General features: G+C 39.4%; 3 protein-coding genes across 7 annotated transcripts; 1 reads left to right on the top strand and 2 right to left on the bottom strand.

Annotated features, from left to right (window-relative positions):
* Positions 1-20,635: 20,635 nt before the first annotated feature.
* Positions 20,636-89,809, bottom strand: LOC135706984 (breast carcinoma-amplified sequence 3 homolog). Of its 4 annotated transcripts, XM_065228687.1 has the most exons (8): positions 89,539-89,809; positions 81,758-82,270; positions 35,330-35,654; positions 33,681-35,259; positions 33,267-33,627; positions 33,044-33,192; positions 32,762-32,926; positions 20,636-23,838 (listed from the first exon to the last, which is right to left on the bottom strand). In XM_065228687.1, the coding sequence occupies exons 3-8, from the start codon at positions 35,636-35,638 to the stop codon at positions 21,497-21,499; spliced, it is 4,905 nt and encodes a 1,634-aa protein (XP_065084759.1). In that variant the 5' UTR covers positions 35,639-35,654; positions 81,758-82,270; positions 89,539-89,809; the 3' UTR covers positions 20,636-21,496. The 4 variants fall into 4 exon arrangements, with proteins under 4 accessions (XP_065084759.1, XP_065084761.1, XP_065084762.1 ...); XM_065228689.1 differs by lacking the exon at positions 89,539-89,809 and having other exon boundaries at positions 33,047-33,192; positions 81,758-82,367; XM_065228690.1 differs by lacking the exon at positions 89,539-89,809 and having other exon boundaries at positions 33,089-33,192; positions 81,758-82,367.
* A 7,271-nt stretch (positions 89,810-97,080) lies between these two features.
* LOC135707009 (tRNA (guanine-N(7)-)-methyltransferase) lies at positions 97,081-97,983 on the top strand. Its single transcript, XM_065228727.1, has 2 exons — positions 97,081-97,293; positions 97,353-97,983. The coding sequence occupies exons 1-2, from the start codon at positions 97,163-97,165 to the stop codon at positions 97,960-97,962; spliced, it is 741 nt and encodes a 246-aa protein (XP_065084799.1). The 5' UTR covers positions 97,081-97,162; the 3' UTR covers positions 97,963-97,983.
* A 10,340-nt stretch (positions 97,984-108,323) lies between these two features.
* Positions 108,324-238,793, bottom strand: RhoGAPp190 (Rho GTPase-activating protein 190). Of its 2 annotated transcripts, XM_065228684.1 has the most exons (11): positions 236,900-238,793; positions 154,236-154,658; positions 137,757-138,901; positions 124,413-124,865; positions 122,860-124,352; positions 122,629-122,673; positions 111,082-111,624; positions 110,623-111,023; positions 110,195-110,558; positions 109,853-110,132; positions 108,324-109,291 (listed from the first exon to the last, which is right to left on the bottom strand). In XM_065228684.1, exons 2-11 carry the CDS (start codon positions 154,383-154,385, stop codon positions 109,093-109,095), a joined length of 5,073 nt encoding a protein of 1,690 aa, XP_065084756.1. In that variant the 5' UTR covers positions 154,386-154,658; positions 236,900-238,793; the 3' UTR covers positions 108,324-109,092. The 2 variants fall into 2 exon arrangements, with proteins under 2 accessions (XP_065084756.1, XP_065084757.1); XM_065228685.1 differs by lacking the exon at positions 122,629-122,673 and having other exon boundaries at positions 236,900-238,792.
* Positions 238,794-239,655: the final 862 nt, after the last annotated feature.

Below are 239,655 nucleotides of genomic sequence, written 5' to 3'. Positions count from 1 at the left end.
CTTCCATCAGCATCACGTTCAACACGAATCCCAAGGTAGTTGCTTACATCACCCACACACGAAATCTTGAATTTCTGCTCCAGGTGCCCGTACTCGTTCGTACTCCTTGACGCCGTCGATGACGATCAACATATCGGCTTCCGTTGCTTCGTACCCCAGCTTCTTCAGAACGTCGGTAATGGTCTTGTTCCAAACCCTTCCTGCTTGCTTCAGGCCGTACAAGCTCCTCCTCAAATGACATACATCCGTTGGACTTCCGGTTTCGTACCCTGGTGGCTGACGCATGTAAATTGTCTCCGAAATTTCTCCATACAGATACGCCGTCTTGATGTCGACATGCTTCACCTGCATCTTTCGGCGTGCTGCTACCGACAGGAGCGCCCGGAAAGTGGCGTGTTTTGCAACGAGCGCGTAGACCTCGTCGTAGTCAGTACCAAATTTTTGGCTGTACCCTTGAGCGACAAGTCGGGCCTTGTATCATGCTACATTCCTGTCCTCATCCAGCTTCTTCTTGAAAATCCACCGGCAGCCTACTGGTTTCCGATTGGTGAGAAGGCTGACGATATCCCATGTGGAGTTTTCCTGCAGCTACGTATACTCCTCGTCCATCGCTTTCTTCCAGTGTTCACGCTCTGCACCCGACAGTGCTTCTGCTAGCGTCGTCGGCTCGAACGATTGCTGACTCATCAGCTTGCTGGTTCCAGTGAATCGGCGGTACCCCTTTGGTTGACCGACTTGAGGCACGTATCGGGATACACGTGGACAATGGATCTCTCGGTGCGTTGAGGGGACGTTCATCGGCATTGTGCTGCTCGGTGAGCGTAGGGTCCTCGTATGATTCGTTGGATGTATCGTATTGATCCTCTTCCGCTTCGGATTCCGACACAAGTTCTTCCTTATCGTCAGATGGCTCACCGAGAACGTCCCCTGCAACGATAGGAAAATTATTAGTTTTTGAATTGTCGGTCAACGAGAAGTCAATGTTACTTCTATTGTCATCTTCTTTGTCCTGGAAGCTGCATGTCGGCAAAAATCGAGCATCTCTGCTATTGATAATGTGTCCAGTGCTTCTGTCCAGGAATCGGTAAGCTTTTTGTTGCACCGAATAACCAACGAAAGTCATCTTCTGCGCTGCTGCATCCAACTTCGTCCGGTTTTGCTTCGGGATCCACACATAAGCGTCTGCTCCAAAAACTTGAAGGTGACCCAGGTCCGGTTTTTCTCCCCACCATGCTTTGTAAGGTGTGGTCTTCAATGACCTGGTCGGAAGTCGATTTTGAAGATAGTTCGATGTGTTCATAGCCTCCGCCCAGTACCTCGTCGGAAGCCTTGCATCCAGCAGCATACACCGCGCCATTTCGTCCAAAGAGCGGTTCTTGCGTTCTGCTGTCCCGTTCTGTTGCGGGGTGTGTGGAGTAGTGAACTGCTGCCTGATTCCTTCGCCGTGAAAGCACAGTTCTAGATAGAGCTGGAATTAGGGCGTAACAGCTTTTGTAAACAATGACTTCTCTCGATGATTTCTAGAAACTCAAGGCTCCCCCAAGTAAATCAATATCCCCATCAGGTAGCGGAAGTCATCCCCTAGCCGATGGTTATGTTGGTTTGCGTTGGCGCGCCTTGAATTCCTGGAAATCATCGAGAAAAGTCATTGTTTACAAAAGCTGTTAGGCCCTAATTCCAGCTCTATCTAGAGTTGTCATTTTTCGCTTCTCGAACCGCCTTCGCTTTGGATGGATTCTTCCGGTGCTTCTGGTCGCTTCTGCTTTCTCATTCTTGATCGCTTGCTAGCTTCCGACAGTCCCGCTGCTTATGACCCGGTTGCTGGCAATAATGACAGACGATTGATTACCTTCTTACCAGATCCAGCCTTCAGAGTGGTCTCCGCGTTGTAGCTACCATGTTTCGTCACTTCGTCGAACAGCTTGGTTTTCACTAGCTCCAGCGTCAATTCATCGTCCGCCCGACTCTCCAACGCGGTCGCCAACGTGTTGAACGATTTTGGTAGACTACTGAGTAGATCAGATACGAACCAATTCATAGCATTTGCAAGCGGATTCATGGCTTAGCTAAATATTTCCCGCGAACACGGAGCCAGATGTCAGTAGTGTGCTATGGTCAGAAATTTTATTGTTTTTGCTATGGTCATTCATGTCGGTTTGTCGGTGGTTTAACTTAGAATGTTTATTGAATTCAAATATTTGTTACAAGAAGTTTCGGTTACAAATGTGATTTTTATGGGAGGAGCTTGGAGTTAGTTAGACTATTTGCTGCGAGCCAATCAGCGTACATGCATTATGTATACATTGATTGGTGATGGCTTAGTGTATTGTGTCTGTGGAAGTGGGATAATCGTTTATGCACTTGCATCGTGGGAACGACGAACTGCAGTGTAAATAAGGAGATCGAATTACGCTGCGTCCTAATCGATTGTCTGGGAACGGACATTTGGTTTTGTCTCTAGGTGTCAATGACGTGGGTCATCGTCTCTGTTGAAATGTGACAAGGATGACATAAAATTATTTGAAGTGGTTACATGTGCAAATTTGTTTGAAGTGGTAATAATTCAATTTATGTGACACAAGGGTTTTTGACTGTGAGAAAGTTCTAGGGTTTGAATATGGGAATGTACAATGTTTTCTGTTTCTAATTAATCATAAATATCTGGTATGCTACAGTCATGTCGGTTTGTCGGTGGTAGAACTCCCAGGAGTTGTCAACGATGTCATTAGAGGAGCGATTGCTCTGGCTCTTGGGAAAAGTATCCGTAGTTGCTATGGGGCCTGGTAAAGAATGGGAAAACTTCAATAGTCTCACCGTGCATGTGTATCTGGAAGGAAACTTATCTTTGGGTCTCGTTTGTAAAATTGGTCGACCACAACGTTCTGGATGTTCCCGTAGCGCTGACCATTCCGAATGCTGACATTCTTGAACATTAAATACATGTGGGTTAGCAAAATGATACGTATACTTACATCTGAGCATTTCAATTCTCTTAAGACCTTTGAAAACATATAACAACTGTGCACTCAAGCTTTCACATAACGTGTGTTACCATTTTTATTCGGTTATATTGCTGATTGCAACTGAAACTGAAATGTACAAGTGCACGTTTCCGTCAAATCGTTTGTGTCATCGGTGCACTTATCACCGACAAACCGATATGACACTTAATTCTGACTTATGCCCGAAAATCGTTAACGGCCGATTTAAATGTGCAGTGATCCAAACTGTCAAAACCATTGGATATTTTTATCTAGATAAAAATAATTTCTCCTGAGTAGATCAGACACGAACCAATTCATAGCATTTGCAAGCGGATTCATGGCTTAGCTAAATATTTCCCGCGAACACGGAGCCAGATGTCAGTAGTGTGCTATGGTCAGAATTTTTATTGTTTTTGTTATGGTCATTCATGTCGGTTTGTCGGTGGTTCTACGCAGCCAACATCAATCTGCTGTATTACAACATCTTTGACCCTCGGTTGGCTCTACCTCGCCGTCATCATTCGTCTCTCAAGGACCCAGTTCAGTTTAAATCCCAACTTGTTAATTATATAACCATAAATAAATTGTAAATTAATAAGACTTGATGTTTTGCACCTGATTTTCATCCGAAATTCCATTATATAATTTCAGTTTAAAATTAGTTGAAAATAATACGATTATTCTATGATTTATGATTACTTTGGTTTTCGCAAATCAATATAAAATCATTAATTATATGGATGATTGTCATTTGATTTATTCATTTTCCAACAGATGATAAATCGAATGACGATCATCTCAAAAACATCTACTAAAAGAAAAATAAGATGATTTTTGTGATATGAATTTTGACTGAAAGAAACGATTTTTTGTCGACCCTCCAGAAATGAAAGTCTAAAATTCCGTACATTCAAAATATATTTTATTTTACCCTTGTTCATTGTTGTATTGTAACTTTACAATAGTTGCTATGTGTATGTTGTAGGTGTGACGTAGAAAATGTATGTATACAATATATTCTCCAATTGTTGGGTTACATTTTGACTTTGATTAATCTTTCAAACCCCGAGCTCAAGTCGCTCGATTGTGGATTCATTCGTTCTTTTTTTTTAATTCCCCTCAATGTCGTTTCAAGATTTAGTAGATAATAATGAAGGTAATTATTGTATGACTTTAGTTGTTACTCATGAGTGTGAGAGTGTTTGCATTTTGTTTGCTGTTGTTGTTGTATATGTGTTGGGTATATTTGAAAGGAGTAAAGTGTCTACCTAGATAAGTATGGAATATACGGGAAAATGATGAATGATGTTAATAACCGCATAAATTGCATTCTTCACAATTCTGTCCATCACAAATCGTAGCAAAATATTGGCATATATCCTTATATCCTGATTCGCAGAAAAACTAGATTCTTCTTTTCCTCGTGATTATTTTTCAAGAAAAAAAAAGCATACAAACGTTACACAATCACAATATTTGTTTGAAATGGTTATAAAATATGTGTATTAGATTATAATGTACTTGCAGTTCCTCCACACAGCCGAACCTGACCGTTGTTTTCCCTATATAATCAAGAGTATACGAGTAAGCTATTCGGGAAGATCTACGTTCTTACAGTAAACAATATGTTTATTTTATACGAATTGCGACACATTCCTAGTTTGCTTCCTGTTTTTTTTCAACTGTGGAAAGAATAAGATTTATATTATTCTCATGCTCTTCCTATTAGCCCATACATTTGGAATGCAACACCTCTCCCTTTAAAAGTTTTTCGATTCCCACACTCTTCGCTTTCACTGGAATTACCATCGTTTTTTGTAGAGAGAACATTATTCTTGGCCATGTATACGTGTTTGAATGTTTTTCTAGTTTTCTTTAGTTTTTGTAAAATGCTGCAAAGAATGCTTTCTAGGGCAAAAATGAACTATTCTCTCTATTATTTGTCTTTGTTTGAAAGACTGTACGTTTTGTTTTCTTTTCTTTTTTTTCGATTAATATGCTGAAAAACAAAACTGGTTCACAGTAGATATTAGGAATTGATTTAACTGCACTAACAAAAAAAAAATGGAACTTCCTTCAACTATTTCCGTATCAACAACAAAAATCTGTTTCTTTGTATAAAAAAAAACTAACTCTATGGTCACATGCAAATATCACTCTGATTTTACTGCTGTTGAAAATACTAACATTTCCATTCGAATCACATTCACAAATGGCACACTTGTTTCTCCGTGCATTCCGGCCTATCCACTTTCACTGTCTTTTTTGTTCCTGTAAAACTATTGTGTTTCGTAATGTTCCTTTACCGCCTTCGGCTTTGTCATACTTTTTTATTCTTCGTCTTCTTTTTTGAGTAGTTATAATAGTACTAGTGTGTAGTATGTAGTAGAAAAATATCCATAGTTTTATGTTTGCCTTCTATTGGCAGCAAATGAGAACTAAACGAACAATAAGTATGAGTTCCGTTTGCCACCATTAGGGCTGCTTCACAAGCAGATTCGTTTCCACGTTTTTTTGTGTGTAATGTTCAATTTTTTTTTCTTACAAACTTTTTCGATTCTCTTCGATCGCTATCACATCGTTTACAGTTTTTTTGTTTTGTTTCATTTGCTTCATCTTCTATTTGCCTATTATTTTCTGCATTCTCGCTAAAACGGTATTTAACTATTAGTTTAGAAATAAATGTATGCGTTTTCGACTAATCCTAAGATGACTGCGATGATGCGTGGTTTGATTTATTGCAAGGTTTATATAATAGAGTGTTTGAATGGTGGGGAAAATGATGATAAACTATACGAACTCTAGTAAAATGAAGCTATTTTTTTTTGCCCCGCTGTACAGCTGACTGCAGCGGTGGTAAATGGTGGGAATTTTGTCATTTCTTCATTTTTCCAACGATCGAAGTTTGCATTCTCTAGCACTCATTATCTTATTACATACGTTGCAAACATATAAGATCTAGCATCTAGCCGCGACTTGTGACGTTTTGGTATTGAACAAATAGTCGTTAGCGTTTCGTTGCTTGCGAAATCGATCAACTTTTATGGGTGGATTGGATATTGTCACAATATCAGCTTCTATCGACAAAATCGATGCGACGAAAAGACTGCTAGCTTCCTTTTCTGTTAAAGTCGAACAGCTTCGTAGCATTCCAAAACCTCAGTCGGAGTCTTCTTCTTCTTCTTTCCTTTATTTAAAGTGCCAATCACCGACGGACATCGATTGCCATCCATTGACGGCAGCTTCCACACCTGCGTAGGATATCGCACCCATTCAAACAAACATGGGCCGGGACCAACGGCTTTACTTCCCTTCCGAAGGAAGACGTGACCAGAGATTTTTATGCCTCAGAAAATCCCACCGACCTCGTGTGGAGTGAGAAAGCAGTCACGCTTACCACTACACCACCGGCGCCGGCTCAGTCGGAGTCCACAAACAAATTTTCAATCGCTTGTCTCTCTTCCTCCAGTCTTTCTTTCAAGTGAAGCGGACGAGAGAAAAAGTGTTTGTTTTTGATAGTTTCGTCTTTCATGAAACACATCAACAGAGGTTTCGTGACGTAAATGACAGAAAATTAAAATATCTCGATTACTTTTTCCAAGGGACGTATCAGCTTTTGTAAAAAATTTAACTTCAGATAGAGGAAATTTTCCCCTACCTGATAGTGGTGTTAGTATGCGGGGGACAGCTACCAGTTACGCCAAATCGACTATCAAATGCATTGTTTACAAAAACTGATACGTCCCTTCGAAAAAGTAATCGAGATATATATATTTAAAGCAATTCTCACGCGAAAGCACTTGAAGATTACATGTAATATGTTTAATTTACCTTTCATACACATATTTATGTAAAACAAAGTAACGAAAACGGGACATAACGCATATTAAACAAATTGAAAGAGCGGTGAAAGAGTGTCGGTGAAAAGGATTGAAAGCCATAATGAGATTTCGTTTCAACTCAATAATCGACGTTACTTTCATTGAAAGTGATGAACAAAGCAACTAAGCGTGCTTCTATAGTTTGCTGATAGTCTAGCTAGGCGTCATAGAAATGGTGAACTCGTGTTCCTTGTTATCTACGTATAGCCAAAGATACCTTATTAACAAGATATCCCACTTATCAATTCCTCGAACAAGGCAATGGATACACAACCCTTATGCGATCACATGAGTGCACATTGAAACTGTTGGAAGTCCCTCACCAACTTCACCATCAGGGCTATTACCACTTTATACGCAACATAAACATTTGAGAAAACAATCACACATGCAAGCTCGCATCATGATGCGCTTGTAATATGTTTTGCTTTGGAGTGAAAGAGTTTCCAATCACCGGTAAGAAGCGAATCTCTAATAGTAATTGATTATTTGCGACGCTGTTGCACAATATAATCTTTATTAGCATAGAAGTAGACATGGAAAAACATTTACTCTCCATGAAGAATTACACACACCAGCCATTGGAAATGCCGTCTACCTTAGTCAACGCAGCACGCATTCTATTCAACAATTATGTTGGATAATGATTACTTTTCTATTTTATAACGTAGGAAGCAGGGCTGGTAGCAATCACTGCTGTTAAAAATAGTGATTTTAGTGACCGTTTTGATGAAATAAGTGACCAAATAGTGACTTATAGTTGTAAAAATAGTGACTAAAAAGTGACCTAAAAGTAAATTTTAATGAAAACTCTTAGGAATTTCTGAGTAGCTTCAGAGGATAATTCCAAGGGCATTCTGAGCATAGTTTCATAAAGTTTGTGGGAGAAAACGAATCCCGAGCATAAGTCCTTGGAATTTTTTTTTAAATACTAAAGGAGGATTACAATTATATCTGAAAATAACTCCAGGACATCTTCAAAGGAATTCGGAAAACGAATTCAGGAGAGTTTGCCAAACAAAAGTCATTTGTGAGGAGAAATGCCAATGAATTCTTAGGAGACATTCAATGTGAGTAGAATTCCAAGAGAAGGAGAAGGAAATCTGAAATGAATTCAATGAATATTCGGAGAATCTTTCGAAAGGGTTTCTTATTGTGGAGAATTCCAAGGAAAACTAAAAGAAAATTGACTTCGGAGGCTAGATTCACCAAAATTTTGAGAAATATTTCAATGGAAATCTCCGTAGAATATGGAATGGACTATTCTGAGGTTTTCAGAACTACTTGAAAGTTCCCAATTTTTTTCTGAAGTTAATTAAACTGCCTTGAAGTTCTTTTGTAGTTTGAGAAACTAGCCTGAGACTCACAATACTTCTCATCAAATTCTTAAACTTCCCTGAACTTTTTAGGACTTCCTAAAGTTTCTTAATTTTTTCAATTATCATGGATCTCCTCTAAACGTTTAAGAATTCGCTGAAGTTCTCTAAACTTCTTTAAAATTTATGTAATTTCTCTAATGTTAACGGAACTGCTCTGAGGTTCTTTGTTCTTTTCTGAAATTCTCAAAACTCTAAAGTTTTAGCAGTTCTCATGAATCTTGTTGTATTGCGCTGAATTTAATTGAACCGCCCTAAAAATGTTTAAGCTTCACTGAGCTTCTGAACGTATGCGAAGACCTCAATTAACTTTTTAAAGTCTCTGAAGTTATCTGAAAATCTGGGAACTGCACTAATTTTCTGAAAATAAAGTTCGCGGATCTCTCCTTAAGCTCCATAGATTTCTATTAAGTTCTCGAAATGTTTGTGAAGATCACAGTCCTTATGTGAAGTTTTCGAAGTTTTTTCTAAATTTCTGGATCTTTTGTGCTACCGCAATTTTTATGGAATTAGAACGAAATAATTAATATAGGGTAAATGTTGGCTTCGGCACCCATTGACTGTTTTCGGCAACCAAAATTTAAACGATAATTTCACTATGTTTTCCCATCAACACAATTCCCTGAATGTATTCAAACGATTCTTTAGTCTTTCAGCTTCAATCTGATTATATTTGTACGACCGAGCAATCCTATTATGCCAGATTTTTCTTCAAATGAAGTATACGCACTACAAAATGGGGCTGATTTCGAGTTGCCGATAATAGAACAGCTGGTTAACACGCAGTTCTAATGGGAAAGTTGCCGAAGAAAAAGAGGCTGCCGACAATAGTCACACTCACCTGAGAAGTTTGGAGCGTTGTAAAAACGCTTTCAAACCGTTTTGAAAAATTCTGTCGATTGGAATGGATAGAGAAGCAAGCAGCAGATGAATGTTAACAAACAGACACGTCATATATGTGCGTGACGCTGAAAAAATGCTAATAGAAGTGCGGACACTGCTTAGATTGACAAGAATACGTAAATTCCCCTAGTTCTATGATTTTCATTGAAGTTCTCACGATTTTTTTTTTTGAAGTTCACTTCCCTTAAATTATCGACACTTATTTAAAACTTCATCAATAGTCTAGACTTTCCTGGTGGTATTTAAACTGCCTAAACGATTATTGAATTTCCTTAAAGTTCTCTAAACTGCCCTGAATGTTCAGTATTTTTTTAAGAACCTACAACTTTACTGAAATTCAATTATTTGCCTTGAAGTTTCGACAATTTCCCTTAAGTATTATAACCATTATAACCGGTCCCTAATTTTCCCTGAACTTATCAGTGGTTACCTGAAGTTTTCTTAATTTTTTTAATAATCCGGCAATTTGTTTGATATATATTCATCATTTCCTTACGCTTCTGAATTCCCTGAGTTTCTCGCAACTTCTTTAAGGTTTCTACAATTTCCTTGAAATTGTTTGAACTGCCCTTTGATTCTGTCTTGATGTTCTCGAAGCTTCCCTAAAACTTTCAATTCTATTGAAGATCTCGGTTCTGCTGCTCAGAAATAAATGGAATTCCCGTAAAAACCTTTAAATTTCCCTGAAATTCTTTGGATTTATTAATATTAATATTTCCGAAGTTTTCATAAATTCTCTAAAGGACTCTGTACTTCCCTGAAATTCTCGGAACATCTTAAGGGTTCTCGATTTTTTTTGCAGCACATCATGGAACTATCCTATTTTTTTTTCTAAATTTACGATTATAGATATTTAAACTGCTCCAAAAGTCTGGAGTAAAGCTCCGGAAACTGCTCTTAAGGTCTGAAATTCCCCAAAAAATCTCTAGATCTAGCTTTTCTGAGGTACTTAGAACTTCTTAAAAAATTGCAAAATGTTTTCTATATTTCTCAAGTTCGCTTGACACCTGTGAAGTTCTCTGAAATTCTAGGAACTTCATAAAAGTTCCCGAAAATTTTCGGATGCTAAAAGAACCGCTTTGAGGTTCTTAAAGCTTGCAGTAAGTTCCCCATATTTTTAGCGTTTTAACTTCCCTTATGTTCCCGCAGTTTGTTTATGGAGCTTCACTGAAATTCTCATCATTTCTTTTCATTACTCACTACTTCGCCAAAGTTCCTACGAACTTGAAATAAATCATTTATTTATTTTTCCTTGATTCTTGCACTTTGAAAATTTTCAATATCAACATGGAATACGAAACTTCAAGATATTGAATAAATTTAGATCTTGGAATTATTCAAATTGGGTAAGTTCTTTATAACTTTATTAAGTGAGAAATTAAGTAAGTGATAAACTTCAACATTCAATGGATTTGATTGTAAAGCTGTTTCTTTAAAACTGATTGACATGTCTTAAAAACGTTTGGGTAATTTGCTGTTGTTTTTGATCTACAAAAAAAAGGGATATTTTTAACGCATTTAAAAATTTAGCTTTATTATAAACCTGGAATTTATCCGTTAAAATACTGGGAAAACCTGCAAATGTCAGATAATTTTATTTAGAAAAATGATCAATCTAGAAATAAATTCACGCTAAAAAAGTTGACTGATTACAAGAAATAGTGACTTTAGTGACTTGGCCTTAAAAAAGAGACTTTTTAGTTACTGGCTTAAAAAAAGTGACTAAGTCACTAAAAAGTGACTCGCTACCAGCCCTGATGGAAGGAATTTGTCAACGCCTGCGAATACAAACGCAATCAGAAGCTGCCGCCGAAGCTGAATGATGTGGTGTGGGTTCGTAAATGCATGTTAGTGTGCGTGTTTACTTCCAATGCAGCAGTTCAATGTTGTCTCATCACAGTCCTTTTGGCGCTGTTATCTGTCTCTATAAATTCCAAAGAGTGAAGGAGGTCTGGTAGAGCCCTGCTTACCATCGTTGTTCAAGATAATGTTTTTATGTTCCATAGCAGAAAGTGAGTTTGAAAACAATTGGGTTCTTTAATTTTTAAAAATATGTCAGTTTTCATCTGAGGCGTCGTTTTCTGAGCACAACGATAGATTTAAAGCAAAATAATCACTTCACTGTTTGACACAAAACTAACAAACTGACTGCTCGTTCCCATACGAAGTGCGAGGGACGCTAGGATGGTGATTTTTGCTAATGTAATCACACTTACTTAAAATAGTTCCAGTGCACCAAAATTGATGAAGTTTTGGATTTCGGTTCCATTATTAATGCAGATTACGAATATGCATTTACCTCAATACCCCTAAAGAACCCAATTGTATCTATCCAATTCTTCTTCTGTACGCATGCCCTCAACTTACTGTTCTTTACTCACACTAAGATTATTTTACCGAAATCTGTGAAATTGTACCGAAATCTCAACAGCTGAACGTTCGGTAAACAGTTCGGTGATTTTTCACAGATATTTGTTGAAAAATTACAGGAAAACTGTGGAAAATCACCGAGATTTCGGTTAAATTCCACAGATTTCGGTAAAATAATCTTAGTGTATAGTGTTCTAAACGATACATGCATACCTTGCCTCAACGCTCCATCAGTGGAGTGAAGTAACATGCGTCATCCATCCATTGTACTTCATATTGATTCCTTTATTTAACATCGGTCTCTGGACCGTAATCGAATGCCAATCATCGATGTACATCGATTGCCAGAAAAGAGACTTCCACACCTGGGTAGATATCGTACCCATCAATACATGGGCCGGGACTAAAGGCATTGCTGCCCTTCCGAAGGAATACGTGACCAGATATTATTTCGTCTTAGAAAAATCCCAACGACCTCGGCTGGGATTGAACCCAGGCACACTGGGCTGAGAAGCAGCCGTATGCTAATGTGCTAGGAGCAAGTCACTTCACCTCACTACGTGATAGTGGTGTTAGTTTGCGCGGAAGAGCTAAGACTTTCGGCAAATTGATGTTTGAATCTTTGTTTACAAAAGGAGATACGGCTATTTGAAAATTTGAAATATGGTTTTGATTCACAATAGTGTAAGTGATGTGTTGTGTAATCGTTTATTTACATCACGACCTTGACAACTCTATGATGCGCTATGATCGTCTGCTCAGTACGCAAAACCGGTCTCCACTAGGCCAACAAACCCTAAGGAGAAGACGAGACAATAGGGGGACTTTTAAGAACCAATTTTCTGTCAAACGCAAACCAGCGCGAATAGAAACGCGAGAATTTTTACAACAGGGAACCTATTCTCTTGTATTGTGACAGTCGACTGCGTCGCCCATAATGAACTAGTTTGTGCACGGTCGTTTCCGCGAGAGAAGAACAACACGTCACAGACAAAAAGCAGCCAGTTGTTTCCTCCCCAGACAACCAGAATGCACGTATATTCAAAGTTGTTTTCGTGATATACAAACATATATACAAACCGACAAATCGTATAGAATGCAAAAAAATGGGTTATACGTACAAAAGTGGAGGCCATATACGTGCAAATTTAAATTTAATTTTAAACGAGTTGATTTAACATCATATACGATTTAATCTGTAATAACAAATTCACTTTGAAAAGTCTTACGATGTAACCCGATTTGATTTGTGATACAGTACGACGGAAAAATGAATCATCGCATATAGGTCGGAAATTTGCATTCTATACGATTTAACTTAAACATAATTAGATGTATGTCATTCTCATATGCGATTTTGACTTAAACTGTAGCAATTTACGATACTGTCTGCACATTGTTATACGACTACTGGTTGTCTGGGTCTTCCTCTTAGAGCAAGCCGAACAACCGAGTTATCATTGTTCGATACCGTCAAATGTCACGTGAAGCTTCAGCTGGGAAACGACGGCAAATAATTGAATGACCTCAATTATGACTTCCGACCAACACACTTCTCTTTCAAAGTGTCGACTCAACGAAGAACACCAAATTCCCTGATTTTCCAGTAATTTTCAAAAAAAAATCCAGGTACAGTGCCTACCCGGTTTTGGCAACACAACCCCATCAGCTATAACTTTCATCAGAATATATCTAGATAGAGCTGGAATTAGGGCGTACAAAGACTTCTCTCGTTGATTTCTAGACATTCAAGACTTGCCAGGGAGAGCCATGACTTTCGAGAAATCCTCGAGAGAAGTCATTGTTTACAAAAGCTGTTACACCCTAATTTAAGCTCTATCTAGATATTAGTGCTTTATGGACATTTTTTTCAAAAATTTCACACGGACCTCTAACCTATGAAGAGTGATCCAGTACAATTTCAAACTAAATAAAGCGTTCCATACATTTTATAGAATGCAAAAAAGACAGAAATCCCGTGTTGCCAAAAAACGGGAAGGATCCGCATTCTACCCAAGGGGCATTAATTCATCCAAATCTCCAAATCATCTTCATGGTGACCAGCAAATCTCGATTAGCAATTTTCCCGTTTTCCTCCCGGAATTTTGGAAATTATCGCACAAAACTGAAAGCGATGAAGCCGAAGGTTAAATGGGTAATTTCTAATGTCGTTTTCGTTTTTGAACCTGGGTTAGTGTTAACCTGACTATTCAATAAAAGAACCTTTTCAGTTTGAAGAGTGTTTCGTATGTTGGTGTGTGTGACATCGCGTGGCAAACACTTTTTTGCTTGTTGCTTGCAGTGTCGCGCTTTTTCACTTTTTCACTAATTCCGTCTGTAGTTTCCGACGCCGTTTTTGCCGTCGGAACTAGAAATAAACATGTTTTGCCTGTTCATGATGCAAACTCAAAACTGATAAAAATGCCGCTTGGAGCTGACTTTCGTTTACCGGCTGTATATAATCTATATTGTTACCTCTTCCTCCGAGAAATGCTCAACTACGTCTCTGACGAAATTATTGACCCGGCATTTTTTGTTCTTCGGATTTCTGAGAATGGTCATTAAAGTATGTTCATGGCCCCGTAACGTGGGTAGATCACCTTTTCGTGGTACGTTACGGGATGTAAGATCTACCACCGATTCCTAGTCTTGACTACTTCAAACTAGGGGAACAGGATTTTACAGTAATCAAAGGAACACATCTTAGTCCTTGTTACTTTTTATGCCTTGTTGATAGTGATAAGTCCTCGGGTTGCCTGGACCGAGGATGATCTTAAAACAAGGAAAAATGAGTTAGTTAGTCTTCATCTATGTGATTCCTAATCTTCTATTCGTTGTTCCCTAGTTTGAAGTGGTTAAGACTAGGGTTCTGATGCATGGTCACTATCGGTGTCATTCCTTAATTTTGTTGCTAAGGAATCCAATTTTGACTGACAAAGGAGCGCGCCTTTGGAGGGTGTTCCAACACTCCGAAGGGTATAAATAGCGGAACCTTTCAATTAGAATCGATTCCTTGCAATGAAGGCAAGAATGACAACTGTATCAAAACCGAATACTTCATCATTTTTCAATAGTGATGAAGTAATACGACATGCACTAAACTAAGGACACGGGATATACTACAAAAGATCAAATTACTGGTCGCAGTAGTTTTATGTCACGAACAAAGGAAAAAAAAAAAAAAAAGTATGTTCATCGAAATCGGAATCAGAATCGGATTCCGATTCCGATTCCAGTAATTGAACTGCAGAAACAGCGAAAGCAACGTTTTGCAAATCTATTTCGAATTTTTTTGTTCACAATCCAACAACGCACAGTTTGACAGCTCAGATGCAGTTGTATTGGTGAATCCAACCAGTAAACCGTGAAAAATTACAGTGCGAACCTATCAACTTTGGAGTTGAAACTAGTGTGGAACTAGTGTCAACCCGTGCGAATAAAAAAACGCTTTGACAGCAGTTAGGTTGAAACTGGTGCAAAACTGGGTTGGAACTGAACAAAAACGAAAACGACATAAGACAGCAGCACCTTTGGCGGATCTTGAATTTGGATCTGCGACAGTTTCGAAGTCTTCACAATTTGTGTATGAACATTTCGCTCAAAACTTTACAGGCTTTAATTTGATTGTTCTTAAGTCTTTCCTTTAGATTAATTTTCTTTCACAGAGATCTCTCCAGAATTATTTCTCTGGAATTCTCTCTGGAAATTCCTCGAAATTGTTCTTATAATAGTACAGAAATTCTCTGTAGCACACTCCAAAAAAAAAATCTTAAAATTCATCATTTCTTCGAATTTCAAACTTTTTCTAAGAATTAACTGAAGCTTAATTTTTTTTTAATTTGCATGAAATTCTTCGTATAATTCACCTCAGACCAGACCAATTGAAAAGGGCCTATTAGTTTTTTTTTAGCAAAACGTGTAATCACCCTTCCCTGCCAACAACATCTAGCAGGAGAAATTCTCCCGTCGAGAATTTTCTTTAAATTTTGCTCAGAATTATCTTGGAATGCTCATCTAAATTCTTCTGAAAATTGCATGGAATTCTCATTAACATTCTCTAGAAATTCCTTTCGAAATGCGCTTGGAATCATACTCGGACTATCCTTATAGATCTTTGCATAATTATTTTGGAATTGTATCCTCAAAATTCGCGTTCCTTGGTATTTTTCAAGATTCCTGGAATCCTCTTCACTCTTGGGAGATCTAGTAAAAACTCTCCTAGAGGTTTTCCTAAAGCTACCTAGAAAACAATCTTTGAAATACCTTGGTGTTATCTCTAGAATTAATTCTAAAATTTGCTCAAATTTGCTTCGGAAAGAAATTCTAAAATTCTCTTAATTGTGACTGTAGTTATCCTGAAAATCTAGACCAGTCCAAGGGTCTTGAAATCTTTTTGTTTTCGAAGAGAGGACGAGGTATATTTTTCCAGATTTGTCAACTAAATTCATGGGATTTTTCCCGGTGACTTCAAATTCCAGCTTTTTCCAGTTTTCCCGGTTCACCGGTCACTCTACATTTCACATATGAAACACTTGTTTTTAATCCCGTTATATTTGTTTTGCCTTGAGCACATTTTGAGACCCAGCTCCGTAAGAAAATAATTCCGGATAATATGCTTAACCAAAACTTAATTCGCGGGCGGATTCCTCCGGTGGTATAAAGTAAAAACAACGCTTTCATCTCCAAAGTTCTGTAAGTTAATCCAATCTAAATTGCAATAGCAGCAACATTACCATACTAAAACTTTACTGTGAAGCTAATTTTACGAGCTAACCAGGTTTACAATGAAGACCTAGAATACTTAATGCAGCCACTCTATGATGTCAAAGCAATGCTTGTCTACGTATCTTTGAATCATTATTCAATCATAAAAGTGCTACTCTTAGCAATCAAAAAAAACCTTTCAAGCAAGACCATTATCCTAAATTCTCATTTAGTTAGTTCTCTGAGCTAATCAAGCTGTTAAGACCACAACAAATCATTATCTTCAGCTGGGTTTAGACAAGGCAAGTCAATTGATCAACTCATTCGAATTGAAAAAAGTTAAACTAAGTTTATCAATGACTTGCCTTATCTAAGCCCAGCTTTACTCTTAAAAATTCTTGCATTTACTCAAACGCGCTCCAATGCGCTCAAGGGATTGATTCTTGTTGGACACAGCTGGATCGAGCAGAAGCAGAATCTACTTGAAGGTTACATTTTGTCAGACGCAATTAGGTATAACATCTATTAAGAGACGCTCATTTTCATAAGCAGCTTAATTTTGCAACTAGCGTCTAACGTCTCTATGGAACTGAATTTTTATCTCGGTTCAACTAAGGAATGTGACAACACCCAGTGGGAGCTGAATTTATAATAGGCCATCGAAATATCCTTTTATTTGAGTATTTTTTGTTCCGCTTGCAAAACTGCAACATCAAGCGTTGAACAACCACACTTTCGCTACTCTATTTAAAATTTGAAATTGAAAACAATCCTCAAACTACAACGAGTAATTAAGTTTTTTGAAACTAGCGAAGTTAGCCATACTTATTAATATGTTTCTGTCATAAAGAAATATTTTCCTGACTTTGAATGAAATTCCCTGACAATCCCTGATTTTCCAGGTCCAAAAAGGAATTCCCTGAAATTCCCTGATTTTACAGGTAGTCGACACCCTGTCTTTGTACATTGAATATCACTTCTTTCACGAATAAGTTCGGACCGAGTTCTATTTTACGTTTTAAAGCAATTTTCTACGAGCGTTTATGGACTAACGTTAGTTTCATTTAGCAGGAATTTTACATAAAATGAAGGCTCTTCCGACTTTTATTGCCACGTATTTTAACCTCTCCTCGAATTCTCGCGATATATTTTCATTAGCTTAGCATAACTCAGAAAAAAAGTGACTCTCTGATAGTGAAATTGGCAGGTTTTAAACACATACTTTAGAACCTCTTCATGTAATTTACAAGTAAAAAATATCATTATATCATCAGATGATTTCATAATTCAGCTAAAACGTGTTTTGTAGCGAAGCGAGTGGAAGCAACCCTGTGTTCCGTGCACTTCACTGATTCATCGTGGTCGCTGAATACAAATATATTCTCATGTTTTTAAAAGTAAATTTACATTCAAGTCTATGTTCACCATCACCGATAAAAAAACATCCTTGATGTACCAACACATCCTAGTCCAACAATTCAGAGTTGATCAGTTTCACAAGCATCGAAAATTTCATATTAGATATAAACCCAACCTTGAAATCTTAAAAATTAAGATCCTCTGTCAATACCGATCGATAAACAATGGGTCTAATATATTCCGAACGAATATACGCTGGTCCTGATTACCCAACAAAACACATCCCTCCCATGTACTCTAACGTTTCTCCTCCACTCCGTCCTTTCGTTTGCATCCAAAGTTCATCCCTCGAACCCACTGAAACACGCGAACACTCACTCCGGCCACTAGATCCACGTGACTTCCAGTTTTGCCAACATCGTTGTCATCACCAATAGCATCGCCACCAACACCACCAGCACCACCGCCGCCACTAACACGCACACCAGCGCGAGGTATTCCAATGACAACGCTACGTTCGTTCCCATTTCCGTCCTTCTCCAGCGTGTTAGTTTCTTTTTTGGTAATTGTCTCACGTTCTCGGTGCCTCCCGGATTGTTCCAAACCTTCTCCGTTTCCGACCTGTTTGCTCTCACCCGGTGGTGGTTTTCCGTTCCGTCCGCTTCCTCCTCTCCTTTTGCTGGACGACGACGACGTTGAGCACCGGGAGGGCGATGGGGATGCACGGATTGCTGCTGATGCCGTTGTTGACTTGTTGCGCACTCCTGCACCGCCACCACTTCCGCCACTTCGGCTGCTGCTACTGCAACAGCTGCTGCCGCCACCGCCGGTGGCTCTATATTATAACGATCCGCTGGAGTCGCCATGAAAGTGCAGCAAATTTTCCCCACTGAACGACGCCGTCGGCGAACCGGAAGAGGATGGCTGCAGATCCAGGGAAGCCCTGCTGGCCGAACTAAAGCTACTACTACTCATGTCCTCCTGGTCCAGATGGACCAGCGATTGGATTCCGACGTGCGCCAGCGATGATATTGTCGTGCCACCACCTCCACTACCGCCGTTTCCGGTGGTATTAGTTGAAGAAGTAACGCCGCCGGCGCCATATGCGGGGCCATCTGTAAGGAAGAGCAAATTAAAATTGGTCATTTTTTTATGCAGAATGAGTATTCTTGGTTGGTGTTTTTGTTTTGTTTAACGAAATAAAAAGGCTGCGTAAGTTTGGATTTTTTGGGTTTTCCACTTTTTATTCTGATTTTCGTCTTTTTTTCTTTTATTTTGTTTTTTTTTTAGTTTTTAAATTTTTCATTAACTTATATTTAATATAAATTAATTTAATCTTATTCGTACTACTTCATTTTTTTAGTATTTTTTCTCGTCGAGATAAATATACAAATAATCACATTTCTTTTTTATTTTGCTTTGTTCATTTTTTGCTTTTTTTGTTTTCTCTGTTTTCAACACGCCTTTTTAACTTGCTGCATTTTTTGTGATTTTTTTTTCGTTACCCTCTCTCTCTCTCTCTCTCTCTCTTTCGTTATGTTTTTTTTTTCTCTTAACCCCCCTTCGTTTTCCGGCCGCTCCTAGTAAGCTAATCACACTTGGCTTTTTGTTTTTGAAAACTTTCACGCGCGTCACATTGTTACTTCTATTAGCCATACTTGCATCAGATTCACATTCACAGTATTTCTTTTCTCTTGGTGTCTCTCTCTTTGCCCATTTCAGTTTCTTCGCTTAGAGTATAAATTTGCCAATAAAATTTGTATGTTCAAAAGAAGTTCACTAGGCAGTATCTAAATTTGGACAGAGCAAAAAAGCACAAAAATATTTGTTTACACATTTTGGAGATCCTATAAGCGTTTCCCTTTTCGATGCGTTCCCGGTTTCACCACACTCATCACTGGGGTGGAATGGAGAACGGTGTCGAAAATGAAAAATTTATTTTTTATTCTTTCGATAAGTTAGCTAAATATAAACGTAAATTTAGCTGCATGTGTACTGCTTTGTGTTGAGAAAATTGAAACTCAATTCGTGAAATATTTCAATCAGTAGTCTTTGATCTCACGGTAAGGTCAGTGTTGTTGGAATGGTTTGAACAATATGGATACGTTCTATTTGAAGTGCTTGAAGTACCCGACGATGAGTAGAATTTCACTCATTTTAAAGAAAAGCATGTTAACTGCTTTTGTTTAAATGGGAGCAATTTCACTGAATACTTTAAAGTGAGCGCTTAAGCTACACAAATATTGAAGCATTTTTGCCAAGGATCATATCGGATATTTTCAAATAAATAGTAGAAGTTCACCCGGGTAAAATAGAAAATGAATTCAAGATCATTCAAAAATTTTAAAGGTATAAGTCATGTTTATCATAAACACCAGTGTACATTGAATCTACCTGGCATTGTAAAAGGATTTAGTTCTGAAGTTTAGATAAAACCGGATATATTATTCAAACCATTTCTCTTCGTTTTTGTCTTTGAAGGGTGCCATTTCAACGAATCGCATTCGGTGAAACAACTCATTGCCTACAAAAAACAAAGATCAACAGCACTGCGCACTTCTCCCCCCCCTTTCCAATTCCCGTCCCGCTCTTTCGTTCCAAATTTGAATAAGTTAATAAATATTCATTTTTCTTCCTAAGTGACTATCAAGTTCATTTACGTTTTAAATATCAACAACAATGATGAACGGCGCTTCTATACTTTGTATGATGTTGTGAGTGTGATTTGCATGGTAGCGTGTGTTTGTATGTGTGTGTGTGTTCTTATGAGTGATGAAACTGTTTTCTTTCTTATTGAAAAAAATGTATACCTTACCCTTTGCGGCCAAATTAACAGATTTTGTTGATTTCGATCAGTTCCTTCCGAAAACTGTCTAAAATATATAGCACTAGATTTCTCCTTAATGTATTCACATAATGTATCTATTCATCATATTTTTTTTTCTCATTTTTTTCAGTCGTTTTTGAGCTCTTAATTCCTAAAACTGTTCCATTCCAAGATGACTCACGCTACTTATTAAGGTAAGTTTGCTTTTGTGAAGCTAGAAAATTTGACGCCAATTTCAAAGGATTTCTTGGGGACAAAATTGAAGATTCCAAATGTTAAATTACCGCAAACGAAAAACAATCTAAACAACCTTAACAGTTGAGGGATGTGCAGGTCTCTTATCTAATATTTGTGTTTAGATAATACAGATTTCTTTCGTATTTTTTGTTTTGTTTCAACAATGCCCTTAAAACTTCTACGCAGTTTTGAACGGTTTACTTCGTATAAAATACTTAAAACATGACTAAAAGTTTGTTAACAAAATTAGTTCGTTTGTTGCAGTAAAAATTAAAGAAGTTTTTCATAAATAACCTATATGAACAAGTTGACGATGCGATTACAAAGGAGAGGGTCGCTGTGTCTCTATTTGCGAGCGAGCAGTCTATCTGTCAAGCAACGAAACATGTCACCGTCTGACGTTTCGGTTACGTGCTTGGAACTTCGCCATGCTTTTCACAGATAAACCGCTCACTCCCTAGGTGCTCGTTATCTGATTTTCTAAAATAATAAATACCTTGTCAATCTGAGTTAACTGCGGACAAATTTTGACTGTTTCTAGAAAGTGGAGGACTTTACTAATAAACAAAAAAACATAATTTTAACTGTCACCGCATCCGCAGCCGTGGGAAAAGCTTCCGCTTAGGACAATCGAAAGCTCTCACGGCCCACGGCAGGAACTCGGTTACAAGGAAGAGGGAAAGATATGGAAAACTTCTATAAATAATACAATAAATATAACACTAGCATGTAGCAAAGCTGCAGCAGAAGAAGATACGACAACAGCAATAGCAGGACCAGCAATGATGCTGCAATCACCAGCGCCAGCAGCACGTCACCGGTGGCCGCTAGCAGCACCATTCGCTGCGCTGCTAATTATTTGCGCTTCTTCTTAGACTTCTTCTTGCCGTTGCCATTATTGCCATTGTTGCCACCATTGCTGGATTGCTTTGCTGTTGTTGCCATCTGCTTGCCGCTATCCTCACTTTGGTTCGCTTCCGTCGTTGGCAGTGCTGACGTTGTTGTTGATGTCTTGGCAGGACTTCCGGCTGCTGCCACGAAGCCGGAAGTGGTCATGGAGCTGCTCAAACTGTCCCCTGGCCCGCCGCCACCAACTACAGTACTTACGACCGTAGCCGACAGCGACGAAGATGACGTTTTGTTGCTCGAGATCAGTGGTTGTAGTTCCTCGTCCTCGTCTTCGCCTTGCGGCGGAAGCTTTCCATTTTGTTTGACTTCATCTTCCGGCTCATCGTTGTTTGAATTCGAAGTATCGTCGTCCGATGCCGATGACGCCGGCAGCTGAGAGCTGTACATAGCACTGTCATCTACCTCGAGCTCCAGGCTTTTGTAGTCCGAATCCTGTCCTTCGACTGATAGTTGCTGCTTAAGCACAGCCGGTTCCATCATCGACGTCGAAAGGCTTCGGGTACCACCCAACAACTGAGAACCACTGGATTCTCCCATCTCCTTCAAGCTCGAGCACATGGCAAACACAATATTTCTACCCTCCAAAATTGACTTTCCTCGCTCACTTACGCTCTCCTTGGCCGTCTCTTCGAGTGGGCTCTCAAAATTAATGAGTGTCTTTTCCTCACTCAACTGCTTCAAAAACTGCTCCTTCTTCTCACTCTCGCTGAAACCCAAATCCTCCAAATCTTTACAAATCAACGGTTCCAACGGAGGCAGCGGCTCCGGGAACTCCAGCTCATAACGCGTAGAAATCTCGTAAAACTCTTCCTCCTTCACTGCTTTCGTTTCTTCCTCTTTCACTAACTCAACACACTTGTTCTCTTCTACCACACTACTTCCCGCATCATCTTCATGCACGTGACTCGATGCCTCGGCATCATCCGACTTGACCGGTTCATCGTCGTCGCGATTCCCAACCAAACTAGAAGCAAGCATCGATTCCTGAACGCTAATTTCCGTTCTGGTCACTTTCAAATTTTCCGGTTCATTCGACTCTCCAAACAGTTCCAAATCATCAATTTTCAGCGCTTCCAGGGGTGGGAATTCGTCACAGATCGATTTGAGCATATCGTCTTCTATCGGCGCTGCTTCGCGCAGCTCCGGTTCCGGAACCGTTTCTGGCGGCGTCACCGGAGCTTGGTACTTTTCTTTTCGCTTTCGATTGTCTTGCTTGGTTTCTTTCCTATTGCTACCGCCCGTTTGGCCACCACCATTGCCAGCTGCACCCTTCAACGGCTTCGTTTCCGCTTTCGTCGTCGGTTGTTGTTGTTGTTGCTTCGGTTCTTCCTTTTTCTTTCCGTTGTCCTTCTTCTTCCCACCACGAGGAACCTTCTCAACTGCCGGTAGATGCAGTTCCTCCCCAACGGGATCAATTATCTCGATTACTTCAATTGGTTCCGGATCCTTTTTTTTCCTTTCATTCCGCGCCGACACGGGAGGCGATTTTTCTTTCTTCCGTCCGGCCTTCGGTGCCTCCGGTTTCCGCTCCACAATTTCCACATCCACAAAATCTCCGGACATCTTTCGATCCGTCGCCTCCGGAATCACCTCGATCACTTTCGGTTCATCCTTTTTACTCTTCTTGTTTATCGACGACAGTTCCTCAAATTTAGCCACCAAGTTCTCTTCTTCTTTCTTCTTGGCCTTGCTAAAGTATACCATATTCTTCTTTTCGATCACTGGCACGATCAACTCTCGACTGATTAGCGAAGCCGGTTCCTCACCGCCCGCTACCAGCGAGCTCAATCGATCCAGCGACGAACCACGCCGTTCGTGTTGTCCCCCCGGTATACCGTGTACGGTAACGACCGGTCTGAACAGCGCTTCGTCACAGTTTTCATGCATGTAAACATCGCAATCCCGAACCCCAAGGGGATCCGATCCGGATTCCGCCCCGTCCGATTCGACATTGCAAACGGTGGTTACCGTTCCCAACGGGTTCACCACTTTGGTTATCGTCATCGAACCGGACGCTCGACTACTCGCTGCCGAAGCAGGTCGCGAACAGATCGTTGGAAGTGACGACGAATGGTGCTGATCATGCTGCTGCTGCTGTTGGTGCTGCAGATGCGATACGTGGTGTTTCAGCAATTGTCCGTGGGATGGCGCACCTGCTGCCACTACGGGGAGGGATAGCTTTTGGTCACAGATCGAGTTCAACGAGTGCGTCGACGAGTAGATCGAGGTGGAGGAGCAAGAGGACACCGAAGACAGCCCAGCCGGAATGGGCGTGGCGCTCGCATAGCCTTCAGTTGGTTGAGAGGAGCAATCGGGAAAGAAAGAGAAAGAGAAAAAGGGGAGAAAAGTGGTCAGTAAAAGCCGCTGGCAAGTGTGTAGAACTCTTTTTGAATCATCTACGTATTTGTACTGTTTCGCTCTATCTCTCTTTCTATAAAGGTTTGTTTCATTCGAATTCAAACGATTCGCTACTAGAACCGAACCATGCAAAGTCTGTTCCAACACCACGGCGCTCTAGGAATGATCGGAAACAATAGAAAATCGTGCCGCGTCGTAGTTTGGGTTCGCGATTGAAACCAATACAGAGAAAAAGAAATGGGGAGAAAATCGAGCTATATTTCAAAAGGCGTTGTTTGTAAAAAATAAGCAAAATTTGGAGACAGTATCATTCCGAAAACAGAAACAAAAGAAATCAAAGCAAATGTGGTGTTGGAACAGGTATGTGGTTATACAAGTCGAAATGTTAAACAATACTCAGTTACAGTTTGTTACAGTATGGAAGCTTGCGACTGTCCGAGTAAAAGAAAAACAGAATTTTAAGGGAAACAAAACTACGTAAAAGTAACTAAAGAAACGCACACATTCTAATACAAAAAGAGATCGAGATTTTGAAATTTTGCTTTGCTTTACTCGTCCACGTGTCATACGGATGGTTTTTGGAAAGCAACGAAATTAGCAAAGAATGAAAAAACCACCTGCCTTTGGCTTCTTGTTTTTTTTTTTAGTTTGCTTGTTTTTTTTGCGGTTAGAGAGTTTGGTAGGACTCTTTTTTCTCCCTTTTTTCTTCTTGCTCTTGCTTTTGGACTTGCTGTGTTGTTGTTGTTTTGTTTAGCGCTGAGCGGTGTATGGGAATTTTTAGTGAACATGGGTTGTATTATATTGCAATATTGCATAATGAACGGCAGATATTGATTGGGTTTCCCCTACCGCCACCGTGTGGATTTCTATAAATAGTGCTATAGATACGATAAGCCAGAATTTAGTTGGGTTACAGTAACATTGTTATATGATGATGAAAAAAGAAGCTGTTAGTTCCAGTATCTAAACCGGGTGAGTTCTACAGATATGGTCTACATAGATAGTTTTAGGCATATGAAGTACTAGAAGAATTAATTTTAAGCAAGCTTGTGATTTGTTTTATGCACTACATGTAATGAAATAATGGTGGAGAGTTGATAGTAATGATATATAAATTAGAAGAACTTTGTCAACACTGGTAACGCTTAGGAGACAATAATAAACCTTATACAAAAGGGAAAATTTGCAAATTGTGATATTTAGATTGATTTCTGTTTTTTTACGGTAAATTGTAACCCCATTGGATAAACTTAGGCGGTTATAAACCTTAGTAGGGAGAACTTCAAATGTTTAAAACAACCTCAATTCAAGCTACATTGGTTTATCAGTAGTAGGTATTGAAAGTATTTGTCTATAATTTGATTATGCATTCAAATAAAAATTATCTGTACGTCGCAGATGTATTGACTTCCGACGCAACTGACAGCAGTGCAAAAGAACTGTCACATGAGCCAAGAATAACAGGTACAATGTACACAAATATCGTCGTCTAATCGAATAAAACATCCGAACCAGTATCTGTTTTATCATCTACCATCCCACGCAAGGAGTAGCGCTTCTGCCCAGTGTAGACGAATTGCATTCGTTTTGAATATCTTCATTGTGAAGTACGAGCGAAACGAACAAATGATTTCATTATACATCAACGAATACGCGTTTGTTGATATTCACCACTGCTTGATTATCCAATTGTCAAAATCAGAAGCGATCATCAAAAGCAAAATAATAAAATCCATTTTAGACAAAATGATTATTTTGAATATGGTCGACTCCAAAGCCGCTATATGTGTATAATATGAAAATAATCATTTTGTATTTGATGCTCAAAATCATCCCCACCAAGATGAAGATGAATATTGATATTGACAACAACACAGGCGATAATAAACATCCAGCCACGAATGAACAAAAACAAATGTTGACTTCGATACTCAGGGGTTGCCTTGATCAAGAGAATGTGTTTATGTCAAAATTCAAATTCATGCAGGTAGTTGGTCTATCTGTTAAGGTTTTCGCTATTTCGCTTTTTCGAATGATAGCTGCAACTGGATGACGGTTGTTTTGAAGTCAGATGATTTTCCTCTCGAATACAGGATGAACATTGTTATTAGAATGGGTAGGGCGTAATGCTCTCTGCAGAATGATTGTCATCCTAAATTTAAATGCATATGGTATTGGTTCAGCCCCATAATGCAAATCATTCAAAACGATTATGTAAATAATTCTATCGAACGTCGTTTGCTGATCTGAGTTGACAAACGATGTGGAAGCATAGTCATCGGCTATCAGAGGTGGTACCAACATGGGTAAAACGTGGAAACCAACGTGCTGGAGGAAGTTTCCTCTATCAACCAGAGCGTAACATTATTGACTGCTTATGCTGAGTGTGAAAGCACTGCACTATTCAATTCATTACTCTACCCTAATAAAAATAAACATAAGAAAGAACTCATCGGGGTATCATCCAAACTATTTGTGGGATAGTTCTACCATACGAGTTACCGTTCGTTTATGGTATTTGTTTATTAGGGTACCGGACCGTTTGTACCAAACGGTAAAGGACGAGGCAATGAAAGAGCCAACAAAAACATTCAGTCACTCACAAACAGGCGACTCACACCGCTTGCCTTCGCTCACACAGCATGTAATTGGATTCTATAATTTTGAAAAATACGTCGGTTTTCATACATCATCTGAAAGGGCGTCATTTTCTGAGCACAACGATATATTTTTTAGATCCCATTTACATCCATCTAAATTTTTAAATCAAGATTTAAAGCAGTTTTTATGTTGTTAAAATGTATCCAAACATCATTTTTACAACAAACGTTAAAATTACTTAACGGAATAATTGATCAGACCATTATTCTGCAACGAAACTGTAATTGACTTCAGAATGCGCCACCTTCATGTCGATCACGATACTAATGTAATCGATTTTTCCTTTACCGATTTCTTTTGAACTGCGTACTGGGTCAAGAAGGTCAAGAACTGCTAAGAAAAAGTAATTTGTTTAGCATTCCGTGTCCTATCCCGTACACAGAGAAAAAAAAAACAATAAATTTAAGTTCTTTTTACTTTAATTTGGGTAATTTTGAGTTTTGCATCCCACTCTCACTTTTTATTGTTGTCAAAAACGGAACGAGAGATTCCACTTTCTCGTGACTATCGTTCAATAAGCTACTAGTGAGTATATGAGATAATCTCAAATTTAAGTCAATTAAACTTAATTTTGGGTAGAAAATACTCACGAGTAACTAATTATTTTTGCCGTAGTCAAATGTAAACTACTATTAGAGGTTTACTGAAAATTAGCTTATTGAGCGGAACATGGGAGATGAGTGAAAAGAACTTAATTTTGGGTAATTTTTTGGTTCCGTGTAGCACGAAGAAACGTCATTACTTTCCAGCTGCATACCCAATTGATGCATTTTACCATAGAAAATGTAAGCTCAGTCATTTAAAACAAGGATTGGGCACCATCACGGAAGAATAAACGTGCTGACTGAGCTACTAACTGAATGCTCGGCTGTCAGTGACTCGTGACTTCCCAATCATTCAGACTCTCACTAAAGCCTGGTACGCAGCTGAAAAGACAACGGAAAAGTAATTTTTGAGGAATATTCCCAAAAGTAAATTTGACAGCTATAGAGAGGTGTCTTTTGCTAAATTTTGAGATCATAGGTAGGTGTCGTCAAATTTTAAAATCAACAATTATCAATTTTTATGTTGTTAAAATGCATCCAAAACATCATTTATACAACAAACGTTAAAATTACCTAACGGAATAATTGGTCAGACCATTATTCCGCAAGGAAAATGAAATTGCATTCAGAATGCGCCACCTTCATATCGATCACGATACTAATGTAATCGATCTTTCCTTTACCGATTTCTTTTGAACTGCGTACTAGGTCAAGAAATGCTAATTAAAAGAAATTTCTTTAGCATTCCGTGTCCTATCCCGTAGCACGTAAAAACGTCATTACTTTTCAGCTGCGTACCAGGCTTAAACAGTGAATGATGATTCGGATGGCAGTTCAGTTCATACGAATATGACTCATTGAACCGGGAGTAGGCTCTGCCTTTAAACAAGTTTGACGTGCATTTTCTTTGCTGTGATTTTTTCGCAGAAACGATTGCGGCATATTTTTAAAACAGTAAAAAGACCAATCTGATAGTGATTTCCAAAGTAATTCAAGTTTGGAGCTGTCTTTCCGTGACAAAACCCGTGTCATGAAGATTTTGCAAAGCTTCAGAGGGCAGCAGCTCCGAAAACAAACTCCTCCAGTGAACCCCCGAAGTTCTTTCGTTTGCGACGACGTCATGGAGAAGCAAACCACAAGGGCTGATCCTGGGGACTCTTTTAGTGATATTTCATATTAGCTGAACCTGGGTTGAAGTTGAACAGATACAGGACTACAGGAAATTCTCCCTAAAGAAAAGGAATCAGCAGGAATCAGGATGTATTCAAGGAGAGGCAACATGTTAATTCTGTTGAATAGTATCAGATGGATATCATCCTGATTCAAGCAATAGAGGTGAACCATGAAAGTACCAGTAGCGCCATGCAATTTCATTCTGTTGACATTGCTCATGGATTCATTTGGTGAGTTCGTTCCTACTTATTAACACTTGTGATTATGATCGTCAACAGTGTTGAATGGTCACAAACAACTGCAGAATCTGGTGAGAGCCTACTATTTATTTAATTTTAATATTTGTACAGTAGTCGTTTGATTTAGGCACGGTTCGATTTTAGCAACAAAATCACAAAAACGTTCGCTTTTGGAACGGGGTTTAATTTTAGCAACGTGCCAAAATTGAACGAAATTTGAATATAGTGTGTTTTTCCTCCTTGTGATTACAAATTTTAATAAAAGTCTATGTCATGGCGATGCCTCGCAGTGGTCCGAACATAAATTGAATTTCAAAATAAAACCGTTCGATTTTGGCAACACTAAATTTTCGGGCTTGTTACCAAAATTTAAATGATTCCTCGTGGAAGTGCGGAGGATTTCTCGGCTTCCATTACAGCGAGTGTCACGTCAACACATTTCTACCCATTCCTTTCTTGACCTGCGTTAGGGTGCGGCCGGCGCTGGTATTGCCTAGTTTAAGATCACCAGTTTTTACACATTGAGGATGATTGCTAGTCCCAAGCATCAGGATTTTCCAGTAATCAAAGGATCACATTTAAGTCCTTGTTACTTTTTATGACTTGATAATAGTGGGAAGACTCGGGTTGTGACCACCGCGCCGTTATGCATTTCTATATTGTATATTTCAAATCAAAAATATTGTTTATGTTCATAGATTTCACAAATCCTTTTCCCTTTGTCCTTCTCCTTTTCCTTTCCCTATTATCTTTTCAGAAAGCGAGTAATGGCGCTATAGCCATAAGTCATAAAAGGCTAGGACAAGAGTTAGTGCTAATGCCCCAACCGTCAGAAGGAAATGGAGCATCACTTAACCTTTCTAGCTTTGATGCTTCCAACGACCAACCAATCATATAATTACCAAAATCGGAACGTACGGTACGAGATGTCCACGTTTCATTCATTTATTGGATTCTGAAGCATCGTGTTTTATGAATCATCTTGCCCCTTAAATGCTGCACAGTAGGCTTGGCCGTTTTGATATGTGTGACGCATCTTCGATGTGAAACATATATCAAATAGACAAGAAAAATGATGTAGGCATATATATCATTTTCCAGGATGCTTTCAAGAACTGGCTGTGTTGGTGTTGATTAGATTAGATTAGATTACATTAGATTAGATACGAATATGACTCATTGAACCTGACTGTTTTGCGCACTGCTATCAACGAAGAATTTTAGTATCCATAATGGATGATCATGGCTATCCAGTATGGAAATGTAAATAATCGACTTTTAAATATAATTTAAAACTCTTGCATGTCATACTATTCTTAAATGTTTGTCCACTGAGTGCTGTATGTGTTATAGCCGATTTTCAAATAAAATCATCCTTTATTTGGATGCTCATCATCTGACGACAAATTCAACCGTAAGATGATCGAAAAATTCGAATGCATATTGTTAAATGGCTCGAAAAATGCAATATCATTCGAAGTATTGCAGATGTTTTCGTTCAGTGTAGGAAGTAAGTTCGGAAATTGAAAGTCTCTCCACCCTATAATTTAGTGCTGGCGACACAATACAAGTTACTAGAGATAAAATTAACTCAATGTTTAAGTCCATAGCCAGTGCTGGTAAATATCATGTCCGTCATGTGAGAATGAGCAAACAGATCGTATCACTATCATGAGACGAATGATAGCATGAGCATTCTTGTCATTTTTCAATGACGAAGCTCTCATGAGATTAATTCTCATATTTTTTGGAATTTTTTAGAACCGTGAAGCATAGGAGGAGGACAATATTTTCACCTTTCCTGATTAATTTATCCACCGCAGGTGCTTGAAATCATCATCCACGTGGAATATTTTGTTTTCTGTATCGGGTTTGCAGTGATCCGGCTGGTGCTTCCATATATTTTTGATGAGAAAAATTAAGATTTATTAAATTGTCTCAGCGGTTAATCTTCCGGAATGTACATTGTTTTGAGTTTTGAAAATGGTCATTATAATGTAAACAAATGGATTGGATGACATTTCCTCTCAAAATCGACTAGCGCACTCTACATTGATGATGCATGATAAGAGCCTATAGCCCACTTAGTGAAAGGCTTTCGTTAGTGAGGCTGAGCCATAGAGGTAACTCTAAGACCAGATGGTCCCGAAGATACGTGCTCAACTTTTTGGCTCAGCTCTGGTACTATCTTCGGTCCCAAGCTAATCGATGCACCCCTCGAAACATAGGAAAATCCATGAACCCCTCATTTTATCTGTCAAACTTTCATAGCAAATCAAAACAAACATAGTGCAGTACTAGAATTTCGACTAGAGTGGGGTACGTTAATCGTTTGCTTGGGACCAATAGGCTAGTCAAGTAGTGAGCCAATTTTAAATCGCTAGTTTCCACCAGTTAGTTCCAATAGATAGAAACTTTTAGGTAGTTCTGCGAAGGATTCCTGGTGAATACTCAAGGTACAAATGGTTCTGATTCCGATTCCAAGTAAATTCTGAGGAGAATTCGATGGGGATAGCGGGAAAATTCGATGGGAATCGAATACCGAAAAGAATTCCAAGTTAATTATAATGAACTTCCCAAAAGTACTGACTGGAATTTCTTGCAAATCGAGTGTCGAGTGTCTACAGGGATCTAGCATAGAGGTAACTCTAAGACCACTAGGTCCCGAAGAAAATCATTATTATTTTTGGCTCACTCAGTACCAGAACAACGGTCCCAAGCAGTCCCAAGCTATTTCACTCACCCCTGCATGTTTTGCATGAATCCACACACCCCTGATGTTATCTGTCAAATTTTCATAGCGAATCAAAACAAACATAGTGTAGTAATAGAATTTCAACTAGAATAGGGTACGTTAATCGTTTGCTTGGGACCAATAGGCTACTAAAGTGGTGAGCCAATTTAAAATCGTTAGTTTCGTATTGATTGTTGGATCTAGTGCGTGCAGTTTCCCCTACTGAAAAGTGTCAAAAAATAAGGATTGCGGAACATCTGAGTTTGAACCCAAAGTTTTGTAAAGGTCTGAATGTGATTTAATCCTTCCATCAGTAATTATTGTATGCAAATATGAAGCTAAGTCTCGCGTAACATTTGAAAAGGAGCTATCCTCGTTGATCGATTATCTTCAACGACTTTCTCTTTGGTTTACCACGGCAACATAAACGAATTTCTCGCTAAGCTCGCAGCACAGTTCGACAGAAGATGATGTTAGCTCGCGCCTGAACCAACACAGAGAATGGGAAATTCATTTGCAGTCGGGTTATTCGCGAAAGAGAAAATCGATGAAGAGAATCTATCAACAATGATAGGCCCTTTCTCGTGTTGCGCGAGAAGTCTACTCTGCACCGAATCAGTGGCTTAGTCAGCTTTCGAGCACAACTGAAAGCATCCCCTTTATGCAGGGATGAGAATCTTCTTTATGCCCACCAACAGATGGCACTGTACTCTTGCAATGCCGCTCAAACATCTACTTAATCTTTTATTAAGTAAACAGGAGTAATCTCACAAGAATCACTGCAGTCGAAGCATCTCGTGGAAGAACGTGCACGTCAATTGGCCCGATAACCCAAATTAAGGAGAGGAAAAATTTACAAACTGATAATTAGCCAGAACAAACACTAACAAGTCTAGGGACTGATCTACCGCTGAACGACAGTACAGTCGGCCGATCTGCTCTAGGTAAAATGTCAAACAAACTATACAAGAACAGTGTTACCGCTTAAAAAGGCGTTCGATTATTATTCACACAAAATCAGCGTAATAAATAGTACATTAAAAAGCAAAAAAAAAACAACAACAACAACCAATCACACACTTCTTATAATATGTAGGGCAGCATCTCCGCCATGAGTGATTCGCGGAGAGGCTCATTATCACCGGTTTTAAATTCTATAGTCTTATTCGGTTGCAACCCAGCACCTGTGTGTCTCGGCCTGTCGTATACATATTTGTATGGAGTTTTGATTAGTGTTGTAGGTGGAAGGCGTGAATGTGAGAAAGAAATAGGAAAAGCGTTTTCTACACACACTTATAGCGATTTAGCTACTCAGCCCCGTTCACTTCTAGAATAACAGGAAAGAAGTAACAGAAAGTTAGAAATCAAAATAAAACAAACAAACTTTAGTAAGCTAGGTACAAAAAAAAGTGAACTTAATGAAACAAGCGGAACAGTCTTTTACTAAGGAAAATAATCAACGATTCAATGTTCAATACAGTCACATGAGTAAGGTGCCTACCTGTCGTGTCTCGTCCGGAGATTAGCGGTGATTCGCGCATAGCATCAGCGAGATCTTCTCGCAGCTGAGATTCGACTGGTCCCAGCGAAGAAAATTCCGTGTCCAGATTCTCTTGATGCCGAAAATCGGGCATATTGATCATTCGAGGACTTTGCTCGTAGCTACCTGCTCGTCCATACCATCCGTGGCAGCCGGGGGAAGAAGTAAACGAAAATGTAAAAAAAAAGAAACGAAATTAGATTTTCCCTATGATCCGGCTGTATGGGAGGACTTGTGAATTACTACATGATCCAGATTCAATGAGTATGGGTACCAATGGCCTCATACCTCCAGAGATGGGCATATTCATCGGGTTGGAGCGAGCCGGTCGGTTTACCATGTTTCCGGGACCAATCTCCACCGAATCGGTGTCGATCGAAGTCAAGGGGGATCTACAAATAAAGGGTAAATCATTCCGTTGAAGAGTCTTCCCACCATCGAAAGTTTGAAAATCGTTCCAACTTACCCGCTTGGTGTATTGTATGTTTTGAACATAAACTGCGGTCCCATCCAGAGCCGACGGTGAGGTCCGGCGTGCGTTATGATTTCTACCTGTGATAGCCAGCGATCGTCGTGATCAATGCTGCTAGTACTGCCCCGATGGTCACTGCCACCGCGGTGGTGATGATCGAAGCTACCATAATCGCTAACAACATCTCCGACGACTTCCTCGAGAAAGCGATCCTTCACGAGCCAATTGTCCAACGGCAGCGGAGGCTGGATGTCGTTTGCGGTGGCACTTTCCTGGCGCTGCAGAGTCCACTGTGCCTTGGCTTCCACTTCCAGCTCGATCGGTGTGTCATCACAGACTTTCTCTTTGGGGATGTCTAAAACATAGGGCATATATCAAATCTACTAACAGAACTTACAGGTTACTTACTGGTTGTATGTTTCGGTTCCAAGTCGTACTGAATCAATGCCCCGTGGGCGGCTATGATAAATAGTGAATCTACCGGTTTCCGCTGGATGCGATGTGCGGGAGTGTCCCTGGCCGATCCCGGTGGGTCCAACAGCCAGGAACGTGCCTTGGCAAAGGTAGCACAAACCCGTAGTGGCTTTACGAGGTCATCCGAGGAGGAAGAAGAGTTCCGTTGACGGCCACTGCCAGTGGAACTCTTGACGTTCGTGCTGCTGTTCGATTGAGTGCCAAGACTCGACGGTTGCCGCAGCTGCGCTAGCGGTTGGACGATCGTGGGATGTGGGAACGGTGGAATCCGTGGATTAGCGTAGGCGGATGTCGGAGTTTGAGACGCAGGATGCTCCATGTGCGAAACGGGGCTGCTGGACCGGCCGTCAATCGACAGGCCGGCAGAACGATGAAATCTAGATAATCTATTTACAACATGAGGGGAACCGTGTGTCCGAACTCCAGCTGGACCCCCGTAAGGAGTCACCGGAAAGACATGTGTCGTTCCTCGTAAAGTTGAGATCGCTACCCATCGGGAGTCTAACGAGAACGCTATATCCTGTACCTTGGCCGTGGTATCTCCGCGATGCAGAATGTACAGATGGTGAACCGCAGCCAACGAGGGCCCGCTCGGATGCGGATGGATTCGGAAGACGTGGAAATCATGTCCACGTTTGTCCGCAGTTAACAGTAGCATTCCGGAAGCATCAAATTGTAACGCTACAATGGCTTCCGAGTGGGCTACAAAATGTGCAACCATTGGATCGTTTCCGTTGCTGGCAATCGGAGTTCCCGTAGTGGGACTAACATCCTTGATCGGATACTTGATATCAAGTATCGTAACAATTCCTGGCTGATTGCCTTCGCTTGCTACATTTCCCGTTGAACCACAACCGGATAGTCCGCTAATTGAACTAGGTCCCGAATGACTGCCACCGGTCAAACCGGCTGCCATTTGTTCTCCAAGTTCCCGTAAACCTTTTCCTAAGCTTTTCGCCGCATTCAAAACCGTGGCCGTATAGCTGGTGACCCCATCTCCATCGCATCCTCCACTGGACCGTTTCGATGGAAGTAATTTCTTTTCGGCATACGCAATCCAACGAGGACCCAGTGCGATGGGATTGGGATTCAATCCAGGGCTGGGATGGCACGTGGTAACGGTCAACCGGTCCTCCAGCGTACGAGCATCAAAGATGGCTATCCGCTCCGCAAAGCTCACCACCACCGATGATCGGTTCGCAAGGATATCCACTATCGGATTCTTGAACTTGATACTCTTCACGTTCTCGCCGTCCTTTAGTGATATGAAGTTAATCGAGCAGTACTGCGACTGATTGCCGCTCGACATGCCACCACTACTTCCCACGACCCCACTTGAGGCTGAGTCACACAGAGCAATAAGCGGTCGCTTGTGGATGAACTGGTCGTTGGGTTCGGTGGCCGATTCGCCGTCTCCGAAAGTTGGGGTCGGCAGAACCCGTAAGCACTTCACGCTACCATGGCGCCACGAAAGCACCTCAATCGCTTCCCCATTCGCTGGGATGATCCAGACCTACAAAGATGAAAAGCAATCGTTGATTTGGGAATAACGCAAGAAAAAGAGAGCAGATGATCTACCATACCTGAATCCCGTTGATATAGCCCAGTATCAGCAGGAGCGGTGGGGCGATGCCCCCTTCCAGCTCCCAGTCGTCCCCGAGACAGGGATCGCTGATGTCGGCGGTACTCTCGAACCGTGCCCACAGGATGTGATCTTTGCCATCGCCCTGTGGCGTTTGCGTCTGCAGCGTTACATCGTTGATGAATCCGGCCACACTGTCGATGATCGACCGATCACTAACGGCCTGCGGGGGCACTATCGCCGGCATACAGCGCGCAGCAGCCGCGGTCGCGCTGCTGGACGCTGATCGTCGTTGGGAATCGGCGGACATTTTCAGTTGCGATTTCCTACGGCGCACATCGACGACGACGACGGGAACAGAGAAACAAAGAAACAGGGAATTTAGTAAATGAGAAAAAGCGAACAGCTGATGATGATTACTACTGAAACGCGTTGTGTCGAATGACGCGACGTGAGGCATCCGAAGCTGGAACTTGCACAAACACATGGCCACAGACATGGTGCTAATGGGGATAGCACGGAGGGAAAGAAGGTTACCTATTTAAGCATGACGGAGCCATATCGCACCATTTTTATTTGAGAGTCAATTTTCGACGGTGCTTATAAATAACATTATTGATATCATGATAACGACGACATCAGAAATGTCTCGAACGATTCTACGAGTGGAGGAATTAAACAAGAGATTGTTTGGTTCCTCAATTGTTTTGTTATTGAAGAAGAAGGAAAAAAGCGAAGAACAGCTCTTCAGGACAATGCACCGTCCGAAAATATAAATGCTCGAATGCAGCAGCAGCAGCAGCAGCAGAGGAAAACAAAATCGCACAAATGTTCCATGTAAAGGTCACTGTTGCTGTTTGAGCATGAACGATTGCATCACTAGACACGGACGACGACAGGCGTTCAAAGCAGAAGTGTAGAATGCTGTTTCTTTTGTTGAGGTTGAGCTGCATCGGAAATGGCCTCGACGGTTGGAGCGTACATATGGAATAACGATTAGTGGATATTGAGCAGACAGGCTGGATGGATCTTTTAATTCGACGATAAGGCACAGTTAGTCAGATTCTGAGCGTTTGTCTGAACATCAGGTCCAAATAAAAAAAAATAATGGTTGTGTCCCAAGCACGACCACATTATTGACGTCAGACTACGAGATTGTTTTTTTTTTCTTATTAATTTAATTAATAATTACAAAAATTATTAATTTATAAATTGTATTCTAAAACAAACCAACATTCAATTCAAAGTTTTGAAATTAGGGGGCATTCAGTATCTTTAATGTAATTCAATTTACATCTTTCAAAATTCAGTTTCTCTCCCATTCAAATTTAAGTTCCAAACATGTACAATCAATTTGCAGGTACCTACTGAATAATGTTAAAATTCGATATTTAAAATGCATTTTATATAACAAACTGGTTTATAATACATAAAAGTAGGGTAGAGAACTACTTCAGCCTAAGCGCCCATTTTGGGCCTATCAAGCAGAAAACATCAAATAAATCCATGATTTCGGCGTTAACAGGTGAATTATGCGTTTGGTACGCTACTTTAATTCAAATGCTACCGAACGAAGTCACTAAGAACTCGTGATAAGAATATTTGCACCCAATATTCTCAAATACAAAAGAAGCGCTCCGACCGAATCAATCTTTATCTTCATCCGATAGGCCGAGTTTGGCGTCAAGAAGCAGTGTTAGACTTTTGACAATATCTCAACGATTGGTTTCTATTTATCAAATCTTACGGTACGTACGGAAAGGTAAACAAATTTGGAAGCCATTAGTAATAATAACATTCCGTTTGGTGCTAAACTACGCTTGATACAGAAAGACTAAGTGCGGGCTGTGCTCAATAGGCCGGAAATGGGGTAGTTAACCCTACGTCTCAGATCAACTGAATATCATTTGAGTTTGTCATTTATCTGTGTTCAAACAAAAATCCGGCTTTGTTTCGCTGATGTATGCCATGGAAATTGCAAATTGTAATTGACAAATCAATACATCACAAGCCAATACGTTACATTCGTGTAATCTCCATGTCAAAAGTTACGACGGCAGTCCCAAAACAGCAGACGAAATGAAATTTGAAGACAAAAGCAATGTTCCCATTCGGACGTAATAACCACAGACAAACAGACAAAACACATTTAATATTGCTCACTCTAAAACATTACCGCCATCTATTGAGTACACTGTGGTGGGCACTACGCTGAACAGATGGCGGTAGTGTGTAAACGTCAAACGCAAGGGAATTGACTATGCGCGCCACAGGTGGCGGTACTACCAACTACGATACTTTTAAATTCTCCGTTAAATGCTTGTTCGATGAACAACTTGCGAGTGTTATGTCTATTTGTCTGTGTAATAACTATGTATAATAAGAAGAAATTATAAAAAATTCGATTTAAAGAATTATTATTTCGCAGGCACCTTTACTTTCCTGGTCACAGAGTTCTGAACTAAACTGTACACCATCCAATAGGTATTGTGCACCTGAAAAACTCGGCCAAAGGTAGCAAATCATTTCGTACACTGGTGAAGAAATTTTCAACTAAACTGACCACCATACAATAGGTCTTATAAATCTGAACAACAGTATCAAAAACAGCAACCATCTATCTAGTTGAGCTTTCAAGTTAAAGCAAGTAATTGTAAGGCAAAGGCAAATGGGGCCTCCCTTAGCTCAGTCGGTAAATGCGCAGCTACAAAGCAAGACTATGCTGGAGGTGGCTGGGTTCAATTCCCGGTCCGGTCTAGGAATTTTTCAGGTTGGAAAATTTCTCGACTTCCCTGGGCATAGAAGTATGATTGCACTTGCCACACAATTATACCAATGCAAAAATGGTACAGGCATCGAAAGCTCTCAATTAATAACTGTGGAAAAGCATCTAGAACACTAAGTTGAGAGCACGCAATAAGCTAATATGCGATATGCAATAAGCTTGAAATGCGAAGAAGAAGAAGAAGAAGAAGAAGAAGAAGAAGAAGAAGTAAGGCAAATCAAATACTCGCCGGGCCTGGTGTGAGAAATTAGAACTGAGCTGTCCACTATATCGTGTTGACAGCAATCTAGCCGAGATGTCTCGCGCGGCACGAGAAAAGGGCCTATCATTGTTAATCGATTCTCTTCATCGATTTTCTCTTTCGCGAATAACCCGACTGCAAAGGAATTTCCCATTGAGTGTGCTGCTTCAGGCGTAAGCTAAGATCATCTTCTGTCAAACTGTGCTGCGAGTTTAGCGAGAAATTCGTTTATGCTGCCATTACCACGGAGAAACTCGACGATGAGAATCGATCAACGAGGATAGGCCCTTTTCAAATGTTACGCGAGATGTCGACTTAAGCAAGCCATTAGTATCAAATGGCACTAGTGGTTAGCAAGCAAGTAATACGATGCCTAATTACACACCTAGTGTCACATGGTGAGTTAATTCTGAATAGGTCTTATTTATACTGTGTCCAAGACGGCTACCTGCTACCTAGTCGAAGACGCAACCCGCATAAACGAGAACCATAAATTGACCTTACCGATAATGGTTATAAATTATTTATAATCCCTCCTTAACTTTAACTGAAATGGTTTTGGAACCTTACATGAACGTTTGTGTGATAAAGTTTTAACCTTATGTATTATGGTTTTTAGGAAGCGGACCTTACAAATAATGGGTCGTTAAGAACCATTACCATTCCAAATTCTTGTTTTCTCCATACATTTTCGGAAAGAGAACTATATTAGAACGTTTTTACTTATGGTTTGAGAACATTAATGATTATGGTTATGGTAGTCAGTAAGGCCCATGAATGGTTTTGTAACATCGATCAACTTTATGTGGAATATATCGCGAATTGGTTGCCTGTAAATTAATAATTATCAGTTCGCGATATATTCCACGTAAAGTTGAGCGATAATACAAAACGATTAATGGACCTTACTGACTACCATAACCATAATCATTAATGTTCTCAAACCATAAGTAAAAACGTTCTAATATAGTTCTCTTTCCGAAAATGTATGGAGAAAACAAGAATTTGGAATGGTAATGGTTCTTAACGACCCATTATTTGTAAGGTCCGCTTCCTAAAAACCATAATACATAAGGTTAAAACTTTATCACACAAACGTTCATGTAAGGTTCCAAAACCATTTCAGTTAAAGTTTAGGAGGGATTATAAACAATTTATAACCATTATCGGTAAGGTCCAGTGATGGTTTGCGTTTATGCGGGAAGTTAAAGCAATAAGAAGTTAAATGGTATACTTTTTTTTTATTAATTTATTTGATAAGGCTCAACAGAATTAACTTTACAGAGTCGAGGATTCTTGTTCACTATACAATACATCTTAAAACTATAGTCAAATGGTACAACACAATAAACATTTTATCTTCCGTTATCCAATAAGCCTCCTCCACCAGAACGGGAGCCGCTTCAAGTGGTTTCATTGTATGGCAGATTCGCCAACGGGGGGTCAGAGCGCTTCCATTGCAGCAATGGACGCAAAACGTTGTCATCACTCACACACTCATCACGAAACGGTTGCTTTCCAAAGTCGACGACGCATCGACTGAAAGAACTGCTGATGAAGAACAATGAGGAGGAGCATTGCAATGGTCGACAGCCGAGTGAACACTCGAAATGGTATACTAGCAATAAGAAGTTAAAAAGTATACTAGTGTGATGTACACCATCCAATAAGTCTCTTTCACTTGAAAAACGTTTCCGAAGACAGTGTTTAGTTTTTTAATGATGAGACGGAAAACATGTTTTTGCATGTGAATTTTCTCAGGAATCTGAGGAGGGAACTGATTTTCTTGGAATTTTCGGTTCGGTGAACTTCCTCTTAAAGATGTCCATATGTGTATGTGTGTATGTGTATGATGTAAGATAAAACAAAATTTTCAAGTGATATCAGGGTAAATGGCGGCTTCAGAAATACTTTAACCTTTTATCGTCAAGGGGGAGTTGTAATCTTAATTAGTGCTAAACTTTTGCCAATCTGCTCTGAAGCATGATGGATCCTCATGAAAAATATGAGTGCTCAAGGACTTAATTTATTGGAGGTATTACCGAAGCCGTAATATACTCTATATCTTTCTGGAGTAAAACCTTATTATAACATATTTATCTGGAAAATAGATTTGAAAGTTATAACCGTATGACGTTTTCTAGTCACTCGGAAGCAGCATAGATATGGTGATGGCTTATTTCCTCTGAGCTCATGATTGTATGTAATTTAAAAAAATAAATCGTGGAACTCCAGGACCACTTTTAGAAATTGGTGAATCCAAATATCCAAAGGGGCACTTTATGGCCATCCGGCAGCAACATCGATATAATGATGGAATATTTCATCTATGCTCATGATTGTAGGCATCTCTAGGTCTACTTTCAGGAATTGGCCATTTTCCTGGTGTTTCTGGATATACAGAGGACCGTTTTCTGGCCACTTGGTTGCAGAATCGATTTGGTAATGATATATTTCCTCTTTGCTCAAGATTTTATGCAATTTAGAAAAAATAGTGGATCTTAGGAATTGACCATTTTCCAGGTGATCTCGGATATCCTGAAGAGCGTTCAATAACCACTGTGGGACCAAATCAATATGGCACTAAAATATCTTTTCTCAACTAAGGGTTCTTTACATTTTCTAAAAAGTCACGAATCTCTGAGTCTACTTTCAGGAATTGACCTTGATTCCAGTGATTCCGGATTTCCAGAGGACCGTTTCATTTATGCTCATGCTTGTATGCAATTTAGAAAAAAAAATCACGGGTCTCTACGTCTTCTTTAAAAAAACTGACTTTTTTCCTGGTGATTCCGGATGTCCAGAGGACCGTATTCTGGCCACCCAGTAGCAGAATCGATATGATGACATATTTCTTCTATGCTCATAATTGTAAGCAAATCTTTAAAAAAAAAACACGGACCTCTAGGTCTACTTTGAAGAACTGTTTTCCCGGTAACTCCGGTTATCCAGAGGACCGTTTTCTGGCCACTTGGTTGCAGAATCGATATGGTGAAGGTATATTTCCTCTATGCTCATGATTGTATGAAATTTAGAAAAAAAAATCGCGGATCTCTAGGTCTACTTTCCGGAATTGACCATTTTCCCGGTGATTCCGGATATCCTGATGGGTGTTCAATAACCACTGCGGGACTAAATCAATATGGCACTAAGATATATCTTCTCAACTAAGAGTTCGTCACATTTTCTAAAAACTTACGGATCTCTAGGTCTACTTTTAAAAATTGACTATTTTCCCGGTGATTCCGGGTATCCAGAGGACTGTATTCTGGCCACCCGGTAGCAGAATCTATATTTGGATGTCATATTTCCTCTATGCTAATGATTATATGCAAGATGGAAAACTCGTGGATCTCTAGGTCTACTTTCTTGAATAGACTATTTTCCCGGTAGTTCCGGATATCCAGAGGACCGTTTTCTGGCCACGTGTTTGCAGAATCGATATGGTATATGGTATATTTCCTCTATGTTCATGATTGTATGCAATTTAGCAAAAATCGAGCAGCTTTAGGACTACTTTTAAGAATTGACCATTTCCCCGGAGAATCCGGATATCCAGAAGGGCGTTCAATAATCACCGGGTGATCAAATCAATATGGCATTGAGATGTATCTTCTTAACTAAGGGTTCTTCACATTTTCTAAAAAAATCACGGATCTCCGGGTCTATTTTTAAAAATTGACTATTTTCCCGGTGATTCCAGATATCCAGAGGACCGTATTCTGGCCACTCGATAGCAGAATCGATATGCTGATGTCATATTTCCTCTATGCTAATGATTATATGCAAGTTAAAAAAATCACGGATCTCCAGGTCTACTTTTAAAAATTGACTATTTTCCCGGTGACTCCGGATATCCAGAGGACCGTTTTCTGGCCACTTGGTTGCAAAATCGATATTGCGATGGTATATTTTCTCTCTGCTCATGATTGTATGTAATTTAGAAAAAAAAATCGCGCAGCTCTAGGACTATTTTTAACAATTGACCATTTTCCCGGTGAATCCGAATTTCCACAGAGCATCCTTTCACGGGTTTTATCGTTCCGATTGGCCACACACAACTCCAACTGGATCCTTGTCTGTTCCTGTTGAAAGTAGATAGTCATACCTTTCAAGTAGTGGCTGAATCTTGAGATGTGGTAACCAAATTGCCGAGAACCAGTTATGTCAACATGAATCGACACGCATTTTGCAGCCTTGGGGTTATGTCAGTTAATATAGTCTTGGAAATTGGAGAAACTCTGAAACACCTATTACATAATATCATGTAATTCTAGAAGAAAGTAAAACAACACATTTAGTTTTACGTATAATTAACAATGCATGGTTCGTTTCCTCTAAATATTTGGCTTTCTTGTAAAACCCATTTTATTTGTAAAATTCATTAAAGTAAGTATTCATGATTTTGTATTATTGCCCACACTTCAATAGTCCCAAAATAGAATGATGGGTCTCAAAATAATCCTGCGGATAGTTTGCCTATGAATCAGCTTAAACAACATTGTTCAAGCCGTAAACAACAGATCATGATACATTCCCATGATCACCGTAAATATTCCGCTCGAAGCAATCTTCCCCACACGAGTGCCATTGAACCCGGTTTAAATTTACATTCACGCAGTAAACACATGGCATTCCACGGCGGGCAAAGCGTCCGTCCCAGCGACGAAGCTTACTCCTGGAACTACTTTTCAACTAAAAACCTCCCTTCATTACGCACGCAAAAAGTGTGTTACTATGGCAGGCGTGATCGTGTCACCGTTTTGACTATTTTTGCGTATCATCGTCAATCTATAATTTTTACTCCATCATCGTCGTAGCACGTGAATGTTCAAACTAGGGTGGTTCCAATGAACTGTTTCAGAATAACCATATTAATTCACTTTGGAAGTAAGGACGGGGCAAATTAAGAACGTTGTAGAAAAACATCCCGTTTTTTTTTCAGCGATTCACCATGTAGAGTATTCGCACGATCATTCGCGAAAACGACCTCTTGTATGATTCATGAGAGACGAGGCCAGAAGAAGCCAAGGGGAGCATAACACGCGTGCGCGTGTTGTTTTGATCTAGCTAGTGGCGCTTGTTTACTATTTCCAATACGCACAACAGTGTTGAACCATCAACCGCTAATACAGAACGCAGGAGGGTTAGTGCTGCGGTTGCGGTGGCCGTTCGTCACTGCGCAACATATTTTATCTATATCAGTCTCGCCTGTCCGTTGTTGGTCAGTCTGCTGACGTCACACGGTAGCGGAGAAACCCCTTGAGAGCAGTTCCACTCCAAATAGAAAAAAAGTTAGACTCGACCTTCTTCGTTTTGAATGAAACTTACTGCACAGACAAACAGACATCAAACTCGTAAGTTGTTCATCAAACAAGCTTTTAACCTGTAGGACAAACCAAGAGAACTTTAGTAACTAAATTTAAAGAACATATAACGGAGGTTAATAAGGCCAAAAAGCAACAGGAAAAAGGCCTAACATATGATTTCAAATCAAAGGTTGCGCAACACATCTTCACAGAGGACCACCAACTATCGACGGAGGACATCATGATTTTAAAGGGTGATACGGTCAAAATTTGGTCAATATCAACTTGACGTATTTCTTTCAATTTTGCATTTAAAAAACCTGAACACCCCTCATTTTGAAGGTGTGTGTGTGTAGAATGTTGCTCCTATTTTGATTTTGGAATTCACTCTTCAGTTGTCAAAATGCCGTCCAAGCAAGAAGAGCAGCGTATCAAAATTTTGCTCGCGCATCGCGAAAATCCGAGCTACTCGCACGCAAAGTTGGCAAAATCGCTAAAAGTTGCCAAATCAACCGTTACAAATGTAATTAAAGTGTTTGGGGAACGTTTGTCGACAGCCAGGAAGTCTGGATCGGGGGGAAATCGAAAACCGGAAGCCGCTGAGACGACAAAGAGAGTTGCCGGTAGTTTCAAGCGAAACCCTAACCTCTCTCTCCGAGATGCCGCAAATAAGCTGGGTGTATCGTCTACAACCGTGCATCGAGCCAAAAAACGAGCCGGACTATCGACTTACAAGAAGGTAGTGACTCCAAATCGCGATGATAAACAAAATACGACGGCCAAAGCGCGATCCCGGAGGCTGTACACGACGATGCTGACGAAGTTTGACTGCGTGGTAATGGACGACGAAACCTACGTCAAAGCCGACTACAAGCAGCTTCCGGGACAGGAGTTTTATACGGCAAAAGGAAGGGGAAAGGTAGCAGATGTTTTCAAGCACATGAAACTGTCAAAGTTCGCAAAGAAATATCTGGTTTGGCAAGCCATCTGTACATGTGGCTTGAAAAGCAGCATTTTCATAGCTTCCGAGACTGTCAACCAAGAAATTTACGTGAAAGAGTGTTTGAATAAACGTCTGCTGCCTTTCCTGAAGAAACACGGTTGTTCCGTACTGTTTTGGCCGGATTTGGCATCTTGCCATTACGGTAAAAAGGCCATGGAGTGGTACGCCGCCAACAACGTGCAGGTGGTTCCCAAGGACAAGAACCCTCCCAACACGCCAGAGCTCCGCCCAATTGAGAAATACTGGGATATTGTCAAGCGGAACCTAAAGAAGACCAAAAAAAAACTGCTAAGGGCGAGCAGCAGTTCAAGGCAAACTGGCTTTCTGCGGCGGCGAAGGTGGACAAGGTGGCTGTACAAAATCTGATGGCAGGGGTCAAGCGTAAGGCCCGGCAATTTGGATTTGGAAAAGCGGAAGCCTAACTGAATATTTTTCCTGAATTTCATACTAATTGAACTTGAAAAAGAAATTTAATTTGATTTTTTAAATAAACGATTTCACCGATTTACACGCGTTTTCCCTTGACCAAATTTTGACCGTATCACCCTTTACGAACCGTATCTACACCATGAAAATTGGATGTTGCAGAGAGCCTCGAGATCAACAAACAACGGTATTCAACTTTGCTCAACAGAGATCAAGGAAACGGACACACATGGCTTTTCAAGTTACTACCTAGGGTACCTCAACGAGTTAGCAGTACCTGTTGAGTACCTGTTTCTACATGAGATTAGATTTAAGTTTACCTAGCTTCTAAGTGAAAATGTACCTACACAGATAAAAGTTCTGAATTTTAATTGTGATGTAAACATTCATTCACGTAGACTTGTATTTCATTTCACGCAACCGAGCAACTTGCAAACAATGTTGTTTACAATCATATTGAACGGAAATTTACACTACTTTTTCGAACTGTGCTTGGAGCTTATTGACGCACATTGTCGATTCAGACAAAGCAGGCCCTTCCGACGGAGTTATTGTTTTTGACGATTTTAACCTACCGGACATTGCATGGACTCCAACCCATAGCGGTTTTTTTTTGTCCTGATCACGAGCGTTCATCTTTCCACGTAGGAACCCTCCAGCTCCTAGACAGTTATAGTACCGCAATTCTATCACAAATCATTGGATTTCTGCTTTATGAGTGCTCGTGATACAGCTCCTTTCCTCTCCACGGCACCCGAACCTTTAGTCAAGGAAGTGCATCATCATCCTGCTTTAGTTATCGTGATCGAAAATAATATTGTCCATGATTACCATCGCAGTATTGTCCATGTGCTGTCTAAACTAGATTGGGAGCATATCCTGTAGACGTCAACGTTGCTGCACAAACCTTTTCTCACGTCTTGGCATATGTCATTGACAGACACGTTTCCAAAAAAATCATCCATATCGACTCTCGCGTCTCGTGGATGAGGAAAGATCTTCGCTCGTTGAAAAGAACTAAGAAGGCTGCTCTCAGAAGATTTACTAAATTCCGCACACTGCCGCTGAAAAGCTACTATGTCACGAGTATACGCGGTTAAGTCGTCTCTGTTTTCAACACTATCAAAGGAGGATTCAACGACGGCTAAAATCACACCCGAAATCCTTCTGGAACTTCCTAAATGAGCAACGCAGGGAAGTCGGCTTACCCTCTTTCATGATTTTTAATGGTGAAACTGCTGGCAATCAACAAGACATTTGCAACCTGTTCTCAGCCAAATTTGCTAGTGTATTTGAAGACGAGCAACTCTCCGCTAGTCTCATTACTTCCGCGGCCAGTAATGTTCCTTTGGTCAACCAAACGCTTAGCATGGTTGAAGCCACTACAGATACGATTTCTAGAGCAGCATCTAAACTTAAGACTTCAACGAAGGCTGGACCCGATGGTGTTCCGTCGATTATTCTTAAAAAGAACATCACTTGTCTTTTAGATCCACTGCGCCGCATATTCCAGCGCTCTCTTTCCAGCGGCATCTTTTCGTCTTGCTGGAAGACTGCGGATATGTTTCCTGTTCATAAAAAGGGAAGCAAACGCGACGTAAACAACTACCAGGGAATCACGTCGCTGAGTGCTGTATCAAAACTTTTTGAATTGGTTGTCATAGAGTCCCTAAATGCGCATTGCAAGCAATATCTAAGTATAGATCAATACGGATTCATAACTCAGCGTTCCACAACTACGAACCTGCTGTGCTTAACGTCTTACATCACAGACAGTTTGATTGCTCGGACGTTATCTACACAGATCTTACGGCAGCCTTCGATAAGCTGAACCACGAAATTGCGATCGCTAAGCTTGATAGGCTAGGGATCGGTGGAAATCTTTTGACATGGTTTCGTTCATACCTCACGAAGCGCCAATTGACAGTTACTTTAGGTACTTGTCGCTCAGCAAGCTTCTGCGCAAAGTTCGGTATACCTCAGGATAGCCATCTGGGACCAATGGTATTTCTCCTTTACTTCGACGACGTTCACCAGGTTATCACAGGGCCACGATTATCGTTTGCAGACGATCTGAAAGTTTTTGTGCGCATCCGCTCACACGCCGACTGCCGTTCTCTCCAAAATCAGATTGACATCTTTGCTGACTGGTGTAGTCTCAACCGATTGGTGATCAACCCAGCTAAGGGTACAATTATTACTTTCTCACGCAAGAAACAACCGATTATTTTCAACTACAAACTACTAGGCACGACTATCGAACGGGTGCATTGCGTGAAAGACTTTGAGGCTGACATACTCACACCATATAACGTATGTCGTCGACAAAGCGTCCAGAACTCTTGGCGTTGTCTTCAAGATTACTAAGAACTTCACAGACATTTACTGCTTGAAATCGCTCTATTGCTCTCTCGTACGATCTACGTTGGAATACTGCTCTGCAGTCTGGAGCCCGAACTACAATAATGGGGCCGAACGAATTGAATCTGTGCAACGACGTTTTCTTCGCTTCTCGCTCCGTAAGCTGCCTTGGAGATACCCACTTCGTCTTCCAAGCTACGAGTATCGCTGCCAATTGATCAATGTCGAGCCCTCACGTATCCGAAGAGATGTTTTCAGAGCCTTAAAGACCGGCGCACAATGGATACGTTTTCAGGTTTTTTGACAGTTAGCCCATGCATTATCTGTCAAAAAACCCGAAAACGTATGCATTGTGCGCCGGCCTTTAACCGTCGCCGATACTCTGCAAGGAAGAATCGACTACAATAGCAGATAGTTCGAAAAAGTAATCGAGATTTGAGACTTATCATTGGTTATCTCAAGGACAATTGGGTTGTTTAGGGGGGTATTGAGGTAAATACATATTCGTTATCTGCATTAAAAATGGAACCGAAAGCCAAAATTTCATCAATTTTGGTACACTGGAACAATTTTAAATAAGTACGATAACATTAGCAAAAATCACCATCTTAGCGCCCCTTGGTGGGACTTTGTATGGGAGCGAGCTGTCAACGAATAGATTTAGTGCCAACGATCAAAAATTTAAATATTGATTTGAAAATCGAGATGAATGTGTCTACAGGATCGATGAAAATATCGTTGTGCTCAGAAAACAAAGCTCTATCAGATGATTTATAAAAATCGGTATATTTTTCGAAGTTAAACAACCCAATTTTAGTCATTTGAGTTCTTGCCAATTTTTTTGATTCTTTACAAAAAATTCAGAAAAAAAGTTTAACCGTGTATATTTTTCCAAGATGTCAAAAACGTCATTTTGACAAATAAATCCAACTTTCGAATTGGCCGAATTTTAGCAAAAATGTGAATGATTCCCCATAAAAAACAATTATGCAAAATTCCATGCAAATCGGAGATGTCAAGTCTGATCGATTCATCATTTGGCGTGGAACTGCTCTCGAGCAAATTCATTGAACGATAACCAAGGTGGCCAAAAAGAGCAAAACAGAAAAAAATAAGTTTCGAAACCGCGTTTGGCTGAAAACGTAAACAACGTGCGCATCACTAATCGCAAAACGGTTATGTGTTGGAATGCTTATTGCGTTTTTTTTCTTTCTTCATGCGATGCTGGAGGTCAAGAAATAGAAACTGACGCAATTATTGGACGGATGTGCAAAAAAAAAGAAGAAGTTGTTTGTCACTTTGCCCGCCATAGTCATCAAGATCATAAATAAAATCAAGTTCAAGTTGTTGTTGTTGTTTTGATTGGGTTTTTGCACAGTATTGCAGAGCAACAACAGGTTTACTATTGAAGAGGTCTGTTGTAGTTGTGCGTTCATTAGTCCACACGGCTTGCGACCTGGGTTGTGTAATAGATAGGTATACCTAAAAACTAAAATAATTTGAAAGTCTCATTAGTTTTCAGTCACATGGCACCAGTCGATGGGACCGAAGCGGTGGGACGAGTGGAGTGCATTTCGACTGGGCAACAAGTTTCTAGGGTAGATGACTAACAATGACACAGGCACACACACATACGCATGTATGCAGGAAAAGAATTGCAATAACTGTGGGGGTGATTTAGGTCATCCAAGGCATAAAGAAATGGTAATTGTTCTTCATGTATACAATCATCGAGGGTCAGAAATGGAAATGAAAAATAAGTGGTTTTTAATTGTCACAATACTTTTTGTAGTTGATGAGAGGTTTTTGCTGAAACTGATCGAAAATTTAGGAATGAATAGAAAGCTTTTCATCCTATTACAAAGTAGGGTTTAGATCCAATGTTTGGCCTACTAAGCAAAACCTGCACTTTAATTTTTTTTAAACGGATTTTCACAAAAAAATTATTCTAAATTTATTTACCTTTCCGCATGTACCGTTGTATTTGATAAAGAGTCACACATTGTTTATAACACAACACTGATTCTTGATTCCAAACTCGACCTACGGGTTCCAATTTCGTACATACGTCATTGAATTTACCTCGTCATACAGATGAAGGCAAAAATGGATTCGCTTGGAGTGCTTTTTTTGTTTTTGAGAACAAAGGGTGCAAACATTCAAACTTTGCACTCTTAAAGACTTTGTGTTGTAGCTTTTGAATCAAAGTATCGTACCAAACGTATAGCTGAATCATAATCACCGAAATGTTTTCTGATCGTTAGCAACTTTTTTGCAGTCATGGTGTCCAAGGAGCTCACCCCATTATTGCATTTCCTAAACGTCAAAGAAATCTATTATCTCGTTGATTTTCTAGGTCGGTAAACCTAAGCGACGTTCGACAAGTCCTGTTATCAGTTCGCTCGAAGTGGTCGACACAAGCAGCTGTGTATTTGTTTTTCGGTGCAATTGTTGTGGTGCTTGCTCATTGTTTGAAGTTGGTTCGCTTTTACTGTTACCCCGTTGGAAGCAAACAGCATGGTGGAGATGTCGGTGGAAATAAAACTGACGATAAGATTCAGCTTCCCAGATGGCTCGCGGAAACCATCAATGGAATTTTGTGAAATCGCTGTACGCCGGGTCCCACTCAGATGATCGCTACATACCGTATAGCGGAGGAATGTCTATGTTCAACAAGTTCAAATCAGAGCATTCGATGCTTTATTGTTTGCTGCACAACCGTGAACAATTAATTTTCTATTATGCCGATGAAAAATCAGTCGAGGTACGCATGTCGCCTGCAGATTTTATGACCTACCACCAGAAGTTCCGGCTAGCGATCTGGGAAATACGGTGATGTAAAGCTTGCAGTACGGGAGAACTTTCCAGTTGCCTTAGGCCTGTGGTTCCTGGGGTAAATTGCACCAGTTGAGGAAATGAAGCTGTTTTCTCGTTGAAATTAAAAGCAATAGTGAATATCATGTGTTGCCTAAATTTCTCTTAAGCATTATTTAGTTGTTCATATTCGCAACATACATGAGAACTTTGAAAAATTACCGTTAAAATTGATTTAAGAAATTGATAAAATAATCTAGAAATGCCACTAATCGGGGCAAAATGCACCCATGCTGAGGTAAAATGCACTACAACAAAGGAGCAACACGCACCGTAATGCTGAGGCAAAATGTACCCAAATAATGGGGCAAAATGCACTACAATAATGGGACAATATGACTCTCCCTGCCGTTTTAGAAATTATCATCATCAATTGTGGTAGGAGATTGTCTTTGTTTTTGGCTGCCTTCAGTTCCGATCGTAGTTGTTCAAAGGTCCATGACCGCTAGATAGACTTCGGAATGTTGCGGACCATTTCTGAAGAAATTCGTTCGAAGAAAGAATAGTACGTAAACAAAGCCTGTTTACTAAAGGATCATTTTGCCCTGAACTTAGGAACTTGCCCTGAATGCATAGAGAAAATGTTTGTAATCTATAATATAGGGGAAATGTATGTAATGTCGGCCTAAGTGTCCCTAATTTGGGCCCATACATAAATTCAGCAATCGACTGAATTTTCAATAGCAACCAAAAATATCTATTAGTATCGTCCCAATGACGCGTTCATCTAGATAAAATTGATCAATAGCAGATTTTTAGCGATGGGCCCAATGTTAGATCCATAGGCCAACATTAGAGCCATTTCCCCTATATAAAAGAATTTCTGTCTGTCTGTCTGTGTCTGTCTGTCTATCTGACCCTTATAGACTCGGAAACTACTGAACCGATCGTCGTGAAAATTTGTATGCAGGGGTTTTTGGGACCGTGAAAGGTTTTTATGATGGTTTAAGACCCCTCCACCTTCTGTAAGGGGCGGCTCCCATACAAATGAAACATAAATTTCTGCACAACTCGAAAACTAATCAAGCAAATAGAACCAAATTTGGCATGTGGAGGTATAAGGAGATGGTAATAGGGAGTAGCCCCTTAGATAAGAGGGGCGCTACGTACAATATAGTATGTTTTTTTTTTTTTAATCGGCGCATTAACTCAAGCTAATATTGAATCACGAGCAAGGCCGGGCACACTCAGCTAGTCATAAAATAAAAATTCATATTTAAATATACCGGTGTAGGTCGCACTGAAGAAGTGACATGTTTGAAATTTTTAAACCTGAGACTGGATTAAAAGTGCAGTTCATCCGGAACATTTAGAACTGATCGGAAACGACGAACTGAAAGGGATCGTGGATCAAGTGAGCCAACATCCGTAGGTTCATAGTGATTGCAATTACAGTGCATTTATTCTGATGCACTTCTTCTGGACTTCTAGATCGAGGAGATGGAGCTCAATTTGGGAGAACAATTGATCTTAAGCTTAAGAATCACGAGGAGGCTGGCTAACTATAGATCATTCGGGTGAGACCTTTTCTTTTTATTTGTTTACATTACATTTCTATTAGAACTTATAAACCAAATTGTGTCCCAGGATTTAAATTTAGGAGCTCGGCTAGCTTGGTAGCAGCTGCCCTTTTGCTTACTGAGTAGAAGATCGTAGGTTTACTCCCAAGTTCCTCCAAAATAAAACAATTACTACGGTCACATCGCCTGCTTAAGCGAATCTTGACCCGACTATCTAGCTCCGTTGGGGGCGACCCCGGTGTAGTGGTTAACATCCATACCTCTCACGTCAAAGTCACGAGTTCAAATCTCACCCCCGGACAAGTCACGAATGACCCAAGAGTGTTAAAGTGACTATAATAAAAAAGAAAAAAATCTAACTCCTTACACACTTAATCTAGCTCGGTAAAATCTCCAACAGCCGATTACCTCGGCATTTACTTTTGCTGATATCTCTGCAAAATATATGTTTGTTAGCTGATATCTCAGGAAAATGTTATTTGTTAGCTGAGTCTCGGCAATTGTTTTATTGAATCTCAGCAAAATAAATTGCAGACCTGCTCGGCTGTTGGAATCTCGGCGAAAAAATTTAAGTGTGTAGCATCTATGGGGGCGTCGGCGAGTCGCTGGCCTGTCGTTAAGTAGAGGTTACACCAACAATATCCTTCTTTTCCCCGTAACGGAGAAGATGGGCGTGGCCGGCATTGGCTATTGTCATGCATTTCCTGTTCTGAATTCTGATTGGAAAGCTCTGATTGCCCAAGGAAAACTATTTGGGAGTGAATATTCACTCCCAAATAGTTTTCCTTGAGCAATCAGAATAAGAACGTTAAAATTGATACATGACAGTTGCCAGTATGCAATCTACGAATTACTCCGTTACAAAAATCATACGCTGGCCACTTCCCCGGGGCCCCTCGAACATGTCCGAGGGTGCCATTGGTACCGGTCGCTATGACCACCTATTATTTTGATTTTAGATGTGACAAAGTATCAATTTGCCCCTTATTAGTTTAAAAAATGGTGGGGTTGTGTACAAGACACGACCTCATGGTTGACGTAGACTACGTTGAGATGTTTACTGAACTTCTCGGGCATTTTTCTTGATATTGATTTAAATTACAGTAGAAGTAACTTATTTCCGCAATTTACTCCATTTCCTCTCCTTATCCTCACCCTTATTAGTTATTTTTCTGACTTTCCGTTAGGGGTATTTCCACATATGTCTTTAATCCTCCGTTATAAAATATATTCCCCGTGCACACTTCAATGCCCATCCCATCTCCGTTAAACATTTGTTATGGATAACACGTTTAACAAAACGCTTGACCGCAGTGGGCAAAATTTCGACAATACACGGTTCAAAATTCTGCTTTGGTCACTCGTTTGAACTAACAGTCATCGTCAAGGCAAACTATGTCAATTGTCAGTAGCATTTTTGTCAGTGACGAACATGTGCTGATTTGTTTATTAGCTAAATTTGAAATGAAATTAAATGGCTTGAGCAAAACAATTACATGGAGCCATTAAAGTGAATAAGCATCTACGTCCTGAACCGCTTGGATAACAATAATGTGTCTCAGAATGCATGAAATTACACTTTCTGTTACCAGTTGAATCTTTGTCATTGACGAAAAAATGAATGAGATTTTGACAAAGATTTTTTTGAGGATCAAGTCTATCATTGACTATGTGAAAAACAATTTTGTCAATATCACGCAAAAGTCTGTCAATGACAATGACAAATCTCAGCACTGGCTAGGACTACCAATTATTTTGATTTTAGATGTGATTTTTTTATGCCGCATGATGGGTTGTGGGTCAAACTAGATTCTGGCCGTTTCCTCAGGCCACAGGCGCCAAGGGGATGTCAATAATTTTCAATAGGGACAAAGTATCAATTTGCCCCTTATTAGTTAAAAAAAATAATGGGGTTGTGTACAAGACACGACCCCATGGTTGACGTAGACTACGTTGAGATGTTTAGTGAACTTCTCGGGCATTTTTCTTGATATTGATTGAAGTAACTTATTTCCGCAATTTACTCCATTTCCTCTCCTTATCTTCACCCTTATTAGTTATTGTTCTAACTGTTTCTGGACTTTCCGTTAGGGATATTTCCACATATGAAACACTTTTCCTGAATCCTCCGTTATAAAATATATTCCCCGTGCACACTTCAATGCCCATTCCATCTCCGTTGAACATTTGTTATGGATAACACGTTTAACCAAACGCTTGATCGCAGTGGGCCTCGTTCACAAGCATGTATTGCACATCCCAGCCCATGTAACATTGTAGGTTTTATTGAGGTTTTAAAGCATTCTGCAAGTCTAAATCATGGTCTACAGTACTCTTATAAAACCCAATTTTTTACTTGGGAGGTAACCAATAAGCCCGCTAATATGTATAGTTAACATACGACTAATACAGGGCTTTGGCGCATTATTAGTCGGATTATTACTAAGCAGACTTGTTGGTTACTTGGGATTGCCCCCTCACTTTCTTTCCATCAGCTTAATCGAAAATTTGATATTCAGAGTTGTGATAAGTTTGGTCCATGTTCAATATTTAATCATAATTTGCTACTTCAAGCAATCAAACATTCGACCATCCAAGCAGCAGCATAATTCTAAATGTTCATTGGATAGCTTAACGTAGGAATGTATCCGCCACTTAAGCACACCATTCAAAAACTCGTTAATCCACTTGCTGCATGAATTTCGTAACAAAAAAGTAGAAGGGTCTGTGCCTAGGGGCACGAACGGAAGCTTGACGTAGGACCGCTAGTGAACGGAATAAATGTGAAGAGCATTTAGTTCTTTTAATTGATCAATTATCTATTATCTCAACTCTTTCCGTTTTTGAATTGTAGGCGTACCAAATTTGTAGTATTTTTTTTTTCAAAGGGAAAGTTGATTAAGAGAATCAATCAAAATCACTTGCACCCCTGCTTCCAAGTTTGGTTACAAGATTACAACTCTGGAGAGCATTTTGTGTGGTCGTTGGGGGCTTGTGGTTCTGAATATGGACAAACAAGCACAGGTAAATTCTATTCAAACTCTTTACTGATGTAAGCTTGATGGCCCTGAAAAGGGCCGTTTTATTGAAGAGGACATCCACGGCCACTTACGCTTGGCGTGTTTAGTGTAGGTGACAGCATCACGGACCTCATTTTCCAGGAACACCTTCAGCACACCTCGTAGATCAGACCGGAGATACGTTTGACACCACCACGGCGAGCCAGACGATCGATGGCGGTTATCTCGAAGAACTTTGCGATGACGCTTGGCACCTCCTTTGCCACGACCAGTCAATTGTTGCTTGTTGGGTTATAGAAGAGTGGACTAGCCACCACCTTCCTACTGCTGCTATTGCTGTTCATCACGCCGTCCGAAGCGAAAATGAGCTAATGCCATACAGCAGCGCTATTTTTTATCTTTTCAGATTAAAGCAGAATGATGTGCAACCAAGTGGTATAAAAGCTACAAAGACTCCTCCCATTATGAGTAGTTTGCTATCAAGTAGCGACACTGGCTCTTTTCCTTGTGCAAAATATTAAGCAATTCCAAACTCCGTATTCGCACGCGCCCGAGGATCGGAGGCAAATGCCACTTCAACTTGTTTCGTCTACTTACTTCTCTCTGACGACTGTGCTGGGGAAGCAGCATATGCATGTAGGTAATTGGTGGATTTGTTAGTTAATTCGACGCTTTTGGACAATGCTGGACATTTACCAGTTTTTCAATAGTTTCTTGTTGAAAATCAACATTCGGAAGCATTGTTATCGATGCGTAGCCATATTTCTGATCGATTGGTGATAAAATTATTGAAATTGGACCAGGGGCAGCTGAGTTAATAACGTTCAAAATCTTTCTTAATTTGTTACACGTTCCATTTTCGGTTTTCACAAAGTGTACCCCCATATAGAAATCAAAGACGTAGTCCTACGTCAAAACAATGTAAAGCTCTACTTAAAGATGTAAATGAATTTTTACCGTCCCTCTGGTTCCCACTTCAACGCAGGGACGATCCAAAATCATCCAAATTCAGTTCGCCAAGCAGAATCTTACGAACACTAGCGTGTAAATTCATAGGATTTTGACAGTTCTTACAGTAATGGATGTGTAATTTGTATACAACATCCGAAATCTTCTCCTTTTTTACATATTCTGAAAAGTACCAACTGTTCAATCTCCACAAATTCCACATCCTCTCCACCCCATCGTTGGTTGTCATCAAGGTGATCACGCTGACTTCTGCTATTTGACCACAACGTCCATCCGATGCGAAAATGAGCGGATTCCCTATAGCAACGCTCTTGCCTGACTTCGGTAATGTTCAGCAGAGACAGAGGGAAAAATTCCTCCTTTTCCTGATTTGCTCCTGCTTCTGCTTGCCACGCCGTCCGAATCTTCAATGAACGGAGGAACGACAGCAGAGCTCTTATATAGTTTTACAGGTTCAAGCAAAACGATGCACAACCAAATGATACTCGACTATGACAACTTGGTTTGGTGAGAATTTTTATTTTATTTGAAACAGTGAAAAAATTATCACTTTTTATTTGAAAATTTTTAACGATTTTTTTTTAAGAAAATTGGAAAAGGAATTTTTTTAGCAGATTTTGAGAGTTATGTCCAATCGATTGGTGTATTTGGATTTTAATTTCATCTGTAAGTGACAAAGTTATAAGCGTTCCAAACCTTACACCTTTTCGTGACGGTCGAAATTTTAGATTTTCGGTTTATCCCCAGTACCTTCCCGTAAGACGTAGTCTACGTTAAAAAAATCTTTGAAGTATTAAAAAAAATGTATTCATAAAAAATATGACTGAGCCTGTCTGAAGAAGCTGCTATCACAATGTCAAATTTCAATCTAAACGTCAATTAAAATTAAATTTATGAACATTTTGCCAACTTGCCAGCGAACCTAGAAAGCCAGGATCACTTGGAATCGAGAACAACCGGGAAATAACCGAGATTTTGATTGCATTATTAAATTACTTTGAGTACCTTTTTTATTCATTTTTTCTATGTTTAAGTTAAGATAGTTTGCATAAAGCTTGATAATTTTTAAAGAGGCTTGATGATTTTTGATGTTTTGATTAGTCCATTATCTATTAAATTTGTCCAAAATGTGTGCACACTTAATTTTTTCTACCGAGCTCGGCTGTGCAAATCTTGGCAAAACAAAAGTTTCACTGAGATCTCAGCAAAAGTGACATTTGATTGCCGAGTCTCGGATAATACTTAGCTGAATCTCAGCTAACAAATGAAATGTTTGCTGAGATCTCAGTAATAGTACGTTCAGACTACAGAGTTATAACATGTTATAGCGCTATCTTGATGGTGGTTTCTGGGTTGCAATTATTTGACAACCGTTATAACATGTTATAGCTCTCCAGTCTGAACAAGGCATAAAACTGTTTTTGCCGAGATTTGCACAGCCGAGCTTGGTAGAAAAAACTAAGTGTGTGAGATCTCGAAAAAAAATCCCAGAGTCCCGGATTTGAAAATCGGAATTATTGAGGTCTTCGAATCTTGAAAAATAAATTCTATGTCTTGGATCTTGGTTATATTACTCAGTCCAAAACCAGTAACTATTTTATAGTTAGAGTCTTTCTTTAATTTTTTCATGAGATTAAGTTAAGCCAAGTTAAGTTAATAATATGCCACTGAGTGATTTCTACTCCAGCTGAAATGTTTAACATCAGTACTACTTTTCTAAACATTCCCTGCCAAAATGTTATCAACATTGATTTCCTCGCCCGATTCCCAAAGACTATTCACAGGCAGTCGCTTTGACAGCATCTATCAAAACATTGCACTCGCGACACGTGTTGCATAATGATACAGCCATAAAACTGCTTCCTAGAATCTGACTCAATGAGATTTAGCACATGCAAACGTCAAGTTGTTATACTACACAACTACCGAGAGAACCCGTGTCGTCCGTGCGAGCCTGTCTGAGGACGACCATTTTTCGCGCCCCGCGGTTTCAGATATCCTCATTGCTGCCCCTCTCGTTCATTCACTGCTACTGCAGCAGCAGTCAGTGTAGTCTCCCTCCTCCAAAGTGCATTAGAATGGCGACTCATTTATTTGTTTATTAACGAGCACAATTATTTCATACTACCGACCGACTGACGACCACATCAAGGCGATCAGAGTTGTTCGATCTACATACATATGAACGTATATGCAGGCAACCTTAAACAGCTGTTCTGTGCACCACCCGTGGCTTCACAGCGCGTCATCCCAGCTCTGGTGGAGGGGGTCTTTTCAACTATGCATACTTACAGACAATAAGCTTTATGTCCTGATTCATAGGAAATTTTTCGACTTGATAGAAGATTGACCATATTGATCCAATCACTCCGGGGTTGTGTGCGCTTCCACCTAGGTGAGTACACATTTTCGATCGTCACGTTGCTTCAGCTGGCAGCGCTAAGTCATATGAATAGACACCTAGGCACCACAAGTGTAAACACTTCAACAGCTCCTACCAACCTACTACATGCATCCAACCATCAAATGCATTGGATTACTTGGTTAGTAGTAGGGTACGTATGTACAGTACATTGTAGTACAGCTGTACTAGCGAGGAAGTCACGATGGTTAGTGCATATACTGTGGCACTATTTCACAAGCAATGCAATTTGTACGCTTCTGAATGTGCGATTAGAACGTTGCACGATTGTCGATTGAATGCAGCAGGAACCAATACCCTTCAGGTTGGTGTAGGTGGTGGTAGTGAGGGTTGGTATCAGAGTGTGTTGGTGATTGTTTTTTTTTTTCCTGTGCATATATCCAAAAATAGCCTTGGATTATTAGTTTGTTTTTGATTTCGAAGAGGCCTCTTTGATTGCCGTTCGTGCACGGAAGAAGGTGATCGACATATTTGGTTTCTTGTGATGATTTTTCTTGTACTACATTGTGAACGATGTTGGATGGAGTCTGAGAAGTAAGTATGGTTCGATACTAACACCTACTGAAGGTAAATCTTTGGCTGATAAAATCATATGACAAGGGCTTTAACCCTGTAAGGCTTTTGTTTAATTAAAGAATGCTTCAAAACAGGTTGTTGATTTACTCTCTATAGGATTATAACGATTGATTAACAGTATTAACAGTTGATTGGTGCAGTTCATTATTTTTAAACACGAATAAATAGTAAATTAGTATTACATCAATCAATCGTTATCTGTTTAAACCTGTTCCTAACTAGATGTGTTCTTACTATCAGGTTGTAGACCAAAACAGGCTCCTTAGGGAAGATCCATAAATTACGTAGCATTTTAAGGTGCCAGAAAAATACGCTACAAGGGAGAAGGGGGACCAAAGTATAGGATTGGATAGGAAATTGGAAATTCTTGGGAAGTTCCAATTCCAAGGCCATCAAAATGATATTGCGAGTCTTAAGAAAAAATTCCGAATGGCGGCTACCGTAGAGTTCAACCGCAGCTGTCAAAGTTCTACCGCCAATATAAAAATGAGCTGAATATGACGTAGAAATAGGTAGGTGGCTGGGTTCGATTCCCGCTACGGTTTAGGAATATTTTGTGGACTTCCCTGGCAGAGAGTATGATTGTACTTGCCACACAATTATACTAATGCAAAAAGGGTAGACATCGAAAGCTCTCAATTAATACCTGTGGAAGTTCACCTAGAACACTAAGTTGAGAGCACGCAATAAGCTAATATGCGATAAGCAATAAGCTTAAAATACTAGGAAGAAGAAGAATAAGAAGAAGACACTGAACAAATAAAAATTTTGAAATAAGTCTTATGCCAACACCAGGTAACGATTTTGCAGACATTTTTCATAATTTCCAGATATTTTATATTTTCATCGCTGACCTCAAAAAAATCTATCTACTTCCATCAGTGGAAGCATCGGTCACAGACAAGACTCCAGGTGTCTAGCCTCCGTCCAACGCTAAAAATGGAAACTTGCTGCTCCTTGAGTGTGTCCCATATGCCCGCGTGGGAGGACAACTTGCTTGATACCGGTTTTATGTATACGTATAGTACATTCACTGATAGCTTAAATTTAAAACTTCATCCAATCTTGGATGCAGAAGCAACAATTGAAAAGGCATACATACATTGTATGACAACTTACGACCAACCCATAGCAGGGAGACGGATCTGTGGGAAGCAGCGAACGGCAATCGTTATTATCACTGACGAGTTCATTATTATTAGCACACATCGAGCCGGATGCGCTGCACGGTGCAAACAAAGAAACTGCACAGTCAGTCAAATGCAGCACTGCAGAACAAAAAACAAAAAAATAAAATAAACGGAACAAAACAAAAAGCAGCCTGTCTCTGCCGTTGGTGCTGTTAATGCTTGATCTATTTTATTTTGCCGTACAACTTCTGATCTCGAATGCTGAGGCTGCATCAGTCCAATGTCATTGTGAACAGGTTCGGCAATGATCATTTGTCGTCTCTTTCATCCTCCCGCTGTTCTTATGTTAACGACGAGTGTGACGTCAAATTCGAAGAGTGAAAGAGATGGCAAACTCGCATTGCCGGACCTGTTCTCCATGACATTGGCATCAGACGACAGTCAGTGTTGGTTCATGCAGTTTGCCTATTCCGAGCGGTTCGTGGTTGGATCGTAGAGAAACCACGAACACTGGCTGCGACAAGCTGACACAATGTTTCAGTTTAATTTACGATACTATTACATACGTCGTTGATGATGCAATCAAATGGTAGATGATATGTTCAACATATAATTCATACGCACATTAAAATGGTACCGTGAGAGGCTGTTTAATGATCATTTTATGAATTGATATAAATTTGCAAGCATAATGCATAATATGTATAGACCGGTTGGGTCGTTGTATTAATCGATCTCTGCAGTTCCTAATAAATCCCAGATAGTTAACGCTGGTAAGAGAATGATTTCATCTGTTCGTTTTTTTAAAATTCTGCTGAATAACCTATTTGTCTTCACAATTTTCAGTATTTAGCATTCACTCCAGAAATGACAAAAAACGTGCCACATCAAACGGCATGGAAATTCTAAAACAAGATCAATAGTGGTCATTACAACATGTCTCGGGTATCCTTGGGGGAAGTGTCCAGAATGTGTCATGAGACAAAACCAATGGGGACGACTTTTATCGAGATTTTTTTAAATGAATCAACAATATACCGCGATTAACACGATCCCGGTCCAGGCTAATCCTTTCATCAAAAATGTATGACTTACTTGCGATAAAATGCATTCACATGGGACGATATTGCAAAGAAGAGGAGCAGGCTTTAGAGGGTAGCCTTGTTAATGACCAGGGTCTAATGGTTTTTATACTTCCAGTATTGGAAAATGTATACCTTTCAAATATAACAAACTTCTAATAGCGTAGCAGAACGCAACATTGGCAGGGCTGGTAGTGGGTATTTGATGTTGATGTTGATGTATTTGACTATTTTACCAAATAGTGACTTTTAAACAAAAATAAAGTGACCAATACTGACATTTATTGATCGGAAATATATGGTTCCAATCATTCGTTATTCCGTTAATCTACGAAAAATCTTTTTTTATCTCTTGAATCTATTTCCATCTCCTCGCATCGCTCTTCACCTTTTTGTAGGAAATCTTCAAAATCTTCACCAATCTTCTTGCTATAAAACAAATGATTTAAGGATCACATAAATTTGTTATAGAAACATAAGTATGAATTGAATAAACAAGAGCCCGTTCCAATTCTAACCTCCATTTTCTCACTCTGCAGATCACGAATTTGTTATTAGATCGCGAAATAGAGACACAGAGAAAAATGAACACAGAGAAAAGAATCATAACTCTGGGACAACTTTTCTACATCGCAGTTTAAGAAAAAATCTCATTATTATGGCATGAGGAAAATTGTCCCAGGTGAATGATCACGGACATAAAACACAATTGAATGCGTCTAGGACTTCAAATCTCGATCGTAAAAAATTTAAGATTTAGGAATACATTTTAGAGATTTAAAAAAAATCTAAGACCTGGACTTGGAATTTTGGTTTTTGTATTACAGGAATATTAGTATGGAAAACATACAATACAATTTAATGGAATTAAAAAGGAACTCAAAGTCTCAAATATCTGTGACATGATACTAAAGCTACCGAGAGGGTCAAAGATTATTCAAATGTCTGGCCTTTGAACAAATGTTGAGAGCTTGAAATTTTTCCTGGATCATTTTTTGACATTATACATTGAACCAACGAGAAAGGTAATTTTTACCTGTAAATTCAGGTAACCTCTTCAAAATAAGACTTCAATGACATGGTATTGAATTCCACTGGATTCACTGGTCCAGTCCACATGTCATGAAGGTTAAGTGAAATTCACTTAAGTTTTTCGTGATTTCATGGTATGAAGAAAGTGCGCATTTGTCGTTGTTGGACGAGTTGGAATTCCCAGGCAGGCATGGAAAATCATTTACATTCATTTCATGCAATCATTTACTTTCATTTGCCTCTAACTTTTCTCATCAACAGCAATCCGCAAAATGATGTATAGAGCTTTAGTAGGTTTTATTATTAGCTACAACTTTTGCCCATTACTCAAATCTGTATCTCTTTTGCATCACGAATTAGAGCGGGCAGAACTTGTTACTGTTTTTCAGTGAATGTAAAATACATTCACTGAAAAACAGTAGTGGCTTCTGTTCGCTCTGGTTCATCATACATAAGAGATACGGATTTGAGTTGCTGACAAAATTTGTAGCTAATAATAAAACCTACAAAAGCTCCATACATCATTTTGCGGAATTCTGTTGATGAAAAGGTTAGGGGCAAATGAATGTAAATGAATGCACGAAATGAATGCAAACGATTTTCCATGCCTGTTCCCAGGCTTCTTCATGTTTACAAGCGTATGTTTTATAATTTTTATAAATTAACACTCATTTTATAAATCAAAAATTAAATTGCAGAATTTGAGTAAATTTAATTTTACTCTAGAATGCAATTTTTTAATGACTCAAATAAATCGAAATATATATCTATAGTCTATTACCAATTCACTTTATCATTACTACAAAATCCAGTAACATCTACTTGCTAATTCCCGTAACTTTTAAGTGATGCCAATTTGAAGATTATCGGAAAGTCCGATAAAATTTTCGTGAAAATCAATTGATTTCTATGTGAATAACTCAAATGTAATCTCTCCCCAAAACACGAAATATTCACCTGAAAAGTATGATAGAGAATATGTACGTGACTATTCAGGTGAATTTGATGATAGGTCTATGACAATTTCAAAATAAAAATAAATAAAATAGTAGATTTCGTGAACAGTAAACGTTTCCATATGTTCGCAACTCTTCTTGTCAGAACTTACTCTGAGTTTTTAAAATCAAATTATTTACTCTCAACATTGGTCGTTAAAAAGGAACTAAATTTTAAGAACTAGTGACTCTAGTGACTTTTTGATGAAAAAAAAAGTGACTTTTTAGTGACCGACTTAAAAATAGTGACCAAGGCACTAAAAAATGACCTGCTACCAGCTCTGCATTGGTGGATGGAAACAAATTGATGTCAACAAATACATAGGCTTTTTTCATTGGTTTCATGCCACTATTATGGATCATAAGTTGGCATGTAGCTAAATGGACTTCTATGATGTTGCAAACATACTTGTATAACCGCGTTTTCAAGTTCTAAGTTTGTTATCCTCACTTGAGGCTCTAACAAAAAGGCTCGTTAGTTTATTACTATCCTTCCTTTCCCAAAATACCGATATGACGTAGATATTCAATCAATAGTGGATATCGTATCGATAAATATGACCCGATAGTATCTGCCCAACCCTACTCCTGATGATCCTGATTGCTACAGCCATTATTGGTCCGGTTTAAGGGATAGAGGCCATCCGATCCAAGAGAAATTTTATAGGAGGAGGAGGAATGGTAATGGTATGGGATGCATTTTCCTACGATGCTAGCTTCCTACCTGCTAGATATCCACGAGAATGAACTCGACTACTTACTGCGAGTTCCTGGAAGAAATTTTGATTCCGTATTTGAAGAATTATCTGGACGATTCGGCTGTTTATCTGCAGTATAATGCCTCAATCCATGTATCACGCAAATGAAAGGCATGGTTTAAGGCAAAGAAATCACCATTCTTGAATGGCCAGGCCAGGTTGTAGTCCGGATTGTAACCCTATCGAGAACGTGGACGTCAGTTCAACACCGTTAAGGACCTCAAAGCGTGCATAAGGGAATGCTGGGAGCAAATCGACGCACAAACAATCCAGAATCTTGTTACCTCAATGCACAGTGGTCCAGAATGCAGATTTAGGTGGAATGATATGTTTTGAGCCTGAAATCGAAACTTTAGACTAAAAGTCTCTTCTACAAAGTTGTTCCTTATAGTTAGACCCTCATTTTTATGACAATTAATTCTAGGGTGGTTCTTATTATCATTAAAATCAAAAATCTAACTTTTTTGTTTGAATAAATTCTTTGGCAAAGTTATAGCTGAGCTTATTTCAAGCATCTTTGTTGAAAACAATTTTTTTGTATCTCTTAAATTGGCCGATTTAGAGCTATTTTCTTGAATTGAGTTAGGGTGGCGCTAAAAAAAACAGTTATTTTGCTCTAGTTTTCTTATTTCAAATTTCTCAGCAAAGTTGTCTTCAAGTGACTTTTAGATCTTTAGAAGGCGCAAATTTTTGTTCCATAAAGCTTGTCAATACCTTTCGCCGATCAAGAGCTATTGACGTTTTTGTACTAAACATATGCATTTTTCAAATGGTAATAGGGTAAATGTTGGCTTCGGCACCCACTGACTGTTTTCGGCAACCAAAATTTAAACGTTAATTTCACTATGTTTTCCCATCAACGCACTTCCCTGAATGTGTTCAAACGATTGTTTAGCCTTTCAGCTTCAATCTGATTATATTTGAACGATCGAGCAATCCAGTAATGCTACATTTTTCTTCAAATAAAGCATACGCACTACAAAATGGGGTTGATTTCGAGTTGCCGATAATAGAACAGCTGGTTAACACGCAGTTCTAATGGGAAGGTTGCCGAAGAAAAAGAGGCTGCCGACAATAGTCACACTCACCTGAGAAGTTTGGAGCGTTGTAAAAACGCTTTCAAAACGTTTTGAAAAATTCTGTCGATTGGAATGGATAGAGAAGCAAGCAGCAGATGAATGTAAACAAACAGACACATCATATATGTGCGTGACGCTGAGAAAATGCTAGTAGAAGTGCAGACGCTGCTAAGATTGACGAGAATACGTAAATTCCCCTATCTCTGGTTGGAACAAACAAAAAAAAAGTTTTTATACGGCATTTGAAAGGGCGTATGTTATTCTGAATAATATGAAAAAACTCGTATAAAATCAATTTGAAATTATTCATATTTTTTTACTAAATTTGGGTACATCTTTTTTATTTGAAGAGATACAGACAACAAATTCCGCTATAAAACATTCGCCTTAAAGAGTTTTAAAAGTCTCTAAAAGATGACTTTCATGAGAAATTTCCTGAGAACCGTTTTGTCGTGATGGTTGAGTAATGCTCAGTTATTAGGGTGTTCAACACAGATGAGGCTGGTGAGCTGTATGTTGTTTGGAATGAGGATGACGCGCTTGGCATAGATGGCCCACAGCGACTCTCGAAGAGCTACTGATTCCGATCAATGTGGGCTGCAACAATGTTCTCCAATGCAGCGTACTGCAGCCGACGACCGGACACCACAACACACGGTGATTGGAACTGAATCCGATCAGCGGTTGAGGGCAGCCTTGATAGCTAGCTGATTGCGGGGAGCCTTTCGATGTGTACTGGAGAACACCACCACTCACCACGCGGCGATTGAATAAACACCGTTTAGTGAGACCGGATGGAATTCAACTTTGAAATCTGTGTTAGGGAAATCACTTTTCGCAGACAATCGATGATAATTTAAATTATCATAGCAACAGTTGCACATTCGTGCAAGTTTCAATAATGGCATTTTAAAAAATGATAAAGCCTCAAAATTAACAGATGCGTTGAAATATTTCTGATCGATTGATGTTAAAATGATTGAAATTGGTCCAGTGGCAGCTGAGTTGTTAACGTTCAAAATCTTTCATAATTTCGTTACATGTTCCATTTTCGGTTTTCACAAATCTTATCTAGCGGAATAAGCTAATAACTGGTTATAGCGCACAACTTATCATTGGCATGATGTGATATTGAAAGTAGGGTTTGATGTTGTTTTACTCTGGTTTTGCTATTCCCCTCTGCACATTAAAACGTCAAACTTTATTTAATATTTTTCATAGACTGTACGGATTAGATTGAGGCTTTGGACGTGATCAGATAGTCAGTTTTACAATCATTAAAACTTGTGGAAAACTAGGAAGTCAAAATATATGTGCTGATAGAAACGGAACCATACTGTAATATAGTTTAAGTGTACATCGGCTATCTTTCTTAGGATAAGATAAAACTTTATTAAAAATGTGTTTTTTATAGGAAATAGGGGAAATGGATGTAACGTCGGCCTAAATGCGCCTAATTTGGCCCCATACATAAATTGAGCAATCGATTTCATTTCAATAGCGATCAAAAATATCCAATAGTACCGTCCCAATGACGCGTTTATCTAGATAAAATTGACAAATAGCAGATTTTTAGTGACGGGCCCAATCTTAGATCTATAGGCCAACATTAGAGCCATTTCCCCTAAGTGTATAGGGGAAATGGCTCTAATGTTGGCCTATGGATCTAAGAATGGGCCCATCGTTGAGAATCTGCTATTGATCAATTTCATCTAGATGAACGCGTCATTGGGACTGTACTATAGGATATTTTTGGTCGCTATTGAAAATTTAGTCGATTACTAAATTTATGTATGGGCCCAAATTAAGAGCATTTAGGCCGACATTACATCCATTTCCCCTAAATATAAACCTTTCGCAAGGGCCATAATTGTCGTCGCCGTCGGGAGTGAAAAATAGGAGGATGAGCGGGAGCTTGATCGTAATCATTATTTTCGTAAATCGAGTACGCATAAAAATAATGTTCGAGTTTTAGGAAAGACGTGATAATCGGAAATCCACATAAAATCCTTCTTAAGAACAATTGACCACCAGGATCGAAATCAAATAACAGCAATTGAACGGGAGCTTGATCGTAATTGTTTTGCGACATAAGGAGCTCGGTGGCCTTTTGCTGACCGATTTTGCTTACTGAGCAGAAAATCATGGGCTCCTTCACATTATAGAGTTATAGTATAAATCGTTTTTTTTTATATATGAAATAAAGCGTATTGAAATTCGGAAGGAGAAACGAGTAGGTAAAAGAAATAATATTCGAGTTTAAAGAGAGAGGTGTTGATCAGAAATCTATAACAAATCCTTCTCACAAGTAGTTGTTATCGTCATCGGTCACCGGGATCGAAATCTAATAACAACAAGTTGAACGAAAACTTGATCGAAATTGTTTTGTGAAATAAGGAGTTTGGTGGCCTAGTGGCAACCAATTTTGTTTATTGAGCAGAAGACCGTGGATTCAAACCCAAGCTCCTTCGCAAATCCTGCTGTGATTACCCTTTTATCCCTTTTATCTCAGTGATTTCTCGTGAAAGTGCAGAGGTGTTCTCGGCTGTTATTAAAGCGAGTATTACGGCAACATATTCCTACCCATTCCTTTCTTGACCAGCATTCGGACGTGACCAGCGCATGGTATTGTTTAGTTTTAGATCACCAATATTTACACATTAAGGATGATTGCTAGACCCAAGCAACGTCTATTGGTTCTCTGTGTAATTACAGTTGATCTGGCATTAACGGAGTTGCATCCTCGGGCGGTCGATCATGCTCATGCTCAGACTTTAAAATGTTTTTTAAAACAGCAAAATGCTGAACTACTAACCAGGAACGTTTTGCATTATTAAAGGCAGTATTTAACCTAAAACTATTGTTCATTGTCATTATACAACCACGATAAAACAGAGTTAAACCCAAAAGGCTGTTGATTTATTACTTGGGGTTGTTCTAAATGATGTTACCAACACCGAAAAGAATGCCTAAATCGAGCTAAGGCTAAAACGAATGTTGCCAAAATCAAGACGGCACTGTATTCAACTACCCAAATTTAAGCTTATCAAATTAAGCTTTTTATTATCCAAATTAAGCTAAATTTTCTACGAAAAACTGATCATATACTAATTTTTAGGTTAATTCAGCTAAATTCCAATAACTGCAATATTGACGAACTTTAAACAAATTTTTCATAACATGAAACAAAAATGTTCAATTTTCCCATATGCATTTTTTGTCATAAAAATAAAAACAGTAACCAATTTAAGATCAATAATGAAAAATAAGAAAATCAGGACAAATCTGCAGTTTTTTTTTTAATATAGGTTTCCAAAATCAGGGCGGACCTTAGCAATTATAGACACTAGTCTATGAAGAATCGAGGTTAGCAAAAATTCGAGGCAAACAATAAAAGTTTTACGGAACGGTCTTCTCAAAGACGATTACTTTCGCGGTAGTTTTATATTTGATAATAATTTCATTTGTCTCGAACTGTTCTGATGGTAAAACTCAGCTATAAAGCATTGTCATACTGGAGGCTGCAGGGTTCAACATCCGGTCTGGTCTAGATTTTGTTCAGGTTGGAATTTCTAGACTTCCCTGGGAATAGAGTATCATTGTACTTGTGATACGATTGCAAAAATGGTTCAGACAAAGATAGATCTCAACTAACAACTTCTGTGGAATTGTGTTGAAACGTAATAGCTAATAAAGAAGAAGAAGAACAATTTCTCTGCAAATTATCTCGAGATTTAATGGTACCACTTATTCCGCGGAAAAAAATCTGACAAGTTGCTTTATTTCTGGGTTTACGTTGGGCTCAAAATAGGAGCATAGGCCAAGATTACATCTCGTTACCATATTATTATTTTTAAATATTAAAATGATTACTGCAGCCGTGTTCCTTTCTTGCCTCTTCTTCACCATTCATCGTTGCAATTGAACAATGTTTCGCGCGTCACGCTTCAAAAGTGCCCTCAACCATTTTCACAAAAATGCCACAGTCATAACAAAAATTCATCATCTGATTAACAGCCGCAGCCAATAGAGCCAGCAGCAGTGCTATCACACATTCGAATATTAAATTAAAATTCAAACTGAAGCTGCAACCACGGCCCGCTGTAGGTCATAAACACTGATTGTTTGCCATCGAATGAGCATTTTTATCCTCATACGTCAACCCCAACTGCCCAAGTCTTGTCCGAGAACAATAATAACAACAAAAATCAACGCTCGTAACTGAATAAGAAGTAATAAATTTAGCTGCTCATTGGTGTTGGTTCGACATATTGCACTATTACTAACCCAAAAGGGGGGAATGGGTCAGACAGGTTTGGTGTTTTGCAAACAACCACCACCACCACCACATTGAAGTCGCTCAGCTGGAAAGGGGATTGCGGGTGCGAAAAATGGGTTTGGCTTTCCTGTATGTTGGGGAGAACCTTTACCTGCAAGCGTGTGTTCGTGTGACTCATGGACGGGTTAAGGGGAGCATCTGCTAGCAAACGGGGGGAGATCTCTCACTCACGTTCTCTAACTTTTGAAAACGGGGTTTGTGTGGGATAGCTCTTTGTTTTGAACATACTTTGCACATAAATATTATCATCAGCAACAGCAGTACCTACATGGTATGGCAGTAAGCCGCCGCAAAAAATTTCCGTCCTCTCCCACCGAGCTTACTTCTGTGGTAGAACAGTGTAGACACATGGAAGCAACATCTGCGCGCAATCTTTTCACCATCGATTTTGAGTTAGTGCCAGCCACGGCGCAATCGTTAAAAGGAAATGAGCTGTTTATCTACCTTCTCACTTCGTACTTTTCCATGGAAAGTCTCAACCGTTGTTGTTTCCGTTCCACTGAGACGTTTGTCCAGCAATTTTTTGCTCATTCACAGTTAATCACAACAACAAAATCATTCTGTTCAACAACCACGAAAAACAGGATAGTTGCAAGATTCAACTATCAAAAAAAAAAAAATAATGGTTGGTTGAGTGACATTCAATCCATTCTATGTGACCTTGGATCACACTCAAGGAAGCTCTAAATAAGACTGCACTTCAGTTCGGTTAGTGTAGCTGCTTCATCGTCAGTCGAGACGACAGAGAACAATGCCTTTCACCAGCTATGTAGACATTTTTGCACGCGCTCCGGTTGTTCGAGCCTTTTCCCAAGAATATTGCATGTGGGTCTCTTTTATCCCCTTGATTGGGTCTTGCTGTAGCTTTTGCCCGTTCCCAGCAGAGGTACCCACCAATCAACGAACGTCTCAGCAGCAGCAAAAGCAGCCATCTGATTCTGTCCGATCACCAGCAGCAAACAGCAGGTGAGGCTAACAATAAGGGTTTTTGTTTTGTGCACAGGAAAACCAAAAAGAAGGATTTAAACCTGTTCACGTCAACGTCAGACTTTTGCTGCTCTCCAAGAGAGCTGATTCACGGAACTTCTTGTTTTTATTGTTGTTTTGTCTGAGTTGGTAATTTCCTTTGTTTTTGATTTTAAAGTCACCACGCAAAGGTTGCTGCATTACGGAAAGTTTACGAAGTAGTGGGCATACATTCTAATTATTGTCTCAAATGCTCTATTATCGCCTAAATGGGGGAAAACGGATGTAATGTCGGCCTAAATGCCCCTAATTTGGGCCCATACATAAATTCAGCAAACGACTAAATTTTCAATAGCGACCAAAAATATCCATTAGTACTAGACCCAATCTTAAATCCATAGGCCAACATTAGATCCATTTCCTCTATGTATTTTTTTTTATGGAAAAAAAGCACTGTGCAACACGAGTTTTTTGCGGAAGACAAATTTGCTCACATTGAACTTTCTAAAACATACTTATGCCCTAACACGTCACATTTTTGGGTACCACGCTCATTATGAATTTAGGCAGTTTTTCACGATCTCGGTCGTTTACTGTCAAAATCGAAGGATGTGGCGTCTACAACGGAACTGAAGACAAATAGCTGAGAAGAGAAATGTTTGAGCATGCAACATCCACGCGTGGCGATTCCATGTGTGATCTAGACAAAACGATATCAGCTACTCTACAATGAGATATATCATTTAATGCGAAAACTACAAGTTATACTGTGTCAATTAGCTTCCAAAAAATGTCTGACGCCGAAAAACATAGATATCTTGAAATTGTACTTGACTAAAATTAACTTACAAATGTCACATGTAAGAAATATTCAAAATTTAAGATATTCAAAAGTTTGCATGAAGAACGAACTTCCAACAGAGGGGCTCGGTGGTCTTCGGGGAAACGGTTTTGCTTACTGAGCAGAATATCGCTGGATCAATCCCAGATCTCTTCAAACTAAAGAGTTTTGGAGTCATATTGCTTGCTCGTCGTGCCTTGCGCTTTGGTCAGATAGCGTATAGGGCGTCGTTGTGCCAATTTGGTCGTGGCACATTTCGAGTATGAGAGAGTGATTGCAGTTTGCTCAAAAGTGCCTGAGTAATATGCAAGTACTTTCGATGATTACCCGTAGTTGTTACAGTGAAGGTATACACCCAAATTCTCGTTTATTTCTGGACGTGTTTGTCATACAGAAACATTTTTATTTGATTTTGTGTGGTGGTTGAGTTTCGGGCGTGGACAGGCATATGGGTGATAATATAAAGTTTACGTTAGGATAACGTTGAAAAATTGAGGAATGTATCGCTTCAGTTTGAGAAGCACTTCACTTCGCAACCGATGAACCATTCTGACGGCCCCCATTACCGTGCTGGCGCCGTGTGTTGGCTGGGTCCAATATTGGACAGTTTGATGTTTATAAAGTACTGCCAGTTAAAACTGTATTTTGAGCTTTACCTCTATACATTCTTAGGTGATTCTTAGAAGATTATCATGTTGGTGTACGCTGATTCAAAGAGTAAATGAGCTGTCCATAGTTGGGCGTTGTTGAACTTGTGGTACTTGCACAACATTTCATGTGAATACCAAAGTAACTATATAATCACAAAATAACTTTTAATGTATGTTCAGAGTGAGACAATGTCACTGAAATATGGTTAGTTGGGTATTCAGATGACTATTACTTTAAAAACCTAATCCTGGTTGTATCTCTTTTTCGTTTGCATGTAACACTATTTGATATTACTAACCGCACCGAGCCTTCATTCCGGGTGATGAGCGAACCTGAAGAAGAAGAAGAAGATGACCATGAGCCCTATCTCTGGACGAGCGTATTGTTGATGGACCTGGTCTACGATTCAATGTTGGATTCTGTGATGAGTATCGCAAAAAAGATGAAATAAGAAGCACGATCTTTATCGAAATGTAGATATTATTTAAAATAATCATAAGAATCAACTCGTATATACATTGAAATACATATATAAAAGGGAAGGACGGTCCGATTGAAGCGATTTGGACGGGGAGAGTGGGAATACCAACTCCCATATATGATAACATTTCGTGGATAAAGGGTGGGCTCTTCTCCCCACTCATAGGGTCATCTTCCTGTTTGGGGGCTTGTCTTTTTGACCAATTGGCTGATCAAGTTGCTGGTAGGAGATTCTTTATTGTTCCTTCCGACTTTGCCTATCGATCTACCCAATCCGTTTTTGGCCCTTCATACAGCGACATGTTGTGGACAATCAGAGGTTATTAAGCTTGATCAAGAAAAACAGAGAAGAGAGCCCACTGCTGTCGAACTTAGTTTCCGTGCTACAATGGGTGGTAAACCACTATCATCATATATATATATCATCATCATATAGCTTGCTCGTCGTGTTTTGTGTTATAACTTCCACCGCATGCTGGATAATAAAAAGACACAATATCGAGTCAAAAGGAATGAAAATTATATTTCAATACAAAGCTGATGAAAGAGCCTAACAACTTTTTTTTTCCTTTGGTTTGTTTTCCGTCGATTTTGTTTGCCGTGCTGAGCACCAATGCTACCTACGCGTCAGGAAGGCAGCTCCCACACCTATCGACCCATCAACTCATGACCTGGGACCAACGGTTGCAACGATTGGTTATGCCTCAGAACATCCCGGCGGCGCCGACTGGGATTGAACCCAGGCCTGCTGGGGTGAGAGGTAATCACGCTTACCACTACACCACCGGCGCCGTTGTAACAAATTTTGTAAACAATAATTTCGCTCAATGATTTCTAGAAATTCAAAACACAACCACGCAAACCAACATTTCCCGATGGTTATGATGGTGAAGTCTTCCCGTACCCGATGGTAATATTGGTTTACTTGAGTGAGTTTCAAATTTCTAATCATCCAGAGAAGGCATTGTTTACAAAAGCTGTAGACCCTATTTCCAACTCTGTATTGATTTTTCATATGATTTTAAGTTATTTTATACATTGGGTATCAATACAGCCTTGCTGTGCCCGGACAGTTCTGTTCGGGATAGCAATCGGTAGGCAAGTGAGCTGAAAATAAGCTGGTCTGTTTTGCACTTTTAAAGAAGTTCGGATGATTTTTTCGTTATTTTGGTAAAATACACAGTAAAATTATTAAACATAGTAGGTATATTCCGCTGGGTATGTTGATAAAACTTGGTTAAAATATAATTTGGAAAAATTTCCCTGGGACAATTTTGTTACATGTTCCATTTTCGGTTTTCACAAAGTGTACTAACTTTGCCGAAGAAATGTTTTTGCAAGGATGCTTCTGTCAAAATATAGACTTATAGCCATCAGCATGGCGCGATGTAGGACTAAACCGAGGGGGGCAACTCTATCAACGATGCAGGGAAAAATGTGTTTTGCTGTGGTTAACTGCGCGCACGCTGAGTAGATAGAAAGAAGATTGATGACGATTCTGATGATTTCATGTTAAAAGATGATGCGCGATGCAAGTAGATGCGAGAAATAAAAAAAAATCACTGCACCTTAGGTAGAGTCGCCAGATGGTGAGATTTGCAGCTGGTGAGTTTTGTTAGCTTGATATTCCATGCTGCGATATCACAACTTGCAAGTTCCAATATTAACCGCTGTTGTTTGCCTGTTGATTTTTGTCTTCAATCTTGCGTGCTCTTGTTCTTTGGTGAGATTTATTTTTTTTCCAACGCTGGTTAGGACTACAAGTTTAAACTTTGACCGCAAAGATGGCGCAGCTGTTCATCTTAAAAAAAACTGTGATCAATGCTGTAAATTCTCAAAATCAATTGAACATTTTTGATGAAAATGAGAAAAGCAGCTATCCGCTATTAAAGGGGACCTCCTACGAATGGGTGGAAGACAAAAATATTGCGCTTAAACCGTTAGTTTTAGGTTAATGGTGTCTTGGGGCAAGCTTTTATATATTCATTGCTAGTGCAAGGGTGATCCCTATGATTATTGAGTTCAAAATATAAACTTTATTGTTATTCTAAATTGACCAGTGTAATGTTTCACAACGTTGTAGAACAATTTATTTGAAGCAACTTTGCTTAAGATACCAAATTTCTATTTCTAATGTTTCACGTTCTATACTGGTTTTAAAAAGGAAACTTTGGGTGACCCCTAAAAAATCATTGCAGCTAAAATTGTTTGTGTGGGTATCAACAAAAAATATTTATACTTTCCAACAGAAAGATATATCAACTTAGTTACTTCAGCAAAAATATGCGCCATCAGAATTTCGAAAAATTCGTAAAACAAATCAATGTATAAAAAGTTAATGTAAAAAATATTATCAGGGGTCACCCTAAGTTACCTTTTTAAAACCAGTATAACCAGTATAAGAACCAGCAAAAATTAGATTTTTTTTTTATATCTTCAGCACAGTTGATTCAAATAAATTGTTCTACAACTTTGTCAAATAGCTAAAGAGTTGATATTTTGAACTCAATAATATAAGGGATCACCCTAATTTCAGTTAATAAAATGGGCAAAACATATATAAAAACTTTTGCGAAGACACCATATGCCTAAAACTAACGGTTTAAGCGCAAACATGTTTGTCTTCCTAACTAAGGCTTTGGGACCATTGAGCCATGTTATTTCCTTCAAGCACAAAACGAAACCAATTGGTTATGAATACACAATATCGAATTCTGTACAGGAACGCATGGAACGTATTAGGGATCTTGGAGACATATACTGTACCAGTAACTTACTTTCAGGCTTCACTACAACGAGGTTATCGTAGTTTTGTGACCATTCCAAGTTATTTGGTTTGACAGAATCAAATCCATGCAAACGACATTCTTACCCTGCCACTGCATGAAGATAGATGCATACTCCTCGGCATTGACACCCTGGATATAAAAGACGCCATATTGCTCAAATTGTATTCACTACTTAAGTCCTCAGGGGTGGCATAGACTCCCCCTAATAAACAAATACCATAAACGAACTGTATCCCGAATGAGTAAACTATCCCACAAATGGTTTGGATAATACCCCGAACATGTCGTTAAGCTCTCTTTTATGGTTATTTTTATTAGGGCCGTATATCCTTTGCCACCTCCCAAACGATATGCTACCAAACGAGTTATGCGACAACGCAATTGCTTGTATATTGATGCGCGTAACGAGCAATACGGATCCTCTAAACCGATTCGTGCAAACGCGTTTTATTCCGAGGTTTGCTCCTTATTTCACGAACTAATAACTACATCCTTGAGCCGAAAACCACCGTCTAAAATCTGGTTCTACTATAAGAAAAGCATCATCAAACTGTTTGCTCTCGATGGCAGCTCGTCACAGTTTGTGTTTGACTCGCTCTGACGTTCACATTTTTCGTGTCTGGACCTTATAACGTGGCGTGATTTTTCGAAAGCCTTGTATCGACGGTTGTAGTGCGGAAGAGTGGCGCATGATTGCGGTGGTCCCATGAATTGTGAAGAGAACCCCGTATTAAAACGAATTTCGCCGGGCTTGAAAAATCGTTGTTTGTAATTGTTTGTAAGGCGCTCGGTGGCCAAGTGGCGATCGTTTTTGCTTACTGAGCAGAATATCGTGGGTGTAACCACAGCCTCCTTTCTTAAATCAGCGATTTTTTTTTTGTAGAAGTGAATGTAGATAATCGCTAGTGGTAGAACTCGGTCGAAATGGGATTCGTGGTAAAATACAACGAATGCTCGATGCCGGTTCGAAAACATACTTGGGTCCTGCCGTGGACATCGTCGCAGGTTTTGAATGACCGTCATTGGTAATGGTTTGTTGTGATGAAAGGGGCTCGGCTGTCTACTGGGCTAGTAGCTTACTGAGTAGAAGATCGTGGGTTTTATCCCAGGCCCCTTACATTACTGAGTTGATAGGTTCACATCATTCGCATCAAAACATTGCAAATATTATTTGAGTGAATTTCATCCTGATCCAACGACCCCTACCTACTAACAAAGTCTACTCTTCTGTGACCTTTGTGGTCAAACAAATATTCCTTCCTCACTTCCACCTGACTGCAAGGAGGATGAATGGAGTCACTGAAACTTGTACTGTCAGAATGAACGGTAACTCCCAGCCCCATTGAGTTGATTAATTGTGCTATTTCACTTATTCGGATCAACCACCACGGATTAGCAACCATTGTCAGTCTAAGCTAAGCGGAGCTAGTAACAATTTTCTTGACCCAAAAATACATGTAATGTTTATGTTGTTTAGGATAATGATTATTAGTTGAATTATTGAGGACATTCAAAGCATCCTGGCGCACTGTGGGGCCTCTAGCGCCGTGGGTATGCATCCTACAGATTTACAGTCTTCAAAAAAGTTTAGAAATAGACAGATTTTGGTGGTTTCTGATTAGTTCGTATTCCTGCCGCATAGGTGGTGCTCGATTCTATATTTTGAACCGAGCTTCCTACAATGATGGTTTCTTCAGCACTTTGGGTGAGTCACAGGTCTTTGATGTTTTCGACAACATTTCCGGAGAACTTTGAGATTTGGGCGTAATTGCTTTTGTAAACAAACACGTCAATCGCCGATTGCTCGCGAATAAAAGCTCAATCTCGCAAACAAACTATACCAAATGATAGAAGAGTCATTCCTCTACCTAGTTGTGCCTGCAAAATTTCGAGATTGATCTTTAATTAGCGAGAAATCGGTTATTGACGTGTTTGTTTACAAAAGCAATTACGCCCTAATCCCGAAGTTCTCCGACAAAATTATCTTTCTAGGACCCTCTGTTTAAAAGATCCTTGACCTATGCGGCAGGAATACGAACTAATCAGAAAACATCCAAAGTTGTCCCTAAATAAACTGAGAAAGTTTGTCGAAGACTGCATATCTGAAGAATGCATACCCATGGCGCTAGAGGTTTTGGCCACGCTACCGGGTTCACTGCCCCACTGTATGGCGAAAAGATCTTTAAATTTTAAAGAGTCAACGAAGTATGTTGTACCATATTTTGACTAGCTGTATACATCTGAAGAGCTACGAGAAACCCCATAATAGCATCATATGATGCTTAGTTGTATTCATAGGATATCTTATGATTTCCAAATCGAACTGGAGTCTATATTCTGAACATCTAAAGGCCTAGAAATCTTGATCGATTTCCAGACTGAATTTTGGAACCCTTGTTAGCAGTTAGCACTTTGTTGAGCCTCATCGCATCATATACCGTAAGGGTCCGACTGTTTAGATTTCCGAAGATTAAAATAATTGCATCCAAAACTTCTTCATTAATTGGAAAGTCTAAGACAAATATTAAATCGGGTTTGAGTTTTTCAAGGGAAGAGTATAAGTAGAATATAGGCCACTGCCAAAATCAGACTACACTATATAATTGGGTTAACAAAATATCTTTTTTTTTTTTTTTATGTTTGATTTTCCAAATCATCTCTGAGATCCGATCTTGAAATTCTACAGACTCAAAGATGACTGGACTGAATTTTTGAGCTTCGTGAAGGCGGGATACATAGTATAATCCTAGAGTTTCGATGTTGATATTTTTATAATATAAATCATGTTTTGAAAGTCTAAACAAGGTACCTGTTGCAATGACAGAGTATTTCAGTTTTTACAAATTATTATCAAGTTTATATCTCGAAAATCAACAAACTCAACAATTTATTCTACATGCTGTACAATGTCCTAATTTATTATGCGAATCCGTAGAGATTTGTGGGACCTCATCACATCATGTGGGACATAAATTGTATTAGCGAAATATGTTAGGTTATCCAAAGTGCCAATTCAGACTTGACGAAGTATTCTACCATAACTCGACTGAATCTTTGATCCCATGTTTCGTGGAGCTCCATGCGGGATACATAATTGTAATGAACAATTATTTCAATTTCTCCAAACTATCCTGGAGTTTAGATTTCGAAGTTCTACAGGTTCAACAAAGTCTTGTGTTACAGAGCTTCGTTGGACCTCATCACATCATGTGAGACATAAAATGTATTACCGTATTGTAATACGTTTTACAACCTCCAAGGTGCCTACAGGGCAAACCTTGGAGGGGCTGAAAGTCACTTTAATAAAGCAACAACAACAACACACCTTGGAGTTCTACAGGCTCACCAAAATCTTGTACGAGACCGTACATAATTTAAGACACATAGTTTTTTTTTCTTTTTTTTTATAGTCACTTCAACGCTCTTGGGTCATTCGTGACTTGTCCGGGGGTGAGATTTGAACTCGTGACTTTGGCGTGAGAGGTATGGATGCTAACCACTACGTCGGGGTCGCCCCCTAGGACACATAGTTGTATTAACTAAAAAAAAATCGTAGATCATCCGAACCGCCCTGGAGGTAAGATGTGAAACTTTATCATAGGATGCTTAGTTGTAATAACGGAATATGTTTAGTTATCCAAATTGACCTGAAGCTACGATGCTGAAGTTCTGCAGGCTTCACGAGGTATTGTACGATATTCCGACTGAATCGGAACATCGTACAATGCCTCGTAAAGCCTGCAAAACTTCAACATCTTAGCTTCAGGTAAATTTGGAAAACTTAATATCTGCCGTTAATGAGAGTAAGCATCCTATGATGAGGTTTAACGAAGCTCTACGAATTTATACAGCCAGTTGGAACAACGTACAAGACCTAGGCGAGTAAGAGAGGTCGCAGTCGGAAGAAGTGTTAATTTGTTTACTAAAATGTACCTCTGGCAAGTTTTGCTATAAGAAATGCTCCTCGTGTTTATTAGCGAAATTCACATCAAAGATTGATTAATTGCGTAGGAAATCAGTTTGGCACGGCATTTGTGACCAGCATACATCTTAAGGTCGTATGAAACAGGTCAAAAACTGTCGAAATCCGCAGATAAAATTTTTTGTTTTGAATTTCTGTATGGGAAAATAGTGAACTTTTCGTGAATCATTAACGGCAAAGAACTCACCAACACTGGGAGACCGTGAGTTCCTGCCCACCTGTTTTAAAAACATCTCGGTACAAGACTTCGTTGAGCCAGTAAAACTTCAAGATATTATCTCAAGGACGGTTCGGATGATCTAGCCTGTTTAGCTCCACGGAACCTCATCACATGTAGTTGTATTAATCTTCATTCAACCAACGTCATATTCAGCTGCAGTATAAATCACATATATCTCTAACATACCCTTGTGAAGCAAGTATTGATTAATTGATCAGAAAAGTAAGATCGTGTATACATTAAAATTATAATTCTAGAAACTATTTTCCACCAGAAATGTCTACAATGTACCCGAATAGTGTCACCTTCCAATAACAAATTCTCTATCGTCTTTCCCAATTATCGCAAGCCCTCTGTCGGACTTTACCCTTCCCTTCACCACTATCAGTAGTGTCCATGCGACCAACTTTCCTGAACTATCCCTGAACTGAGCGGTGAACTTGCATGCAGCACTTCGAGGATATCCATTGTACGCATTGTGTTGGTAATGTGGCCGTTCGCAGCTACACCACAGTCCGCACCCACTGCAGGCAGTGCACGGTTTTGTTTTGGTCACATCCAAAGCAACAACAGACTCTTCTAATACCCAACTATATTAGAGCTAGCAGCTCGAGCCCCGTTACTTCGTCATCATCGTGTCATGTTTACATTTCTTTGTTTTGCGCCTAGTCTTGCTCGGTACGGACAAACGAACTGAAATTTCAGCTGGTTTTTCTTCGACTGCTGTTGTTGTTGCTGCAGTATACTCACACAACAGTGAGCAACTGTAACTACCGTGACTGAGTGCTGCGGCTCGCAGTTCCACCACTCGCACCCGCACTTCCCTCCACACTGCGTTGCGCTGCACTTGTCCACATATATTGAACTGCGCGTGCATCGAACAGCAGTTTCCAACCAGCTCTATCTATATAATAGTGGAGGCTACGCACAATGGCGTGTATGGGTTTCTCACTATAGGGATCAATATCACTTGAAGATTCTCGGTCCATGCAATAGTTGAATTATTATTAGCTATTACTAAGCAGTGGCGTCGCGAAACCTGCTGCTGTTCTCAACAACTTTGAAAACTTTATATAGGGTCATGTTTACATTCAAATTAGTTTCAAACGATCAGTGTCTATTAGTTTTACTGATTTGTATATATTGGAAGCAATATTTTTTTTATTTTTTACGTTTTGATGCTGAACAGGTAGATTGAAGTTACTAAGTGAAACTCGACGTCAGACTTGATATGAATAATCAGGCTAGACCAGGATCAAAAACAAATGGCATATGCATCAAATGTGTGGATACTATACGAGAGATGTAAGGACAGTATGTACATACAATGTGCTGCATTTAGATTAAGTTTGATTCTGTTATTATAAATATTTGCTTTTTTATGTTTGGAACTTGTAAATGTATCTGTAGTATTCAATGTTATGTGTTGCTACTGAAATTTTAAGATTTTGCGCCCACTTGTATGGACTTTTCTCATCCTAATAAAGAATAAAGTACTTACAACGGAATGTAGCGTACATGCGAGTTTTTTCAAAATCAATATTTTTACGTAAAACCTTCACAAGAAGATTTTAAAGAATGTGAGAATGTTTGCACACACTTTGGAATGGTCGGTCAAACATTGAATTGCAAATCAAACCACCAACCAGATTTAACCATGTGTGGGCTCCATCAGTAATCCTACCAAAACTGATGAATGAAAAGTAGTACACATCCAGTTGGATGGAACCAGTGTCAGTGGCCAACACAATTCCCTAACACAGACATAAGAATCAAAGACGTAAGCATGCATATTTGTGAGCATTGGATATGAATAAACAAATTATTCCCACATAATCACAGTTTCTTTTGAGAGAATGATAACTTTTTAATCCATTGATGATTACTTTTCGATTTGTCGAGCTATCGCTTTATTTCATATCAAATTTCTATTATTAGGATGCCCAAAACTGATGGATTTAAGAGATCGTTCACCCACAAGAAGGCACGTGCCCCAACCTATGCCCACCCGTGGGCCGAAGTGGTGTGGGAGACGACGATGACGGCGGAACGGGACGACGGGGGGCCAACAAAAAAAAACAGTTTAGTCAATGTTTTGCTTACAATCTAATACCCAATACAGACATAGATCACCAAACCGATCTCTGGTGGCGGCGGTTAAGTGTGGTGGTAAATTTTCCCTCGATTGCACGCAAACACACGCTTCCTGTTCCATGGTGTTGGTGACAAGCAGAAAAACGACTTGGAAAAAAATAAAACAGATTGAACTGAAGGACAAAGAGACGATAAGTAGTGTAGGCCCAGTAGGAGCGAGAATTTAGGCAGGTTTTCCGCCCAGTTGTCCCTCCAGGCCAACCAGCCGCCTGCCCAGCTCGGGTCAGACCGTCTTTCTCTAGAAGCCAATCTTCTTCCAATGGGTGAAAATAAAACTTTTGGGAACGGTTTCCTCCCTGTATTGAAGTGGAATTTTCACTCCCCCTTTTCGCGTGAGGCCATTTTTGTGCAAATTCTTGATTCGCGTTAAAGTATCGAAATGAAGCTAAAAATAGGTAGGAAAAAATGTCAAAACTGATACTCACTGTTACTGCGAACTCAATATTCATATTTTTTCTCTGTTGTTTTGAAGAAAAAAGCAGCGAAAAAGATGAAATTGATCAAAACAAAAACTGCGTCATCGTTTTTGTACGGGCTGTTTTTTTTCCTCGAGAAGAAAAGTTGGTCGCTCCTCCTGGCGTTCAGACGTTCGCGGGTTAGCACTTTTAAAACAATTCTCAGGCACTTTTATCCACTGGAAAAACTTTCAACGTACACTAACTTTCCAGAAAAGCCAGAAAAACAACAATGGCGCTCCGATTTTCTCCGCTAATCCACTTTTCTTTCCGTCAAGGGCACCTCCCTTGGCTCGCAAATACACCTTCTCGAATCCCAGAACACACTCTCGAATCCTCGCAAAAATCTGTACTCCTGGTATCCTCCCGCGCTGCACCGTAAATATGAGATGGCTTCCTATTTCCTTGGTCCAAGACGCCCACGGAAGTGCCTTCACAGTAGTAGCCTTAGAAATTCTATTTTTTTCCTATTGGATATCTGGACTGGACACAAAAGACAAGAGCTATGAACGAAAACTCCTTTGCTGCTCTGTGGGACAAAAGCCTCTGACAGACCAGCAGCAGTGTGTACTCTTTCTGATTCTGCTTGCTCTCTGCTGTTTTTCATTCTCTCTACTCCCTCTACTCCGAACAGTAACTCTTCCAGGCACACACTCTCTCGGACTCTCTTTCCCTTTTCTGAGTGCAGCTTGGTTTAAGTCTGTTTATGTACGCTCTCATTTTGATTTTTTTTATGTTGCCAAAAAAAGGGAGGTAATCATCGATTCGTACCCTCGATTCGTATTAGTGAAGTTTTCTCAGCGCTGTGCACTCAATGAATCCTATAGTTCACACGCAAACTAGCTTAAACTGATTGATTAATGAATACTTTAGGAAACGAAAACAACACAAACAGCGACTACGGTACGATGTAGTACAGATTTTCTATGAATGAAAACTCTTAGCTCTAAATTCTGTAAAATTTCCATGGAAATTTCAATATCCTTCTGTATTAGTCCGGTTCTAATTGATAGCATTGACCTTGATAACACTATCAGTACTTAACCCATCCGGGGACCAGCGTTGCCAGGTCATTTTCAGACAAATCCGGTTAAATATAAAATCTGGAAAAATCTGGAATGCTCGAAAAAAAAAATCCAGTTTTAACATAATGCTATATTGAAATCAAAGTAAAGTGCTAATCTCCCGTAAAACTGGTCAGTATGATCATCTGGAATTCAAAGTACCAGAATGTTTAAGAATTATATGTTTAAATAAATTATATAAAGCAGATAAGTTGTTAGCATTTCTAAAATCATCCAAAAGTTAAGAAAAGTATTGACACAGTATGCCCAGTATGCACAGAATGTAAAATTTTAAATATCCATTACACAGCATTTCTAAAATTGAGTTAAATTGTTGGTAAAATACTGCAGAAAATATTTTTACAATTGTTTTTTAAACTGTAACTTATAAAAAAAAAAAATAATGAGAAGCACAGAATCCAGCAACTTTGATGATATGATGTTTTTTTTTAGCTAATAGTCGATTTAGTCCTTACTATTTGATGCAGTACCAGAATATGGATTAAAGATTTTATGTTGGATTTTATTAGTTCTAAATAATTCTAATATTACCCAGAGATTGATCAGACTTACAATTTAGCAGAGCAGTAGGCAATTTTTATTTAATGTATAATTCACCTGGCTGAAGTGGGAGTCAAAGCCTAACATCGTGGTATTAATATGCAGTTTACGGGTAACTCCACAAATAAAATTTCAAATAATGTTATGCTAAAGAATAATTTTATTAAATAATAAAAATGAAAGTCTGAAACCGTCATTTTTGAAGCCTCAGGATCTTGAAATGATTCTAAATTCTGAAATTTATATTTTTCTGTGTCTCAGATCATGAAATTTTTTGTTAGCCTGAGTTAACATGGAACTCTTCATAGGATATCTTCGTCCTTTTTTTCAGAGTTCATCTTTGAATTCCATCATATTTCTTTTCGGGATTCACCTAATATAATCTTGATAATAACCAAACTTTACAGTAACATTCTAAGAGTTCTTAGCAGTATCTCTTGAAATTTCTTATAAATCACTCTCAGATTTCACAATTGCCTCAAACTGGTAATAATTTCCAAGAATTGGCAAAATTTTGTCTCCATTTTTCTCTATGAAATTCCCTTAGAATATTCTTAATAATTTCCTTGGTACACTCTTCAGACTGACCGTCACACTATTCGCAGACCTATCCGATAATTCCATTTGAACTGTTTTGTAGGTAAGGTAAGAATTGTTTTGGAATCCTCTTCAGTATTTCCCAAGTACTTTGCCAAATGGGCCTTGCAAGTCTCCTAGAAATTTCCACATGTTTTTTTTCGCATAATTCCGTTTAAATTTCTTAAAATTTGATAAAAATGATTATCTATAAAACATTGGACAGAATTTAATTGAAATTATTCTCACGATTCGTATCAGCATTCTCCTTAAGTTTTCATTTTAAGAATTTCCTATGATTTCTCTTCCGAATTCTAACTATCAAATAGCAAGTCAGAATTCGAAAGTAATTCATATTGCTAAGGTAACTCAATATTCACAGGTACTTTTAAAAAAAATGTTCCTTAAAAATCCAATGAATTATCCTCAAAAATCTCACAAATATAAATCAATGTCCTGATGGTCTAATTCAAAAGCCTTGCTTATTTTTCAAAGCTCAATTTATTGTTTTCAATCCTGAACAGTTTTCGATTTCTCAAAATTCCGTATTGAAATTTTTATTTTTATAAATCATGGATTTAAAAAATATATCATTATAGCCAAAATCTAAACAAAATTAATCCTTTAAATTTGTCGAACCTCTTAACGGAATCCCTTTATGAAGTGCTTTGAGTGGGTTGGTTTATTTCCTTTAAATTCCGTTATAATTGCTTATCTTTTGACAGATACGCGTATTTCGTCTACTACTTGCAGTGTTGTGGTGTTGAGTACTTGGCACTGATGAAGTCTGCAAGTAGTAGACGAAATACGCGTATCTGTCAAAATATAAGCAATTATAACGGAATTTAAAGGAAATAAACCAACCCACTCAAAGCTCTTCATAAACAAAATTTCCAAATAAAAAAAAATCCAGACACGATATATTTAAAAATTTGAAGTGTTTTTTCAGCCAATAGTATTTGAAAAATGTCTCAATTTTCATGGTTTTGCAACTCATTGCAAACATGTTGTAACAATTCCATGTACGATGATGCAATAATGTTGATGGCCCTTAATAATTAAAGTAGTAAGTTTGGCTTTTTATTTTTTGATTAGAGGGAACTATTCCACAGTCGCAGTCAGTTTATGAGCAAAAGAGGGACGCACATTTTTTGCCTGTAGACTTGGAGACATACTTCAAGCATAGAGGTAACTCTAAGACCAGATTGGGACCAATAGGCTAGTCAAGTAGTGTGCCAATTTAAAATCGTTAGTTTCGTATTGATTGTTGCTTCAAGTCTCCGCGTACATCGTACGGGTTAGGCAAAAGATGTGCGTCTATCTTTAAAAACTGTCGCATTAATGGCCCTTCGCTCATTTTCAACTTCTATTCAATTTTCATACTGCCGTACTCTAACGAAACTATCCACCTACCCTCTTCTAAAGATCATTCTCTAGCTAATAAATTATCACAAGCTTCATGTTAGCATTTCCAACCAACTCCGAAAAACGATGAGTTTTTAAGAGAAAATTAATAAAAAGGAGATTTTACACTCAACACAAATAAAGTGGATCAATTTTACAATCATAAATGTAATTCCAATAGAAAAAATATTGCTTAGCATTCAATTGAAAATTAAATCAATATGTGCAAGCTTGCTCGATTTTTCTCCATTTGTTTACATTTTGCTAGTTTCGCCCTAATCACAATTTGCTCCGGAAATGCTGGATAGAGCATTTCCAGCCCAAAACTCAAACCGATATGACATGAGTGTTTCCGATTTGAATGAAACACTGAACTCAAAATTAATGAGCGGCGGAAAGAGAGATCTGAGCAAACTAAGAGCGAGTGAGTACGGCCATCGCAATCCGGCTGCCTCCATCCGGCCGCTACCATCTGGCCGCCGTCATCCAGCCTCTACCATTCGGCTGTTGCATGCCGCCGTCCGATCTAGCCAGACCAGATCGGATCGCTTAATAAATTAAATCAAGGTAAATCCATAGTTTAGGACACCTACATCCGAAAACCTCCCCAACGCCGTTAAATAAAGCCCTGGGACCCGGCAATAAAGAAGCCTTTGGTGCCCACCACAGTGGCTGCCGACAGGGTTAGACCTGCAGCTAGGGGCTTCCATAGTAAAATTGTTATGTTTATTTTGCTTAACGACGGGTTTGGGGTATCACCCAAACCATTTGTGGGATAGTTCCATCATTTCGGTTATCGTTCGTTTATGGTATTTTTCTTTTATTAAAGTTAGGCACGTGCCCTTCTGGGACGGCGCAGAATCTTCCGGGATTAACAGTCATGAGTTTCAGATAGCTGTCAGACTTACTCGTTCGTTTTTAGACGCATCGGAAGAGAAACAAGTTTATAAGTAAATACTCTCCAATATACCAAAATAATCAACATACCCAAAAAAAACTTATCCCCCAACCGTCTAAAACATGAATGCAAAGTACTAGGACTTTTGTGTTGGTATATTCTCATTCTGGACCACTGTACAATGGTACAATATCAGGGGAAACATGTCAGAAGGGTCTAACTCGAAACGTAAACAATGACTTGGATCGTCGGTTGCTTACGAATGACAATACACCAACTCAAAGTAACTAAATCATCTGACAGAGAAATGTTTGTTCTACTAGCTGGTGTAGTCATATTCCGTGTGTGTGTGTGTGTGTGTGTGGTCATTCAAGAGAAATCGACGTTCAAAGTCATTGTTTACGTTTCGAGTTATACCCTTCTGACATATCAAACATAACAATATGTGTATTCAAGGTTAAGGCCCACGCACATTAGATCCGAATCGGACGCATTGCGGCAAAGTGACAGCTAAATCTATTGTCTAACTGTCGAATTAACGTCAACGCAACGCAAACGGATCTAATGTGGGTGGCCCTTTACTGATATAGAGATTTTTGACGTTTAATCGGCGCATACTACACTGAGGCAAACAGACTTAAGAATTGCATAAGGCTCGACTTATGAACAACACATGTAAATTCCATAAGCGTGAGTTATGAATGATTTTCGGGTTATATGAGGTAGCTCATATACGCCTTTAACCATTTCGAGTGGTCAATATACACGGGCTCCGTAATCTCATCGTCCAGGGTTTGGTTCCTGTCAGCGCCGATTTATTAATTTTTTTTTTCAATATTATTTTTCATAAGGCAAATTAATGAAATTCATAGCGATTTCGTGTGGCTAAAATTCATAAGTGTTTCTTATGGAATTCTTACGTCTTTTTTTGCGAGAGACTTCAGACTATAAATTTAGTGACTATATACTGCACTGGGTACTGCGGTATCGATTGATTTTATTTTGCAAGCCAATGGGAAACTGCTTGAAATTTTTTCAAGTTTAAATCTGTTTTGCTGAAAACAAGTTTTTGATAACCTTATTTGCTATTTTTTTTTGATTCTGCGTTTCGTTGCGCATCGTTCCATTTAGCTTTACTCTATTCCTAATACCGAGGGTCCACGGTAGATTTGACAGATCGGTTCGCTGCACATTTGAACCCGTCGCTATTGATCTTCGATGAAAAGTTAAGTTCAAGTTTCACGTCGGTGCTGTTGAGTCATTGTCACTTAGATCAGATAACCGCAATATTGAATAAAGTTGATCAGTCCCAAGTAACCAAAAGTTCTGATAAAAGGCTATTTATAGCTTAAGCACCTTGGTTGAAGGTGGTCTATAGAATTCTAAGCAGCCTCATTTTTAAGTCGTTATAAGAACTTGAAAGTTCCGGCACCATAATTGAAGAGCATTCTAAGGAGCCTCTGGCGGAACTTGAACGGAACTTTTAGAAAATAAATTAAAAAAGGTTTTTGTCCTCTACACCAATTCTATATATGTAGTTCGCACTTTTATGAAAGTTATTTCTAAAGGCAGGTATTAACATAGAGGTAACTCTAAGACCACTGGGTCCCGAAGAAAATCATTATTATTTTTGGCTCACTCAGTACCAGAACAACGGTCCCAAGCAGTCCCAAGCTATTTCACTCACCCCTGCATGTTCTGCATGAATCCACACACCCCTGATGTTATCTGTCAAACTTTCATAGCGAATCAAAACAAACATAGTGTAGTAATAGAATTTCAACTAGAATAGGGTACGTTAATCGTTTGCTTGGGACCAATAGGCTACTAAAGTGGTGAGCCAATTTAAAATCGTTAGTTTCGTATTGATTGTTGGTATTAATGTGTATTGATTTATCAGCATTAGTAGTAGTAATGGAGCTGTTTGAAGAATTAAACCCAGTCCTTCTGCGTGAGAGTCTCAGCATGAACCACTACGTCATTTGAAATATATTAAATTGAGCTGTTGTCCCGCCTATTGTTGGAGTTTTCTGAGCCAGCTGACTGACTTGAATACGAAACACAACACCTTGATGAATTTAAATTGGTGTTTGCCCACATGGAATTCCATCACACTTGTGGCGCAGTGGTTAGCAATCGTAGATCACATGCCACATACACGGGTTCGAATCCAGGAAATTACATCTTAATTTTTTTTTATATAGAATGTTGCATAAATATAAGAATTATGACTTATTCGGGCCACTGATTATTTCATATTTGCGTACATTAAATTTTGTTACAAAAAAAGATTTGTGCGGATTGCTTCATGTGGCTTGAAAGTTCTGTCGGAACTTTATTTGAACTTTATGGAACATGAAAGTTCTGTCGGAACTTTATTAGAACTTTATGGAACTTGAAAGTTCTGTGGGAACTTTATTTGAACTTTATGGAACTTTATTCGAACTTTATGGAACTTGAATGTTCTGTCGGAACTTTATTTGAACTTTATGGAGCTTGGAAGTGTTGAATGCGGAACTTTTGGTTACTTGGGGTGTTATCAGTTGTGAGATCAAATATTTTAAATTTAGATTGATGCACAAACAAGGTGTTTAATTCCATCATCTAATAATAGTAAAAATAATAAAGTACACACAATTCTGTTTTCACGCGATTTTATTCCCTTCTATTTTAAATCGTGCTCGTGATCACAATTCAAGGTGAGCAATGCATTAGGTTCTAAGTAACATTGATCGATTCTCTTCATCGACTTTCCCTTTCGTTAGTAACTTGGAAACCGAACCGTTTTTTGTCGTGTTTGTCGTAAAAAATGCTAGAAATAACCACGCTCGGATAGCAGGGTTAATCGATAACTTTCCATCTGTCAAATGTTAACCAAAAGTTAAAAAAATCCACCAAATGGTTCACAGCCTTAAATTACCAAAAAATTAAAGAAAATTCAGGAGGTTTTAAAATTGCTGTACACATCTTGCATGTGTGCAATGAAATTTTTAACTAAATCATATTTCAAGGTATTGTTATTATGTTGTCGATTTTTTTTTAATAAGAAACATCAAGGAAAATCTGTGCTTCATTTCGGCGCGATGGGGGCCATTTTTCCTCAGACTATAACAAATACTATCAACCCGTTAGAAATGAACACACAGCACTTCGCCAATGCTAAATTTGCCTTTGTTTGAAGAAGCAGAAGAGAAACAGAGAGAGCAAGCGTTGTTTTTGTTTTCTATCGTCCGTTTCTATCTCCTCACCTTGTGGCACTCACACACTCGTCTATTTTGTTGTTGTTTTGAATTTTCGACTGGTTTTATTGCAAATCTCTCACTTATTTCTCTCTATCGTCAACTCTCACTTAGTGCAATTAGACACTTTTCTGTTGCTCCTTTCGTCTGCTGCTTTATCGTTCTTATTTTTCTTTCTTCTTTTTCTTCGCTTTGTACGCTATTAATTACACCCACACTGAGAATTACACTTTTTGTGCACAATTTGTTCTACTTATTTCTAATCTAGCATTACACTCCAACAACAGTATGGAACGAACGAATACTTCTTTTCTAATATTACGAAATCCTCAGCTTTCCAGCCACCTTTGCACTGCGTTGATGATCAACAGATTCCAATTGCAATTTTTTACTAGTGCGTAGCAGCAGCCACAGCTCACCTGCCGTACTGAGAATGGGAAAAAATTGCGCGTAGTCCCAATATTACATCTAAAATTAAATTTGATTGGCTATTATTGTGCAAGGTTATTATGAGCGTTTACTTAAGTAAGAACTATTTCTAGGTTTTAAATTATATTTTAATCTTGTAAGAAAAAGTGAACGTTTCTGATTGACTCTCTGATTGCGTCTGTCATCTCTGTGAACTCGAGAATGGATACGAAACGAACCACTCAATGAGACACAGACAGTTTCTGCGTTATGGCTCTTGGTTTGGACTGAAATCCCTCTCCGAGTGGCGACGAGAGTCATGTGAATATTATGAAGAGAAGAGAGGAGTGTGCATTATATTTTCAGCAGCGATAAGTGAACACCTTCGTGAGTGAATTTTAAACAAACGTAATAGAGTCATACGTCCATACGTGCTTGTTATGAATTAGACAAAAAAAAGTTTCTGTTGAGAGTGATTGTTAGCTCAAGGTGATAGCAAGCACAGAGAGGTGACAACGGATGCCCAAACTAAATGTATCATCATATATTAAACTTGGACCATGGAGTCTATAATGTTTGGGTACTGATACACATTAGACTGATACAAAATTTGAAGTTTTTGCTCCCTAGTGCTTAGCGGTTCCAAATCGGGTCCTTATTAGCCTTCCAAAATTTAAACTTTTTTGGCAAGAAATTGACTGGGCACAAACCATTTGAAGTTTGTAAGTGAATTACTAGGGGAATCCCAAACTTGTTGTTCGTTGCCTTCTATCCCTTTTCTATATTGCTCTGAGAGGATGATTGATAGATATTCTTACACACAAAGAAAAATCGTTAATAAAATTAAAAAAAACTACAAGGGACAGCCCTATGGGGTTATACCATAGAGGTAACTCTAAGACCACTGGGTCCTGAAGAAAATCATTATTTTTGGCTCACTCAGTACCAGAACAACGGTCCCAAGCAGTCCCAAGCTATTTCACTCACCCCTGCATGTTCTGCATGAATCCACACACCCCTGATGTTATCTGTCAAACTTTCATAGCGAATCAAAACAAACATAGTGTAGTATTAGAATTTCAACTAGAATAGGGTACGTTAATCGTTTGCTTGGGACCAATAGGCTACTAAAGTGGTGAGCCAATTTAAAATCGTTAGTTTCGTATTGATTGTTGGTTATACACAGAAAAAAAAGTTGTTGAATATTACATCCAAACTGCTGCAACCAGGTCAATCCATCGGTTGTGTAATATAACGTTGTACGATGTACATCGATTTTGCGAACAAAATTACATCCATTGATGTAATATTGTATCTGCTTTTTGCTATTACACTGGAGTCGCTTTTTACGCGGTTTTTTTTTACACGGTTTTTTTTTACGCGGTTTTTTTTTACGCGGATTTCGGAATTTACGCGGTTTTTTTTTACGCGGATTCCGGAATTTACGCGGTTTTTTTTTACGCGGATTTTGGTTTTTTTTTACGCGGATTTCAGAATTTACGCGGTATATCGCTTTTTACGCGGTTTTTTCTTCCACGGTTTTTTTTTTACTCGGTTTTTTTTTACGCGGATTTCGGAATTTACGCGGTTTTTTTTTACGCGGATTCCGGAATTTACGCGGTTTTTTTTTACGCGGTTTTTTTTTACGCGGGACGTATCACCCGCGTAAAAAGCGACTCCAGTGTACATCATTATTTCATACATCAGCTTGAATTACATTGATCGATATTACATTTTTTTTTTGCTGTGTACGCAATTGTGACGTAGGACTACGTGGTCTTATATAAATAATGAATCTTATTTGTAAACAGCAGCTGGAGCTTGTGTTTTGTGTAGAAGTAGGTACAGGGGTTACTCAAAATAACTAGGATATATCCCAAAAAAAATTGAAATCGTTGGCGCTATCTCTTAACGTTGACCAATTTAGCTGATTCTTTGCACAGATGTTTGTTTTTGTGTTATGAACTGAACTAGGGGGTGGCCTATCAAAAATATCAATCTTTTTCCAGAATGAAACACCCTAGGCGGGGTTATCTGTTTATACTTTTTAGTATGACGAGCTTGACATAGATGGCCCACAGCGACTCACGAAAAGCTACTGATTCCGATCAATAGAGGTGCGGCTTGTTCCTCCTTCTATGGATGTTCATGTGGGCTGCAGCTCGCTGCTTGCAGCCAGCCTTTCGTTGTGTACTGGAGAACAATGTTCAACGCCATGCACCGAAAGCACTGCTGCACGACTGGAAACCACCACACGCGGTGATTGGAACTGAATCCGATCAGCGGTTGAGGCCAGCCTTGATAGCCATCTGCTTGCGGGGAGTCTTTCGTTGTTTACTGGAGAACACCACCACTCACCACGCGGTGATTGAATAAACACCGTTTGGTGAGATCGAATGGAATTCAACTTTGAAATCTGTGTTAGGGAAATTGCTTTTTGCAGGCAATCGGTGATAATTTTAACTATCATAGCAACAGTTGCACATTCGTGCAATTTTCAATAGTGACATTTTGAAATATGTAAAGTCTTTTAAAGATTTAGCAGATGCGTAGAAATATTTCCGATCGATTGGTGATAAGATTATTGAAATTGGTCCAGGGGCAGCTGAGTTATTAACGTTCAAAATCTTTCATAATTTTGTTGCATGTTCCATTCTCAGTTTTCACAAAGAGAACCCCCATATAGAAATCAAAGCATCGGTGAAATTAAAAGTTTGCCTTGGTTCTTTTTGGTAGAAAGCGGTTAGCTTTTAAATCGAAAGTTTGTCAACTGTCAGTTTAAAAGTTGCCCGCTCATGACTTTTAAAAGTTTAAACTTTCAAAATAAATTGTTCTAATGTCAAATTAAAAGCGTGACATGGTTGAAATTAAAAGCGTATTATTCTTAATTCATTACAAACTTTTGACATGAAAGTACGTGTTTGTGCAACGTCATCTACATCACGCAGAAAAAAACATAGTGCAATCAAACAAATTATGTTTCATGTTAAACAAAATTTTGAATAGAATATGGATCAATAAAACTGATAGATTAATTCAACAACAAAATTGAGTTGGGATAATACTATTAATTTTATTAAATTGGACATCGGCTTTTATTGATTTAAAAAAATGTTTGCTTGAATCAAATTGAAGCATTATTTAAAGTAATTGTCGTTTTTGTTGCATTGAAATGTTATTTTTATTGTTTCAAAACCAAATTTATTTAAATTCCCAGGTCAGATTAGCTGTCATTATGAAAAATAAACCCACATTTTTCAATTATGGTTTCAATTAAGTTACTAACTAAGCCACTGTTTTTTATTAATTTATTTGGTGCGTGAATGGTTGCAAGAACATGTTTCCCTTGTGCGCCTTTCTGTACACCATGGTGTAGATTCTAATGTTATTGTTGGTGGAGGAGGAGTTCCTGAAATGATAGAATATTAGAAAATGCCAAGGAAAATGATCATTTTACTTTTTTGCTTTTTTATTAACAATGTTATGATGTCGATACAGACTGACAGTTTGAAACGTGCATTACACACACAATCATAAAAAAAGATTTAAAAAAAATTGTGTTGGTTTGATTTAAATGGGCTTCTTTATTGATTTGAAACTTCATTATGAACTGAAACAAATAGAAATATTTCGTATTAAATAATAACAAAATATTTTATTGGTTTACGCCTCAGTGTTTTTTCTGCGTGTACCCTACCCACTGTAGCTACTATACAAACGAAAACAAATAAACAATATATCAGTATCTCGAATACCTCCGCCATGGCAGGACGCTCCAGCAAACTGTGTGTTTTAATAATTTCATCTTCGTACCTATCACAACGATCATAAACACAACGTAGGATCCCGCCCGTGCGCGATCATATGGTGCCGTGACCATCCACTAGATCGACGGGCAAACTACAGCAGTGCAACAAACCAAATTTCAAATCACTGACGACCGACGTGCAAACCATCACACAACCATGACAACAACGAGGACGACGATGGAGATACAGCAGTGAATGGCGCCATCCACTGTAAGAATACCGCTTCACTTCCCGCTACGATGGTGTGGCACGCAGGTAGCCATCTGGCAGAGTATGCACGTTCCTGGCTCACCATGAACCACCGACAGTTCTGGTCAGGAAGCATATTCATTGTTCAAGGGCGAGTTCGAATGCCGGATTTTTCTGCACTGATCGTGCTTTGTTTCATTGTTACCGTAATGTCATCAGAGTTTGTGTGTTATCATTGTTTGTATGTAGGCCACTAGTCAATAGAAAACAGTTCGTTTTGGGGAGGAGTATGTTTGTGCAACGTCATCTACATGTACAACTACCCTACCCACTGTAGCTACTATACAAACGAATACAAATAAACAATATATCAGTAACTCGAATACCTCCGCCATGGCAGGACGGTCAGGCAGCCCGTGCGCGATCAGTACGGCATACTTTAAATGACAATAATTGTTATTTTTAATCCAAAATTAAATATTTTTAATTCAAAAGTAGTATATTCAATATAGTAGCATCATTTTAATTAAAAATTAAAAATTCATTTATTTCTCAATTTTTTATTCAAAATTTGATATCATTGTCTGGATCCGCACTGCATATTCATCGGATTGGATAGGCAGTTTTTTAGGCAGCAGGCTGGTATGGATCGACATTTTTCACTTGAGATCCTTGTAGTACTGATTGAAGCGAGGGGGCGACTCTATCTACGATGCAGAAAAGATTGTGTTTTGCTGTGGCTAACTGCACGCACGCTGAGTAGATAGAAGGAAGATTTATGTCGATTTTGAAGATTTCCTGCAAAAAGATGAAGCACGATGCAAGTAGATGCGAGAAATGAAAGATGATTTTTTGAAGATTGATTCGCTAGTGTGAGATTTTTTGAGCATCTAGAATTGAGATTTAGATGTGTCGCCCCCCTCGGATTGAAGGCACTCCTCTCGGCGTCCGTCAGCTAAACCTGCTAGGGCCTTCTCTAACATCTTGCACCTGGTGCAAGCGTGTTTCTCATCGTACAATTTCAAAAGCAATAAATCAATAAATATTATTTGTTCCACGGAATAGAATTTCAAATTACCGGATTGATTCGCCCGGAAAAGGATTAACGTTCGCCGGATTCCCTTTGTGAGCATTCACGACTAATATCTTGGCTAAATTAATGATACCTGCGTATAAGCAATAACCATGGCTGGGTCAATGGTTCAATTATGCAAAGTTTGAATTCAAAGTGTTGGTTTTTGTTTATGAATGGGTTCTTTAACTACGAAAAATATAAGTAAAGCTGGGGCAATTTTTTCCGAATGTAAACAAGAAGGAAAAAATGCAGGGCACGCTAAAAATCGTTTAACCAAATTCTATATTGTTGAAATAAACATGCTTTGGACTATAAAATCAAACATATATATTTTTGTTGCAAACATGTTTTTAAAATATTTTGAATTATTCATATGTTTATAGAATGAACATTCTTACTTTTGATTGAACAGAAGGTCCCGAAATAACGTGCTCAACTTTTTGGCTCAGCTCTGGTACCATAGAGGTAACTCTAAGACCACTGGGTCCCGAAGAAAATCATTATTATTTTTGGCTCACTCAGTACCAGAACAACGGTTCCAAGCAGTCCCAAGCTATTTCACTCACCCCTGCATGTTCTGCATGAATCCACACACCCCTGATGTTATCTGTCAAACTTTCATAGCGAATCAAAACAAACATAGTGTAGTAATAGAATTTCAACTAGAATAGGGTACGTTAATCGTTTGCTTGGGACCAATAGGCTACTAAAGTGGTGAGCCAATTTAAAATCGTTAGTTTCGTATTGATTGTTGCTATAACCATAGAGGTAACACCATAGAGGTAACTCTAAGACCACTGGGTCCCGAAGAAAATCATTATTATTTTTGGCTCACTCAGTACCAGAACAACGGTCCCAAGCAGTCCCAAGCTATTTCACTCACCCCTGCATGTTCTGCATGAATCCACACACCCCTGATGTTATCTGTCAAACTTTCATAGCGAATCAAAACAAACATAGTGTAGTAATAGAATTTCAACTAGAATAGGGTACGTTAATCGTTTACTTGGGACCAATAGGCTACTAAAGTGGTGAGCCAATTTAAAATCGTTAGTTTCGTATTGATTGTTGGTAACACTCTAAGACTAGTAGGTCCCGAAGAAACGTGCTCAGCTTTTTGGCTCAGCTCTGGTACTATCTTCGGTCCCAAGCTAATCGATTCAACCCTCGAAACATAGGAAAATCCACTAACCCCTCATTTTATCTGTCAAACTTTCATAGGGAATCAAAACAAAAATTGTGTAGTACTAGAATGTTGACTAGACTAGGGCACGTTAATCGATTTGCTTGGGACCAATAGGCTAGTCAAGTGATGAGCCAATTTAAAATCGTTAGTTTCATATTGATTGTTGCTATAACCACCCACAAACCGACATGAATGATCATACAAAGTATCATCAAATTTCTGATCAAAGCACAAAACTGACATCTGCCGCCGTGTTCGCGAAAAATGTGTATCCTAGCCACGAACACGGAACACACATACTAAATGTTATGTTATGGATTTTCGATCAAGAGTTATGTTTTAGTTTCATGTCGGTTTGTCGGTGCTAACGCCTGTTTGATCGAAGTTGGAATATTGCGAGAATTTGTTCCAGTGTGGTTACCAATCGATAAAAGAAAAAGGTACCCAACGACCAGTTCACTTTTACCTACTTTTGACTAGTTTGTCTTCTTTTCTTCTTCTAATGTTGTAAAAAACGGAGGAGCAAAACCGCACCCAACAGGGGTAGTAAAGTGCGAGAACCCAACGTTGACTATAATCATATTTACCTACTTTTGGGTACAACTAACTTACTTTTGGGTAGAAAGCGAGTGGAAAATTCCATACGAGTTGCACACAAGTAAATGGAAACTATTTTGACCCGCTTTACCAACTGTTCCTGCACTATAGTGCCGAGATGAGTTAAAAGAACTTAATTTTGGGTACTTGTTTCTTACCGTGAAGAATCTTGTGTTTGTTTGCTAGAAATCTGTGCGCCCCTCGATCTAGCACGTGAAAACTCGTAAACAAGAAGCTGTCATCAAAAAGTTATTAAAGATCAACGTGTGCGTGCTTATCAATTCGTTTTTCAATTTATTTGAGTGAATTAGCTTGAATTAATAACATTCTACGTTCGTAGTCTGGTAACGTTACGTACGTTAATGAATTATGGAGGTCGACGAAGCTAAGGACAGCGTGTCCGCGGAGCCACCGGCGTCAACTCCAACGAAGCTACCTCAAAAGCGTTTCTATCGACAGCGAGCTCATTCGAATCCCATCGCTGATCACAGTTTCGATTAGTGAGTATGGTGAATTAATTAGCCAGATCTAAATCATTCATTATAGTATTATTGTGCAGTCCTGTCTATCCCGATGATTATGACTGGTCCCAGCACTACCCGTCGATCGGTGATCGGCGGGTGGAATTCGCCGATATCGGATGCGGTTACGGTGGATTTCTGGTGACGCTGGGGGAGATGTACCCGGAAAAGTTTACCGTCGGAATGGAAATTCGGGTTAAAGTGTCCGACTACGTGATGGATCGCATCCACGCATTGCGAAAGCTGAACGAAAGTAAATACCAGAACATTGCCTGCATCCGAACGAACGCGATGAAGTATCTGGCCAATTACTTCCACAAGGGTCAGCTGGAGAAGATGTTCTTCCTGTATCCGGATCCACATTTCAAAAAGGCCAAGCACAAGTGGCGGATCATCAATTCGGCCCTGTTGAGTGAGTATGGCTACGTGTTACGGAAGGGGGGTATGATCTACACGGTGACGGATGTGAAGGATCTGCACGAGTGGATGTGCAAACACATCGAACAGCATCCGGCATTCGAGAGGTTAAATGCGGAGGAGGTGAAGCTGGATGTGCTGTCGGAGAAATTGCTCGACAGCAGTGAGGAGGGCAAGAAGGTGACCCGAAACAAAGGGGACAAGTTTGTTGCGATTTTTAGGAAGGTTTGAATAATAGATGTGGATCATCCACCCGAAAAGAGGCTTGTCGAGATTGATCCGAATGTTCCTTGAAATTTTCTTTCGTCTATTTCGTTAACAAACACCTCGTTGCGTAATTTTTACTCATATATTTAAACAATTTCCACCAGTTGTTTTTTTGTTTTGCTTTGACACATTCAATACTAATTTTGTTCATTTTTTTTTTGCTTTTTCCTTTCATTTTGTTAAAAACTTCTTACAAAAAGCTAGCAAGTGAAGAAGATTCTTGTTTTCTGCTTTCCGTTCATTTATCTCTCTCCTTGTTCGGGGGGTGTGTGTATGTGTTGCTCTTCGCTTACAACATCTTTTAATGCCTTTTTACGCCTATTGTTTGTTAATCGTGTATTTCCCAATACATTCGTTCGGTTCGTTCCTGGTTAAAGCCCTCTTATTTCATTTAGGAGCGTGAAGCTTCACACTCATACATTGATCCATCAACATTGTTTTTTTTTTGCCTCGGTCTCTACACTCCATTCACGGTCATGGCAGGGGCGGGTTTGGTATGTGTTGTATGTGTTTGTTTGTGGGTTTGGTCAAAAAACAAGAACTCTTTTTCCCTATTGCGTAGAAATGCATTTGGAATTTGTGTTAATCTCTTCTTTTAAACGCTCTCGCTTCTATCTAGTTTTTATTTTATTTTGTTTACTCACCTTGCAGTTCTATAATTGAGTTTCGAGTTGCACATTTTTGTGTGTGTGTTAAAATAAACTATTGGTTTCAATATCTTTTTTCTTCTCTGTTTAGACGCGCTATTCGAGGGAAATTGAAAACAGGAAATGCAAATAGTGTTACATCAATTCGTTTGTGTTTTGTTACAATTTTTCTTTGTTAATTTCTAGGATACAGAGTGTAACAACATTCAGTTTTTTGCTTATTTTTTAAACTTTTTTTTTCTTTATTAGTCTGCATTGTGCACGATGGGAAGGAAAAAGGAAGGTTTTCTTTTAAATTACCAATGGTTTTTTTGCTTTGGGGAGGACAACGTTCATATGGTAAATAGATGCTGTTGGGCGATTTCATTTGTTTTGTTTTTCCTATTAAAGAACAACTAGCCGATTGCTCACAAAAATGGAGAAAAAGGGTTTAAAACAACGAGCTTCATTTGTTTCTTTTGGCGTTTCTTCTCATTTATTTATTTTGAATAGTTTTAACCGATATTTTGGTTTGCTTCAAGACACGAATTTACAACTTGTTTTTTTTTTTTAAGTTTTAATATTTTATGTTTTATTTTTCTTCCTATAGCCTACTAAATGAGTGTATTCCAACTTTGGCAAAGATCCTTTTGTCAAATTTTAAGTTTGAAAAGGGACAAGGCCTTGTCTTTTTTCCATTCAGTTTCATAAACTCGATCAAATATCGATCGTTTCGGTCTAGTATTTTGTTGGCTTCGATTCTCGGCGACCGCAATCGCGAACTAGGGATAAAGTGCAGCAGGGATGGCAATAATTACACACCTAATCATACAATACCACAGTGCGGAATTTACGGGAGGATTCAGTAGCAGTAGCAGTGCAAAACGACTTTCAGTTTCACGCTTTTGGAACAGTTTAGCTTCTTTAATTGTTAACGGTAACTTTCACACATCGGGTAGTTTCGTCCAGTGGGATCCCTTTCGTTTCTGTTGAAATATCTGCTGCGTTACAATCGCTATCACCAATTTTATTTTTTTCATAGACACTTTCTTTATTCTTTCGAGTGTGCGTGTTGTTTTTACTTTAGTTCATCTCCGTTTTGATTTCAACATTTGCTGTCATTTCGATCACGTTTTACATTTCATAAGCAATCTTTTACATATTAGGACAATGCGAATTGTGGTTACAGGGAAAAGCTAATACCAAATATGTACTGCATTGAGAAGGAAAAAAAAAATACAAAAAATAATTTCTACTGCTTGAATGTTCAAAACCTGTGGTTTGTGCTCCAGAAATTTTTATTTTAAAATTTTGAACAATAGTGTTAAATGTGTTCGATGTGTGGTTTGAAATGTATGAACTTTGAGGCTATCCACATACCAATTTTTCAGATATTTTAGTACCTAGCAGGTTTCGAGCGGTTTCGTGAATATGAAGCGATGGTGACTAGTAGCATTTGATAAGATTTCAAAATTCACTATGGATCAAGGCTCGGGGTACGTTTCTGATGGACAGAAGCTATGGTACAAATTCCAGATTTTCTAACAATTATGAACCCACTCTGAACTGAACCTGAAATTGTTTGCAACGTCTAGCTGAGCTGCAAATGACGATCGCGGGCTCGTTGGAACCAATCAACCAACGCTTGCTCCAGATAGTTGTGCTTACCTGAAAATGAATACTTCCTCTTCCAGGTGGTCCTATTAACGCCGAATTTCTTGGCCAGAGCTGTCTAACTGTAATTTGTATCCTCCAATAAATCGATCCTGCAACAAATAAAGCTGATACCACATTTCCTGGAACATCGTAGTCAAGTTGTTGATCTTGGTGGTACTCCCTCGAGTCCCCGGAATCTGACCGACGGTACACCCCAAGTTGCCTAAGTGCACTACTGTTTAGCCTGTATATCAACAGCCTGCCCGGGGCTCTACAATGCGAATATCACTTCCACCTACAAATCTATATAGGGGAATTTACGTATTCTCGTCAATCTAAGCAGCGTCTGCACTTCTACTAGCATTTTCTCAGCGTCACGCACATATATGATGTGTCTGTTTGTTTACATTCATCTGCTGCTTGCTTCTCTATCCATTCCAATCGACAGAATTTTTCAAAACGTTTTGAAAGCGTTTTTACAACGCTCCAAACTTCTCAGGTGAGTGTGACTATTGTCCGCAGCCTCTTTTTCTTCGGCAACCTTCCCATTACAACTGCGTGTTAACCAGCTGTTCTATTATCGGCAACTCGAAATCAACCCCATTTTGTAGTGCGTATGCTTTATTTGAAGAAAAATGTAGCATTACTGGATTGCTCGATCGTTCAAATATAATCAGATTGAAGCTGAAAGGCTAAACAATCGTTTGGACACATTCAGGGAAGTGCGTTGATGGGAAAACATAGTGAAATTAACGTTTAAATTTTGGTTGCCGAAAACAGTCAATGGGTGCCGAAGCCAACATTTACCCTATCTGGCCTCGAAGACGAAATCAACATTCTCATGGCAGAATAGCATTCGTTTCTGTGGCGAGACTAATACTTTGTCTAACACTAAGAGATTCCAACAGACTCACCAACCTTGGACTCATTATGGACTTGAATCTGAAATGGATCGATCAAATCAATGAGGTCGCAAGAAAGGCCCACGATACTCTTCGTACGTTCCAGCGTTTGCGTTAAGTACTCTCCATGCAGACCTGTAAGAAGCTTGGAGCTTGGAATGCTAATGACGTTCTTCTCCTGCTGCGACGTAGTGTGGACTATCAGCCGCACTCAAAGCACAACTCCCAAGCAACATTGCAAGTTTTACCGCGGTTTTATAACATTCTACAAGTCTAAATCATGGTCTACAGAACCCTCATAAAACCAAAATTGTTACTTGGGCTGTATCGATGCTTCAAGTCATCGGGGGTCATTCGTCAGGTCGGCTTAACTTGGTGAAATATTGTAGCGAAAATGAGTGTAGTTTGTAAAAACACACTTGTTGTTGACTTCAGTGTCCTTCCAGTTCGTCCCAATGCTGGAAAAGTGCAAAAATTCTTCGAGAACAATATTAAGCTTCAATATTCGGACGTTAGATGCATTCAGTTTCATAACGCCCGAAATTGTGTTTTCATTGAGATGATAGACAATGAAGTTCCCTTGCGCTATGAAAAGGCGCACAACTATAAACACGCGATTCTCTGTGCGAAGAGTGAGTTCAAAATCCCGGTATATGTGGATTGTGAAGCAGTGACCGTTCGAGTGCATGACCTTCCTCTGGCATGGCCACAAGCCACTGTTATGAACCACTGCTGAGTCAACCAAGCTTTTATTTCTTTGTGGAGTGTGGCGTCGGTGGCGTCCAGTGAGGGCGAAACGGAGTAGTTATTTGCCAGTCCTAAGGCTGATGTAATTGGAGTCGCCGAAACTCGTGACTCGTCGATTCCGCCAGAGGCATGCGCGCGTAATTCGACGCTGCAAATCCTTGTCACCAGGACCACATGCCTTTGTAGAGCTACCGATTTGAGACGACACCCAACAACACATAACACCAAGCACATGAGAATCAAAATCGAGAATGAGAGTATGATAGGGAGAGAGAAAAACCGCACACAGTAGGAGACAGAATAGGAATGAACACACAGAAACAGAAATAGGATTTTTGATCTAATTTCCGTCCTACTAAGCACAACCCACGCTTTACCTCTCTTTCTTGAACGGGTTTTAACAATACACTAAATGTTTCTATCAAAGATGACTTCTAAATTTATTCCCCTTTCCATACGTACCGTTGAATTTGATAAAGAGCCACACATTGTTGAGATATTGTTAAAAATCTAAAAGATTCCAAATTCGTCCTACGAGTTTCAATTCCGTCCAAACGCATTGAAACGCCATTGGATTTTCTTCGTCCTACGGATGAAGGTAGAACAAGCGAGTTCGCTAGGAGCGTTTTTTTTGTCCATTCATTTTGGCGAAAAACATGTTTTATGAAATTAAGGAATAATAAGATATTATGATAATATTTTGTATGTGTAAGTAACAAGAAAAGATTGTAAAGTTTATGTTTGACACACAAAACATGCAAATTTAGCTTTAACAGAGTCACAATGAGCGATTTTCTGCCAACATTTCAAAGGGGCGTAATTGCTTTTGTAAACAATGGGTTTAGCTATCGATTTCTCGCAAATAAAAGTCCGTCCCTCCAAATGAACAATGCTAGCTGGTAAAGGAAACATTCCTCTACCTGCTGGTGTCATTAATCTTCATGAGTATGTTTTTATTCACGAGAAATGGACGGCAAAAGAACTTCAACCACGCAACTTCGAAGTCGTAGCACTGCAGGAACTCTGCTGGACGGGACAAAAGGTATGGAAAAGCGGGCATCGAGCGGCTACTTTCTACCAGAGCTGTGGCACCACCAACGAGTTGGGAACCGGGTTTGTAGTGCTGGGTAAGATGCGCCAACGCGTGATTGGTTGGCAACCGATCAGCGCGAGGATGTGCAAGTTGAGGATTAAGGGCCGTTTCTTCAACTACAGCATCATCAACGTGCACTGCCCACACGAAGGGAGACCCGACGACGAGAAAGAAGCGTTCTATGCGCAGCTGGAGCAGGTGTACGACGGCTGTTCGCAACGGGACGTCAAAATCGTCATCGGCGACATGAACACTCAGGTAGGACGGGAGGCAATGTATAGACCGGCAATCGGGCCAAACAGCCTGCATGCCGTATCGAACGACAACGGCCAACGATGCGTGCACTTTGCAGCCTCCCGGGGTATGGTAGTTCGAAGTACCTTTTTCCCCCGCAAGGATATCCACAAAGCCACCTGGAGATCACCTGACCAACACACAGAAAACCAAATCGATCACGTTCTAATCGACGGGAGATTCTTCTCCGACATTATCAACGTCCGCACGTACCGCAGTGCGAACATAGATTCGGACCACTACCTAGTTGCAGTATGCATGCGCTCAAAACTCTCGACGGTGCATAACACACGTCGAAGTCGAACGCCACGACCCAACATTGAGCAACTACGGGACACCGGAGTTGCCCAGGACTACGCGCAGCAGCTGGAAGTTGCACTACCCACGGAAGAGCAGCTTGGCGCAGCTTCTCTTGAAGATGGCTGGAGGGACATCCGTTCAGCCATAGGTAGTACTGCTGCAGCGGCACTAGGTACTGCAATCCCGGACCGAAGAAATGACTGGTTTGACGGCGAATGCAAACTGTTAGTAGAGGAGAAGAATGCAGCACGGGCGAGAATGCTGCAACACCGCATGAGATTGAATGTGGAGCGATACAGACAAGCGCGGGACAGACAAAACTCGGTTTTCCGAAGGAAGAAGCGTCAGCAGGAAGACCGAGATCGCGAGGCGATGGAAAATCTGTACCGCGTAAACGACACACGGAAGTTCTACGAGAAGCTAAATAGTTCGCGCAAAGGCTACGTGCCGCAAGCCGATATGTGCAAGGACTTGGACGGTAACCTTCTCACGAACGAGTGTGAGGTGATTGAGAGGTGGAAGCAGTACTATGACGAGCACCTCAACGGTGAAGCAGCAGAAAACGAAGGTGGCACGGCAACAGACCTTGGAGCACGCGCAGAAGACGACAGGCTACCGGCCCCTGATCTTCAAGAAGTTGAGCAGGAGATCGGTCGGCTGAAGAACAACAAAGCAACTGGTGTAGATCAACTACCAAGTGAGCTATTGAAATACGGTGGTGAAGCACTGGCTAGAGCACTGCACTGGGTAATTGCCAAGATTTGGGAGGAGGAGATATTACCGGAGGAGTGGATGGAAGGTGTTGTATGCCCAATCTACAAAAAGGGCGACAATTTGGATTGCTGCAACTACCGCGCGATCACACTGCTGAGCGCCGCCTACAAGGTACTCTCCCAAATTCTATGCCGCCGTCTGTCACCATATGCAAGAGAGTTCGTGGGGCAATACCAGGCGGGATTCATGCGTGCCCGCGCTACCACGGACCAAATTTTCGCGATTCGGCAGGTTCTGCAGATATGCCGCGAATACAACGTGCCCACACATAATTTGTTCATCGATTTCAAATCCGCATACGACAATTCGGATTTCCGGATAAACTGACGTGATTGGTCAAGGCGACGATGGATCGAGTGATGTGCGTTGTTCGAGTATCGGGGACACTCTCGAGTCCCTTTGAATCTCGAAGGGGGTTACGGCAGGGTGATGGACTTTCGTGTCTGCTGTTCAACATCGCGTTAGAAGGTGTGATCAGAAGAGCTGGGATAGACACGAGTGGCACGATATTCAGGAAGTCCATCCAGCTCCTTGGTTTCGCCGATGACATTGACATTATGGCACGGAACTTTGAGATGATGGCGGAAACGTACATCAGACTGAAGGCTGAAGCTAGAAGGATTGGACTTGCCATCAACGCATCAAAGACAAATACATGAAAGCAAGAGGTTCTAGGGAAGACAATGTTAGCCTACCACCCCGAGTTCAGATTGACGGTGACAAAATCGAGGTGGTCGATGAGTTCGTGTATTTGGGCTCACTGGTGACCGCCGAAAATGATACCAGCAGAGAAATTCAAAGACGCATTATGGCAGGGAATCGTATGTTATGGTTAGATCGCTTGTTTATCGTGTATTTTGTAAAACTTTTCGTTATCGTCGGTGCCCTGTCTGAATAGTCATAAAAACTTGAGTAACGCTATAATGTGATATGAGGGGCTCGGTGGCCTTAGCACAACCGTTTTTGCTTACTGAGCAGAACATCATGAGTCTAATCTCAAGCCCATCCACATTCAAGATTTGTCAATCGTTTTATTTGTTAACATGACTACATGGTAATAACAGTAACTCGATGATTAAAAAGGAGCTCGTCTGCCTAGCGGCAAACGTTTTTGCTTACTGAGCAGAAGACCGTGGGTTCAATCCCAAGCTCCTTTGCGTTATATGATTGTTAGGATATCAATTCAGCTTATTGTTTACCAAAACGAACCCTGCTATAAACCCAACCCTATTACCCAATATCCCAGTGATTCCTCGTGGGAGTGCAGAGGTATTCTCGGCTTCCATCAAAGCGAGTCACGTCAACGCATTCCTACCCCTTCCTTTCTTGACCTGTGTTCGGGCGCGGCCGGCGCTGGTATTGCCTAGTTTGAGATCACCAGTTTTTACACATTGAGGATGATTGCTAGTCCCAAGCATCGTCTATTGGTTCTCTGTGTAATTACAGCTGGTCTGGTAATAACAGAGTAGCAACCGTGGGCGGTCAATCATGCTCATGTATTTGACATCACTCCGCGTTCGTGTTAGTTTTCATTACCCGTCCTCTTGTTGAGTTTGAATGTTGAGAAGTACATTCCACTACCAGATTAGGGAGACGTCTAGCTCTCTCGTAGAGTTTTAGGGATTGCGTGTGCACTACCGTTTCTCTGAGTGACTTTCTTGAGTTTGAATTCATGGGGATAATAGGGAATTCCCGTTTGGTCGTTTAGTTGGGAGCTGTCTGGAACGATCCATAAATCCTTTCTAGGAATTAATGGATTCGCCCTTAGGAGAGTCTCATCCGGGCAAATTAAAATTGGACGTGTGGTCTTCCTTGTGGAGTGGCGCTAAGCCACGCGTATTTAAACGGGATCGTCCGGGCTAGCTACATAGTGGAACCTCAGGAAAATGAAGTTAAGTACGCTCAGGCAGGCATGGAAAATTATGTACATTCATTTGCCTCTAACTTTTTATATCCAGAGAATTTTATGAAATAATGAATGAAGCCTTTGTACGTTTTGAATCAACCTTATTTGAGGGGATTAGAAGGAAAGGAGCGTAAGTGACTTTGATCGATTCTCTTCATCGATTATTCTCTTCTGATAGCCACAGCTTTATAAACAGATTTTGCGTTGTTTCTGCCACATAGTTTGATAAAGGAGGTTCTCATCTAGTACCTAGAATGGCACACGAATCAAGGAATGTGTTTGCAGCTGAATTATGAAGAGAATCGATCAAAGTCACTTACACCCCTTTCCTTCTAACCCCCTCATTTCTGATCTTACTATCAACTCCCACAAATACTACAAATATCAGCTCCCACAAAACACAACAACGAAACTGGAACTTTACATTTGGTGCGCTGCAGTGCAGCAAACAGGGCGTTCGAATTTCATATCAGCCATCATGACGGCCTCTTCAAGGAATCACTTTAAAGCAGTTCACCGGTGTACATTGTACGCCTGTCGATAGTATAAGTGGACTAAGGGTAAGATAGTATTAGTGAGGCTCGTTGTATCCTGGATTGCAGGTCAAGGTGAAGCCAGCCTTCTGATTGTTGAAATATATTGTGCATTGCTCAAGCCGTGCATGACTAATTCTGATTAATATGCTTTAAGTAGGAAACCACCCGTTCTAACACATTCAACACTGATCCATAATAGTACCCACTCGTGTTTTAAGCCGATCTTTTTAGCACACTGACCGCCTTTGGTTTTAAATAATTGATTCCCATTTCAAGATTTCCAAATTTTTCAATAAGTTTTGCACTTGCATCCTTCGACTGTGCACATTTCTCTGTCAGTTTGTTGTTATCGTTTCTTTTTTTATTTGAAAAATATCTTCTATCTAAAGAACGGAGGATTTCTTCACACTTTCTATTCTGTTTTCAACACAATGACCCTTTTTGCTGTGAAATTTTCTGTTTTCTTCTTTCTTCGCTTGCTCACATTTACAATACACAACTAGTTTCTAGATTTTCGCGTCGTTTACTAAAGTATGTTAAAAAAATAAACTTTCAGCTTTGATCTAAACTAAAAAAATAAAACAAACAAAAATATACACATTACATAAGAAGCGCATCACTGTTCTCACTATGTTCACGGACAATCACTTTCAGAGTCTGTCTCCTAGTTTGTATAGGTATTATAGGGCTGTTTGCTACGTAAGTAAATAAAGCATAAAATAAAGTTTGCAAATTTAGTTCCATTACCTTGTTGTATATTCTATTCGTTTAATTTTCTCTCTTAAATAAGGAAGGACGTGTTCGTTTTCGTTTCTGTGGTTGAAATCATTCAGTGTGAATTAAGTTGATGAGTTTTGTCTGTTGTAGTAGGGGAAGCGTTTTTATTTTAGTTTTTTCGCTGAGTATATGAGTTCTGAGGGGCCTCTTTCGGTTACTATGAGTACCTACATAATAGTTTGCGTACCTAAATGAGTAAATTAGGCAGGGGGAAGTACACTACGTGGAGAGACTACGTCTACGTGTTGATGTGGGATGGCACGTTGTGTTAGTTAGTCTCAAGGTCAAAGTTTGTGGTTGTTCGTTATTAATTGATTTGAAGTATTGCATACCTGCTAGGGCTACAATTGGACAGTGTTGCCAAATTTCACCGCTAGCCAATTTAGTGCAGTAAACGACTAGAAATTAAAAAAAAACTAAAAGCAGTTAGGAACTTTTCTAAACATTCATGTTTTGTTCACCCAATTGTGGTTGATTTGAATGGGAAAATTTGCTTACGAAGATGATTTGGCAACACCGACCAAGCGAGCCGCACCAGCATCGATCGGTTTCGAGGACCTGATTCGTAAGCACAGTAACTAAAATCTACTGAAAGTATATATCAAATTTATCACCACATATTTGTAACATTCTTATCATGCTTTCCTTCTAGTTGTTTTGACTTAACGATCCTACAGTTTACAGACGATGTTTTCCTCCATTTTGTTCCACTACTACTATTTAGAGCGATATTACTGTTTGCCTTAAAAATATACACAGGTAAATATACAAATATTCTTACTTTCCCATAGTTTGTTCAAATACACTGATAAACCAGTTAAAAATATCTCTGAATCTATTAAAGAATGTTGTTGGTTGATTTTCACGATTCGACGACTGCGGAGTAAGTAGCAAGTTTCTAAGCTTTCCTGTCGCTTCATTTAAACAATATATAGCAAACTAAAAACCACTTCCGAGTTTTGCTCTTTTGCCTTAATAAATATGAACATATACAGCGGAATAATATCGGTGCATCCGTACATATTCCTACTAGCGATTTTTATTTGGATCGAATTACGTGTTTGCGATTCGCTTTTCAACCTACACAATAGGACGTAAAGAAAAGTAAGCACCTCCTCTTAATCATTCCTTTCGTTTTTTTTCCTCACCTAAAAGCGTTAGTATAAATACATGACTTCTTCCTATTCACTGCTGGTTTGAGTTCTACAGCTTTTTTTTTAGTAAGAAGAAGGTAAAACATTTTTCAACATTGATTTGTTCCGTTCTAAATGCCTAGCTAAAAACGTTTCTTTTTGCGCAAACAAATTAAAATAATACTATTCGCCTTATTAGAGCCGGACAAAATTTGAAAAACCCATAGATTTTGTTGCATGCTGCGAAGAAATTGCGCAAAACTAAAAATTAATCAACAACTCACTCGTTTTAAACACTCTCGCGCGTTCGCTCATTAACCTTCCTCTTGCTGCCGCTGCGGGTCGCTGCATCAAACCATCACAAATGCCTCCTCGCCGCAAAACAGAAACGGAAACTGATCGATCATCGTCTGGACGATGTCCTCCAGATAGGGGCGCATCGTTTCGAAACGCATCATGTCGGTGAACTCGATCGGCAGGAGCGTGGGCCACCAGCAAATGGCCAGGTTCTTGCTGTCCATGCTGTTCAGCTTGGAGTTTTCCGAGACCCTGCAATGTAGCGAAGAAAGGTTTGATTTCGAATTAGTTCGTAATTTGGTTGTGATCAGCAGAGAACCATCATATTCATAGATTTTAGGATTCTCTCTTGTACAGTTTGTTTCCAAAACTGAACTTCAGAGACGATTGGACACGCTTGAAGGAAACTAGGAACTTCATAAAATTCAGGAAGGACTTCTGAGAAAACAAATTTCCATTAAATCCAGCGAACAAGTATCTAGATAACATCAGTGAGTTGCAGCAGTCCCTTGGTTGTCGTTAATGGGCAACCCCTGAAAATCTTTGGAGAGATTTGAGTCAATGTTCAGCATCAAGTTATAAGTCCAGGTAGAACTTTAAAGAAATTCAAGTAACTTCCAAGAGGTTCTGGGTACTTTAGAGAAGTCCTGAGAGAACTTTGTAGTACTCACTGGAACAAATAAAAAAAACCCAGAGTACATTTGATAGAGACTTTAGCGTAGTTCAGGAAAATCAAGAACGGACTTTTCCGGAAAATCTAATCGAGTTTCCTAGCTAGAGATATCGCAAACAATATCTTATATTGCCACTTACCTCACAAAGTGCTGGAAAATGAAGCTCAAAATGGCAAAGTTGCTGGGCGGAAGCTTTCCGAGCAGCGATCGCAACGAAATCAACCTGCAGCTTCTATCCGTCTTCACCTCCATATTGAGACTGCTGATGGCTTGCAGCGGCCGCGATCCGGCAATCTCCTCCAGCTCAGCCATCATCTCTGTGTTGAACAGCGATGGTAATCGTTTGGCAAAGAAATCCTTCAGAGCGGTGGCCACTGCGTTCACGGGAATATCCAACTTTTCGATATCCAGATCGACCTCTGTGAAATTAAAACCGAAAATGTATCATCTAGATAAGTTCAAATTCATCACACCATCTTACCTTCATCGAACTTCTGATAGAGCAAGTCAACGTGCGCCCTATTGCCCGGCACCCGGTAGATTCCCTCAGAGTCCAGTCCTTCCAGCTCGATGAATTTGACACATTTCTCCACAAACAGTGGCACCAGATTCTTATCCGACTGCTTAAAACTAGCTAACGACGGTTGCTGCGGAACCGGGGGAGCATTTTTGGCATTCTTTCCGCTGCTTCCCTTGCTCGATCGGCCAGCCGCCTTCTTGGCATTGGAGTCCGAATCTTTCGAATCTTTGGAACTGCTCTTGCTGCTGTCGATTTCCTTGCCGAACCAATTTTTCTGCTTTGTGATCAGCTTTTCCCGGTCACCCCCCTTTGGAAGGACGCCGAACTAAAATTTGAGAAAAGTTTCGTAAACAACAAGGCTAATTTGAATAATTTAGGGCTAAACATACGATTGGAGAGTTGTTATCCCTTGGCGAGGACACATCGATGCTCGATTCATCCTCCTGCTTATCTTTGTCCATGCCCATGTTCTTCTCATTCTTCAGCTTTTGGTACATCATTGGCATGCCGATTGCTGATCCTAGCTGTCCGCCTCCGGGGATACCCACCATCATTGGAGGGCCACCGCCATCGCCTGGGCCTCCTCCTCCACCACCGAACGGACCCAGGGGAATCTTCGGTGGCTGCACTGGAATGGCCGTACGCTTCTTACGATGCCGTTTGTGAGCCTGAGGCTTCCGGTTGATTTTAGAGTATCCGTCAGTCGAGCGTTTCCGTTCCAGCGAACTGGAATCACTCTCCGAATCGGAGTACTCCGGAATGTTGAAAACTGTTGGATACGTGGATCCAGCTAAATTTATGTGATTATTAACGTCTGAATACAGGTTAACATTATGTTGTACACTTACTTTGTTCCTTCTCCCTTCGTTGCCGTAGTTTGGCCTTCCCAGCGGTCAAATCGATTCCCTGCTGACCGCCATCTGCTCGTTGCCCTCCCGAAAAGGTAGTAAATAATTGACTCGCTACATTGTTAACCGCATCGCTAAATGCGTCATTGATCTGCTCATAGCCGGCTTCGTCTTCGTAGTCCTCGCTGTCGTCTTCCGGCGCTGCCAGCGGAGCATTTTCCAACTGTTGCTGCAGCAACTTTTTGGCTTTTTTCTTTTCCTTTTCCGTCATCGGTTGACCGCCGCCACCTTGGAAGGGGCCCTGTCCGTCGCCCAGATTCATACGAGCTATGGCTTCGTTGACTATGGCAAAACTTTTGAGATTCAGTTTACCCGGTTGCTTTAGGGTCTGGCTGGGGCCTTTGGGTCGGATTTTCTTCGCAAATGAAGTTTGGTTTGGCCTTCGACCCGTGGTGAAAGCGTGATGGGGATTCATGGTCTTCCACATGTCTTCGTTCTGCTTGTTGTCCTGCTTCGGGATGAGAAATCCGTCGTCCAACCAGCCTAGATGATGCGGAATGAAGCGTGCGTTACGGAGGAAAATTGTTAATTGGAGTCTATTTGTAGTTAGAAACTATTTTCTACTGATAGGTACTATTACATTAAGTATTAATATTACTATGAAATATATGTTACAGCACAACATCCCATTACATAATAACTAAGACGGTAGTCCCCTCATAGAACTATTAACAATGAACTGGAGTGAATCATTTAAAGCAAAAAAACAACCGATCAACTTCGTTTTAGAGAAGGCGTGCTCCTTGGAAGCGTGGTTTTCTCGATTTACGTTATCCAAGCCGCAATTTATCGTCGGTTATCCGGTATCGACTGCTCATCGTCGGTACTACTACATACAAACGACGAAGGACAAGACATTCTTGGATATTTGTGTGCGACTCCAACAGAATACATCTGTCTGAGACAACCCTCAACACCGCGTCGTTTTCATCGAATGCTGCTCTAGCCGATTCGAAAAATACAAGGGAATTTCGAAGATCAGGAAGGAACATTTCCTTCACTATCACCGGGCTCACTGTGGCAGGATAGGGGAACCAGGCTTGCAATTGCTCATTACAGCTAAAATGCTATTTTTCGTTATTATGAAACAATGGGATACTATAATGATAATTTTTATTTGTAAGATGCAAGAAGAGGTGTTAAAGATTGTATATGACATATAACATTTGTCAATTTTGCTTTCAGAAGGTCGCTGATTGCTCGCTCATCACGTTGCTCATCGTTACAGCTAATCGCTAGTTATGACCTTTTAAAAGCAAAATTGACAAATTTTATACATCATATACAATCTTTACCACTTCTTCTTGCATCTTAGAAATAAAAATTATCATTATAGTATCCCATTGTTTCATAATAACGAAAAATAGCATTTTAGCTGTAATGAGCAATTTCAAGCCTGAGGGGAACTATGGGCAAGAAGTTTGTGCACTGAATTGTAATTTTATAACCTTGTCTCCATGTATCATCATTGCAATTGAAATTAAACCCCATTAAAAAATGTTGATGATTCTTTACAAAATGGCATGTCCTACCTGCTCTTTTTTTACGACTTCGTTTCGGACAGAACTTTTTAGAATGATTCATAGGAATACCATGCATACCAATATATTGAGTGTGACCTTCTTGCCCCTAGTTCCCTTATATTTATAGACAAAATAAAATGGATTCTATCGCTAAGAAAATATGACCGACTGGCACTTCCGGTAGTAGGTAGTATGAATGGTACTCCTAATATGCAGCATTATACACTCTAAAAAATCTTCACGTTAATGCTACGTGAAAAATCACGTAACCTCTTTAACATCCCACTTCGATCATTTCCACGTGGCTCACGTCAATGGCAAATTAAATTATGATAAAATTTACGTGATTTTCATGTTCGTTGATGCTAAGGGAATTTCACGTTAAAAGTAAGTGATACTCATGTACACTCTACAACATATACACGTGAAATCTACGTGAAAAATCACGTATTTCATTCGAATGCTTCAACTTTCATGTTTACATGATGGTAGTAAAATTGATAAATATATCATGTCATGTTCACTGGAGCTGATGATGAATGTGAAAACATTTTCACATCAATCTTCTATGTGCGGTTGTGTGATTATGGTGTGCTTACGTAAAATGAGTTTACGTGACTTACATGTATGAAAAAGTGATTCAATATGGCGGCATCGATTTTATTAGTGGAAGAAGTGATTCATTAACAGCATAATGCAACTGTTTGAAGGTGTTTTAAATTATTTCGATTTATTTGAAATCCGTCATGCACTGCTAATTAAATTTTATTTGGATTTCAGAGGATGGATTACAAGATACCATTTATGGGCATTTTCAAAAGATCAATTTAGCCTGACTCGACAGTAAACAGTGCAAACAGTAACGTAAAATGAACAATATTTTCCAGTAAATATCCTTTCAAAATCACTTCGCTTCCAACTTAAGTGGAAATCATGTTATATTTACCTTACTGTTCACGTTGCCGCTAAATGGGAATATTTTGGCTACATGGTATTAACGGTAGTGTTACGTGAAAAGTAGTATGGACGAAAGCTACCTATGTTTTCACGTAGATCGGACGTGCATATTTTTTGGCGTGTAGAAAGTTTTGTCCAAAATCGAAATTATTTATCATAATTAGACATAAAGAAATAAGGATTTTCGAATTAAAAAATATGTATTCCTATAATGCCTGCATTGAGGCATCACTATTAACCCATTAACGCCCAGTGATTTATTTATAGATCAGAAGCCTATAACGTTTAGTGATCTATGTAGATTAGTTACATTTTTGATTGCTGTCGAGAAACTAACCGAATTAACTTACTGGGTGTACTGTTTGCCGAAAACATCGTTTTATCAACTTTTAAAAAATCACTAGGCGGCACTAGTGTTCTTATGAATTTCGTGTAAATGCAGGGTCGACATCTCGAGATCTTTGCTATATACAAAGTTGCTGTTTTCAGTATTGTTTTTCAGGAGGTCTTGGCTTTTTTGAATTTAGTTTGGAATCTTCGCGCTTGGTGGCAATCCTGCGCTGTGGTCAGATAGCGTAACTTTTGTTCCTTACATTTGATTGAAAAGTGGTTTTCAACAAAGTTGTAGCTGAGAAAATTTGCTACAATCACTGCTTTCATTTTTAAAAGCATACTGATGTGGTGAATTGTTAGATAAATATGAACAAAAACATAAGTTTTCCCATAGTAATTCCCATATAAACTTGAAATGGTTTATGCCAAGTCAGTTTCTTACTAAAGTAGTTTAAATTTTGGGAGGCTAATCAGGACCCAATTTGGAACCTTTTAAACACTGTGGAGCGAAAATTTCAAATGTTGCATCAGTCTAATGTATACACACTTCCAGAATAAATAAAAAAAACCCTATACAATTTTTGTACGAATATGAGCAATAATAAAAATTTAAATTTTAAACGATCTCACCAACTTCCGCTGTTTCTTCACTCTTATATGAGGGGGTTAGAATGAAAGGGGTGTAAGTGACTTTGATCGATTCACTTCATCGACTTTTTCTGTTGATAGCCACAGTTTTATAAACAGATTTTGCGCTATTTCTGCCACATAGTTTGATAAAGGAGATTCTCATCTAGTATCTAGAATGGCACACGAATCAAGGAATTTGTTTGCAGCTGAATTATTAACGAAAAAGAAAGTCGAAGAAGAGAATCGATCAAAGTCACTTACACCCCTTTTCTTCGAACCCCTTCATGTCCAATTTTCGTGCCTACTTGTGAACTCGTTGTGCTTCTCTGCATCGCTGCTAGTCTCTCATGTTATTTCTTATGTGTTCCACGACACATCGACGTCCATTATCTTTATATGGTGATCTTTAGTTCCTAGTTGCGTTTCATAAAACCGTAACACCAGTGCAGTAGATAGACAGTGCCCCATCTCCGGGTATTTTCTTAACGAGCATCACTCCATTCTCGTATCGCGTGTGCTCCATTTTGCTGCTCTTCTTTCATTTTTACTTTGTTGACTCCAAGGTACCGGAAAAGATATCAAGCTGAACATTGACAGATTCTCTTCGTCGATTTTCTCTTTGCATCCTCACAGCCATGTTAGGAAATTGCCAGATCGACGAAAGAACCTAGTATCTACCTTCTAATATGACATACACTAGAAGAAACGGGTTTGTACCCAAGTTATTAAACGAAGGAGAGAGTCGATGAAGAGAATCGATTGTAGTGTTAAATGTTACTAAGAAGTCCTTGTTACTTAGGACCTAATGCATTGTTTAGCTTGATATAAATACACTCAGGTCTTTTTTTAAACGGGGGATACGTACCGTGTAAAAAAAAAACCGTGTAAAAAAACCGTTTAAAAAAAACCTACGAGATTTTGGTTTTTCGCATGCTTAAATGTTTTTAAAAATCGGATTTTAATGCCATTTGTAATTAAAGCATGATATGGTCCATACAGACATATTTTAAAAATTTCTGTATTTACACCAAAAATTGTGATTTTTTTTCTAAGTATGCCATTCGATTACCTATAGCTTGAAACGGATAATGTGATTGGAATCAAGTCGATAGGTTGTATCGTTGTCGAGAAATCGTTAAAAACCGTGTAAAAATAACCGTGTAAAAAAAAACCGTGTAAAAAAAGACTTCAGTGTATATACATTATTAGCAAAACTGTGATACAATCACAACGGAATGGCCGTTCAGAATGGTTCAACGAATTTGAAATAAGGGAACATTCAAATTTAACACGATTTAAAGTATTTCAATGCAACATTCAAACTTTTGACTAACAAATAGCACATTTTTCAATATGTTATCTTAACTAATTTTTTTAAAAGTATTTATTTGGGTTTTATCGAAGACAACAAATCAAGAAGACTGGCAACTCTTCCATTTTTTTCATACGAACGCTATGAGACAGGTACAATTGCGTCATCTACCGCTCAAAGGTAAATGCTTCGAACGAATTTGATAGCAAAGATTACATCCTCAGATGAAGGGTTTGTGTATTTGCTCATTTTTCTATGCGTTGCTTCCACCTTCACTCAAGCGCAGCGCCATTGTACACTCAAAAAATTTATCACATATCTAATGGATGAAATCCATGTAAATGTCACATAGCTTTTCTGTGATCACATAGCAGCAAATCCCACCACAAAATCACATGAATATTAAGAGGTCGATGAAATTCATATGAAAAATCACATACAATTAATGTGATTGCATAAATGTTATGTGTAATTCAGATGAATTCCATTAATTTTGATTATGGATGAAAATCATGTGCGTTTCCAATAGAAGCTACATGAAAACTTTTTTCGGTGTATCTATCGCTTGGATTCTGGCAAAGTTGCCAGTCTTCTCGATTTGTTGTCTTCGGTTTTATACAAATAGTATCAATGTTCCGTCAAATCGTATCTTCGAGTGATCTTCGCAAGCGCCACATTTCATTCAGGTTCTTTGGAACTACACTCAAAAAATTTATCACATATCTAATGGATGAAATCCATGTGAATTTCACATAGCTTTTCTGTGATCACATAGCAGCAAATCCCACCACAAAATCACATGAATATTATGAGGTCGATGAAATTCATATGAAAAATCACATTCAATTAATGTGATTGCATAAATGTTATGTGTAATTCAGATGAATTCCATTAATTTTGATTATGGATGAAAATCATGTGTGTTTCCAATGGAAGGTACATGAAAACTTTTTTCGGTGTACATGTGGTGAAATATGAAACGCATCTTTTAAAGTGAATTGCTCATAACAATGTCCAGTGTCATCACTTAGTTACACATGCAATCTGCTTCGACCAACCTAGCAGAACGCACCCTAACCCTCACTGAACCAAAGGGCAGAGCAATCCACTACGAAAACGGGTTGTACACAAATTAAAGGTAACAACCTAGTCAGAAAATGCACTACCATTACATCTGTTTCTCGATACCTGGGCCTTAAATCCAGCCACGCCTTCGAATGATTCCGATAATCTGCCTCTGGACCACATGATGAAAGATTAATTTGCCTCAAGGCTAAGAAAACTATTCAGTGACGATGTTTTCAAGATCGAAGGCAGCAGGCAAACAGTCAAACACCCCTACGTCGTACTCCAGGGAACCGGTAAGTTCAACCAATTCGTTACGAGCTCTACCATCTCTACTAGAAGGGGAGATTGAAACACGACGTTATTGCGCATTTCACACCAAATTGGACTAATAAGCGCGTTTTTACTTATTAAAAAGTGTGATAAAATTGCAAGTGTACATCTAATCGTCTTGGTGTCTTCGGTGCACTTATTCCTCATGATGCAAGCAATAAGTGCTTCCAAGACATCAACACGAGTTGACGCAAATGTGCACTTCTATCACACTTTTTGCATTTTTGGGACAGTCCAGTTTCAGATGCCATCAGCAATACTAAAGCGACTGAATTGGGTATAAATTCAGGCTCTTTAGACGTTGCTATAGTGACTATATTCATAGTCCGGCGGAGACAATGACAGGAGCCAATGTGCACGCTATTTCAAAACAACCCAAATTTGGGTAGAATCCACCCAGATCGGTCAAAACTGAACCTACCCAAAAATGGGTAAACTGGGACAAATGAAAAACATCGACATGAATCCGATCGACGTTGTTCATTGCCGGAAAACTTTGAGATTAGGGCGTAATTTCTTTTGTAAACAAATATGTAAATCACCGATTTCTCGCACATTACAGCCCAATCTAAAAAAAAAACGGCACAAATAGGTAGATAAATGATTCCTCTATCATTTGGTATGGTTTGTTCGCGATACTGAGTTTCAATTAACGTGAAATCGACGATAGACGTGTTTGTTTACAAATACAATTACGCCCGAATCTCAAAGTTTTCCGGATTTGTCCACTTGTCACTCCCAACACAGTTTACCCATTTTTGGGTAGGTTCAGTTTTGACCGATCTGGGTGGATTCTACCCAATTGGGGAATTTTGAAATAGCGTGTGAGTTGTCATTTGCGAGAGTCAATCGAGCATGACTGTTACTTTATCGATCAATGTGGTGGAAATCCTATTGTAATCGTGACGATCATTAAATCGAACACAAATTAAATCATTTTGGGTGGTAATTCATCAATGTGATCCTGAATGCAATATTTTTGCGTTTTTCACGAGGAACATCTACAAGGCTAATGAATTAACGACAGACAATATATATTTTTTAAAGATGTTTTACGGATGGCTATTTGGTAAATGCTTTGCAAGTATGCATCAAAAAGTGCAAGTTGATCGATATTCATTGAAAATATTTCTTTCTAACTAACAATTTTAATTAGGCTCACACTGGACTAGCCTATTGACCCCAAGTACATCTATAATAGATAATAGTTGGCGCGACCTCTTAACGTTGACAAATTTAGCTGATTCTTTGCTCAAATTTTTGGCTCAGCTCTGGTACTCTCTTCGGTCCCAAGGTAATCGAATCACCCCTGGAAACATATGAAAATCCACTAACGCCTCATTTTATCTGTCAAACTTTTATAGCGAATTGTGTAGTAGTAGAATTTCGACTAGAATGGGGTACGTTAATCGTTTGCTTGGGACCAATAGTTCGTCGGTGCCAATAGGCTAGTCAAGTAGTGAGCCAATTTAAAATCGTTAGTTTCGTATTGATTGTTGGAACTAGGGGGTAGCCTATCAAAAATATCGATGTTTTTCCAGAATGATGCACCCTATTCTTCGCCCTTACTACTGGTGAATTGAACTGAATTCTCAGCGCTCAAGGAATAAACGGGGAAGATGTGCGTAATCGTATTTCTGCTTGGAAAATTGAAATGGTATGTTTTATCTCTAAACTTAAATACATTCCCATGCGAATAAATAAATAAAACAATTGTTCAACTTGTAAAACAAAAGAGTTTCATTTACAACATTAATTTACAGTTCCAACGATTTTGAAGAGATATATTTTGTTATGATCACAATTTTTAAACTGTAAAATAGGCTTTATTCTTTTATATATTTTTCATTCAGATTGCGCTTAAATTTCATTTAAACATTGAATGACAATTTATTTTGAAACTGTATGACGAGTCCGTATCTTTCTCAATGTTAACCATACGGTTTGTTCATTGCAAGTCTTCCTAAGAATGAATGATAATCATGCTGATTTAGAACTGATGGTTTACAGTGTGCAGAATGAAAATCATCCTGTTTTCTTTTGTGCTTTGAGAGCTGAATCAGAGAATGATAATCTTTCTCAAATAGAAAAATAATCCGTATGGGGCTCAAGTGAAGCAATAATCTTACATTCATGTGAGGACAATTCGGTTTAGTGCACTGTACCAAATCACCGTCCTCTGTTCGAATGAAACCTCTGACCATTCAAATCGAAACATCGAAATCGCCTTTTCGAATGATAACTGCACCCGGATTACTTTTTTTTATTAAATCAGAATCTGATGATTTTCCTCTCGAATATAGGATGAACATTGTTATGAAAAGGGATAGGGCCTTCAGTTGGAATAGGTAATGCTCTCCGCAGAATGATAGTCATCTTAAATTGAAATGTGTTCAGCCCCTTAACGCAAATCATTCAAAACAATGATGTAAATAACTCATCGAACGTCATTTGCTGCTCTGAGTAGATAAACGAGGTGGAAGCATAGTCATCGCTATCAGAGGTGGTACAAACATTGGTAAACCGTGGAGGAAGTTTCCTCTACCAGCACTAAAATTTTGTATCCATGATGAATGGTTGTTCGTGGCTATTCAATATGGAAATGTAAATAATCGAATTAATAATCTAATCTAAAGCATTTGCAAATCATCCTATCCTTAAATTCTAGACCAACAATTGGAATAGGCGGAACAACCAACCGTAAACAATCGCAGTCTAACACTAGCATCTGAAAGAGCAAACTTCCTTTATCGAATGACATTGTTAGTTTGCGTGGGTGTATGATTCTCGAGTTGCGTTCAAAGATTGCGTTTAAAGCCATTGTTTACGTTTGGTTGTTCTGCCTATTTGAATTGTTGGTCTAGAATTGATGTCCTCTGAGCCCTGTATGTTTTACAGCTAATTTTCAAATAAATATCATCCTTTATTTGGAGGACAGTCATATGGATGCTCATCAGTTGATGACGAATTCAACCATAAGGAAATCATCCAAAATTCGACAGCATATTGGTAAAGGGCTCGAGCAATACAATAATCAGTCGAAGTATTACGGATGTTTTCGTTCAGTGTGCAGGAACTCAGCGATGAGTAAATTTGCCTCATGTTTTCCAGGTTTTTCCCGAGGTTTTTCCAGCAAAAAATCCCGAATATGTGAAAAGTAAAGCTTGAATTTTCTCGTCAATTTCCCTATCTTTTGGGAGATTTTTGAGTTATTCCACATCGCTGAGTTCCTACACTAACTGAACTCAAATTTGGGTTGATCTCATGGAAAACTAGCTATGTCGTGAACTTTTCCCTTGGCGAACTGTTCCAACGCTGGAAGAAACCTAGGACAGATTATCCGCACCTAAGCGTTGGAAACTCTGAAAGAAATGCGTCTAGTTGGTAAGACTATGACTCATTAGAATCCTCAAGAATAACGTTGACGCTTCTTTCCTACCGACTGAACTAAATCGAAGACAACATATCAAGAATACAGGCAACTCTCCCGTTTTCTCATATACTATCGCTATAAGATAGGGACATCAGCCGCTCAAAGGTATATGCTCTGTACGAATTTAATAGCAATGATGTCAACCTCAGTAGAAAGGTTTATGTAATAGGGGAAATGACGGCTTCGGCATGCCAGACTATTTTCGGCAACCCAAATTGAAACACTATTTTCACTGGATTTTCTTACGAAAACACTTTGCTGAATGCATGCAAACGACTCTTTACGCTTTCAGCTTCAATTTTACTATATTTTTACCACTGAGAAAAGGTAATCTAGCAAGGTTTTCTTGAAATGCAACACACGCACTACAAATTGTAGCTGATTTCGAGTTGCCGATAATAGAACAGCAGATTTACATGCAGTTCAAATGGAACGGTTGCCGAAGAAAAACTGGTTGCCGACAATACTCGCTCTCACTAGAGAAGATTGGAGCTTTGTAAAAGCGTTTCAAAACAGTTTTTGACAATTCTTTCGACTGAAATTGTTAGAGCAGCTGGCAGCAAAAGATTGTAAACAAACAAATACTGCATATGTGTGCGTTCCTTAGAGAAAAAGGCTATAGAAAGAAGGTCGCTGCTTAGGTTGCCGAGAATACGTAAATTCCCCTATCTCATTTTTCTATGCACTGCTTCCACCTTCGCTTAAGCTGCTGTATCTGTCGGTTGGAATCTGGCTAAATGGCCAGTCTTCTTGATTTGATGTCTTCAACTAAAGGCAGAGCATTTCCAGGTCAAATAGCGAAAAGATAAACAAATTTTAAATTTTATCTCTCAGAATATGAACCAAGTTTGTGCTGGAATTCGGCCATTTTGACTCTCGCCTTATTTTTCAAAATGGGATATTCGATATTTTTCAATATAACGTAGCACGAAAACGGCTCATCTAATCGAAATGATGTTTTATAGCGAATTCGTTTATTATCGGGGTTGGAACCAGTTCCAACCCAGTGCGAAACCGAACTTTTTGTCAGTGCAAACCTCTACCTGAGCTAGGGTTTAAAAACAAATGAGCAAACTTACGTTTGTCAGAAAACAAGCAGACCCAATCTTGATACTTGATCCAGGTTGGAACTGAATAATAAACGAATTCGCTATTAGGAAAAATTGTAGGAAAGTAGATTATGTTTCCAGAAAAAAAAATGCACACTGGAAAAAAAAATCAAAATATTTCGTCACCAATGACAAAAAAAAAAAAAATGCTTAAAACTTCAATAATAAAATAAGTATTTTTTTTAAGTTTTCTGATATTGGACACTTTGGACACTTTCAAATTGATCAAAATCGTAGAACATAATCTTTTAGTAAAAATTTCGAATTTTTTTGTAAACAAATCCAACAAGTTTCATGAAATTCGGAGAGGTTAAAATAAAATCAATACCTCAATTGACGTGGAACTGCTCTGTATGCTGTTAAACGGAACTTTCTGCATTGAATTACAACAACATTCAACGACTTTAACGTAAGGGTTTTCGACGAGTACTCTGCAACGACGATTTGGTGGCTAATTTTTAACACCTGGCCGTTTTTGTTACTATTATTGATTGTGTGTAATACGCATTTAATAATTAAATTAATACCACCGACAGACATGATTGTACTTGGGCTGTGACACTCCTTTAAGCTAGTAGGCCTCGATTGTGTAAAGGAGTGTAACGGTAGTACATTCAAGTCCTTCGTAATTATAAAACTATGTTATTAACAAACCATTAACAAATTTTTGCATGCCCATTTACGACTTAGTGTACCGATTAGTAGTTGCTTATTAGTAACAATTATCAAACCAATGTATCAATTATTATGCACCTGAACACTAGTATTAAGGAAATATTAATGGATAGTAACCTGAGTCGTATGTGTTGATCGAGTCCTTGGATCCACTGACATCGGCTAGTTTTTTTTTTGGTTGGCGTAAGGCGATGTGAGCAAGCCACGACAGAAAACAGAAAGACATTTGTTCGGGAGGAAAATGAAGTCCGGATTAGTATAGGTACCTTCCATATGTATGTCATTATTGCCCAACCACGGTTAGTGGATGATGGTTTAGGTGAACAGTGAATAGACGGCGATACTTACAGTTAATCTCCTCCAAGCTACTTTGCGATTGGGAGACGGTGTTCGCTTTGAGCTGCCGTAGAATCGAGGATGGCGTTAGCAGGTGATCTGGTGGTGCCGGCTCCGGTGGAGTCGTCGGTGGTGGGTAGATCTGGAAGCCCTGGTTGCTTCCACCTTTGTCAAAGTCGCTACTATCTTCGTAGTAGTACATGTTGGAATACTGTTGTTGGTGTTGCTTTAGATTATCCAGATCGTCCAGTGAGTTAATGGAACGATTATCGAAGAGCATTTTTTGTTGTTGGTGGGGATGCTGGTGTTGGCTGCGGTAGGTCGTTTGGGAACCGTTGATGAGATAGCTTTCGTAACGCGGTGGAGGTTGCGGCGCTTGCTGGTGATGATGATGCATGGAATGTTCCATCGTGCCTTCACCCGAATCGATGGTCAGAGGTTCTTCCATGTTGAATGCGTGTTCGATTTCGGGTTTCTTGTCCCAGACCTCTTTCAGGAAGGGAGCGAACGATGCGAACTTGAATTGGTTATCCTCATCGGAAGCGGTTGCAAAGTGAGCTCGTAATTTATCAGCTATGGCATTGCCTTCGGTTATCAGCATTTGGGATGTTTCGTTGTTGAAAAATGCGTTGACTCCACCTTGCTCAGACACGGACACGAGTTGCATGGGAAGGTTTGGAATGTTTAACGAGAATGCGCTGAGCGTCGAGAGGGAAGCCTTACGTTTGCTGGAATACAGTAGAATGAAGCCATGAATGAGATCGTCTCTGAACGCATTCGCTCCGTGATACGAAGACAAGATTAGCTCAACCCGTCGCTTGGAATCTCCTAAGAACATTTCGAAAATGATGTTTCTCTCGCCAGCATTGATGCACGACTGTTCGATCATCATCGAGCTAAGCATGTTTTCCGTCGAGAAAGGATCCCCGCAGAAGATGCACATTATGATTCGCAAATCTGGGATATCCGCTAGATTCATTCCGTATTTTAGTTCATCGAAAGGAATCGAGTCAATGACACTGTTCAGTGTTGTCTCAACAAAACGGGCCTCCTGTCCCGAGGCAAAGAACTCGTTTTCATCGATGAACACGCAGTGTAACCGTTCCGCTAGGGATTGGCCATCGTTTTGCAGTTGTTGAAGTGTGCTCTCGCTGTTTTTCTCATCACTCATAAACACTATGTGCAAATTGTTTACGCTATCCTTAAAATCAATATTGTCCCCCAACAGGCGATCCAGTACTTCGTAGATGTAGGTGAATGTTTGCCTATTCGAGTAGCAACAGATCAGTCCTTTATTGGCCAGATCAAACGAGAAGGAATCGTTCTCCCTATTAATCGTTTCAATGCTCAGTCCGTAGACTTGCCCGTCCACTATGTACTCGCCATTGTCATTGCACTGTTGATGTACTTTATCGATGAAATCATTTGCAATGTAGTCCAATCCAATGACGATGAGATTCAGTTGCAGTTGGCCGTCCTTCTGGGCGAACCTGGGATTTGGTAGGCTGTAAAATAAGAACGTTAAATTATTCCGAATGGAAATCACGGTTTAATGAAGCACTCACGTTTGATTGGCAATCAATATCCTCTCAATTAGTGCATCCATGCAATTGGGGAAAGCAGGGCAGTGCTCTCGAATGGGGCAATGAACAAACCCAAGATGCTGAAACAGCATCAACTTCCTATCCTGTTCCAACCGGTCCAACAGCTTGTACCGTAAATCCTCCTGCAGTACATCGGTTATCTCCTTGACGTCGTTTTGCGTTATTGTCCCCGAAGGTTCAATGTTCTTGAAGTGATAGAATAGATCAGCATGCTCCATCAGCAGTTCCTGAAAGTTCCGCTTTGCCGTTTCAATCAACTCTCGCTGATGGTTGTCGTAGATCTGCTGGCAGTCATGCTCCGACAGAGCTTCGAAGCATTCGCGACCCATGAATAGGACTCGAACTTCCGAGAGCTGCTTGCCCGGTGTTACGTAGCCGGTTTCCTCCAGCAGCTTCTTGAACTGCTTCTTCCATCTGTACACAAGCATGAACGGAGAACGGACGGGAAGAAATATTGATATTAGCAATCGAGGCAGGTGCATTTGATGCATACTGAGAAACTCTCTTTTGTTTTGGAACTCAAAATCACCTTTTTGGCATCCTTTGGAGGTTGTTAGTTTTAGATATTTAGATATTTAGTTTTCACAACACAATGCAAGCCAAGACAGGGAGTAAATACAAGAGAAAGAGTTTAGTTAGATCTCTCGGAACGCAAAAAACGCACACGACTAAAAATGTAATGTTCTACTCTCTCTAGTTTCGACGATTCTACTATATAAACAGGCTCGTCGTACTCAAATGTGTTTTTTTTTTTGTTTTCTAAAGTAAAGTTCATTCATTTCAAGCCAATTGCACACCAAGCGAGCTATCTTTCAGAGACGGATATGTGAAGATTGTTGCAATAGGAATTTATACGTTTGTACCGGTGGTATTCCTACACGTTAAACCTATGGGTCAGGAATGAATTGGAATGTTGGTGGATTTTTAACCTCAAGATTTTTCTTTGAAGAGTTATGAGCTCTCATTCTAGGAAAACTACTTCTTCTTCCTGTCTTTTGACGCTTCTTACGTGAGCGTTTTGCCTGCTTTCAACTTCTTGAAACACGTCCACAGTTATTAACTGAGAGCTTTCTATGCCAACCAACCGATGTATGAATTTGTATGTGTACTGTGTGGTTAGCATCATGATATTCTATGCCCACGGAAGTTGAGCAAATTTCCAACCCGAAAGATTTTTTAGACCGAACCGGGTTTGGTAAAACCGAACCTGTATCTAAGATCACAATTTCGAATTAAATCGCTTTCCCCTTTACTTTGACAGGCAAGCGAACTGTGAGGTCTTCAGTTATATCGATCGATCAGATGCGTTCTTGCAGGTTGAAGTTGAACGAGGAGGATTGTTTCATATTCTTTGTTCCAGTAGACAGTAGACACTACAGTTGAACCGCATAAAACTACGAAGAGGATGATTTCAAATCAGATTATCGAATCGTTGGGATTCGTGGGCCCAGTGCAAAAGAGCAAAATTGATTATACGTGAATTTTGGGAATGTCAAACAATGAAAATAGTGATTTTACTTCTATTACGTATTGCTAAATTTACTAAAAACGTGACCACAATGTGACTTAAGTTTCGGAGTGTCGGAAATAAAATCATGAAAACTGATTTGGGGCGCGTCACTATAAGATTATCATCAAAAAAGGTTAAATCAGTGTCAACATTTCAAAGGGGCGTAATTGCTTTTGTAAACAATGGCTTTAGCCGACGATTTCTCGCAAATAAAAGCCCACCCCTCCAAATTACCAATGCTAGCTGGGATAGGAAACATTCCTCTACCTGCTAGTGTCATTCATTTTCATGAGTGAGCTTTCATTCGCGAGAAATCGAAGACGAAAGTCATTGTTTACAAATGCAATTACGCCTCTTTGAAATGTTGGCACTAAAATATCGATTTTCTATCTGTACACATGCGTGTATGTGTAATACACATACATGAAAAGGTTGTTCTGCAAGATTTTGCACCACTAGATAAACAACTAACAGTACTGTGTGACACAACTTTCTGTTAATCGTTCGAATGTTGTGGAAATGGACAAGGCACGACCACCGAGAACTGACGCGAAGTTCTACCACGCGAAACCGGGACTTTTCCGAATTTCCAAACCGAAAATGAATAAAACTTGTGGAACAAAAATGTCTGCTCTCAAATTCACTTTTATTAGAATAATAAGTAAGGCGTAGTAGCAATCATAAAATAAATGATATCGAGTAGACACTTAGACAGGCACAGTTCCTGTTCTTGAAATCACTCTCTCAGACTAATTGTATTGCAGAAAAATCAGTCAGGGATGAACTCAATTCCAAAACCATAAACATCTTCCCGGTAGGAAGGACCACCAGCTTATGGATTGGTCGCAGGTAGATAGTTTGAACTCTCTTCAGGCTTACGTTACGAACGATGCCGCTACGATCCGGATGAGTAGCAACCACCCGAGCAAGTTCCCAATACGCAGGTGGCGTGTTCTCGTTCAAGGACCCCAATCTGCAGGTTGTCCTGGATTTTCTGCCATTTCGTGCGGGGTTGAAGTGTTGAGACGTATTCAGTCCGAAAGCTTCGGTAATCTTTCGTAATTGGCGATATCTGTCGAGGCGATTCATTGGTACAGGCGATTCATTGGCTTTTTACTGCTCTAGCAGGATTTTCACTCGATGATATGTGATGCCACGAGGCAGGAAATCTAATATCGCCGACGTCCGATTTGTCACAAAAGTTTTCCATTTCTTGGGATGCGACGTGAGCCATCCAAGCACAACGGTAGAATCCGTCCACGCGTGAAATGTAACATCCAAGTGATCCAGTGATTCGAGAATCTGCTTCATGAGCTCCACAAGAAGAACGGCAGCGTTTAATTCAAGCCGAGGCAGCGACACTTGCTGAATAGGAGTAACCTTGGTTTTGCTCGCAACCAGCGAAATGCTGACATTGCTATCATCGTCTTTGGATCTGGCGTACACTGCTTCAGACGCGTCAGCAAATCCATGTAGCTGTACCGCTCCGTGGTGATTTACGATCCATCTTGGAATGCGAATGTCTTCGATTGATGCCAAACTTGCCTTGATGTTGTTACACTCCTTGTTGATAACAGCTGGAAGTGGGTCATCCCATTGTAAGTCATGCAACCACAGTGTTTGGTACAGTATCTTGACACGCACAACCCAAGTAACAACACAAGCTGAGCATTAAGAACAGAAGCTGATTATTGGTTGATTTAAGGTGTACAAAGCTGATTAACATCAGGCTGAATATATAGTTGATTAGTAGTGCATGAAGCGAATTGTATCCCCATAATCCAACCTCAATAGGTTAGCTGATCCAAAGATTGAACAAGTCTTATTTAAGCTTAACACAACTCCACAAATCAGCAATGCTTTACAAATATTTGATAGCTTGATTTGTTAAATGTTGTCAGTGTCTGTGTCACTCGTTGCATGTCCGGCATTTTATTTAGTTCTACTAAATTCACTGCCTTCCTTTCTAATTACAGGCAGTGGCAGCAGTAGAGTCAAGGAAAAGGAGATTTTTAGGAATAGCTGCAGGTAGACGTGGTCTGCGAGGACGTCGGAAGTGTTAACATTTGTACTTCTGTGTTTTGACTGTTCACCACTTTATATTGTACTGAATTTTCAAACCGCATTCCAAAAATATTACTCAATTATGGCACTAAAATAGCATCCAAATGACCATCAAAATAAATCACGTGCTTGTGTCCACATTGTGTTAAGTGCACTTGAAAATGAGAGGAATGTTTAACTGTCACCAGTTGTTGTGCGAATACTCTTCCGGGTGCTGTTATTCAACTTAAATTTGACGTGCTTCAAGTTAATGATCATACCTTTTACCACACATATGCCTAAATGGTCCAGTAGGTATGGTTGAAGCCTATGAATCAGCAACTGCCGGTTCGAATCCCGAAATGCAAAAGTAATTTATAAATGCATAAGATATGAAGCGGTCTTCCATTAATATTTTTGAAATAATACTAGAAGGCTAAACAAGGGTTGGAAAAAACTGTTATTTAATGCCTTAAAAAGCTTATAATGTATATTACGGTTAAGCTTTTGGCTGATTAAAAACACCAGATATAGATGTTTAAAAGCTGGACAAAGGTTAACGGGGTCTATGTACAGCAATTATTCAATCTAAGGCTAAATTGAAATCGATTAATCAACACTTGTTAAGCATCAAATTGTTACCTGGGAATTATCGGTGAGATCCAGCCCAAGGGATCGAAAAGCCGGGCTGAATCTGATAGAAGTTGCCGCTTGGTGTTTGGCTTGTCTATGTCGAAATTCAAACGGAATCCGAAAGAGTCTGTGGCTGGGTACCAATGAATACCCAGTGCTTTTACTGCATCCGCATCTGATTGTAAATTAACAGGGACTGAAGATTGAGCCTCGGGTTGAGCAGCGTTTGCATCCTCGTCCAGCAGCCGGGAATCATTTGCTGAACACTTCCGAAGATGGAAACCTGCTTTCGATGTAATTTGAACGATGCCTTTCTTGAACGTGAGTGCGTCTTCCAATGTTGCAGCGCCAGAGAGGAAATCACCAACATAAAAGTTTTTCAGCACTCGAACAGCTGCAACTGGAAACTGCGCACGGGAATGTCGCACATGAAGTCCCGTACGTAACTGTCAGCAACCGGTAATGTTCAATGGGCTTTTCGGCTTTCGCTCTCCATACAGTACGCAAGTAATCAACATCGTCTCAGTGTATCCATATCTGTCGATACATTTTTTCCGCATCCGCAATAAAGGCGAAAGTGTAGCTACGAAAACGGGTGAGGACGACAGGCAAGTCCTCGGTGACCTTCGGTCCAGTCAACAGTTTCTCGTTCAAAGAAATTCCGGATGCCGATTGACACGAGCCGTCAAACACGACTCACAATTTGGTTGTGACACTGTCTTGCCGCATGACACCGTGATGTGGAAGGTAGAAACTTTTCCCCGACGAAACGTTAACCTCGTCGTCTGGAATCCTCTCCATGTGACCAAGATTAAGGTACTCGGTCATGAACTCACCGTACATCTGTTTGAAGCCTGGATATCGAATGAATCTCCTTTCCATCGCCTTCAGCCGCTGGATTGCTGCTGGCAGAGATTCACCTAATGCGGGTTTGCTTTCGTCGAACGGTAAACGCACTGTAAATCTACCAGTTTCATCTCGTCGATGCGTAGTATTAAAGAAATTCACTGCTTGTCAGAGTTGCGACCTATCACAATCACGATCATCAAACAGCTGATGGTAGTAACGCTTTGTACATTTCTATCTATGTGCTCGTCGAAGCTCTCTCCATGACCATCCATCAAGTCGACGAATGAAGTAAAAATCAACTGGTGAATGTCGTCTTCGGCGATTTGGTCATTCCCTACAATCACGGCACTCATATGTGCTCGTTTTGAAGCAGTTGCTGCTTTGCTTGCTCATGTGAGTGTGTTGGTGAGTGAGCCCAACAGCTTCCGTTTAATGTTGCCTGCTTTGTTTGTAGCTCACACAGTCGCACCTGCCGAGACGAACTTGGAATGCGTAGACATTGTTTTCATTTTCTTCTGTCGTTTCGCTTTTTCTCATGATCGTACTGCAGAAGTATTCACTGTTTTCGTTGTGCTTATCATCATCACTCGCTGTAACGTTTTGCTGGTGAGCAGCGACCATTACTGGTGACTGTTGTTTGCCATGGCTCTACCTCTCACTGCGTGACAAAACGTTCTGTCAGCGATTGTCAGTTGATGCGTAGACGATTGTCACGTGAGTGTCATGATATTTTGCATCACTGCTGCTTGCTGCTCCTCCTTTGTCCAAGGTTTCGCTCTGTTGACCTCTTCAACTTCCCAAAATTTCCGAAGAATCTTGTCGATGTCCATGTCCATGCTGATGGCTGATGATGGCCGTGTTGCAATTCACCTAGCTGGCGTCGAAAACTTGACCGGCAACAATCCATCCAAAAGTTGAGTTGATCGCCACTGGAAGTCCCGATCCATCTTTTACCTTGCCGTCTTCCAAAATAGCCAAGAAAACATCAGCTCCGAGAATAATATCGATTCTGCCGGGCTTGTCAAAATGTGGGTCCGCTAGCTGCAATGTTTCCAAACATTTTAGCCGTTCAGGATCCAATCGCTGGTTTTTTACGATCCGCGGGAACTTGGACAGCACATAAGCCTTGACGTTGACCACCGAATTGTAGCAAAAGCGAGAAGAAATTTCCAGGTCGACAACTCCTCTGGTGGTTTCCGATGAGCAGCTTGCGATTCCGGGGACAATCAGATTAGCGTTGCGCTGCAATCCGAGACTGGTTACGCAATTCTCCGTGATAAGTGATGCTTGTGAACCGCTATCAATCATCACTCGTACTTCCTGGCACTGACCATCAATTCGCTTCACTCGTACTAATGCCGTTGGTAGAAGAGCTGTTTTTGACGTTAGTCGTGCAGGACACCGCTGGCTTGATGTCGACTGCTGCAGAACTTTGCGGCTGCTGTGGTGAAGGCGAAGACGAAACTTGCTTTTCTGACGGCGGGGTCGATGTTAGCTCATTGTTGTCTGCCTTGCCCAGCATCGTATGGTGACGTTGTTGACAGTATGGTGTGCGGCACACCGACTTCGACGGACAGGATTTGACGCAATGGTTTGGTCTCAGACAATTTAAGCATAGTTTCGCTTGCTGCACTTCCGCGCCTTTCGTTGACATAAGATTTCTTGAAGACGGTGCACTCATAAATCCTGTGGCTTTCCGCGCAAACCGGACACAACTGTTGTTGAACTGCATTGAAAGCCTTGATTTCCTTTTTCGCGGTGAGTTGCTTGCGGTCATCCCTATGAGGTTCCTTTCTGCCGTACTCCGAGGGTTTTCCACCGAATGCTGCACATGTATCCAACGCTTCACACTTCCTTTTAAGAAACTTGAGAAGATCGACGAACGTTGGGTCGTCATTATCCACAATATGCTGTGCCCACTGAGACCGAAGACCATCATCAAGCTTCTTCAGTACGATGTGATTCAACCAAGGATCTCTCGTTTCGCAAGTTGGCCCCAGGGCACAGAGTTGACGAATTGCCTCGTCGGACGTTGACACTATCTTTCGTAAGTTTGCAAGATTCAAAGGTCTTATTGCCGGTTGGTCGCAGAACTCCTGAACCAAAGCGGCAACTGTGAACGTTGGTTTGTCGAAGTGCTCAACAAGTGTTTGTGTCGGTGATAGAGTAACTGCTAACTAGGCTTCTGGGGTCACCTTCCAGATGAGACATCAGTAATTGTAGCTTTAGAGCACTAGTTAGGTTTGTATTATCGACGTCGCTGACGAAAAGATCTTCCCCACTGCTTCCTGTCGCCTCTGAACATTGTACAAATTGTACGACGGCAACTGCGTGTCAATTGGTTCCAAGTGCTGCTGACGAAGTTGGACAGCTAACCTTTCCATATTCGTTGTCGCTTAGCTGGAAAGGAGGGTTCGGTGCGTTTCGAGCAGTACACGGACTGCCTCCTTCAGCTCGTTATTAGGATCTACCACTGTAGAGCCACTGCTAGCACTTGATGGATCTTTCTTCACTTGCAGCAACTTTGCAATCAGTCCTTTCGTTGTGTTGAAACCTTGTTCGTAGTCACACTGAGCACCGAAGAAAGTTCCTCGCTGCCTTGCACTCGCATGTCCTCTCTTCAGCCTCTCGAATGCCACGTTTCTCTTCCTGATCAGCTCCTCCATTGTCGCTGATTCACGTCGATCCGGATCGCGAAGGACCAAATGTTAATCGTTCGAGTGTTGCGGAAGTGGACAAGGCACGACTATCGAGAAGTTACGCAAAGTTCTACCACGCGAAACCGGGACTTTTCCGAATTTCCGAACCGAAAATGAATAAAACTTGTGGAACATAAATGTCTGCTCTCAAATTCACTTTTATTAGAATAATAAGTAAGACGTAGTAGCAATCATAAAACAAATGATATCGGGTAGACAGGCACAGTTCTTGTTCTTGAAATCTCTCTCTCTCACACACACAGTAATTGTATTGCAGAAAAATCAGTCAGGGATGAACCAAAACCATTAATACTTTCTAAGACAGAGAAGTTTAAGGTGATTAATCGAAGAGTCCACAAATGGAAGTTATGCTGGCTGATATGCCCTATGCCCACTTCAAGTTTTCTAGAACACAAATTTCGGTCGCTGTTGCGACCGTTCATTAAATTGGAACTCCCTGTTTGCTACACTGCAGCACACGTGAAGTTACAGTTTCATTGTTCTATGTTTAGTGGGAGCTGATATTTCTAGATAGAGCTGGAATTAGGGCGTAACAGCTTTTGTAAACCATGACTTCTATCGATGATTTCTAGAAATTCAAGGCACGTCCACGAAGACCAACCTAACCATCGGATAGGGGAAGTCTTTCCCTACCCGATGAGGATGTTGGTTTGCGTGGGTGAGCCTTGAATTTCTAGAAATCATCACGAGAAGTCATTGTTTACAAAAGCTGTTAGGCCCTAATTCCAGCTCTATCTAGATTTGTGCTCTTGAAATCTTCAGGGTACGGAAAGATAAATCAGACATAAGGTTGCCACAGCGATTAACCTTAACCATATTTGACTGTCTTATGGTCTTCTGAATTAATGTCCCCAATCTATGTTAGCCCTAACACGTCACGTTTTTTTTTAGATACCACTCTCTTTAGTCTCTTTATGATGCTGTACTAAAATCCATCAAGGTGAGTTTTACGAATTGGTTTCATTAACTTCTTACACCGAAAACTTCCTCCTACTAAACACCCTGGGACCAAAATAGCCTGAGTGCCCACCCTGGGCTTACGCTGGTTCCTTTCTTGAACAATGCGGTTCCGGGGTCAATCACGATTTCGACAGCCAGAGAAGTACAAGGCAGCTGGGAAGGATGATATCGGAGTGAAACTTTAAAAAATGAGCTCAGATAAGTTGGCTGCTTATCGTCCGACAGTCAGAATCTGAGATACAGAACCAGTGAAGTTGAAAGAAGGTGTCATTCTACAAGAATCACTTATGAATTTCAGCCACAAGAAATCAATATGAATTTCATAGATTTGCCTAATGAAAAATAATTTCGACAAAAATATAACTAAACGGAGCAGGCTGAAATCGAACCATGGACGTTGAGATTACAACAGGTCCTACGGCTCCATATCGTGACGAACGGCAAAATACGGTGGGAAAGTCACGGGCCCGGAGACTGTACACGAAGATGCTGACGAAGCCTCATGGATGATGAGACTTACGTCAAGGCGGACTTCTGGCAGCTTCTATTGAAATAAAACCACACGATGTGTACTGTTACGCAGTCAATCAACTAATAAAAATGTATTTCCTGTTCCTGTTATAAAACGCTCTCGTTTCACATTCGATTTTATCCTATTTATACGTGTTGCCAGTTTCAGCGTAAGGTATACGCCATCACTTTTCTCAACGACCCATTCGCAGACCAATCCGTTCACAAAATATCTCCAGCTTGACCCGTGCCAACGGATTAGTCAGCGCGTCCGCTAACATGTCTTCTGATGGATAGTAGACGACGTCAATCTTCTTCTGCTCAGCCCTGTCACGAACGAAGTGGTATCTGGTGTCCACGTGCTTGGACCGTTTAGTTCCTCCGTCTTGCTTCAGTAGTTTAATGCAGCTCTGATTGTCATCGTGAATTCTTATAGGCTGCTTAACTTCCTCACCAAAGTCCTTCATGAGTTTTAATATCCACTGCAACTCTTGACAACTCTCGGATAGCGATATGTATTCCGCTTCTATAGACGAAAGCGTCACACAAACTTGTTTTTCTTGCAGTCCAAGATATTGTTCCGTTACCAAGTCGAAACATACCAGAGTTGGACTCCGCATAGCCAGAGTTGGACTCCGCATAGCCTTCAAGATCTCCTTCTCCGCCAACGTACAGTTTCAAATCACAATTACCTACCAAGTAACGAAGCACACGTTATGCCTCTACCCAATCGCCAGCGGTGGGTTGGCTCACCTTCCTTCCCAGAATAGACGTGCTAATAGCAATGTCTGGTCGTGTATGCACGGCTAAGTAAAGCAAACCCCCAATGAGACTTTGAAATTTGTCATTGGTTGGTAGTCTATCGCTCTCCTCCTTTTGCTGCATGTAACCAATACAGCAATATGAATGTCGATTTCTGATCTCGATGACGCACATACAGACAGGGGTCTGCATCAGACGGCTTGAATCCCATTAATTGTCGATTGTCGAAGGCCGTAAATGCTCTTCTTCAACAAGCAAACTGTATTACTTCTCGTAGATTTCACTCCAGGAGGCACTCGCATATAGATCTGCTCGTCTAGATCACCGTTGAGATACACGGCCTTCACATCTATATGTTTCACTATCATACCTCTCCTAGCTGCGATAGTAAGTTGTGTTCGAAAGGTTACCTGCTTCGCAACGGGAGCAAATATTTCATTGAAATCCGTACCATAGACTTGGGTGAATCCCTGGGCAACGAGACGTGCTTTATAACGAATCACGTTCCCGTCCTCGTCATACTTGCGTTTGAACACCCAGCGGCATCCTACGATTTTCCTTCCAGGTGGTGCATCGGTTTCCTTCCAGGTTTGATTTTTCCGAAGCGATTCCAGTTCATCCAATATTGCTTGAATCCACTGCTCCTTTTCAGATCCACTGACGGCCAACTTCATTCTGCACCGTCAGTGGGAACTCAACGACACTACCTGATTCCTCCGAAGCCTGCTTTGTCGGACGGAAAATCTCCAACTGCTTCTGCTTCAGAAATCTTACATCCCTGCTTATGACGACCTTGTCCGTTTTCAAATCAATCATTCGGTATCCCTGTATGCTGCGAAGAGTACCCGATGAATGTCATCCGTACGGCCTTTGGTTTCAGCTTGGTACGTTTTTCCGAAGGAACTAGAAAACACACCTGCGAACCGAACACGTGAAGATCCTCCAAATCTGGCTTCTTCTTGAAAACGGTCTCGAAAGGAGTTTTATCTCTGACCCTTGTCGGAAGCATGTTCTGCAAATAGTTGGCAATATTAAAAGCTTCCGCCCAATATTTGTAGCCCATGTTGGCATCGAGCAGCATGCATCTGCCCATTTCCAGTATGGCCTCTGGGTCACGGTGTCCCAGTCTTCGGTGCCATTCATGGATGTACAACGGGTTGTGGTTCTTCGCTACCGCCACTGTTGATTTTCTCACCAGTCTCAGTAAATACAAGCCACCGACAAGCACAGCCTCGCCTGCTGTTCGCCCTTCGTGAGATATAGTACAACCAGAAGCAGAAAAACTCACCTCAGCTCCCTTCCTGATCAAGCAACGGATATCAAATTGGCCTTCATCTCTGGAACGTAAAGCACCTGAGTCAGCAACACTTGCTTTGTACCTTGGCCCTCAACGAGGCAAAAGATCCGGCACGTTCCTTCGCCTTCCACCGGACACTAGCAGCCGTCAGCCACCACCACAACACTGGGTGTTTCCAATCTTCTTTTCTTTACGGTTTCGAAAAAGTCACGATTTGCACAAATGTGCCACGACGAACCAGAATCGATTGTCCATTCACTAGTCGAGTTACCGATCGCGAACGCGAAAGCTTCTTCTTCTTCCGCGTGAGTAGCCACTTTGGCCTGTGCATTCCTGGATGACCTCGAATCGTCCCGAACATCTTCGTCTGGTTTCGGTTTCACTCGACAATCTTTCTTCTTGTGTCCAACTCTCTGGCAGTTGTGACACACCACACTTTTCTTCTTCTGCGTTTTCTCATACACTTTCAACGCTCTACGCTTCAACACTTCATCGATCACTTTTTGCTTCACCAATTCCAGTGTGATTTCCTCCTCCTTCTGGCAATCCAAAGCCGTCGCCAGGGTACTGAAGGACTTTGGGAGACTGCGCAGGACCATCATAACTTCCATCTCTCTGCCTAGATTTGTTCCAGCGTTACTGTTACGCAGTCAATCAACTAATAAAAATGTGTTTCCTGTTCCTGTTACAAAACGGTCTCGTTTCACTTTCGATTTTATTCTCGATGGTTGTCACACTGCGTGGTTGCCACTCTGCGAATACGAGCTGCCAGTTTCAGCGTAAGGTATATGCCATCAGCTTCCAAGGTTACTGTTCTTCACCGCCCAGCACACGTTTGATGTTCCGGAAGAAAGGAAGCAGAAACTTTCAAAATTTGCCAAGCGATCTGCTCATGTGGCAAACGGAGTGCGCCGTTCGTGACTACCGGGACTGTAAATGGCGAGATCTTCCTCAAGGAGTGTCTTTAGAAGCGTCTGCTTCCTTTGTTGAAGCAACACGAGGGCCCTACGATCTTTTGGCCGGATCTAGCTCAGTGCCACTATTCAATTGTCATGGAGTGGTACGAAGCCAACGGGGTCACTTTCGTACCCAAGGACATGAACCCCCCCCCCAACGCACTGGAACTAAGGCCCATCGAAAAATACTGGGCTATTATGAAGCAGGCACTACGGAACCATCCCAAAGAGGTCAAATCTGAGGAAGACATGAAGAAAACGTGGGTTTCCGTACAGAAGAAGCTGCAGTCAGATGTTGTACAGAACCTAATGAGTGGAGTTAAGCGTAAGGTGCGAGCGTACGGTTATGGTATTGAAGTCGAATGAAATAAATATGCCAAAAGCTTACTAATGGGTTATATTTTATTGTCTGAAAGTTTGAAAAGGATATGTAATTTTCTACAGCGTTTTTTCCGTGTTGCAACTTGATGTGGGACACCCTTTATTTGCTGAACTATCGAGCGATCAATATTCTGAACGCGTCCTACAAAGTGATTTTTCGAATCATCTTCCCCATCTATCACCGCTAGAATACTGTTTGAGTGATTAATTCCAGTCCAATTTTTTCGTGCGGTAGATCCCCCAAAAGTGTCATGAATATCGTTTACCGAGAACTCGTTTGACAAGAGACATTGAAATGGTCGATAGCCTTTTCTGATCAACATTGCGCTAGAAGGTATTATGAAATGGAGCGAGTTTCAACAAGCGGAGCACGGAATTCTCGGAAGAACGTTTGAGATGGTGGTACAGTAATACACTAGCGTCTAGACTAGAATAGACTGAAACGGAAAGCGGATTATAGGTGAATAGATCGAAATACGCATCTCGAGGCGTACCGGAAATCGGGCTATAAGACCTCCTACTCCAACTTTGCATGCTCCTTGAGCAAGAAGGCAGCTAGTCAAATCCCTATATTTGCAACAATCTTCACACGATTTCGCACACAAACAAAAATCTAGCTAAATATCGCCACAAAACCATTCACCACACACAACATCAAAACCCCCCATCCCTCTTGCTACTTACTCCAATCGCTTCTGTTCCTGCTGCAGGGCGTTCATGTGGTTCTTGAAAATCGTTTCCGCCTCGGGCGTGTCCAGGATATCGAACGGTATTCGATTTTCGTCCTCCATGTCGCTCATATCGCTAAGCTCCGCCCAGCTGCCACCCCTCTCGATGGCATCGAAGAAGTACTGCTCGAATTCGACATGATTGCGGAAATAGTTCCGTATCGATTGCCAATCGTTGAACGTATCCAGCTCCAGGTTTATGCTGTTCATGTCCGGTAGGATTTCCTGCAGGACGCAAGCGAACGAATCCATGTAGCTCTGCAGCTTCTTGGCCTGGTAATCATCGCGAAGCTTTTTAATGTGCCGCCGGAATATCCTCTGACCGGCTTCCTGGCCAAATAGTTCCAAAAAGTCGTTCCATTCCTTGTGGGTGCCTAATTTTTTGGACGAACTCGTCCATATCGACCGGTGGTCGGTTATTTGTGTTCGGATGAGGCGGGTCACATACTCGGAACTGGCATTTAACAGGTCCGTGCGATGTTTGGCCGCTTCCACGTAGGACATGATCTTTGACCGTTGCTTAACTTTATCGATCATTTGTGCTAGCACTATGAATCCCAGATCGATGTTTATACTTTCGTGGGCAGACGATTCGACCATCAAAATCTGGCCTTTGTACTCCTTCCGGGCGCAGATTTTTTCCGCTTCCCGGATGTACAGCTCGTTGGAGTCATCGTTCTTGGTCGTTACCAGCACGACTGGTTTCTTGTTTTTGAGAATGTTATTGATAATCACCGTAATGAATTCAACCTGCTTTTCGACGGTCCTGTTCGGAACGACACTGACGTCGAAAACACACACGAATCCATCGACCAGGAATCGTCCCTCGGGCAGGACCACTTCCTCATACTCGTGCTCTATGCCCAGTTGATTTTTGCAAATGTATTTGAGCTTCTCCTGCGAGCTTAACCGGATGGTCGTACACCGTTTGGTGTACGGTTCCATTTTGCCCACCTTGAACGGTTGGAATGTGGCATCGTCGACGAACTCGGTCTGCTCGACTACGTTAAAGTTATACTCGACGCCCTCGTCGGACGTTTTGCGCGCTTCACCCCAGTACAGGAAGTGGTCATTGTTGACGACCCGGCCGCTGAAGTCGGACTGTGGAAGAGAAAACGAGAATAATGAGATAAATATAAATGCTACGGGTCAGATTTTTATCTGGCACAGATAATGTAGGTTGCTCAATCGGGTGTAATAAATCATTGATATTTGTTTTGCCCGGCAAAATAGGTATATTGATTCGTAACAACATATAGATTGGCATGTTATGTTGGATTTTACCGGAATAGTACATAATGAATTGCGCTTTCGAAATAACAGAAACCAATCAATATAGGTTGAATGTTTTATTTCTATGAATATGCCACAGAATGATATTCATGACAATATAATAGAGAATTCCAGGTCAGTTTTGTAAATGGCATGAAAGCATTATATTTGTGATTGATATTATGCAGGAAATTATGCAATGATATTGGTAATAGCTCTATATGAGCGGATCCATTTTGTATGTTATTCGATTACTGGGAAAAGAACAACAACAACAAAAACGATTGATGCATCCGATGCTTCATGAGATTGGTATTGTGGGATGAGATTTGAACAGTAGATATCCGGTAATGGATTGTTTAGGTTCTATTGAAGTTCAATATGACAATTTCCGGTTTTATCCTATTTTCAATCCTAGAGACAAGCATACGAATAATAACGCCAAACAAATACCAATAACATGACTCTGAAGTCTGAATAAAGGGCATTTTTATCGGCAATTGATTAGTCTCAAACGACGGTTCCAAATAGGCCCTTCCAAAATTTGAACTCATTTGGCTGAAAAATGATTTGGCACAAAATCAATCATTTTGTTCGTGTCCTTCTAGCCTATGGTCTAAAGCTTCATAGTTGCACTGGTAGGAAATTTGCTCAGTTACAACTTTATTTAACAATCACTTTTTAATTAAAGGTAAGGAACACAAGGAACCTCCTACTCCCTACTGCTCTTTGTATTTGTATTGAGGTATCTGTGCCAAATTAAAGCGAATATTGGTTTTAGAAATTTAGATTCAGCGAGGCAAAATTTATAGATAAATTCAATGCAAATTGCCAAAGGGCGCTTTGCGACTAGTGAATCAAAACAGATGCAGCAGGCAGGGCTGGTAGTGGGTGTGTGATGTTATAGTAGTGACTTTAGTGACTAAAACTTACGAAAAAAGTGACCAAATAGTGACATTTAAACAATTATAAAGTGTCCACGGTCCAATTCTAACCTCTATTTTCTCACTCTACAGATCACGAATTTGTTATTCGAACGCGAAATTGAGGCACAGAGAAAAAATGTCATTTAACAACATGGAGAACTGCAGTCTAGAATTAAATGCATATAGATCAAAGTTAGCCATGAGTACATTAATAAAAAGATCCTTCTCTTCTTTGTAGTCGATATAACGAACTGGCCGTCTTTTTACTTTGCTCCATTCATCCCAAGAATAGAATCTTCTGTAACACCCCAAACTTATAAAAAGAATCAAAACTCTGGGATCTAGACAACTTTTCTAGATCGAGTTTAAGAAAAAAATCTCATTATTATTGATTATTATTGCCCAGATGGAATGACCACGGACATAAAACAAAATGGAATGCGTCTAGGACTTAAAATCTCGATCGTAAAAAAATAGAGATTTTGGAATACATTTTAGAGTTCTTAATTTTTTTTGTTCTAAGACCTGGAACTGCAATATTGTTTTTGTATTACCGGAATATTAGTATGGAAAAAAAAATACAAATGGACTTAAAAAGGAACAGTTCCTTGAGTTACTCAAGAACCTGTGACTTGATTTATTTTTCTCGATGTTTGGACAAATACTAAAGCTACCGGGGGTTGAAGATTATTCAAATTTCTGGCTTTTGAACAAATGTCGAGAGCTTGAAAATTTTCCTAGACCATTTTTTTACATTGAACCAACGGGAAAGGTAATTTTTACCTGAAAATTCAGGTAACCTCTTCAAAACAGGAATTCAATAAGGTTCACGTGCCGCACATAAAATGCAATGACATGGTAATGAATTCCACTGGATTCACTGGACCAGTCCACATTTCATGCTGGTGAAGGTTAAGTGAAATTCAAGTAAGCTTTTTGTGATTTCATGGTGTGAACTAAATAGAGCTGGAATACGGACGTAACAGCTTTTGGGCAAGTCTTGACTTTCAAGACATCATCGAAAGAAGTCATTGTTTACAAAAGCTCGCCCTAATTCCAGCTCTATCTTGAATTTCTTGTCGTATTCGTAATTCAAAAATGGCGATAGAATAAAGTGCGCTTTCGTCGTTGTTGGACGAGTTGGAATTACCAGGATTCTTCATGTTTTCAAGCGTCAGTTTTATAATTTTTATAAATCAACACTCATTTATAAATTAAAAATGAAATAGCAGAATACGGGTGCTAAGACAACAACAATTGACGAACTATAAGGGTGTTACTATGCGGTTAATGTACTTCAACTTCAAGATCATGTAAATTAGTGTTTTTTCATAGAATGCAATCATTTAACCCGTAAAAGCTCGGGACAAACTTTTTATTTTCAAAAATTTGTATCTCAGAGTTGCCATGGCAGATTAAAATGACTTTTTTTTAAACATCATTCCGGTGAGTGGTTGTGGTGTGGTGGTGGCACCAAATGTAAGGTGGGTGGTACTCCCCCCATGACCCTCCCTCTTTTCTATATATTCAAGAATGTGTTGGCACGGGGGTATTTTTTTCAATCTTTATCACATATCTTACAGATCATTGCGGAACTCCTGGAAATGATAGAGAACATTCACGTTCCGGATTATGGTTCCAAATGGTCAAATTTATTGTCTGTCATAACAATATCAAGCAACATATTAAATCACATCTACTCAACGAAATATGACCAATGGCACTCGAAACGACGTCCACAGAGCCATATGGCCACCGTAAAACCGGTCCAGATATTCCGGATTATGGTTCCACATGGTCAAATTTGAAATCTATCATAATTATATCAAGCGACATATCAAATCACATCTACTCGATGAAATATGACCGCCGTTGGTCCATTAACCATAGTCTGGAATGTCCGGAACCAGTTTTACGGTTGCCATATGGCTTTTTTGACGTCGTTTTGAGTGCCGTTACTCAAAACGACGTCAAAAAAGCCATATGGCAACCGTAAAACTGGTTCCGGATATTCCGGACTATGGTTCTGTATGGTCAAATTTGATATCGCTAATAACCATACCAAGCGACATATCAAATCACATCTACTCGACGAAATACGAGCAATGGCACTCAAAACAACAACTATAGAGCCATAAGGCCACCGTGGAACCGGTTCCAGATAATCCGAATTATGGTTCCGTATGATCGAATTTTATATCTCACACACCCATATCAAGCGACATATCAAATCACATCTACTCGACGAAATATGACCAATGGCACTAACACAACAATAACAAAAACTATATGTTCAACATTATGGTCAGTGTTTGGAACATCATCCTCATATATCATTCATTAAGGAGCCTCCCAGAGAGAATAACAGCACTGTTTAGAGACCCACGGTGGCACGAGGACGATCATCAGGTACTGTAGATACAAATTACCAATTGTATGAAATGTAAAAAAAGATAACAGTACTAACTATGAATAGCTCCAAAATATAAAGCATTTAATTTTTGAACCTCATTGGTGATTGCAAGGCAAAACTCATAGGTGAATTAACTTATGCTTGAGATTTGAGTTTTTGAGTTTATCCGAACTGGATGCAGGCAAATCCGTCGTCTATCAATTTTTGTTTCTAATATTTAAAATATATGGTTTAAAATTTATAAAGAGACTTAAGATGCAATTATATAAACTGCCTAAGATACTCAAAACCGTTTCAATTGGAGATACTTTGAAATTTGAAGGTCTATTGTTTCTTGGACAGTTTATGGAATTTATCATTTTATTCATAAAATTAAAAATTACGTACAGGATTCACTTGTTCATGCAAGAAATGCACACTGAAAAGGTTTTTTCAACTGAGCAGTTTTGACAAACAGAGGACAGACAAAAGCAGCACATTGATTTTGTCCTCATTGGTTTATACTTGCGTTTTGTACATATCTAACAAAGTTGACGATGATCTGATTTGGGAATCCTTTTAACAGTCAAATTTGGAGTTTCATCGCATATTTTGCATACATACAATGCAGTATCATTTTTGTGAAAATTGCAAAAAAAAAAAATTGGAACACAATACGCATTTTATCATTGCTGTCGATCCACATGTTGTGCAATTTGTGTATTTCGAAAGTAGGTGACCAGCTTCCAATCGGTTCTCCATTTGTTCTATCGCCAGTTCTTCTGAAAGAATTCGCAAAAATTCGGAATGTCGGCTGGGATTTGAATTTTCCCAATTTGGGTACAGCTCTATGAAAATGCAATGCAACGGTTGAATTTCTCGTTCTTTGAGCGACACCACCCTTGGTATGATTGTAATATTTCACAACATCCGGTTTTTCAATTCGAGGATCTGTTTCTTGGATGCTTTTTGAAGTAATCAAGACGATGGGCTTCTTTCTCTTGCGTTCAAAATATGACGTCAATGTCATAAATGTACTGAATCCTTGAATGATTGAGTTAGACTCTCGTCCTTTTGAAATGAGAAATTCTGGTGGAATGAAGGGTTTGTTAGATCTGACTATTCCTGTATAGTAAGTGCTGTTATTCCACAGGTAGTTAACGAGGTCTATGGATGAGAATAAATTATCTGCTGTTACCTCCCCTCCATTCATTCAAATATGGATAGATGAGATCAGTGACCACCCGCATAGCTTGATTTTTTTCGGGCATATTATTCACCTTGCCGTATATACTTGCAAGTTTAGTATATATCCTTGAATTGAATAACATACCCATATTTTGATCCCATATTTGTCGGGTTTCGATTTTATATAAACGCGGAATGGGCAGTGTCCTGTGGATACGAAGAAATGTAAAGCCGTTTTTATTAAATCGTGAACTCATTTCATACATATATCAAGGAAAGCATATCTGGCCATGAGAACTAGGGTAAGTGAGCTAGTTTGTGGTCCTCTAATTGGCCCTACCTTTATTTTTTTTATTCATTCTTTACCAAATTTATTTATATGCATATAGATTTTGTCATATATCTATGCAAATAAAGCCATGACAATTTATTTTAAATTTAAGTTAGGCGCTAGGGCCAAAAACTGAAGAACTTGTGCCATAATTGGCACACGTTGCTTATAAACACTTGTGTCAAAGAATTAAGTACAAACTACATTTTCTTTCATACTCTTAAGCAATATTTTAATTTAAATCCTTACTTACCTCTGGAAAGGCACAGTCGTTCGTCTACGGTCAAATTTTTGGGAGCGACGTAATTATCTTGACACCTGACAACAAACTTGTCAAACACAAGTTTGTCATTGCTAACTTGGAACCGCTGAGGACGAGTGGACCGATCGTCAAACCGTAGGCCGATATAGATTTGCTTGAATCGATTTTTACTCATTACCAGTCGGTAGAACTCAATCCGCCAAACTGTATCTGATGTCCATAGTTGATCCAAACTGACATGGTTCTGTTTATTTCGACCGGTCGCAATCAAGATGGCAATAAATTCTAGTATTTCGTTTCTTGTAACAGGTTTCCAGGATTGGTGATAAATATTTCGTCGAGTACATATGCTTTGATGATTTATTGTATGATATGATAATGATTAATCATGAAATTGAAGAACATTAATCCATTATTAAGATCATCGGAAACCTATTCTAAGTTATCAAAATAGCTCTATTTATTTTTCTGAATATCTTGAACCGGTTTCACAGTGGCCCTATGGCTCTATAGTTGTTGTTTTGAGCACCATTGGTCATATTTCATCGAGTAGATGTGATTTGATGTCGCTTGATATGGTTGTGTGAGATATAAAATTCGGTTCCACGGTGGCCCTATGGCTCTATAGTTGTTGTTTTGAGTGCCATTGGTCATATTTCGTCGAGTAGATGTGATTTGACATGTCGCTTGATATAATTATGAGAGATTTCAAATTTAACCATACAGAACCATAGTCCGGAATATCCGGAACCAGTTTTACGGTTGCCATATGGCTTTGTTGACGTCGTTTTGAGTGCCGTTGGTCATATTTGATCGAGTAGATGTGATTTGATATTTCGCTTGATATAATTATGAGAGATTTCAAATTTGATCATGTGGAACCATAATCCGGAATATCTGGACCGGTTTTACGGTGGCCATATGGCTCTGTGGACGTCGTTTCGAGTGCCATTGGTCATATTTCGTCGAGTAGATGTGATTTGATATATTGCTTGATGTTGTTATGACAGACAATAAATTTGACCATTTGGAACCATAATCCGGCACATCCGGAACCGATTCCATGGTAGCCATGTGGTCTTATGAATGTTCTCTATCATTTCCGGGAGTTCCACGAAAAAAATCAATATGTTTTTGCAATGATCTGTAAGATATATGATAAAGATTGAAAAAATACCCCCGTGCCAACACATTCTTGAATATATAGAAAAGAGGGAGGGTCATGGGGGGAGTACCACCCACCAAATGTAAGAACCACTCACCGGAATTATGTTAAAAAAAAGTCATTTTAATCGGTCATGGCATCTCTGAGATACAAATTTTTGAAAATAAAAAGTTTGTCCCGGGCTTTTACGGGTTAAATAATCTTGAAAATATCTAAACTTTTCCAGTAACATTCTAAGAGTTCTTAGCATTACCTCTTGTAATCTCTTATAACCCCAGTAACATTTATGGTTTTATATGGGTTCTGTAGACCATGATTTAGACTTGTAGAATGCTTTAAAACCTCTATAAAATTGCAATGTTGCTTGGAACATCACTCTCCAATTCCACAACTCCCTCAAATTGGTAATAATTCCCAAGAATTGGCTCAATTTTGTGCTCATTTTTCTCTATGAAATTCTTAAAATATTCCTAACAATTTCCTTGGTACACTCTTCAGAATGGCGGTCACGCTCTTTTCAGACTTATCCGATAATTCCCTTTAAACTGCTTTGTAGGTAAGGTCAGAATTGTTTTGAAATCCTTTTCAGTATTACCTAAGTACCCAAGTACTTCAAACCCATTGAAAGTGTCCCAGAAATTGCGCTTAAAGTTGTATTAAAATTAATCTCCATAGAAACATTGGACAGAATTCCATTGAAATTATTCTCACGATTCGTATCAGCATACTCCTTAAGTTTCATCATAAGAATTTTCTAGGATTTCTCTTCCGGATTGTAATTCCTTTATTGACAAAATCTCATCAGAGTTGACAAGACAATTGACACCGTCTTCAACCAGATGTTGCACAGCCTAATTATTTAACACTAGACAACGGACAACACACCACACCCACTAGACCAATAGGGAAAATTTTCAGGTTGCCAAAATTTGCACCGGCTAGAGCGGGAATCGAACCCTCACTTCGTGGCACTCACAATACGCCTGAACAACGAATGACGCCGCACGACTACGAAGCCCACAAAGATGGATGTAATTCTACTCAGAATTAGTTTTAAATTCTCCTTTGATTTCACAAGAAATTCGCCTCACACTTAACTGTGAACTATTTTCAGAATTACCTTAATGAATTCCAATAATGTCCAACGTTGATGGCCTTTAATAATTAAAGTAGCAAGTTTAGATTTTTTTATTAGAGGGTAAATCAATTGCAGTGATATTTTTAAAAGCAAAAAATCTGGAAAATCCAGATAAATCTGGAATAGTGGCAACGCTGAAACCACGTCTCCCAGGAAGAAAACTCCCGTTAACACATAGTTCAGTACTCGATTGCACTATGGTCCGAATCGACAATTTAGCAGGAAAAAATTGTTTTCTCCGTTCTTGTTCATTTTAGATGCTAAGTGTATTGAGAGAAGTTGTTTGCTATTATTCCATGCTTCTTTTGAGCAAAAAGCCGGTTAGGGTGGTCCTCGTTTAAATCCAAATTCAAATTCTAACTTTTTAGTTTCATGTTATAGGTAGTTACATTGCTGAGCAAAGTTGTAGAAAATATTATTTTAGACAACTTTGCTGAATACACCATTTATCTATCTCTTTAATTGACTGTTTTAGAGCATTTAATAAGTATTTAGTTAGGGGTCCCTAAAAAAAACAGTTTTTTTATTCTATTTTTTTTTGAACCATTTTCTTTTGAAAACGGTCTTCAAAAACTTGTAGAACAATCATTGGCGCACGTTTTTGCTCAGCAAAGCATGTCGATAAGTCTTAACGTTAAAAAATTATAGACTTTTTTGCCCAAAAAACCAAGTGGTGTTAAAATGCTTATATCACATGGAGTTGGATTGCTAAAATATTTCTTGTGGTTTCATCTGAAAACCCATACTTAAAGAAATATTTGAGGAAAAAACTGCGAGGACAACTTTCTTTAAATTTGAATAAATCAATTTTAAAAATTCCCTAAAAAAACTTGAAAATTACCTGTAACTCAAAAATTTCTAAACATAACAAAATACTGTCTTCATCAAAACTGTAGGTTTTGACTAGATCTTAAAGTCTTCTTTGCACAACTTTTTTGTAGAATGTAAAGTAAAAGAGATAGAATTAATTATGTTTTTTGTAACTTAAAAACAGTAATATTCAATGATTGTTTTTTTTTCCTTGATTTGTTTTCCGTCGATCTTGTTTTCCGTGCTAAGCATCAATGCTACCGACGCCAGGGAGGCAGCTCCTACACCTGAAACCCTACCTATCGACCCATCAGAACTCATGAACCGAGAACCAGAGGCGTGATCAGAGATGTTATGCCTCAGAACATCCCGGTTGCGCCGACTTGGATTGAACCCAGGCCTGCTGGGGTGAGAGATAATCACGCTTATCACTACACCACTGGCGCTGCTTTCCATGAATGTTTATTCACGATTCGTATACCGGACATTTTGATTGTGGTAGTGGCATTAGTTGTATCTCACAGTAGTGTTACTCACACAATTTAAAAATATGATGTAGTTGTTATATTGCATGTACGATACGGTACTGTCACACATACAAGCTAGTATGTGGGGCATGAAGTAGTTCGCCTCCTCGTGGTGTGCCCTGGAAACGCTAATTATCGAACCCAAGGGAGAGATATTGCGGCTAAACGAACTACCGCAGAGAAGCCCTGCACAAACCCTCGTTGTGCTAAGGCAGGAGTGACGCCGGGTTCTTAGTGCTTAGCACACGCAGCTGGTAAGCGGTCACATCTGTCCTAAGCTACCCTGTTGAACAGTTGGCTGGCTATCACGTCTGCTTAGAACCGAGGCGAACAACGAACAGCGAACAACAAGAGGAGGTTGAGAAGCCCTGCACAAACCCTCGTTGTGCAAAGGCAGGAATGACGCCGGGTTCTTAGAGTGCTTAGCACACGCAGCTGGTAAGCGGTCACATCTGTCCTGTATGGGCCCTGGACAGTTGGCTGGCTATCACGTCTGCTCTAGAACTCAGGCGAACAACGAACAGCGAACAACAAGAGGAAGGCCCTGCACAGCTGCCCACTGTGCAGTAGCGAGTGTCACGTCGGACACAACACCTAGTGATGCGCCATAGCGCAACCGGCCCCCTCCCATGACGTAATGCTTTCGGGCGGTTCCGGGGAGGGCAAGGGCCTAGAGCACAGGGTAAGGTTTAGTGGGTCGGGAGAGCTACTTCTCTCATCCCCACACCCTGAGTTATCTTCTCAGGTGTCTGGGAGCAGATTCCCCCCTGTATAAAAAAAAAAAAAAAAAAAAAAAAAAAAAAAAAAAAAAAAAAAAAAAAAAAAAAGAACACATACAAGCTTAACGGTTTATCCACATTTGTTTGCATTGGCATCAACATATTCAGCTCAACATGTGAAACGGATTAATGAGTCAAATTTAAACAAAGACTTTAAACATTATTTTTGATAGTTCAGTAAAACCAGCAGTAGCATATGATACATATTACGAAAAAGTCGTGTAAATTTCGGTTCCATGAGACCGACACATGTAAGCGGCCCTTTTGACATAAGAATCAGTTGAAAGAAACGAAAAAATAAATTCAATCAAACGTTCTCTTCGTCAAGTTGCTTATGTTTCGGTTTGAGAACACTTAATTTTACAGGAAATGTTTGTTTACGTTTCCATGATTTACGTCCAATATGGATTACGTCTCGTGTAAAAGTAGTTAGTTCTAAGTGTGTAGAGTCAATTTCCTCTTCCAGTTTTGCTTGAATGAGTTTAAATCTTAGAGAAATTGTCGTTGAAAGTCATTACTTACATTTCCGGAGCATATCAATTAAATCAATTTATGGAACAATGATTCCTTTATCATCTGATTTAGTAGATTTGCAAGATTAAATTCTAATTCGGGAGTAATAGACGATTTAAATGTTTGTTTGCAAATCAATTACTCCCAAATCCGAATCACTCTGAATATAACTCATTGGCACTTTTCATGTGTTGCGCTATTTATGTCAACAGATTCACAGTCATGAACGGTTTTAGTGACTTGTTTTGTCTTGTATTCAGCAGTTTGTTTCACGATTTTTAAGTGCTTTGAAAACTTTAATGGGAATTTAGATTCGCAAAATGAGTAGTGGTATGACAATAAATACAGTACATGGAGCATTAACAAAAAATTTCTTTTTTGTTTTGTTGTTTTTTAGTATTCTACAAAGATATAGCAGACTTGCTGATTGCCCGTAGAAGCACTGAAAAAATTTAAAGTATGTTATTCAAAAATCTTCTGAGAGCAACATTAACGGAAGTGCTGTGCTGAATCAAATTCGATGGATTAGAGCAGAATTCCGCCGAAAGTGGTTAAAGAGTCGGTATAGCCGTGAATATTTTTTTTCATCAAATAAATCTTGGCTGAACAAAAAGATCCAATTCAAAAAAGTTCAACAAGACGATGTCACACCAAAAATACGAAGAAGCGGTCGTCCTTCTAAACCGTTTTCAGCGGTTGGGAGGAAATCAAAACAGAGTAAAGTACGTACGCTGACAAACCAATTCTCTCCTGAAGAATTGCGGTTTGCTGCAGCTAAAAGTACTGCTTCGGAGGGCTTTCGTTCGGCTGGAAAGCTGATTGAGAGTGTTAATCATGATCCTTCAATTGCTATGCAAGTTCGAAGCGACTCCAATAGTTCAGAGCCGGCTATTATGATGTATACGGCAAATGAAGCACTTGCGTTTATTTGTCAAAATGATTTTTCGAAAGCCCAATATTTGAATATCCGATTCATTGCACTGCAAAAAGGAATAAATATGTATCCATCATATCATCTGATTCTTGACGCCAAGAAACTTTGTTATCCAAAAGGTATATTGTATAGTTAGCAGTTTTGGGAGTTCGTTTACAGAAATTGACTGCTTTCAGACATTTCAGTACAACCTTCAATAGCTCAAGTTCCTTTGCAGAGCTTAACCGAACACACGGTGACACGAATTGTATCGAGTGTTTATTCCAGCCCAAAATGCGAATTTACTTCTGATGATGACTACCATGTAATCTTTAAGTGGGGCGCTGACGGAAGTTCAAATCACTCTCGGTACAAACAACCCTTTTTTGATGATGCATTGAGGACGTTAAAGTTCAAATCAAAAATTTGAAACCTACCGTTTGTAAGACAGAAGATTATTGCATCACAGTGAAAACAACATTCGTGTTTTGCATGATGGATACAAAAGTCGTCAATGACGTCACGAGTACTCATTCGCAATCGTGTTATATATGCGGCAAATCAGGTACTACAGTAAACGTGATCTATGTCTAAGGTTTTAAATATATGCGTGTTTTTACAGGAAAGAAGCTGAACGATCCAGTTAGTCAAGAGGATGCAAACGATCCTATGCTCTATTCATTTGGGATGTTCCCTCTCCACGCATATATCCGGTGTATGGAATTGATGCTTAAAATTTCAAATAGGTTGGCCATGGAAAAACCAACATGGAGAGTTAGCAAGTTGAACGAGAAAGTGAAAGAACGAGAGCTCAGTATGAAAATTGCATTCAGGGAACAGTTGGGTTTGCGCATAAGCGAACCAATGCCGTCTGGAGGAAACTCTAATGACGGCAACACTGCCCGAAAAATTTTTAAGGAATGGAAAATCGTTTCAGAAATCACTGGCCTTTATGAAAGGTTACTGGAGCGATTTTATGTGCTTTTCACAATAATTAACAGTAGATCTGACATAAACATTGAGGCATTTCAAAGCTATGCCGAAGAAACACGGGCTCTTTATGTCGAACTGTATGGGTGGTACCCACTTTCGCCAACCGCCCATAAATTGCTGGTACACGGATCGACTATAATCAGACATGCAATTTTACCGATAGGCATGCTAAGCGAAGAGGCGCAAGAGACACGGAACAAGAGTATCCGTAAGTTCCGAGAACATCATGCCCGAAAATTTAACAGAGTATCTAACATCGAGGACGTTTTTAAAAGACTGTTGATCACCTCTGACCCGGTGGTATCCTTGACTAACAAAAAAACAAGAAATAGTACATTGGTTTTGCCAGCAAATGCTCAACATCTGGTACTTAGTTAAGTTTTATTACACTTGATTCTTTATTTTTGTGAAATATGCCTCGAGAATATAATATTTGTTTCGTAAATATATATGCTTCGTTCTATTTAAAGTTTTCAGAGTCAATCCGTACAATGACAATTTACTAAAAAGTTGTTATAAATGATATAGGTTGTCTCACACAAAATAAAACATATAATTAAATCTATCTTTTTCATTTTACAATCTACAAAAAAGTTGTGCAAAGAAGACTTTAAGATCTAGTCAAAACCTACAATTTTGATCAAGACAGTATTTTGTTATGTTTAGAAATTTTTGAGTTACAGGTAATTTTCAAGTTTTTTTAGGGAATTTTCAAAATTGATTTATTCAAATTTAAAGAAAGTTGTCCTCGCAGTTTTTTCCTCAAATATTTCGTTAAGTATGGGTTTTCAGATGATACCACAAGAAATATTTTAGCGATCCAACTCCATGTGATATAAGCATTTTAACACCACTTGGTTTTTTCGGCAAAATAGTCTATAACTTTTTAACGTTAAGACTTATCGACATGCTTTGTTGAGCAAAAACGTGCGCCATTGATTGTTCTACAAGTTTTTGCAGACCATTTTCTAAAAGAAAATGGTTCAAAAAAGATAGAATAAAAAAACTGTTTTTTTAGGGACACCCTAACTAAATACTTATTAAATGCTCTAAAACAGTCAATTAAAGAGATAGATAAATGGTGTATTCAGCAAAGTTGTCTAAAATAATATTTTCTACAACTTTGCTCAGCAATGTAACTACCTATAACATGAAACCAAAAAGTTAGAATATGAATTTGGATTTAAACGAGGACCACCCTAACCGGCTTTTTGCTCAAAAGAAGCATGGTATGATAGCAAACAACTTCTCTCAATACACTTAGCATCTAAAATGAACAAGAACGGAGAAAACAATTTTTTCCTGCTAAATTGTCGATTCGGACCATAGTGGATTGTGTTATGCGCGAGTAACACCCGTGCAGTCCAACTGCTCTCACCCAGCTATGAAATCTCGCTCTCCTTTGTCTCTTTCTCCTACCAAAGATAAGAGACACGCTCCTGTATTTGAGATGTTTTGCACCACTGAGTTAATTTATAGCCCATCTCTGGTTTCAATGGTATTTGAGAGTTCTTAAGACAATTTCTGGAAACATTTGAAGAGAATGCTGAGCAGAATTGAAAGATAATTTCTCGATTACTTTTTCGAAGGGACGTATCAGCTTTTGTAAACAATGCATTTGATCGTCAATTTGGCGTAACTGGTAGCTCGCACACGCATACTAACACCACTATCAGTTAAGGGAAAACTTCCCCTGTCTGATGATAGGTTAGCATGCGTGAGCGAGCTGCCAGTTACGCAACGATAAAATGCATTGTTTACAAAAGCTGATACGTCCCTTTGAAAAAGTAATCGAGATTTCATTTCTGAGATGAATTCCAAGTCTAATGTGAAAGGTATACCAATGGACTTCTCAGACATTCTCCAATTGAATTTTTGAACGATTATTAAGAGTTTTATCGAGAGAAAACTTCGAAGAAATATTGCGAGGAGTTTCAGCAGAATTTTCAAGATTATTAGGGCATTGAACCACAATTTCCAAAGCAATTGAAGCAGATGGAGACTGTGCATATTTGCAGTAATTGAAAAACGTTTGTTGGGATATGTTTTCCAGCTATTTTCGTCACAAATTTATTGGAATAGATCCTTTGTTGGAGATTACAGCATAAATTTTCAACTGGACGCAGGTGGAGAACATTATAGCGAGGTTGTAAGCTTAGGTACTACTCAATACAATAAAATAGTCATGTACTCAATAAGTAGGCACTCCTTTTCTCCCAAAAAACTTTTCCTGAAATGGAAAAGTGCAAGGTCAGGTCAAAACACTGCATATTATCCGCAAGGTACTTCCGTATACGCCACGACCTTGGCGATAAAAAATTGATGCTTCTCTCCTGAGTGCGAATTGTATGGCAAAGAAACCATCGCGAGAAGTTTTCCCACCGTTATTCTTGGTAAAAACTACAGAAAAACAACACGTAACACTTTCAAAATTGGGTTGTAAACAGTAAACGCATGACAGCTTGAAATGATAATTCAGCATTTACTGCAGGTGGCGGCATCATCATCATCGTTAAAAAAAGTCGTTGAAAAAGGCTATTAAATACAAACGTTGATAATTTTAACGATCGAAATTCTTCCCTTGCTCTTTAGACAAGCTGGAGCTACGAAAAGAACTCAACATCAAACAGAAAACGGTAATTTAAGAATCTGTCATATTGTTCAGTGGGTCCGAAATCATCACAACTGAATCCACCGAAGCAAACATTTAGCATTTATTCACGGCCAATGAGATCTACGCAAACTTGAGTTCAGTTTACTCATAAATCGCAAAAACTGCACGAACTCAACGATGAGTAAATTCGCCTCATGTTTTTCCAGCAAAAAATTCCCGAATATGAGAAAAATAAAGAATACTCCTAGACTGAGTAAAATGTTCGTAAATTATCCTAATTTTCCGGCAGATTTTTGAGTTTTTCCACAGGAAAGCATGAGGCAATTTACTCACTTACGATGTATGAGTAAACTGTACTCAAATTTGGGTTGATCTCATTGGCCGTGTTAAAACCGGCGGCGAAGGAGATCCGCAGAACTTAACCCCTTGGTATAGGGACAGCTCGGATGAATGATTTTTTTTTTGCATTTTAGTCGAAATTCCATTTTTAGTCGAAGTGCCAAAATTCCAAAGGTGGATCATATACTTTAATGTTCGACATAATGTTTTTCCTTGATAAGCACTTGTAGAACGTTTACAACCGCCCACACTGTGGAAAACTTCGAAACTTACCTGACTCAGCACCGAGATGTGATCGATCGCATAGTCATCTGTCTTGGGTCGTACGAAGCGGTTGCACAGGCAGGACTTGCCCGCCCCCAGCTGGCCCTTGTCCTTCTCGACACCGGAAAGCCCAACGACGGCGACATTGACTTGTTTCATTATCTACGTTACTTATTCGGATGGGACTTGTTTTGGTTGTTGGCGATGGTAGGTGGGTGCCTGTTGTCGCCGGCTCCGCTTCCCAGCCCCCGCGGCTCAACAGATGTCTACTGCTGTACGGTAGCCAAAAGCCAGCCAATTAATGCAAACGATGCTTGACTTGGCGAGGATTTTTCGCCCGGTTGGCTGCTGTGCCACTCCAGCTGGGTTTAACTGGGGAACGGTGCGATTTTTCCACGAATTTTCCGTCTATCTGGGTCTGATGAGATAATACTGCGTAATAGAAGGAGAAGAAAAGTTGCGTCATTAGTATCGGAGTAAGTGCACCCAGATTATAATTGTAACGAAAGCAGACCGAGTCCATTGAATTGGTTATGGCCTCGCGGACTTTACATATCTTTCTGATGGTGGAGAGAGGATGAGAAAGGTCAATAAATAAGACTGAAAAATTGCACTAGACCAAAAAAAAAATTAATAAAAACGAAATGCCTTCAGGGAGGAAGATGAACACGAGAGGGAAGCTGCACAAAACATAAAAAAAATCCCCAATGGTACAAAAGCATCATCCAGTACCCGTCGACTTCATCGTCGTCGTCGTCGTCGTCGTTGTCTGCCCCACAGTGGAAAGATTAATTTTATTGCTTATTTTTGTGATTCATTTAATCATCGTCTTGATTCGGTTCGTGCAGCGGCTTCGGAATTGTGCTTTCTTCGTCTGTCCATCCATTATTCGCGTAGTCACTGAATGTGCTGAACGGGGGTATATGTTATTTCTGGCGGAATTAGTTCTCATCGCATTTAGATAATGTTGTTGAATTTTAAATTAGATTTTAAATGATTCCATTAACAATTATAGAAGAAAATATTGTCTTTGCATACTGAAACCATTATTGCAAAACAAACTAATAAATTATGCATCACTTTGACTGTCAACGGTTCAATATAACTTAAACCAACTGCCGCATATAACTATGCATAATCCTATCGAATTTCGAAATAATTTTAATGCATTTTTCATAAGGGATGAATTTGAAACTACCAGTGGAAACATGAAAGAATACACAATGGGGAGCCATCCCCAATCCCCATCAGTCCCGAAAGCAACGACTATTGACTTTTGCTTACATGCTCCCATAATCGGGTGGTTCTCCACAATTTCATATACTCTCATCCCATCACAGACCGCACTTTCCCATCCCACAGTATTTAGAGTGTATTGATTCGTTCCCATTCCGTCCGTTAGTGAGTGTTATTCACGTTCGTTCACTCTCGCTTGTCTCCCATGGCATCGACGTTTGCTTTTTTCACCTTCCCGTGACTACCACGTGCAAACTCAACATCGCAACACTAATGCTGATGTGTGGTTTCGGTGGGAATTGAGCACTGATGATAATCGTACATCAACGCCTCTCGCTGTCTCCCTTTTCGGGGCCAAAATTCGTGCCATCGACTTTCGATTCACTTTCAAATGAACCGGAGAAAAGCTGCCAGATTCCCACCGGAAGATCCGCTGTCGTTGAAACAAACACTAAAAGCGAATTAAAACTATCTTATCTCTTCCGTGCGTGTGAAGGTGGGTTCGAATTTTCAGCGGATTTTTTACGACAGAAAAAAAAATTGAGCAAAGTACACACTCCATTCATTCAGCCGGGAACGATCAGATGACGACAAAGATGATTAATAATTCACGTCATTACGAACATAAGCTCATCTGCTGGTCCAATTCGCCTGAGGCTTTCGAACTAACCTTGGCTTTGTGGGGAGCGGTTAAAAATGAATACGAGTTGATTTTTCACCGACCTTCGGTAGCTGGGTGTGGGTTAATTGCTCACAATGAGATTGTTACCGTTTTAGGATGGCACACTTATGGAAAGGTTCGGGGGACTTCAGGGCGGATCCAGTGGATTTCCTTGAAGAACCTATACGACTTGGAAGGTTGGCTGACATTGTTTGTTATTGGTAATAGGGCTGTCATTACTTTATTTTTTTTTTTCGAAATCCGGGTTTTCGGTATTGAGATATTTAATGCCGGTAAAAACCGGCAATGGACAACATTTCTCAAAGTCGAAAATACTGCTGTACTACATGCAGTATTTCTCCAATCAGCTATGCAGTTTTCCAGGTTTTTCAAGGACTTCAACGGAAAATCTACAGGTATTAAAAAAACGATTTTACTTACTGTGAGGCGACTGAAAGCTGATGTGACCTTTTCACCTGAAACACTTGAATTTCTTATGGCGTCAGTGGAGATTTTGACGTCGGAAGTCATGAATTGCAGTTTAAGGGAGGTGCGACAGTAGCTTAAATTTCATAAACAGTTTTTAAAAGAACAGTTTTATAATCAAAACTACTAAAAGTTAAAGTTTTAACATTTGATTAACAAATTTAAAAACATATAGGGGAAATGGCTCTAATGTTGGCCTATGGATCTAAGATTGGGCCCATCGCTAAAAAGCTGCTATTTATCAATTTTATCTAGATGAACGCGTCATTGGGACGGTAGTAATGGATGTTTTTGATCGCTATTGAAAATTCAGTCGATTGCTGAATTTATGTATGGGCCTAAATTAGGAGCATTTAGGCCGACGTTACATGCATTTCCCCTACTTATTATTAGCAAAACCAAGAAATTGTTTCATTGATAAGGACTGTTGATTAATAAAAGCAGACACCTGTTTCTCAAAGGAAAATTTACTTTATATAAATGAAAATCAACATACATATGACCGATTTTACGTGAATTTGAATGTTTACTTCTCATTTCTGAAGAACGGTCGGACTTTTCTTTTGATACCACCCATTAGATTCTGCACAACTTTCTTCTTAACTTTTCGTTGTGCTGTAGACCACATTTTCTTGAAGCAGTCAACAGAACTTGCTTCTCTTCCATCTTTCTTAAGATGCCGTTTAGTTATTGCCCAGTATCTTTTGATAGGACGCAGTTCCAGGGCTGTTACAAGATTTTCTAAATTTGATCCGCGAAATCCGCGATTTCTCAAAAAAAATCCGCGGCTTCAAATACTAATCCGCGACAAAAAAAAAAACTGTTTTCTTTGCCTTAAAATAGCATTTGTATGGCATTTAAAGCCTATTGCTTGTATAGTAGCATATTAGATTTTTGCCTGCTCTCAACTTAGTGTTCTTTGAAGTGCTTTCACATTATAATTGAGAGCTTTCTTTGTCTGTACCATCCTATGCCAAAGAAAGTAGAGACATTCTCCAACCCGAAAAATTAATAGACCGGACGGGAATCGAACTCAGTCGCCTCCAGCATGGACTTGCTTTGTAGCTGCGCCTTTACCGACTGAGCTAAAGGAATATTGTTTGTAGCCGTTGATTTTTTTTTAAATAGCATTTATCATCTTCAGTTATTTATGTATAGTATAAATTCTGAGTAATTAGTGAACATAATAAAACACCCTTACATTATGAGATTCTATTTAATAATACCGGCCTAGATTTGATGAAACATTATTTAAAAAAAAAAAGGGAATTTTCATTTGCAATGCAATTTTTTTTAATTTAACCTGACGTATTTTACTGTCCTAAATGTTTTAGTTAATTTGGCTCTAGTTTTCTCAATTTTGAACCGATTCATACCAAATACTCTGCACATAATCGAGAAATTACCAGAGTTTCATAAGTCACACTTGTTGGTCACGTCGCGGTTGTGTATTTACACGGAAATTCCTTGGGTTCTGTCCAATGGTGAGACATTTTCATGATTTTTTTAGCACTTTTCGTTGTCAAATAATAACCGAATCGTATATATGTGACTTTATGGATCATGCACGACTTATTACTATGTATACAGGAAATCATAGGTTTTCCAAATCGTCCAGGACATCAGTTGATTTGTTCTACTGGATCAACCAAGACTGCAATAATGTCTGTAGTATCGAAAAATGTCCAATCAGATTCAAAGTGTCTATGTGGATCATGCATGATCTATTTCCGAGTAATCCAGGTGTTCAAGGTTCTTCAAATCGCCCTGGAGTTCAGATAATTTGATCTACTAGATCAACCGAGATTGGGACAATGTCTTTACTATCGAAATATTTCCAGACAGATGCACAGTGTCTATGTGGATCGTGCATGAACTATTGTCCTGCATACCAGATGTTTTAAGTTCTCCAAATCGTTCTGGAGTTCAGATGATTTATTCTACTAGATCAACCATGACTGGAATAAAGTCTGTAGTATCGAAATATGTCCAAATAGATTCACAGTGTCTATATGGATATTGTTTAATTATTTCCACGTATACCAGATGATCTAGGTTCTCCAAATCGTTCTGCAGTTCAGATGATTTGTTAACTAGATCAACAAAGACTAGGATAATATCTGTAGTATCGAATTATCGATTTGGAAATCCTAGAACATTTGGCATACACGGAAATAGGTTGGCATGATTTACATAGACACTGCAAATTTGTTTAGGCATATTTCGATACTACAGATATTGAATTAGTATTGGGTGATCTAGTAGAAAAGTAATCTAATCTCCAGAATGATTTCAGAACTTATAACATCTTGTATACGTAGCAATAGATCGGGTACAATCCACATAGACACTTTGAATCTGTTTGGACATATTTCGATACTACAGACATCTTGGTTGATATAGTAGAACAAATCAACTGAACTCCAGGACAATTTGGAGAACCTAGAATATCCGGTATACATGGCAATTGCTCGCATATATACGATTCGTTTATGATGCTATGCTATGTTCATATTGGAAAAAAGGAAAATTTCTCACATTGGACAGACCTCAGGGAATTTCCGTATAAATCCGATGTGACTTTTGGGATTGAGATCATTTCTCGATTATTTGTAGGGTAGTTGGTTTGAACCGGTAAAAAATTGAGAGCCAAATGAACAACAAAATTGATGACAGAAAAATAATCCGGGACGGAAAGATTACAATGAATTCCACAATTTTTGTGACAGCACATCAGTCCCTTCGCGATTTCCGCGACATCATTTAATGTTTCCGCGATTTTCGCGACTGAAAATTCAAATCCACGACAAATCCGCGAAAATCGTAAAATCCGCGAAATTCGCAAAATTGGGGGATTTTGGAATTTTTCGACAAAATCGACTTTTTTCTTCTTGTGCATCTCCAACGTAGCAGAAGCATAGTGAGCAGGTGCCAGACCCGGCCAAAACAATGGATGATCCGTATGCTTTCGGTAGATGGGCAGAAGCCGTTTTTTGGTGCATTCTTTTCTGTAATTTTCACCATTGATTGTTGTGAAATACGAAGAACTCTTCAAGGCACAGGAGCAAATGGCTTGCCACACCAAAACCTTTTTTTCGGTCCGGATGTATCGCACATCATCAGGCACATCTGTCCTCTGCTCAGCGTTGAAAAATTGCGGCCCGGGAAGTGTACCGGTATCCAATTTGACGTACGTCTCGTCGTCCATCAAAATGCACCGGTTTGGCTTTTGAAGGAGAACGTCATACAAGCTCCGTAACCGTATTTTCGAAGAAGCTTTCTGTGAATCCGTCCTTTTGGGTGCTTTTGGCTTCTTGTAGGTTCTGATATTGTTACGTTTTATGATATTCTGCACAGTTCCGACGCTAATGTCCAATTTTTTGGCAATTTCACTAACGGAACACGGTTTATGCAATTTCAAAAGGCGTACTGCTGCCAACTCCTTTTTCTGGTAGTAAATCTTCAAGAGAACACGTTTCTCCAAGCTTCTTAACAATCTTGACCGCTGTAGATTTACTGCACTTCACGCTTTTTGCTAATTCTCGAAACGACAACTGTTCGGAAATTTCTCACTTTTTTGTTCTTCAGGTGTGTTGCCAAAATAAACAATGTTTTTACACACTGAGCGAAAATTCACCATTTTTCGTTACGTTTTAACCCTAAACCTTTGATAAACAGGTGTCCCCTTTTTGTGATGCGTTACTGGTATAAAATCTACCACCGAACCCTAGCCGTGACAAATTCAAACTAGGGAATCAGGATTTTCCAATTATCAAAGGATAACATTTTATTCCTTGTTACTTTTTATGACTTGATAATAGTGACAAGACTCGGGTAGTGTCCACCACCGTTATGCATTTCTATATTGTATATTTCAAATCAAAAATATTGTTTATGTTCATAGATTTCACATAATCCTTTACCCTTTGACCATAAGTCATAAAAGGCTAGGACAAGAGTTAGTGCTCATGTCCCAACCGTCAGAAGAAAATGGAGCATCACTTAACCTTTCCAGCTTTGATGCTTCCAACGACCAACCAATCGTATAATTACCAAAATCGGAACGTACGGTACGAGATGTCCACGTTTCATCCATTTATTGGATTCTGAAGCATCGTGTTTAAATCTTCGATTTAAACAGGCCCGATGTTTTCTGAATCATCTTGTCCCTTAAATGCTGCACAGTAGGCCTGGCCGTTTTGATATGCGGCCGAAACATATATCAAATAGTCAAGAAAAATGATGTAGGTATAGGGTAGAGAACTACTTCGGCCTAATCGCCCATTTTGGGCCTATCGAGCAGAAAACTTCAAATAAATCCATGATTTCAGAGTTAACTAGTCAATTATGCGTTTGGTACGATACTTTCGTTAATAATCTACGGAACGAAGTCAATGAGAACGCTCGATATGAAGGTTTGCACACATTATTTCCAAAAAAAAAAAGAAACGCTCCAACCGAATCAATTTTTATGTTCATCCGATAAGCCGAAGTGAATTCATTGGTGTTTCAATGGCGTTTCAATGCGTTAGGCCGAATTTAGAATCCGTAGGCCGATTTTGGCGTCAAGAAGTAGTGTTAGACTTTTGACAATATCTCAACGATTGGTTTCTCTTTATCAAATCTTACGGTACGTACGGAAAGGTAAATAAATTTGGAAGCCTTCAGTAATAATAACATTCCGTTTGGTACTAAACTGCGCTAGATTGAGAAAGACTTAGTGCGGGTTGTGTTTAATAGGCCGGAAATGGGGTAGTTAACCCTATATATAATTTTCCAGGATGCTTTCAAGAACTGGCTGTGTTGGTGTTAGATTAGATTAGATTAGATTAAACCTTTGATAAACAGGTGTCCACTTTATTTAAAGAACAGTCCTCCTTAGTAGAGGATGGTTCTTTTATTTTAGATTCTAGACATACATACATGATGAAATGGTACACAATTTTTGTATGAAAATTTCGCTCAAAATTTTACGACTTTTAATTTGAATTTTCTTAAGCATTTCCTTCAGATTAATTTACTTCACAGAATTCTTCTAAAATAAATTTAATATTCTCTTTGGAAACCCCTTGAGCATTTTTTTATAACAGTCCAGAAATTATATGTAGAACACTTCGAAGAATTCTTAAAATTCGTCCTTAGATTCTCTTCGAATTTTAAACTCTTTTTTAAGAATTCACTGGATTTTTTTAAAAATTTGCCTGAAATTCTCCGTATAATATAGGACCTATTAGCTTTTGTGAGCAACACATGTATTCCTCCTTCTCTGCCAACACCATCGGCCAGGGGAAATTCTCCCGCCGAGAATTGTCTTAAAATTTTGCTCAGCATTTTCTTGGAGTTCTCCTCTAAATTTTTCTGGAAATTGCATGGAATTCTTATTAAAATTCTTTGGGCGTGATTGATTTTGTAAACAAACGCTTCAATTGACGATTTCTCGCGAATAAAAGCTCAGCCTAGAAAATTAACAACACAAACAGGTAGAGGAATGATTCATCTAGCATGTGGTATAATTTGATCCTGAGATTGAGCTTTTATTCGTGAGAAATCGGCGATTGACGTGTTTGTTTACAAAAGACATTAAGCCCAAATCGAAAAGTTCTCGGGAAACACCATTCTAAATGCGCAGATCTTCGCAAAAATATTCTGAAATTTAATCCTCAAAATTCAATTCATTCACTTTTACACTTGGGAGTTCTAGTAAAAACTCTCTTAGAGATTTTCCTTAAGCTCCCCAGAAAATATTCTCTGAAATACATTGGTGTTATCTCTAGTGTTCATTCTAAAATCTGCTCAAATTTGTTTTGGAAAAAAATCTAAAATTCTCTTAATAGTTCTTCAAGGTGACTGTATATTGAAAATCTAGTCCAGTCCAAAGGTCTTGAAATCTTATTGTTTTCTCCCGGTGACTTCAAATTCCCAAATTTACATATGAAACATTTGTTTTAATCCCATTATATTTTTTTTTGTCTTGAGTACATTTTGAGACCAAGCTCCGCAAGAAAATTATTCTGGATAATACGCTTAACAAGAAGCACCTCCAAATTCAATTCAGTTCAATCTAAATTGCAATATCAGCAACATAACAATACTAAAACTTCACTGAGAAGCTAATATTAGTAGCTAACCAGGTTTACTAGCGGCGCTGGTGCTGTAGTGGTAAGCGTGATTACCTATCACCTCAGCAGGCCTGGGTTCAATCCCAGTGGGCGCCGCTGGGATGTTCTGAGGCCTAACATCTTTGATCACGCCTTCCTTCGGAAGGGAAGTAAAGCCGTTGGTCACCGCTTCATGTGTGGATGGGTCGATAGGTAGGGTCCAGGTGTCCCTGGCGTCGGTAGCAATGGTACTCAGTACAACAGCATTCCTTCGAAATTTACATCAAATCTTTGTTCAAAATTCGAATTGAGCCGAAGAGGTCATTAGGTTAAATTAGCTATTACTATGAAAGCAGAATTTTTCCTGGATCTTGAATTTGGTTCTGCGTTTGAAGTCTTCAAAATTTGTCTATGAAAATTCGCTCAACACATGAGAGGGGTTTATTTGGTTGTTCTCAAGCATTTTCTTAAAATTATTTCCTTTCACAGAGTTCTTTTCAAAATAATTCTAAAATAAATTTGAGATTCTCTCTGGGAGTTCCTTGAAAATTTGTTTATGACGGTCCAGAAGTTCTCTGCAGAACACTCAAAAAATATCATGAAATTCGTCCTTAGATTCTGAACGAATTTCAATTTTTTTGGTGGATGTCTCATTGTCCGGAAACTTTTGCCTGCCGAAATAGAGGGACCCTAAAATCGAACTTAATACCTTCCCTGTGTGACGAAACGAATATAAGTATTGCAGTCCATCAAGGGGCCTCCCTTAGCTCAGTCGGTAAAGGCGCACCTACAAAGCAAGACCATGCTGGACATGGCTTCACGATTCCTAAGTTGAGAGCACGCAATTATCGCTAATATGCGATAAGCAATAAGCTTGAAATGCGTAGAAGAAGACGAAGTCCATCAATATTAAAAATGTTCAAGCTTATCTGAAATCACATTATTAATAGTGAGATGTATTGATATTGTAAGCCACATTTTTCAAATTCATATATCAAAACAACTTTTAAACTTTTTTTCCTCAAAAATTTGTTCATTTTTCTGTGCTCTAATCATTTGCGAATTAACGAACGTAACGTAATTGAGCATTATTTTGAATACTACTTGGCAGCGCTTGCTGCCAACCGATGGCACAACATAGCACTACCAACATTGAAAAGCAGTCGCACCACATCACTCAGGTACTAAGCATATGCTGCCCATAATTGCATACCAGTCCCATTTTTTGCTCGATTTCCTATCCATATGGCACAGTTATGCGATCTAAGACAGGACAAAGTATATTGTTCCCGATTTTTCATCTTAATTTACTCGTCACCCTGGTACATGAATCTTCAGCCAGCAGCGTTCCGGGGCGAAAAGCGCTACGCTGGTGGAATGAAGATACGAGGAAAGCCATTAAAGCCCGGCGTAAAGCACTTCCGCGAGGACGCTCTCCGACACTACCATGAGTCGCACAATCAATGCCGGCAAGAAATCCGTGTCGCCAAACGAACCAGCTGGATGGACTTTCTGGAAGGAATGAATTCGTCACAGTCTTCGGCCGTCTTATAGAGGCAAGTCAACGCCCTCAGTAGGAAACGGCGCATTACACCACTCCACGTACAGATTAACGGTGAAGCGGTTTCTGACCCTGCAATTGTAGCGGACGAACTCGGCTCGTACTTTGCCGATCTCGCAGCCATCGAGAAGTACGAAGACGAATTCAAGCGGAAAGCTAAGCCTTCGACGTCTTCCATTGCAAGTTTCTCTGTTTCTTCTGACGCTGGGAACTCGGACATCAACCAGGCATTCTCCTGGCAGGAATTGCAGCATGTCCTCCGCTGTAGCAACGGAAGCTCGGCGGGTCCCGACGGAATCGGGTACCCTCTACTCAAGAGGTTACCAACGCCAGGCCAGCTACGGATGCTGGAGCTTTTCAACAAGCTCTGGCTCACCAACTCGTATCCAGCGTCGTGGAAGCAGAGCTTAGTCATTCCCATTCCAAAAGCCAATGAAACAACCCGTGAAGTTAGCAAGTTTCGGCCAATAGCCTTGACATGCTGTATGTCCAAGGTCCTGGAGCGAATGCTCAACAGGAGGCTAAAGCATTTCCTTGAAACCGAAAACCTGCTAGACCATCGACAGCACGCCTTCCGTCAAGAGTATGGAACGTCAACTTATTTCGCAACATTAGGGAAGGTCCTCAAGAATGCCAACGATAGCGGTTTCTACACCTAGATCGTCTCGCTGGATATATCGAAGGCCTTCATCAGGACGTGGACGCCCCTCGTCTTAGAGCAGCTTGTCAATTGGTGGCTATGTGAACCCATGGTCCACTTCATCAAAATTTCCTGACCGATCGTTCTTTCAGAGTCGCATTTGGCAACACGAGGTCCCAGCTTTTCAGAGAAGAGACGGGCGTCCCACAAGGTTCAGTTATCGCCGTTACCCTCTTCCTTGTGGCCATGAACGGAGTTTTCGGAGGACTGCCGAAAAATGTATACATTTTCGTGTATGCTGACGATGTACTTATCGTAACTATCGGCCCAACAGCAGCACGTAACAGTCTCCACTGTAGCCAGGTGGGCCAGCGCGGTAGGTTTCCAGCTTTCGGCCACCAAAAGCGTCAGGTGCCACGAGTGTCCATCCCGGAACCGTGTCAGCGGGTCACCTAGTAAAGTTCAAAGCCAACCCACACCACTGAAGAAGACGGTCCGTATTCTGGGGGTACTTGTTGACCGGTCCCTCAACTTCGAGCAGCACTTTAAGGCGATCAAGAATGACTGCCGCAGTAGGATCAACTTGATCCGCACCATCTCTCGGCCCCACCGGTCTAACAATCGCGACACTCGTTTCTGGGTTGCAAGAGCCGTCATCGATAGTCGCCTACTGTACGGTCTTGAGATGACGTGCATCGCCACCGAAAAGCTACTAGCACCAACTTTCAATACCTACGTTCGGATTGTCTCCGGTCTTCTTCCGTCATCGAAGCGGGTATTCTGCCCTTCCGCCATCGTATAACCGCAGCAATTGCAACGAAAGCCGCTGCCTTTACCGCAATGACCTCCGGAAATGAGAGGATCTTTCTCCTCGATAAGGGGAACAGACTCCACCGCATGATTGCTAATTCGGAGCTCCCCCCAGTGGCCAAGGTCCACTGGTACGAAGACAAAAGTTGGCGCATACCTACACCAAAAATCGAGAGTCGGATAAAGAGCAGGTTCAAGGCTGGAGATAACTCTGCAGCGCTGAAGAGAACAGTAGCCGAACTGCTATACACGGACGGATCGCTTTCCCGAGCCGGCATCAGAATTCACAGCCGGAATTTCAGCACCGATGAGTAGCAGCCTACCGCCACAATGCTCGGTTTTCTCCGCCGAAGCTGCGGCCATCTTTGTTGCCGTTACAACACCCTCGGACCGGGCCATACTGGTGCTATCCGATTCGTTCGGCGTGATACAAGCCCTTACATCGGAGACCCTGACTCACTCCTGGATACAGGGTATTGTGGAGGCCACTCCTCCGAACACGGTGTTTTCCTGGATCCCTGGGCACTGCGGTATTCCAGGAAACAGCGAAGCCGACAGCCTGGCGGGGTCTTGAAAAGCTCACCCTTGTTACACCAACGAAGTGCCACTACAGGACATAAAGCGATGGATAGTCAGCAAAATGTGGAAGCCTGGGAAGCAGAGTGTTGCCAATCATAGTCCCTCTTCACCCGAAGAATCAAAGGAACGACGAGCAAGTGGACGGATTTCTCGTCTTAGGACAGGCCATACAAGAATCTCACATAGTTTTGCTGGGACGCAGTTCCACAGAATGTGCTACGTTTGCGGAGCCACTGCATCGGTGAAACACATGCTATGCCTATGTCCGCAATTACAACAGCTACGGGAGCAGTACGCACTTCTCAACAGCATTAGGGACATACTGGGCGACGAACCTTCCACTTTAGCGACAGTTATTCATTTCCTCAAGGACGCTGGGCTATACAACAACATTTAGGTCCTTTTAACTTTCTTTTGGCTGACGGGACATCTCTGGCGGACGGAGGAGCTCCGATCTTTTTCAAAACCCTACATAACTTTGATGTACCAGATTGTTTTTTTTTTCCCGTTGCCTGTATTGTTAGTCTTTTTACTGGAATCTGATTTAATTGCTTATATTTGAGTACATGTGAATTGTAAGCCAACTCCGTTACAAAATGTGCAGGCAGAACCCCCCTCTGGGGCCTCCTATTTTATAGAGATGAACTAGCCAACGGCTAAAAATCTCTCTAATAAAATCCAAAAAAAAAAACATGGGACTCACTTTCTGGGACTTTTTGTGAGCTGGAACTAGTATGTGGAACTTTGATCAATTGGTTTATAAAAGTATTCACAACTATCTCCAAACTGTGTGAATATCATTTTGAACTATCACAAGCATTTGGTACGGGATACTTCACTAGAGTGGTTCACTAATCTTTCATTCGACTATAAATACAAGCAAAAATCATAAGTTTGCACTGAATGCATCTAAAAATAATCCAGAAAAAAATATTTACTCTTCATAACAATAGCACTGATGTTATATACAAACATCCCTAGAATTAGAATACGCTTTGCAATTCCTCCATAGGGTGGTTTATTTATTTTTGGTGGTCGAGCAAGCAGTCGATCCGATTGATTACACTCATATGTTAGTGCCTGGAACATTTAATTGAATAATTTATGTTGCATTTGATTTGTCTCGATTTATTGTTTATTAATTTATTTGGTAAGGCTCAAAAGAATTAACAGAGCCGAGGATGCTTGGTCAGTATGCAATACATCTTAAAACTATAGTCAAAAGGTACAACACAATAAACACAAAAGCTCCTCCATCAGAACTGGAGCCGCTTCCAGTGGTTTCATTGTATGGCAGTTACGCCGTCGGGGGGCAGAGCGCTTCCATTGCAGCAATGGACGCAAAAAGTGGTCAGCACTCACAGCACTCATCACGAAACGGTTGCTTTCCAAAGTCGACGACACATCGAGCGAAAGAACTGCTGATGAAGAACAATGAGGAGGACCACATAATGGTTGCTGCCGAGAAAATCAGCGTTGCCAGGTCATTTTCTGAAAAATCTGGACCAGTCTAAATATAAAATCTGGATAAATTTGGAATGCTCCAAAAAATCCTGTTTTTAACATAATTCTAATGAAATCAAAGGAATGCGTCAATCTCTCGTAAAAATCAGTCAGTATGATCATCTGGAATTTATTCAAAGTCTACCAGAATGTTTATGAAATCCATGTTTAAAAATATACATAAAGCCAACTAGTGAGCATTGCTAAAATCATCCAAAAGTAGTATTGACACATTGTTCCCAAAAAGTTTAAATATCCATTAGGCAGCATTTCAAAACTGATTAAAAATTTTAGTAAAAAGGAAATATTTTTAGGATTCTGAGGCACCAAAGAGACAAGCAACTTTGATGGGAAGATTTTTTAAACTATTAGTCGATTTAGTCTTTAATATTTGATACATTACGAGAATATGTCTTAAATTTTTTATTAGTTTTGAATAATTGTAATATTACTCTGCGATTGATCAGACTTCCAATTTCATTCTTGACATCATACAACTCACAACACTCGGTAGACCAGTAGGCAGGCATGGAAAATCATTAGCATTCATTTACATTCATTTGCCTCTAACTTTTTTCTTCAACAGCATTCCACAAAATGATGTATAGAGCTTTTGTAGGTTTGCTATTAACTACAATTTTTGTTAACAAGTCAAATCCGTATATCTTATGCATGACGAAGCAGAGCGAACAGAAGCCACTACTGTTTTTCGGTGAATGTATTTTACATTCACTGAAAAACAGGAACAAGTTCTGCCCACTCTAGTTAGTGATGCATAAGAGATAAAGATTTGAGTTATGAGCAAAACTTGTAGCTAATAACAAAACCTACAAAAGCTCTTTACATCATTTTGCGGAATGCTGTTGATGAAAAAAGTTATAGGCAAATGAATGCACATGATTTTCCATGCCTGCCAGTAGGCAATATTATTTTAAACTAAAACTATCCTGGCTGACGTGAGAATCATAGCTTAATATCGTGGTGCTCACACACAGTTTACCTAAACTACGGGTAACTCCACATGACCAGTACAAATCATTTTATGCCAAAGAATAATATTATAATATAAATTAAATGAAAGTCTGAAAGCGTCATTTTTGAAGTCTCAGGATCATGAAATGATTCTAAATTCTGGAATTTATATTTTTCCTAGGTCCCAAATCATGAAATTTTTTGTAAGTCTGAATTTACTTCATTTACAGAGTTCAATTTGAATCATCCTAGAATTTCATAATACTTCTATTCCAGATTTCCCCTAAACTAATTTTGATAATATCCAAACTTTTTCAGTAACATTCTAAGAGTGCTTAGCATTATCTCTTGTAATCTGTTATAAATCGCTTTCTGATTCAACAATTCCCTAAAACTGGTAATAATTTCCAAGAATTGGCATAATTTTGTCTCAATTTTTCTCTTTAAAATTCACTTAGAATATTCTTAATAATTTCCTTGGTACGCTCTTCAGAATGACCGTCACATTCTTATCCTCTTCAGTATACTCTAAAAACTCAAGTACATTGCCAAAATAGCATTGAAAGTCTCCCAGAAATTACAAGATTTCTTAAAATTTGATAAAAATTTATCTCCATAGAAACATTGAACAGAATTTAGAAATTATTCTCACGATTCATATCAGCATTCTCCTTAAGTTTCATCTTAAGAATTTTCTTTGATTTCTCTTCCGAATTCTAACTATTTTCTTTCTTCACAAAATCTCCACGCAATTGTCATCAGAGTTTGCAAAAGACAATTTATACCGTCTTCACTTCAATCAAAGGTTGCACAGACTGCATATTTACACTTCACTGTACACTATTTTCAGAATTACCATAAAATTCTGAAATCTAGGGCAATTCAGAATTCTAAAGTATTTCAGACTGCTAAGGTAACCCAATATTCACAGGTACTTTAAAACTCTATTTAAAAATCTAATTAATGATCCTTAAAAATATCACGAACATACTTCAAAGTCCTGGTGGTTGTCTAGATTCAAAAGCCTTGCTAATTTTCCAAAGCTTAATTTATTGTTTTCAATCCTGAACAGTTTTCGATTTCTCTACATTCCAAAATTAGGAAAATTCCTCCATTTTGAAATATTGATTTTTATAAATCGAAGATTCTTAAAAAAATAATTATAGCCAAAATGTAAACAAAACTCCAAATAAAAAAAAAATCCTGGCTCGATATTTTTAAAAGTTTTAAGATTTTTGACAACCAAAAATCTTTAGAAAATGACTCAATTTTCATGATTCTGCAACCCATTACAAACATGTTGTAACAATTCCATGTATGATGTTGCAATAATGTCCAATGTTGATGGCCTTTAGTAATTAAAGTAGTAAGTTTGGTTTTTTATTTTTTGATTAGAGGGTCCATTAATTGCAGTGAAAAAATCTGGGAAAATCGGGAACATATTTATAAAATCTGGAAATAAACGTGATCTGTCTGTGTATCTGGCTAGACGACTGAAAGCCGAGTGAACACTGCCTCGATTTGTTGGTGATAGCAAAAGAAATGTGTGCTCTCGCATGTTACCCTGTATGACCCCGATTGCACGTGATTTATTGTTCGGTTGGTGTAATGAGCCAAAGGAAGTGGTGTGTTTTTGAAAAAAAAAACATGCTGTGATTGTGATCGAACGTTTAACTTAGGGCTTGTCACTTGTTTGACAGAATTAAGCGACGGTGAAGAAACCGACCTATAGAAGAATGTAGCTTTAATTTGAAGCTGAAATCATCCGAATTGGTGCAATCATGACTGCAATGATTCTACTCACAAGTCAAAATAAGGAAACCGAAGCCACTGAACATAAATACATTTATGTTACGGATTTTACGGATTTCACGCCAACTCGTCTTCGGAGTTGGCAGCACCCTCTCAGAACCTTATGAAACTTTGTGGGTGTGGAGACTTAGCAATTTTAAGCAACTTTGAGTACTTATTTTTTTTCAAAATTTATCTCGCCTAACATTTGATAAGGGTCAAAGTTTTTTGTCGATTTTTTTTTCAAATCGATATAGCTTAAAAATGACAAGCCCTACAAAATAGTGATGTATGGCGAACTTTTAGCAAATAATCTGAAATTTTATAAAAAAATTTAAATAAATTAAAAAATTGGTTTCTACACTCTAAAAAAATATATTTAAAAATTAAAAGTCATTTTCCCAAAAATTGTACCCCTCAGATTTGCTTGATATTTTTTCTCATGAAAGGCAATATAATTACCTAACTTTTCTTCATACATCGCAAAGTGGGCGCTTTTAAGGAAAAAAAGTAGTTCGAACAACAACTTTTTCATGTTAATTTTTTTTAGCGTGTTTCACTCAAAGTCGAATAGTAATACGCGCACAACCTTATTAAAATCCGTTGAAACTTAATGAGCATAAAGATTTTGACCTTTTGATAATCTGGGCGTGCTTAAAACAAAAATCTAGCCTAACATTTGAAAGGGCCTAATACAGAGGATTTTCCTGCATTTCGAATGGTGTTTTAATAAATGAAAACTCTAGTGTTTTTGTTTAGTGCATAATTTATTTTCCTATAATTCTCCATACATAATTTGAGTTTTTCATTGATTATTAGTCTATCGGAAACAGAGTGAAATTTTTCGGAGTTTCCTTTGAATGTGAAAATCGCTTAGTAGAAATTATGTTTTGAGAAATAGGTACAAAACAATGAAATTTTTGTGTACCAGGTATAGTTTTTACATGACTGAACAGCTCCTTGAGTTCATCGGACATCTTTGTGTATTGATCATTTGATATGAAGCAGAAGTTCAATTTTGTTATGCTTGTATCTGTTTGTTTAACTGCCCAGTCATACAGTTCTTGTGGAGTTGTGATTGTGTTTCCATAATCTCGAGCAAGACTTGCTCTCTTTGCCATTCGTTTGAGAGTTCCTCCAATTGCGTCACATGGGCCTTTCCCATGAGACGTTGCGAAGAAGTGCCATTCTGCTTCCAATCCATACTTGGACTTGAAGTTGCACAAACTGGCAAAATTCTTTTTATTTTTGTAATGAGCCGCTGCTCCATCTGACATGAAAGTAATTTTTGTGAAACTAATAGATTGTTTAATGAAATCTAACAATTTTGATATAAATAATTGAACTGCTATTGTATCATGGGTCAATACTTCTGAAATAATAATAAAGCTTAAATTTTCCAACTTGTTTTCTTTTATGTAGTAAATTTCGAAAGGATGTATCGTAGCTTGATTATTGTTCCAATGATACCCCTGTGCTGAGTTTTGAATAATAAATGAATAATTTTCAGAAAAGTCGCAAATCACTAAAATTTCACCGTTTTGAAGAGAATTTTTTTATTACTTAGGTAAGATGATTGCTCTTTATGAATAAAATCATGGGTTATGAGCTTTTCAACTTTTTCCGTCAAATATTGAACAAACTCATCTGCAGGTTTAATAATAGTTTCCAAATTACAACGGTCGGTAGTCAACCACTGTTGAAATAAAACTTCTTCCATATCATCTGCTTGATTCTTTTCCATCCGATCGCCTCTTTTTCGGGAGAGGTGTCCTATTGTGCACTAAAATTCCACGACACGATTCACAAATACGCATTGTTACATCCAATTGATGATCAAAGCCCCATGAATGTATTTTCTCTATGAGACTTGATGATAAATTACGTAAATTATTGCGGCTGCAATTGGGATTGTTTATGTTGGCACTACATTGCACCCTTTTAATAATCAATTCAGCAGATTTTTCCATTGTTGTATATATAAACACTTTTTCGTTTCAACAACTATGCAGCACTACACTTTCAACAACTATGCACTACAGCAACTATGAGCATTGTTGTGATATCACCAAACTTAAATATTAGATTATGTCGGTAGAAACAGACTGCGGTGCTTTAAGTTTATACCTTATATCTCTCATGTGACTACCTGCGTTGTTATATAACTGCTATATAGCAGGTAACTTAACGATTATTTTAGGCATGCCTTAAATAATCGTTAAGTTACCTGCGCTATTATATGTATTCACTTGAGAGATGAGGTATAAACATATATGCATATTGCTTACTAATGGACACACCTAATACATAAAAATAAATGAATGATTATTTTTCTAATTAAATTAATCACAAATACATGAATTGAAATCTTTTCATGAATAAAACATACTAAGTGATTTTTACTTAGTTTACCTGTTGATTTGGAACAATTTGAGGGTGGTTTTATAGAAGTTGGATAGAGTGTATGCATATATTATAATACAATCCATCACAGGAAAGTACAAACCATGCTGAGATGGCTGTTCCTCATTAGAACGTTTTGTTCTGAACTCTTATTGGACGATTTGCAGGTAACTTCTCTGTACCCTTTTCAAATGTTAGGCTAGATTTCGCCCAGATTATCGAAAAGTATACCCATAAAGTTTAATCGAATTTTAATAAGGTTGTGCGCGTATTACTATTCGACTTTGAGTGAAACACGCTAAAAAAAAATTAACATGAAAAAGTTGTTGTTCGAACAACTTTTTTTCCTTAAAAGCGCCCACTTTGCGATGTATGAAGAAAAGTTAGGTAATTATATTGCCTTTCATGAGAAAAAATATCAAGCAAATCTGAGGGGTACCATTTTTGGGAAAATGACTTTTAATTTTTAAATATATTTTTTTAGAGTGTAGAAACCGATTTTTTATTTTATTTAAATTTTTTATAAAATTTCAGATTATTTGCTAAAAGTTCGCCATACATCACTTTTTTGTAGGGCTTGTCATTTTTAAGCTATATCGATTTGAAAAAAAAATCGACAAAAAACTTTGACCCTTATCAAATGTTAGGCGAGATAAATTTTGAAAAAAATAAGTACGCAAAGTTGCTTAAAATTGCTAAGTCTCCACACCCACAAAGTTCCATAAGGTTCTGAGAGGGTGCTGCCAACCACTGGATGAGTTGGCGTGAAATCCGTCATGTATTAATATGAAATGAAGTCAAATTTGAAACGATTTTTGTTGTAACTTGCCCTCTTGAAACTCCCACTGGAGACGCACAGCAAAAAAAACTGTACAGTAATTTCTCTCAAACCAGTGACAACGTCATTGCTGTCGTCGTCAGTAGATTTTTTTTTGTTCTGTTATTTGCCGTCACGGATTGACCCTTCCAAAACTCTGATTCAAGCACAGATAAAGTGAAGACTGAGACAGGCAAAAAAAAAAAAGAGTGGGTCGGATCCTCGGGGATGATACAATAGCAAACGGGAGACCATCTGTTTGCAGCTATTTTCAAGGCACTTCAACACGGCTGCCACCGACTGTCACTATGGTGACGGCTGGAAGGCAGCTAGCTAGCGCTTGCAAAACGACGACTACGATGACGATGACGGACGAAGACCACGGCGGGGGAAACGGACAACGTGCTGGATGGATAATGAAAATATTAGTATTCCGTGGAAGCGCTTTGTCACGATCGAAATCTGTAGGAAGCAGGAGACGGGGAGATTTGAAGGCGGTCCGGAGCAAGTAAGCAGTGGGTGGTGCTTTTGGTGGATTGCTGAAAGCTCGATTAATGAGTGACAAATGTAGCAATTCCGGATTGATCCCGGGGCTCGCTGTCGGGAATGTAAATCAGTTTGGCTTTTGCTGAGCTGTTGTTGCGTGAGGGGCGCTCAAAGTTACTAAAACAAATTAAAGCCTAGTAAACAGACCACCATTCGCATCAAGATGCTGGCAGCAACCTTTTTAATTAGAATCAATTAAATCCGCTGTATCTCGTTTTTCTGGCGGTTGATTGGTGGCAGATTTTCGCAAAAATGTGGATGAGCCGTTAGAAATAATTCCGAGCTCCGTTTCCAAGTAGCAGCCAAGTAGACTGGTTGTTGGCCGCCGCTGGACCTGACCTTCGTGGTCTCATTTAAAGCTATTTTTAACCCCCACAAAAGACTAATTTCCACTCCCACTTTGTATAGCCGTAAATGCCATCAAAGGCAAAGCACCAAGGCAGTTCCATTCAGAAAGATTGGCCCCTTTTCACTCGTTTCTTTAAACGTGCGCACACACTACCGACCAACCGACCAACCAACCAGTATAGCTCAAAGCCAGAAGGATTGAAACTATTTTCACCCTCCTCCTTCATTTTTCATTCACACACATTCATACTCCCTTCGGTGCAAAGTTTTCCACCACCTTCAGGGTCATTGTTTCACCATTCAGCACCCTCCCTGTGCAACGAAGGCATCATCAAGGAGCCACTTTTCGAAGCGAAAATAAGTTCCAAAACGAGCACATCAGATTTCATCTTCTGTGAGTCGGAGTAGATGGTTGTCGAGAGATGTTCGCTCACCGTGAAGGAGTAGTCCCAGGATACCTGTTGAAGATTAAAACCGCTTTTAATAAGTCAAGCAAGCGAGAGGGAGCTTTCGGGCGTTATCGTCAGGGTGTATCATCAGCCAGTACTTACCCATCATCGTCTCTCTCTCTTTCTCTCTGTTAGAATATCTTTGAAATTGTTACCGCTCCGAGCTGGCAGGACGACGCAATAAAGAACATATTTATTGCAGGTATTCAATTACGATTACTTCCATAGTGCTGATATAGCTGCTTTGTGTTCTATGGCAGAAGGTAAATTGTAGACTTATCATCAATGGTATTAGGATAGACGAAGTGGGTTATGTTCATAAGCAGGTCCCCGTTGGGAAAATCTTTTAACTTTTAAGAAAATGTTCTCCTATGACTTAGATCGAATCGCATGACACAATTATAAGAAGTTCCTGAAATTATATTTGTGGTTTTCTGGGAAAGCTTTGAAAAATTAGCAGTATTTTTGGTATACTTCACCAAACATTTGATCTATTGGTAAACATACTGGACCTAGTGGTCACGATTGAGCAGTTTCACACCAACTGACGAATAGATATTTATATAAATAGTTGATAATAGTTGATTGAGCATCATCATAAGTCACCTTATTTTTCGGAAGTTTTAACAATTTGTAATTTATTTAATATTAACGGCACTGCTCTGAGGATCTCTGTTCTTTACTTAAGTTGTCGAAACTTCTCTAAAGTTTTTGAAGTTCTCAGGAAGCTTGTTGTACTGCCCTAATTTCAATTGAACTGTCCTAAACATACTTAAGCATCAGCGGACTTCTGAACTTATGTGAAGATCTCATTAATCTTCTTAACATCTCTGGAATTCTATGAAAATCTGGAAGCTTCTTAATATCGCGCTATCTTTCTGAAACTAATGAAACTGAACTCCTCGTGAAATGCCCCCTTTTTGTGAGCTTACTAAGCTTCTTTGAAATGCTCTCGCGTTTTGCTAATCTTCATGATAGTTCCTGAAGTTCTCGGATATTCTCTTAAGTTCCATAGACTACTATTAAGTTTTAGAAATGTTTCTGAAGATTTCTCCGCTTCTGTACAGTTTTCAAAGTGTTTCTGAAATTCCTTCTTTAAGTCCCGTAACAATTGTTTAAATTGGCCGATAATTTTCGTGGAATGAAACGGAATAATCAATATAGTTCTATGATTTTCACTGAAGTTCTCTGAAGTTTTTCTGAAGTTCGTGGAACTGTCCTTAAATTATCGACACTAATTCAAAGCTTCATCAATAGTCTATACATTCCTGATCAGGTTTCTGCATTTTCGAAACAAAGAAAAGAAAATGAACTCTCCGCAGAATCGTTCAATTTCGAGCAATATCATTTTCGTGTAAGTCATCGTGTTTTTTGTTATCGAGTCACGATGAACATTCCTCTTTTCAAACATGACTGGACTATCAATTGTTTCGTTCGTCAAGTGCTTCAGTTCATTTCATTTGAAGCAAATACTTGTTTCAATTGACGCAATGGATGACTCGAAAACTGCTTCCTTCATTTTTTCCACTTTCACTTCAATTCGGCGCTCACTCGACTTGTCACGACCAGACGACACAGGCATCAAAATATAGTATCCGGATAGTATCCGCACAATATCGGTTTCCGATAGGGATGGCATCCGGATTATATGTAGTAATAACAACAATCAATACGAAACTAACGATTTTAAATTGGCTCACTACTTGACTAGCCTATTGGTCCCAAGCAAACGATTAACGTACCCCATTCTAGTCAAAATTCTAGTACTACACAATGTTTGTTTTGATTTGCTATGAAAGTTTGACAGATGAAATGAGGGGTTAGTGGATTTTCTTATGTTTCGAGGGGTGAATCGATTAGCTTGGGACCGAAGAGAGTACCAGAGCTGAGCCAAAAAATTGAGCACGTTTCTTCGAGACCTACTAGTGTTAGAGTCACCTCTATGGTAATAATATAGTATTTTATATTTAACGAAAATTAAACTAACGAGGCCATTCTGGTGTCCAAGATGGCAGTCATTGGGGTCAGAAAAATTCTCAAATACCCTACAATACGGGTATTTTCGGAACGGGGACGACGCGAAAGGTCCGAAAATCGATATCCGAGGCCATTTTGGAATTCAAGATAATGGCCATTGGTTTTATGAAGTGTCAAATACCCTAAGATATGGGTATTTTCGGAACGTAGACAACGCGTAGATGCCAAAAATCGATATTAGATACCACTTTGGAATCCAATATGGCGTTCAAGGTTCAGAGAGTGTCAAATACACTACAATATGGGTATTTTCGGAATGGAGACAACGTGTGAAGGCCGAAAATCGATATTCGACGTTATTTTGGAATCCAATAAGGCGGCCAGGGTTACTTCCACTCACTTGCTATAAAAAAGTATTATTCGGAATTATGCAATCATTGAATGCAATAATGCTATGTTGTACTTGTAATTTACAAGAAGAGGTAGCAAAGTATGTGTTTGACTCATAAAACCTGTCAATTTCGCTTTGAGAGCGTCACAATTAGAGATCTTATGATTCGTGAGCGTTCACTCAGAGTGAGCGCTCACGAGTCATAAAATCGCTGATTGTGACGCACTGAAAGCAATTTTGACAGATTTTATGTGCCAAACATATACTTCATGACCTCCTCTTGTAACTTACAAGTACTAATTAGCATTATACTATATCATGATTTCATAATTCCGAAAAACATTTTTTTATAGCAAGTGAGTGGAAGTGACCCTGAAGGCGGCCATCTGGTTTGATTTCAAAGCCGCATACGACACAATCGATCGAGATCAGCTATGGCAGATTATGCACGAGTACGGATTTCCGGACAAACTGACGCTAGTGGTCAAGGCGACGATGGATCGAGTGATGTGCGTTTTTCGAGTATCGGGGACACTCTCGAGTCTCTTTAAATCTTGAAGGGGGTTACGGCAAGGTAATAGACTTTCGTGTCTGTTGTTCAACATCGCGTTAGAAGGTGTGATCAGAAGAGCTGGGATAGACACGAGTGGCACGATATTCAGGAAGTCCATCCAGCTCCTTGGCTTCGCCGATGACATTGAGATTATGGCACGGAACTTTGAGATGATGGCGGAAACGTACATCAGACTGAAGGCTGAAGCTAGGCGGATTGGACTTGCCATCAACGCATCAAAGACAAAATACATGAAAGGAAGAGGTTCTAGGGAAGACAATGTTAGCCTTCCACCTCGAGTTCAGATTGACGGTGACGAAATCGAGGTGGTCGATGAGTTCGTGTATTTGGGCACACTGGTGACCGCCGAAAATGATACCAGCAGAGAAATTCAAAGACGCATTATGGCAGGGAATCGTGCCTACTTTGGACTCCGGAGGACGCTCCGGTCGAATAAAATTCGCCGCCGCACGAAGTTGACTGTCTACATGACGCTGATTAGACCGGTGGTCCTCTAGGGCCACGAGACATGGACTATGCTCGTGGAGAACCAACGCGCCCTTGGTGTTTTCGAACGGAAGGTGTTGCGTACCATCTACGGTGGAGTGCAGATGGATGACAGAACGTGGAGTAGGCGAATGAACCACGAGTTGCACCAGCTGCTGGGAGAACCATCCATCGTCCACATTGCAAAAATTGGGCGACTACGGTGGGCTGGGCACGTCGTAAGAATGCCGCACGGCGACCCAGTGAAAATGGTTCTAGAAAGCGACCCAACAGTACCAAGAAGAAGAGGCGCGCAGCGGGCAAGGTGGATCGACCAAGTAGAAGGTGACCTGCGAACCCTTCGCAGACTACGACACTGGCGAACTGTGGCCATGGATTGAGCAGAGTGAAGACGACTTCTTCGGACAGCAGAGGACAACAAGGCCTTAGCCTGATTGGTAAGTAAGGTAAGTATGGTTTCACTAAATGTGTCAAATACCATAAGATCTGGGTATTTTCGGGACGAGGACGACGCGTAGATGCTGAAAATCTATATTCGATGCCATTTGTAGGCTATTTGACGCTTTTTCTGAAATCGGAAGCCACTATATTGAGTTTCAAGATGGTGTCGGACATCGATTTCTGCCTTCTAGATGTCAGCCCGATTTCATAAAACCCTTACTGATCGGTATTTGATAGTCTTTCACAGTTTTTTTCTGAACCAAAGCCGGCATCTTGGATTTAAAGACGGCGTGACATCAATTTTCGGCATCTACGTCTCATCCCCATTTTAAAAATAACCATATTTTAGGATATTTGACCCTTTTCTCTACCCGGAAGCCGCCATCATGGATTTCAAAATGGCGTCGGATATTGATTTCTAATCTCCAGACGTCACCACGATTCCAAAAATACCCATATTGATGGGACGGCATCTGCATTTCCCATTTTTCTGAAATAGGAAGCCTTCATATTGGATTTCAAAATGGCGTCGGATATCGATTTCCGGCCTCCGATTCCGATTCCAAAAATACCTATATTGATGGGTATTTGACAGTATTTCCCAATTAATCTGAAATCGGAAGCGGCCATCATGGATTTCGAAATGGCGTCGCATATCAATTTTCGATCTGTAGACTTCATACCGGTTACAAAAATACCAATATTGATGTGTATTCGACTGTATTTCCACTTTTTCGTAAATCGGAAGCCGCCTTCTTCGACTTCAAAATGGCGTCGGATATCGATTTTCATCCTCTAGACATTATCCCGATTCCAAAAATACCTTTATTGATAAGTATATGACAGAATTTCCCACTTTTTCTTAAACTGGAAGCCGCCATCTTGGATTTCAAAATGGCGTCGCATATCAATTTTCGATCTCTAGACGTCACCCCAATTAAAAAAATACCCATATTGATGGATAAACAAACCACCCGACAATGCTAAATTTGACATCCACGTGCGCATACGCTTAAATGAATCGAGTGAACAAGCAACAAAAGTCATAAAAACTGTACGAATTTGGATCAAACAGCTTCGCTTCAATGCAAAAGTAAGTTCATTTGACAATGAAAGAAGAAATGAACACGAGTCAAGCCAAAATAAACAGCATGAAAACTGATCGAAAGTGGTTCTGTTGATATTGACGGGGATCTGCTCGAAGAGAAGACAGAATGACTTTCAATTGAAAGTGATGCTTGACAGCTTCATCGTCGCTTGACGATTTTCGATTGAAAGTGACTTTGTGGGGCCCTGTTTCTGATGTTATTAAAACTGCCAAAAAGATTTCTGAATTTCGTTAATAGACTTAATAAACACTCACGGAACATTGCCTTAAATCACTAATTTTCCCTGAACTTATCTGGACATCCCTGAAGTTTTCTATGATTACCTGAAGTTTTCTAAATTTGTTCAAAGTTCCAGCGAATTTTCTGATATATATATTCATAACTCCCTGATGCTTCTGAAGTTTTCGGATCAATCATAGAATTCTCGGAATATCCCATAATTCCACGGAACTCCTTGTAAGTCGCTGCAAATTTTCTTAAGTTAATGGAATTGTTCTGTAGTTATCTGAAAATCATCCTCGAAGTACTCGGAACTTAAACTATCTAAAACAATCTACATTTCTTAGAAGTTCTCTGGAATTTCTTGAATCGGTGTTTGCTATAATTTCTCGCATTTTTTTATCTTATGATTTTAACGATGTTCTAATATTTTGAATCATTTGAAGTACTTGAAATATCCATGATATAACATCCTTGAAATGCTCATACACTTTCCGGATGTTTATATAATTTTTATTGCGTTCCAGAAATTCTCTCAGAGTATTGCTGAAGATTTCGGAAATTCCCTCAGTTTCTAGAAACTTCTTTAAGGTTTCTGCAATTTTCATTGAATCATTTGAACTGCCCTTTGATTCTCTGATCTGTCTTGATGTTGTCGGAGCTTCCCTGAAGCTCCCATTTTTGTCGAAAATATCGGTTCTGCTCTGAAATAAATGGAATTCTCGTAAAAACATTTGAATTAACTTGAAATTCTCTGGACTTCTGTGAAGTTCCTGGAAATTTTCTGAAGTTTTCAGAAGTTCCCCTAGAATTCACGGAATATCTTACGGGTTCTCGATTTTGTTTATAGCGCATCAAGGAACTATGTTGAATTTGGATTAACTTACTCTTATAATCTTTAAACTGCGCCAAAAGTCTGGACTGCAATTACAGGAACTGCCCTTAAGATCTCTTAAATTCTAGCTCTAGCTTTTCAGCGGTACTTACAAATTCTACTATACTATAGTTCTCTTGGCACCAATTCTAGACACTTCTTAAAAGTTCTTTCAGTTTCTCAGAATCATCTGCATATTTTCAATAAGTCCAGCCAGTTCATCTGCTACGCTGACGACGTGGACATTGTCAGAAGAACGTTTCAGGCCGTGGCGGAGCAGTACACCAGGCTGAAACGTGAAGCAGAGAAGGTTGGATTAAAGGTGAATACGTCGAAGACAAAGTATCTGTTAGCTGGAGGAACCGAGCGGTATAGGGCTCGCATAGGCAGAAGCGTGACAATCGACGGCGATGAGTTCGAGGTGGTGGATGAATTTGTGTACCTCGGAACATTGGTGACGTCGGATAACAACTGCAGCAGAGAAATTCGTCGGTGTATTATTGCCGGAAGTCGTGCTTACTACGGACTCCACAAGACCCTGAGCTCGGGTAAATTTCACCTCCGTACTCAATGTACCATGTACAAGACGCTGATAAGACCGGTAGTTCTTTACGGGGACGAGATGTGGACGATGCTCGAGGAGGACCTGCAAGCACTGGGTGTTTTCGAACGACGAGTGCTTAGGACCATCTTTGGCGGGGTATGTGAGAATGGTGTATGGAGGCGAAGGATGAACCACGAGCAGGCGCAACTCTATGGCGAACCCTGTATCCAGAAAGCTGCGAAAGCTGGACGGGTACGATCAGCGGGACACGTTTTAAGAATGCCGGACAACAGTCCCGCAAAAATTGTGTTTGCCTCGAATTCGGCCGGTACAAGACGAAGAGGAGCACAGCGAGCAAGGTGGTTAGACCAAGTAGAGCAGGATCTTGGAAGTGTGGGACGGTCAAGAAATTGGAGACAAGCAGCCACGGACCGAGTGAATTGGCGTAACATTTTTTTTTTTTTTTTTCTTTGATTTGTTTTCCGTCGATCTTGTTTTCCGTGCTGAGCACCAATGCTACCGACGCCAGGAAGACAACTACCACACCTGGACCCTACCTATCGACTCATCAACTCATGAACCGGGGACCAACGGCTTTACTTCCCTTCCGAAGGAAGGCGTGATCAGAGATGTTATGCCTCAGAACATCCCGGCGGCGCCGACTGAGATTGAACCCAGGCCTGCTGGGGTGAGAGGTAATCACGCTTACCACTACACCACCGGCGCCGCTAGTGGTGTAGTGGTAAGCGTGGCGTAACATTATGATGCATGTGCAATCCTGAGGGATGTTGGACCAGGATAAGTAGGTAAGTAAGTTTTTCAGAAGCTAACAGAAGTGGTTCTTAAAGCTTCCAGTAAGTTCCCCATATTTTCAGAATGTTAACCTCCCTTATGTACCCGCAGTTTGTTTATGAAGCTCGCTTAATTTCTCAGCATTTTCTTTCATTTCTCAGAACTTTTGTAAAGTTCTTACAATTGTTATGAAGTCAATAGGGCTGAAGATCTCTAATCGTTCATAAAGTTAATTACAAACGCCAAATAAATATTTGATTTCCTTAATTCTGGCACTTTGAAAAATAGAAATATCCTAAACTTGTGCAGGGAAAACGAACCTTCAGAACATGGAATATTTTGAGGTCTTAGAATTACAGCTGTTTCTTGAAAACTGATTGTCATGTTGTTGTACGCATCTTAAAAAATAGCTTTATTATTATAAATTTGGAAATTACCCGTAAAAGTTCTGGAAAATCAGAGAATTCTATTTAGCCAAATCAGTAGACACTCTATAAATAAAGAAAGAGGATTAAACGTCCAAAAGCTCTCTGTAGAAGCAACATATTTTCAAATTATTCGAGAATAAGAACAACATGTAGGCATCGATTGGACTATCTGATCCTACAAAAGAATGATCAACCTTGAAATAAAATCACAGTAAAATAAAAAGTTAATACATCTTATTTGTTAACTGCAGCAGGAGCTTGTGTTTTGTGTACACGCAGGCAAAAGAACGTAAGGATTCCATAAGAAACACTTATGAATTTCAGACACAAGAAATCAGTATGAATTTCATTGATTTGCCTTATGAAAAATCATGTTACCCGAGAATCATTCATAAGTCGCGCTTATGAAATTCATATGTGTTGTTCATAAGTCGAGCCTTATGAAGTTCTTGAGTCTATTTGCCTCAGTGTACGAATAGGAATTTGTGCGGGGTTCTCTTCAGAATGACGCGCTTGACATAGACGGCTCACAGCGACTCATGAAGAGCTACTGATTCCAATCAATATCGGTGCGGCTTCTTCCTCCTTCTATGGATGCTCATGTGGACTGCAGCTCGTTGTGTAATGGAGAACAATGTTCAACGCCACGCGCCGAAAGCACTGCTGCTGCTGATGCCGACGAACGGATACCACACACGGTGATTGGACCTGAATCCGATCCGCGGTTGAGGGCAGCCTTGATAGCTAGCTGCTTGCGGGGAGCCTTTCGTTGTGTACTGGATAACACCACCACTCACCACGCGGTGATTGAATAATCACCATTTGGTGAGACCGAATTGAATTCAACTTTGAAATCTGTGTTAGGGAAATCGCTTTTCGCAGGCAAACGGTGATAATTTTAATTATCATAGCAACGGTCCCACATTCGTGCAATTTTCAATAGTGACATTTGTAAATATAATAAAGTCATAAATTGCGTAGAAATATTTCTGATCGATTGGTGATAAAATTATTGAACTTGGTCCAGGGGCAGCTGAGTTATTAACGTTCAAAATCTTTCATAATTTTGTTACATTGTCCATTTTCGGTTTTCACAAAGTGTACCCCCATATAGAAATCACAGTCCTACGTCAAAATTTGAAAATAGTGACTGATTACAAGAAAAAGTTACCTTAGAGACTTAGCCTTAAAAAAGGAGACTTTGCTTGAAAAAAGTGACTCGCTACCAGCCCTACAATTTGATCAATGGAGTGTGTTTGATCACTGATATTTTTCATTATTTTTCTTCAATTTTTCAAGGTGTTATAATACATCCCATAATCTGCTCAGTAAACAAACACGAATGCAATTAGGCCATCAAGCTCCTCAGATAACTACAAACCACTACGCCCGCTGCGAACATCTTAAGTGTTAGTATCGCAATTCAAATCCGTGACGACGACGCATGTCTCACAAAATGAAGCAAAATGAAACAAAAGTAAGAAAACGACAGAAACGAAGGCAGCCACATAGAATAACCTCCTCGGAACGATTCAACCATCATTTATGATCAAGATCGAGCACACGTCCGACAGCACCACTAATATCGCTCACCTGATAAGCCCCGGCGGTTGAAAGCGGGTTTTCCACAATTTTTAGAATTCTCGTCGACTGGATTGGAGCAAAAAATGCTATTAGAGAAAAAATTCTAAAAGTTATCTGCCAATATCATGTGCTTTGAAACTGCGTGATACGTAATGGAATAGTCAACACCATATTCATTCTCATTCTGGAGTGCTGCTCAATCGACAATTCCAGTGAAATTCCTGAACTCTTAAGATTAGATTTTGAAAAACATTGCCAAAAAGTTTGATTACGAAGAAAACAAAATTCCCAATTCCATGCATGGATTCGATATTCGATGTCGCCGAAAGAAGCATACAATTGTAACGCTATGCTGTTGCCCTGACAGCGAGATGTCAATAATCATAAAAAGCATACATGTCAGAGTGCACTTGTTTTACGATTTGCTTCTATGCCGGACGAAAATATTTATTTTATCGCAAAGCTAACACACTCCGTTGTATATCAGTATCACATTGGACAGCAATTTCCCATCCTCTTTCAATGTCGGCGTCAGCAGATTCGATCCTACAGCACAGCATCTCTTGGGTGGCTTCTTCTGCGGTGAAAAGTAACCAACCACACTATCAGATATGTCAATTGATGCTTCACCACCCACGTCCAGTGGGAATTTCCTTTCAATTTCACCACCACCTCCACCTTTTGTCTTTCTTTCTGTCCCACGGATGAATTCTCCCGAAACATCTCATCTGGGCATGTAAACGGAGAAAGATGGCGAACACAGAAATTCTTTAACAGCTGCTGCTCCTCCCGCATCTACTGTGTCGGTCGGTCGTCGTCGTTGCTCCGCAAAAAATACGGCGGAAAATCGATAAAAAATAAAAACTATTACAGCCTTGGTCTACGGTAAAAGCGTGGGATACATCATATCATCCAGAGCGGCCCATCAGAACAACAGTATCGCAAAAACAACCGTGAATGAATGAATGAATGAATGGACGGTCGTCGAGCGTGGGTTCGATGAGAGATACTCAAGATTCTAGTGAATATGCGAATGGGATTTTCGGATCGACTGTGAATTCGTCGGTAAGGAAGAGACTAAAAGCCCATTATCCTTGACGGTTATTGTGGTCCATAAATAAGTGATGAGGGCGTAGTAGAGCAGGTTCATGCAAAAGTAGATAATTTCCTCCGTCGTCGCCGACGGTTGGTGGTTCTTGGAACCGATCAGTGGATGCTCCATGTGGTCCCGGTATCGTGTCCTATAGCTATCGATAATGTTAGGAATATTTTAGTGATCGGAAAACCAATGAAGAGAAACGCTCGAAAAATTCCATGCATCGAATGTGGTAACCTGGAAACGACAGGGACCGTGCTGCTGCCGGAAGGCAACAAGCGCTGGCCACCATCATGGGGCGATTTTCTGCTCGATTGGACCATCGATTCGGAGGAAAAGTTTTTGTATTGTTGTTGCCGTCGGATAGAATTTTCCAAAGCGGCTTTTCACGCTATGTTATGCCTCGTTTTCTGTTTTCATTCCTGATGCAACCAACCACATATGGTATTCAACGTCTAGGGATAGAAAGTTTCAATAAAGTTGAAATAAAAAAAGACTGTGGAATAGGCCTCTACTTCAAAACTAGTGTTTTTAAATTTTGTAGATTCCGCAGTGCCTGCTGGTTTGAATGAATATTAGAATCATATTAAATTACTTTTGCTTAATGTCTTATAAACTGCATGATTACCTGGAATCCTAAAACAAAATCGCATCCATGCGTCTAAACTGAAATATTTCGCCAAAAAAAAAAAACAAACAAGTTAAAAACTAAAAATGGTTTAAACTACAAAAATTGTCTTATAATCGTTATGAAAGGTCGCACAATAGTATGATAAACTTCAAAATAATCTGAAAAATGAAAAAAAAAAAACTCCGAAAATGGCCTAACAATCGTTAAATAAGTCTAGACTTACTAGAAATGAACTAGAATAACTTAAAAAAAACAGCCAAGAAGTCTGACATCTCTCGTAATAATCATGAAACTGAATAATAGTCCGAAAGGCGCCAAAAATGTTCAAATAAAGTCAAATTTAATCTTTCCAAAAAGCCCAGATATTAAATGATGGAACAGTTCTGAAAACGCCATAATAAACCTATTGATCGCAAACTGGCATTGCAACTATTGAATGACTTAGAAGCGTCAATATATTTAAAGGAGATCGATTCTGTTAAGAGTTTTAAATCAACATAAGAAAACTGGATTGCTTCTGACTAGGTTGCCTGAATTTCCACGGCCCACCAAAAAACAGCCCACGACCCTGAGATTGAGTAACGCTGTTGTAGTAGATATAATAGTAGTGACTTTAGTGACTAAAATTACCGAAATAGTGACCAAATAGTGACTGTTAATAAATAAGTAACCAATAGTGACATTTGTATGATGACTCAGAAACTCAAATAAGGTTTAAAATTCAAATAAACTGTTTTTGTCATGGAACTTGAATGTGATTTCATGTATTCCTCTAACTGTATCGAAACTCTCAACAGAATCTCCTATTAAAAGCATTTGAAGTATAATTACCGGATTTTCCCAAAGATTTTTTTTAAATGTTACTGGTTGAGCGATATACGTTAAAATTAATGTATTAACCAATAAACCATAACAAACCAGCTTCAATAGGGTTAAATAGATCATTACAACGACATCATCTTTTTTTTCGAAGATCTTGAATTTGATTCTGACAGTGAAATCTTTAAAATTTTGATATAACTTTGATAATTCTCTAAGAATATTTCATATATTTTTTTTTCAGAATGATGTCAAGAACTTTTTTTTTTTAAATTATTCCACTCCTCTTAAACTTGCTTCTAAAACAAGCTTAACAAGAATGATATTGCATTCTTGAAATTCTTTGCAGAACAATTGACAACATTCTTGCAAATAGATTATTTTCGTAGTTGGAGATGCTGAACGTCAACTATCAGACTTAAAGTGGACATTTTAATAAAGTATAGAGTTGATAGTTCCGTTGTACTACGGCAGTGTAAAAATTGTATATAGAAAGTAAAAAGGGAGCTTGAAACAATTTTGAGGAATGTACGAATCGGGTAGAGCATTCCTTTTACCAAACTCTTCCGCTGATGAGGGATAGTGAGGGGTGTTTCACCCCGCCACAGTGGCAAAATGGATAATCGCCAATTTGCTCATGTGCCTCCGATGTGCGGGAACAGTTCTATCAATTTTTTCACACTCAAATCGCCATCTGACGTAAACATCTACTTGTTTGCTTTACCTGATTAGTACCTTTCTTAAAAATGTCCTTTGCTCGCTTTCTACTTCTACTTTCTATATACAATTTTCACACTACCGTACTACAACGGAACTATCAACTCTATACTTTCATCTCCTCATCTATCGTATAAAATATTCACTTTAAGCCTGATATTTGACGTTAAGCATCTCCAACTATGTAAATCGATAACTTCATGCATGAATTAATAAATCATAATTAGTTAAAGTAGATTATATTCGATTTTTTAATTATTCTTCTAGGATGTGCATGAAGGTTCCTCCCATAAATCCATTTTAAATTTACTTGAATTCTCCTTAGAATTTCCACTTCAAAAATATCATAAATTTCTGCTTAAAATAATCTTGGACTTCTCCCCTGAATTATATTGCAAATTCAATTCGTATTCTCCTCAGAATTCCCATGGTGTTTTCTCAGAATTCTCAAAACAAAAAGCCATCTCAGAATACCCTTGACCCTCTTCGAAGAATTCCTTTGAGATTGAACCATCAAAAGCCGATTCCATTTATTCTTTATTCTTTATTGGGAGCCGGGAAAAGCCCATTTGAGTGGAGCTTATAAAAGCTTTTTTTTTTCTCAAATGGGCATAAAACCTCCTCATCTTTTCGCATCAACAGAACAGTACATTCCAAAGGATACATTATTAACTTAAGACTAAACAAAATACGACCTTATTCTATTTCTTACTACTACCTATTATTTACTAACTGAGCACTTCACGGAACCTATTTTTATTAATGGAACGTGACAGATGAAAGTCGAAGACATGGTAACAACGGTTGAACACACGACACATACTACTAAAAGGCTCATTATAGCCATAATTAGTACGGAATGTCGATATACGCATAAATTGATGAGAACGGAGAGTACGACGATGAATATGACATTCCTACGGACCTCCAGAAGGTCAAGGGCAATTAATTTACAACGATCTTCATATCTAGGGAGATTATATGGATCATTCCAAGGCCAACGTCGAAGAGCAAAGCTAATAAACTTATGTATGTTGGATAGCTTCTACTTGCTGTACGCTGTTCTGATAGCAAGGAGCCCAGACCACAACTGCATACTCCAATGTAGAGCTAACTAAAGAACAATACAGGGTCTTCAAACAGTGAATATCTGAGAATTATTTTGCAGCACGGAAAATAAAGCCCAGGCATTTAGAAGCTTTGGAGGTTATATATCCTACATGATCTTTGAAAGTAAGTTTCGAATTTAAGAGAACACCCAAATCCTTAACAGTAGATTCTCTCTTAAGAGATATTCCGGCAATGGTGTAATCAAATGAAATGACAGAGCGTTTACGTCCAAAGGAAATTACTGATCATTTGTTGGCATTCAAGCTCATAAGATTAGTTGCGCACCATTAGGAAAAAAGGTTAAGTTCTTTCTGAAGGAAATGTGCATCTTCTTCACAGGTTATTACATAATAGAGTTTGAAGTCAACGGCACACGAGAGCTTAAAACATTTGAGCACTAGGTTGACGTCATTCAGGTACAGCAAGAATAAGAATGGCCCTGTGGAACACCAGATGTGACATGGAATGCACACTACGAAAAAGAAATGTAAATTTCAGTGCCCTGAGACCGACACATGCAAGCGGCCCTTTTGACATAAGAATCAGTTGAAAAGGACGAGAAAATCAATTCAATCAAACGCACTTTTTGTCTAGTTGCAAATGTTTCAGTTTCAGAACACTCAATTTTACATGCCATGTTTGTTTACGTTCCATGATTTACGTCAAAGCTGAATTACGTCTCGTGTAAAAATAATAATTTCTAAGTGTGTGGTTCTGATATAGTATTACCAATTTGACCGACATTGAACGACCAACCAGATAAGAGTTTAGCCAATCTAGCAACGAACCAGAGAAACCAAGACGTTCAAGCTTGGAATTCTTCTCGGAATTTATTTCGAACTTTTCTCTTGGAAGTATCCTCAGAAATCATCCCAGAATTCTTTTATAACTTTCTTAGTGCCAAGTACTTTAAAAAAAAAAAAATCAATTTCACTCTATTTTAGTTGTGGAAAAGTGACTTCAGTGACTATATTTAGGAAAATAGTGACTTTAGTGACTTTTTGATGTGAAAAGTGACTTTTTAGTGACTGACTTCAAAATAGTGACCTCCTGCTACCAGTCTTGTTGTAGAGTATTTGATATTTTTTTCTTCGAAAACCAGAAGCCGCTATCTTGGATTCCAAAATCTAGTCAATCATAGATTTTTTGATCGCTACTCGTTATCTCCGTTCCGAAAATACCCATATTGTAGGGTATATGACAGTTTTTCAAAAAACTGGAAGTTACCATCTTGGATTTTTGAAAACATGAAATCTTGGATTCCAAAATGGCGTCAATAATTGATTTCCGTCCTTTAAACGTCGTTTCCGTTCCGAAAATACCCATATTGTAGGGTATTTGATCATTTATCGAAAACTGGGAGCCGCCATCTTGGATAGCAAAATGGCGACAATCTTTGATTTCCGGCCTCTACTCATTGTTTCAGTTCCGAAAATACCCACATTGTGGAATATTCGACAATTTAAAAAAAGGTCTCTAAACGTCGTTTCCATGCCAAAAAATAGCCATATTGTGGGAAGCCATTTGGATTTCTTGAATTTCAAAATAGCGCCAATTACCTTAAATACCCATATTGTATGGCATGTTACAGTTTTTCAAAAACCGGAAGTCACCATCTTGAATTTAAAAAAAAAACGAAAGCCGCCATCTTGGGTTCTGAAATGGCGTAGATCACCGATTTCCGGCCAACAATGTCTTTTCCGTTCCAAAAAATACCCAAATTGTAAGGTTTTGACAGTTTTTCCAAAACAGGAAACCGCCATGTTGGATTCCGAAATGGCATTAATAATCGATTTATGGTCTTCTAAATTCCATTCCATGCCTATATTGTAGGGTATTTGCAAGTTTTCAAAAACCAAAAACCACTATCCCGGATATTATCACCGATTTCTGGCCAAAACACGTCGTTTCCGTTCCGAAAATAACCGGGTATTTACAGTTTAGAAAACCGGAGGTCTCCATCTTGCTGGCCTCTGCACATTGTTTCTATTACGAAAATACCCATATTGTGGGGTAATGGCATTTTTTCAGGAACCAGAAGTCGCCATCTACGATCTAAGAAAACCGGAATCCAACACCTTGGATTCCAAAATGGCATCTATCGTCGATTTCCGGCCTCTTCACGTCGTTTCCGTTCCGAAAATACCAATATTGTAGGGTATTTGATCATTTATCGAAAACTGGAAGCCGCCATCTTGGATAGCAGTTGTTTCAGTACCGCAATTACCCACATTGTGCAATATTTGACAGTACAAAAAAAGATCTCTAAACGTCGTTTTCATACCAAAAATACCCATATTGTAGGTTTTTTTTCAAACCGGAAGCGTTTTCGATTTCTTGAATTTCAAAATAGCGCCAATTACCGATTTTCGGCCTGTGTACGTCGTTTCCATTCCTAAAATACCCATATTGTATGGCAAGATACAATTTTTCAAAAAACCGGAAGTAACCATTTTGCTTTTAAAATAAAACTACAAGGGACAGCCTTATGGGGTTGTACGCAATGGTGACGTAGGACTACGTGGTCTTATATAATAAATATTATTTGTTAACTGCATCACGAGCTTATGTTATGTGTAGGAATAGGAATTTGAGCAGGGTTCTCTCTGTTTATACTCTTTAGTATGACGCGCTTGACATAGATGGCCCACTGCAACTCACGAAGAGCTACTGATCCCGATCAATAGCGGTGCGGCATCCTCCTTCTATGGATGCGCATGTGGGCTGCAGCTGGCTGCTAGCAGACAGCCTTTCGTTGTGTACTGGAGAACTCCACTCCTCACCACACGGTGATTGAATAAACACCGTTTGGTGAGACCGGATGAAATTTAACTTTGAAATCTTAGGGAAATCGCTTTTCGCAGGCAATCGGTGATAATTTTAATTATCAAAGCAACAGTTGCATATTCGTGCAATTTTCAATAGTGAGTCTTAATGTCGGATGCGTAGAAATAATTCTGATCGATTAGTAATAAAATTCTTGAGATCGGTCCAAGGGCAGCTGAGTTATTAACATTCAAAATATTTCATAATTTTGTTACATGATCCATTTTTGGTTTTCACAAAGTGTACCTCCATATAGAAATCACAGACGTAGTCCTACGTAAAAACAAAAGGCGCCATCTTGGGTTCTGAAATGGCGTAAATCACCGATTTCCGACTAATAACGTCTTTTCCGTTCCGAAAATACCCAAATTGTGAGGTTTTGACAGTTTAAAAAAAAACCGGAAACCGCCATCTTGGATTCCAAAATGGCGTTTACCGTCGATTTCCGGCCTCTAAACGTCGTTTTCGATCCGATCCGATTTTTAACAAGTCATTTTTGAATAAAAAATTTTTTTTACCACCCTAACATGGAAATGGTACAAAATAAAAAAAATACGGGTCTAATATATTGTGGACAAAACTATAAAATTTTAATAAATTCTGAGAACCATTATATCGTTTTGCTATGGAATGGCTGTGTTTATTTATTTATTTATTTATTTATTCGTCAATCAAAATCGGAAGCCACCATCTTGTATTCCAAAATGACGTCAATTTCCAGTCTCCACACGTCGTTTCCGATCCAAAAATACCCAGGGTATTTGACAATCTTTTCAAAAACCGGAAGTCGTCATGTTGGATTTTATAAAATCAGATACCGCCATTTTTGATTAAAAAATGGCTTCAAAATCGACACTACACCAGCTTCCACTAAGGTACATTACAGTACTTAAAAATGCACTACATTATGCTTCCCATTTGAGTTTACCGTTTTCCACTTTCTAAAAAGCAATAAAGAAGAAGGAACTGCAGAATTACGGACATACTTTCACGTTTATATGTTAGATTATAAGAAGAGAAAGACCATCGCATGTGCCAAAAAATACATATGTACGTTGTCTGTACTTTGGGGTTAGTTTGACCCCAAAACCAAAATGTCTTATCAATGTTTATTTTTTTTATTTAAAATGCTTTAAAGTATACTAAATTAACGGAGTAAATCCACGCCTAATAGCGAAAAAATAAACGAATTTCAGATTTTACCTCTCAGGATGACATGAATAAATTATTTACTGGGGGTACCAAATTTTGCTGGAATTCCGTCATTTTGGCTTGGATCTTGGCTGACTGATGTGTATGGCCGCCAAGTAATTTTTTGCTTGGTTGGTTTTTCGTCGATCTTGTTTTCCGTACTGAGTACCAATGCTACCGGCGCCAGGGAGGCTGCTCCCACACCTGAACCCTACCTACAAGTAAAATAAAGGTACCTACAAATAAAATAAAGGGAACAGTACCACATTTTCCACTTCCAGGCAAGATGCGGATACTCCCAGGGATATGACCAGTTTCTGACTTGATGATGATGATGATATGGAACTACCACTCATTGTAGCAAGACGCCTGTCAGTAGCTGTGGGTTGTCCTCGTTGTTCAACTTGGTCAAGCTTAATAACCTCTAATTGTACTCAATCTGCCATTGTCTGAAGGGCCAAAAACGGATAGGGTAGATTCGTGAGCAACATCGCCCACGTGCATCTACGGGATGAATGAGAATCTCCTTCCAACAGCAGAATCATACAACCGGTCAAAAAGCAAGCCATCCAACACGAGGATACCCCAATGAGTGGGGAGAAGACCGCCCGTTATACACGAAATGTAAACAACAGGGAGTTGGCATTCCCACTCTCCCCATCCATTTCGTTTCAATTGGGTGCCCTGGTGGTCCCTTCCCTTCCCAGCATTTATTGATTAATTTAAAAATAGAATATTTTTATGCAAATGTTATAATTTTGAAAAAGTATATAAGGAGACTTACTATATGACCAGTTTCTGACATGGTCCAAAACTCATGAAATCACATTTAATTCGAAAATATTCCCAATGGTGCTCAGTACCACATTGGTCACTTTCAGGCATGTTCTGGATACATCCTGGGAAGTGGCTGACTTGAGTCAAAACTCATGCTTTTACAGCTAAAATTACATGAAAATTCAGGACAATGGTAGTCTTTACGTGAATATTAATTATATGCCGTACCTAAACACGTAACGTAACGTGAGTAGATCAACTTTTCGTGGTACGTGGTACGCTAGTCTTGACTACTACAAACTAGGGGAACAGGATTTTACAGTCATCAAAGGAACACATCTTAGTCCTTGTTACTTTTTATGCCTTGTTGATAGTGATAAGTCCTCGGGTTGCCTGGATCGAGGATGATCTTGAAATAAGAAAAAAAAAAACTACAAGGGACAGCCCTATGGGGTTGTACGCAATAGTGACGTAGGACTACGTGGTCTTATATAATAAATCTTATTTGTTAACTGCAACAGGAGCTTGTGTTTTGTGTAAGAATAGTAATTTAAGCGGGGTTCTCTCTGTTTATACTCTTTAGTATGACGCGCTTGACATAGCCCACAGCGACTCACGAAGAGCTACTGATTCCGATCAATAGCTTTGCGGCTTCTTCTTCCTTCTATGGATGGTCATGTGGGCTGCAGCTCGCTGCTTGCAGGCAGCCTTTCGTTGTGTACTAGAGAACAATGTTCAACTCTACGCGCCGAAAGCACTGCTGCTGCTGCTGCTGTGGATGCCAACGACCGGACACCACCACACACGGTGATTGGAACTGAATCCGATCAGCGATTGAGGGCAGCCTTGATAACTAGCTGCTTGCGGGGAGCCATTCGTTGTGTACTGGAGAACACCACCACTCAGCACGCGGTGATTGAATAAACACCGTTTGGTGAGACCGGAAGGAATTCAAATTTGAAATCTGTGTTAGGGAAATCACTTTTCGCTGGTAATCGGTGATAGTTTTAACTATCATAGCAACAGTTGCACATTCGTGCAATTTTCAATAGTGACATTTTGAAAAATGGTAAAGTCTTAATTTTAACAGATGCGTAGAAATATATCTGATAGATTTGTGATAAAATTATTGAAATTGGTCCAGGGGGAGCTGAGTTATTAATGTTCAAATTCTTTCATAATTTTGTTACATGTTCAATTTTTGGTTTTCACAAAGTGTACCCCGTATAGAAATCACAGACGTAGTCCTACGTCAAAATGAGTTAGTTAGTCTTCATCTATGTGATTCCTAATCTTCTATTCGTTGTTGCCTAGTTCTGATGCATGTCATTGCTTGTTTTTGTTGCTAAGTAATCCCATTTTGACTGCCAAAGTGGCGCGCCTTGGGAGGGTGTTTCAGCACTCCGAAGGGTATACATAGCGGGACCTTTCAATTAGAATCGATTCCTTGCGATGAATGCAAGAATGACAACTCTATCAAAACCGAATACTTCATCATTTCTTAATAGTGATGGAGTAATGCGACATGCACTAAACTAAAGACACGGGATATACTACAATCGATCAAATTACTGGTCGCAGTGGTTTTATGTCCCGAACAGAGGAAAAAAAAAATAAACACAATAGAAGTACCTGAAATCTGTAAAATGAACTAAAATCACGGAAAATAAATAAAATAAATTGTTGAAGCATTCCCAACACGTTCAGGTTTACTTAATTCATATAAAGAATAGCATTATGGCGCAGACGTGGTTGCTCTTTTCAACAAGCAAGGACCGATTGAAATAATGTGCAATGAACCTTTTGTAATGAAGCGAAAGGCCGTGCGGTGTATCCAATTAATCTGTGTGTCTACAGATCTGTCAGAGTTATTTAATACCTCAAGGCTTTCAATAATGGTTGATCATTCCAGAAATAAATTCTGTTCTCATTACAGTTCAATTTATCGGCCAATGGCTAACAAAATGACAGCTCGTCCCGTACTTGTCAGGTGGGCTTAGATAAATATTTTCGTCAATATAATTGTACTTATTGTTCCAGTTCATACAAATCTATGGCAATTTGGGTTTCATCAGCAATTTTAACGTAAATTACAAGTATGGAATTACCTCAAGAACTTAGCTGTGATATTTTTTCAAAATCATTCTATAACTTTTGAAATATTATTGCCTCCGTAAATTATTTCAAATTAATTTGCTCTGGATTAAGGCTGTGAAAAGAATCTTTGTTTTATAAATTTATTTTATTTCAGTGGTTTGTTTGAAGGAAGCATAGGGCATGAGCATGATCATAATTGACCGCCAGTGGTTGCTACTCCGTTATTGCCAGATCATCTGTGATGACACAGATAACCAACAAGGACTATATTTTTTCCTCAATGTGTAAAAACTAGTTATCTCCAACTTTATTATAGAGCGATTCCAGTCCAAATAAAAAAAAATGTTTAGGCTCGACCTTCACCGGTTTTCATGAATGCATAATTTCTTGTTACGGGCAGTTATTCACGTTTAAGGAATCATGTAAAGTGTGGGATTGAACCCAGACCCTTTGGAGTGAGAGGCAATCACGCGCCACTAGCCAATCAAAAATGAAAATTATATGAAAGAAAAGCGGAAGCGGAACGGCAGCGGAAAAGCCGGATCTGAGTAAGCCTACTTGTCGGATTGAAAACTAGTTAGAACTAGAGAGGGTCTAGTATAAGAGAGGAGCGGACAGGCTGGTTTTGAGCCAAACGACCTGTCCAAGCCAGAGCCAAACGAGCAGCGTCTATCTTGATTGCATTGGCAAGGTTGCTAGAATTCACCTAGGCATAGGTTGCCAATGCAGTTTGTTTTGAATCTGCTCCTCTCTTATACTACACCCTCTCTAGTTAGAACCAAATCCACTTAGGTTAGGCATCTTGATGTCATTTTCGTCCACATTGCGTTTGGGTCTTTAATCATTTTTGCGCGAATGTTGAAATAGGCTGGAGAAGTCATTCATGTTGGTTTGATGGTGGTTATCGTGTGGTGCCGGGCTCCGTGCATGTGGGGAGTGTTTCGAGACCCGTCTGCTTTACGCAGAAGGTATACATTTTATATGAGTTGGAGGTGGTGCAATTTGAATACATAGTGTTTGAATTCGCACCATTGGACATCGACATTGACATTGGTTTGGTAAGTGCGTTAAAGCTGAAAAATATTTTAATAAATTTATTACAACTCAGAGTTGGTTGGAAATGCTAACATGAAGCTTTAGTGTGATAATTTATTAGCTAGAGAATGATATTAAGAAGAGGGTAGGTGGATAGTTCCGTTAGAGTACGGCAGTATGAAAATTGAATAGAAGTTGAAAATGAGCGAAGGGCCATTAATGCGACAGTTTTTAAAGATAGACGCACATCTTTTGCCTAACCCGTACGATGTACGCGGAGACTTGAAGTATGTCTCCAAGTCTACAGGCAAAAAATGTGTGTCCCTCTTTTGCTCATAAACTGACTGCGGCTGTGGAATAGTTCTAGCGACGTTTTCATCACTACCTAAAGCCCCACGTTGCGACAGCAGTTCCAGATGATCACGTTGGTCATGACGAGAGGAGCAACACAATAGTTGGGTAAAGAAGAATTGCATTCTAACACACCATCGACTGGAAATTCTTAAAATGTTATTTTTTTCCGCTTTCCTGCGTAGAAAGAGAAAATATTACTCGCTCTCACTCTCTTGCCAGTTGCAAATCTCTTAATTACCGAAGGCTGTGCTTGTTATAAGAGTTTTCTGTGGTTCGTTCAGATTAGGGGTTGAAACTGTTGACGTTTTTTTACTACACTCGCTTCGTTGTCGTGCGCGACAGTCTGTTTGTATTCGTACTCTCATGCTCTACAGTCGTCTCTCTTACACAACGCAAACGGTAGAACAACATTCGAGCAAAAAGAAAATTATCAAATAACTATCATATGACATGTGTGATTTCGTTTTAATTCCTCAATTTGGTGTAAATTAAACCATTTCTGATCAGAAATGTTATTGCTAGGACATCGTTGCTTGCTATTTTTAGAATTCACACAAGCACAACATCAGCAGCTCTTATGATGAGAAAACTAAAATACATACATTCGAGACGGTCTTCGACGACAGTGTCGTATGACAGAGCCTGTCACATGACATTTTAGTTTGGTACTGTAATTTGATAGCTTGTTTTGCAAGTGTCGGAACCAAAGGCAGGCGATTATCACAGAAAATGCGTCGACTACGCTGACCGCTTACAAAGCTGTTTCAGATAGTGTTGTTCTGATGAATGAAGTGTTGATTAATTCGAGTTTACTACCCAGGGGATTTCATGATTTTTTTTCTAGATTTTGACACACTTACTTCTATCAAAAGATGTTTACGAAAGTGATAAACGGATATTCTTTATTACAGTCGAAGGAATTAGCTTTGTAATAAAAACGAGAATAAATTTAAGTTCTGGAATTGTCCCCTTCCCAACAGTGTTCTTTGTTTGCGTGAGCGTACTTCGGTTCACCTAGCCCTTCGCTGTAATGATCTACGAAACAGTTTGCTATCTATAGGGTTTTTTATCTAATTTCCGTCCTACTAAGCACAACCCAAGCTTTACCTCTCTTTTTTGAACGAGTTTACACAAAAAATTGAATATGTACCGTTGGATTTGATAAAGAGTCACAAATTGTAGAGATATTGTTTAAAATCTAATACTGCTTCTTGATTCTAAATTCGTTCTACGAGTTTCAATTCCGTCCTAATGCATTGAAACTCCATTAGATTTTCTTCGTCCTACGGATAAACGTTGAAAAGGGAGATTTGCTAGGAGCGCTTCTTTTGTTTTGAGAACAATGAGCGTAAATATTCATACAATGCGCTCTAACAGGACTTATGTTTTAGCTAATGAACTAACGCATCGGAACAAACCTATTATTGTTTTGTGCATGGTGAAATCATTGATATTATTGATCTTTTCTGATCGATAGAACGGAAATGGGCGATTACGACGAAGTAGTGCTCTACTCTACTAATGCGAAATGTTCCCGACTACAACTTTGCCGAGGACTTGCATTTTAATTGAACGTCAGGATAAATAGTTATCATTTTTTTAATTAGGACCATCAACTGCTCAGGTGGTAACATTGGTATGCTTGGCGCGAAGAATAGGGCGAAAAATCCAGGCTACTATGTCATAAGTGCAAGATGCAGTCTTGCCCTGAAAGCAGTCGATTGATCATACCAGAAAGTTATCAGCCTTCGAAATAAATTAATAACTAATTACCTTGATGTCTAATCAAAAAGCGGTCTCCAGCAAAGTTGTAGGTGATACAATCTCAGAGCAGAAAGTAAACTTTTCTAAACCATTATGGTTAAGTGCTATGTTGAGAACATAAAGTTCACTTTTCCCATACTAATTCCCATATAAACTTCAAAGGGTCAGTGCAGTATGAGTTCCTGAACCTGGACCTGAATTAGAATTGATTGAGCCTGATGGAGATATTTTGAACCACCCTAGTAACCATTTTCCAAAGATTTTGTATTTTCCAATTGAACAATTTTATTTTATTTTCATCATATTTGAAATACTAATGGTTTGGCTTGGTCGGTATGTTTCCAATCAAGAACTGTGGAACGGCAGGCTAAGAATGTAATAAGAAAACTGCCTTAACATTCTTCCAATTTATTTTTCAAGATAATCGGTTAGAATTCCCATAGAAAAAGAATCACGCTTCTATTAACCACTTTTCATACCTCCTTCCACAAGGCACAGTATCCTCGAATAGCACACGTTACCCAACAATAGGATACTGGAAAAATCTGCCAAGATAACTTCTTTCGTGTGAACACTCAAAGTGGGAGAAAAGTGCACCACCTCGTTGCCATCATCCGAACCCATTCGGTGGAATCCAAGGCAATAATGTTGCATACCACCGTATCCAATCCGCACATACACACACACACACACACGCGCACATATAAGCAGACACACGTACGCTTCTAGCCAAGAACACTCCAAATATAACCCGGATACACCGTCGACCACCGAAGAAAAGGAGACAGCCAGCCCCGGATGAAGTCACGGAATGTGGTCTTCATCATCGCAGCTTCTACACTCCGACGACGGCGGAGACGGAGGGCCGGAATGCTTGCTGACTTATGCGGCAAATTGCATTTATGGCACTCAATGTCGCTATTTTCTCCCACTTTCAACGTCATCCTTTAGCGTGGCATCAGTGGCGTCGGTTTAGCATCGAACGAAGCGACGAGGACTTCTGAAAGATTGAAGAAGCATCACACAACCCTTCACTGTTAGTAGCTCGTCTATTGTAGTCGACGGATTTGCCTTTCTCTAGGCGCCGAATGTTGAGAAATCACTCAAAAAAGTCCTTTTTTGGACTTGGTTTTGAATGAGCTTCGTTACAGATTTTCGTCTGAATTCGACACATGGTATGCATTTCGATTCGAACAGATGACAATAATTGCACACTTTGAGTGAACGGGAAAGACTATCCTCATTGCTAGGTAGATTAACCCCTTTTCTTTTTGTCCGCCTCATCCATACAACGGCGTCGAGGGCAGAGAGTAGTGCTTTTTAGTAAAAGCGACAAAGGTGGTTCAAGATTTCGCTATGATGATGAGACCAAGCACACGAAGAAAAAAACGTAGCATCTAGCTGAGAAAGAGGGAGGAAATTCAAATTGAGATTAAGCAGATTTTTCCCGTTTGGATCTTCTTTTTTTCCTTGCCACTTTGTTATGCAAAACGGAAGGGGCAAAGCTTTCCGGAGCGAGAGCATAATACTTCGTAACACTGACTGGTGGCCAATCAATGTAGGTTAAAGTTCGCAGTTTAGCGCACTCTTTACAGCGCCCAGAGCGATATCTCACGTAGCTCGTGTGCCACGAAGAAGCGCATTTAGTACCCAAGAATAGAGACCATGAACCGGTATGTACGTGGCGGCGTCAATTTTGAATGCACACCCTACAGGATCTGATCTGTATGCATGTAGTCTGAAGGCGATCTGGAGTGGTAGAGAGTAGTTTCGGTAGACCAAAAAATGTCGATAATGGCGCTTCGAGGAAGAATGCACAGCGAAATGGAGTCTGTAGTGGTACCTGGGTGGTAGTGTGGTAGACAGACCAAAAAAATCGAACGAAACTATTATCCGGAATGGCAGATGAGGACACCAGCTGCAGCAAACTTTCCGACTGACTAAACTATTCATTGTGAGACAGGGCACGCTGCCCTGTCTGGTCGTTATTGTATCTCTTGGCATGTGCCTTCCGTTCGGAAGTGCTTTGATTTGCACAGTGGTCGAAACCGTTCCGAGGTGGACACCGGTCATCGAAACTGCGGCAATTGGAATTGAAAGAGTTATTAGGATGGACAACTTCATTCTTTACCTTGAACGAGTGCTGCTGCTTGGCCAGATTGATGTTTGCGAAAGTGAGAAATTTAGATTTAACGATTCTGGACAAGATTTTTACAATTTTCCGTAAAATTTACGTGGTTCTGGAATTGAAAAATTTACAAGGCCTTACGAATGTTCAATGCCTGCTGGAGTACATTGGAATGTCGATGAAGCTATCTAGTTTTTTACCCTTCCTACCAGGCATGGAAAATCATTTGCATTCATTTACATTCATTTGCCTGCAAAATGGTGTATGGAGCTTTTGTAAGTTTTGTTATTAGCTACAACTTTTGTAAACAACTCAAATTCGTATCTCTTATGTATGACGAACCAGTGCGAACAGAAGCCACTACTGTTTTTCAGTGAATGTATTCACTGAAAAACAGGAACAAGTTCTGCCCGCTCTAATTCGTGATGCATAAGAGATACAGATCTGAGTTATGGGCAAAGTTGTAGCTAATAACATCATTTTGCGGAATGCTGTTGATGAAAAAAGTTAGAGGCAAATGATACAATGATTGCATGAAATGAATGTAAATGATTTTCCATGCCTGCTTCCTACAAAGCCCAGGGTCATATTGGCCACATCCGGACATGTTCCAGGTACTCCAGAAGAAGTGGCCAGTTTCTGCCTAGATCCAGGAGTTATACCTAGGATATATCTAGGAAATTTTTGCTTCACAGCGCTCATTCGGTTCTAAATTTGGTCTTGATTAGCCTCCCACAATTTGAACATATTTAGTAAAAAACTGGTTTGGCACAAAACACTCTGGATGGGAGCATACCATCAATTACTGTCATTGGTCAAAAGGTACAGTAGCAGCACCTACCCTACCCGTGTCCATCGAGATAGTCAACTTGACGATGACAGGAGGACATACCGTGGTAGAGGTAACAATAGCTGCATTTTCCAAACCTACGACTGGATGCCTTCCTTCAGATAGCAGCTTGAGTGCGGTAAAAATCGATAGAACTGTTTCAAACACATCGTCGGTACAGGAGCGAGTCGGCGATCATCTCTTTTTGCCAGTGGTGGCGGGGGAATACCCCTCACCATCCCTCTCCAACGGGGGAGTTTGGTAAAGAGTAGGGCTGGTAGTGCTGATGCGATATAATAGTAGTGACTTTAGTGACTAAAATTACGAAAATAGTGACCAAATAGTGACTTATAAATAATAAATATGGTAACACAGAAATTCAAATACGGTTTGATATTGAATTAAATTCCATTTTTTGACAGGGAACATAAAATTACATTTCATAAATTTGTCAAATTATATCGGTTTGAATACTTTTCATTTGATTACATTTGATGACCAGAAAATATCAATTTTTAAAATTTTCGGGGTTTTCTGGAGTTTTGTAAATTTTACTGGTTGTGCGACATGCATTTAAAATAATGTATAAACCAATGAAGCCACTAAGTTAAATAGGGTTAACTACAACTGCAGTATTTTTCGTAGATTTTGAATGTTTCTGCGTTCGAAATCTTAAAAATTTCTACAGGGGTTGTGAGAAATATAGGGTACTAGCAAAATTTTGTCCAACTTTGGACTGTTGTAACTTCGTTGAATATTGTTCGATTTTCAATCTTCAAGAAACATTCGACTGGAAAACTAATCAAATTTTATGGTGAGGCAATAGAAGTGACCATGGTTACCGGATACCGGAGATATTCCGGGTTTCCTGAGGGCATGTCTAAATTGCTAAATTTGTGATGAGTTTTTCTCAGAGTGTCCGTTACTAATCTGTGTTTTTTGTTCATACGCCAAAATAGAACCATTTCCAAAGCAACTGACGTACCAACAGCTAAAATCGACTCAGAATCAACCGAGATATGGCCATTTCCCTGGAATCGGTCCTGAGGGAGGGTTCTGAGTGCGGTCAGTTCTTTAATTCACTCAAAACATGCCATGTGACACCTCTTTCTTCATGGTTTTTTACCAATAGGCTTTTTATAGACTTTAAATGGAGCATTGACAACATTGGCCACTTCCGGAAGCACCGGAGTGCCCTCGGGGGAACCTGTAGTAGGGGACAAATTCATTTTTACAAAAATGATGCCGTGTTTCTTCATGGTTTTTCATCAGTAGGATTTCTAAAGACTTTAATTGGATTATTGACCACATTGGCCACTTTCGGAACCACCGAAGTACCCCCGGGGAACCTGAAGTAGGGTACAATTTCATTTTTATGCCAAAATATGCCATGCGACACCTCTTTCTTCATTGTTTTTCATCAGTAGGCTTTCTACAGACTTTGAATGGATCATTGACCACATTGACCACTTAAGAACCACTGGAGAACCCCCGTAAGGGGAAAATTGCATTTTTACACCAAAACATGCACAGCTCAAAAAAGTAGTGTAAATTTCCGTTACTATGATGGACATAAATGGAGCGTCATATATCATACAAGTTTGGATTATAGATCGTGTAAATGTATGAGACATGTCATGCAATATTCCATATATTGTATGCAACTGTCTACTTTTATTTGCAACTTTTCTTGCAAGCTGCTAGTTTACGTGAAAAGGAAGGTTACATGTATGAATGTTTGCATGCCAGTCATGCCATTCAAAGTCTATAGAAAGCCTACTGATGAAAAACTATGAAGAAAGAGGTGTCGCATGGCATGTTTTGGTGTAAAAATGAAATTGTACCCTACTTCAGGTTCCCCGGGGGTACTTCGGTGGTTCCGGAAGTGGTCAATGTGGTCAATAATCCATTTAAAGTCTTAAGAAATCCTACTGATGAAAAACCATGAAGAAAGAGGTGTTACAAGGCATGATTTTTGTAAAAATGAATTTGTCCCCTACTACAGGTTCCCCCGAGGGCACTCCGGTGGTTCCGGAAGTGGCCAATGTAGTCAATGATCCATTCAAAGTCTATAAAAAGCCTATTGGTAAAAAACTATGAAAAAAGAGGTGTCGCACGGCATGTTTTGAGTGAATGAAAGAACTGACCGCACTCATAACCCTCCCTCAGGACCGATTCCAGGGAAATGGGCATATCTAGGTTGATTCTGAGCCGATTTTAGCTCTTGGTGCGTCATTTGCTTTAGAAATGGTTTTATTTTTGGCGTATGAACAAAAAACACAGATTAGTAACGGACACCCTGAGAAAAACTCATCACAAATTTAGCAATTTAGACATGCCCTCAGGAAATCCGGAATATCTCCGGTATCCGGTAACCATGGTCACTTCCATTGCCCCATCATAAAACTTGATTAGTTTTCTAGTCGAATGTTTCTTGAAGATTGAAAATCGAACAATATTTAACGAAGTAACAACAGTCCAAAGTTGGACAAAATTTTGCTAGTACCCTATATTTCTCACAACCCCTGTATGTATCTAGGTAAGTTAATCTTGATTATTCGTCAGAAATTCATCGCAATGTTCTGAAGAACTTTTTTAGAATCATTAATTTACTTGAAGTCTCCTTAGAATTTTCATGCAATTAACCTCAGAAATGTCTTAAATTTCTGTTCTGAATGATGTTGGACACTGAATTCGTATTCTCTTTAGAGCTTCCATGGTATTTCTTCAGAATTCTGAACGAAAAATCCATCTCAGAATACCCTTGAAATTTCATTCGAATTCTTTAGAATTCTCTTGGAATCAGCCTCAGAAATCGCCCCAGAATTCCTTAACTATTCGCTGAGTTTGGAGACTTTTGGGGTTCACGGGATTTGATTAAACAATTTATCAGAACTTATTTTAAAAACTTATTACAATTTGGACCAAGAATCTTCAACCAATCGCCATTGAATTCTTTTCAGATGCACCTGGAGCTCGTAGCTCAATTATCTGGGAATTCTCCCAAAAATTGTTTTGGAGCTGAGTTTTGCGTTTTTAATCATGTAATATCAAAAGTGAAGCTCGTATGTGTCAGTCTCAAGGCCGTTTTTTCACCTCCGCGTAAGCCCTAAAACAGTTTTAAGATTTAGGCGGAGGTGAACAAATCGACCCACAGAGCATCTTTCGTAGTGTGTAGTTTGGCATTCTTCTCTGAAATATCTTGGTATCATCCGTAGAATTCTTTTGATATTCACTTCAATTTCCTTTGGAATTTTCATTGATATTTCTAGATAATTCATTAAAGATTTCTGAAAATCTAGCATAGACCAAAATACTTGAAACGGCGCCGGTGGTGTAGCAGTAAGCGTGATTACCTCTCACCCCATCAGGCCTGGGTTCAATACCAGTCGGCGCCGCCGGGATGTTCTGAGGCATAACATCTCTGATCACGCCTTGCTTTGGAAGGGAAGTAAAGCCGTTGGTCCCCGGTTCATGAGTTGATGGGTCGATAGGTAGGGTCCAGGTGTGGGAGCTGCCTCCCTGGCATCGGTAGCATTGGTGCTCAGCACGGAAAACAAGATCGACGGAAAAAACAAACCAAAGGAAAAAAAAAATATATATATACTTGAAATGTTTCCAAGGTACAGAATTTATTTTCGATAAAAGGAAGTTTATTCTACCCGATCTGTCTTCGATATTCAAAACTATTCCAAGTTTGTTTCCCGGTGTTTTAAAATCCCTTGAATTTGTCCGGTTATAATTGTTTATTTTTTGACAGATATGCATATTTCGTAGACTTCCTTAGTGCATATTATGTAGACTTCCTTAGTGCAAAGTACTCAATTTAAACATTTTTATGACATTTTTCACACCCTATATTGGATGGGGAAAAGTGAATTTAGTGACTATTTTTAGGAAAATAGTGACTAGTGACTTTTTGGTGTAAAAAGTGACTTTTTAGTGACTGACTTAAAAATAGTGACCAAGCCACTAAAAAGTGACCTGCTACCAGCCCTGAAAGAGAGATTATCAAACCGATTTGTACCTTCCCAAAAGTTGTCCTTGCTCGCTTTCTACTCTCTATATAGAATTTTCACACTGTCGTACTCTAACGGAACTATCTACTCTATACATTCATCTAAATTGGAAAACCATTTTGAAGGATCAGGTAAATGTTGAATGTGCAGTGGAAGTTTTTTATAAAATTCTGTTTGACGTAATTCACGAGGAAATTCCATTAAAAAGCAGACGACGCAATTATTCCTCCAAATATCCTGTTTGGTTCAATAATCATATCATTAACTTGAAAAATCGTAAACAAAAAGCTCACGAAATATACAGAACACATAAAAATCGTGATAATCTCGAAAAGTATTTAAGTATTTGTGATCAACTTAATGATGCAATTTCTTTAGCACTGTCTGAGTATAACATAAAAACTGAGAATGAAATTAAATCATGTCCAAGAAACTTCTTTTTATAAATCAGGTAAAAAATCCGAAATCCGAACTCTTCGAATCAATTATAAATAAAAACATTTTTGGCCAAATAAAACAAATAATAACTAGTGCACAACACGGCTTTTTTAAAGGCCGTTCAACCACCACAAACCTTTTGGAATTTGTGGACTTTGTATTAAATGCAATGGACAGAGGTAACCAAGTATAAGCTTTATATACAGACTTCAGCAAAGCGTTTGACAGAATTGATATCCCAATGCTGATTTTTAAATTAGAAAAAATGGGAATTGAGATGGAGCTCCTCACCTGGATTAAATCGTATTTAGTTTATCGCCAGCAAATTGTAAGTTTCAACGAGAAAACATCTAAGCCAATTCATGTCACGTCAGAGGTTCCCCAGGGCTCGCACCTAGGTCCCCTTCTTTTTATTTTGTACATTAATGACGTCTCTTTTATTTAAAAAATATATCAGGGTACTTATATACGCTGATGACATGAAGCTATTTTTAGAAATAGGAAGCGATAACGATATGAATGTGTTTCAGAATGAAATACATGTTTTTTACAGATGGTGTAGTAAAAGTCTATTGAAATTAAATATTAAAAAATAATCTTACAGTAGAAAACTAAACAAACAAAATCTTTGTATTACATTAGGTAATGAAAATGTTCAAAAATGTGAAAATGTAAGAGATTTAGGTGTTGTTCTAGATTCTAAATTGACATTTGTGGACCATTATAACACAATAATACACAGAGCAGGCAATATGCTTAATTTTATAAACCGTTTCGGTCTCCACTTTAAAGATCCTTATACAATTAAATCACTTTACGTTGCTTATGTGAGGTCAATTTTAGAATATTGTAGCGTTGTTTGGTCATAGGCCTATATGAAAAAGCATGAAGAAAGAATAGAGTCAATCCAAAAGCAATTTTTATTATATGCACTACGTAAGTTAGGTTGGACTGCTTGTCCTCTCCCGTCATATGAAGCACGTTGCTTGCAGATCAGCATTCAAACATTGAAAGAACGTCGGGATTACGCAAAGATTTCTTTATTAAACAATATCATTTCGCAACGCATTGACTCAGCTGATCTATTGTCAAGGTTACATTTGTATGCACCTTCCCGACAATTACGCAATCGACAGTTGTTCGCAGTAGATCGCCATCGGACCAATTATGCTAAATTTGGACCGGTAAATCAGATGATGACTGTTTATAATCATCATTGTGAAATAATTGACCTAAATATGCCCTCAACAGAATTAAAAATATATTTCAGAACCCTGCGAAGTCATAGAACATAAGTCCTAATGTTAATATGTAGTCTACGATTTGATTGATTGACGAATAAATAAATAAATAAATAAATAAAATCTCCTCATCTATCGTATAAAAATTACCACTTTAGTCTGTTATTTGAAATTAGCATCTTCAACTATGTGAATCTATGTAAAACATATAGTCAAAGTAAAAAAAAAATGGAAAAAACATTATATTACATTGGGATTCCCGGAGCCTATATTCAGGTAACAACTCAATATTATTCACAAATACAAGTGTTAAGAAATAATGACTTCTTTTAATGTTGATCTAGAACTTTTATGTATTATATACAGTAATGACCTGATTTTGACAGGCTCTCTGCGCATCAATCTTTTATCTTTCAATAATTTCACTTAACTGTAATTCCATATCTTTCTCATTCATCTTCAAGATGGATGCATAAGGTATACTTTGGTGCAGTATAGCCACTGAAAAAGCGCATGGGTTTCGTTGAACATCAGAAAAGATACCCAAATTTGTGTATATTTAATGATCATTTACGTTATTTGTTCAAGAGACGTATTCAAAAAGGGTGCTCATTTCTGTATTCATATAACAATCACAAATAAATTCTAATATCACAACTACTAGTAATTTCGAACCAATATCGGAGCTCTAGGGTCAGCTTCATAGCTTGGTAATGTATACGGATTTTACGGAAGACCATGTGGAATTCACGGCAATGCTTCAATTTCGAATGCACCACACAACCCAACAAACTCTGAGAACTGCAGATAATTCACGATAATTTCTGACAGGGTGCCTACACGTTTTGCTAAATTGAATTCCCTGAATTTTCCAGGTTTTTCCAGGATCCAACGTTAAATTTCCACGTGTTTAAACACACCGTTTGAAGCGTTAACAAACATGTTATTTTGGGTAAAGCGACAATTTGAATGCCACCAACGCTTTTAGGGCATGACAATCAGTTTTAAAAGAACAACTTTACAATCAAAATTTTTACAAAAACTAAACAGGTTATTTCTTCAAGACCAGAATATTGATCTGAGAACTCACAACACATCAAATGCAAGGCTGGTAGCAATCACTGCGTTAAAAATAGTGATTTTATTTACCATGGTGATGAAATAAGTGTCCAAATAGTGAGTTATAGTTGTAAAAATAAAGGGTGATACGGTCAAAATTTGGTCAAGGGAAAACGCGTGTAAATCGGTGAAATCGTTTATTTAAAAAATCAAATTAAATTTCTTTTTCAAGTTCAATTAGTATAAAATTCAGGAAAAATATTCAGTTAGGCTTCCGCTTTTCCAAATCCGAATTGCCGAACCTTACGCTTGACCCCTGCCATCAGATTTTGTACAGTCACCTTGTCCACCTTCTTCGCCGCAGAAAGCCAGTTTGCCTTGAACTGCTGCTCGCCCTTAGCAGTTTTTTTGGTCTTCTTTAGGTTCCGCTTGACAATAGCCCAGTATTTCTCAATTGGGCGGAGCTCTGGCGTGTTGGGAGGGTTCTTGTCCTTGGGAACCACCTGCACGTTGTTGGCGGCGTACCACTCCATGGCCTTTTTACCGTAATGGCAAGATGCCAAATCCGGCCAAAACAGTACGGAACAACCGTGTTTCTTCAGGAAAGGCAGCAGACGTTTATTCAAACACTCTTTCACGTAAATTTCTTGGTTGACAGTCCCGGAAGCTATGAAAATGCTGCTTTTCAAGCCACAGGTACAGATGGCTTGCCAAACCAGATATTTCTTTGCGAACTTTGACAGTTTCATGTGCTTGAAAACATCTGCTACCTTTCCCCTTCCTTTTGCCGTATAAAACTCCTGTCCCGGAAGCTGCTTGTAGTCGGCTTTGACGTAGGTTTCGTCGTCCATTACCACGCAGTCAAACTTCGTCAGCATCGTCGTGTACAGCCTCCGGGATCGCGCTTTGGCCGTCGTATTTTGTTTATCATCGCGATTTGGAGTCACTACCTTCTTGTAAGTCGATAGTCCGGCTCGTTTTTTGGCTCGATGCACGATGGTAGACGATACACCCAGCTTATTTGCGGCATCTCGGAGAGAGAGGTTAGGGTTTCGCTTGAAACTACCGGCAACTCTCTTTGTCGTCTCAGCGGCTTCCGGTTTTCGATTTCACCCCGATCCAGACTTCCTGGCTGTCGACAAACGTTCCCTAAACACTTTAATTACATTTGTAACGGTTGATTTGGCAACTTTTAGCGATTTTGCCAACTTTGCGTGCGAGTAGCTCGGATTTTCGCGATGCGTGAGCAAAATTTTGATACGCTGCTCTTCTTGCTTGGACGGCATTTTGACAACTGAAGAGTGAATTCCAAAATCAAAATAGGAGCAACATTCTACACACACACACCTTCAAAATGAGGGGTGTTCAGGTTTTTTAAATGCAAAATTGAAAGAAATACGTCAAGTTGATATTGACCAAATTTTGACCGTATCACCCTTTAGTGACTAAAAAGTGACCTAAAAGTAAATTTTAATGAAAACTCTTAGGAATTTCTGAGGAGCACAACTCCTGTGAGGTTCATAGAAAAATTCCAAGGGCATTCTGAGCATGATTTCATAAAGTTTGTGGAAGAAAACGAATCCGGAGCAGAAGTCCTTGGAATTTTTCTGAAAAAAACTAAAAGGAGGATTACAATTAAATATGAGAATAACTCCGGGACATCGTCAAATGAATTCGGAAAATGAATTCAGGAGAGTTTGCCAAAAAAATTATTAGATGAAATCTAAGGAATTCGTGAGGAGAAATGCCATTGAATTCTTAGAAAACTTTCAATGTGAGTAGAATTCCAAGGGAAGAAGTGAGATTGAAAATGAAATCTGAAATGAATTCAATGAATATTCGGAGAATCTTTCAAAAGGGTTTCTTATTTTGAAAAATTTCAAGGTGATTCCAATTTCTCTAATGTTAACGGTACTGCTCTGAGGTTCTCTGTTCTTTTATGAAATTCTCAAAACTTCTATAAAGTTTTTGCAGTTCTCGTGAAGCTTGTTGTACTGCTGCTGAATTTAATTGAACCGTCCTAAAAATGTTCAGTGAACTTCTGAACTTATGCGAAGACCTCAATTAACTTTTTAACGTCTTCGAAGTTATCTGAAAATCAGGAAACTGCTTTAAATTTCCCACTAATTTTCTGAAACTAATGAAATTGACCTCTCCCTGAAATTCCTCCAATTTTCGGAGCTTACTTAACTTCTTTCAAATGATCCCACATTTAGCTAATGTTCATAAAAATTCGCCTCTCTGGGAGCTGTGCAGAAGTTTCCGGAAATTCTCTTTGATTCTCTGATTTTTATTGATGTACTCGATGCTTTCCTAAATTTCTCAATTCTATTGAAGATCTCGGTTCTGCTCGAAAATAAATGAAATTCTCGTAATCAGCTTTAAATTTCCCAGAAATTCTCTGGACTTCTGTGAAGTTCCTGAAATATTTTCGAAGTTTTCATAAATTCGCTGAAGGTCTCTGTACTTCCTTTAATTCTCGGAACATCTTAGGGGTTCTCGATTTTTTTCAGCACATCATGGAACTATCGTGAATGTTTCTAAATTTACGATTTTAAAATTCTGGACTAAAGTTACGGGAACTGCTCTTAAGATCTGAAAATCCTCAAAGATCTCTAGATCTAGCTTCTCTGAGGTGCTTAGAACTTCTTAAAAATTTGCACAATAACCCTAAGGTTTTCTATATTCCTCAAGTTCACTTGACACCTGTGAAGTTCTCTGAAATTCTAGGAACTTCATAAAAGTTCCTGAAAATTTTCGGATGCTAAAAGAACCGCTTTGAGGTTCTCAAAGCTTCCAGTAAGTTCCCCATATTTTCAGCGTGTTAACTTCCCTTATGTTCCCGCAGTTTGTTTATGGAGCTTCACCGAAATTCTCAGCATTTCCTTTCATTCCTCACCATTAGAAGTTAATGGGACTGCAATGAAGATCTCCAATCTTACGAACTTGAAATAAATCATTTATTTTTTTTTTCCTTAATTCGGACACTTTGAAAATATTACATAACTTGAACTTGTACTTGGAATACGAAACTTCAAGACATTGAATATATTTAGATCTGGGAGTTACTCAAATTATTTCCTTTTTTTAACTTTTTTAAAGTGAGAAATTAAGCAAGTGCTTAACATCAACATTCAATGGATTTGATTGTAAAGCTATTTCTTTAAAACTGATTACCATGTCTTAAACACGTTTGAGTTGGCTATTGTTGTTTTTGATCTCCCAAAAAAAGCATATTAAAAATAGCTTGGAATGTGTCCATTAAAGTTCTGGAAAAACCTGAAAACTCAGGAAATTATTTAGAAAAATCGTCTTTCTCTATCTATGTACAGGGTATAGATAGAGAAAGACGATTAAACGTCACAAAGAATGATCCATCTTGAAATAAATTCACGTAAAAAAAAGTTGAAAATAGTGACTGATTACAAGAAAAAGTGACTTGGCCGTAAAAAAGGTGACTTTTTAGTGACTGGCTTGAAAAAAGTGACCAAGTCACTAAAAAGTGACTCCCTACCAACTCTGCAAATGTCAAAAATACAGTCAAGATTCCTATAGAACGGATTCGTTCTTGCAGGAAAGGTTTCGGAAAAACCGCAGAGGTCTAGGATCAGTTTCATTAATGGACCACTGATCGCGCACGGATAGGACCCAATTGTACGTTGTGATGGTTAAAAATAATGACTTACGATCGATTCACTGACCGTCCTGCCATGGCGGAGGTAAGAGTACTACAGGCTTTTATTTATTGTAACATAACAAGAACAGTATATAATTAGCAATGACAATGATACAGGGACAAGTGGTGACATCTATGTGTAGGTACAGTAGCTATTTCATGTTAAGGGTAGAGGCAGTAGTAGTCGCCTGCACGAACAACCACTTTTACGGATGTTCCGGATCTTCTAGTGGTTCATCCCGTAGTCCCCAGCGTCCTTATCGCAGTTAGAATTTCGAATTCATTCTGATAAGACGTCTACGAGCGGTTTCGAAAAATCCGTGGAGCTCTTGGAGCAGTTTCACCGCTTTTCTTTCTGCAGGCAGCAATTTACCCGTGCCAGTAATAACTATCGTCTTTACAACCGGTTCCTGTACAAACTTTACTCTCTACGCACACAAGACAACCTTCGGAGAAACCCTAAGCAGTTTTGGACTTTTGTGAACTCTAAACGTAAAGAAAATGGCCTACCTGTAGAGATGATTATGCACCAGAATATCGCTAAATCCGCTTCGCATGATATCGCTAAATCCGCTATTCGCTACTCACTTCAAAAGTACATTCAATAGTTATATCGCTTCTACTGAACAAGCTGCAGCTGCCTTCAGGGATACACCAAATAATGCCTGTGATTTGAGGAATTTTGTTGTTGACCACCAGCATGTAGAATCAGTTATTTCTAAAACGAAGAACTCCACTTCAGTTAGCCCAGATGGATTTCCATCCTGCATTTTGAAACGTTGCTTGAGTGCATTGATTTATCCGTTGACGCTTCTTTTCAATATGTCCCTTCGAGAATGCAGATTCCCATCAAGCTAGAAATTGTCTATTATGTTCCCTGTTCACAAAAAAGGAGATAAACAGAATGTAGAAAACTATCCCGGCATTACGTCATTGTGCGCTTGCTCCAAGGTGTTTGAAATAGTTATCTACACACTTAGTTTTTTTTCTTACCCAAGCAAAGTGAGGTAAACTGCACAATTCAGATGTTCCGGATTTCACTGAGATCTCAGCAAAACGTACGAGGTGCTGTTTGCGAGCTGCAAACATTATATATCAGTTGATCAACATGGTTTTTTACCCATAGCGATCTGTTTCCACAAATGGGTCCACATAGGTTGTGCAGTTTACCTCATTTTGCTTGCGTAACTTAGATGCCGACTCACAAGTTGACGTGACTTAGGACCATTTCTATGCTCCATTTTTATCAACGATTTATCGGAACTAATACCACCGGGATGTCGCCTTTTCTACGCTGACGATGTTAGATTATACGTAATCGTAAATTGCATCCAGGATTGCGACCTGCTACAACAACTGATTATCAAATTCGAAGAGTGGTGCTCAAGAAACTTATTAACGATTAGTATTCCTAAATGCAATGTAATAACGTTTCATCGGAAACTGAACCCAATCATCTACGACTACAACATTTCCAACCAGTCTCTCGTACGCGTGAATCATATACGTGGTTTGGGAGTTCTGTTAAATTCTGGACTCACATATCGGCTTCACTATGATAGTATCATCACAAAGGCCAACAGACAACTAGGATTCATCTTCAAAGTTGCTAATGAATTTCGTGATCCTCACTGCCTCCGGCCACTTTATAGTGCACTAGTACGTTCGATTTTAGAATCCAATGCAATCGTGTAGTGTCCATATCAGACCACTTGGATAAGTAGATTTGAATCAATTCAAAAGAAATTTGTGAGATATGCTCTTCGTAGTCTTCCAGAGCAAGATCCTGTGAATTTACCGCCGTATGAACATCGATGCAGGCTCATTGGGCTTGATTCATTGGAACGTAGAAGATTTATTGCACAGGCTGTGTTTGTCGCGAAAATTATGTTGGGTGAAACTGACTCTGCAGAAATACTGGCCAAACTGAACGTCTACGCACCCGAAAGAGTTTTGCGACAGCGAGACTTCTTGTCACTTGAAGCACGTTATGCAGGGTATGGCCAACACGATCCGATTCGATTTATGACGGCAATATTTAATGAGGTTTACCAGTTCTTCGATTTAGATTACTGGACAGAATTTCAACGTAGATTACTGGACAAATGACAAATGAGACTGACGATCAGGTGAGTTCCTGTACAAACGAAAAATTTTGCTTCTTTTTTTTTTCTTTTTCGTTCTCGACTGCTGGAACTGAATACCAAGCGGACTTGCATACAGGATCGCCTATCTCAGCATGGCTCTTCGTTCCATTGGACATAGGTTTAATTACACATTGACATAGTTTTAAATTTTTATCTTCTGACCTTTGATGATGTATTTTGTTAGCATGAACTTATTTAATTTGTGTAACTGTTCCATGTAGTTAGCTTGTAATGTGACTAGAACAAAAGATATGAGGTTTTTATGCCCTTTCGAGTAAAGTCAACCAGCACAAAAGGGGTTTTCCTCATCGTGCTACATTTCATTAAAGCGTTAAGCTAGATGAAAGTAAGTTAAAAATAAAATAAAATTAATCGACCACATTCAAAGTGTTTTTATGTTACTTCATACGTGAAGTTAGCGATTTTCAGAGTTGGTTGGAAATGCTAACATGAAGCTTTAGTGTGATGATTTATTAGCTAGAGAATGATTTTTAGAAGAGGGTAGGTGGATAGTTCCGTTAGAGTACGGCAGTATGAAAATTGAATAGAAGTTGAAAATGAACGAAGGGCCATTAATGCGACAGTTTTTTGAAGATAGACGCACATCTTTTGCCTAACCACCCTCTTCTAAAAATCATTCTCTAGCTAATAAATCATCCCACTAAAGCTTCATGTTAGCATTTCCAACCAACTCTGAAAATCGCTAACTTCACGTATGAAGTAACATAAAAACACTTTGAATGTAACAACTCAAGGCGGGAGTAGCCGTCAACAATGCTGATGATGGTACAGCACGCAACAACCACCCTACTGCTTTCTCTCTGAGATGATCACGTTGGTCATGACGAGAGGAGCAACACAATAGTTGGGTAAAGAAGAATTGCATTATAACACACCATCGACTGGAAATGCTCTCGCAACGTGGGGCTTTAGGTAGTGATGCAAACGTCGCTAGAACTATTCCACAGCCGCAGTCAGTTTATGAGCAAAAGAGGGACGCATATTTTTTGCCTGTAGACTTGGAGACATACTTCAAGTCTCCGCGTACATCGTACGGGTTAGGCAAAAGATGTGTTCAACAAGAAACAGAGTTCTAAGAGTGTTCTGGCAATAATTTGCTGAAAATTAGAAACAATTTCTTTAAAATACTCCAAACGGTTTCAAAATAAAATTTCGAAAGATTTCTTCTGTTTTGAATAGAGTTAAAATAAATGTTTGAAAAGATTTCTAAAGGAATCAAAGTCTCCGAATAGGTTCAAGGGAATTCTAAGAAGGATTTAAATTAAATTCTTAGAAGGGGTTTCAAGGAAATTCCAAAAAGAATTTAACGGTAATTATTACGTGGAGTGTTTTGTGGTTAATTGCCGACAATTCTATGATAATTTAGAACAGAGTTCCAAGTTAATTCTGGAATTCATACCATGAGCATTTTGAACAACGAAAAATTCAAACCTTGGAAAAGAATATTGCAGTTTCGGTTTTTACAAATATTTGTTTCCTAAGTCCAACATCTTCAATATTTTCTTTCAAGGACCATACACTTTACACCTGAAAATGAAACGACGAAAATCAATTTGCAATATTGCTGAGTGATTAAATTCTAAAAACAATAAGACGGGAAACAGAAAAAAAATCATGCAGCAAATAGAGCAAGACATTCATTTGGTAAAGGATCACTCTATTTTAATGGTTTGTTCTGAAATTCTGGTGTAAACATTTGTTCCTATGGTATGGTTAATTTATTTATCTCGGATCTCTCGTCGAATTCCCGGGTTTTTCCCGGTTACTTTTCAAATTCCCGGATATTTCCCGGTATTCCCGGTTTCCCCAGTTTGCTGGCCACCCTTTATTCAGGTCACAACTCCGAATTAATTCTGATAAGACGTCTATGGTTGGTTTCGAAAAAAACACACAGGTCTAGGATCAGTTTCATTATTTGACCACTTTTACGGATGTTCCGGAGGACCGTGGTCTTCTGGATTAAAAAAAAATTGTGGAGTTCTAAGATAGGATTCGAAAAAAACACACAGGTCTAGGATCAGTTTTATTAATTGACCACTTTTACGGATGTTCCGGATATTCCGGAGGATCATTACGTGGTCCAATGGGTACATATTCGGGTCACAACTCCGAAGTAATTCTGATAAGATGTCTATGCGTGGTTTCGAAAAAAAAAACCCTCCGGTAATATCTCCTCCTCCCAAATCTTGGCAATTACCCAGTGCAGCGCTCTAGCCAGTAATCTGTCGTCTTCTGCGCGTGCTCCAAGGTCTGTTGCCATGCTACCTTCGTTTTCTGCTGCATCACCGTTGAGGTGCTCGTCATACTACTGCTTCCACCTCTCAATCACCTCACACTTGTTCGTGAGAAGGTTACCGTCGAAGTCCTCGCGATCTCGGTCTTCCTGCTGACGTTTCTTCCTTCGGAAAACAGAGTTTTGTCTGTTCCGCGCTTGTCATTCAATCTCGTGCGGTGTTGCAGCATTTTTTTTTTCCTTTGGTTTGTTTTTTCCGTCGATCTTGTTTTCCGTGCTGAGCACCAATGCTACCGACGTGCCAGGAAGGCAGCTCCCACACCTGGACCCTACCTATCGACCCATCAACTCATGAACCGGGGACCAACGGCTTTACTTCCCATCCGAAGGAAGGCGTGATCAGAGATGTTATGCCTCAGATGCCACCGGCGCCGTTGTTGCAGCATTCTCGCCCGTGCTGCATTCTTCTCCCCTACTAACAGCTTGCATTCGCCGTCAAACCATTCATTTTTTCGGTCCGGGATCGCAGTACCTAGTGCCGCTGCAGCAGTACTACCTATGGTGGAACGGATGTCCCTCCAGCCATCTTCAAGAGAAGCTGCGCCAAGCTGCTCTTCCGTGGGTAGTGCAACTTCCAGCTGCTGCGCGTTGTCCTGGGCAACTCCGGCGTCCTGTAATTGATCAATGTTGGGTCGCGGCGTTCGGCTTTGACGGGTGTTATGCACCGTCGAGAGTTTTGAGCGCATGCATACTGCAACTAGGTAGTGGTCCGAATCTATGTTCGCACTGCGGTACGTGCGGACGTTGATAATGTCGGAGAAGAATTTCCCGTCGATTAGAACGTGATCGATTTGGTTTTCTGTGTGTTGGTCAGGTGATCTCCAGGTGGTTTTGTGGATATCCTTGCAGAGGAAAAAGATACTTCGGACTACCATACCCCGAGGTTCACGCATGATTTTTGGCAGATATGTGTATCATGGCATTAAAGATCTCTATGAAATATAATAGCAGTCTTGAATGTAACTTGGATCCTGGATTTTATTTATCACTGGCACATAAATGTGGTCCATTGCGTTTCGAAAAATTCCAAACATAATCAATATCCGCTCTAATTCAATGGAAACTTAAAACCTCCACCGAGCATCGAAGGAACGAAAACATCTAATCAATTATGTCATCTCATCAGTGCCGCTACTAACTGGTCCCCGACCTTAAGCACAGGAGTCATCGCGACCGACGGCAAAATAAAGTTCATTCAGCTGTAATTATTCGCTTGAACCCACAAATCCTCTTGTATCAACAGCAGTCAGCATGGCTGCTCCCACGCGGCCGCTAACTTTCTTAATTGCATAACCTCAACACAATCTCCCAACCGACAGCGGCACGGCGGAGCGAACCAGTTGCCGGGCTAGGAAATGATGTGTCGAAACTCGTACTCGACCGGATCAAGAGCGAAAACCGCGCGCATCTTTGCATCCTCCCAGCGAGCAAGGTCGTTTACCATAACCAGTGTGCGCGCGGTGCTATAATTATTCAATTCATATCTTCTCCAGTTTCGTACAATCGCAAGTAACAGGCAACATTTAAACACGTTCCAGAGAGCTTCTGCCACTTCTCATTTGTTGGGGTAAGAACGGGAACGAACCACCCACGTTTTAAAATTGAAATTTTTGCATTGCATCCATCATGGTGCAGCGGTGACGAATTTTAATCTAAAGATCAATTCACCTAAGGAGCCATTCATGATCCGTCTTGATGCGTATGCTCGTTGTCCAATTTCGACACGATTCCATTACCAATTGGTATGAAAAGCTTGTAAAAAGTTCTCGCGTGAGGTGACTGTTGATTGTAAACCGTGATGAACGGGACAACGAATGGCATCATTATTCTTCATTTCAAAGGCAACCAACCAGCATCATCATCATCATCTCCACAGAACGAATAGCCAGCGTGTGCCACGTGACTTTTAGTTTCAAGTTTCAACCTTGTCACCGACAGACGCCACCACACCCCACCGCCGCCGTCCCAATGACAGGTGCATTGCTGTTTTTGCGGCGCAGAACTGCGACATTTTTCATGATTTTGACATTGCTTCGCGGGATTTCATGAGTCACACTTCGATCGAAGTCGAATTCCACCTAGAAAAAGCAAGCTGCCATGAATATTACATTAACACCCCCTTTTCCGCATCTTCCAAATAGTCACGTGTGGCAGAGCGAGGAAATCCCAACTTTTCTTTCTATGTAATTTAAATTTATTCAGGATGTAAAATTTAAAACCATAACAACACCGCCCTCCCTTGCATCCCCTTGTCACGTCGACTACGGTCCAAAACCAACCGAGGGAGGAAATTGCGAATTAAAATCGCTATTTCACAGCTCGCAAATATCACTTTACGGCTAGCGTTGTTATTCTTTTGGTTTAGCAATTGTGTAGGCACCGTGAAAAATCGGCTGTGTAATCTCGTTGTGAAGCATTTAACAATTGTCAAATCCATTTTTTTTCTCACTGTGCAGCCAGGAATAGGTCACCAACCAACTAAACCAAAACGAGCACTCCGACTGTGGACTTTGACATGCCATAGCTAGGCCAGGACCAGACTAGCAGGGAGAGGGCAAAAACAAAACACTTTAAAAGCAGGCAGGCAGTGAGCAAAACAAAAATCCCTGAGAATAGCCGGTACGGCTGCGCCACCGCCCGACACCAAGTGGTGGTTAGGAAAATCCTGACGCCAGGAAATGGGGAACCTAGTACCGGTGTGAGTGAGTGGGGGTTGTAAATAGCAAAAAAAAAAAATGGTTGGGAATGGAATAGAATCGTTGAAAAGTGAACTCTCACTAGAGGTTATATATATGTGGGATTTTGTTCGTGTTGATGTGCATACAGCGTACGTAAATGTCGGATGTAACCGACATAACAGTTGTTCACATTTGAGGCATTAGACTGTAGCAGGGTGGCAGCTTTTCAGGTTTTACCCAATTTTTCCTGGTCAATATCTCAATAATAGACCAGGAAATCTCTAGTTGACTGATAGATCAAGAAATATTTCAGCGAGTTCCTGCGTTTACCCAAGCCAACACTGTCATCAATCGCCAGCTTCAACATTCCGCCTGATACGGATAGCCTTAGAATCAACGACTTGTTCTCGTGGGACAAACTACAACATTCTTCGAGCAAGAGCCGCGGAAAATCGGCGGGTCCCGAAGTTCAATCAACTCTGGGTCACATACACATACCCAACGGTGTGGAAGGAAAGCCTGGTGATTCTTATCCCAAGGATCAATGCTGTCAAAAATAGTGATTTTAGTGGCCATGTTGAAGAAATAAATGACCAAATAGTGACGTATAGTTGTAGTTGTTTTGGGCTACAAAATTGTTAGTTGACAACCTGGAAGGAGCGGAATACCTAGCCCTGGTCCTCACAAGTTCCAACTTCACGCCTCCTCGAGTCATATGATAACATAAGACTACCAGCTGAAACATGGACACAGCTGGGTGGCGTAGCCTGGGCAATGTTGCCAGTCCGGCAATAGCAAAGTGAAGAGGTGCGACGCGAACACTGGCGTGGTAACCATAGAACGGTGATAGAGGAAATACTTCACCAAACCTGAGCGTCTGTTTACCATGGAGGTGCGGCTCAAAACGGCGTCTGTTCTCCATGTTAGGAGCGGCTGATCACCGTCCTAGTGCCCGCGTGGGACTCTAAACAGAGCGCGAGACAGGGAGTTGGGGCAGGCCCAACAAGCCGCCCTAAAAAAAAAAACAAAGTTGCAAATACTGAAGAAAGAAATACAGATCGGAACAATCGACATGACCTACGCGATGAAATAAGGACTACGATTGGAAACTCGGAACATGGAAATGCAAATCGCTCGGCTTCCCGGACTGCGATAGGTTAATCTATGACGAACTTCAACCACGCAACTTCGTAGCACTGCAGGAACTTTGCTGGACGGGACAAAAGGTATGGAAAAGCGGGCATCGAGCGGCTACTTTCTACCAGAGCTGTGCACCACCAACGAGCTGGGAGCGCCAACGCGTGATTGGTTGGCAGCCAATCAGCGCGAGGATGTGCAAGTTGAGGATTAAGGGCCGTTTCTTCAACTACAGCATCATCAACGTGCACTGCCCACACGAAGGGAGACCCGACGACGAGAAAGAAGCGTTCTGTGCGACGGCTGTTCGCAACGGGACGTCAAAATCGTCATCGGCGACATGAACGCTCAGGTAGGACGGGAGGCAATGTATAGACCGGCAATCGGGCCAAACAGCCTGCATGCCGTATCGAACGGCAACGGCCAACGATGCGTGAACTTTGCAGCCTCCCGGGGTATGGTAGTTCGAAGTACCTTTTTCCCCCGCAAGGATATCCACAAAGCCACCTGGAGATCACCTGACCAACACACAGAAAACCAAATCGATCACGTTCTAATCGACGGGAAATTCTTCTCCGACATTATCAACGTCCGCACGTACCGCAGTGCGAACATAGATTCGGACCACAACCTAGTTGCAGTATGCATGCGCTCAAAACTCTCGACTCTCGACCGCGACCCAACATTGAGCAACTACGGGACGCCGCAGTTGCCCAGGACTACGCGCAGCAGCTGGAAGTTGCACTACCCACGGAAGAGCAGCTTGACGCAGCTTCTCTAGGCGATGGCTGGAGGGACATCCGTTCCACCATAGGTATTACTGCTGCAGCGGCACTAGGTACTGCGATCCCGGACCGAAGAAATGACTGGTTTGACGGCGAATGCAAACTGCTAGTAGAGGAGAAGAATGCAGCACGGGCGAGAACGCTGCAACACCACACGAGATTGAATGTGGAGCGATACAGACAAAACTCGGTTTTCCGAAGGAAGACCGAGATCGCAAGGACTTGGACGGTAACCTTCTCACGAACGAGTGTGAGGTGATTGAGAGGTGGAAGCAGTACTATGACGAGCACCTTAACGGTGATGCAGCAGAAGACGACATGCTACAGGCTCCTGATCTTCAAGAAGTTGAGGAGGAAATCGGTCGGCTGAAGAGCACAACAAAGCAACTGGTGTAGATCAACTACCAAGTGAGCTATTAAAATGCGGTGGTGAAGCACTGACTAGAGCGCTGCACTGGGAAATTGCCAAGATTTGGGAGGAGGAGATATTACCGGAGGAGTGGATGGAAGGTGTCGTATGCCCAATCTACAAAAAGGGCGACAAGTTGGATTGCTGCAACTACCGCGCGATCACACTGCTGAGCGCCGCCTACAAGGTACTTTCCCAAATTTTATGCCGCCGCCTGTCACCATTTGCAAGAGAGTTCGTGGGGCAATACCAGGCGGGATTCATGGGTGCCTGCGCTACCACGGACCAAAATTTCGCGATTCGGCAGGTTCTGCAGAAATGCCGCGAAAACAACGTGCCCACACATCATTTGTTCATCGATTTCAAATCCGCATACGACAAAATCGATCGAGATCAGCTGTGGCAGATCATGCACGAATACGGATTTCCGGATAAAATGACGCGATTGGTAAAGGCGACGATGGATCGAGTGATGTGCATTGTTCGAGTATCGGGGACACTCTCGAGTCCCTTCGAATCTCGAAGGGGGTTACGGCAAGGTGATGGACTTTCGTGTCTGCTGTTCAACATCGCGTTAGAAGGTGTGATCAGAAGAGCTGGGATAGACACGAGTGGCACGATCTTCAGGAAGTCCATCCAGCTTCTTGGCTTCGCCGATTGACATTATGGCACGGAACTTTGAGACGATAGCGGAAACGTACATCAGACTGAAGGCTGAAGCTAGGCGGATTGGACTTGCCATTAACGCATCAAAGACAAAATACATGAAAGGAAAAGGTTCTAGGCAAGACAATGTTAGCCTCCCACCCCGAGTTCAGATTGACGGTGATGAAATCGAGGTGGTCGATGAGTTCGTGTATTTGGGCACACTGGTGACCGCCGAAAATGATACTAGGAGAGAAATTCAAAGACGCATTATGGCAGGGAATCGTACCTACTTTGGACTCCGGAGGACGCTCCGGTCGAATAAAATTCACCGCCTCACGAAGTTGACTCTCTACAGGACGCTGATTAGACCGGTGGTCCTCTACGGCCACGAGACCTGGACTATGCTCGTGGAGGACCAACGCACCCTTGGTGTTTTCGAACGGAAGGTGTAGCGTACCATCTACGGTGGAGTGCAGATGGATGACGGAACGTGGAGGAGGCGAATGAACCACGAATTGCAGCTGCTGGGAGAACATTGCAAAAATTGGGCGACTACGGTGGGCCGCACGACGACCAAGTGAAATGGTTCTACAAAGTGATCCAACAGGAACAAGAAGAAGAGGTCAGCGGCGCCGGTGGTGTAGTGGTAAGCGTGATTACCTCTCCCCCCAACAGGCCTGGGTTCAATCCCAGTCGGCGCCACCGGGATGTTCTGAGGCATAACATCTCTGATCACGCCTTCCTTCGGATGGTAAGTAAAGCCGTTGGTCCCCGGTTCATGAGTTGATGGGTCGATAGGTAGGGTCCAGGTGTGGGAGCTGCCTTCCTGGCACGTCGGTAGCATTGGTGCTCAGCACGGAAAACAAGATCGACGGAAAAAACAAACCAAAGGAAAAAAAAAAAGAAGAAGAGGCGCGCAGCGGGCAAGGTGGATCGACCAAGTAGAAGGTGACCTGCAGACCCTTCGCAGACTACGAGACTGGCGAACTGTCGCCATGGATCGAGTAGAGTGGAGACGACTTCTTCGGACAGCAGAGGACAACAAGGCCTTAGCCTGATTGGTAAGGTAAGTAAGTTGTAAAATAGTGACTAAAAAGTGACTTAAGGGAAGAAAATGTGTCGTTCTGATGGCATACCAAATAAATGTTTGATGTTTAAGACTTATTCAATTAGAATCTCACAAACATTTAGGATAGGAACCTTTAAAGTGAACGTTTCAATAGAAAGTTTATGACTAAACCTGAAGTACCGAAAATTCGCAGGGAATTTTATTTCTCCTGAAAATACCTGGAAGTCTCAGGGAATCTTATCATTACTCAGGATATTTTATAATTTTCTTACTATTCCATTTTAAAATAAAAACATTTAATATTCCTGGTTATTTTCATTCACACATTGAACAAGACCTTTTATGGTTCTAGAATATGCATATTTCCAACAAATTTAAAAAAATCTGAACTGAGTCAAATTTCTTGCACAGTTTTAAGGTTCATAGAATTTTATTATAATGTCTAAAGGCCTCATTCCAGGGGAGTTCGGGGAAAAAATCTATGAGAAAAATATCAAGTGCAATCTACTTTCATGGTAGTTTGATTTTTTTTTAGATTTCATGCGAAGCCTGAGATAGTTTTGAATAGATTTTCAAGAAAACTCGGAATTGAATTCAATGTAAATTGTAATCAAAAATTATAGGAATTTCTCTTCCTCTGAACTTCAGAGGAAAATTCCAAGGACATTCTCAGGATAATTACATGAAGTTTGTGAAAGGCAATGAAATCGGAGCATAAGTCCTCGTATTTTTTGTTGTGAATACTTAGGTGGTAAAGGAGATGCTAAAAGGAGGTTAACAATCAAATCTGAGAATAACTCCAGAGATCTTCAAAGAAATTCGGAAAATAATTCCAAATTAAGGGGAGAAATCTAAGGAATTTGTGAGAAGACAATGTCATGAAAATGTGATTTCTTAGGAGACTTTCAATGTGAGTAGGATTTTCAAGGGAAGGAGTAGGATTAAAATGGAAATCTGAAATGAATTCAATGAAAAATCTGATAATCTTTCCATAAGATTTCTTGCTGAGGAGAATTTCAAGGCAATTCCTAGGAAAATTAAAAGAAAATTGAATTCGGAGGATAGTTTTAACGAAATTTTGAGGAATATTTCAATAGAATTGCGAGAAGTATTCTAACTATATTCTTGTGATATTTGTTTTAGAGAATTCAAAGAAGTGTTCCAAGTGAATTTCTGAAAAATTCCATGAGAGTTTCGGAAGAATACGACCGTTAGATTAGGAGAACTTCAAGTGACATTGCAGAGAAATCTCCGTTGAATATGTAATGGGCTATTCTGAGGTCTTCAGAACAGCTTGAAAGTTCCTGAAGTTAATGAAACTGCCTTTAAGTTTTTTTTTTGTAGTTTGAGAAACTAGCCTGATGCTCGCAATACTGCTCATCAATGTTTTCAACTTCTCTAAACTTTTTCGGACTTCCTAAAGTTTCCACAATTTTCCTAACGATCATGAATCTTCTCACAAGTTTTAGTAATTCACTGAATTTCTCGAAACTTTTTTAAATTTATGTAATTTCACTGCTCTGAGGATATCTGTTCTTTCTAGAAGTTTTCTTTTTTTTGTAGAGCTTTATTAGTGATTATTATTTCCTGAAGTTTTCGAAACTTTTCTAAAGTATTTGCAGTTCGCATGAAGCTTGTGGTACTACCCTGAATTTGATTGAACTGTTCTAAAAATGTTTAAGTTTCCGTGAACTCTGGACTTATGTGAAAACCTCAATAAAGTTCTCTGAAAATCTGGCAACTTCTTGACATTTCCCGCTAATTTAGTGAAACTAATAGAACTGAACTCCTCTGAAATTCGTCTTGTTTTTGGAATTATACTTAACTTAATTGAAATGCTCCCGAAATGTCCATATAAATTCCTAAAGCTCTCGGATCTTCCCTTAAGTTCCATAGACTTTTATGAAGTTCTCGAAATGTTTATGACGATCTCTGTACTTAAAGGGTGTCCACGATGAAATTGCCACACTATGAAATTGCTCTAACTTTTTAACCGTTGGGTAGAATTTAATGAAAATTTGGGTGGATTTAGTTCATAGTGCATTATTTACATCCTGCAAGTTTTAAAGTCCTGTGATCAAAACTCGCAGAAATGGAGTCGAAAGAACAGCTCGTGCGTGATAAAATCTTGCGCATTCATCACGAGAACAAGGATCTCTCGCATCGTTCCATCGCTAAAACGTTGGGACTCGCGAATTCCACGGTGTCGCGAGTGATTAAGCGGTTCGAGGAACGGTTGACCACCGATCGGAAGCCCAGAAGTGAAGGAAAAAGTATTCCGTACAACACCAAAAATCACAACCGCGTAGTTGGGGCCTTCAACCGAAATCCGAACGCCTCCGTTAGGGATGTGGCTAAGAAGCTGCACCTAAGCCGAAGTTTTGTCCAGAAGGCCAAAACTAAGGCTGGGCTTCGAACGTTCAATGTACAAAAGGCCCCTAATCACGACGAGAAGCAGAACAAGTCCGCCAAAACCCGTGCCAGGAAGTTGTACCTCAACATGCTGACGAAAGTTGAATGCTGCATCATGGACGACGAAACATATGTGAAGGCCGACTTCAAACAGAACCCCGGCAACCTGTTTTTCACGGCCAAGGATAAGTTCAGCGTTCCGGAGCATGTCCGCACTCAGAAGATGTCCAAATTTGCGAAGAAATTCCTGGTTTGGCAAGCCATCTGCACGTGCGGGAAGCGGAGTGCACCTTTCGTGACCCAGGACACGATGAACGGACAGGTGTACATAAAAGAGTGCCTCCAGAAGCGGCTGCTTCCTCTCCTGAAGGCCCACAACGTCCCAACAATCTTCTGGCCGGATTTGGCCTCATACCACTACTCCAAGGACGTGCTGAAGTGGTATGCGGACAATAAGGTCAATTTCGTGCCGAAAATGTTCAACCCTCCCAGCACTCCGGAGCTCCGCCCTATAGAGAAGTACTGGGCGATTTGGAAGCAGCACCTTCTTAAACGACCTAAGGTAGTGAAGACAGTCGAGGAACTGAAGAAAGTATGGGTTTACATGCAAAAAACGGTTGATTCACAGGTTGTGCAGAATCTTATGGCCGGGGTTAAGGCCAAGGTGCGGGCATTTGCGTATGGACTGTAAATAAAATACGAGTGAAATGGTAAAATGAAGTTTAATAGTTATTTCTCAATCCCTGAAAATTTGATGGCAATCGGATGAAAAATCGAATTTTGCGAATCAATTTTGTGAGTGGCAATTTCATCGTGGACACCCTTTATGGGAAGTTTTCGAAGTTATTCTGACATTTCAGGAACTTATTTAAGCTCCCGTAACGAAATAATTAATATAGTACAACGATTTTCACTGATGTTCTCAAAATTTGTCTGAAGTTAAAATTATCGAAACTAATTCATAACTTCTTCTACAGTTTAGAGTTTCCTGATGTTTTTAAAACTGCCCAAAATATTTCTTAATTTTCTTAAAGTTCTCTTTACTGCCCTGAATATCTTAATATTGTTTAAAAGAACCCATCATTTTACTGGAATTGATTGAATTGCCTCGCGGAACTTTGCCTTGAACTAATTTTACCTGGACAATCCAGCCCTGAAGTTTTCTATGCTTACCTTAATTTCTCTAAATTGATCAAATGTTCTGGTAAATTTTCTGATATATATTTTTAATTCCCTGAATGTTCTTAAGTTTTCAGATCAATCATAACATTCTCAGAGCATACCATAATTCCAAGGAACTCACTTACAAGGAGCAAATTTCCTTAAGTTAATGGGATTTTTCTGATGTTATCTCATCGTCCCCGAAATACTCGGAACTTCACTGAATGTAATGAAACAATTTAAAAATATCTAAATTTATTGGAAGTTCTCTGAAATTTCTTGAAAATGTCAGTGCTTACTAAAAGTTATTTTTTTTAAATTAATGGATCTTCGTTGATGTTCTCTAATCAACTTAGCTCAATTTTCGATTTTTTTTAGATCTTGAAATTTCCATGATATAACACCTTTGAAGTACTCTCACATTTTCCGGATGTTCATATAATTTTTATTGCGTTCCAGAAATTTTCTCTGAGCTAACCAAATTTTCCGGAAATTCCCGGAAATTTTCTTGAAAGTCCGTTAAGGTTTCTGCAATTTCATTGAAATTTTTTTTTAACTGCCCTTTAATTCTATGATCTGTCTTGATGTTCACGGAGTTTCTCTAAAGCTCTCAATTCTAATGAAGATCTCGGTTCTGCTTTTAAAATAAATGGAATTCTCGTGAACACCTTTAAACTTCCCAGGAATTCTCTGGATTTCTGTGAAGTTCCTGAAATATTTCTGAAGTTTTCATATGTTTTCTGAAGGTACTGAATCTCTCGGAACATCTTAAGGGTTTTCGATTTAATTTCAGCTCATCATCGAACTATTCTGAATTTGTCTAAACTAACGCTTATAGATTTTAAAACCAATCCAATAGTCTGAGCTAAAGCTACGGCGACTTCCCCTTAAGGTCTCTGGAATTTTCGAAAGATCTCTAGATCTAGCTTTTCTGAGATAAATAGAACTTCTTAAAAGTTTCTTCAATTTTGCTAGTATGAAATATTCAAGACTTTAAAAATGTTGTGATCTTAGACATACTAAAATGAAGTAAAGCTGTTTCTTTAAAACTGATTGTCACGTTTGCGTTAATTTTTGGGGTTGCTAAAAACGTTAACTTTAGGCTTTTTGATTTTTGTTATAGTAACTACAGTAAACAGATTGATTACCGGCAGGTATCCAAATTGTCAAAAAATGGTCTGTTTTCAGCATGGGTGGGATTTTTATATATCAAATTTTCACCACAATTTGGAAAACTTTTCTACTTGATGTGTTTCCAAGGGCAAATGATTTGGACAAATAGTTTTTAAGATATGACCAGATGAGTGAGGGGTAGTTTTGAGCTTTTCAATCAATGCCATTTAATATTTTTATTTTTTCTTGAATTCCGATGCCACAATAATATTTTTATGTTATTTTATATCTGATTATCATTAAATGAAATCATAACCAGCTCATTTATTTACTTCTGCCCATAATTTAATTGTGGTCCTAAAAGTGAAAAATACGTTCTTATCGTGAGAAATCACCGGGATGTTGGATAAAAGGGATGGGATTGCAGCATGATTCGTTTTGGTAAACGATATGCTAAATTGATGTACTAACGATTCAAAAGCGCGAAGAAGCTTGGGTTTGAGCGCACGGCTTTCTGTTCAGTAAGCAAAATCGGTCGTCACTAGGCCACCGAGCTCCTTATACTACAAAACAATTTTGATCAAGCTTACGTTCACCTTGTGCAGAATCTTATGGCCGGGGTTAAGGCCAAGGTGCGGGCATTTGCGTATGGACTGTAAATAAAATACGAGTGAAATGGTAAAATGAAGTTTAATAGTTATTTCTCAATCCCTGAAAATTTGATGGCAATCGGATGAAAAATCGAATTTTGCGAATCAATTTTGTGAGTGGCAATTTCATCGTGGACACCCTTTATGGGAAGTTTTCGAAGTTATTCTGACATTTCAGGAACTTATTTAAGCTCCCGTAACGAAATAATTAATATAGTACAACGATTTTCACTGATGTTCTCAAAATTTGTCTGAAGTTAAAATTATCGAAACTAATTCATAACTTCTTCTACAGTTTAGAGTTTCCTGATGTTTTTAAAACTGCCCAAAATATTTCTTAATTTTCTTAAAGTTCTCTTTACTGCCCTGAATATCTTAATATTGTTTAAAAGAACCCATCATTTTACTGGAATTGATTGAATTGCCTCGCGGAACTTTGCCTTGAACTAATTTTACCTGGACAATCCAGCCCTGAAGTTTTCTATGCTTACCTTAATTTCTCTAAATTGATCAAATGTTCTGGTAAATTTTCTGATATATATTTTTAATTCCCTGAATGTTCTTAAGTTTTCAGATCAATCATAACATTCTCAGAGCATACCATAATTCCAAGGAACTCACTTACAAGGAGCAAATTTCCTTAAGTTAATGGGATTTTTCTGATGTTATCTCATCGTCCCCGAAATACTCGGAACTTCACTGAATGTAATGAAACAATTTAAAAATATCTAAATTTATTGGAAGTTCTCTGAAATTTCTTGAAAATGTCAGTGCTTACTAAAAGTTATATTTTTTTAAATTAATGGATCTTCGTTGATGTTCTCTAATCAACTTAGCTCAATTTTCGATTTTTTTTAGATCTTGAAATTTCCATGATATAACACCTTTGAAGTACTCTCACATTTTCCGGATGTTCATATAATTTTTATTGCGTTCCAGAAATTTTCTCTGAGCTAACCAAATTTTCCGGAAATTCCCGGAAATTTTCTTGAAAGTCCGTTAAGGTTTCTGCAATTTCATTGAAATTTTTTTTTAACTGCCCTTTAATTCTATGATCTGTCTTGATGTTCACGGAGTTTCTCTAAAGCTCTCAATTCTAATGAAGATCTCGGTTCTGCTTTTAAAATAAATGGAATTCTCGTGAACACCTTTAAACTTCCCAGGAATTCTCTGGATTTCTGTGAAGTTCCTGAAATATTTCTGAAGTTTTCATATGTTTTCTGAAGGTACTGAATCTCTCGGAACATCTTAAGGGTTTTCGATTTAATTTCAGCTCATCATCGAACTATTCTGAATTTGTCTAAACTAACGCTTATAGATTTTAAAACCAATCCAATAGTCTGAGCTAAAGCTACGGCGACTTCCCCTTAGGGTCTCTGGAATTTTCGAAAGATCTCTAGATCTAGCTTTTCTGAGATAAATAGAACTTCTTAAAAGTTTCTTCAATTTTGCTAGTATGAAATATTCAAGACTTTAAAAATGTTGTGATCTTAGACATACTAAAATGAAGTAAAGCTGTTTCTTTAAAACTGATTGTCACGTTTGCGTTAATTTTTGGGGTTGCTAAAAACGTTAACTTTAGGCTTTTTGATTTTTGTTATAGTAACTACAGTAAACAGATTGATTACCGGCAGGTATCCAAATTGTCAAAAAATGGTCTGTTTTCAGCATGGGTGGGATTTTTATATATCAAATTTTCACCACAATTTGGAAAACTTTTCTACTTGATGTGTTTCCAAGGGCAAATGATTTGGACAAATAGTTTTTAAGATATGACCAGATGAGTGAGGGGTAGTTTTGAGCTTTTCAATCAATGCCATTTAATATTTTTATTTTTTCTTGAATTCCGATGCCACAATAATATTTTTATGTTATTTTATATCTGATTATCATTAAATGAAATCATAACCAGCTCATTTATTTACTTCTGCCCATAATTTAATTGTGGTCCTAAAAGTGAAAAATACGTTCTTATCGTGAGAAATCACCGGGATGTTGGATAAAAGGGATGGGATTGCAGCATGATTCGTTTTGGTAAACGATATGCTAAATTGATGTACTAACGATTCAAAAGCGCGAAGAAGCTTGGGTTTGAGCGCACGGCTTTCTGTTCAGTAAGCAAAATCGGTCGTCACTAGGCCACCGAGCTCCTTATACTACAAAACAATTTTGATCAAGCTTACGTTCACCTTGTTGTAACTAGGTATCGATCCCGGCGGCAACCTCACCCACGACAACAACAACTACTCTTGAGAAAGATTGCATGTGGATCTTCGATCAACACGTTTTTCCTAAAACTCAAATATATTACTTCTTTTACGTACCCGGAGGACGAATTTCATTACGCTTTATATCATATTATGAAAGACAGCCGATTTAAAGTATAACTCTATAATTTGAAGACGCTTGGGATTGAACTCATGATTTTCTGTGCAGTAAGCAAAATCGGTCGCCACAAGGCCACCGAACAAGTTCCTGTTCAACTTGCTGATACTACATTTTTTTAAACTTTATTAGCGAGATATTGCTGTTACTACGATAACAACTACTCTTGAGAAGGATTTGTTACGGATTTCCGGACAAACACGTCTTTCTTAAAACTCGAATATTATTCATATTACGTCCTCGTTTCTCCAACCGGATTTCAATACGATTTATCACATATTAAAAATAAATCCGATTTGCACATAATTTTATGCTCATTAAGCAAAATCGATCGCCACTAGGCTACCGAGTTCCTTATATCACCAAACAATTACGATCAAGTTACTTGTTGTTACTATATTTCCCGGCGGTGACCTCACAGGACAACAACAGCTGCTCTTAAGAAGGATTTGATATGTATTTCCGATCAACACATCTTAAACAGATGAAATTTCAGGCACACAAAACTTGAAAATTTATTTCAAACCCCCAAACACTTCAAACCACGATTTAGACCTTAAATTTCTTTTGTATGAAAAAAAAAACACGGCTCGAATGAAAATGAGAATGTGGGTGTATAATATAAATCTTAAGAGTTTCCATCATCGAAGGGCTGAAAATAACCTGAACGAAGGCTGAAACTGTGAATCTAAAGATGCTCCATCATCGAAGAGCGGAAAATTAACTTAAATAAGTTGTTGTTCTTGTTTCTTTATTGAGGAGACATCTGATAAACTTTAATAAGTTGAACGATATATCCAATGGCTGATTTGTAACATCTGTGTGACAAATGTTGTTTTTCACTATCTTCCGGCTAGAACCTTCATCACCAGTCCCCACCAGAACTTTCTCCAACTGGAACAAACTCACCAAATCTAACCATGAAATCAATTGCACTTGATTCAGGAATAACAGAAAATGACCTGGAACTCGTCCAACATATACACAATGTGTGTATTCTGCACATTGCAGACTGGCCCGAATCATTCTCCACGAAAATCACCGACAAACCGACATGCATGACAATCATTCCAGCCACACAATCAAGTAAATATCACTCAAATATTAGTGACATTTACTCATTCTATCAGTGACCTACGCTTTTGCGAATTTGAGTGAACGGTCCTCATATATGAATCAGTTTCATTGCCGTGAAGTTTGTGTTGGCAGGATGGACTGCACCCTATTTCTAAACAACCCAAATTTGAGTAGGATCTACACATATTCGTCAAAAGTAGGGCTACCCTAAATTAAACAAACAAAGTTGGAAATGACAAGATGGCAAATGAACAACATCATTCGGATTCATGTCAATGTGTTCCATTAGGCATCTTGTCAGTCCCAACTTGGTTTACTCAATTTGGGTTACTTTAATTTTGACGGAGATGAGTAAATACTACTCAAATGTGGGTTGTTTAGAAATGGCGTGTGCAGGGGTTGAAACAGTTGACGTTTTTTACTACACTCGCTTCGTTGTCGTGCGCGACAGTCTGTTTGTATTCGAACACTCATGCTCTACCGTCGTCTCTTTCACACAACACGAGCGGTAGAATAACATTCGAGCTAAAAGAAAATTATCAAAATAGCTATCATATAACATGTGTGATTTCGTTGTAATTCCTCAATTTGGAGTAAATCAAACCATTTCTGATCAGAAATATTATTAATAGGACATCATTGCTTGCTATTTTCAGAATTCACACAAGCACACCATCAGCAGCTCTTATTATGAGAAAAACTAAAATACATACATTCGTGACGGGTCTTCGGCGACAGTGTCGTATGACAGAGCCTGTCATACGACATTTTAGTTTGGTACTGTACTATGATAGCTTGTTTTGCAAGTGTCGGAGGCAAAGGCAGTCAATTATCACAGAAAATGTGTCGACTACCGTGACCGCTTACAAGACTGGGCGTGTGTATCGTTTCGACCCGTCCTTTCACGCAAAGATTAACATTTTTTCACGAAATTCGACATTTGCTTATGGGGTTTTCCTATAGGAGTGAACAGTTGCAGAGTCGTCGTCAACGCGAATGGTTTCACCAATACCAAAACAAAGTTATCAAATAAAGTTCGTAGGTCATAATTAGGAACACGTTTCAAAATTACGTCCCTAATGTTCGGCCCATAGTTATAAAGCGCAAAAAGCGTTAAATCTTCTACAATAAGAGTGAAAGGTGCGATATTGATTTATTAGGCTAGCATGTTGAAAAGGTAAGTCCTTTCAATTCATGAAATTATCAGGTTATTGTATGACTTTGTATGATTTTTGTATTTTTTGATTTGGCTGAAAATTTGCAGAAACGTTCCTTATTCCGGCTATGCCATTTTGCATCTTCATATCGCCAATTTGAATACAGCCTTATTTTTTAAAAGGGCCTATAGAAAAATATCAAGTTTATCTTCAGAATATTTTTACTCGAAAACTGTTTGCCCGATCGGTTTAGTGTTTTGTGCAATATTGCAGATAATGGATGACACTATTTGAGAAAAATATACACTCTAGAAAAAATTACCCAACTTTTTTTTTTAATTTCAAATAAAATCTTAAAAACATTTTTTCTCAAAAAAAATTTGTTTATTTATTGATGTTAAGGGGACAAAAAATGCCATCTGTTGCACTATAGGTCAACATGGAGAAATAATGGACAAAAAAGTTATGATTTAAAAAAAAAAACTCAAGGTTTTGGAAAAATATCCAAAACTTGGTCCAATTACTTTTTCGACTTTATATACTGAAAGTGCACCAAATTTACAATAAAAAAGCACCTTAGTAAAATTTTGCTAAGTCACACCGTTTTCGAGATGTAGCGGTTTGAAAGTAGATATTTTTAAAATGTTGGTAGTTTTTTGCCATTTTAAATGTATTTCGCGGTTCTCCAGTTCCGAAAAAATGTTTCAATGAAAATGCTCTAGGTTGATTATCGATATGATCTAAATTATATATACATATTTCACTCGTTAGCATATGCAAATAACTTACAATTGCGATTTTTCGAGAATGATTTGATTTATTTTTACATTGTTAGAAACAGTAATTGCACCAAGTTTTGGATATTTTTCCAAAAACTAGTTTTTAAAAAATTAGAACTTGTTTTGCCCTTTCATTTCTCCATCTTGACCTATAGTGCAATAGATGGCATTTTCTGACACCTAAAACATATCAACAAATAAAAAATACAAAGAATCTTTTTTTGAGAAAAAATGTTATTTGAAATTAAAAAAAAAAGTTGGGTTAATTTTTTTAGAGTGCATATTTTTTTTCATATAGTCTCATCTATTACCTGCAATATTGCCGAAGCACCAAACCGATCAGACAAACAGTTTTGGAGCAAAAAATGTTCGAAGATAAGCTTGATATTTTTCTATATGCCCTTTCCAAAAATAAGGCTGGATTCAAAATGGCATTGTCGGTTATAAGGAACGTTTCCGCAAATTTTCAAGCAAATAAAAAAATACAAAGTAAACCAATTTGCGAATTTGCTCTAGTGCAATAATATCCCGCATTAACGCAAACCAACCCCTGCTAAACTTTAACTGAAATGGTTATGGAACTTAACAAGAACGTTTGTGTGATAATGTTTTAATCTTATGTATTATATTTCTTTGGAAGTGAACCTTACAAATAATGGGTTGTTAGGAACCATTACCATTAAAAATTGTTGTTTTCTCCATACATTTTCGGAGAGAGGACTATATTAGAACCTTTTTACTTATGGTTCGAGAACATTAATGGTAATGGTTATGGAAGCCAGTAAGGTCCATTAATGGTTTTGTATTATCGGTCAACTTTACGTGAAATATATCGCAAATTGGTAATCAGGCAACCAATTCACGATAGGTTCCACATAAAGTTGATCGATGTTACAAAACGATCTATGAACCTTACCGACTACCATAACCATTACCATTGAAGTTCTCAAATCATAAATAAAATGCTTTCAATATAATTCCTTTCCCAAAAATGTATGGAGAAAAAGAGAATTTGGAATGGTAATGGTTCTTAACAACCCATTATTTGTAAGGTTCACTTCCAAAAACCATAATATATAAGGTTAAAACTTTATCACACAAACGTTCATGTAAAGTTCTATAACCATTTCAGTTAAAGTTTAGAAGGGATTATAAACAATTTTTAACCATTTTCGTTAAGGTCAAGTAATGTTTCGCATTTATGCAGAATAGCAATACTATTGGCGCCTTAAAATCGAAAAATATGATAATTTTACTTATTTTTTTAAAGAGCTATACATGTTCTAAATTTTTCCCAATTAATTTACGGATTACAATTTCACAGCAGATGTGTTATTATTTTTTCATCACTATTGTGTATTATTGCTGAATGAATGAGTTATTTGCTTGATAGGCCGAAAGGAGAGGCTAGGCTGACATTACATCCCGCAGCCCTATTGCTTCCTTTTCGTGAAACAGCAGGAGCTTCTCTCACTCTCACGATGCTCTCGCATATTTTTACCCGTTCTGGACGCTCTTCGAACCAGCGACAGTGGTTGCTGGTTTTCGTGCGCGGTTGGCTTGCTCGGCTTACTGCATAGGGGTGAATGCAAACTTTCACTTCTGGCAACGCTGCCCATAGGTTCCCCATAAGCGGATGAACGTAAATAAGAAAACGATTCTTTCTTTTGGCTGCAGAATAGTTTAGGCGAATTGTAAAAACAGACAAAATAGGCTACTTTTAGGCGAATTAAGCAACAAAAACTAAGCGTATCGCCACAACGTGCCAACGCCAGCAACAAAATGTAATGGTCTAGTAAAACAATAAAAATGAACATGCACGATTACATAAAATTGATTACCTGTTCCAGGAACAGGTTGCACATGCGGAAAATTATAGAACCCAATTTAATATTCTGTGGACCATATGCTGTTTTGTATTTCATATTGTGTTGAAGCTTTATAAGCATTTTTGAATTCAAATTCACCCGGATAACATCCCCTATACATCTCTGTTGAACCTGTGAATATAAGGATCGGAACTTTAGAATAATTTGGATGCCTTGATTTTTGTATAGCCAAACTCTAACAACAATGTAAACAGAAAGCATCCTGTTGAACAAACAGAAAGCATCCTGTTGCTACTGATCTTATTTGTCCTTCTTGTATGTGCTCTTTGTTCTCTTTTTCAAATGAGAAAATTTTCGTTGATAAGTGAGAAACAATTCGACCTAGTTACCATTCGGCCGAACAACCCAGCTTTAGAGCACAAATCAAAGCACCGTCGTTAGTAAATCTGGTACGTCTGCCCATAAACACTTTATCTTTAAATATTCATTAAGACAATTTGTTACTTCCGCAAGAAACGATGTTACAGCTGTGATTGCACAATCTAAATTAAACACGATTATACTCTCGCAAAAGGCATTATGGTGAGTATTTTCATAATCATCTTACATCTCACCCTCAGTGACATCGATTCTACCTCCGAAAATTCACAATAGACCGAGACAGAGAATAACAAAAAGAAAAAGAAAAAGCGTCTCACAGTAAGTCGCGCCCGTGTGAACCTGGGCGTTCACAAAGGGGGTTGAGACTCGATCGCACGCCATAATAAAGAGGATAAAAGCGAGCTCGCTAAACTTACCCTTTTTGAAAAAGTTGCCCTCCGATGTGGTGTGTGTACGACGACGACGACGACGACAACGGTTTGTCCTATGTATGGTATGGCACGAGGCGATTGCTCTCCTCCTCGCTGCTACTGTTGTTGTTATTGTTGTGTATGTTCTCGTTGTAGTTTAGCACAGAGTACGGTGGTTGACTGGCTGACTGTCGGAGTGTTTTTCTACTCCCTCCACCACCTTCCTGTTGCTTTCTTCTTCCTGTTGATGCTGCTGCTGCTGTTATTGTTATTTAGTTGTACTGCTGTCGTTCTGTTCCCGTTCCACCACGATTTCGTCGTATTCTTTTGTCACGTTTAGGATCGTTTCCCTCTTCTTCCTATCTCCCGGTCCCAGGCACCGCCGCCGTCGGCCAAGAGAGGAGAAAGTGTCCCCGACTCCCCCTTGCTCTGGCTTCCAGCAGATACTTTTTCGGTTTTTCCACTGATGCAATCAACACACACACGCGCAAACACCGGCTCACTTTGGAAAACACTTTTCTCGCGCAGCGGGTAAACTTTCAATCACTGCACACACGCTCTGTGTGCTTACACTTGGTTGAACTTTAACTTGTTAGATTGTTGTGCTATTTTCCTATTTTGGATACTTCTTGTTCTTCTTCTCACCGCATAACGTTTCCGTTGCTAGCGTATTCGTTTCCACTCACAGGATCGTAGGAGAAAAAAAAAAGCTGGAAAATTTTGCTTTCGTTGCGGGAAAGCGAAACAAAGTAGAAAATCGGAATATAAGTTGACATCAATCAATTAATTGGATTTTCCAACTCTTTCACTTTGCGCTAGTGGACCGTTCCATGTCCACCCGGGCAGACTTTGGCTGTGGCCATCATGGGTCATTTATTTCAAGAAAGGACCAAACCGACAAGCCCCATAGTTCTACACGACCGGCCATGGAATGGATCCATTAGCTTATTCGAGTCCACATTCGTCAGTCGGTGTCGGGTCGATGAACGATTGCAGGATATTCAACCCCGGGAGCCATGGGCATGCATCCCTATTCCCCCGCTCCTCCTGCAATAAATTGATGGCAACGCGACGCCATCAAGTGCCTGCTGCTGCAACTGGCCCCATTGGCTATTTTGTTTCGTAATGGCCGCATATCGATATGCTGCGTTTCTTTTTCGCAATCGTCATCATTTTGTTCGTTGATCGGTTCGAGAGAGAGAGAGAGACACAGCGAGTGAAAGAGAAATGCGGTCGCCGAATGTTATCACTGATTGGGATGCGAGGAATTTGGCTCGGTATTTGGTTACGTGGGAATCTTTCAGCTCCCTCAATGAGAGAAAGATGGATGCAAAGAAAAAATTGCAGCGAGGTCAGTCGGTAATGCGATTAGATGGAGAAAAAATAAAAGAAGAAAGAAGGTGCAAACTGAAAATTGTGAATTTGGCTCACGTATGCAATAAGCTCGAGTGTAAGAAGTTGTTACACTTTTGCGGATTAGGTTTCGAGTCGCATTCGTGTGGCGGCCCCATCGGAGATGCAGCGTCGCAGAACAGTCCCATGTCCTGTGGATTTCCTATATCTACATAGGACTGTTATGCGAATAGCGGCAGTACAGTAAAGTGTATTGAAAGTTAACTGCATCGAAAACTGCACGGTTAGAGGAGAGGGGTGCGACTGATCTGTAACTATGTGTATATTATACAATGTAATTTAAACGAAGTTTTTAATTTCTGACTAATTACGATTATTACATCTAGATTACTAGTCACACGTGGTGTCTGGATTTCCATGGTGCGACAAATTCAGCCCAATGTTCTTAATAAACTTAGAATGGCTAACAATAAACTATGTAGACAGTTTTTGAGGTGTTATAGACCCCGTCATTCCGCTACGTAGACAGTTTTTTTCCTCTGTTAGGGACATAAAACCACTGCGACCAGTAATTTGATCTGTTTTAGTATATCCCGTGTCTTTAGTTTAGTGCATGTCGTATTAGAGCATTTCCAGCCCAAAACGCAAACCGGTTGGTCATGAGTGTTTCCGATTTGAATGAAACATTTCTCACGTGTTCGCTGCTACTTATGGTTACATTTTTCATTTAAATATGATTTTTTCCTCCAGAGTAACTTTTGAAAAGGGCGTATAAAAAAATGGATTATTTTTTTTTCAAAAAATCATTACTTGAAAACTATTGATCTGATTAAAACGGCATATGAGAAGAAGTTTTAGGTAATTAAATTATCTTTGCGGAAAAAATACACTGAAAGAAAAAACTTCGTAAATTAGTATTTAAAAAACGTAAAACGATGATTATCTCAAAACACCCCCCCTTCGATATTTATAATTTTTTTTTTCAAAAAAACTGAAATAATGCCCTAATATTTGGTGAAAAGTGTATGCTGGTAACTTTCTTAAAAAGAAAGCTATAATTTTTTAAATTTTTGTTGATTTTTACAAATTGATGAAAATGCATATTTTTTTATAAAATAATAATTTATTTGGATTCTACGCATAAATTTCGATAACTTTGCATATAAAACTTTTTTCCTAAGTCCAGCCGTTCTCAAGTTAATGCAATTTAAAAAAATAATTATAATAATTTTCTACATTTTGGGCCATTTTCAAATGTTAGTCGTGATGTCCAGCAACGAGATGTTTTTCCATGAATATATATTAAAAAAACAAACAATTCATTCTCAAATATGGTAGCTGTCAGACTTACCCGTTTCTATTTAGACGCAGCAGAAAAGAAACAAGTTTATAAGTAAATACTCTCAAAT

The sequence above is a fragment of the Ochlerotatus camptorhynchus genome, unplaced genomic scaffold (assembly GCF_037179485.1).
Source record: "Ochlerotatus camptorhynchus isolate MF236.1 unplaced genomic scaffold, CSIRO-AGI_Acam_v1.1 ptg000300l, whole genome shotgun sequence".
NCBI classification, from domain to species: domain Eukaryota; kingdom Metazoa; phylum Arthropoda; class Insecta; order Diptera; family Culicidae; genus Ochlerotatus; species Ochlerotatus camptorhynchus.
Note: the sequence above shows the minus strand (reverse complement) of the source record. Positions and strands in the feature narration are given on the sequence as shown.

Excerpts from the sequence above, each read along its gene's own strand:
- LOC135706984 (XM_065228687.1), bottom strand. The coding sequence starts at position 35,638 with ATGTCCGCCGATTCCCAACGACGATCAGCGTCCAGCAGCGCGACCGCG. Across the intron at positions 32,927-33,043 it reads CATTGAATCTGGATCATGTA|GTAGCTACGAGCAAAGTCCT; the intron begins GTAATTCACAAG and ends ATGGACGAGCAG. Across the intron at positions 23,839-32,761 it reads CTCCGGACGAGACACGACAG|GCTATGCGAGCGCCACGCCC; the intron begins GTAGGCACCTTA and ends AACCAACTGAAG.
- RhoGAPp190 (XM_065228684.1), bottom strand. The coding sequence starts at position 154,385 with ATGAAACAAGTCAATGTCGCCGTCGTTGGGCTTTCCGGTGTCGAGAAG. Across the intron at positions 122,674-122,859 it reads TAGCTTGGAGGAGATTAACT|CCGATGTCAGTGGATCCAAG; the intron begins GTAAGTATCGCC and ends AAAAAAAACTAG. Across the intron at positions 110,559-110,622 it reads GGGATAACAACTCTCCAATC|TTCGGCGTCCTTCCAAAGGG; the intron begins GTATGTTTAGCC and ends CTCAAATTTTAG.
- LOC135707009 (XM_065228727.1), top strand. The coding sequence starts at position 97,163 with ATGGAGGTCGACGAAGCTAAGGACAGCGTGTCCGCGGAGCCACCGGCG. Across the intron at positions 97,294-97,352 it reads GCTGATCACAGTTTCGATTA|TCCTGTCTATCCCGATGATT; the intron begins GTGAGTATGGTG and ends ATTATTGTGCAG.